This window comes from Uloborus diversus, chromosome 6 (assembly GCF_026930045.1).
Source record: "Uloborus diversus isolate 005 chromosome 6, Udiv.v.3.1, whole genome shotgun sequence".
Taxonomy (NCBI): Eukaryota; Metazoa; Arthropoda; class Arachnida; order Araneae; family Uloboridae; genus Uloborus; species Uloborus diversus.
The window spans coordinates 73,178,027-73,466,384 of NC_072736.1; the positions used below are offsets into that span (position 1 = coordinate 73,178,027).

The 288,358-nt window shown below is 33.4% G+C and overlaps 3 protein-coding genes across 3 annotated transcripts; 1 reads left to right on the top strand and 2 right to left on the bottom strand.

Annotated features, from left to right (window-relative positions):
- The first annotated feature begins 45,649 nt into the window (after positions 1-45,649).
- LOC129224024 (uncharacterized) lies at positions 45,650-59,610 on the top strand. Its single transcript, XM_054858418.1, has 5 exons — positions 45,650-45,837; positions 49,926-50,146; positions 51,944-52,193; positions 53,390-53,754; positions 58,111-59,610. The coding sequence occupies exons 1-4, from the start codon at positions 45,666-45,668 to the stop codon at positions 53,644-53,646; spliced, it is 900 nt and encodes a 299-aa protein (XP_054714393.1). The 5' UTR covers positions 45,650-45,665; the 3' UTR covers positions 53,647-53,754; positions 58,111-59,610.
- A 6,253-nt stretch (positions 59,611-65,863) lies between these two features.
- Positions 65,864-105,397, bottom strand: LOC129224815 (venom peptide isomerase heavy chain-like). Its single transcript, XM_054859364.1, has 7 exons — positions 105,352-105,397; positions 99,569-99,696; positions 98,722-98,819; positions 95,741-95,825; positions 84,148-84,337; positions 66,480-66,628; positions 65,864-66,102 (listed from the first exon to the last, which is right to left on the bottom strand). Exons 1-7 carry the CDS (start codon positions 105,395-105,397, stop codon positions 65,944-65,946), a joined length of 855 nt encoding a protein of 284 aa, XP_054715339.1. The 3' UTR covers positions 65,864-65,943.
- A 2,972-nt stretch (positions 105,398-108,369) lies between these two features.
- LOC129224816 (transmembrane protease serine 9-like) lies at positions 108,370-177,316 on the bottom strand. Its single transcript, XM_054859365.1, has 16 exons — positions 177,274-177,316; positions 174,244-174,299; positions 172,054-172,181; positions 170,377-170,474; positions 159,429-159,513; positions 157,365-157,554; positions 156,379-156,527; positions 153,925-154,081; positions 142,293-142,371; positions 132,751-132,806; positions 130,072-130,199; positions 127,425-127,522; positions 125,282-125,366; positions 119,479-119,668; positions 117,349-117,497; positions 108,370-108,591 (listed from the first exon to the last, which is right to left on the bottom strand). Exons 1-16 carry the CDS (start codon positions 177,279-177,281, stop codon positions 108,433-108,435), a joined length of 1,815 nt encoding a protein of 604 aa, XP_054715340.1. The 5' UTR covers positions 177,282-177,316; the 3' UTR covers positions 108,370-108,432.
- Positions 177,317-288,358: the final 111,042 nt, after the last annotated feature.

Genomic DNA, 288,358 nt, shown 5'->3' on the forward strand with positions numbered 1-288,358 from the left:
GTTCAATATGGTGATACTGTCACAGTAATTTAGGGCCACAGTACCCTTTTTCCTTGTTCTTTTTTTTTTTTTTTTTGAATTTTCATATTATTTTGTTTGCCTTCAATACTGAAGATGGAACAGGAGCATATTTGATTCATTTAATTTTATGTATAAAGTCGTGCTTATTTCATCCCAGGTATCTCTTTGAAACCATAAGCGGAGATATTTTTTCAAAGAATTAACAAAGCAATGATGCCTGCAGCATTTCAAATCAAAATAATTCTCGATAGTTCAAGAAGTATCATTAGTTGAACTTTCATCTTGGCCATTTGAGCACGCTCACAATCAAAGAACTCTACTTTCGCAATTTACAGTGCATTTTTCGAACTCTTTTCATGTTACATAAAGTTTATTTTTGCAGTGACAATTTATCAATTGTCACAACTGCATCGAAAAGAAATTAGGCTCCGAACAAGAAAGTTCAGTATGGTGATATTCTCATTAGCAAGTAATTTAGTACCTCACTACGTTTTTTCCCCGATCATGCATTTTGACTTTTCATATTATTTTGTTTTCCTCCAATGCTCAAAATGGAACGATATCAATTCATTTGATCTCATGTATAATTTTTTCTCATCTTTTGCACTTTGTTTCCCCACCTCGTTTGCCTACAGCGAATGGGAACAAGAAAGTTCCTCATAGTGATAATTACTTCGACACATAATTGAGTTCCTCACTGTCTCCACTTTCGAATAATGCTTATTTAATTTTGTGTCTTTTGCAATCTATTTTTTCCTATAATTCTCGAGATTGAACATGATCATACATTTGATTCATTGAACAGATGCATTTTTTTTTTTTTTTTTTTGTCATATGACAGTTTTGAACTCTAAACGGAAATCTTTTTCGAAAATACTAACAAAACCATGTTCCTTCCTTTTTTTAGGAAGAATTTTTTTCTCGTTTCATGATTGATGGCAATCTTTTTACAATAGCGTTGTTGTTGGTACACGTAAATATTTTTCCAGACGCTTTCATGATAGATAACGTTTTTCATTAGTATACTGTGCTACTCATATTGTTTAACGCCACTCTATTTTCATAAGGAGTTTTATTTATTTCTTACTATGTGAACAAAATGTTTAAATAACAGAGAGTGTCAAACTGAAAGAAAAAAAAATTCTTTGCCTCAAGATTAAGAAATCAATTTTTTATGATACGGAAATTCCTAAATACCACGTGCTGACTATTTTAAACCACTGTACGCTTTCTTACACTTTATTCATTCTTTCGAAGTATATTTAAACCATTAGAGTTCAATTATTTACGTTTTATTATATGCATTGGTAAAATTTGTGAACATATAATTTTTATTCTTTTAACAATACGCTCAATGAATTGAAATTATCTTAAAATGTTGATGAATAGGCGCATCGACGACGATGAAGTAGGCTTTTATCCAAGAAAAACAACAGTAAAATTCCCAATTTGCATTCAGAGCGTGATAAAGGGCTTTTGTACGTAGTAACATGGCTTTTCTCAGATTTAAATCAAGTGTTGATTCTGCATGCAACTGTCAAAAATACTAAGCTCTGCAACAATTTGCTTTTAGCATTACTGAGAGGTGTCATTTCATTCTAATTATTTAGTACACGTGTATAAATAATGAAAGCCTTAGTGGGTATTTATCAGTGGCGCACACAAGGGTCCAGGAGGTCAGGACCCCTCCCATAGGTCTTGCTTTTTTCCCCGACTGATTACGATTCTACGTATTTTGTGCGTGAAATAATTTCAAACAAAGGTAACAATAACTTCTGTTTTACTAAGTGAAAAAATAAAACCCTCATGTTAAGAGATTTTTTAAAATATTGTGCACTTAGCCTATGAGAAGAAGAACGGGGATTATAAATGAATACACAGTAATAACTATGTTTTTAGTTTTGTGATTACAGATTAAAATGAGATCCTTTGAACTTGAATTCATTTTTTAATTGTGAGAAAAATAAAAGCGTAAATTATTTAATTTCTGGTTATTTATTTACTTAACGCTAATCATTTATTCATTAGCTTATTTTTTACTGTTTCTGTTCTCGGGAATCGATAAAATCAAATCAATATGTTTGACGGCCTATTAATGGAATGAGACTTTCGACCTTGGACCCTCCCCTTAAAAAATTCCTGTGCGCCACTGGTAATATGGTATCCTTCTGATCACTAACAAGACAACAGCATTTTTTTTCTCTTCCTGTTTTCTATCGTGCCAACATGCAGATTCGTCAGTTTCTTTCTTTCCTCTTTTGATGCGCAGAAAATTCATAGACAAAACAACAGTGTAATTTTCTAATTAAAAACTGCACAAAAAATCCTTGTACAGGGCGTGAGTGTTTTCGAAAGATTTACTCTTTTTGCTTTTTTATTAATTGTAACATTCATCAAACTAGCAATCAGCAAACCTAACTACACAACTACCAAATGTTTTTATTTCATGCTCACACCGACATCCGCAGAAGTTCTTCGACATTTTTCTATGATTGTTTTGCTTTTCTTTTCAAAAATAGTTTCAGAAATTTCTGTAAAAAGCAAAGTAATCTTTTATTGATAAAGTTATAAAAATCATCAGTGTTCCGCTCGCCCCCTCTCCCTCAATTATATATTGAAAAATACATAAATGAATGAACTGAACGAATAAATATAAAACAAATTTTAAAAAAATGAAGATTATGCCGCCCATGAATTGCAAAACAAATACAGAATTCGATTCGAAGAGTAAATGTGGAGAATTGTCCCGCGGTTCCAAAATTTTCAAGTAAAAGTGAGAAGGGTGGTAGAATGGAATAGGAGAATTGGATTCTTTTTTCTTCACCCTCATACTCGTGAGTTCTTTCCGCTACGCCGATCTGTTGTCGTGGTGAGAAACAGGCCGGAGGGGGGAGGGGGACATGTTTTGGAACAGAATCCTTCTTTTAGCTCTCTGCCCTCGTCCGACCGCAAAGGAGTACTGATGGGGACAGCTTAGATTTACGACTGTCCTTTCAACAACTCAATGATTGACGCTGTCGATCATGAAATCAGACCAATTAGAAGTGCAAAAAAAATCGAGTTAGACCCTCCCAGATACACCCCTTGTGTTGCCACAGATTCTGCGATTTCTCCGAGTAAGATTTTACGGAGAGGTTTAGAAGAGCCAGCGACTCTAATTTAGATTGCTTAACACAAGTTTGATCGGATGGATATTTTTCACAAGCTAAGGTATTACTCCACTCCTTTGAATAAATGTTATTTGTATTTTCTGGTATGCATATAAGGCAGCGAGAAGCAAAGGGATGTAAGTGGACATTTTTAAGTTTTGAGTAAAATGCGTTTAAAGATAACATCCTAGGTAGGTTTCCATTGAAATTTGTTTCTAAATCATGCTGTATAACCAGGGCTGTGGAGTCGGAATCAGACTGATTTTGCGGTAAAGGAGTCGGAGTCGTTAGAAAACATGCCGACTCCGACTCCGAGCTTCTTTTTTCCTTTCCTTTTCATTGACTCTCCTTGCATTTTTTAAAAACTGATTACCAATTGCTTCGATTACATGTATAAAAAGATACTAATGAGAAAATAACTGCCATTATGGCAGTCAGCTACCTTGAGTGCTTACTGAACTTTCTGTAGCCGTCCCCTAGTTTGCTTGCTTTTTAACTTAACTAATAGCAACTGTCAGCAAACGGTTTTGTTACCTAACATTTTCAAGTAATCACTTCAAATAAAAATAGAAATATAGTGTTTTGTTCGATCTCAGGTATAAAATAGTAAAAGAAACGTAACAAATTAGTAAGTCGAGGCCCGTAGCTAAGGTTGAAACGTTTAAGAGTGATCGGCAAATTCAAAAATGTTCTGGCGCGAAAGCATGAATCCAAAAGATTCGATGAAATAATCTAATGTTTTTTTCTTTATTAAGACTATTTCTATAAGCTTGGTTCTCACTGAAAAGTATGGAACGAAATAAGTGTAAATGATTTCTTGATTAGAACACTCAATAATTGCAGTTAATCTTAGAATCTTCATATTAAGGTTAATTCTAAAGCAGGCAATAAAACTTAAATTAAAAATTTAGGTATAGTAAAAGCTATTCGTACAAATTTGTATACCGCCGCATTATGTGTAAAATTAGCTCCTGACGTATATGTGTCCTATTTTCGTTGAAATTTTATTGATGAAATATAATTTAAAATATATTCGCGAAAATTTTCAGAATTAAAATACTTATAATTTTTATAAACTCTGAAATTAACTTTGGGTATCATCTATCAGATGGGTGTCACCCGGGGAAAACCAACCCCTCTCAAGAACTTGGATTTAGAAAAAAAACTTTTTTTCTCTCAAGTTACATCTTTCAAAAATTGGAAGCACACGATTTGATCAATATCTATTTGTTAAACATTAAAGGGGGACAAATTACAGATAATCCTTTTCAAATTTTTTAAAAGGGATTTTTTAGTCATCTCACTTTCTAACTCGTAATTATTGGGAAATTTAATTGCTAACGTTGTATGCGTCTTGGGTTTACAATAAAAACAAAATGCGAAATTTTCATAAAAAGGAATTAATATTTCAATCTCTGTTTAGAGGTTTTCCCATTTCCCCTGAAGGGAGAGAGGGAGTTAAAAAATTACAATTAAAAACAATTTTAAAATATCCGGAGTCGGAGTCGGACGTTTTAAAATCCAGGAGTCGGAGTCGGCCATTTTCCTTCCGACTCCGCAGCCCTGTGTATAACAACAACTAAAAGGTCTACTAGTATTATCTCTTGCCCCAAGACAGAGGAGAAGTTCACCTACCATGTGTACGGGTTATCTCCAAATTTTTAATTTTGCCACTTAGATCCCTTTGCTTCTCACTGCCTTATATGTTTAAAACATAATTGAAATTCAAGAAGTAGAAATTCAAAAATATATTTTTTCCCCTTTTATTTATTTTTCTCTATGTCAGTAGCAGTTAATTGGAAGGGGAGAGTGTTGTACCTTGGGACATTTTTCATATTTTAATTTTAAACGTCAATTATTTGAATCAAATTTAAAATCTAAAATACTCATTGAACAACCTCAACATACTTCTATGCAATATACTTTTTAAAATTTAAACAGTTTGAAAGCAAAATATTGCCAGCTATTTAAAGTAAAATTTCCAAGCTGTCCCAAGGTACAACATCCTATTGTACCTTGGGGCACATCCTGTTGTACTATGGGAGTCTTTATGATTCAGAAAACAGCCATATACTTGAATCAATTTTGCAGTAGAAAACAAAAAAAATTTTTTTTTTCATGGAAGTGAGTTAAATCATGAATAATTAATTATGAATAATGAATTATGAGTTATTATCTAACATTAAATGTGCTTGAAAGACTACATAAGATTAGAACATTGTTCCATGCTCCTAAACATATCTTTATTATTAAGAACCATGCGTATGTTGTACATTGGAATGTGTCCTAAGGTAAAAAAATGTTTGGCTGTCCCAAGGTACAATCACTACGTGGTTTAAGAAAAACCAAAATGATGGTCAATCAGGATGCACTATCATTATTTTCTCATAAGCAAAATATTTAAAGTACTTCTCTTTTATAACAAAATGAAATTCACTTGATTAAATTTACAAATACAAAGGTAGAAAATGAAATAAAAATGAAGAAAATATTTACTTTGGAGTCGTGAAATTTTCTTTCTCCCACCAAATCCTCAATTTTTCTCATTTGATGCTGATTTTTACTATGGCACCATTTAGGGGTGACGGTTGCTGTTGGAGATTACAAAAACGTGGCTGCTACAAATAGATTCTTGGAAATTAGCAGTATCCCAAGGTACAACACTCTCCCCTACATTTCTTTATAAATTTTTAGCGCATATTTTAGAGATTTTTAGTCTATATTTGAATGAATATTTAAGTGATTTTATGGTGCTTATAATCCGGGCCCTAATGAGTAATAATAATAACATTTGGCTACGTCAAATTTCTGAATGTGACCATGCCAGTTTTTTTTGCATGGAAAAATTCTGCTGGAACTCCTTAAGGTTCAGACCCCATTTTCTTTATCCTTCACTAATAATAAACTTGAAAGTCTGTGTGTCTGGATATCTGTCTGTTACGCGCATAGCACCTAGACCATTCGGCCAATTTTCATGAAATTTGGCACAAAATTAATTTGTAGCATAGGGGTGTGCGCCGCGAAGCGGTTTTTTGAAAATTCGATTTTGTTCTTTTCTATTCTGATTCTTAGAACATTTTACCGAGCAAATTATTATAACATGGACGAGCAAATTAACATATCAAATCGGCGAGAAATTCATCATCCATTATTTGTAAATATACAGGCGAAGCGAATGACCTTTTAATCTTCTACTACGGGCAAAGCCGTGCGGGTACAGCTAGTTAGCAATAAAACTTGCAAGCAATTTTTTAAATGAAAAGTGAAATTAACATTTTTATTTTTATGCTTTGTGAAAACGAGACATACGTTTCTCATATTTTTGACAAGTGCAGTCACATACTGAGAAAAAGGCCCTTGGGAACACTATCAGCTGCTGCAAGTTCTTTTGGGCGTATCTTCATTAATCCAATTTTTGTTCTTTTGTCTGGGTACTTTGTGGTGGAAATGGTTTTGGGGAGATTTGTTAAACTTCTGTTTAATAAAAGAACATGATTACTGGTTGCAGATAAACTAGGTGGTGAATTTTTATCTTTTGTAGAAAACGAAGAAAAGCAGAAGAAGAGATAAATCTTTATGTTTAATATGATTCAAATGCTATTTCGTGTCTTTGAAAATTCAAGAAAACATAGCTGGCTGCTCATAAAGTGTTGAGAAAAGCATCCCAACAAGTTTTAGTAGCAATTTTTCACGCAACACAAGAAGATGATTGTTGGAAAAGGGTTTTTTATTACTTTTGGTAAGTTACACTAAATACTACTCTGCATTTGTAAGTTTTTTCCGAAAACATTATCTCAAATATTATGTTTGAGTTATTTAATTAAATTGAAGTTTAAAAAAAACTTCACATTTTCAGTGTGTTAGGTTGGAAATGACCAGAGTTGGGGTTCAAATTATTCGAGGAACGGGATATTTAAACAAATTTTCTGAATTTTTTGAAACGAAAAAATAATAATAATGAAAAAAAAAGAGACCAAAAAAAAAAAAAAAAAGTTAAGTTGTGACTTAGTTTTAGACACATATATGTATATTATCATGGAATCAAAATTTATCATTTCTTTCAATATCTATATCTATTAACTTGTTTGTACTACGAAACAATAAATGTACAGGAGTCCCTCGTATGACACGGTACTTCTACAACACGGTTTCGATAGTACACGGTACGAGACTTGAATTTAATACTAGACGGTTTTGATAAAACACGAATGTTATATTTATAAAACACGGAATTTATTTATTTTTTTAAAAATATATTCTGTTAATTTTTGCTTATAATCTAAAACTTTACTTTGTTTTTATGAAACTTGGTTTCGATACAACATAGTACACATAACTGGAATTACATTATTTTTAAGTCTCCTATAACACGGTTTCGGTGTAACACGGAACACGGTTTCGATATAACACGATACATCTTAGCCTGATTTTTCTCATGCACATACATAATTAACATTAAAAATGGGTAAAAATATTATTTAAAAAAAAAAAAAAGTTTCGTATAACACGGTTTCGATACTACACAAAACGAATTAACCGTGTTATACGAGGGACACCTGTACTTAAAAATAATTTTTTAACTAACAAACAATTTATTGACTAATATAATATTCGAAAATATAAGCATTCTGCATTAAGGATTTTTTTTTTTAATTGAGAATAGAATAACCTTAGTAAATCTTACTACTACAAGCAATAATAATGAAGACACCCATTTCAAAGGACTGTATGAGAAAGTTATGTAAATTGAAAAACTAATAAAATCCTTTTTCCGACGTAAAACAGCATAAACCAAAAAAAAAAAAAAAAAAAAACACGCTTCAGCAGATTTTAGTTATTACGTTTAAAGTTTTTGTTTTTGTTGAAGCTATGTGTCTTACATGGGGCATTGTGCACGGACGGAGGGAACAGAAATTAAACGACATAAATGTTGTAGCGTTCGACGCGTATATGCAGAGCTTTGTTCATATAAAATCGATTAACAATTCATCTGTAGCGAAGTCTCCATAGCGAAATCGGCAGGAAGGTTCAGCTGTTAATTGAAAGATTGGTGGTTCAAACCCACCCGGACGAGTAATATGTTTTTGATTTAAAAAAAAAAAAAAAAAATTAGGAACTAATTTGACATCTGGAATTCAAATTATGTTTCTCGCAATCACGAATGTGTGTGTGTGTGTGTATGTAGACGTGTGTGTTTGTGTCTCTGTGCAGGCATGAGTGTGAGTGTGTGTGTAGGTGTGTATGTGTGTTTGTATGTGCGTACGTATGTGTGTAGTGTACGTGTGTGTGTGTAGGTGTGTTTGTATGCGTGTGTGTGTAGGATATATACCTGGAGACGGTTTTCGCAAGAGGAGCAGCATCGTGAGGCCGGTCGACGGTGGTGCTGCAGAGGGAGGCAAGGGGGGGGGGGAAATAAAAGCATAGGAACATCATTCAAAGGTCAAATGAAAACAACAAGCAATGTGATTGCTAAAAAAAATTGATTGAAAAAAAAAACAGTCGTGGGACTGGCCTACTGAAGCTATGTTTTATTGAATAACATAAGCTTCTAACGTTGAATATAATAATGTTATGTTGATAAATTTAACTGAAGCAATTAGATTTGTTGTTTCAATTTACCTTCAACATTATAAGCTTATGTCTTTATATTAAAAAAAAGTATGGTCGAAGAAATTCCGAAGAGAAATTTGTGGCGGGCCTGCGTCCAGCAGACCCCATAGCACCAAAAACATTGAAATTTTGTACAAAATTACTTCGAGCCCTGGTGGTTTGCACCTGAGGTTTTGTTTTTTTAATTTTGAGTTAGTGCTTGGTAAATAATTTTTTAAGATCAAATTTCGCTTAAATTGCCTATTAAAGGAGTGAAAATTACTTGTACATATTAATATTATACATCGTTGGGAAAAGTGGAATTTTCCGCGTTCTACGCATTTCTTTCTTTTTTTTTTTTTTAATGCTCTAACTTAATTACGGCGGGAGTTATTTGCGTTTTAGCTCGATTTTTTTTAGGCTAAGCTGAAATTTAGGCATTACTTTCTTCATTAAATCTATCAGTAAAAAGTGAAGGAATTGTCCTACAGTTATCTTTTTGACACCACAAGAAAGAGCGTTTTTTTACTCTAGACCTAACTCGATCTGTGGTCGAAAAAAGCTTATATCTCCAAAGGAAAAAAAAGTTAAAGTCCGTTTTAATCTAGTTCGAAAACTCTCATCTTCATTCAAATTATTTGGTGTTATGTTCGGCCTTTCCATAGTCACGTCCTTTCGACTGGTTTGTTTCTTCTTTCTTATTCAGAAATTTTAAGGGTTTCGATTTTAACGGAAAATCTTAGGCTCAGCTCAAGTCAAGCCCTAAGCTAAAGAGCAAAATATATTACTAGAGACCACGAATATGAAAGCGACTTAAACGTACAAAACTGCAGTTTTGCAATGCTCAGGAGCCCGTTAGCACTTACGGCTCTGCAAGTTGGTACAAGTTATTTTGAAACCCGGGGAAGGGGGTGTTTTTGTTCCAAAGGGAACTCATAATGCGTTTTTAATCTGCTTCTTTTTAATTGACGACTCAAATCTTTTCGAATCAAATAAGATTGCGAAACAATCTTCGGGGGTTGGTGAGCGTCAGCGGTCCGCGGGTGAAGCCCCCTAGTGTCTAGTGTTATTCAATAAAAGTTGAGCTTCTGTCGGCCAGTCCTGCAATTCAGTTTCTTTTTATCAAATGTGTTGCATATGTAAAACTTATTTTATGCTAATTTCACACTGACTGCGGAAAAGATTATTTGTCGTAAGTATTCTGCGCACTTTATTTGTTCTACATACTTTGATGAAGACAAATTTGGTTTCCAATCGCATACTTATTGGTTGTCCTTTGATTCATCATTAAAAAGTTATTTTATCCTAACGTCCATGATTTGTTGATTGCGTTATGGAATCATGTATGGCGCAGATAAAACCTTGCAGTAGAGTGATATCTACATGTCTATAATAAAACATATTTGTTGCCGTCGTGTTCGATCTGAAATCAGCATTACAAATGGTTACTTCACATTAGGGGTGCGACATCGATGTCGATGTTTTGGAAACATCGATGCTTTTGTTAAAACATCGATGTTTTTTTTTCTTTCGATGTTTTTGGACCATCGATGTTTTGGTTTCGATGTTTTTTCGATGTTGATGTTTTTGCATTTTAATTGAAAATTATCATAAAATTTGCTCCAATTTTCTAGTTAGGTAATTAAGTTTACTTATGGAGTTGCCAAAAAAAAAAAAAAAAATTGTACCCATTTTATAAGATCAGTTTTTCTGTGTAGTAGATGATTTTTGGGAAGATCGCTACAAGATAGTAAAAGATTAACTAGAGAGCGAGGAAAAGGTCAAAGCTATTGGAAGAGTCTTATACTGGTAGTCTGATGTCAGAACTTGTAGTCTATTTCAAGGCCCCAGTTTTTAAACTAAAGGGATATCCTATACGTTACTAGGGTGAAAATTATAACTGGTATTAGAGAGAGCTGGTAAAAGTTGCTTTAAAGTATTTGATAGTAATGGCAATTTCTGTTCCATCGGAAAGAGATGTTTCTCTAACTGGTGGGATTGTCTGTGAAAAGAGAAATGCGCTTCTGGGGAACAAAGTAAACAAACTTCTTTTTCTCCAACTGTCAACACCAATATTCGGGATTACTTATCGACTTCCCCCAACAAGTCGTCCCTCTATTACATACAATTTGTGTTTAATTATTAACTAACAGTACAACACATATTTCTTGCTCTTAAAAATAATTGTTAGAATTAAGTTTGTATTTTTAAAATAATTAGCACAACTTTTTCTCATCATTAAACACACGATAAGTGCTATGATACATTTTTCTTAGATTCTTTTTTGATGTAAATTTACTTTTAGTTTCATTCAGTTTGAAAATATTTCCTTATTACTATGACTAGTTGTATTAATCGGTGCTTGTCTTATTATCAGTTTTTGCCCTACAATAATACCAAGATGTTGCGAAATTGTTCTTAATAAATTGTATTCATGATTTGAGGTTCAGTATTTTCAATATATTCGTCGGATATGTATTCTTTTGTATTGCTTAAATTAGTGTAGTATATTCAAAAATGTATGTTATACATTGAAAAAAGATTGATGTTTCAAAACATCGATGTTTTTTGGTCGATGTATCAATACCATCGATGTTTTAATTTCTAACATCGATGTTTTGAAATATCGATCTTTTGCCATCGATGTCGCACCTCTACTTTACATGTTTAATAAACTGATGAAAATAGACTTTGAAAAAAAAGTAACACTTCTTATCCCTACTTTTTAGCTTTTCTTGGTTACGCATCTTCCAGCTCAAATACGACCTTGTCTTGCGAGTTTTTGTCAGATTTATTTAACGATTTGCTGAAATGGCGATGGATCTTACTACTGCAAGTTGAGACACAAGGTAAGAATTCAGTTGAAATTTCTGGTAATCAAAAACGTTCATAAAATAACTTTCCAAAACACAAACTGGCAAATATAATAAAGAACTAAGTTCAATAGTAAGAAATATAGTTATATGAAAATCACTGCAGAGTTTCATTGAATCTCCACTTTGATTCTTCTGTCTGTTTAAGAAAATAACATCTTTTGCTGATTATCTTATCTACACTCCTGTCCAAAATTAAGGTCACAAACATAAAATCTGTGAGAACTGAAAAACTACTCACTGTGTTATTAGAGTGGGAGGAAGAACATAGAAACATAACGACATGGAAAGGGTATTAATTGGGAATTAAGAAACAGGGTATATCAAAGAGTCTTAAATTATAAATCAGAGATAAAATATTTATCTCGGGAAAAGCCTGTCTAAATCTTAGAGCATTAAATAAAATGCAACTCCAATCATTGACTAAGCAAAAGCTGACCATAAGACTCCAAGTCACGTGACTCAACAACGACGAATGGTTGCTACGTTTCGTACAAAACTAGCGCAAGAAACCTGATTTCTTCCACAATGCTTTGCTTTAAAATCTATCACGTGACTTGGGGTCTTGGTTTCATGAATGAAAGTCTCCACGCCCTCCATTTTATATCTTCTCAATGGTCTAAATGCAGTGTGACCCGTGCACTGCAACACAAGCTTCACAACAAACTTTCGTTCTGTTTACGAAGGTTTCAATAAATACTTGGGGCAACAAAGTCCATTCTTCTAAAATTGCAGCTTTTAACTCTTGGAGGGTAGGGAGTTAGGCTGTGAAATGGTTCTTCTTATACCATCCCAAACATGTTCAATCGGATTGAGAACCGCAGACCTTGAGGGCCAGTCCATACGTCAAATATTCTCTTCCTCAACATGTTTGTGAACTTAATTTTGAACATGAGTGTGTGAAGGTTGTCCGCTCTGATCCCCATTTCAAGCAGGTACAGTTTAATATGTCTGCTGTAACTTGTGAGTTTGCAGCCCCACACAAAGATACGTTGAAGTAACTCTTCTAACAAAGATGGAAAATGTTCTTTGAGCTCATTTGCTCGCGTGATTGCAATTTGGAAGAAGAATGGCAACAAAATGAGTTAATAGTTCAAATATATGTACGTCTGTATCTCATAGCCAGACTGACTAAGTCCAAAAATTGCGAAGCCTATTCCGAATCGACCCGTGTGAACGTAATGAGGTTGTTTCCATCAGTCAAAAGTAATACTTTTAGTCACTGAAGTTGATAAAATGAGGGAAAAAATAATAACATGGAGCGATTAAAAATCTTTTATTTTCAAAACATTTAATTTTTAATTAATATTTTAAAATGTCCGATTTTTTAACAAGGCGTGACCTTTATGACGTCACAAGTGATACACTTTGGCACTACTCCACTGGCACGCTGAATGTATACTCTTGCTGTCCACCGCGGTTCCAGGTCATAACAATTCAGAAGCGAATTAAATATTGCTCTACGCTAATGGCATCAGTGAATTGTATATCATCACTTGTGTTGTCATGTGCAGAAGCGTAAACAATGAAAGCGCACCAATTAATATAATTTTTTTAAAACATTAAACTTTGTCAGTTTATTTAAAAAATGCTCAGCTCCTATGTTTTAAAGCATGCTTTTTCAAAAAAAAAAAAAAAAAACTTAAACATTTTTGGAAACGACCCCATTCTTAAAAGAAATCTTTTTGATTTTTTTTACCAGGTTTAAAAGAGCACGCTTCTCATCCTTTGCATGCATCAGAAAAAAGTTTTTCCTCTCTACTGTAAAATTACCACACTGTTACGTCCTTCTGGCTCTAAAGTGCAGAGATTATTAGGGCATACTATGTAGAATTGGGTTGTTTCCATCAGTGAAAAGTAGTACTTTAGGTCACTGAAATTGATAGAATAAGCAAAAAAAAAAAAAAAGATAACATTGACCCAGAAAATACTTTCATTTTCCCAACAGTTATTTTTTAATTATTTTTTTTAAATGTCCGATTTTTCAAAAAGGCGTGGTCTAGATGACGTCACAAATGATGCTTTTTGGCGGATCTTTGTACCGCGTTTCCACATTATGATAATCAAGAAGCGAATTAAAATTGCACTCTATGCTTGCTATCAACCATATCGTTGCCAATACATGTGAGTAAAGATGCGAATTAAATATTTTGTACTGTGAATGGCAACACAGCATGGCATTTCATCATTTGTAATGTCATCGGCAAGAAATGTCAACAATGAAAGATCACCGATTTAAGGTTTTTTTTGTTTGTTTTTTTAAGTATTAAACTTAAGCAAATTATTTAAAAAATTGTTAGATCCTATGTTTTTAAGCATGTTCTTTCAGAAAAAATACTCTTAAAATATTGGAAACGACCCCATTCTAATAAACATTGAGTTATGTGAACGTAATTCTAAAAAATAAAAAAATAAAAAATCTTTGTAATTAATTACCAGCGTTGAAACAGCTCGCGTCCAATCTTTTGCATACGCCAGACAATCGTTTTTCCTCTCTCCTGCAAAGTCACGATTGTGTGACTTACGTTGTTCCGGCTCTCAGGTACAGACATTTTAAAACATGCTAGCTGTTTTACTCAAATGAAAAATTTAAAAGATTTAAATAAAAAGCTTAAAATGTTTGAAAGCTTTTTTTGTTATTGCTGTAATTGTTCAAAATTGCTTTTAAATTCGAGCATACAAACTTGCAATATTTGGAGCAAATAATGTTAAATATATGAAATAAAATAAGTAAATATTTCTTAAATGAAACACTAAAAAATAGCAGTTTATCTTAATATCTTCATATTTAGGGTAATGCTAAAGCAGCCAATAAAATTTAAATTAAAAATTGAGAGAGAAAGAAATAGGCGGCAAACACGAATAACTTTTACTGTACCGCCTCTATTTCTTCTCTCAATTTTTGTAGAAATAGTCTGGGAAGGGGGGGGGGGGGGCAACACTGCCCTGATCGTCTCTCTTTTTTTTTCGAGATGGGACAAGGACTTCATACTGTCACCCAGTGGCGCAACCAAGAACTAGTTTTAGGAGGGATTCTTAAAAAAATTCTCGCTTGTAATGGGGGTGGGGGGTCCGGATTTTTTTTTTCGAAAATTGTAGTTCTAAGAACGCAGTTTTAGACGGTCTCTGGTGATGCTACAGGGACGAAAAATTCATGGGGCCTCCTGCGGAAATTTTTAGAAAGTCTAATCCTTAAAACGCCCTTGCAAGTTATTTTTGTTGACGTTAGGGTAATGAAAATAATGGGACTTTTTGAAGTTGCTCCCGACCGAATTTTTTTAAAAAACAGAGTGAAATCGATCACTCCTCCGCCCAATTTATCGAAATTGTAGTTTTTTCATTTTCAGATTTGATATGGGGACAGTCGGGCCCTCATCCGAAATTTTTTCGTAATTGAAGTCTTAAAAACGCGATTGTGGACCATATTTAGCAGCGTTAGGGTTTCGGCCAATTTTTCAAAACTGAAACTCCATAAAAGAAATCTTAAATGATTTTCGATGCTGTTAGAAGGCAAGGCGTTTGGTAAATGTCCCCTGGAAATTTTTCGACATTGAAGCCCTGAGAGCGAAATTTGAAATGCACTTTAATGGTATTGGTGAGGGGAGGGGGCTTGCGAAATGTAGAATTTTGAAGACTTACTTATTTTTAGACCGACTAGGAAGAAGGGGAAAAAATGGGGGCGGTGGGAATGAAATAGATAGGAGATGTTAAACGTAATTACTTGATGAATAGTCAGCAACTTTTGAAAACTTTTATTTTAAGGTTCTTTTCAAAAGCAATCCAGATTTTTTATTTTTTCCCAACATTAGGTAATCTTTGGAAAGGAATAGTTCGAGAATCCTCCCCTCAAAGGTAAAATGCAATTTCAGGTTATCTTTGGAGATGTTTAGAGGTAAGAAGCGGTTAGGGATCTCCCTCCGAAATTTTTCAAAATTGAAATCTTAAAGACACAATTATCAGACTAATTTTATTAGTAACCTTAGTGACAGAATGGTGGTTTGGAGACCCTCCTCCAGAAATGTTTTGAAATTGATGTCCGAAAAACGCCTGAATAAATGCATTTTTAGGACATCAATTTTTCATTGTTATTCCAACCGAACAACTAAAACTTTTTTTTTAAATTTCTTGCATGGGACGAGAGTTAAGGAGAGAAGCACTTTGAAGACCCTTCTTTTCAGACTGAGTAGAAAAACGGGGGAGGGGTGAAGGAAAGAGAGGGGAACTTAATTTGCTAAGCGATAATCTTCATCTGTTAAAAAAATTTTGATTTACACATTTCTTTTGGAAAAAATTGAGATTTTCTCCACAATATTATTTACTTTTCTTTTTGTTAAAATAACTTCACTTTCCCAAGACACGTTCTCTTCTTGAGTAAGGGGTGTGGATCCCCTGACACTTTCTGAGCACCATTGCCTGGTGCTCTCTAACGCAGGGTTCCCAAACTTTAACGATTCGCGGCACCCTTTGACGAATTAGAATTTCCTCATGGTTGTATAGTATTGCTACCATGGACACTTCGAGGCACACCTCACCTCTTCCTGCGGCAACCAGTTCGGAAATCACTGATCTAACGTATTGTAGTTATTATTATCACTATCATTATTTATTTATTCTTCTTTTTTTGTAGCTAAAAGTTTGGAAATTATTTATGAGCAAACTGAAACTAAATAATAACCTTTATTTAAAATTTTCCCTCCCTTCTATACGTCCTTGCCACGTACATCAATATGTCTAGTGGAATAGATAAAGACAAGGGTGTCGTGAGAAAATTCTAATTCTTCAAATGGTGCTGACAATCAGAAAAGTTTGGGAACCCCTGCATACCAGTATTAATGCGTTTAGTCAGAAGAAATATTGAAAGAAGCAAAAATATGCAATTTTGTGTACATACATTGCATTTAAACTGGACTGTGTTAACTCTCAATGGGGTCGTTTCCAAAATTTTAAAAGTATTTTTTTCTGAAAGAACATGCTTAAAAACATAGGATCTGACCATTTTTAAATAATTTGACTAAGTTTAATGTTTTTAAAAAATTACTTCAATCGGTGCGCTTTCATTGTTTAACGCTTCTGCCGATGACATCACAAATGATGAAATGCCATTCAGAAGAGCGCAATATTTAATTCGCATCTTTACTCACGTGTACTGGCAACGATATGGTTAATAGCAAGCGTAAAGGCAATTTTTAATTCGCTGCTTGATTATCATAACGTGGAAAAGCAATGAAAAATGCGCCAAAGGACATCATTTGTGACGTCATAAAGGCCACGCCTTGTTTGAAAAATCGAGCATTTAAAACAATTAATTAAAAAATAACTGTTGGGAAAATGAAAGTAATTTCTGGGTCCATGTTATTTATTTATTTATTTATTATTATTATTATTATTATTATTTTGCTTGTTCTATCAATTTCTGTGACTAAAAGTAGTACTTTTGACTGAAGTAAACAACTCCATTGCAAATGATTTCTGTAAAACCGTTTTTTCTGCCAGCACAGTGCTTACGTACGGAAAACAACTTGCACTTTCTTACACTATGAATACATCTAGTCAACTGATATTCTGAAAAACAAATGTTTTTTGCTTTCGTAAAACAAATACTAGGAGACAAATATGAGATTACGAGAATTTTATCTTTGATAATTAAAACGCAGGGAGTATTAGAAAGAAGTACTGGACGTTCCATATTAAGGGGGCAAAAAGAAAGCACAACTTTAGACATTCTAATTCCTATATTTTAACAAATCAAACGTACAATAACTTTTTAGCTATCCAAGTTTTTATAGGTATTAAATGTTCATCCCATCGATGACACGATAAGTAGGGGAATGTGGGGCAAAGTGAAATGGTGAAATATTTACTCTGGCTTTTAGCGCACCTTACGTAGCAATACTTTAACTATGTAGTAACACATGTAGGCTATTCCAGTCAAGAAAAAATTACCTCTGAAAATCAAAGCATATGACAATCCTAGCAATTTTCAAAAAAGGATACTCAATTTGTAATATTTTGTTGTAAGTCAAAAATTATTTCGATATTATCAAATGATAAAGTTCTTCTTTTAAATAATTTGAACATTAATTGGGACCTTCTAATTTTCGGTGCAGTATTTATTTAGCTAATATTTAGCTCATTTGTATTTCAAATGTTTTTCAAAATTAGTTAAGTGCATGTGGGAAAAGTGGATGGGGCAAAGTGAAATATTTCAGTTCGTTTACTTATTCAATAATTTACTAAATCACTTACGTATTCATTTATTAAATTATTTATTTACATTCTTTTATGCAATAATTTACTTATTACTTCATTCATTCCCTTATTTTCTTACTCATTCACTATTTTGTTCACTCATAAATTTTCCCTCGTGTATTAATTAATTAACTTATTTATTTATCAGGTTTATTGTTTCATTATCTTTTCATTTATTCAATTATCTTTTTATTTGCACTTTAATTTGTTCAAAATATTTTTCACAATCGAATAGAAAATATTACATTCGAAAAGTATTTCATTTTTCACTTAGCCCCATAAAAAAAAAAAAAGTGAAAAATTTCCACTTTTTTTCTTTCTTTCTTTTTTTTTTTTTTTTGAAGGCGCTATTTTATTGCCAAAAATTAAAAATAATGTTTCAATGCAAGTTTTAACATAAAATACAATGTTCTTTCTTTATGCGCTGTAACTTTCAAAACAAATTTTTAATTTGTTCACTTTGGAAAAGCTCAGTCATCTTGACCATTTCAAGTTGCCCCACGTTCCCCTACTATGTGGTATTCAATGGTTGAGACAAATCTAATCTGACAGCATTGTGAAGGCTACGTAGATCCTAATCACATCATTACGGCACTTCTGGGTTAGGTTTGCTCCAACTATTCTTTCTATAGATTCAATGTGAAACGTCCTGTACACGAATGAATGCGTTATTCCAGTTAAAGTAAAACATGCTCATTTTTTGCGAGATCTTAAAATAATTTTTACTAGTATAAGTTTTTGTTTTCAGATCCTTATGTTGCCGATTGTCTCCAAAAAACGGGAATATTACTAACAGTTCTAACACCAGATTTCAACTACTCTTTCAAGAAGTTCAAACATGTCAATAGGTTCATCAACATTTTTTTCTTGCATCCACCTGGGGTAGTATGATCACTTCTTTAACCATGATGGCATTTAGGTTTTAAACTTAAATTCTTCTTTAAAAGCTGTTTATTACTATTGCTTATGTATTTATACTGTAATATTTATACAGTAGGCTCTCTGTTTAATGACGCTCTATTTATCCACTCTCTCTGTTTTAAGACGGTTTTTCACGGTCCCAGATGGTCCACTATAGTGTTAAAAGCATTCTATTTAAGAACGATTTCTACTTAAGGACGATTTTTTGTGGTCCCTTGAAAGTCGTTAAACAGAGAGCCAACTGTAATTGTTTTATTACTATAATTACTTGTTTGGATGAGTTCTATGATCCCTCAAAGTTCCAACCAAAAGTCGAGTATCATCATCATCTTGGTCAAAAAATGTTTTTTTATTCATCATTTAAAATATTTTACTTTTTTTGAACCAAATATATATATATAGAGAGAGAGATTTTAAACAAACGAAAAATTAATATAGACGAGGCGCAAAACTGCAGCACTTAAAACTATATCAAATATTTAGGATTTAAAAATTGTGATAACTTGTAGGTATGCAAACGACAAATGAACAACATTATTAAAAATGAACAAAAACAAGAACGACAATATAAGCAATTGATCTGCTTCTTCGTCAGTGGGTGGGAGCAGCATACCCTAACCGAGCCTCACAAGTTTCGGAACGCGTCGCGAGTCAGCAAGTAAACCATATAATATACATAATCAAACAACGTTTGCAAAAGATACAAAATTTCATTAATTCATTAGCGTATATTGCAAATTGCAGCTAATAAATGTTCTAAAGAACAGCCAGATATATATTTTTCTTAAAACCACAATTTATAAAATGGACAAAATGGAATTAACGTAAATATGGCATCAATGTTTAAAGGCAACTTGCTGAATCGGAACGTCCCCACCCATACCTGCAAGGCAAAAGGAGGGTAACATTACTTCATATAAAAAGACTTAAAAAACTCACTGCCCCCACGAAAAATCTTACTTCAAATTCATCCAATGAAACTTATTCGGATAAACTTAAGTCGTTCCGTAATCCAAAATCAGTACTCTTCAGTCCAGTCTGCACGGCACACAAATTCCAACATCCAACTGGAAGCGTTCCACGTGGGACTTGAGCAAGCAGCTATCATCACGGTTATTTGCATAACCGTGCATCCAAGTGTTTAGGAACAATACTGCCGCTACTTCTGAAAAAATTGACTGTAATACCGAATGAACTTTAGAAGGAAATTGTTATTGTAAAAAAGATTAGCAAAGAAACGGAACATTTGCTTACTGTAATTTTCATTATTATTACAAATTTTACTGAACCTGTTTAATTGTCCGATGATGATGTTGATAAAAACGCGCTTATGTAAATTGCTATGCCAGTAAGGTATAGAAAGAGAATTGAAGTTGAAATTATTCCGTTTATCGTATAAATCGAAATTTAGAACATTGTTTTCATTTTTTATATTAATATCCAAAAAGTTAATGTTGTTATCGTCTTCATTTGCACAATTAAGGTATAAACAATCAGGATAAACGTTTTTGTGTTCGTTAGTAAAATCAGAATTTAAAACCAAAATGTCATCCATATAACAAAAATTTTCAGGCTCTTGTTGGATTTGATAACATAATTATATTCGTAAAAAAATAGAAAAGGTTTGCAGCTGTACTAGAATAGTACAGCTGCAAACCACCAAAACTTTCTCCATTTCTAATAATAAAAAAATGCCGTTCCTGTTTTTAACACCTAAATTTCACAAAACTCCTATAAAATTTAGAGTTATTTGCTGCACTGTGGGCAGCATAAACAAATGTTTCAACATTAAATTACAAGGATATTTGAAATCCATTTCTGTTTTTCTCAAAGAAAAATTCAAGAATACTAGCTATTTTTGGTCTGTTGATAATAGTTATGAAATTATCGACAGACTTAAATCTGGTTGCACACCTGTATCTATTCAAACGTTTGATTTTGAGAATCTTTTCAACAACATTCCCATCGAATTACTTTATAATAACATCAAAGATATTTTCGATTTATTTTCTTTTGATGAGGAACTCGGAATCAACAGAGATCTTTTTTTTAAATCTCTGTAACTTTTGTTTCAACAATAATTTTATTCATTTTCATAGCACAATCTACAGGCAAACCCACGGCATTGGCATGGGTACTATTCTAGTACAGCTGCAAACCTTTTTCTATTTTTATCTATGCCTTACTGGCATAGCAATTTACATAAGCGCGTTTTTATCAACATCATCATCAAACAATTAAACAGGTTCAGTAAAACTTGTAATAATAATGAAAATTACAGTAAACAAATGTTCCGTTTCTTTGCTAATCTTTTTTACAATAACAATTTCCCTCTAAAGTTCATTCGGTATTACAGTCAATTTTTTCAGAAGTAGCGGCAGTATTGCTCCTAAACACTTGGATGCACGGTTATGCAAATAACCGTGATGATAACTGCTTGCTCAAGTCCCACGTGGAACGCTTCCAGTTGGATGTAGGAATTTGTGTGCCGTGCAAACTGGACTGAAGAGTACTGATTTTGGATTACGGAACGACTTGAGTTTATCCGAATAAGTTTCATTGGATGAATTTGAAGCAAGATTTTTCGTGGGGGCAGTGAGTTTTTTAAGTCTTTTTTAAGTCTTTTTATATGAAGTAATGTTACCCTCCTTTTGCCTTGCAGGTATGGGTGGGGACGTTCCGATTCAGCAAGTTGCCTTTAAACATTGATGCCATATTTACGTTAATTCCATTTTGTCCTTTTTATAAATTGTGGTTTTAAGAAAAATGTATATCTGGCTGTTCTTTAGAACATTTATTAGCTGCAATTTGCAATATACGCTAATGAATTAATGAAATTTTGTATCTTTTTCAAACGTTGTTTGATTATGTATATTATATGGTTTACTTGCTGACTCGCGACGCGTTCCGAAACCTGTGAGGCTCGGTTAGGGTATGCTGCTCCCACCCACTGACGAAGAAGCAGATCAATTGCTTATATTGTTGTTCTTGTTTTTGTTCATTTTTAATAATGTTGTTCATTTGTCGTTTGCATACCTACAAGTTATCACAATTTTTAAATCCTGTATATATATATATATATATATATATATATATATATATATATATATATATATATATATATATATATATATATATATATATATATATATAATTTTTTTTTTTTTTTGAATTAGGAAAGACTTCAAAAGATGTTACAATCGCTGAGTGTTCTGAACGTGATTTTTCTTAAAGAAGACGTACATTTTTCGAGTAAAAATACCATAAAAATTACAAAAAGCAAAGAAGGGTCTTTTTTGTTGCAGGTGAGTCCCTTAGTTAGATTAGTTCTGCTTAAGTTAAAATCAATGATATAATTTATCGCTAATTTAATTTAGGTTAAATTAGTTAAATTTAAGATAGTTACGTTTAGAAGTTATTGTTTGAATTAGAATTTAATTCTGTTAAATTTTAAACGCACTTGTTACATTCTAATTTTCATTCGTTATGTACAGGGTGTGCGAAAAGTCCTTGACACATTTTAAAAGGAGCTGATGTGTGCATCACATGACTTCCTTTTACTCCAATTTTAATGTCATTTTCCCATTATTGGCAGTTTTAATGTGATTCAATAGTTTACTCTCTAAATATCACCACCAGTGGCCAAATTAAAACCAGATTTAAAAAAAAAAACCACCAAATTTGTCGCCAACTTGGCGACCAAAAGACTGGCGAAATATCGCCAAGTGTCCACCAAATTATAACACCACTTGAGTTTACATCGAAATTAACAATGATTTCCCCCCAAAAGGGGCAAAAGACCCCTTTAAAAACACCCTAATGCAACCAAAAGGGGAGGTGCACAACTAGACCCCACTATGAGTCTACGTACCAAATTTCAACTTTCTAGGACATACCGTTCTTGAGTTATGCGACATGCATCCGCATATCCTCACATACATACATACATACGTGCGTACATACGGAAGTCATGAGAAAATTCGTTGTAATTAACTCGAGGAATGCCAAAATGGATACTTCGTGTTTTTATACGTTCTTAGGCACTTATTCGCGTGTGTTCGGGTTGAAAAAAAAACTTAACATTAATTCGGGGGTGAGCAAAATGGAAATTAAGGCCGAATTTTGAGTGAAATTTTTTTCGCGAATACAATACTTCCTTTTTTGTAAAAGGAAGTAAAAAAGACAGAAAAGAACAGATTGTCGTACGAATATGTGGTTTGGACAAGAATAACCACTAACTCATCAAGATTCGGAATTGTGTCTACCAGATAGTAATACGCATGCAGTATTTTTTAAATGATGGCAAAGCAAGAAAAGTGCCTGCTATCTTTATAAACCCTCACTACAAAAAACGTTAGAAGAACTCAAAAATAGCATCTAACGACCGGAATATCCGCAGGGAATGACGACTCAAGACATTACCAGGACCACGCTGGATCGCTGGACGCCATGGCGTAAGGCGCCATTCATTAATTAAGGATGATTTTTGCAATTTTTGAATCCTCCTCCCTTTCCTGGAAGGGTATGTAAGATTCCCCCCCCCCCCCCCCCCCCCGCCATTCTTACGTAAGATTTCTTTCGATTTTCAAAAATAACGAATCTTCATGACTGGAATCATTGTTAAATTCACTATTATTAAATTAAACTTTTTTGTGCAAAGAAATATTTCTTAGAATTCAGACTGTCAATGCTTTTTCGACATTTCTTCGTATTTGATGCGATACTAATTAAAAATAAAACATGCCATACATAGTACGATTCTTTTATTATATTTTACACTAATCCATTCTTCGTAAAACAAATAAAAAAAACAGCTCATCTTAACATGTTTTTACCTTCCAGACGCATATGAAATATGATCACTGCCAAACCCCTTGACCGCGCGATTTCTAATGTAAAATACCGACTTGGAAAATATTGCGTAAGAATGGGTTTGACTCCCCCCCCCCCTCCAAAGTAAGAGTATGTCGAAATTTTTTCAACCCCCTTCCCCTCGGAACCCTTACGTAATTAATGAATAGCCCCTTACACATACACACACAAATAAATAAATACAAGATTTTCTTGTTTTGCAGCTATTTTAAATATACTGAACTCGTATTGCCATGCATCTAGTTAATACAATTCCGACTCGTGATGAGTTTGTGGCTATTCTTGTGAAAACCGCATATTTTATACAATAGTTTGTCGCTGTTTTGTGAATTTTTAAAATGTGTCCAGGGTTTTTCAGTCACCCTATCATTAAAATTAAATAAAAACTAGAATGTTGAAAATTACAATAAAATATGAGATTTCTTTGCTTTTAAAGGTTCTCAGTCGAACTGGGCTCAGAGAAATCAACAAGTGGACTCCTAGAAGAGGGTTTGATTCAAATGCGTCATTTTTTAATGAAAAATTTGCGGCATCTCAGCATTATCGTGTTGGCAATGCAAAAACATTTTCCTTTCTTCCTACCTGCAAATGGTTCTAAGCCTTCCCGAGGATCAGACTTAGAAGTGGTTAGAAGTCTCTCAATTGCAATGAACTTTACGTAAGAACAAATTTCTCAAAGAAATTGGTGAACAGTTACAATTACCTCCGTTATATAAATATTTTACTTTTTATTACCTTATGTATCCTTATTTTTTATCATTCTAAATACATGAATTAATGTACATAAATGCATTTTTAATAAATTAGTTCATAAAGGATATAATTTGATTTTGTTGGAAAAAATTTCGCTAGTCTGACCACCGCGTCGATTAGATGGAAGTTTACAGGCGGAAATGGAAGCATCTATTAGTTTTCTGGGATGTCAGCTTTTGCATATGCATCTAAGCCTCAAAACTAAGCAGATTCGCATTCAAATGAGCAGAAACACGCGCATCAAATTTTTACTTTTCCCTATCATTCAGATAGACTCGTATTAACTGGACGTTTGCCAATTCCATACAATCCGTGGTTAGACTGTAATTTCTTCATTTGTGCACTTTCGTTTCTTTAATTTATCTTTTGAGGAGACGATTGGAAGATAATTTTTAATCGCCTTTTTTTCTCATTTAGTCACCCTTAACGTTACTTCTCATAGATATAAAAATAGAAATAAATAGAGGATAAATATAGGTATATTTAGATAAACAATTGGAAACATATAGACTGAAAAAATAAAGATTAGTTAAGTATATAGATTGATATACATAAATTGATAGTTATAGAGAGTTACAAAAATTGGACTGATTTAATTGATAGATAGCAGAAATGCAGATATTTAACGAAATAGCTTAAAACAGCCGGCAAATTTGTTTCAGCAGCCGCCGAAAGAGGTTTCATTGACGAAAGGGTGGATGGAATATAAAGCGAATTGCGCAAAAAGACTAAGTACGTAGCCACTGAAAGCGGAGTTTCCCACATGTCCGTAAAACATCACGTCCTTAAAACGTTGAAAATTTCAACAGAATGAAAATTAAAGCATGTGGATTAAACAAGGCACCAAGCAAAACAGTATTTTCCTATTTTGGCCAAGGTAGAAAATGAACTTGTCTAAACGTCAATGTACTCTTTTCTTCACAATGATTGATTTATTTGCTTTTAAGATTTAGGTAGTAAACACAAGTCACCACAAAACTTCGAAATTATTTTAAGAATGACTTTTTTTTTCAACCAAACTGGTTAATGTCTTCAAACTTTGAAGCGTAAAGTAATTCATTGTTTACTAAAGTTGATTTCTCGTAATTCTTCTTTAATTGTTAGATTCGAACTTGTGCGTTCTTCTGACGGTGCTTGGGGAACAGAAAATGGCTCTGGTTGGAATGGGATGATTGGAATGTTGTTTCGCAATGTAAGTAATTGCTAAAAAAAATCAATTTAGAGATAATATATCATTTCGAATGATTTAAGTTCTGTTTTAACGCACATTGCACTTATAGAAATAGAACAGCTTTTGTCGCTTTCAATAATAGTGTGTTTCAACCTTTTATATGCAGAAAGAACAGTTAAAATATTCCATTGATTTATTGATATTTCAAACTTAAGAAAACCGTTATTATCAGTAGCGCTCAAGAGGAAGATGTAGTCACGACTCATACTGCACCATTAAAGTGTTTAAGAAAAGTTTTAAGGAGTTCAGTCTCTCTGTTTTCTTTTGAAGTGAAAACTTCTTTAGGCGCGTTGAGCATTTTTGAGATGGGGGAAAAAATCATCCATTTCGCGACACCGTCATTTCACCTCACCGAAAGTTGAAATACTGAGCATGCGCGATTTCTGTCAGTTCCTTTACTGCGTTGCTTTCAGCAGGAACTGCGGACCTCAGCAGCGCTGTCAGCGCTGAGTAAGCGTGAGTTCGATCTTCACCCGGGTCAGTGCATTTCTTCTCTAGAAGAAACCGTTTTTAAACTCATACTATAATATTTTGAAGTAAAAACTTCTTTGGACGCATTGGATATTTTTTGAGATGGGAAAAACAATAATGTTTCTGATATCGGTGACACATGTGTTTGTCTCTGCGACTGTGCAAATGGACAGCTAATTGTAATGGTTGCTATTTATATTTCACCGGATAAGTCTAAACGCAATACAAGATTTTTTTAATAATTTTTTTTTCTTTTCTAATGACACTTCTGCATTACTTCATAATAAATTACAAAGAGCTTTGATGATTTGGCAATGATTTTGAGTGTGGATTTCAACATCAACTTTGCAGATGATAAAAATCTACCGTTACTTGATTTTTTAAATAGATAATTTAATTTAACGATACCCAACGATAATGATCGGCTGAAGAGGGGTAGTTCATTAAATTGCTTACGTGGAAAGTTCAGTATGTGTATTGTTTATTATTTTTATGCATGGAAAACTGAATAACACAAACTAAGAATTTATTTTCAAATATTTCCTATGTTTGCATCAATATTTGCTTTATAAACGAACTGAAATAGACCAACCAAAATGTATATAATTGATGCTCGGATTGCTGATAAGCGTAACACTAGACTATAGCTGATAATTTGAATTTACAAATTATAAAATTTTGATTTTTGAAACTACAATTAATTTTAAATGAAAATAAAATACACAACACACACCAATCCGTAAACACGTGCGCGCGCACACACAAACACACTAAATTTATTTTGTAGTTTTAAGTTTTCACTTCTGTCGGCAGTCCTATGACTGCCTAATTGTTTTTTTTTATTGTTCTGCAGTATATAAATCATTATACGGTAAATAAATCATATTTTTAATAAAAATAATTTTGTACTTCTTTTCCATAAGCTTTGTACTGCATACTTGTGAGAAGGAAAAAAGAAATATCGTTTAACGAAATAAGATTTTAAAAGATTGCTGCACAATTACAGCAAAATTCCTATTTACGCGTAACACTTGGCAGCGAAATAACGTTAAAAAAAAAAAAAAAAAAAAAAAAAAAAATCTGAAAAGTATGGAGTCGTTTTCGAAATTTTAAAAGTATTTTTCTGAAACAACATGCTTAAAAAACATAGGATCTGGTCATTTTTTAAATATTTCGAATAAGTTTAATATTGAAAATATATATATATATATATATATATATATATATTGATCGGTGCGCTTTCACTGTTTACGCTTCTGCCGATGACGTCACAAATGATGAAATGCCATTCACTGATGCCATTCGCAGATCACAATATCCAGTTTGCTTCTTTACTCACGTGTGTTGGCAACGATATGGTTGATAGCAAGCAAATTTAATACGCTTCTTGATTATCATAACGTGAAAACGCGGTAGACAGATGCGCCAAAGTACATCATTTGTGACGTCATAAAGACCACGCCTTATTTGAAAAATCGGACATTTTAACAAATTAATTAAATTAAACATTGGGAAAATGAAAGTTTTTTTTCCTTGCTCCATGTCTTTTTTTTTTTTTTTTTGCTTATTCTATCGACGTTTTTTTGCTTATTGACCGAAGGAAAAACCACCATTGCCGAACGTTAGCAGTTTAAAACTTTTAAAACTGAAAAGAAAAAAAAATGGAAAAAAAAATTCTTTTTCCGATTTAAAAAAATAAATATTCAAAAGAAAAAACTTCCTGTTTTCGGGTCTTCCGGATTTCGAGATTCCAAATTTGGGATCGCATACCGCACTTTTAAACTAGCAGATATATGCAATCCTTCACAAATTCTAGTTTGTTCCAATACTAAACAGTCGGAATTTTGCAGGAGGCGGATGCTGCTTTATCGGGCATGACTTTAACATACAGACGTCACAAACTAGTGCCGTTTAGTTATCCTTACGTCTTTGATCGTATCACCTTTGTCACTGCGCACCCAGGAGATCGATCAAAAAGGTGGGCTATATTATGGCCATATAAACTGGAGGTGAGGCATTTATCTTTATTGAATATCATTGTTTTTAACTTTCTTGTGTGATTTTCATATTTTGGCTGAATTTCGCCATTAACTTATTATAACTGAATAATATAGTGTGATATCTTGTTTCGAAAAAGCTTGATTGGCTAATAAGAGTAGAGAAAATAACAAAATAATATTATTATCTTCACTAACATTTTAAATCTTGATTCTCTTTGAAAAATATCAATGATTGCGTAGAGATTCATTATTTTATTGAAAATCTTAATTATTAATTAACAATCAAGGCGTACAGATCTGGCGAAACGAAAAGTAATTTCTATGTTTAAGTTACTGGAGATTAAAATGCTTAAATAAGGGCCACAACCATCAATTGTACTGATGTTTTTATATTTGGCTTTACAAATTATTTTGTGACAGACATATCCAGTGTTAATGATAATGTGGCATATTGCATTTCAATTTGACCTCATAACGCAACGTGGTCCAATTCCTGGTCCATTTATTCATTTCTGTTGCCTTTCTACTGGCAACATTTTAGTTCAAAATTTCGATTGTAAAGATACCCAACCTCTAATGCCAAATATGACAAGCTTGAAGGGTATTATTGAAACATTTTTTATATTTAATTTGAAAACTCATTACTTACTTTTTTTTTGGTTCAAAATGATGTAAGAGGATGGAACATTGATGCAAAATTGTAGCAACAACACATTTGTAATAATTTTAATACAGTAGAGTCTCGAAAATCCGAGTCTCAGTCTCAAAAGTCCAAGGTTCCGCTTAATTCGAGATGTCAAAAAGTTAAATTTTTTCCCCTCGCTAATAGGAATGATTTTTTTTCCTCCGTTTTTTTCATGAAGCAAAATTACATTTTGGAACCACACATATATTTTCGTGTAGTAGTTCCCTTTAGTCTTAAAAGAGAAAGGCAGCAAAAAAATTTAGTATTTATGAGATTTTCTATGCAATAGGTATTAGAGAAATGATCTGGTGGACAAATTACATCAGGTCCTTCGTTATACGCCTTTTAAAATAACTAATAACTAAAAATGATTTCTGTTATCTACAAATTAAAGGCTTTTACTAATTATTAAACTTCTTTAACTGCTTACAGTACAGTAATGAAGAACGAATGCAACGGCTGTGTCGCCAGCCAACATTCTTCAAAAGATGGGAAATTTTAACTTGACTAGAGCCAAAATAATTTAACGAAAGTAATCGAAATGAACTCGGGGGGTGACAAATTGGATTTTGTAGTCGCTCACATGTTTAGTAGACATCTCAGACCACGTTTGAAAAATGATTCATCAGTGATTAAAATGGAAATTTTTTCGTCCCTATAATATTTCCTACATTTTGCACAAAGAACTGAAATATATGTAAGCCTTTTTGGCTTCCAAATATAGTGTAAAATTGTAAGTGCTAAAAATTTTCCGGATAGTCCGAGTTTTCAGTAATCCGAGGTGGCGTCAGCCCCAATTACTCGGATTTTCGAGTCTCTACTGTAATAATAATAATAATAATTGACGTGAGAGGTTAAGTACCTTAACCATCGATTTGGAAAAACAACCCGTTTACTATTCTTACTGCTTTAAATTTCTAAATAGCACTTAGGATTTTATTTAAGTTTACGTCAGTAGCAAATTACAATCTTAATTCGTCTATAACCCCCATTCATTAACTTACGATAGGCATTAGGGTAGTTCAAAAAACTTTTTTTTCAGCTAGAGTCTAGGACACACCCCTTTTTTTTTTAGACTAACTAATAGTATTATGCTGCAAAAGTTTTAACTTCTTACTCAAATTTTAAGAGGGTGCTTCAATGACCCCTTAATTTAACATTAGTTGTAGCATAGAAAATGTCACAAATTTAGAAACATTTATTTTCCCAACTTTTTTTTTTTTTGGAAATAATTATTTTATTGCAATGTATATGCATATTACTCGTGTATATTATAATATGTAGCATTGTTTTTCCAGTTCAATGTATTTTTGACCCCCTCTCCATACTTATGAAGTTTTGGGGAGGGGGGTTGAGCATCCTCTTTCAGTTGAAATAGGAAGCTAAAATTCTTCCAGTATATTACTATCCTCAAGTTCAAAAATATTGAGGGGTGTCCCGTTATCTAAGAGAAACTATTTTTACATGTATTTTTGAACCACCCTAATGGGCATTGCTCATGGGTACAGGAAAAGCAGTGCTAATGATAATTGACCACTCGACTGTAAAATACAGTGGCATTAAAAAATTATATTAAACTTCTTTTAGTATAGATTTCAATAATTTTTTTAAAGAAAACCTGCAATTTATTTTCTATTTGAAATATCTCTGGTCCTCACATTTCTATACTTAAGTTTGATTGTCCTTCCAGTAACTAAAGGTTGGAGCACACAGTTACAACGCAGCAAATGTAGTTAACATTTTCTGATAATCATCATGAATAATTTTAGTTTCTCGCTCCCCATAAGGTAAAAAACTACTCAATATTCCCCAATGGGCCTGAAGTCGTTTCTGTTTAAAAATTATCATTCCTTATACAGCCTAAGTAAAAATTACACGGTGTATGATTCGAGTAGTATCATACAACTTTGTGGATTGTACCCTTAAATCAGAACGTCTGAAAATCCGTCACTTCACTAAAGAGAACTTAAATCTTCAGAAAACTGTGGTCAGCCTTCTCAAAATTAAATATTTATTTCATCATACTTATTAGCAAGTAAAGAGTAAGCGACAATTACTCCAATTTTACAAAGGAGTGTGTTATTTTTCTGCTAGTGTGATTTCATATAACTCATTAGAAAATGGTAATAATCTTAAATGGCGCGACTTTTTTTGATATTCCTCGAACATAAGTATCTTCTATCACATATTCCTTACCCTTTCTTGCTTTAAATGCCGAGATCAAATCCATAATCGTAAGAATTATCATGTCACCTGTTTTTTACTCTTAGCAGTAAAAAAAAAAGAAACATTAAAACTGTTTGACAAACTAAGCACTTTCAAATCAAGAACTACGGTCAAGAGAAAATACAAAGTAAAGTAAGAAAAAATACATTACAGCACATCATCACATTACATCACTTCAGAGAAAATACATTAATTTCATTCGTTTGGTATAACTATTTTGCTTGTATTCTAAATTTTATTTCATTCTGTAAAATGATTTCATTCAGTTTTGTAAATTAATTTCGTTCAAGAGCTGTAGGAAATGTCTAAGAAGTTTATTTCAAGAAAATTTTTGAAACTACATTCATGCTTCCTTCGTGTTTTTGGAGGAAAAATCACGATGGATCTATTTGGAAACTACTTGCTGCAACTTGTTTGGAACTACATTCAAATTTCTTTCGTATTCAGAACATGCATTAGTAATTTCGTTCAAGAGAAAAAAAAATGTACACCCCTTAATTATTATAATTGCTACGAAAATGGTTTTTGCTGTCACTCAGGGCTGGTTATTTTGTTTAAAACAGAGTTCATTAATATGAGTGTAATTCATGTCATTGTTCCAAGGTGTCGAAGTTTGTTTAATATAACTTGAAGTTGCATATTCAGCTTATGAAAGCATCAAAGCATATCGGTAAACTAATTATAATAAAAAAAGAAGGAAGAAATCAGCATTGTAATACCGTTTTCTTTATTTTCTTTTTTTTTTCTTTGCCTATAGGTATGGATTTCTATTGGAGTAGCTATAGTCTTTGTTTCTATCATTCTGATGTTTCTTCAAAATGCACGTCCAAGGACTCATTTTCAAAAAATTTGTCTACAGAAAGCTATCTTATCCATCTACAAATCTGTTCTGGCTCAAAGTAAGAATTTTGTATAGTTGCAACTTCCAAAATTAACTTATGTTTCTAAATCATTTCATGCTTCAAATTGATATTTAAGACTTAGTTTATTAGCAAAATTAAAATTAATTGAACAACACTTAATTTTAATTTTTCCAATGAATTATTAAGTTTTAATTGATGAAATAGAGAGTCACTGAATAACGATTTGGTTTATTTCTCACTCAAACAATTCTTTCTGGTCCTTCTTCCCTTTACAGTTCCCAGTTTTGATAAATTTAAATTTCACGTTTATTGCAATAAAATTGATTTTATATATCATTTTTTAAATAGTTTACAGCGATTAAATTTCCTTCTATTCATGTAATGGCGTATCTTTAAGAATATTTCTCATATTTTGAACAGTCTTTTTTTTTTTCTTTTACTATGACCACAATTTTTTCTATATCGCTTGTTTGAAAGAAGAATGCCATAACACGAAATTTTTAATTTTTTTTCGAAATGACGTTATCTTCTTTGGAAAGTAATAATAGATTTTTTTTTGTTCTAATATTAACCACTGGAGGGCGCTGCAGATTTACTTTTCTCACAGCAAATTTCCTGAAGAGTTTAACTTCAAACGCTTCTCCTGTAAAATTTCATTTCTTGCTATTGTGGCACTCTTCTTCCAAATGAGCGATAAAATGAAGTCACTATGTTAAAAAAATAACAAACTCTGGTTGAGTTTTCAGAAATCGAGACCTGTACTTATCTCCGAGCGATATGTTTGCAATATAAATCAGTAGAAAAGGGTGACAGTTTGATTTTCAAAACTTTTATGCTTATTATAACACTCTAAATACCTAACTTGGAAAACACACTGGGAAAATGTTTGAAAAAGGTGTTTTCTCTCTTTTTTTCCCATTTTTTTTTCTTAAATCCTATTTTACAGAAGTCGTTAAAAAACAAGATTAACACTTTCATGAAATTTATCAAAAGACATTAAAAGCATTATTTAATACGTTTTTTTTTTTTTTTTTTTTTTTAAATTTTTGTTTCAGAAAGCAAGAATATTTCAGGTGACAGAGCTTGATGAATCTTTCAAACATTTAGATGGAGATCAGCAGAAAAACCACAAGATAAATGATAAAATGTTTCACCGCTTCATCACCAATGACTAAGACTGCTGAAGTTGTTAAAGATCTAATAATTTGATTAAGAAATCGTGATTAATATATCCTTAATTTTTCAGGTGCGTGGTCGTCTGAAGAACCACGATGTAGGATTCTTCAAGGGTTTTGGTTAGCCTGCTGTGTGACCTTCGTTGCAGCCTACAACGGGGGTCTGATGTCGTTTCTGGCCCACCCGGGTCTTCTACCAGCTCCCAACACTATTCCACTTCTCGTGGAAGCAGTACAGAAAGATGGCTATGTTGTTGGAACCATACAAGACTCTGCAGAATATGCGTTCTTCAGGGTATGGAAACAAATCTGCTTAGACATGTCTCGGGGAAGTGTTTCCAAATTGTTGGTTCCAACGGTTGCAACCGAGGTCGCCAGTCAATTTTCGACTATTGGCGACTCTAATTTTTTTGTTTAGTGTTGCCTTCAGAGGATTGTTTGTCAATTATTATTATTTCTAAAAAGTAGTTTTTTTTTTTTTTTTTTTTTTTTTTGAGTTTTTGAAGAATAATGCGATGTTCCAAACTATGTGTTCTTCAAGGTAAAGAAACATAACTGCTTGGATGTCTCAGAGCTGTGTTTCCCAAACAGGGGGTCACTATCCATATCATTATTTAATATTTGGGGAGTTTTGTCACGTTAACGGTTGATTTAGTGTTGCCATGAGAGATTGTTTAGCAATCTACTATAATTTCTAAAACTTTTTGAAGAAAAAATATTATGAAATGAGGTGTCGGAATATATGTTATTTGTGGTAGGAAAACGAAATGCCTAAATACCTCACTGCTGTTTCCCAAACAGGGTCACTACCCACATCATTATTTAATATTTGGGGAGTTCTGGCACTCTACTGGTCTGTTTAAGGTTACCACGAGAGGACTTATTCGCAATCTACTATAATTTCTAAAACTAGTTTTAAAGAAAAAAATATTATGAACCACAAGATGAGGTGTCGGGATATGAGTTAGTTGTGGTAGGAAAACGAAATGCTGAAATATCTCAGAGCAGTGTTTTCTAAACCATGGATCGCAACTCGCAAACCACGTGACTTGTTAATTTTTTTGGGAAGTGGTGGCCATCTAATGATCTTATTGCATTACCATTAGATGATTGCTAACTTACTATGATTTCTAGAGTAATTTTTACAACGAATGTATTATGAAACATAATCTGAGGTCCTAGAATTTGCGTTCTTTGGGGTAAGAAAATGTAAAAGATATCTTGGAGTAGAGTGTTTCACGAACTGTGGATCGCAACCCAAGGTGCTAGTTAATTTTTGGGGAATGGTGGCTCGCTTTTGATTTGTTAACGGGGCCTGATTACTGAATAGGCCAACTAGGTCATGGCTTAAGGCCCCCACTCTTTAGGGGGCACCAAATGGCTAAAATTGTTAGGGCCCCAAAAAAGCGTTTGGCCTAGGGCCCCCTGACATACTAATCAGGTTCTGTTTGTTAAGTAAGAGTTTTTTTTCTGAAACTCGCTTGTTTAGATGTTAGAAACACTATTCCTAAAATCATGTAAAAATAAACTTCATGAAGCACAATCTGAATTCTCAGAATATGTCTTTTCAATTTATTTATTGAGCTGAACCTACATATAATGCCTAGGATTACGTGACGCTCTCCAGAAGCAAATTGAGACATAGGAATTTTTTTCAAATAGTTTACCGCACCATTCATATTTATATTTCCTATGTGTATTTTCAGGATTCTAATGATCCTTCGCTATTTAAACTGTTCACCACAATGCAAAACAATCTCGTTTTCCACGACGAGGAAGGTCTTCAGGAATGCCTCCGAAGAAATTATGCATATGTGGGTGGAGAATTGACTGTAAAAGCTGACGTTAAGAATCCTCATCGTTTCCAGTTTGCTGTTGATTCATTCCTGCAGTTTGGGTATGCTATCGCTATTTCACCTGCACTGCACTGGAGAGTTCCAGAGTTTAACAAGAAGTAAGTACATAGATTTTGGTTGGAGGAGGAGGCGTCCCCGAAGCATAGCGAATTGAAGATTTTCTTATTATTTTTGAACCGTTTTAGAAAGAGAATAAAGAGGGGGAGGGGGAATAAAAGAAATAGGAGGTGTGGAACGTGATTAACTGATCAATAATCTGCAACTGTCGATACATTTTATTTTATTGTTCTTCTTAAAAGAAATTAAGATTTTCCCCCAACACTCCTGCTTGTTCCTATTAAAATACTTTGTTTTCCCAAGGCGCGTTCGTTTATTCTTTTTAATAACATGGAATGTTTTTGAAAGAAAAAGGAAATTATACTGTGGGGCCGGAGTCTTCTGGGGCGGAAGGATCGAGCCTTGTTCCCCTCCCCCCTCTCCTCATCTGGTTGCGCCACTGACGCAGTACCATCGGATTTTTACGGTAGTTTTTATTTCACGACAATTCGGATCTTGGAAGAAAAAAAATCTCTTCAACATATCTGTGTTGAATATGTAGTATATGCACGTATTGCTTTGATTTATATTAAAATGTGTTTTTTTTTTTTTTTTTTGATGATAGACTACTACAACTGAGAGAATCGGGCCTTATTTTCAAATGGATTGAAGACATGATAACAATGGTCCAACTGCAAGGTCTTTTGGAAGGGACGACTTACACAGAAGAAGAAACACTTCACGTTCTGAACATAGAAGACGTTCAAGGGGCTTTTTTAGTATTAATCATAGGACTTTCACTTGCAACGACCGCTAATGTGATCGAAATAGCTGAACATAAGATTCAACAATTGATTTTACCTTCACGACCATCAAAAAAGGTAAGGAAGAAGAAATCAAAAACCCATGTTCGTTTCCGTAAAAATTTAGAAGTTGGCTATAAGTGGTGATTTGCCATTGTTTCTTAATTCAGACATCGCGGAAAACTGCTGATAAGCATTGCAACAGAGAATGAACTACGAGTCTGGTAAATACTAGTATGTGTCTGTCCCACTCTTTGAGATGTCTAGTAGCGTATTAGTGTCCGTTCGCAAAAGTGCCATCTGCATCGCAATCGGCCTATGACGACTGGGTAAAATCGTGCTGTTCTCCGATGAAAATAAATTCATTCGATAGTGTGACTGACTCATATGGCATAAGGTTCGCCATGCTTATTGCTGGGGATGCCTTCTATATCATGATCTTTGTAAGCATCAAGTTCAATTGCTTGACCAAGGATATATGATCGACGGACGGTACATGATGACATTTCCTTCAACATATTCGACTCTTCCACAGTGCTGTTGGTGGGCCCATCACCTAAGGGGTTGAGGGGAGTCAATTGCACCAACCCCCCGCTCCCATGAATTTGAAAAAATAATGTTTTTACACATAAGAGGAAGTGGGTTTTTTTTATGTTGTTTTCCGAAAAAATATAGCATTGAATTAACATCCTCTGCCTCCCCCACCCCCTGAAAAAATATGACAGGCCTGGTTGTCGGTGGAAGAATTCGTTGTTTGACAATTCTGGTGACATGTCATCGCACACAGGCCAGAAAAAATGTTTTGAAGACAGAAATATCCGTCACATAGCCTAGCTGTCTCGTTTCTTGGACCTGAAATCGATTGAAGATGTATGAAATACCTTGGGGACTACTCGACAATTTCCTCCCAAAAGCAAATAAACCCTTATCCGTGCAATGAGAAAAGCGTGGGACAGCTTATATAAAGAGCTTATAATTTTGAGTACGTCATGCAGTGTAGAAATATGCCTTAGATTACATAGTGATGTACCAATGCATTTCAAATAAAAAATATTGAAAAATTTTAAATGTCACTCATACTACACTAGTAACATTTTTTAACTGCTTTTGTTATTGTTGATCGAAAGTAATGAGCCTGTAAGCAATTGTATTTCTGAAAATGAAATTAAATATAAATTTTTTCCTTAATAGTTTTTTTTTCTTTTTATGTGCATGAAAACTTTTTTCAAAACTTTACAGAGTCAAAGAAAACAGGAGAAACTAACCTGGTGGGAATCTGAAAGAGAAATGCAACAATTTCAGAGTTTTCAATGAAAAATGACGGTCGAATTACGGTAACCGGGTCGCGTTGGCGTATTTTTTCAATAACAGCCAAATTTGGCACCTGGGACTCAATGTCATATTAGAGGTTTCACTTCGGAATGACTGATAAGAAGCTGTATCCCTGAAAAACCTTTATTTTGCCTACTAAATGTTGTTTCAAAAGTCTCATAAAATCTCCTGCCCGCGTCTTACGATATTCAAGGTCAAAGGTCACAAAAATCGTTCTTTTTGCAAATATGTCGTTTCCTAAAAGTTTAATGTTATAAACATATTCATTTACTAGTGGTACCAGCACGGCTTTGCCCGTAATGGAAGAATTTAAAAGTCTTTTGGCTCGCCTGTATATTTACAAATATTCTCGCCAATTGTCTTGTACCCATGTTATGGTTCCACGTTATGATAATTTCGTATGTCGCCAATTGGCTTGTGCCCATGTCACGGTTCCACGTTATGATAATTTCGTAATTTACTCGTCTGTCTTATGATAATTTGTTCTTAAAATTGTAATAGAAAAAGAACCACATCGAATTTTCGAAAAATCGCTTCGAGGAGCTATGCGCGTCACAGAGATCCTGACAGACAGAGATCCGGACAGAGAGAGATCCTGACAGACAGAAATCCCGATAGAGAGACTTTCTGCTTTATTATTAGTAAAGATGATGCGAGCTCGTCCACTCGCGTGGATTGTATTTATGAAAAAAGAAAAACAGGGGAATTAGTTCTGCCGTGAGCAGATAAACGGCAGTAATGAGCATATTGGAAGAAACTCGTTTGGATTCAATGCTAGCAATTGGGAAATGCTGGAATTAGACTTTTTTTTTTCTTTTTGGCCCTTTTTTTCCGGCAAAAACCAAATAAACAAGCTGGTACAATAAAACTAACGTACAATAGATGACAAAAAGGCAAAGAAATGAAGAATGAAAAATTTGCAGTTACTGCCCTTTACCTGCCCACGGCAGAATTAGTCTTAAGTAAGGATGCTGCTCTTATTATGAACTAGTGGTACCCGCACGGCTTTGCCCGTAATAGAAAATTAAAAGGTCTTTTGGTTCGCCTGTATATTTACAAATAATGTATGGTGAATTTTCTCACCAATTGGCTTGTGCCCATGTTACGGTTAAACGTAATGATAATTTCGTAATTTACTCGTCCATCTTATGATAATTTTGTTCTTAAAATTAGAATAGAAAAAGAACCACATCGAATTTTCAAAAAATCGCTTCGAGGTGCACACCCCCATGCTACAAACTTTGTGCCAAATTTCATGAAAATCGGCTGAACGGTTTAGGCACTATGCGCGTCACAGAGATCCTGACAGACAGAGATCCGGACAGAGATCCTGACAGACAGAGGGACTTTCAGCTTTATTATTAGTAAAGACTATTGCAGAGCGTATTTTTTTTTTCTTTTTTTTCTTTCATTTAACCGTTTTTGAGACAGAGAGCAGTGAGCGCGTAGCCTTTACGCATTTTCAGTAGAGTTTCCAATCCCGCACCGAATTCAGTCCCGCGGGATTTCGGGATTATAAGAAGCCAATCCCGGGATCTCGCGGAATTGAGATTTTTCTTCTAAAAATTTAATTTTTTTCTAAAATAGAAAAAGTTGTGCTTTTTAGGAAGGGCTGCTTTTATTCCTAGAATTAATAGTCTTCTTGAACTCCGTACAGCATTTGTAAAGCACTGCAAAGTCAGATCCTAATTAGCATTCAGTATTTGGTAAGCAGAAGTGTGCCACTCGTATGGGATATGGTAAAGGATTTTTGCTCTAAAAAAATGCGCTTGATGAGAACACGTGTTGTGGCTCCACTGAAATTGGTTTTACTAAAATTAAATAATTGTAGACATTTAGAAAAAGATCCGCATTAATTTCATGACCGTTTGAAATGACTTTTCTTTTCTTATGCTGGGTTTTTGCTCAAGAACTGCCAATTTCGGACAAAAACGGTGTCTGTTGGATATGTTTTGCTGTATCCAATATAACTTGCATTGATAATTTCCCTTGTAGCTCCATTGACGTATCTGTAAATTTGATTCATTATAGCAAGTTGTGAATGCTGCTTGAATTCACCATTTCACCAAATCGCAGTCTCGCAGTAAAAGTGTCTGGATAACTTCGCTAATTTTGCCTCTCACTTTAAAGAGGAATTCAAAAACATGAGCAGCTTAACTTATTGCACTGTCGTCATGCGATTTGACCTGTGTTTCATACAAGTTCCTGTCACCCCTTTTCAAGTCGTGCCGAATACTCGTATATAAAAAATGTCAGAATTTTCATTACTTTCTTCTTTGGAGTGCATCACTTAAGCTTACAAAAGTGCTCCAACATTGCATTCAGGCTACTCCAGCGGGTTTTGGAATATGTAATACATTTTCCCTAGTTTTTCTAAAGCGTAATTTACTGGATTTTAAATTTTAATGATAGCTTTCGAAAATGCTTGCAAGTTTTAAGCATTTTCTCAACTGCTGAACGTATAAAAACTGAAACCTCGAATGAGAATACCAATTCAATCTCAGAAAAATATACTCCATTCTTATTATGTTTCTTAAATGGTAAAACCATCGTTAATCACATGAGAAACAGTTTTTCTTGTTCTTCTTGCAGATATACGAGAAAGAAGATAAAATCTTCAGATGATGCTTGTGAAAATAGTTGTTTTATGAGCGGCAAAAACTGGTAAACCCTGGAATTGGGGGGGGGGGGGGGAAATGCGGGATTGGGAATCCCGCGGGATTGAGAGCGAAATCCCGCGACATTAACCCCGCTAAATATCCTGCGGGATTCGGGATTGGAAACCCTTATTTTCAGCAAAATGGAAGTTTAACCGTTACTCCCGATGAATAATGCGCCGTTTAAAATCTGTGTATCTTCAAAAAGTATATAGTAGTTATGAATAATTCACATTATTTATTACATCTCCTTAACTCTCGTCCAGTGCAAGAAATTTAAAATTAGTTTTAGTTGTTCAGTTGGAGTAATAATGGAAATTGGTGTCCGAAAAACACATTTATTAAGGCGTTTTTCGGACATCAATTTCAAAACATTTCTAGAATGAGGGTCCCGAATCAATAGGTTAACAACCAAAAATAGTCGGAAATTGTTCTTTTAAGATTTCAATTTTAAAAAGTTTCGGAGAAAGATTCCTAAACACTGCTCTTTACCTCAAAACGTCTCCAAAGTCCAAAGATGGCATGAAATTGCGTTTTAAATTTTTAGGGGAAGATTCTTGTACTCTTATTCCTTTCCAAAAATTGCCTAACGTTGGAGGGAAATCTGAATTCCTTTTGAAAAGAACCTAAAAATCAAGAAAATTCAAACGTTACTGACCATTCATGTAATTCCGCCCAACACCTCGTATTTCTTTTAACCTCTGCCCCATTTTCCCTCTTTTCCCTAGTTGATCTAAAAATAAGAAAGTCTTCAAAATGCTACACTTTGCAAGCCCCCTCTTCAAAAAGTCCCATTCCGTCTATTACACTAGCGTCGACAAATATAGCATTGAACGGCGTTTTTAAGATTTCAACTTCTAAAATTTCCGCAGAAGGCTACCCGAATTTTTATTTCCCGTAGCATTATCTGAGACGGTCTAAAACTGTGTTCTTAGGATACAATGGCAAAAAATTTCCACCCACCAGAAGCGAGAATTTTTCAAGAATGTCCTCCTTAAACTATTTTTTGGTTGCACGAAGAAAATGAGAAGACCGAGGCACTGTTGCTCCACCTCTTAAAAAAAAGTCGGGGAGGGGGGGGGGAGCTAATCATGGGGTTCCTCCGAAATAAAATAATATATACTCCACTGATTGAAAAACAATGGAAAAAGTAAGAGACAATAAGAGACAAAATTCCCATGAACATGATAATGGATACCAAAAATCGTCGTTAGAATAAAAATGTCTTTAAAAGTATTCATCATAAAAATGAAGATACGTTTTAAAAGTTCCATTGTCGTAAGGAGGACAATCCCTTAAAATCCTTTTCATTTCATGATAAGGAAAACACGGTCTAGAAAGATTAGGCGCCGGGAACATTGGGCGCCAAGCATTTTGGGAGCCGGGAACTTTGGGTGCAATGTTCTCGGCACCCAATATGCGCGACACCCATTGTTCCCGGCGCTCAAAATGCTCGGTGCCCAATGTTCCCAGCGCCCAATTGACAGCTCCGAATCTGCGGCGCTCAATCTTCCCATTTCGAGGCAAACAAGCCCTGAAAATTTCTATTATAATAAAGACATCAGCCCCTAAAATTTCCCTTAAAATGAGGAGAATACTGCCAAGAAAATTCAGTCAAAAAGCAAAGCATTTTTTAAATATCCCTTTTCGAAGAGGACATCAGTGCCTAAAAGAACTCTGACAAAATTATATTAGCAACTAGCAATTTTCAAATAATTCGCAACTCCAACGAACTATAGGGGGCGCTGCAGCCACTGTCTAATGGCCGATGAAAAAACTAAAACAAACGCACGCTGTAACATATAAATTGCTTCTAAACTTAGGAAATGATAGATATTTTTGTTCGCATGTATGATTTTTTGTTCTTTATTCATTTGAAAAGATTTTTCAAAGTCTTTTGGTTATTCTGACCCATGTACGGAAGATCGAGAGAGAGAGAAGAAATAGAAAGAGATTAGAAATCAAAAAGTATTACGAAAGTAAGAAATTATGCAGAACACACAGTAAATTGTTCTGAAGCAGCCATTTTCATGATGTTGAATTCCAAATTCATAAAGTTTTGGTTTAACTTCAGTTTCGTGACATTTCCGGCATTTGTTCACATTTTTGTCACATAGTGCACATACGTGGCAGACTGTCAAGAGTAACGTTTAACACTAGATAATTTATTTCTATGACTATATGATTGAATATCAAAAGAAATTATGCATTTAATTCATTCGTCATGGAAATGATTTACCTGATATGCGAAATCTTGTCAAGATACATTATTCTTTCACACAATTTTAAAACCATAACCCTATAAACAGATTTTTGGCGAACTTTTATTTTTTCTTGTTCAAATTCTTAACGTTCTTTCTGGATTTTTCAATCTGTTCTGCGATAAATATTTTCAAGAAAATTTATTTGCATACTTCCTATTTCAGTAGGATACTGTAGTAACAAAGGTTATTTAAATCATTTATTTGGAATTAGGTTAAGGAAAAGTGTCCCAGTCAATGTTGTTAAGTTCGTTTTTTTTTCCATCGAATTGAAAAACTGATATTTATTCAAATTCACTCAGAACAAGATAAATAAAATGTGTACTCACAGTTTATATCAGATATTTTTGATGTTACGCTGTTGCGGATGACGATTCCAAATGGTGAATTACGCAAATAAAAAATACACATAACAAACTATTTGTTTTGCCCAAAATGAACACATGGAACGCAATGTTTTAGTTTTGTCGGCAGTTTTGTAAATCTCCGCAAGGTAGCGTATTCGAGCGCTGGAGTTGCGAATATTAGACGACCCTTTAAAATTTCTCATCCGGGAGCAGACAACAGACCTCAAAAAATATCCAAATTCCCGTTTAAATAAGGACTCTTAAAATCCTCACCCTACCGTAATCCCATATTATTTGCACTCTTTCTAAAAATTCGAATTATCAACCACAGCAAACATCTCCATTCAAAAAGAATAGAGAGGGACTCTAAAAAAGAACAATGCCAGCTGACTGAATTTTAGTTCTAAACACGGGTGAATACTTCCTTCCGTTCTATATTACTCTTGAACAGAAGAACGATATGGTATTGAAATCGTATCGAAATAATTCCAATGTTTATTTACATTTTAATCTTGCTGGCAGAGAGTAAGTTACGTGTAAATGTAGTAAAGTTATTTGTAATTTTTGGAATAAAATTATGTCTTGATTTTCAGCAATATTATTTTCCTAAAAAATAATATTACCATTTACTTTTTTAGTGTTTTTTCTTGCTTTTCCTTTTTAAATATTTGCTACCACCGAGTACTTTGATTTTTAATATTTAAAGCATTCAAATTATTAAGTTTATAGTTAACTCCAGGTCCGACATTTAATATTTTGCCAGAGAGAAAGAGACAGGACCCCGAATTAGTCTCTCGCCGGTGACAATAGGAGCAGAGTTCAAAAATGAAAAATTGTAATAATAATAATTATGGATTTAAAATCTGAATTTGTCACTCTTAAGCTCTTATATTATAATTCTTATTTGTCTTGCTTAATTTTCATTACTGGTACGTTTCAGCTCATTAATAATATGTTAACACTAGCGCGTTATTGTAATCTCTTAATTTAGAGAATAAACTTAGAAACTTCAATTATATACTATTCATTTAGCAATACATTGATGCAAATTATTTTAAAAATTTGTTAATCTACTTCTTACTCTTCAAGCAAAATAGTGCGCATTGGCATTGTTGACAGTCCTTGGAAGGAGTAAAAAACATCAGATTTGTTGGGAATAAGAAGGGTGGATGGCCATTAGGTTTTAGGTATGATATTGAGACTTCCACAGTAAATCACATTTCTCGATAGGGTCCACAATGTGCACGCTATCGGGGAGTTTAGTATGAGTCTTCATCTGAAGTTTGCTTCTTATTACAGACAACCAATGACTTTTTATGAATGAACTTGTTTTGCCAACACTTGATACTTCACTTCACCCTCCAGGGGGGCCATATAGGGGAGCAAGTAGGACTGAAGCCCCCCCCCCCCCCACCCTAGGAACAAGAATTTCCTTGCTTTTAGTATGTTTTTCTCTGCAAAAATGTAAAAACATGTATTTTCCAGTCACTAATGAATAAGTTACAAAATTTGTCCAATTTTAATAGCTCTGATCTGTACTGAAATCAGTTTCGATGGGGACAATAGCCTGCTAAACCACAGGTAAAATACAGTGCCCGCCGCTTATTAAAATCACATTTGTTCTGTGGACATTTGATTTTATAAAACGGCTGATTTTGTTAACCGGCATTCAAAAAAAAAAAAGGTTTTGAAGTTTAAATACTCTAAAAATGAATTGAATTACTTCATTTACTTCTGTTTAAGTATTTCAGAATACAGTTATCATTTTAACTAAACATGAGGTACATTATTTTTAATTATTTGCATAAGGATCTTAAAATATAGGCATATTGTTAACATAATTGGGAGAACAAAGATTCAATATCGTTTGAGAGTTAACAAAGTGTTTTGTGATGTCCAACATTATATTTTCCTCTTTGTTCTAAAGTGCATCGTACATTACCAAGCGCTTTTCTGACATTTATTGAAGAGGCAAATTTGACTCTGAGATTTTCTCATCATCTGAGACCGATTCCTTCACTTCTTAGTGCTTCTTAAACACTTTTTTGAGCATGATGTCCAAAAATTTGATTTTATAAAGCGGCGATAGTGATTTTATTAAAGGATGGTTTTAACATGTTTTGGTATTGCAATGATTCTGTTCTTCCAGATTTGATTTTAAAAAGTGGCTGATTTTATAATCCAGTGATTTTATTAGTGGCGGGTACTGTATATGAGCCCCCCTCCTTAAAATTTTTCATATGGGTGCCTATGCAGGGGGGTGAGAACTAAAAACCCTGAAGTCCTATATCATATTTCTAAACCTTAACAATTTTAGTACAATAACCCTAAAATTGTATCTGTTTGTCAACAAAACAGTGCAATGCAGCTGAGGTCATAAAAATCATCTTCATCAAATGTTCAAATTAATTCTGTGTGTGGGTACCTTTAGAAAAATTTGTTATCTTATTACAAAGACATTTTGATAGAAAGTACAGAAGAAAGGACATGGCATTGATGTCCTTTAAAATATGAAATATGAAAATGATTTTAAAATATTTCTATAGTCTTTTGATGATATAAGAATGTGAAGTGGTATCTTAAGTTGCTGCAACTTCAGATGAAAGGTTGAAGGATCATCAGTTTTATTCATTTACTTTAAAAAAAAAACTAAAAAAACTTTTCATGAGAAATGTAATATTTTTACTTCAGTGGCTCAAATTTAAACCTAGGTTTTATTTACTTTTATTTTTTGGGAGACAAAGAAGAAACACAATATATCCAGAGGTGAGACATAACGAGGCACTGTAATTGGAAAATCATCCTTATTTTCATAAGCCGCGTTCACAACACACTTTTCAACCCCATAAATCCCTGCTCTAGCTCCACAGAAAACCAGTTGAAAAATTCCCCGTTTCCACGTAAAAAGAGGTTTCCCATTGTGCCACAGAAAGCGGTTTTTACCCAGCATTCTTAGTGGCTAGTAGACGAACTTGTTTCGCATAGTGCATTCTGGGTAAAATTCCGCTTTCCTCCCAGAAGCGAGCAGGAGTAGAAAAAATCCACAAATACCCCGCAAATAACCGGAATGCGGTGGAAAGCGGGTTTCTTCCGGGGTCGCAAGTGTCCATGGAAATGGCCCTACAAATGACTGTATTTATCCTGGGTGCTCTTTCATGGTGCTTTAGCAAATTCCTTTTTTAATCCTTTTAAAAATCATTTCCAGAACTTTTTATGACCGAAATATTGTATCTCACTTTATGTACTCTTTTGCAGACTTAAGCTCTTGATGGGCGACAATCCGTCCTGCCTTGAAATGTCTTTCATGCTGAAGTCCGTTTGGGAGGCTTTCTCATATCAAGTCTCAAATGTGTTCCGCCATGCAGAAGATTCATACCACAAGAACAGGACTATGGCAAGCCTCATCAATCAAGTCTTATTCTTCATGCTGTGTGATTGCTGCTTTTGTCCTGAAGACAGACTAACAGGTTATCATTTTATTCTAAGAATTAGTTTTAAAATTCATGCAAGATGTTGAAATTGCTTGTCTGATCACACAGGGCTGGCTCTAGTAGATTTGCCACCCCAGGCGATGTTGGTATGTGCTTCCCCCTCATCTTAATGATAAATTTATATATATTTTAAATAATCGAGCATGCTTTCACATATTGCTGCAACTTGAGCTGCAAAAAAAGAAAAAAAACAACAAGGAACAAATTTGAGTTTTTTATTTTTTAAAAATATTTTTTTTTGCCTTCTTACTTTTTGCCATCATGAAATTTACCTCCCTTAAAAACTGCAACCCTAGGTGGTGGCACGGATCACCTACCTCAGGCCTGATCACACACCTTACAATCTTGAATCTTTGAAAATAATGTTTGAAAAGGATCATCATCAAATATAATTTAGAAAAATATTAAATTATTGATTAGAGGTGTATACAAGAGTGGTTCTGAAGCTGATAATTGGTAGTAATGCAGAATAAGTTCTGAAAGTTTTATGAGAAAATTTAATTTATATAGCTCTTAATTCGGGAGTCCAAATTTTCAAAAAAGTTAAAATTTAAAAATTATATAATTACAATTGATATTTATTAACAAATTCTACAAATCCTTTTTGGTACATTTCCTATAGCAGTGACCAGTTGGGTTTTAAAAAGTGGCCGGTTGGGTTATTATTTACTTGTGGAGACTTTCTGCTTAAGTTTGTTCGAAGCAAATCCACCTGTTTGACTGGGATGCAGATAGGATACCAATTAACCCTTTATTTCTGTGATGTTAATATTCTTATAACTTTCAAATTTGAACAAAAAGTTAATTTTTTTCTATTTTCTCTAAAACTTGTTTTATATTTTTGTAGTGTTTTCAATTCTGTACCCAGGGTTCGTACGGGTCATGGAAATCCTGGAAAGTCATGGAAAACAAATATTTTCATGAAAAGTCATGGAAATTTATTTAAAGTCATGGAAAAATGTCTTGGGAAGTAAGAAAGTAACAATAACTAAAAGAGCGCTGGAAATATTGAGTTATTTAGTAGTATTGGGGCATATAAATTGAACAATCTCAAAAAAAAAAAAAAAAAATCAGAGTTTTGGAATCCAATTTCATCCGCTTCTATAACAGCCGCTCGCCTTTTTTTTTTTTTGCAATGTGATTTTACTACTGGGGCATCACTAATTTTAAGTTCACCATTATTTTCAGCACTTCTTATGTTTTATATTCTTTTGTAGTGGACATGCCCCCTCAAAAAGTGTAATTCAATTGCATCGGAGTTCGTTTCAACTCCTTGCAAAAACTTCATTACTAATTTATCAGAGTTTATTTCAATATTTTGAAGGCTTTAGAAAATGAAGACTTTATTTAGGCAATAGGACATAGAAATAAGGGAATTCTAATGCTCTGAAACAGAGGTGCCCAACATACAGCTCTCAAAACTGATCTTTGTGGCCAGCTGAAATGTAGCTGGTTTCGAAAAATGAATTTACTGAAAAACGTGGCTTTTTACTTCAATGAACAAATATACTGTCAAGTTACATGGGTGATTAGATGCACTATTGACACCAAAAGGCAGTGATTTTATGAAGTGAATTTATTATCGGAAACTTAGTAATGACTCATTCAATTTTTGTCCCATTCATATCTATTCTGCCCTATTTATTTAATAATCATTAGACATTTAAACATCAGTGTATTGCATTTATTATATATTTTTTCTCTACTTGAATTTATATGATAAAGACAAATAAGAATAATTTGTTAGTTTCTGCAGTGTCCACTGATATTTTTTCAGTCATAAGTAAGTGCTCCAATGAGGTAGTGGCATTCACGTAAAAGTTTTTCTAAAGCCCATTTCCGAAAATTGGCAAGTTTGACATTAAATAGTACTACATTTTTTGTGTAACAAGGTCATGAAAATTTTTATGAAGTCATGAAAAAGTCTTGGAAAAGTCATGGAATTTTTTTATTCAAATTGAGTATGAACCCTGTGTATCTCAGAGCCAGACTAACCTAAGTCCAAAAATTGCAATTTTCTGTGTTTTACTGCATTGTATGTAGAATCCTATTCCGCATCAAGCCATTTGAACGTAACCTAAAAACAAGATCCAGTGGTAAAAGACAGGAGTCCAATAGTTTGTATGCACCAAACAACTGTTTTACAGCTCTGCTGTAAAGAAGTGTATGTGGCTAACGTTATTCTGTCGTAGAGGTACAGAATTAATGGTTACTATCAGCCCCTGCTTAATTGGGTAACGGTTAAATGAATACCCCGCTTATACAAATAAAACCTCCGGGAACCGAATATTTCCCCATAGACACAATGTGAAAGATCCTCGCTTAATCATAATCGAATAATATTAATCAGCTTTGGCAAATATTTTTGTTCCTAAAAACTTTGAATAAATTATAAAAAAATTAAGAACAATTATTGACATTAAAATATAAAGTAATATTTATCGCCGACAACAGATGAGAAAAACAACATTCATATTCCATCAAAATGTTTCCTCTATTTCTATAAAAAAATTTTTGTGTTTGTCATTAAAAAAAAAAAAGAAGTGCAGTCGATAATTGCATTAAATAACTCGAATAAATACCGTATATACTCGCGTATAAGTCTAGAAATTTAGCACAAAAAATGAGGTTAAAAGTTCGGAGGTCGTCTTATACACGGGGCAGAATTTCCAAAAATTTCCCTAGAACAATTTTTGGAAAAAAAAAACACTCATTTTTCCATTTTTAGTCCAACCCTTTTAAACAGATGTTAAAAAAGCAAATATTTACACATTCTGCTATTATTTTATTTTTTACATAGCCCGACTGTGACATAAAGACTAAATAATTACAGTAAGCAGCTAACTACGTGAAAATTGCAGGATGGATTTGCCGTATTTGCGAATTTTCCCGACGGTCGCGAATTAATGCTCATTTTTTTTAAAGTAATGTAATATAGCTACAGTGCAGAATTTTATTGATAATAATTCAAAATAAATGAAACAAACAAAAAAATCGTGATAGCGAAGTTGAACCCTTTACAAAAATCGTGCTCGCAGAAGTTAACACTTTTTGTGCAAAATTATGAAAATCGGACTTTTTCAACATAAGAATGTTCATTATATTTAATTTCCCCAGTTTTTTTAACATTTATAGGTATTCAAAAATAGCTGCAAAATGTTCCCGTTTTTTTCAGAAAGTAGCTGGCTGACTTATGTGCAGGTTTTCGCTTTTTTCCCAATTTTTCTTCCTAAAAGAAGGGGGTTGACTTATAGGCGAGTATATACGGTATACACATTTTAGACGATGATAAATTGATAACTATAAACTGTAAAATACAATTGACGAGGAAGGGAAAAAGTGAGTCTGCAAAGTGTTCCCAAAAGATCTTGAGCAAGCAATCCCCTACAGTGGAATTTTTAAAAAAATAATGTACTGAAAAAAGGTGCTAAAACAAAGATTTCATAACTCAAGTTGTGAGTTACTTTTTATAATTTTCATAAGTACCTGCAATTTACATACTAATTATTGAACTATTTTGCTGTTTATTTAGCTTCAAAAACTTTTTAGCAACGACATTATTTCCTTTATATAGCGAATGATTTATTATTATTACGTTTTAAGACAAATGTTGTCAATTTAGAAAGGTAAATAAAATTTCCCCGCTTAATCGAATAATATTTCTTGGAACCGATGATGTTGAATTAAAGCAAGGCGGGCAGTAGTTTTCTAGTAAAGTTTAGATACTACTGCTGCTGCAAACCAGTTTGGCCTCAAGTTAATCCAAGTTAAATGAAAATGCTGTAAAATTAAAAATGAGCATAAATAAACAAATGCAATACTTGTAATATTTTTGTCTGTGGACGTCGGCTTATGTAGGTGATTTGAATACAAAATTGTACTTCAAAATGTGCTCATATTTCCACACAACATGACCAAAAACGAAAGCATTTAAATGATTAGCTTATGTCTAATCTATATGCACATACATCAATACATTTGATTGATATTTATAGCAAAATGCAATGCATGATAATAAAAAATTAGTAATTTTACTTCTTATTTATTATTTTATTTGTTTTCAGGCTTGTACTGCCTTTTGTTCTTTAATGTTACTGGGTACCTAGTTGGTTATGCCAGTAAACTTTTGAGTTTACATGACTATACCCCCATTGTAAGAGTTTCAGAACAGTCAGGTGTACGGCATTTGGCTTTGACTGCTACAAAAGTTGTTCTAGATCTTGCCAAAGTTGTCACTTTTGCCATTACTGCTGTCTTTATGCTACTTGTTTTCGGGTTGGAACAGGTAATATTTCTAAATGTATTTTGTTATGTTTCTGAATTTGCAGCTTTTAAATTTTTTAACATCTTTGAAAGCTACTTAGAACTAGTTTCTGATGTTTCTTCAATCTTTTTATTGTTAAGTAAAGTTATAAATTCTAATTTGATAGTATAAGGGCTAGTCTTAACTACTATAATGTTCTTTAATTTTTTTTGAAAAAGTGATTAAATTAAATAGTTTTGTTAACTGACCCTTGTTATGTTAAGGCAAAAATGTATCAGATTTTATTTACGCAAGAATATGTATCACAAACTTCTACCATAATCAATCCTTTTCTGGATTAAAATGTTCTATAACTTTGCCCAAATACTGTGATTTGTTGCTTTTGAATTTTAATTACTTCTGAAACAGTTTCTCATTTTTAAAGACTATTTTTCAGTTTACATTCTCTGTCATAATCCCTGCATTTTGCTTCTAGTTTTGAATTATTGCCAAAAACGATGAAAAATAATAAGTCATTACTTCCACTTTTAAAAAAAGTTAATTTTGTAAATAAACCAAATTTCCCGGATAAACTTAAGCAATGTTTATTTTTCGGCATTTGACTTCGTTGCGATACGAGATAGCACGATTTTACGTTGCTGCCAAAAACAATAAAAAGAAATAATAGTAATTATACAGTTAATTTTGTAAATAAACTAATTTTATGGCCGAGCCTAAGCAATGTAGAATTTGCGTATCTTGCTTGTTCCCGAAAGTGCACAAGCGTATTTGTGTTGCGTCTCAATAGTAGATGGCTCTTTTACTATTTAATAAACTGAGATATGCCTTCTACTAATGTGTAAATATAATTAGGTAAAATATTATTAAAACAAAATGTCAACCTTTCAATTGGGGTTTTTACTTACCGTATTACTCCATCGTTTTACAACAAAACAAAAGTAAATTTCCCCATTCAGTTCCAATCAGAAAGCAGACCACTGTAAGGAAAAAAATTAATAAATCCCGAAATTAACCTTCTTTCAAAAAAAGAAGGAAATAAAACTTTGTGGCATGCTCTTTGACACAGCATTTTGGAACCAAACTGTGCTGCGTTGGCTTTGTGGCACATTGTTTGTAAATATTTTTAGAAAATTAAACTATTTATTAATACTAATAAGATATATGTAGAAATTATATTATTTTTTAAGCTGAACATATATTTTTTACAGTATTATTTTTTTTTCCTAACCTCGATTTTTTTGGCATGCTGGAAAGGACCAGACAAGTGTTATTGAAAGTCTGGTAACCTCGGAGTTTTGCTGCATCTTGGCTAATATGATACATTTTATAGATGTTTTTGTAACTGAAATGTTTTATGAGCTCGTTTGCTCGTGTGACTGCTAAAAGCTGTAAATGAAAAAGCTTAGAATGTTTAAAAGAGTTTTGTTACTATGCTTGTTCAAAATTACTTTGAAATTCAAGCAGGTAACAGATAAATATGTTTTAAATTTCAAAAAGTTTGGCCTAAAATAAACTTTAAAGCAAAAAAAACTTTGAACTAAAAAACTGAAATAAATGTCATTCAGGCTTTTAAAAATTGCTTTATTGTATCGTTGTCTTACATTTGCTGAATAGTAAGACAAAATTTGCGTTATAAGGAGATATTTTGAGGTCACAATGACCTTTTGTGACTTCCCATCAGGGTGCCATTGCACAGGTGGTGAACATGGTTGGCGAACAGTGTGAGTAGGTGTGAAGCACCCTAATTATCAGTATTTTTTGCTATAATTACATATTTGCTGTGCGTTTTTAAAAATTTCTTTTATTTATAATTGCTAGGGTCTAGAACATTTTAATCCAACCTGGTCTTATCTTCTGCTTACTTCTACATATTACATCATGACGGAACCAGCCTGCCAAAGCAAGATACCTGGAATCCTTTCCAAATTGCAACTAGACGCATTTGAGAATATGGAACTTTTATGGTGTCCTGTGCTGTCAAGAATGTTATCATCCCTTTTTACTGTGCTTTTAATCGTAATTGTGTGGTTTGGAACAGATGGTGGCTGGTTGCTTATATTTTCTTCAGGTACATATTCATTTTTGTTCCTATAAAAAGTGAATTCAAAAATTCTGAATGACATTTTCCAAGAGCTTTAATGTTTTTAGAAAACATTGAGCATAAACATAAAGAAAGAAAAATTTATTTTCTGACATTTTTTAATTGTAATTTTACTCATTTCTTAGAAAACTTAAATTAGAAAATTACTTAAAATTAGAAAATACTGTATGATAAATGTTATAACTTTAGTTTCAACTATAACTTTTGAATAAATACACATATCAAATGAATGCTTTTTTTTAACTTTGCTTATTTGCTTTATTTAAACTTTTAAATTATTGTTCTTGATTATGTATTGGTAAGACTGTGCAGATATATTATTGAGCATTTAGGAGGGAAGGACTGGTAGTGAAATTTAGTTGAACCCCTTTTAGTTGAACATGTTATGCATTTATGTATATCTTTTTTTTTTGCAATATTTATTGAGTATCTATCTTTTACCCCTTCTCCCTAAAGAAAAATAAATTGATGGGCTTTTATTTCATAGATCAGAGCAGAAGTTGAACACTTGTTGAATGTCATGTTAGGGGTTTAGAAAAAGAATTAACTACTATACTTTCAGAAATTATAAATGAAGACATGTATATTATATGAGCTTTAAAAGATAAATCTGTGAAAAATTTCATTTATTTGTTTATGAATGTTTCCTGTTCATATACTGTGGTGAATCTTGATCTAACATTACAAAGTTAAACAAATAATTAAAATAAGTATACTTAGCTCTTAAATACAGATAATTTTTAATAGATTAAAAAACAGATATTTCAAGTAAATGCCTTTTGTTGCTAAATATTTAAAATCATGTGAAAGTAGTTGTGACTTTAGACCTAAGCAATTGAAAATTCAAGTTAATTGAAAAGGTTCATTCTCCAATATCGCTGTTATATGATACAGATATTATACATTACGTAATGCAAATTTTTATTTTACATGTGCCTATCTCTGTGTTTGTATTATTATTATTTTTTTTTTTTTTGCAACGATTTTGGTTGCATACTCTATTCATATTAGTGTTCTTCTTACAGGATTCCATTCAGCTGATGTAAATTAAATGCAGTTTAAGTTTTGTCTTGTGAATTTGAACTATAACTTTCTGCCCTTTTTTTTTCTTATTTTTTTTAACATAAATATTTCATAAACTTATATTTATTTTTTCCTTGTAGCTTACATTAATGTTCATCTCTGCTTGAAAGAGCTTGGTGATCACTGGAATGTGCTGATGTCCGAAAAATGTATTTTGGACAAATATAGATATGCAACAAAAGATGAACTAGGTGAACGTGATGATGTTTGTGCTGTATGCCTTCAATCAATGCGCAAAGCTCGTATCACTCCTTGCCATCACATGTTTCATGGAGACTGCTTACGAAAGTGCCTCAAACAGCAAACTACCTGCCCGCTTTGCAAGCAAAATTTGTGATTTTCTACTGAAGTTTAGGCGCTATGAGAAAGATAATGCTTTTATGTCATCAAAAATCATGATTCTGAGATACTATTTTCATAGCTTTCCTCAGAATTTCATACTAGGGTATTATTTTTATTTTCATTTTTCTTTTTGCACCTCATTGCTCATAATGCTTTTTTCAATATTTTTAGCATGGTGAAACTTTTTATAAACAATACTCACAAGGCTGAAAATAAAATTAATTTTTTTAAATGTCTGATTTTTCAAATAAGGCGTGGTCTTGATGATGTCACAAATTATGCACTTTGCTGCATCTTTCTACCATGTTTCCACGCTATGATAATCAAGAAGCGAATTAAATATTGCGCTCTACGTTTACTATCAACCACATCGTTGCCAATACACTTGAGTAAAGACGCTTTGTGAGGGTATCCACTTAATGGTTTTATAGTATTTTGAGAAATCATTGTTGATTTGCTTTTTCATTTCTTGTCTCACACAACGTGTGACATCTTAAGTAAAACTTTATCAGTGCTCACTTTTTAATTTCACTTCATTACTAAAAGTTTGTTTGTTTATTTGCTCTTTTTTTTTAAAAACTATTCGTTATAGTTTCAGAGCATTTTTATTTAAATTGGATATTCAAAGTCCATTTATTTCTTAAAACTGTCTTGTGGAAAGTCTAGAAAAAGAAAAAGCAAACCATTAAATTAAATAGCAATCAACATCTAAGGTAGTATAAGTTTGATTCAATTCTAAGTAAATTATATCATTCCTAAAGAAGCAATGATTATTTCATTGAGCTTGGTCCCCAAGAATTATTTACGGCAATGTTTACTGCAAAAATGTTTCTGCGGAAATGTGCATATAATGAGTTGTACTACAGCCAAAGAAATTTTTCTGTAGTATCTTTTACTGTATTACTGTTCAAGAATTTAAAGAAAAAGTATTTAACCTTCTTTGCAGTAACTTTTTTTTTCTTTTTTTTTATGATAATGCTTGTTAATGTAATGTTTTATATGAGTATTAAATATACTTTTATCTCTCTCCATTTTCAAATAAATATTTATACCATAATCATGTATCATAGTTTCAGAGACAAAATCTATTTTGCAATTTTGATGAAAAAAGTGCCTCACATTGTTAATAATATTTTAATTTTTTTAAACTTTCAGTTTAATAAAATGGAAATCCAACAGTTCCAATCGATTTAAGCTTCTAAGATTAGTAAATAATGCATAAATAGTTCTTTGATTGAAACATTCTTAAGGTTCGAATTGAAATTTAGTGGGTGTATATTGATTTTGATTGCACGATAAAACTTATTTATGTGAACAGCTTCCACACATTTCAGCATCCTACCTGCAATTTATAATGTAGATATAACATATTTTAACAAAAATAAGTAGAATTCATGTAATTTGAACACTAGTCATTTTTAGGTATTTTTTTCATTTTAAACTAGTCATTTTAGCATGCTGATGTGCTTGCTGTTCCAAAATATCCGATGTTCAACTGAAATGTACCAACCAATAATTTTTCAATTAGATTTTAATTAATAATGAAAAATCTTGAAACTTTATTTTTGTATATACAGCAATTCCATTATTCATCTCTCCCCAAAGATGTAGCTCTTGTCTTTTTTTATTTGCACAGAGTATTGCCTGCTTGTTTAATTTGCTGTGGCACAAACTTACATTCTCTATATCTAAGTATAGAAGTATGGTTGCTGTTCTTTGATCAGCAACAATAAAACCCTTTTAAAACTATGTTGTCAATGAATATATGAGATAATTCAACAGTGCTGAATTGTCCTCCATGCCACCGAGTACTGACCTGAAATCTGCCGGCAACTCTCCCTTTTAATAAAAGACCCAAGCCTGTGGCCTCCTGATTTTTGATATAATCTAAACTTCCGCGAAACTATGCGGACATGAAAACAACAACAAGACGTATGATTTTGATAACTCAATTAGAGCCCGCTTCTTTTGTACTACCTGTTTAACTAATTTACTACTACTTATAGTTTGGAAATATTTTGATGAAATAGATTAAAATATATATACATATGAGTGAATAATGTTATCAGGGAAAAATAATAACTACAGTATTGAGATTTTGTTTTCGAAAATACTAAAAGAATTGTATCCAAAATTTGCCACTCCTGGGAAGGTTCAGCACTAGACTGAGTTGGAAAAGTATCAGAAGTTATGCAATTTGTTAATTTAATATAAATACTAGTCATTTTTCATTTCTTTTTTTTAACTAGTCATTTTAGATACTATGTTTTCCTTCGGGGCTGCCCATAAATGATATCACTCTTTTTTTTCATTAAATTGAATACAACTTCCCCCTTTGTCACATGTCTGATTTTCATATGCATATTATTATTAAAACAATGTGATGTCACACTTCTTGTTGCCCCCTCTCTCCCTTTGTCAGAGACTTACAATTTCGTGAACATAGTAGCAGATTGACAGGTTCGGGGGCCCATGCATTTTTAAAGTCCCTTTGTCATAGAACTGTGGTAAACATTTATCATTTGCATTTTTGAACTTCCTGGGAAATGCTATGGTCATGGGGGTCCCTCACAATAGAGACATTTGTGATATCATGGTAAATCCGCCACTGCATAAAGGTCTCAGTTTAAAAAATGCGTTTGTATACACATAATTATTTACAATATATAATAATGTTTGTTTCTTGACCTGAGTGAATTTGATTCCAGCTGTCTTCTTTGGTTCCACCTACTGCATAATTTTGAGACATTACTGTACTGTGTGCTTATTGTTTTGTTTTGGCTAACTTTTAAAAGTAATCTATTGTTTCCTTATAAGGACATTTTGATGATAAAATTTTTTAAGTCCTAAATGCATAAGTTGTAAAGCTTTTCATTTTGCTTGTATAAGTTTAAAAAATGTTTCTCTCAAGTAAATATTTATCATCGGTACAATACAAAATCTACAAAGTTAAATATTTGTTGAATGTATCAGTTTTTGATTTTCTTGAAGTTTCATTGATTGCTCTTGGTGCACCAGCAAACTTGCTTCTGTGTTTCAATTGGCCATTTTTTTTCTTTTAAATTCAATTCTCTAACTTCCTTATTCCTTTTAAAGCACTGCTTTTTTCATTGGCCAAGATTGCTGGTTACATTGTTTTGTTACATGGAAAAATATAATATAATGTGTAGTGACTTACAATTGCAGTCCTAACTTGTATTTGTTATCTACATTAAAATATTTTACCTGTAATTTTTTTCATTGTAAATCAGTTTTATTTTTGCAAATTATTAGGAGAAAAACCTTTCCTTGGCATATTTAAGTGCATTGTTTTCAACACAGTTCTGTCTGTATTTAAAAATAGCAAAATTGATACTGCTTTTGATAATCATGAAGCTTGGACCAAAAATTCACTTTCAGGGCATACAATATGTTAATTCCTAGCATATATACAAGTTGTAACTGAAAATTATTTTTATTAGGATACCGTGAGCATAAAATGTTATGCTCTTTTTGAACATATCATTTCTTTTGATTTTATAATTTCTAAAGCCATTTGAGAGGGGGGTTTCGATTTTTGTTTGTACAGAAGCCTTTGATTGATGTCATTGCATTGAGGTTGATATCAGACGTGCTGATAACATTGAGATATGACTTCAAAATTGTCGATTATTAAATTTTTAAATAAGCTTTAAAACTCAGTATTTAGTTAATTAAATTATGTGTTAAAAATAATTTTCAGTTGTATTGAATAGTTTCTGATTTTTTTTTTTTTTTAATTTATTTCAATAGTTTTTTCATAGAATATCGTACCCTACTTGTAATGGTTCTAAAATATTAAAGCTGTAAAGTGTACTTCATAACCTTAAATGTATTCCTTCTTTTTGCATTTATGAAGAACCCTTTTAAGACTTCCATTTCAGCATAATCGACTATTTGCAAGAAATCAGGTTTTTCTTTTTTTTTCAATTGGAAACATATTTCTTTATTTTTTAAATTTCATAGCTGGCATTTGAATTCAGGATTCTATTAATTGAGCAGCCACAATTTTATTATGTATTGGTTATTATTCATTACTCAGTAGTTGTATGTGTGGAATCATATCTTTTAAACCTATATTGAACTGATTTAAGACTTTTCTTTGTCCTTGCTTTTACAGAATGCATTTTAAAAAATCATTTTGAGAAAAGCATAAAACAAAATGCTGATTAGAAGGTTTCATTTTAACATAAAATGTAATTCCAGGTCAGTAAATTTATGTGTGAAAAATTAAAATAACATTTATTAGTTCCATGTAAATAAGAGTAATGAACTGGAAAGAGCAAGCTAAAAATAATCTCTTTTGAAGAAAGTGAATAAATGAGCCAAATCCTTTTTTTAATGCTTGAATGTTACTATGATATTATTTGATAACAGTTTTTATTTGGAAGTGCTTCTTTTGATGTTATCTTATAAAGCAGATTTTTAAATTTTTTTTCAGAGCCCATTTAAAATTAATAAATGTTATTGTATCTGACTCTCTTTCTATCTATGTCATTGCTACTCCTGGTGAACAACAGAAAACTGAGCATCAAACCAAGTATTGGCAGATTCCTAATTTTCCTGACTACATGTTTAGCTATGTGGCATAGCTGTGTGACTTTAATAGCAAAGATATTAATTAAAAGCAATTAAAAACTTTCTTCTGAAACCTTTTTCGACTGAAACCGATTTTCTAGTATAATATTGACGTGCCCACTATAATTTATATTTTCATATAAATGTAACCATCGGCAAGAATTTTTTAAATAAATAGCAGTTTATGCTGGTTTTTGTTATTGATTTAAGGACATCTTCCACAAGCAGTTGTGATATTCCTATGTAATTCATTGCTGTTTATGGAAGTAATGGTATTTTTCCATATAGAAGTATGGAAATTAAAAGTGTTAATTTCTAATCAGAATAACTTAAACTCTAATATGTTTAGTTGGGGACAGGTTTTTGTTCATATTTAATTAAAATTTATTTAAATAAACTCAATATTTTGTTATTATATTCATAAATATCATGAAAAAGCTCTTTTGGAATTTTATTTGTTATTTTAAACTAATTATGACTCCTTAGCTGTACGTTAAAGCAAAGTTTAGAAAAGATATTAATAATTTCTTTTTTGAGAAAATCTACATTAACAAAGCTCTATCTAATAGCTTCCAATATTTTGAAAATAATTAATTAATCATGTCCTTTAAGCTTTTAACTTAGTTTCACCTAAAACTATAATTTTATCGTTAAAAAGTTTACAAGAAGAAAAGTTCTAATTTTGGCTTTTGTATATAAACTTTGCAAATAATATATTTCATGTAATTTTTTGCTTTATAGCAGTTTATATGAAGCTATAAACATGCCATACATTTTTTTGTGCACATGGTATGAAGTGTAGCCTTATGTAAGTATAGATGGCTGATTGATAAATTTAACTCTTAATTTTTGTATCAGAGTTAGAAGTTTGCAAATCAGTGCGTAACAATTTGTCTTTTTTTTGTGTTAAAATTCTTGTTAATTGGTTTTAAAATATCCATATGCATGTTCGTTTTAATGTAATGTATGTTAATGGTGTTATAGCACCATAACTTGCATATTTTAACAGCAAATGCATTGGGATTTAGTTCAATAGTTATTATTTCAGAATTTAAATATTTTATTTATATCACACACACATTATGCAAATAACTTTAATGTATTCTTAAGTTGATTTTTCTTTCTTTAAAAATAAATAATGATGGCATTGCATATTTTTGAAACACATTGCAAAAACTTCTAGATATTAAGATTTGTTATTCTATATTGTTGAATAACACGCCATTAACCATGCTAGAGCTTTCTCTAGTGTAATTATCATGCATCGCTCATTTGAAGAAGTTTTAAATATTTATCATGCGGAAGTCACTCAAGGGATTGTTTCATTGTGATATGTATGCTGTTTTGTTTCAATAAATTTATCTGTTACAGTGTATCCCATGTATCATTTAAAATCAGTTTTTATTTATTGTTTCGTTTTGAAATGTTTCAGTGCATGTAATATAATGTGAATTGAGTTCTCTTAGCTGCATAGACGGCTGTTGCATTAAAAAAAGTGTATGTGTGGGGAGGGGGGGGGGGGGTTTGTTTTATAAAATTGGGCAGTATTATTCGATTTTAACGTTACTGATTAAAAAACCTTTAAAAATGTGGAATACAGCCCCAAAAATCGGAAGGAAAGGACCATTGTAGACTTCCCCCTTCCTATTTAGGATTCCATTTTAATGAAATAACACGAGACTAGTCCATTTATTTGGAATTTTTAGTTTTATTTTCTTGAAACTGGTTAATACACCCTGCAAAGAATCATTTTCCAATCGATCATTAATGTTTAACTCTGAAAAGTGTGGGAGCAAAACCCCTTTACTTTTGAAAGTGAAGCGGTACTTTCTCCCCCCATACAAGCCCCCTATGCTTTGTTTAACACAGCATCAAGAGCCTAAGATTGGATTCCCATGGGGAACTCCATTTTACAAAGACGAAATGGGTGATCAAAACTTTGGTATTGAACTTATAGGTGCTTCATATCAATGTTTTTTTTTCCCTTATTTCATTTTTTCCTTCATTTCTCTTGGTAAAACCTGTCACACTCAAAAAAAATTATCTGGCGCTTATTGCCTCCAATTACAAAAAAGGAAACACAAATTTAACTCAAAGTTCAAACCCAAACGGCCCTCAAATGGCTTAACGGGCGTCCTTCAACCGCCCAACAGCTCAGTCCGACCCTGCTCATGCCGCTACAGACAAATGAGACTCATCCACAGTACATGTAAGATGAAGTGTCTTCTGGTTGTTGTGATTTGCAAGCTCGGCATTTCCTGTAAATCACAGGAATACAACAATCCAGAGTCCTCTATACCTACTACTACACCTGGTTTAATTATTCAGATGGGACCCTGAAGACAGCTCTGTTTTTTGATCCAGACTGGGAGTTGACAGCCCCCTGAGCCAGCAACCTCAGAGGTATTTATTTAGAATGGGAACTTGGAGGACTTCCTGACCATAACAGATTCAACATGAGCAGTCACCATTAGCAAACATGATTAATCTTCGACAGGCTGGTGTCAAACTCGCAATTCTTCAGTTTCAAATCCAATGTCTTTTTGATCAGGCCACCCCGCCAAATGATCTGATGGTTATAGAGGATCTCTGGGGTGTTGGTATGTGATTTTGCAAAATTAACAGTGTGGGATGATCGATTGATGTATTGATTTGCTTTGTGAATTTTACATTAACGATTTAAAAATTTCCTTATCATTTTCCAATGTTCTGATAACACTAGCAGCATGCATCTCTTTAGAGTGCTTCTCTTTTCAAACTAATGTGAAATAATATCGCTTGAGGAAACAAATATTGCTGTGATATAACAGGGAAAAGTATAAAAACAGCAACATTTTGTGTTGTACATTCACTAACCTTTCCTGCTCTGGATCCAGACTGATTCACCATTTTTATACCAACTACACGACGAAAGTCTGGCCAAGCAGAGCTCTAGTTTGAAAAAAAGTTTGAGAGAACTCACCGTTGGATTTTAGGGGATTCGCCAAACGAAAATATCTTTTGAAACCAATGTACAGTACATTTAAATTATTTTTACAATAAAATAACCAAATATTTCTAGACTCGAGCTCCCCCTCCCCCTCTCTCTCTGCTTTCACTCCCACCCCTTTGAGCTTCAAAAGAGATGATATGCGATATTAATCGAAAAACATGTTAAATTTCACATCCAAAATGTTTTTTCTCTGAAATTAAAATTGAGCCGTTTAAGTATTTTGACTCAAAAGTTTAAATAAAACCAAATTTTTACAATATTACTCAGAATGCGTTAAATTGCAAGCCAGTCGAACCTAACATTGTGTTGGATTTTTATACATTCGGACAGGTATTACAATTTTTGTTCAAGAAAGCAAGAACTTATTTTTTTCATTTCTGCATGAACAATTAAAAAATTCAATTTTTTTTATAATTAATCGTTTTCTCTCCTGACTGTTTTTAATATATCCTAGTAGACTTCGTATGTAATGCATTTTTTAAATTTTAGTAGAATTTTTATCAAATCACCAGCGTTTCGGACCAAAAAGATATAAATCAAAGCTGGACAAATCACAATCAAGATTCTAACTAAAGCAACTTTAATTACGTTGCTAACCAGTCACTTTCCTCTTAATAAAAAAAAGTTTGCATTCAAAACTGAGTTACTTGAAAAGATTTCAATGGCATTTAACATATTTTTTGAAGTTGATTATTATCTACACCTCGGTAATGTTTGCTCTAGACTATTTTTAGGTTTTTTTCTTCAATAAAAATTAATATTATGTATTAAGAGTTACAACTTTCACTCGAAACATTTTAATATCCTCATCTAACGAAAAAAAAAAATTGACCTGTAAAGATACAAATAAAAAAAATAGCAAATGAATTCGAAATCTGTCTTTATTGAATCACTTAATATATGCAAGGAATGAACTAAATTTCTTTTATTATCCTACTTCATCATGAACGCCCTAGTCAATGATGATTTTTTTCATCCAATCACGGAACTCAGCAATTTTAGTGTATACTCCAGGATGATTCTCTCCGCATCCTCTTCCAAAAGAAGTAATTCCGATCAATGTGGACACACCGTGGTCATCTGTCTGGAAAAGAGGTCCTGCCGAATCTGCCTAGAAAGCAACAAGTGAAACAGTTTATAACATTTGACTTTTTGACAGATAAAGTGGCTGATTTACTGGTTTCGAAACCCTATGGGTAGACTTGCCAGATTTCTGAAATGCTAAAACGGAACACTGGAATGCCTCCCCACCATCACAGTGTCGCAGATATTCAAAGATTACATACCGTTGGCTGGATTTTAGAGTAGAGTTTTTTCTCAATGCTATTAAAAAATGAACTGAAGAGGTAATCATGAATGATTCAAGCATATAAATTCAAACATTAAATTTTTTACAAGACAATATTTTCAAATAACTTAAATAAGAAGAAGCAATTAAAATAAGGAAAACAAAATTACAATATTTACAAGTATTTTTCATTGGATATGACTTTTTTTTAGAAAGTCTTTTTAGATTTAATCTTATTGTAAAAATCGATACAATCCAATCCAATATTACATCCAAGTCATTAAGCCTTTAACCTTCGATTCCTTCATCAGACCATGTTTTGTTCATCAAAGAAAATACTCTCTCAACTGGTGGAGACTTATCTCTATCATAAACGGCTGGGCGCCGTAACGAGTGACTCCAATATTATTTCATGCGAAGGTATGTAATTTTCAGCGAAATTTCTTCTGGTGCTAAAGCTGCACTCTTTAACGCCAAATATTAGACTCGATCGTATGATAACGATTGGCGAGACAAGACAATATCATCCATCTGGGATAGTAAAATTAATTTTAAGGTTTAAAAACATTTTTAACGTAAATTTAAGTGAATTATTAACACTTTTGTAGGTAAAGCAAGCACTTCAGTATTTCTTTTCCTAATTAATAAGAAACTTTAATCATATAACTCATGCATAAATTCGGAGATTATACATCACTTTTAAAAATTCTGAGCATTTCTCAGAATCACAAATAGGAGTGTACTGGTATTTTACTATAAGAAATCATAATTTTAGCAATCATCAATAATTAAAATGATCTATAGTCATGTGAATTCAATTAGCAATTTAATGACAAATAGTTAATGGGATAGTCTTTTTGAGGTAAGAACCTGGACATTCTCTGAAACAGAATACTGGCTACGCCACTGCAAACTATTGAAACACCAGGGGTTCCACGAAAAAGTGAGCATTAAAAAGGATTCCACTAATCAAAGAAATAAAGAAACGCTGGTCTGGATAATCTGAATTGATCTCGTTTTAACTGCTTTAATTTATTTTCTTCGACATTAATTAAAAACTAATCCATAATTCTTTTAAAAGTGTTATTGGTTTGTCGATTGTTTAACTGATTTATGTTTAAGATTATTTATAAAAACTTACTTTTAACTACTGATAAATGGTCTACCAAAGATTAATATTTTATCTAATAATATAATGGTAATAGCGTAACTGATCCTTTTCTAACAGCATTAAATTATTTTGAAAAATGAAATGAAATCTTACGTAAGAAGGGGGGGGGGGAGAGAAGTTTGAAAATCTTACTTACCCTTACATGGAAAGAGGGTTTGCCCTAAGTGATTTTTTTTTTTTCATTTCTGTCCAGTTCTTGTGGGAAACGCGGGTCTATTTGTTACATCTTTTCAGGTCTCATTTTTTAAGTTGTTATGAAAAATGAATAAATAAATAAAAATAAAAATCAAATGACTAAAATCATACCTGGCACGTGTCCCGTCCTCGTTGTCCTGCGCTGATCATATGTGGTAATATAGGTTTATGTGATTCATATTTTGCGTACTTCTGGTTACAGGTATCTCGATCAGGACGATTTGTTTTAATCCCTATTTCGATAAAATCAGAGCAGACCTGACGCATGCGCGAATTTCCGAGAGGTTTCGGCAAAAGAAAACAGACAGTATGTCCATGTAACTACTTTTTTTTTTACATTTATATTCATAAATCAGTAAACACTTTCCCCACTACTAAAGGGGAACATTATAATATTTTCTTCTTGTTATAACCTAAACTACAAATTCTAATAGGTCCCCTCGACGATTGTGATTGAGTATCTCCATTTAGCATCATGAGCTCCCCTACTATTTATTAGCAAACATGGAGAATCTTCGACATGTTGGTATCAAGCGCGCACCTTTGCAGTTACGAGTCCAATGTCTTTCTGATCAGGCCACCACGCCTAACGATCTGATATGTATGGGGGATGTCTGAGGTGGTCAGTATGTGATTTTGTGAAATTAACCGTGTGGAATGGTCAATTGATGTGTCGGTTTGCTTTGTGAAGTGTCATAATAACGAATCAAAAAGTTTCTAACCGTTTTACAATGAGCTTGTGCTAGTAGCAGCTCAAATCTCTTTACAGTGCTTTTCTTTTTCAACTAATGTGAGATTATATCACTTGAGGAAACCAATAATGCTGGGATATAACGGAGAAAAGTAAGAAAAGAGCTACATTTTGAGATGTACATTCACTAACCCTTCCAGCGATGGCTCCTGCCTAATTTATCTTTTTTGTGCCAAAAACACGATGGAGGTCTCGTCAAGCAGTGCTGTAGTTGGAAAAAGAGTTTAAGGGAACTAACTCCTCTTGTAGTTGCAAGGGAATAACCAAAGGGAAATATGTTTTTTAAAAAATGGATAGTACATTTGCGTTACTTTTACAATATGAAACTAAATATTTTGCGAGACGGCTTTCTCCCTGCGTTCACCCCGATCGATAGCACTATGGTCAGGTAGACATTGTTGTTTCATTCTGATTGTTAATTTTTAATGCAAAATAAGAGACGGGAGTCAATATTAATTGAAAAACATGTTTAAATTCACATTCAAAATTTTATTTTATGAAGTTAAAATTGAGCGTCTTAAGTATTGTGAATTAATTGTTTAATTGAAAACCAGTTTTTACAATACTATCCAGTGTCCATTAAATTGCACGCAATCCAACAATATATTGTTGCTCAACAACAATGCTCAATCCAACATTATATTGGATTTCAATACACTACAATTTTGTTCAAGGAAAACAAGGACTTATCTGTTTCATTTCCGGATGAAAAATTAAAACATTACACTCTTTTATAATTATTCTTTTTCACTCCATTCTAATTTTCATACACCCTCGTAGACTTTGTATGTAATGCATTTTTAAAATTTTAGTAGAATTTTTATCATATCGCCTGCGTTGGAGGAAGAAATATAAATCATAGCTGACAAATCAAAATAAATGTTCTATGTAAAGCGACTTTAATTTACGTTTTTATACATTCATAAAAAAACTTTTTTCCTTTTCATTAAAAAAAAATTAAAACCAGAACTAAGTAACTATGAAAAATATCAATTGCTTTTAACATATTTTTCGAAGTTGATTATTTTCCTCACTTCTGTAATATTTGCTCTAAACTATTTACACTATTTACAGATTCTTTCCCTGAATAAAAATTAATCTTACGTATTAAGAGTTAAAACATTCATTCGAGAAATTTAAACATCCTCTTCTAACCAAAAAATATATGGGGTAGCTATATACATAGGATATAAATAAAAAATACCAAATGGATTCGAAATCTGTCTTTATTGAATCCCTTAATACATGCAATTAATGAACTGGTAATTTCTTTTCTTTTCCTATTTCATCATGAACGACCTAAGTAATGATGATTTTCGTCATCCAATCACGGAATTCGGCGATTTTGGTGTACACTCCCGGATGGCTATCTCCGCATCCTGTTCCAAAAGAAGTGATTCCGATCAATGTGGACACACCGTGGTCATCGGTCTGGAAAAGAGGTCCTCCCGAATCCGCCTAGAAAGAAGCAAGAAGGAATAACATTTGGCTTTCTGTCAGATTCAATGGCAGATTTACTGGTTTGGGGGATATTTGTTTGTCAAAAAACTATGAAAAGCGTTTATCATGTGCATTTTTTAAATTCCCTTCGGACTTTATGCTCGGTGGGCCCCCAATATCCGACTATAATTTTTGAAGGCATTTGGCACGTTTTGAGTCCCCTCCTCCCTTTTTCCCACTTATGGCAGGGGTACCTAACCTCCCAAAAAATATTTTTTTCATTTCTATCTAGCTCTTTCGGGAAAAGCGAATCTATTTGCTACATTTTTTTTTCAGATTTCCTTTTTTAAGTTGTTATAAGAAAAAAGGTTAAAAAAAAAAGAATAAAATCATACCTGGCATGTGTCCCGTCCTCGTTGCCCTGCGCAGATCATTTGTGATAATATAGGATATCGTTCGATATAGTTTCCATATATCTGGTTACAAGTATCACGATCAACAATAGGAAGCAGCACTTGTTTTAAGATGTCAGATCCTTCTCCACCTGCAAATATGGAATTTTTCTGTTTCAGAAATAACTTTTTTTTTAAACATAATTTTTTTTTTTTAAATTTCATTTTGACGTTTTCTATTCAAATTGATTCTTAAAGTTGAGGATTAATTTGATCTTGAATTAAATTTTGAACCATCAAAAGTAAAATCGCTTGTATTTCATCATTTGAGTAGGTAACATAATTTTATTTGCAAGTATAAAATGATAGCTAAATTTTGCAAAGAATTGCTTAGTGTAAAATATTTCCCCCGTTTGATGAACGAACGTCATAAATAACTAGTTTGTAGTGGCCATCACGAAACTTTCTTCTATATCTTTCTTATAATTCTGATCCCTCCCCATGCTTGACGGGGAAGCAATATTCCCAACAAAAACAAAATTACACACGCCAAAACTTGACGACCATTCCAATTCGCAACTCCAATAAACTATAGGGTGCGCTGCAGCCACTGTCTAATGGCGGATGAAATAGGTAAAACAAACAAATGCCGTAACTTATACCTTGCTTTGAAGCTTAATGAACGACAGTAATTTTTCATCGTGTTTGTGGGAAGCTTTCTTTTCTATCCCTCTGAAATTACATTACACTACAAACTGTCATTTACCCCAAAGAAAACACGTGGAACGGAATGTTTTACCCTTTTCGTTAGTATTGTTAATCACTGCAAGGTAGCATATTCGGGCTCTGGAGTTGCGAATTCCCTATTTATCTCAAAAGCAAAGCAAAGAATGAAAATTGAAAATTGTTTTAAAAGCCTTGCTTAAAATAACTACGAACATTTATTTGTTAACAAACACAAGATGGCAACAGTTAAAAAAAATTTAAATCATCGCGATTTTCTGGTCATTTTCCAATAATTAAAATCACGCGAAATGCACAGACGACAGTCGATTGCGATTTATTTTTCTTTTTGTTGGAATTATAAAACAATTTTTATTCCTACAAAAAAAAAGCCCCCCCCCCCCACTGAGTGGTTTGCGCCAAAGTTGAACCAACGCTTGTTTGCATATGGATTCACATTTATTCTAAAATTCATCCAGAACGTAGCATTACTTCTTGAGATATGGCACTTACAGTGAAACAAAAAGAACGTTCGATTGCGCCGTCCCCTTTTCAGCTGTTGACGCCACAATAGAATCAGCTCTAATACCCTCTAAGGGCTAGTTGTCGATTAGTTTTTGTTTGATTCCGTTCATTATTTCTTGAGATACATCAGTCACAATTGACGACATAACACGTTCTATAGTTCAACCCCCGTTTGAGCTATTGACACCAAAATTGAATCAGCACCTGTACCTGTTAGGGGCAATATATTTACCAAATTTTGTTTGATTCCGCCAGTTACTTCCAGGGGAATAGAAGGCACGCATAACTCAAGAAACGTGCCATTGTTAAACCACCCATGGAGGAATTCGTGCCAAAAACCAATGAGCACAAGTTCACAATGGGACACATATGAAAACCAAATGTCGTTCGATTTCATGCGGTAGGTTTTGCTGTAAAGCGGCCATAAAAAAACTGGTAACACACGTACGTGACACACACACACAGACATTTTCCAAAAATGTTCGAAATGGACTCAGCACACCTCAAAACGTTCGAATCCGTCAAAGTTCAAAAATTTGCACGAAACCAATACTTTCTTCTATAGAAGAAATACTTTCTTCTATAAAAGAAAGTAAAAATATATGAATATTATGCCAATCCTCCATGATAATTGTATTCAACATAACATATCTTTTAATAGTATTACCTACTAAGGGGTTACCGCCCAATGCTCGCTCGCTGTCGCTCTCCAACCTCAGGGAACAGCAAGCTGATACATTCGGATTGCACCGCGTTTCGAGCTGTGTTCGCTCGTACACCTCATACCTTATCATTATAATAGTATATCGGATCTGGGTTCAATAGAATATAAATTAACGTGTTGAATTTATTTACAATATTTACAATAACGATATATTCTTGGCAACATTCTTCTTCTTCTTCTTTTTTTTTTTTTGGAGATGATGATGTTACCAGTATGATGCCCTAACTTCGGCTATTGTGCCGAAATTTCAAGTTTCAAAATATCTCCCATCATTTTACGTCTACCGCAAATTTAAAACCATTTGTTAAATAGAGTCAAAAATAATTTTAGACAAACAGTGAGCTAAAAACAGCGTTGCTAAAGTATTATTTTAATTTATTGCGAACTGTAACATTTGATCGATTTCAATCTTTGCTTGAAATTCAAACGTCTATTACAAAATTCAACGCGAGTTTTTTACGTTATTCTGTTTCAACGATTTCATTGGCTGCTTGCCACACCATTCTAGAGATTTTTGCAACAGGTTAGAAGTCGGAAATCATAGTTTTTCGAGTTTGTCAGCTGTTGCCGCTAACGAGCCATACACACATGCAGCCACAGAGTTGAAACCTCTGCCTTACAATGTGCCAAGAAGAATCCGTCCATCTAGGGCTGGGCGATATACCGATATACCGTCATTTATCGGTATATACACTACCTTGCCATTCGTCACTGGGCACTTCATACAAGTCACGTAAATTGGGCTCACACAACATCAACAGCGTGTAGGGCCACCATTTGCTGCAATGACAGCTGCAACTCTTTGAGGAAGACTTTCCACCAAGTGACGATATGTTGCAACAGGAGTCTGGCTCCATTCCTCCTTAAACATGGCGTAGAGCTCAGTCTTCTTTCGGGGCCAGGTTGACCTGGCTCTCAGCCGCCGCTCCAACACATCCCAGACATGCTCGATGGGGTTAAGGTCTGGACTCTGGGCAGGCCAATCAAGTTTTTCCACATCCATGTCTGCGAACGAGGTAGTAATAACACGTGCGGAATGGCATGGTGCATTGTCCTGTTTAAAGAGAAAAGGGCCCTTTTCAAAGTATTGCCACAAGGTAGGTAACGCGTGGTAGTGCAGAACTGCTTGGTACCGCTCGCCATACATTGATTCCATCCACTGCAACAAGTAGACCAAGCCCATACCACGAAAAACACGACCACACCATTATCCTACCTCCACCAAATTTCACCGTGACACGACACAGTCCTGTAAATATTGTTCACCAGGCATTCACCACACCCACACACATCCGTTAGACTGCAACAACTGGTAGCGTGATTCATCTCTCCAGAGGATGGTTTTCCACTTATCTAGCGTCCAGTGACGGCGTTCTTTGTGCCACTCCAATCGACGGTTCGCATTATCACGTGACTTGTGAGCCGTTGCTCGTCCATGGAAACGAAGTTTTACAATTTCCCGATGAACTGTACGATCACTTGCTTCATTCGACGTGCTAGATCAAAACTGATCTGCCACCTTTTCTAGCGAATCCATGCGATTTGCCACCACCACACGCATCAGGCTTCGACGATCTCGATCCGTCAATTTAGTCGGTTTACTTGGTCTGGGTTGGCATATTATCACTCCATCTCTCTTCCATTTGATATCACATCACCCACGATAGCGCGAGGTATCTGAATTTCCCCGCTAATCTCTCTGACTGAATGCTCAAAACCTATAGGCTCTAATAATCATTCCTCCTTTCCTCCGCTTGAAGCTCACGCCGTTTGTTCATTTTAACTACAATAACGGTTCTGAGTCTCGGCACACCGTTCTCAACCTTTTATAGGTGATTTGACGTATGCATGACGTGTACGGACGCTCCTACACTTTTGGAGGGGTGTCCGGTGATGAATGGCCAGGTAGTGTATCTACTACCACGATAACGATATTTAGATTTCTATCTGTTGGAAACCGATCAAAAAACTCTTACTCGGGATCGATATTCCTGAAACTCAATCAAGAACTCATGTGCAATTTAAACGCAGTACTTTAATACACATTAATAAAACATTTGCAGGTAAAAAACCATCTATATTTACGACATACATAATGAACTTGCTAAAACTGAACTAAAATCTTTGTTCCATCAATTTTATAAGGAAAAATTGTCTGTTTCCAAATGCAGAGATAAAAGGTTAAACACGGCCAAGGCCTTACACGATTACTAATATAATATCACTAGTACATAAATTATTTGCAGTCCATTTTCTACATCCTCCCACCTTGAGTTAGGAGACTTCTCAACTCAACACACATGTTACAAATCAAGTCTTTCTGGTTTTTTGATGTCTCTTCCGTACCGAGTTTTCACAGTGCGTGGAATGGACTCGGCAGGGCTCACCGTTCGTCCTTGGGATACTTCAGGACAAAATACTGGCCTTTTTTGCACTTTAGCTTGAATATCCTCAGCTATTCCATTCGTGATCTCAAGTGGATACAACCGTTGAATCGGCCTCAATATTTCTCCACGGGCTGTTTTAAGTTTCACGAGTCTCGTAATTCCTTCTTTTCCAGGAATAATTCCTATCACCCTTCCCAGGGGCCAATTGATGCGTTTTTGATTGTCACTGCCAATGAGAACGACATCTCCAACAGATATTGCTGACCGTTTCTGTTGTTTAGGTCTTTGAATTAAAGATCCTAAATATTCAGATCTGAATCTTTTCCTAAGACCTTTCTGAAGTGCAAGTCGATATTTTATTCTTTTATTAAGGCGTTTGTGATCTGCAGCATCACAATCTGGCATTCCAGTTTCCTTTATATCTTGAAGGAATAGTGATGGAGACAGAGGAACAAACTCTGACTCCTGTTCCGAAACGTATGTCAGTGGTCTTGAATTGATAGTGGACTCACAGTCGCAAAGAACCGTGCTCATTTCCTCATACGTCAAGCAAGCACGACCTATCACTCTCTTCAATACATTTTTCATAACTCGAACTAAACGCTCCCACCAACCTCCCCACCAGGAGGCGGTTGGAGGATTGAATTTCCACTGAATTCGATTAACAGATCCGTCCTCGATGATTCTATTCCAGTCCAGGGTTTTGAACAAATTATATGCACCGACAAAATTGGTGCCGTTGTCACAATAGATTACTGTGCATCTCCCTCTTCTAGCCACAAATCGACGCAGAGCCAACAAAAAGGTATCAGTCGAAATATCGGACACAAGTTCAAAATGCACGGCTCTATATACCGCACAGGTAAAAAGACAAACCCAAACCTTTTTTTCATCTTTCAAATATAATGGACCGGCCAGGTCTATCCCAACTACTTCAAACACGGCAGCATCTCGTATACGGTCTTTGGTTATGGGGGCTACGTCTGCATCTAAACTTTTCTCAGAATGCCTCTTGCACGTAGCACATTTTGAAACGATTGATCTCACAGTCTTTCTTCCATTTAATATCCAGAAATGTTCTCTCAGAAGATTAAGTAACATTTGCGTTCCCACATGTCCATACCTTTTATGAAAAGAAAATATTAAAAGTTTCACCACCTGATGCTGCGAAGGGAGAATCACAGGTCTTGTAAAGGTATGACTGTCTTCTCGATAGATGATTTTTGTGTTTAATCTAATGATATCATCTTCATCTTTATACACCTTTAGTGTTTTCAGCTTTTCATCCTTCTCGTCTAAGAATGTTTCTCTTTGAATAATCTTTATTAGGGTCTGGTGGGGGAAAGTGGTCAATGGGGTAAAGTGGTCATACGTCAAATAAATGGCTATAGCTTGGAAATAAACGTTCGAATGAATGTGAAACTTTTATTTTAGAGTAAAGCAGTTAGAAACTACATTTTGAGTACAAAATTTTACAACTGGCAAAATTTTATTTGGTAAAAAAAAATATTTTGCGTGAACATGAAAAATTTTAAAATCTAAACACCTATTTTAACATTCTTGGGAAATTTTGTTTGTTAGAATTAGGAACAGATTGACTGTACAGGAAGCTACCTACATTTCTCAAGAACTCTTACTCATAAGCAGTTAGCGGAATCTATTTTAGATAATTTTTTAGAACAATTTAAGTAAGATGGGGTAAAGTGGTCATAATATTAGGCTTAACGAATATTGCTCTTCTAGTGTCACTTAAGCTTTAGGTATAAGGCAGATACAAATTAAATATTAATTTTACTCAATATGTATTGTTTTTACAGTAAACGGGGTTAAATATACGAGTATATGCGTATATATACGCATATATACTCGTGTAGACATGTACATAGACGTATTCACATAAATGCGCCAATAAATACATATATGGGTATCTGCAAGTATTTTTTATCCATACAGCTATACATTCTACTATACACGTATATGCTCGCTTATACTCGTATATATAAGAACACTTATATACTCAGCTAGACACGTATATACGCATACGTACTCGAGTAGACACTTACATACAAGCATATGATGTAAAAGTATACAGTGTGAGTTTACATTCTTGAGTAAATTAATAAAAGGTGTTAGAGAAGAGGAGAAGAAGTAAGAGTTAATAAGGAACATATGGTCACAAACACAATGCTGACGCGCTACATGCACGCAAAGTGAGAAATTGATGGATGCAAGAAAAGTCAAATTTATATATATATATATATATATATATATATATATATATATATATATATATATATATATATATATATATATATATATATATATATATATATATATATATATATATATATATATTACACAAATACAATTTTACACAACATTTTAGGACTTAAGAAAGTTTTAAAGCGATTGATGAAATTTACGGCCTTTAGCTGTAATACATGCGTCGCATTCACAGATCCCTCTCTGTTGCAATAACGAGACTTTTAAAAAACTTTCATCATCCGCTGCGCCTTTGATGCGACGCGTGTATTAGAGCTACTACAGACCGTAGCTTTCAACAACTGCTCTAAATATTTCTTAGAAACTAAAATTTTAGGTAAAATCATCTTTGTGCAACAAATTTGTGCCCTGCTTTGCCTCCTGGCTTTGTGTGCATGTAGCCCGTCAGTGATTATAACTTCCTTATGATTCTTTGCTTCTTATCCTCCCCTCTCACACCCCTTTGATTTTTGCCCAAGAGCTTAGATTCACTCTGTAGGCCGACATGTATATAAGCGTATATTCTCGTGTATACATACATGTACTGGTGTATACACGTTAATGTACGTATATACGTCTATACGGGTATATAATCGTGTGTACACGTATACATGTGTATATACTCGTGCTTCCATATTATACATACGTGAGTAGACACGTACAAAGACGCACTGGATGTATCCACGAATTAACTCGTGTATACCAGTATATGTATGCATGTACACTTATATATGCGTATATACGTCTACTATACACATATATACTCAAGTATGCACGTATTTTCTCGAGATACAAGTACATGCGTGCATATGATGTTCGTTTATACTCGTAATTACTCGTATATACACGTGACACGTACATATACGTGACACGTATATACATGTGACACGTATGTAGACACGTATACACTCCTGTAGGTAATCAAGTATACATGCTTATATACTCGTATATACTTGAGTAGGCACGTGCATGCATGTATCTGATGTATACATGTATCTACTCATATAGGAACGTGTTTACTCGTGTATAACACGACACGTATATATTCGTGTATACAGGCATGTACTCGTGAATATACTTGTAATTATAAAAACAACTGAAATATACAAGTATTAGGGTTCTTTATAATGGTTTTGCTACTATTTTTAACTATGACCACTTTACCCCATGCTATGACCACTTTCCCCCACCCCATGGGGTAAAGTGGTCATAAAAACATAGGGAAACGAAAGTTCTATAAAACTACGAAAATCAATATTTTTCTTCTTAAAATTCAATGTACCGTGTTCTTTAATAATGCAATGTAAAATAACAACAAAAAAAGTTGAACTGTTTAAAGAATTTGTTGCATTTATTATCCACCTAAGTTGAAAACCTACGATTTTATGACCACTTTACCCCACCAGACCCTACTCTCTTCTCAGCTTCAGAAAATTCCTCTGCATCAAGACTTCCTTGTTTTCTTAGTTCTTTTGTTTTTCTGCAATTTCCCACAAATCTCAATATCCAGCCTATCATACGTATAATTTTTTCGTACTTTGAAAAGTACTGATAGTACCAGCCAGCATTTACATTGCTGTTCTGAGCTGTCAAACAGGTAATTGTGGATGACACAACAGTTTTCTTCTTTTCCTTGAGGATTTCATCCTCATTCGCAACAAACTCTGCGGAAGGCCATTTCTCAGCACATAAATACAGCCAATCAGGTCCCTCCCACCATCTTGATTGTATCATTTTCTTAGCAGAGCAGCCTCTGCTCGGAAGATCAGCCGGGTTTAAAGCTCCGGGTACATGTCGCCAATTCTCTTTGGAAGTCAGAGTTCTAATTTCGGAGACACGATTCTGAACAAAGGTTCCCCACGCCTCTTCTCTTTTGATCCAAGAAAGTACAGTAGTAGAGTCCGTCCAAAAGTAAACTTCTTCATGGGGAATCTCACACATAATTGTAGAAGCAAGGCGAGAAGCAATTGTGGCTGCTAACAATTCTAGTCTAGCGATAGTGGTTTTTTTCTTTCCAGATGGGGATACTCTTGATTTAGCGCTTAACAACTGTACCTTGACACATTCACTCGTTTCGACGCGAAAAAACGCTACTGCTGCATAGGCACACATGCTCGCATCGCAAAAAAAATGTAGAGAGTAATTTTCGCTGTCATCACCAATTTTCAAATATCGGGGAATTTGAACTTTTTCCAAATAGAAAATATTTCTAATCCACTTCAAAAATTCTTCTTTAGTTCCGGGGTCAACTTCCTCTTCCCAATTCAACTTCATTTCCCAAGTTTTCTGCAATAACAGTTTTGGGAACAATGCTACAGGGCAGGTAGCACCAATGGGATCGAAAATCCGATGAGCAGCAGAAAGTATAACTTTCTTCGTAACTTTTTCTACACAAAGTTCTTTCAAACTATTCATGTTGATACCTAACGTATCTGCATCTTTATCCCACTGCATTCCCAATACATTTGTACTGGGAGTGATTTCTTTAGTAGAATTTGTGTATTCCCAGTCTCTTAGGTCGAATTTTCTTTCAGCCATCGCCTTAGTTGCAACTTCAATGAAAAGCTTTAATTCTTGTTCACTTGACACACTTGTCACGCAGTTATCCACATAAAAACTTTTCATCAGTAATTCAATCATATTCTCTGGATATTTCTCATCTCCACGGTTCAAAACACTTTGCAAATGATGCATAATCACAATTCCAAGTAAAAAAGGACTGCTCGATACACCGAATACTAAGCGACAATGACGAAAGCGAATTAGTTGGCCGTTTTCTCCAATCCACAAAAACCGCAAAAAATCTTTATCAGAATCGGAAAGACAAATTTGTAAAAAAGCCTTGCGAATGTCCGATATAACTCCGATTTTCTCCGAGCGAAAGCGAAACAAAATGTTTGGAATCAATTCAATTAGATTAATTCCACTCTCTAAACAGTCATTGAGGCTTGGAGCACCTTTTTGTTTTGCCGAAGCATCAAAAACGGGACGTATTTTGGTTGTGCTATTCTCCTTTAAAACCGGTCGATGAGGCAAATAATGTGCTGAGCGTTGAATTTCATCTTCTGGTACTTCTTCTATAACATTTTCTGCTAACCATTCTTTCAGCACGTTTTCGTATGACTCAAACAGTCCCTCGGATTTAAGACTCTTCACAATTTTCTGCAGTCTTTTCTCAGAGAGCTCAAAATTATCAGGAAGTGGTAGATGACCCTCAATCCAAGGTAAACTAACTAAAAATCTATCATTCTCAATCTTAACTGTGTCTAAGAAATGTTGCTTAGCTGCCTCCTGTAATTCAATCGCTGTCTTCTTTTCTGCGGGATCGGTGATGCCCAGTGAGTCAAGAGTCCACAAATCGGAAATGCAAGAACTAGTTGTCAGCATTGAAGAAATTAAAAAACTTGCACTCTCATTATTTGAACGACCAATGACTGTCCAACCCAATTTTGTTTCGATTGCAGTAAGTCCACTCTTTAGTTGAAGGTGGTTCCCCGTGATCAACTTTCCCGCAATATCTGCACCAATGAGAATTTCAATCGGACCTTCCCTATCTTCTGCCAGCTGAATGCCATGGTCTCTAAGTTCTTTTAAATGTGGCCCTCGCTTGCTAGCTAATGTTGTATTGCAAATCACTGCTTGTCCAAGCCCTTCAAAATGACAACTATACTCTTCCGTCCAGCTGGACAAGTATATCGTGAACACATCATGTCCGCAGGTTGATGTATTAGATCCACCGAACAATGCATGTTGTAGATATTCCCTACGTTTGGAACTGTATTTCATTTCTTCAGCGGTTGTATAGAGGATATATGATCTTTGAGATCCAGAGTCGATAACTGCACGAGCTGTACGCCTAATATTTTCTCCTCTTACCAACACGGTCAAGGTCTGCAAAAAAACATTGGAAGATTTGGACAAGTTGGCCAGAGCCTCATCGTGCTGTATCACTGGTTCTTTCATTTCATTATTTTTAAGAGTCGAAGAATTATGCTCCTGTGAAAAAGTTCGGCATAAAAATAAATGGTGTTTTTTTCCACACTGTTGGCATTTCATTTTTGAATGGCACGTTTTCACTCCATGTCCATCTCTCAAACATAGAAAACAACAACGTTTATTTTCAACAGCACCTTGTCTTTCTTGCAAAGTCAAATTAGCAGCCTTCTTGCAGTTCCAAGATTTATGTTCCTCAGAACAAAATATGCATAATTTCTTATTTATATTCGATGTCAAAAGTTCTGTTGCTGATGACATTCTGGGTTGAAATTTCTTTTCATTACTTTCTTTGCGGTTATTAAAATGATTTGTCTTTTTACACGGCTCAAAACCTCTGGTGGCAATCAAAATTCTTTCTTCTCCTTCCACTTCATCTTGCAGAAACTCAAGAAGGCGATCTAGGTCATTTGTGGAAGTTATTTTAGTCATATTTTCTTCCGATGAATCCCCTTTCACTCGTCGATGTGCAGTTCTAAAGCGCTCCCATGCTTTTAAAGTCTCATCCGGAAGAGCTGATTCCACTAGAGGGTAAAGCATTGCAGCATATTTATCTTTCGTAACTCCTAAAGTCTCTAGAGCTCTCAGTTTGGTTTCTAACTGATCGTACAGTTGTCGGAGTGAAATATTTTGCGACTTATTTTTTAATAACACAATAGATAGCAGATCCCGCACATAAACTTCGATGAGAAGCTCCTCTTTTCCGTAACGTAATTGTAGCTGTTTTACCGCCTTTTCATAGTTTTCGCCGCTAGGGGGGAAACTTTTAATCAGTTCATCAGCGGCTGAACCTTTCACCATGGCTTGAGCTAAATATGCATATTTGTCATGATTATCAAGATTAGCGTCCTTGTCAATTTTTTGGAATTGTCCCCAGAAGCACAACCAGTTCTTGATATTTCCATCAAAAGTGGGTAAATTAATTTTCGGGTAGTGCAAAAAATTATTATGTACAGTACTTGCAGCTCCGATATCAGTAGACAACTCAGAATGTGCATTTTTTTCATTAATGAGATCACCTAACTCATTTTCCAAAATCCTCCACTTATCAATATAGCCCTCTGATGCATCGATTTCTTCTTCAATAATTTTCTCTGTCTCTTGGGAAGCAAATAAAAGTTCCCTAAATTCATATTCACTCGCCAACATTAGCTTCGCTTTATCTTCTATAACTTTTAATTTCGAAATTTTATCTTCGGAAGATGACTCCGCTTTAGTTTTATAAAAGTCATTGCTGGCAATCATAAACAGTCTCCTATATTGTTTTCGAGAAGCTTTTACTTTCTCCATTACAAAATATTAACAAGCTCAATAATTATATAACTCACTCGTATCGCAATATAGATGGTCCTTTCGTACGGACGCCAGATGTTGGAAACCGATCAAAAAACTCTTACTCGGGATCGATATTCCTGAAACTCAATCAAGAACTCATGTGCAATTTAAACGCAGTACTTTAATACACATTAATAAAACATTTGCAGGTAAAAAACCATCTATATTTACGACATACATAATGAACTTGCTAAAACTGAACTAAAATCTTTGTTCCATCAATTTTATAAGGAAAAATTGTCTGTTTCCAAATGCAGAGATAAAAGGTTAAACACGGCCAAGGCCTTACACGATTACTAACATAATATCACTAGTACATAAATTATTTGCAGTCCATTTTCTACACTATCCCTCCGATATATCGTTTGAAAAGAAAATACAGAACTTAATTACGGAGAAATTAAAATACTGACTTAAAAATACATAATCTTTCATAGCTCTGTGTGATGGGTGAGTGTTTGAAATTTTAAGATATTTTCTTCATTCTTTAAACAGTTATTTAATTTTTAATTATAGTAAAAGGGAAAAATTCACAATGTGAGCCCCTTTGTCAGATTGGGCTACGGATTCCCTTCCCCTGTAAAGTTTCCAAAACTACCATTCAGAGCGGGGTCCTTCCAAGGTCCCCCCCCCCCCCCCCCCGCTCTCTTTCTGACAAAGCTGATATGGCCTGTCGTGAAGTGTATTGGTTAAGACAGCATTTCTAATGCAACAATTAACTAGTATGTTGTGGCCATCACGAAACTTTCTTCTATATTTTTCTTTTTTTTTTTTTTTTTTTTTTCTGATCCCTCCCCATGCTTGACGAGGAAGCAATATTCCCAACAAAAACAAAATGACACATGCAAAAACTTGACGACTATCCCAATGTCTGAATTATTGCAAAAGCAAAGCAAAGAGCGAAAATTGAAAGTTATTTTAAAAGCCTTGCTTGAATGAATTACAAATATTTTATTTGTTAACAAACATAAGATGGCAACAGTTCAAAATTTTAAATCATTGAGATAATATTTCCTATCATTTCCATACAATTAAAATCACGGGAAATACGCAGACGACAATCTATTACGATTTATCTTTCTTATTGTTGCATTAATAAAAATATTTTTATTCGCAAAAAAAAAAAAAAAAAAAAAATCAACACCTCTTGGAGCGATCGGCGTCAAAATAGAACCAAAGCCTGTTTACATATGGATTCACATATATTCCAAATTTCAACCAGAACGTAGTATTACTTCTTGAGATAGGGCACTCAAAATGGAAAAAAAGAACGGGTGATTGGGCTACCCCCCTTTTAGCTGTTGACACAAAAATAAAATCAGTTCTTATACCCACTAAGGGCTACTTGCCGATAAATTTTTCTTTCATTCGGTTCATTATTTCTTGAGATACAGCAGTCACAATTGACGACAAAAAACGTTCTACAGCTCAACCCCCGTTTGAGTTATTGACACCAAAATTGAATCAGCATCTGTTCCTGTTAATACCAACATATTGACCAAATTTTGTTTGATTCCGCCAGTTACTTCCTGAGGAATAGCAAGCACGCGTAACTCGAAAAACGTCCCATTGCTCCACCCCCCTTGGAGGAATTCGCGCCAAAAACTAATGGGCACAAGTTCACATAGGGGCACATATGTGTACTAAATTTCGTTCGATTTCATGCGGTAGTTTTTGTTGTAGAGCGGCCACAAAAAACTGGTCACACACAGACGTGACACACATACATACACACACACACACACACACACATACATACATACACACACACACACAGACAGACAGACATTTTCCAAAAATGGTCGAAATGGACTCAGCACACCTCAAAACGTTCGAATCCGTCAAAATTCGAAATTCGAAAATTTGCACGAATCCAATACTTTCTTCTATATATTAGATATAGAAGAAAGTAAAAATTAATCAGTTGAGGTATCAACATGATTCTTAGTTCAAATTAAACATAAACCATTGATATTGTGTTGAATAAAATATTAAGGAAAAATACTGACCAGAATTATTTTTCTTTTAAAAAATGAAAACGAAAAAATTCTAATAAGAATATTTATGTCGCACATTTAACTCACTAGAGGGAGCGAAACTCATCTTTTTCGGTTCTGAATAAATATAACTTTATTTCCAAAATTAAGAGGAAAAATACTAACGCCCTTCATAACATACGGCACCATTGAAACGATCTGACGAAATCTCGCTTCGCTGGCAACCCCGAATAGAACGGAACTGAAACTTCCTAATTTCTCCAGAGGAGCGGCGCATACGAGTTGACGGAACTTCTGGGATGCACGCGCGAAAATAGGGTTTTTATGTAAGTTCTTCGCATTAATGAATTTGAAGCCGTAATTATTACAGTAAAGCGAATCCGAGCATACTCACGATTTTACGTTACTTCGTTAGTTCATTGGACCTCTTTTGTTTGGTATTTTTTGACTTCAGTTTGAGTCGTCATCAAATACCGGAATTGAAAAAGTGAATAAATTTTCGTATTCGTTTTCCGGTTAAACTACTTGTGACATAATGACATTGATGAGATAATTGATTTACCTAATAATATGGATTTTGGATTGGATCTGCTGAAGAAAAAATAATTGCATTTTAAAAATCAATATTAAAATATGTGTGCATCGTTAAAAAACAATAGTTTTAAATGTATTATACATTTTATTTAACCAAATAACGATTTTGTTAATGCAAAATCACAGTTTACGTCAGACTTTTGCCAAATATGGCAGAGAGGTCCTTTGATGCTCAAGAATTCACATTGGGCAGTATTCGTTCGCAATCGGAACCCCCTTCCCACCAGGGATTTCCTTTTACGAATCCACAGTTTTCTTCGGATCTTTGCCAAATTTGACACAGTGGTCCTTTGATGCTTGGGAATTCACATAAGTTTTTTGCATCAAAATGGGGTGTATGAGGACCACCTTGGGGGTTTTCGCCAGAAAATCCAGAATGATTACGAAAAAATCCAATAATGTCTAAATTTAAATTTTGAGTCATAAAATTGTGCTTCCTACACACTAACGGGAAATGTTAGTGCTACTTTTTTCCTTCTTTTTAGAACCTGATTGTTAAACAAGTGTCATTAGACGAAACTTTTATTTTCGAGATAAACCGTGCGACGTCGGGTAATGTAGCTAGTGACACATAAATTAAACATATATTTAATTGTTCTGTGTGCTTAATGGGTGTATGGCGTGACAGTTTCTAAAATTTATAGCTGCATTCTTTAGAGATTTATTATTAGTATTTTATTTAATGTTACTCGACTAAGAAGTAAAGTCTTAAAGCAAGACCTATTAAATGACTAAAAATAAACTATTTAAGACGTCAATTCGAAGTACGATTGGTTCAACGTACATTCAAATTATTGAGACTGCTCAAATTGAAAGATTTAAACAAAATATTGAATGCATTATTTAAAACTTTTTCGTTGCGAAGCACTTTTGTCATGCATTGAGCTATATCATTTGCACTCCCTCCTCTCCCCTCTCCAGGAAAGTTTTGAATTAGAGAAATAATTGTATTTATTATATTTGGAAATGTTTTTTGTTGTTTTTCGATACAATATACTCTGAACTATAACCTTTGCACAACACCTTTCGAAGAATATATCGATGCCTCGAAAATATAGATATTTGGAGAGCAATATATCGCGGTATTAAAATTCTGATACTGCCCAGTCCTAGTCCATGTTTATTGCTTAATCCTGCTGAACTTGTATCAAAATGAGTGACCGGAGAACTCGCGCATGTGACAGTTTTACTAATTTCCACTCCCCCAATAGCGTTTAACATATTTTTTAGTTGAAAATATTTCGTTCACTATTCATCATAAACATCACATGTTATACAATCTTCAAATATATAATAGCCAAAATCACTGATCGAATAACGCTCTGACGTCACCATCAACAATGAAACTCGCACCATAGCGTGCGTGACGGCATTATTTCATTGTCGAAGAACCAAATATTCAGTAAGTTATTTATAATTTGATAATATTTTTTGGCAGTGTTTGACATGCAGGGAAATGCTTTATTTTGACAAGGGTGAACTGGATCTGGTAACTTAACTGTTTTACTGCTAACATTGTCATTTTAGGAGAGTGAGGAAGCGAAAAAGTTGTCAACAATTAACACTATTTACTAGAGTTTAGAGTTCATCCACTGGAGTTAGGGTTAAAATTTCAACTACCAAAATATCATCAAGCTAGTCAATTGTCTCGTTCAAATGTAGAAGCAATTTTCACCCGTCGTACTTTGACGTGCGATTTCCTAGTATAACAATACTTGCCGAACAATAAATATTTAGTTAAACAAAGTAAACCAAAATATTATTTTCTTTTTTGGTGTGAGTATTTTGCTCACGGGGGAAGGGGGACGACGACTTCTGAAGGGTTAAAGGAGAAACTGGTATAGTTAACTCGATATATAGTACGGCAGTGGTAAGTTGAGCTATGACCTTGACAATGTTTACTTCTTTTTATTAAAGGGATTATTCATTTAAAGGTATATGTTATAGGTACGAATTTGAACTGGAATACTTTTGCAAAACAACTACAAAAGTAACCCAACTCAATTCAGGGCCAACTAACCTCCGCTATAAACATTGTCAAGGTCATAGCTCTATTCATGACAACCGCACTACGAATCTAAGTGTTTTTGCTCGAAGTTTTCGTTGGATCCCAAAATAATTTAGCGTTTCCAAATACAAAGTTGCATTTAATTACTCGAATTCAACTTTTCAATTGAAGTTTTGACGTAAGTAAACACAAAATTATCCTTTTATACATTGTTGTGCTCCTAAACATCATTTCTCTCGCCATCATTTCTCGTCAACCCTACTGCTGATTCTGAGACGATTTCGTCTGCCACTATACGACATGCATGAAAAAAATGAAACGGTTTGGGGAGGGGGGGGGGGGATGTTTAAAAAAAAAGTGACTGGGTTTCTCTTTCCATGGACAATGACTTGAAATTTCACTGAGTAGAAGCTCACTGCTTTTTGGGCAACTTTAAATTTTGTCAAAAATTGAAGGAGTTGCCTTTTTTCCTGGCATCAGACCCGGCAAACATCCCACTGCAGTGCCTGGAAAATTCCAAAATGTGGATAAGTAGCTGCTTAATTGTGATTATAAACGTAATGATTTTTTAAAATACAATAAATAAAACAAATACAAGCACCAAAATTAACTTATTTCTCAGTGAGTACCTTACTAAGTTACCGTATTCCCTGAGTACCATATTCTCAGTAAAGATATTCTTTGATATAGTATTAATAATTAATTTTATCTTAAACTATGATCATGTTAGTCTGTCTATCATACCCTATTTGAAAAAAAAGGGGGGGGGGGGGACATATGTATCAGAGCTGCTATGACACGGAGTAACGACGTGCCTCCAGAACTCAGAAATTTTCCCGTTTTTGACCATAGAAAAGGTCTAAAGGTTACCATATCCCAACTCCGGAACTAAACTATATCCCCCTCCTGCTGTTTAAAATTTATATTGCCTTTCACATAAATTATATTTAATGCAATTTTTTTGGCTGACGTTGCATAAGCAAAAGTCTTTATAAAGAGTTCTTTATCAACGTATTATCCGCAATTATTACTTATCCGTATTTTTGCATGTATAGTATTGAAAAGAAGAGGGAAAAAAACCCACCAAATAGTTTAACTATGATGTCCATACTGTTATACTTACCATGAGTTGTATCACCCCAGCCTGTTGCTCTGGCAAATCCCATTGGGTCGTCTCTGTTCTTTGGCAAGCAAATGCCATTAATGTAGCCACCAGCGTCTTTTATATTTAGTGGCTTTTTCAGCTTCAGTAAAGCAATGTCGTTTCCGATTGAATGTCTGCCGAATTTCTCATGAACATAAACTTCAGAAACCTACAAGAAGCATTTAAGGGGAGTCAATACCCTACATACTTTCAAAAATTAATTATTTTTATTTTTATATATTTTGAAACTCCATTTCAATACCTTTATAATGATACAAACTTCTTGATCGTGCTCATATTAGAAGTAAATTAGAATAAGCTTTAAAAAAATGTAAACCTATTTTGATGAGGTATGATTTTCCACTTTAAATTTGAATACCTCGAAATAGTATTTTTGAAACTGAATGTTCCTTTTTCTCAGAAACTTTTTTTACAGAGCTGATTTCGTGTTGCAAAATGGCATTTTTTGAAAGCAATACAGCAACTTACACATTAGAATTAAAAAAAAAAAAAAAACTAAGCTTTCTTTCTGTAAAATGTTACTTCAGTAGTTGGGCATTTATGACTGAAAAATCCATTGTTGATCTTTAATTATTTTTTACTGGAAAACTATTTACAGCAAAGTCTTAAAATAAAAACTGTCAGGTGATGTACTATATATTTATGTACATAATATGCTATTTGTGGATGCACTTTTGAATTATGGTTAAAAATGTGTTACTTTTTTAAAAAGGATCTAAAAAGTCACATTTGCCCCGGGACTGGGGCATTAATGATTTTTTGAGGGGCATTTGTGATGACTGCCTATGATAGGTACTTATTTTAGTGTTTTATCATACAGGGTAATTGTGATGAAAAATTTACATTCTGAACTGCAAGTAGCTACATTCTTAGTTTTAATATGACAATATGTTCTTGAGAAATTAAATTTTACTATGACCCACAAATTGGAACATTTTTCAAAATTAAAAATGATACATAAAAAAAGATGTTATAACCCTACAATTTATAAAAGAAACAGTGCAAAAATGTCACTTTTGAGTTAGTTAAGTTTTTTGTACATCAAAGAAATCATAGCATATGTTTTTGAGTCCAACGTGAATGGTCCAATTCCTATAATATTTAGTGGACCAGCATATATAAATGGCTTATTAATTTCTGAGATATCATTTCTTCTTGGCCATTAGGCTGTGGGACGAAGGCATAAAAGATGCTTAAAAACATGGTTTCGTTTGCCAACTTCAGGGACTACAAAAAGTGATATTTTTCTGAATCCTTAGTGTCGACAGATGAAAAAAAAAAAGCAATGTTCACAAAAAAAAAAAAAAAAAAAAAATAGTGTCTCATAATTTTTTTAGACAGTTACAGATACATGAAAAGGAGTGAAACTGCCAAGCAAGGGGCAGACAAATTTTAAATACATAAAAAATATTAGACATGTACATTTAAAATATTACGCATGTGCGTTAAAACTATTGTGCATGTACATCAAAAAAGTTTTTTTCAAGAAGCAAACTATTTATTTTGAAGTATCATCGTCAGAATCACTGAATTCATCTATCCTGTTTTTGCGTATAGAGTTATTTTCCTCCTGAGAGTTTATACAGCTACAGTCACTAGAGGAAAATTATGTGCATGAGCAACTTTACTTTACGTCTTGCATGTACTACATCTCTTCGAAGAACACCGAGTTTTCGAGCATGCACAGGAGACTAGTTTTTGAACATTATCTGATGCAATGGAAATAGTGCTCCATTGTCTTTCAATACTGCCCGCATTTATAGTCCATCCAATGTTCTGATGAACTGGGAACATTGATTAAATCAGTGGTGCTCAGCATTCAGCCCGCGGATCAAATCTGCCCTTTGAAGCTGACCCATGTGCCCCGTCGTTGTATTCAGTGTTAAAAAACGAAAAATATATTCTAAAACCTTCCAAACATGCTGATAATCTTCTTTCGGTGTTATTAATTTTGAAGTCAAGTAGTCATAAATTGATTTCTGAAACACAGATGCAATAAAATAAGCATGTAATAATAAAGACAGCAATTTTAGTTTGTAATTGTCTTTTGTTTCCCTTGTTTTCCCATGCTATCTAGAAAAACTTAAATCATATAAATAAATTTGATATTTGTTCTGGTCCACGAGATTCTGATTAATGTGAGTTGTAGACCGCAGGTAAAAAAAGGTTATTCACCACTGGATTAAATTATTCAAGCATCAGCAATGAGTATTTGCTTGATAGTTAATGCACAAACGAGGGGATAGGGTAAGAGTCATAGTCCGGAATTGGTTCCTTTTCCCTCCAGCTCTGCAACCCTGGTAAAAACATTTGCGCTTTAAATTCATTTCATTTTGATTCAGGCATATTAATCTCTGACTTTCGTCAATGATAAGTCTATGAGATATGGTATTTCTATATTTATTAATAACTTTCATTTTTATTTCTTGTCACCAAAAAATGAGAATGTATTCGGAATCTACTGCATTTTATCAATTTTTGGTGACATGAAATAATTTTTCGTGTTGTCGTTAATGTTAAAAAAAAAAAAAAATAATAATAATAATGATTGTCGAAAAAATGCCCTTAAAATGGCTAATTTAAAAAAAAAAATCTTTTGTAAAAAATACTCCCATCAAGAGCTTTTTCCAACAAAGTTTTTCTTAAAAAAAATCCGCCTTTAACTTCGCATTTTATATTTGCCTTAAATTTTTCCCGCAGGCGCTAATATAAAGTGCTTTGAACTGTTCAAAGTTGAACGAAAGATTATTCAAATAAAAAAATGAAATACCGGAATGAGGTGTCATCGGGGAGATCTTTAAAAAAAAAAAAAAAACAACGAGCTGATGTGTACATCACACGACTTCCTTTTACTCGAATTTAATGTAATTTTCCCATTATTGGCAATAATATGATTCAATAGTTTACTCTCTAAATATCACCAACAGTGGCGAAAGAAACGAGATTAAAAAAAAAAAAAAATCGTCAAATTTGCCGCCAAGTTGGCGACCAAAAGACTGGCGACATATCGCCAAGTGTCCGCCAAATTATAACATCATTTGAGTTTACATCGAAATTAACAATGATTTCCTCCCCAAAAGGGCAAAAGACCCCTTTAGAAACACCCGAATGCAACCAAAAGGAGGGGGGGGGGAGGTGCACAACTAGTCTCCACTAGGAGTCTACGTACCAAAGTTCAACTTTCTAGGACATACAGTTCTTGAGTTATGCGACATACATACGTACATACGGACGTCACGAGAAAACTCGTTGTAATTAACTCGGGAATCGTCAAAATGGATATTTCGCTTGTCTATACGTTCTTAGCCACTTATCTACGTGTGGTCGAGTCGAAAAAAAAACTCAAAATTCATTCGGGGGTGAGCAAAATGGAAATTGAGGTCGATTTTTGAGTGAAATTTTTTTCTGAATACAATACTTCCTTTTTTTGTAAAAGGAAATAAAATAGTTTTTTTGAATCGAACGATTTGTTATTCCTTTTTTTTTGGGCTGGGGGGGGGGGGGGGGGCGCACATGGGTCGGACCGACAGACAGAAATTTTCCCCATCTCAAACCCCTACTTTCGAATGATATTTATTTAATTCTTTTATCTTTTTTTTTTTTTTTTTTTGACTTATTTTTTGTACTAAGCAATATTTTTACGATACATTAACCTTAGCACAGGTAAACCACCTTTTAGGTCCTTTTTTCAAATTTTATATTACTTTGACAAGAAAGTAGGCTAAAAATGAGCTCAAAATATCGTCTCTAATCAAAAAGCAATATTATTGAAAAAGGGAAAGATAAAACATCGTGATTCGCAACTCCAACGAACTATAGGGGGCACTGCAGTCACTGACTAATGGCGGACGAAAAAACTAAAACAAACGCATGTGGTAACGAAGAAAATGGTAATAAGTCTAGTAAATTTTGTTCGTATGCATGATTTTTTCGCTTTATTCTTTCTAAATTAATTTTCAAAGTCTTGTGGATATTCTGGCCCACGTAGAAAGAAATGAGAATTCAAGAAGCATTACTAAACGTCAAAGATTAATGCAAACTACGTAGTTCGTAGTTCTAAGCAGCTATTTCCACGATGTTGAATTCGATATTTATCAATTCTTGATAAAACTAAATAATAATTGTGGCCTGACAAGAATAACATTTAATGCTGGAAAATTCGATATTTATACGTTTAACGTTCAATATGATACGTTTTAAATTACTAAGCGAAAGTAAGTAATTTAAAAAGTATTAATATATTTTGCAACGAAAAATTGAGCAAAACAGTAAAAATTCGGTTGAAAAACTGTTTATTAAATTTTTAGATTATAAATATTGTGTTTAATAGCGCCATCTAGAGACAATTTTTTTTGTGTAAGTCCACGGAACATAGTTTGTATTTCAATTACTAATTAAAACTTAATGAGACAATTACAGCATGTGAACATTGTATTTTTCTGTTGAGTTCATCATTTATAATAGATTTCAAGCAAGTTCACGTAGTCCCTAAGATTGGTAAACGAACTTGAACGATATTTGCACTCGGCCCATAGATTACATTGGAAAGTTTGGTCTTGTGAAGAAACTTAAACATATACCCAGTTCCAGTTTTATTCTCTGACAAAACTCTCCCAATATAATAACACTTTTCAAAATATACAGCATAATATTTCTCTAAGTCGACATGATACTGAACTTGATTCAATTGTAGTTTGAGTCCATCTAAAGTCCATTCTTTTAAATCATCTAGTAAATTTAGTTGAGTTCCATGAATTTTGCCATCATCTTATCAACAGCATGGGCGGATTTATGGGGGGGCAGAGGGGGGCAATGCCCCCCCAGTTTTGGGAGGACTTTATGTAGTAACTACACATCTTTCAAAAATTAAAAAAAAAAATTCGTTTTTGAGTAGTTCAGAAGAGCATGGGTGGATTTATATGGTGGGGGGGGGGGAGGGGGCAATGCCTCCCAGTTGTGGGAGGAGTTTATATAGTAAAAACTAATGTTCCAAAATCTTATTAAAAAAAACAAAAACATGACTTTTTCTTTTTTGAATGATTCAATTAAAATGAAGAGAATTGCGAATGTTCTTTTCTAAAGGGAGAAAAGAAAAAGAAAAAACCGAACATTAAATACAAATAGTACAGCTGTCACTGGGGTACTGAAAATTAGTCTAAATTCACTATTTTGGACTTAAAACCATTTGGGCAAGTGTATGAATGAAAATATAGGCTAAACGAGCTATGCTTTGAGCTGCAACACTTATTTATAATAATTGACGTTTGGGACCCTGCCTCCCCCTCCCCAATTTGCGCTAACAGAATGAACGATCTACTCGTTACAATTTGTTTTCCCTCTCTTCAGAATGTTTATTTTCAATTTGCGTGATTTCAAAAAAAAAAAAAAAAAAAGATATTTTGAGTTGTTACAGACGAAGGATTTTGAAGAACCTTCTGGATTCACATGTTCAAATGAAATTGGTTGACTTGAATGTGGTTGAAATGTATGCTATTGCAAATGAATGTTGTGAAATTGGTTGACTATGTATGCTATTGCAAAAGAAGTACATAGCTAAAAGGTTTTTGTACAGCAAAATACTATCAAATGTAACAGTTAACACCATACTCAACGAATGTATGTAACAATGAAACAAAAAACTGGAAAAATTGTCCAACCATTGAACAAACAGAACGTAAAACCACTGTAAACAATGCGTTAATTTTTTAGGTGAAAAAAATAGGAATCTCAATCCCTAGCAGTTCAAAACTAAATTTCTGATTTTCCAGAATCATTCATTGTAAGGAAAACGTCTGAATAAAAGAAAAAGTGAGGGAGATATATTTCCGGCACAAAAGTTTTGCACAACTCTTGTAAGATCGCATTATTACCTGATGAAATGTTTTTATAACTGTGTTTTCTTTATTTTTTAAAGGAAAAAATTTGTATATATGAAACTAATAGAACTGTACTTCATGCGCTTGGAAAATTTTCGGCTTGTCTTTTTTTTTTTTTTTTTTTTTTTTGAGAAAGAAAAGTAAATACTATCACAAATTGACTAAACTTCAGTTATCTGAAAGTTCTGATTTATTGAATCTTTTTACTTAGAGGGAAAATACCATTTTCCTTACTTTCTAAATAAATACTGTTTACAAATTAAGGTAAGTCATAATCATCTAAGTCTAAATGAGACAGTTATTGTCATTATTGAAATCTGAGTAATTCAGTCATCAAAAGTTTTGGAAAAATTTGCTGAAATTTGATAAAAACCGATAAAAAGTTTACACAGATTGGTAAAATCAAAAAATCCTTTAACTGTAAAAATTGACGAATTTTTGTTAAAATTATAAAAAATCAAACAAAAATCTGCAGGTAAGAGTAAATTATATGCAGGGCCGGATTTGCCTATAAGATAAACAAGCTATAACTTACGGCCCCTGCTTTGAAGTGGGCCCCCTAACTCCCAAAGAATTGTGATATGTTCCTTAAAAAAATGGAATGTGCTTGAAAAACTAATTTCAAGTACTTGAAAACCTTGAATATTTGGAAACCTGTGGCTACAAACCTTAAATTTTAAAACTTCTAACAAATTGTAGGGGGAGGAATGCCAAAATAAGTCAAATTCAGCTCCTTGCTACATCCTTCATCAAAAATGTAAACATCATGGTTCTCGTGTTTGTAACATATTACTTAAAATAAATTTTTGTGACTCACATGCTTCATATCTCGCTATTTATTTAATCCCGAATGCAGAATTTTGGAAATTCTTTTGTATTGATTGCTTTTATCTTACTTTTACTGCATATTGTTAATCTGTTTAGCCCGGGAAAAAATGATACACTACCCCCATTCCTTTTCGTTTTCTGCGCTACTTATAATTAAAAAAATAGTTGTAATGAGAAATTAAGGTTCATTTTTTCTTTTAAACATAAAATAGCCGTTTCTTACAAAGTTTGAACAATACTGTACAACTGTATAATCTACTACTCGAATTCAGAGACTGGAAAGTGCAAATTATTGATAGGTTCTAAAATCCCTGAAAAGAATTGGTGCAGTATAGCCTACCAGGGCTCTTGAGCCAAAAACCCAATCTAACCAACCAAACCTTGAAAATAATTAGACAAGTCTTTGAAACTCCTAAGCAAAGTGTGCTTCAATTTCTTATCAAGTGTATAAATTAAGAATTGTTCAAATGGGTAGTATGTTACTCTCTTGATACCTATTCTCTAAATCTGTGCACAATTTCTTTTAAAGTATTAACTTGCATCACAAAGCACTTTTAAAGCATAAAACTTAAAAAAATATTTCCCTATTATTTCCAATTAACCCTTATATTTTCCAATTTATATTAACCCTTATATTATTTAACCCCCTATTATTTTCCAATTAATAACTTCAAAATGCAGAATTTTATATCCATTTTATATAATTTCATCCGGGGGAGTAACCCCTGGGCCCCCTAAAATTAGAGATATTCTATATATCACTTAAAAGGGAGCCCTGCGTCACTCTCTTAATACCAGCCCCCTCTCTTTTAAGGTCAATTCAAAAAGGACAGCATGATTACACACAGTAATGAAAACGACACATAAATAAAGTAAAGAATGGCCTTATGCATCACAGAAAACAGACAAAAACGTGGGAGGGGGGGGCACTAAAAAATGTTGTTCCAAAAAAAAAAAAAATCCTGCCCCCCCAGGAACTCAGTCCTAAATCCGCCTATGATCAACAGAACTATTTTCATTTTGACTCTTTATCTCAGGGTGAGTTTCAAGTTTCCCTATTTCTTCATATTCTTCTAGTTCATCAATAATAAAGTCACTCACAGATATATCACCATCACTGTCCTTGTTCAACTCTCTGTTAAGTTCTTCTTCCAAATCTCCGTCTACTTCGTCACTATCAGAATCTACATGATACACTTTAAGCTTTTTTTTCTGTTTACATAGATTTAGAGCTTTAAGTTCACATTCTTCCTTTTTAATTTGTCTTACAGCCTCTCTCTCTCTCTTTTCTTTTGTAATCTTTCAATTTCTTTCGCTTTATTATTCTCTAGCCTCTCCGATTCTTTTGCTTTATTTTTCTCCAGTTTTTCTTTCTGTAATGCTTTCTTTTTTTCCTCTTCCGCTATTTGTTGTTCTAAATAAGATTTACTTGTTAATGTTGTTGACAAATCTGTTCGATGACGTTTAGTAGCTGTTAATAAAGCCTGTTGGGTAACGGTTTGAAGTAATATATCTTCAAATGAGCATCTTGTTTCATTTTGGCTAAGTCTTATGAATTTAATAAATAAAAGATTTGAAACTTACAAGCCAAAGATCTAAGTGATGTTTAAAAACATGCTTCAAAAGAACACCAACTGGTAGCTATATTGGAATCACTTTTGCCCCACACTTGTCATCACTATTGCCCCCATCCCATTTTTAAAGGGGCATAAGTGATTTCACTTAAAATAATTGTTGTAAGTGTAAGCAAGAACTTGGGTTATTGAGAATGGCAACGATGGGGATTGGAATTACGATTTTTGTAAGATGTTGGATGCTTTTCGGATTTATCGGGTTTGAGAAAGAGATTTACGTTTGATGATTAAGTGATGTAACGTTTTTGATGTTTACGTTGTTATTGAATAAAAGCTCTTAAGTTTTACACTTCAGAAGTGGGATAATAAAGTTTTCTTTTGAAGCAATGTCCTATTTATCAAGAGTCAGGAAGAGAGATTTGCAATATATTGCCACTGAGTTAGGAGAAGATGATGTTAAAAACCTAACACTTATACGTTTGATCAAAGTTATCTTAAGTAATGACAATTATGAAGAAGAAATAGTTAAGGGCATCATTTCGAGCTTAGACGTCGAACGACTCAGTGAAGAAGTACGTGAAAAGCGCCAACATGAAAATGAACAGCGCCAACAAGAAATTGAAAGGGAAAAGCGCCAACATGAAAATGAACTGCGCCAACAAGAAATTGAAAGGGAAAAGCGACAACAGGAAATTGAACAGGAAAAGCGCCAACATGAAAATGAACAGCGCCAACAAGAAATTGAAAGGGAAAAGCGCCAACATGAAAATGAACTGCGCCAACAAGAAATTGAAAGGGAAAAGCGACAACAGGAAATCGAACGGGAAAAGCGCCAACAGGAAATTGAAAAGTTGCAACGCCAGCAGGAATTTGAAAGAGAACAGCTCCAGTACCAAAAGGAAATTGAGCGAGAAAAGCGCCAACATGAAATTGAGCGCGAAAAGCGCCAACACGAACTTCAGTTAAAGAAATTAGAGTCAGAAGCAAAGACTATTACCAGCAGCGCAGTATCAGAATTACCAAAGGTGGATTGGCAAGCTCAGTTAAGAAAATTCGATTCAATTAACGACGACATAGGGTTGTATCTTGTCCATTTCGAAAGAGTGATGACGCGAGTTAAAATGGAATCGACATTGTGGATGGCGTGTCTTACTGGAGTATTGCCAAGTGATATTGTTGAATTAATTCTGAAAGAACTAGAAAAAAATGCCGAAGATTATGCTTACGTGAAAGATTTGCTTTTAAAACGATATAAATTAAGTCCCGAAAAGTTTAGACAACTATTTTACTCACATAAGATTAAGGATGGAAAGAGCTGGCGTGAATATTATTATGAGTTAGAAACATATTTTACCGGATGGACTACAGGACTGAAAATTGAGAGTGTGAACGACTTAAAAGGAATGATAATCTCTGATCGTATCAAAGAGGTGGCTCCTTCTGCAGTAAGAGATTACTATTTGAGCACATGGTCATCATTAAATACACCAATTGAATTGACTAATAAGATAGATGAATACATAGAACTGGACAATTCTTTTAAGGGTAAACTTCAAGTGAATGACCGTCCAGAGTTTATTTTGAGAAAGAATCATACTTCAAACGAAAGTTGGAATAAAGACATTTCGCGTGTTAGAGCTACAGAATCCATAGTATGTTATAACTGCAATGAAAAGGGACATTTTTCTCGTGACTGTCTAAAATTGAGACGACCCAAGTTGTGTACCAGGTGTAGAATGGAAGGTCATCCTTATCCCATTTTTAAAGGGGCATAAGTGATTTCACTTAAAATAGTTGTTGCAAGTGTTATAAAATTTATATTATTATAAATTTATAATGTAAAACTTCACTTAAAATAGCGCAGTACAAAAATTATATTTTTAGAACAAAAATTTAAAATTTAGTGAAAACCTTTGTAAATTATCAACAAACCTGAAATCCATGTTCAAAAGTAATGTAATAGGAAAACTCCATCCATTAAAAAGTATAATGTAAATGCATCTCAAATACTTTTGAGTGTTATATAAGACATTTTAAGGTATAAGACTGAGGTAATTTCATACAGTAAATAATAATATCACAGGAGCAATAAACCCTGGTCACATTTGCCCCAAATCATAATTGCCCCACCTTACCCTATAGAGAAAAAGAATCTACCAAAGGAATAGAAAAAATTTCATAATTGTATCTTTAACAGATTTTCAAAAAAAGGTACATGAACATGTGCAAATTAACATTGACGGTATATTGGATACTGACTCCCCCCTTAAGAATAAGTACATAATAATAACTTGAAACAGTTTCTGATTGATTCAAATCACATTTCTATTATCCAGTGGTTGTTCCCATAGGGCCATATACGCCGTATACTCTCAAACATTTTTTAGACACATAGAATATACCCTCAAGCTTAATAAATTTTCATATTATGACATACTATGTATTATGATCACATACACATGTTGTGCAAAATGGATTACTGAGAGTGTACGTATACCCTCAGAAAAATTGATGGGAACGTCGCTACATCAAGATTGAGTTAGGATACTTTCAAAGAAACAACAAGAACCTTTCACGAAATAATAAAAATCAGCGGCGTACGCAGACAAATCAGTTCGGGGGGGGGGGGGGGCTGAGCTCGAAAGTCTTTGAGCTGGGGGGGGGGATACTTATGAACTGTAGCTAAGAAAAGTTCATCTATCGCTTTTCTGATATCAATACGAATGTAAGATTGCAAAAATACATCATAAAAAAAAACCTGTTCTTTATTATAATTTTTATAATTAATTTTGAAAATTTCTGGGGGGGCTGTAGCCCTATCAGCCCACCCCCTGGGTACGCCACTGATAAAAATGTGCACAAATGATTTTAATTCTATTTTAAATGAATACTATTTCAAAATATATAGCAAAAAGAGCGAAAGTAGCTTTTCCAAAACAAAGTAAAATGATATTACAAAAGCATCGCCCCACCAAAAAAAAAAAAAAAATTATAACTTAAGGATTTTCGTAACTGTCCATCTTAGCTTCTCCCATGGGTGCGCCACGGCATGATAATGACGAGCAATAAAGTTAGGCCAACGCTCAAACAAAATGGTTAAATGAGTGAACTGGGTGAAGTCTGTGTTAACAGCTAAAAATTGTAATATTTCAAACTATATAAATTTAGGTTTTTAAGTATCCGTTACTAAAGTTCCATTTGAATACAGTAATGTGAACTAAATATTTCAAACGCGAGAGTGATAAAGAAAGTTAATCAAATTACGACACTTACTTCATGGTTTCTAACTGTAGGACCGTCATCTTGAGATAATTTATGCATACCGGCAAATATTTTATACCTCCATGGTTCATTAGGGCTGTGAAAAACAAACTCATTTCTTAGTTTTATCTTTATAGTTATTTTATGACAAAATAGTAAAAGCATTCTTTTTCCCAATTTTTACTTCCTTTTACAAACGAGCTGATGTGTGCATCACATGATTTCCTCTTACTCCAATTTAATGTCATTTTCCCATTATTGGCAATTTTAATGTGATTCAATAGTTTACTCTATAAATATCATCAACAATAGCCAAATCTATACCTGATTTTTAAAAAAAAAAAAAAAACGTCAAATTTGTCGCCAAAAGACTGGCGATATATCGCCAAGTGTTCGCCAAATTATAACACTACTTGAGTTTACATCGAAATTAACAATGATTTCCCTCCAAAAAGGGGCAAAAGACCCCCTTAGAAACACCCGAATGCAACCAAAAGAGAAAGTGCACAACTAGACCCCACTAGGAGTCCACGTACCAAATTTAAACTTTCTAGGACATACCGTTTTTGAGTTATGCGAGATACATACACACATACACACATACGCGCATACATACATACATACGTACATACAGACGTCACGAGAAAATTCATTGAAATTAACTCGGGGATGGTCAAAATGGATAATAGACATTTCCGGTATCCTTTGGCCAATTAAGAGCTAGGAATTTCATTGAAAGTAATGATTTTAACGTAGTGATGTGATACATTTTTCTAATTAATGAAATTCTACTGGGCTGAAATATTACAAGTAGTCCTTTTTTTTATTTCCTTTTACAAAAAAGGAAGCATTGTATTCGCAAAAAAAAATTCACTCAAAAATCGACCTTAATTTCCATTTTATTCACCCCCGAATGAATATTGAGTTTTTTTTTTCGCCCCGACCACACGCGGATATATGCCTAGGAACCTACAGACACCCAAAATATCCATTTTGACTACCCCCGTGATAATTACAACGAATTTTCTCGTAACGTACGTATGTATGTGTGCATGTATCTCGCATAACTCAAAAACGGTATGTTCTAGAAAGTTGAAATTTGTTACGTAGACTCTTAGTGGGGCCTAGTTGTGCACCTTTCTTTTTGGTTGCATTCGGATGTTCTTAAAGGGGTCTTTTGCCCCTTTTTGGGGGAAATCATTGTTAATTTTGATGTAAACTCAAGTGGTGTTATAATTTTTCGGACATTTGGTGACATATCGTCAAGCTTTTGGTCGCCAACTTTTGTCACTAACTTGGCGACAAATTTGGCGATTTTTTTTAAAAATTTGGTTTTAATTCGGCCATTGTTGGTGACATTTAGAGAGTAAACAATTGAATCACATTAAAATTGAAAAAAATGGGGAAATGATATTAATATTAGTTCTTGCGCTAGGAGCCTGTTGGAAATAATCTTTGATGATGAAGATATAGATAACCACCAGAGCTGACTTGGAGTTAATTAAGGAGCCTAATCATGAACAACGAAATTGTAATGAATTCCCCAACTGTAGTATCTTCTTATATATAATAGCCAATGATCTAGTAACGTGAGAATTTCAACAATGAAACTCGCACCACGGCATGATAATTTGATAATATGTTTTGGTAACGTTTAACATGCAGGGAAATACTTTATCGTGATAAGGCTAAACTCGAACCGGCAACTTAACACTTTTACTGATAAGACTGTCATTCGCAACTCCAACGAACTATAGGGGGCACTGCAGTCACTGTCTAATGGCGGACGAAAAAACTAAAACGTGGTAACGAAGAAAATGCTGAAAGTGTTGTGACTTTTGTTCGTATGTATGATTTTTTTGTTTTATCCTTTTTAAATCAATATTTTAAGTCCTGAGGATATTTTGGCCCACGTAGAAAGAAATGAGAATTCAATAAGCATTGCTAAACGTCAAACATTAATGCAAACTACGTAGTTCGTAGTTCTAAGCAGCCATTTCCACGATGTTGAATTCGATATTTATCAATTCTTGATAAAACTAAATAATAATTGTGGCCTGACAAGAATAACAATTAATGCTAGATAATTTAATTATATGACATTACGAATTATTATCAACAGAAGATGATACTTATTTGCCTTGCTTGGCTAGCGCTTCACGAAACTTTCTTCTATATCTTTCTTATAATTCTGATCCCTCCCCATGCTTGACGGGGAAGCAATATTCCCAACAAAAACAAAATTACACACGCAAAACTTGATGACAAACCCAATTCTCGATTTATCTCAAAAGCAAAGCAAAGAATGACAATTGAATATTATTTTTAAACCCTTGCTTTAAATAATTACAAACATTTATTTGTTAACAAACAGAAGATGGCAACAGTTAAAAAGTTTAAATCATCGCGATTTTCTGGTCATTTTTCCAACAATTAAAATCACGCGAAATATGCAGATGACAGTCTATTACGATTTATCTTCCTTATTGTTGCAATAAAACGCTATTTTTATTCACAAAAAAAAAAAAAAAAAAATCAGCCCTCATAGAGCGATTGGCGCCAAAATTGAATCAACACGCACAAAAAAAAAAAAAAAACAAAAAAAAAAAAAAAAAAAAAAAAAAAAAAAAAAAAAAAAAAAAAAAAGGATTCACATTTATTCCAAATTTCATCCAGAACGTAGCATTACTTCTTGAGATATGGCACTCACAATGGAAACAAAGAACGTTCGATTGTGCCACCCCCTTTTCAGCTGTTGACGCCAAAATAGAATAAGCTCTTATACGCTCTTAGGCAGGGGTTCCCAACTTGTGGGTCGCGACCCCCGAGGGCTTTGTGAAACACATTTTAAGGAAACAGGAAGTAAGTAGCAAAAGGAGAAGATGCATTAAATAAGAATAAAATCTTAATGAACAGTTTCAAACACAATCTTACATATTTAAGTCAAAAAATATTTTCAATCGGGCTGTAAATCCACAAAAAGCAGGACTTACAATTGTATGCAATGTGCAGCAGTAACCACCCAATGCTCGTTTAAAATGGTTGCTCCACACCAGTGTTCGAAACCATTGTTGTGTCTGTACAAGGAGACCTACTCAAAGAAAATAAGACAATTATTTTTCGCACATTGAAGAACATTTGTTGCAAAATACCAAGTAAAAACACTAAGTATAACGTGAATAGCATAAATTATTTTGTCTGGTGGTATTAAGTAAATCTACTTAAAAATATTTAAGCTTATAATATCTCATTTTCGCGAGGAAGGAATACATCTCTGCACAGTATAAAATGAAGTTTCCAAAAAAATAAATAAATAAACAAATAAATAAATAAAAAATAAATAAAAAATAAATAATAAATAAATAAATAAATAAATAAATAAATAAATAAATAAATAAATAAATGAAATAAAAGTGTCTACATGTGTGAATGAGCAAAACTTGAGAACTACCTATCCGATTTCGTCAAAAACTTCAGAGCTTGTTTCTTTTAGCACCGGAAAGGTTTGAGATTGGTTCACAAAAAGTTTAATAAGTAATTCTTTTTGTATTCCCAATTTAGGACACAATTTTCATAAAAATTCCGGAATTCCGGAGTTGAAATATTTCTATCACATATTAACATTATGTATCATTCGAAGAAACAGATTTTTCTGCCTACAATGCAATTAGTTTCAATTCTGTAACTTAATTACGGCAGGAGTGGTTTGCATTTTTAACTCGATATTTTAAAGGTTTTGCTTGCTTCCAGTCACTAATTTCTTTTTCAAGTGTTTTTCTGAAGAATCCTCAGCGCTAAGTAAAGCTTTAAATTCAAAAAATATAGAAAATGATTTCATACCATCCAAGGATACTGCCCATGGCGAGCAGTTTCTCCTCCAACGATTCTGTCACCTCCAGAAGCAGGATGTAGGCCATAGCCACAACCTTCCAGTGTCAACGGATCATTCTTATTCCGCCGTGGGATGCCTAGAAAAAGGATAAAACTTAAAAATTATTAACGCACAATTCTTTTAGAAACTTTTATTGTTTTACATAGAAACTCAAACAATTCTGGAGATTAAGCTCAATTGATTCTAAAAACAAACATCAAGATGACTATTAGTTATGTTGAAAACGCGTTAATTTGGAAACATCTTGTATGACCCTCTGCCATTTTGCCAACCTATTGGTATGTTGAGTAAGTACAAGCAAAAGAAACGAAATGGCAGTGGAAGTGGCCTTACTATTCACAAGCAAAGCGTAGGTCCTACATCAATGTAATTGTATTCTAATAATTAAACGATAGCCTCATATTTTACGCACATGCGGTTATCTCATTTTGAACACTCGTATTATAAAAATATATTATTGGAATATTTGTTCTCACTTTAAAAATTGTAACACAATTATATCAAAAAGAAAAAGAAATCGTTTGAAATTGCAAAGATTACAACCTCTTTTTTTTCTCCATACTTTCCTGTAAAAGTCAAAGAAAGAATGAACAAAGCATAAGACAAAGCTTAATGAATTTCAAAAAAAAAAAAAAAAAGTCAAAAATTATTCGAATAATAATAATAAAAAAAAGTAATAAAATAAAAATAAATTTAAAAAATGGAAAGTAGGGGTTTTGAGATGGAAAAAATGTGTGCCTTTCTGTTTGCCTCTGTTCCCTCTCCCACCCCCCATTAATAACTTTTGAGTGAGAAGTTTGATGATGTCGGAGAGGACATTTCATTCCCATACTTGACTTTTTGATTTGAACATTTTTCGTTCAGTTTTGAGCGGCTCAAAACTGAACAAAAAAAATGTGTACCTATTTATTTGATCAAAAATATCTTTAACAATCGAATAGAAAAAGTTTGATTAGAAAAACAAAAAAAAAAAAAAAAATATTTTTCACTTTGCCGCTTTGAAAAAAAGAAGTGGAAAGTTTTCACCTTTTTTTGCTAGTAAGTATTTACAGCAAAATAAAATAATAGTTTAAAAAACTAAAAAAACGCGCTTTTTTACCAATATGAACTAAAAAGTAAAAAATAATCTTTGCATGTTTACTATGCTAAAATAATTGATCAAACAATTAACTTTATGATAAAAAATACTTTGGGGCGCTGTCCCTTTACATTTTTGCAAAGGCGACAAATTGTAGAAATTTAAGACAACTGATATGAAGCACCCCACGCTTTTTTTACATTTAAGTGAATTGTTTGATCAGTCTTTTTATCATACTGAACATCCAAAGATTTTTTTGAAACTTTTTAGATCCTATTGTTACAAAAGCGTGTTTTTTTTTTTTAGTTTTTTAAACTATTATTTTCTTTTTGTTATTTTTTAGTTCCACTTGTTTTGCGAAAAAATATTCACTTTAATAATATAATTTAAAATTTTCTATATTCATGAAATTTTCCCGAAAAAAGAAAACTAAAAGACTCGGGGGGAAAATTCGTAATATCTCCTCACAGTATTTAAACATACTTTTTTTTTCATAAACATAAAATACCGAAAAGCAATACTTAGCTATGTGTACGTCTGCCACCAGCTGAATACAGCTATCAGCTTAGAGTAAGATTCCGACTAGAGTAAATATTAAACGAATCAGTCAGTATAAAGTGCATTCAAGGCCGACAAAAGGCTATCTCAGTCCACTCGGAATCTAGGGGCCTAGCCTTTAAGGGATGAAGGAAGCAGTCAGCAGGTTCTTATCAAGAGGGAGCTCGCCTTTAAGTAATCAAAGATAACCCTCTTCCAGAAATGACCTTTTATAAAACCCAGAAGCTGGATCCGCTTTTAGCTCTTAATCGAAGTAGTATAAGACTTTATAAGTATTATGAGGGGAGGGGGAGGAGGGATATTCTGCTACCAAACTGACTAGGGACCCACCTTGGTTCTCGGTAGCCCTGAATGTATTGTTTTTCGTCATTAGAATTCATTTTGGGATTATCATTTTCTACCGTCAAACATATTTTAAGTAGTATAAAACTGACTCGATACGTACCCTCGTACCCTGGAACTTTGAAGATACTACATGTCTGAGTTGACAAAAGACTTTTTCACCTTGAATAATAAGTACAAGTCTTTCTCCTTTATCAAAGAATTTTCTTGTCAACGTTTCAAACAGCCCCAGTGGTGATGTTTATAGTAACCCCTGATACGTTTAAATTCTCATCGATCTGAAGGCAGCTTGTGGTTTGATTTTCTAGAAGGAACCTCACTCTGACTTCTGGCATTCGCTAAGTCAATTTACAACGAAAATCAATGAAAGATTTGCCCCTGTCATTGTCAGGTTGCTTAAGGCTTTCATTGAAATTATGGTTCTTAGGGTTTAAGGGTGTATTAAAACTAGGAATGCTACTTGAGTCTAATGCAATGCGAGTAATTTCAGTCAAGATTCGATTCAAAAAGAAAAACACATTTTCCGAAGCATGGTTTGCATTTTACTGTAAATTTTTTGCAGACATCCAGACTTTACACATTGCAGGAAAATCAATACTTCTGATTAGGTGAGTTGTTTAAGTTGAAAGATTCATAAAATATGCTAAATATTTGCAAGTTTCGTCTTCAAAGCCTTTTTCGAAAAAAAAAAGAAGAAAAAAAGAAGAAAAAAAAGAAAAAAAAACACGAATAAAACTAAATTTGAGATAATTCTGCTTCTACACGTGTTATTTTTTAAAAACAAGTATAGCTTAACAAGCGGTTCGAGCAATACTTGACTGTTAACCTCTTTTTCAAGTAGAAGCAAAAGGTAGTTGGCGCTTAATTGACTTGGGCGACTTTGGTAGCAGTGTTCCTAAAGTGTTCCATCTCAGTTCTGCTCCAATAACGTGCCCCCCCTTTTTTTACTGAACTTTCGAAAAAGACGCAAGCATTGTCAAGGTCATAGCTCATCTTACCAGAGCCGCACTATAGTCTCTTGACTGGAGTATAATTACATAAAACATCACTTACTGGAGCCAAAGGTTGAGCAGACTGCGCATATCAATGTTATTAGTTGCAGTACGGACCTGGAAAAATGTAAAGACGGATTTCAAGAGTTGTTTACTTTGTAAGCAAATAACGTCATAAGTTAAATATAAAATAATTAATTAATGAGACTAAATTATATCACAGTAGCATCTGTAAAAGGTAACGTCATGTACATTTCAAAGACCATTTCTTTTTAACTGTGTTTTGGCAATGTTTGCTGTCCAAGCGAAACTGCAGCTCATAATTTATTTACAGCCATCAGCAAATTAAAGAAATTCTCAAAAAAAAAAAAAAAAAAAAAAGTTTCATTTATTCTGAAAAATGTAGAATGTGTTTAATAATAAAAACTTAAATGAAAACAAAAATAAAATAAATAAAAAATATAAAAATAAACGCGTCAGACGTAACAGATTGCCATCGGGCTTATCACATACATTTTTTTTTGTCTATATACTGCGGTTAGTTTTATACAACCAGTTTAAACAAAAGTGCATTACCTTGTTTTAACAAATATTAAGTTTGTCCAAAGAAATAATTATTAATTATACAATCGATAGATTTTTAATTCTTTATCTTCCTTTTAAAATATTTAATTGTGTCATTATTATTTAATTCTAGTAGGTACATACAAGTTAGTTTCTTTTCATTTTTTAATACATGTCAAAAGGGGGGAAAAAACAATGCTTTGTAGTACAACTCTTCATGGTATTTAAATAGTTTCTTAAATTTTAAGCAACGCATTACCTTGTTTTAACAAATATTAAGTTTGTCCAAAGAAAGAATTATTAATTATACATTCGATTGATTTTTAATTCTTTATCTTCCTTCTAAAATATTTAAACGTGTCATTGTTATTTAATTCTAGTAGGTACATACAAGTTAGTTTCTTTTCATTTTTTAATAGATGTCAAAAGGGGGAAAAAAACAATGCTTTGTAGTACAATTCTTCATGGTATTTAAATAGCTTCTTAAGTTTTAAGCAACTGAAGATCTTAAACAGATTTCAAAAAATCGAAGACTGGCTATCATTAGAATAAATTGAAGAATAGATGTGTGATGATATTCTAAAGTTGTTTTTATAAGATTGGACATTTAAATATATTTTATAATATACAAGATACATATTTAACGAAAGATAATTAATATTTTGATTAAAAATTTTCATTAAGTAGGTAAACCGAAGGTAGTCATTAAAGCTTTCAGAATGTTTATTAGTTTTCTGATTGGTGTATTTCGTTGAAATTTTTTGATGCAGAATTTGAAATTTAATCTGCATTCATAATATTTTTCGTTTTATCTAAAACAGATTCTCTTGGAGTAACATTCAAACTGTAGATGTTTTAAAATGCATGTGCAAAAAAAAAAAAAAAAAAAAAAAAAAAAAAAAAAAAAAAAAGTCTCATTGTGTAAAAAATCTCATTCTAAAATGACCGAGACATTAGTGATTAGTTAGTTTTGACATCATAATGAACGAAGTCAAATATTTCCTTGAGTATGTTCGTTTTCAATCCTGTTTTAGAGATGTATCTATTGCGTCAAACGAAGAATTATATTAAACGAAAACATAAATAAATACAACAATAACTGATAAGGACTTGAATTCTGATAACATAAAGCGAAATTTCAAATATTCTCACATTTTCAATACGTTTCATGGAAAAAACGTATCGCATCGTACAAAAAATAGTGTCTTTGTTCAAAAAATCTAGCAAAAGATATTCTACTGTGAAAAAAATATCAAATGAGTTTCATTAGTTTTTAGAAAAAAAAACCTTACCTCTTCATCTTGAAGTTTAAAAATCACTGCCGCGGTATTTTTTACAAACCTTCAGTTAAATATATCAATTTTTTTCTTATCATTATAGATAACCTAAGTCAAAATTTATTTGTACCAGAAGCAATGAATCTCAAGATAATTGGAAACATCTGTCGTTTTTCTGATTCTATTTTGAAGAAAATTAAAGAAAACATATTACAATTTGTCGGCGTAAAAGCTGTTTGTGCGTCCTCCAGACTTACAATTGTAGAGGAAAGATTTTTATGCAACATATACTTTTATAAACTGAAGAGCACTAAAACTACTTGCACAGTATCCTTAAAACTTGATTTCACTTTGGCAAAAATTATTAGTTATATGATACTGATATATGACTAAATGAGGTATATTTTCAAACTTCTGTTTCTAACGGATATAGGGAGCAAACATCAGATAAAGATAGCTCAGGGTTGCTTTTCAATCGTCACATATAAGTTGTTAGTACTGTCACTGTCGCGTAACATTTCGTGCCTCGGTCGAAATTCATTGGAGTTCTGTTTTCTGATATATTGCTTTTCTTTTTCCTGGAGAAAATTGTTTTAAGTAAATCGAGTTGATATAACAAAACTAATAATAGACAATGAGTAATCACGCCGAAAATAATGCGGAAGTCTGTCACGGGTCAAGGAAAAGATTGGTCTTTTCGGAGATAGTATCGCGATTCCAAGAGAGAAAGTTTGTCGACTGGAATACTTTCTCCGAGCGAGGAACAAAGTACGGAAATAAAACCAAGTACTTTCCACTGAAAATATTAAAATAAGTGCAATGTCAATAAATATTAAAAGTGTAAACAGCCCTCTTGCAATGTTTTCCATTTCTCAGCTAGACACTCACAAAGGAGGCGATTGCCTTCGAAACTGACATACCTGCTCTAGCCAGGACGGAAAACTGCGCGTTATAAGCTAAAGACATGCGAAAAAGAAAATGATATTTTTTCAAAGAAATGCTTATATTTTCCTGAAAATAAATGAAACTTTAACGAAAATGCATAGAATTATTCTGCCGTGTGCAGGTAAACGGCAGTATCTGCTGAAATGAGTTTTCGAGATATTTGAAGAAATGTGTTTTGAATTCAATACTAACAGTAGGGAAACGTTTGAATTAGACGTTTTTTTCGCGCCTTTGTTTCAGTGGAAACCAAAAAGGCAAGCTTGTACTATAAAGCTAACGTACAATAGATGACAAAACTGCAAAAAATGAAAAATGAAAAATTTGCAGTTACTGCTCTTTACCTTCTCACAGCAGTATTGTAGATAGTATGTAATGTAATTGCTGAGTTTTACTGCTTATTCTTAGCTATTTACGAAGAAGGAAGATCAAAAAACGTTTTTTGTTTCGTTAATTTATTGTTCATTCCTTAAAAGAATGGGTGATTCAATTTTTATTGAAGTCAGCTGAAGCAAAGCTTTCATGTGACAAAATTTACAGAACAATTGTTGTCTTATTGCTCGACAGAATTCAAAAATGCGATTTTTTTTCAAGTGATGCAGTTTTTTCGTCCACCACTGTATACGTAAATGATAGTTGTTCAGTTTTTGTATAATTCATGGCTACCTTTATTTAGAAAAGCATATGGAATTTTTCACAATGGACAATCATTCTCATATTCCGAATATTTATGTAAAAGCACATTTTTTTTCTTGTTGACTGAATTCTTGAAAATTGTATATTCAATTTTTTTTATCCATTCAATATATTTGTCTGAACTTAAGAATTACATATTGACTCACATTTTCTTAAGCTGTTGAACATTGTTGAATTTTATACGAGTTATTGTGCATAACTTTGCTGTTGGTACCTCTTTATTACCAAATCATTAGGCTTTTCAACCAGATATTTGAACTGAAATTGCAAAATAGTATATTATCCACAATTTTTTCTCTGAAGTAATTTAACTTATTTACTTTATTTTTTCTTTTATATAATTTTTAAAGTGCTTCTTTTGCTGTTTTGCTTTGAAGCAAATACTTAAATATTTATTTTTGAGCTCATTATTGTGTGTGTAAGCATGATTCTTTGCTGACATTTTTTCTTTTTCCTGTATTTCGGTATATTTTTGATGTACACGTAACAAGTGACAAGAATTTTTGAATTTTTTTAACGGGTCATATTTTACATTGTTTTTTAATGTAACGACGTCTTCTCTAAACAGTTGTAATTATTCCCATGCAATCACAGCTGCTTATGGATGTAATCATACATTCCATATGGAAGTACGGAAATAATGTTTGTTGTTTTCAAATAAGAATAGTTTGATTTAAGCTCTAATATGCTGATTTGGGGATTGCTATTTGATTATATTTAACTAAAAATTTATTTTAAAAATATTGAATATTTTGCTACCATATTTATAAATATAGTGAAGAAGTCCTTTTTGAATTTTTAAAAAAAAATTAAATATAACTCTTTAACCGTACATTAAAACAATGATCAGTAAACATATTGATAATATCTTTCGTGATTCAAAAAACGGCATTTCAAAGATCTATCGAAGAGCTTTCAACAGAACTATGATTTTAACATTAAAAAGTCTGATAGAAAAAAATTCTAATATTAGCTATTGTATTTAAGATTTCTAAAAAAATACATGTTTCATGTAATTTCTTGCTTTATAGTAGTTTAGACAGAGTTATAAACATGCCATGTTTTTTTTTTTTTTTTGTGTATATGATATCAAGTGTAGCATTTTAAGCGTAGGTGCTGTATTTGTTCTCTTGTGCCAGCTAGGCGTGCAATTTGGGGTGAGCGGCTAAACCTTTCTAACTGTATCGTAATTTCATGTTGGACTTCCACAGTACACACATGCCATAAAGATTGTTTTATAGGGTTGAAACATTCACAGTACAACAAAACAGTCATACAAAGAAAAGATGAGTTCAGAAGAGAGAAAGTAAATCCATGCATGGGTCATCACTTTTAACCGGTCGCGCAAGTGTGCACTGTACAGTCGCGTGGATGTGTGCATTACATGACTTCCTTTTACGCCAAAATAAAAATGATTAAAGTACTTGGAGTAAGCAAGCAAACACTTTAAACATGTTCACCCCTATTTTATTGTAAACTGAAGCAAAAAAACGTTTCTCTCAGATTAATGTTCCCAATATTGGGAATTTTAATGTCATTCAAAGGTCAACTCTCTAAATATCGGCAACAGTGACCAAATTAGAACAAGATTTTTTACAATAAAAAACGCCAAAAGTGTCCGCCAAATTATAACACCACTCGAGTTTGCATTGAAATTAACAATGAAGGTGAAACACCTTTTAAAACATCTGAATGCAACCATAAAGGGAGGTGCACACTAAACCCCACTAAAATTCTACTTACCAAATTAAGCTTTATACGGCATTCCGTGCTTGAGTTATGCGTGATACATACGGACGTCACGAGAAAACTCGTTGCAATTAACTCGGAAATCGTGAAAAAGGATATTTCGGGCATCCATACGTTCTTAGGTACATATCCAAGGAAGGTCGAGTAAGAAAAAAAAAATCAACATTCATTCCGGGGTGAACAAAATGGAAGTTAAGGTAGATTTTTGAATGATTTTTTTTTCGCGAATACAATACTTCCTTTATTATGTAAAAGAAAGTAAAAATGAGGCTCATTACTTTTGGGACAAACCCTATATTATACTCCATCCATGTGGTATGGTTTCCTCAAGCTTATTTTCCGGTAAATGAATATTTTTCTCAGCTCAGTATAATATTTGCATTCGACTATTCAGATCTTTTCTTCACGTAAAATTAATCTTATGCCTTAAGAACTGCAGCAATGTATTCAAGCACTTCCATACCTTCATATAACAAAGGAAGTTTGAGCTTTAATGATAAAATGCAAGAGTACAACATAGATTTGAAACATATTTTTATTCAATCCCTTAATGTGGTAATACATGCAAGGAATGAACTGGATTTCTTTTCTTTCTTTACTTTATCCCGCATTACCTATCCGACGATGATTTTTGTCATCCAGTCACGGAAGTCAGCAATTTTGGTGTATACTCCGGGATGGTCCTCGGCACACCCTCTTCCAAAAGAAGTGATTCCGACCAATGTTGACACACCGTGATCATCTGTCTGGAAGAGGGGTCCTCCCGAATCCGCCTAGAAAGAAGTAAGAAAGTGTTAATAAGGTTCACGCTTTTGTCAGGTATTCTATGTACTCGTAGTAAGAGTTCTCAAACTTTCAAACATAGCGATCCACTTTTTAGGAACTTCTTCTGTAGAAATCGAAAACTCGAATCATTTAAGCACATTTATTTTGGATAAACGCGATTAGCTACTTTGGAAAAAAGTAGTAAAAATAAGCTTTTAACTTGCTCCAATTATTTACTTTTATTTTGTTTTGACGTTGCTTGTAATAAGCTATTCCAAAAAAAATAACACATGCTCTTACGAATCAAATTTTGAACACACTGAAAGAACATGCAATGTATCCCGGTTATTCCGGGATGTATGCAGCCCGGTTATCTCGGTTTTTCGGTATATTGCTTGTTGTTCTGCCTTAGCCCTGGCGTAAGAGTACACTGTAAAAAAAAATCCGGAAACGTTTCTGAGTATATCGTGCAGCTGCGGTTCATGAAATTTTCAAAAACGTTTCTGAGTATTTCGGAATTCTCTTTCTGTAATGTCCAGAAACGTGTCTGAGTACTTCGGAATCCTCTTTCAATGTTTCTGAGTATTTTGGAATACTCTTTCTGTAATTTTCAGAAACGTTTCTGAGTATTTCGGAATCCTCTTTCCGTAATTTCCAGAAATGTTTCTGAGTATTCTGTGCAGCTGTGGTTCATGAAAGTTTCGAAAACGTTTCCGAGTATTTCGGAACTCTCCAAACAATTTTCAAAAACGTTTCCGAGAATTTCAGAATCCTTTTTCCAAGATTTTTTCTAAAATATAATTCTTTACTATAGTATTGCATACCATATCAGTTTCAGTTCTTTCATATCTAACAGCAATGAAACAAGCAATTTTAGAATCATTCGTGGATTTTTTTTTTTTTTTTTTTTGAATTTCTAATGACAAATAGCATGGTTAACAGCATAACATATGCACAGTTATAAATTTTTGAAAATTTATGAAATAATATAGTAGTTTCATTCCTAATCACAAAATCGTCAGGGGAGGGGAGGGGGGTACTTTCTCAAAAGTGGGATTGTTTGTTAAACAATCTTAAACTTCAGTTTTTCTCTCAATATTTTCAAGACAAAATTATCAACATATTGTATTTTTAATGCAGAACTTAAAAACATATCTTGTATCAAACTTGATAGCTTTTATTTTCGGATAAAATTTGACAGAACTTACCTTCCCTTCGCGTCAAGTCTATTTCTCTGACGAACAAAGTGTACCGAAAAGTGCCAACAGAGAAATTGGTGAATTTAAATATGACACCAAGTCCTCCTGTTGGAACCATTCGGGTTGATTCTTCTGTTCTTGCCCTTTTCCAGTTCATCACAAATATAAATACTTAATCAAAATAGGTTACTGATTTTATTTTTACAATGTGCGCAAATGCATTATATATTTTATTTATTAAAACATTGAATTCTATTGCATGATTACTCCATTTCATATATACGCGAGTCCCCCCCCCCACACCATATGATTGATGCTGAACCCATAAAATGCTATAAAGCGCCCCCCCCCCTTAAAAAAAAAAGCAATCTCTGAAAATGTCAATGGCAGTCTGCGTGGTGAACGCCCCTCGTCTTCTCCCCATATGTACATTGTTTATTAATAACATAGCATTTAAAAAATGATCACTTTTAAAGCAATGACATGAAATAATATTTCTTTTTATTTCGGTTTGTAAATGCAGCTGTTCCATTTTTGCCACTGACTCATTCCTCTTGATTTTTCTATATTAAACTAGTATATCCACGAAGGAAATGTTATTTACCGAACAATTAATGTCAAGGAATTTTTTATTGTCAACCACATTTAACAAAATGAATAAGCACATGAATTAATTGCATAACTATGTTGCTTACTAATAGATGACTGGGTCATTTTCTAATGGTATAAATATTTTTAAATAAATGAATAAATTATAATAAAAAAAGATAAATAATACTGGCACATTTTTTTGTGAAGCATATTACAATACTAGAAAACATTTGCATTACCATATTTTTAATGAATTAAACAATTGATTTTTTTTTGAACCAATGTATGTATATCCAAGTATTTCGAAATAACTTTTCTGTGATTGCTTTTCAAATATAAATCTTATTTCTTTTGCGTAATTAATCAGTTTCAATTGGTTACAACAAATAGTACACTGCGCACATAGGTATGTAGGATAACTTTAAATTAATTCGATAAACCCAAAAACAGTTACAATTGGAGCCTCATCAAATGCAAATCAACAAAAATATAAATATATATAACAACATGTTTTAAAATATTTATTAATACTTACAAGTGAAAATGAGCGGAAGAAAATCTAAGTACCTCCATTACAACTGGATAAGTAATCCATAGGGTTTCGTTTCATTAAGTATAAAAACGGGTGTTGAAACTATTTACGCTTGAACACACAATATATATGTAATCATGGTCGCACCGGAAATTGCAAAGAAGCAAATCGTTATTGACTAACTTAATAGCTGCGTACATCGTCTAAAAAATCATGGGCAGCTCAAAATGCAAAGGAGTAAAATTAGTTTCGACACAATTTACTACTCTCTAGACATGAAATAACAAGCAATCCAATGAGACGAATATCTAGTTTACGTTCCTCGGGAGTACCTGAGGCGGGGCCTCGTACCTCCCATGTCGATGATTGGATGGGATTAGCATGGGCTGTTATTTAAACCAATGACGAGCGGTTTTCGTTGTGATGATACTGGGTGCGTTTTAAATTTGAAAAAATTTAAAAACATCTTAAGAAGGTTACATATATAAGAGTAAAAAGAGATAAATTACGAAAAAACAAAGTTTCTTTTTTTTCCACGCAAGGCAAGCAATCCAATGCTAAACAGTTGCTGACTGCAGCAACCATAGATAAGGGAAAAAAAATAAGCTCTCGTTATTTCCGACTCACTGGCGCCAGTGTTGGAAGGATAAAATACGTTTCGAAGCATTGCGCCTCACTTCCGCTTCTAGATTTTTTGAAATAACAAAAATCTTTCTGAATAATGAGGAGTTCGCTATTGGATGACGGATTCTTGTTATTTCGGAAACGTTTCCGAAATTTGTTACAGTGTATTAACTTACCGTTTAACACTGAAAGAAGTTTTACAGAAAAAAAAAATATTTCATTTGATTACTAAAACATATAGGAGGAAAGGGAGCACATGTGAGCACGGGGCACATGTGATCATGGTATGTTTTACTAGGATAACGTCAAGCAAAAAATCTCGAAACATTCTCAAGTAATAGCAGTACCAGCGCTATTACTTAACCAAACTTTCAGAGCAAACAGCCAGTTTATGTTCCTGTGGTGACAGCTTCTTTGTTTTAGCAGATGCTGATGCACTTTTAATCTTTGTCTTCTTTGTATAAAAACATATTTTAAACTAATTAATAAACTAAATTTAATTATTGCACACCATTATAAAAACATTCACGTAATTTATGCCAGTGTTTATAAATTTTGTAATTAAATCAAAAATTCTTTATTTTTGAAAATTAGTTCTAAGGTAGATGCCGGGGCACTTGTGAACGCAACATGTAGGGTCACATGTGAACAGCTCCCATATACTCTCCGCAAATATAAATATTAGTGTACGCTTATTATAAGTGTTAAAAGAGATGTAGAGATTTATAATTATTGTTTTGTCGTAATCAGTTTGTAAATTTATTGTAAATTATTATTACATAATTATTAATTATTTATTTTTTATTTTTGTAATTCGTTAATTATTAAATAGTTGGCTAAAAATTTAGTGGTATATAATATTTGCACGGGAAATAAAGACAAAATTTTTTTAAAAACTAAAATTGAAGTTCAGAAATTTTTTAAAATTCATCGTCATATTCTGTATGAAGCTTAAACGTACTATATAACAAGAATATACTTTACATAATAAAATATTCTATATGTTGTTTAGTAAATTTAAACGATTTTTTCTTGTCGATTGATTAGAACATGCTATGAAACTTTAAAATTTGACAGTGAGCAGAGTTCTGTTATTGAGAAAAAAATATTTTCTTAATAACAGCTACTGTGCAATTGAAACTGACAGTATCGGTTACAAGCCCTTGAATGTAATTAGTATATCCGTATATGCTTCATTATAACGAGTTTTTCGTCGAAATATGATGCTCGTCCTGCATTTTTCAATTGTGTTCACATTTGCCCCAAGCTTGTTCACATCTGCCTCCCTATAGGGGCACATGTGAACAATTGAAGACATTTTTAAAAAATTCCATGAAGTATAGAAATATTCTTTCAAAAAATCTGAAAAAATTCCATGGCACAAAGAAAAGACTATCATGGGGACTCTGATAGTCTTTTCTTTGTGAGAAATTAAGAAATGAAAAAAAAAAAAAATGTTCACACGTGGCCCCTTTTCCCCTATACGTGTGATTGTGATGAGTTGTTTCAATTTTATCCTCAAACCAAAGTTTTTTGAAATTAAGAGAAAAAAAAGTTTGAATTTTTGTTATGTCGAGACCCATCAGGAATCAATTCACGAACCAGATTTTCTAATAATCGTATCAGTTTGCTCGGTGAGAATTCATCAACTGCAATGCAGCTTAGACCGATGGCAACGCGAAACGTTTTTCGCATAACTGTTTTGTAGAGCTATTACATAAGAATGACTTGATATTTAAAGTAGTGATTTCGTTGTTTTGGAACAATAATTTTTCGTAACGAACTTAGGGGCTCTATCCCCTATTCGCTAACACTCACCAACATCCGAAGATTGCCGTGCAATCCAAGGGCGTATATAAGGGAGGGGCTGAGGGGGCCCGGGCCCCCTCCAAAATCTGGATTTTTTTTTGCTTAAAGGTAGTTATTGTTGGTTTTCGTTGCTCACAAATAATTTCCAAACTTTTAGCTACAAAAAAAATAAATAAATAAATAAATAAATAAATAAATAAAAATAAAATAAATAAATAAATTAATTAATTAATAAAAAATAAAGAAAAGAAAGAAATAAAATTATAAAAAGTTAGATCAGAGATTTCTGAACTGGGTGCCGCAGGAAGAGGTGAGGGGTGCCCCCCCGCGAAGGGACCGTGGTAACAATAACATATCTGACTAGGATGCTGTGAGAAAATTCTAATTCTTCAAAGGGTGCCGCGAATCATTAAAGTTTGAGAACCCTGCGTTAGCTGGGCTAGTACTAGGCAATGGTGTTCAGAAGGGGTCAGAGGATCCGTACCCCTTACTCAAGAAAAGAACATGTCTTGGGAAAGCGAGGTTATTTCAGCACAAAGAAAAGCAAATTATGTTGGGTAAAAAATCTCAATTCTTCCAAAACGAAATTTTTAAATTATTTTTTTAACAGATGCAGCTTATTGCTTAGCAAATTAAGTTCCCCCTCTCTTTCTCTCTCCCCCTCTTTTTTCCCCTCTAGTCTGTCTGAAAAGAAGGGTCTTCAAAATGTTTCTCTCCTTAACTTGCGTCCCCTGCAAGAAATTTAAAATAAGTTTTAGTTGTTCGGTTAGAGTTATGACGGAAATTGATGCCCTAAAGATGCATTTATTTAGGGATTTTTCAGACATTAATTTCAAAACATTTCCGGAGGAGGGTCCCTGAACCAACACCCCTTCACTAAGGTTACTACCAAAAATATTCTGAATTTGTGCCTTTAAGATTTCAATTTTGAAAAGTTTCGGAGGAAGAGAGATCCTTTAAACCTCTCCTTTCCTCTATACGTCTCCAAAGATAACCTGAAATTGCGTTTTATTTTTCAGACGATTCTCGAATTCTTCCTTTCCAAAGATGCCTAATGTTGGGGGAAAAGTTTGAATTGCTTTTGAAAAGAACCTTAAAATAAAAACAATTAAAAGTTACTGGATATTTTATCAGGTTATTTCGTCCAAATAATTTATATTTCTTCCCCCCCCCCCCCCGGCCCATTTTTATTTATTTTTTTCTTTTTCCTAGTCGGTCTAAAAATAGGAAAGTCTTCAAAATGCTAACACTTTGCAAACCCCCTCCACCCACTAAAACCATTAAAGAGCTTCTTAAACCTCGTTTTCAGTTCTTCAGTGTCAAATTTTTTTAGAGAACAATACCAAAGACCTTTCCTTCTGAAAGCATCGAAAATCGTTTAAGATTGCTTTTATTTAGCTTCAATTTTGAACAATGGCCGAGCCCGTATAACGTTACCAAATATGGTCCACAGTCGCAGTGTTAAAACTTTAATTACGAAAAAAAAAAAAAAAAAAATTCGGACGGAGGATTCCGACTGCTTCCGTACAAAATCTGAAAGCGAAAAAACTTAGTTTTGAAAAATTTAAGGTGGACAGCGTTTAAATCCATCCACCTACTGTATACTGAATGTCTCTTTAAAACTTCGTTTTTTAGGACTTTAATTTCAAAATAGTTTCTGAGGAGAGCCCCAGAACCGCCCTGCCCGTAACAACAATGAAATTATTCCGAAACTGCGTTTTTAGAACTTCAATTTCGAAAAGGTGGGCGGAGGGGTGATGGATTTCGCTCTATTTTTTAAAAAAATCGAGGGCAACTTCTAAAAGCTCCATTCCTTTCATTACACTAACGTCAACAAATATAGCCTTTAATGGCGTTTTAAAGATTTTAATTTCTAAAAATTTCCGCAGAAGGCCCCCCGAACTTTTCTTCCCCGTAGCATTTACCAAAACCGTCTAAAACAGCATTATTAGGACTATAATTCCAAAATAATTTCCGACGGAGAACCCCCGGACCTCTCTCCACCCCCTACCCACCGAAAGCGAGAATTTTTTAAGAGTGCCCTCCTAATACTATTGTTTGGTTGCGCTAAGGGTGACACTATGAAGTTCTTGCCTCATCTCGAAAAACAGAAGATCAGAGCAATGTTGCTCCCCCTCCCCTCAAATAAATTTGAAATTACAAAAAAAGTGGTGGGGAGGGCGAGTTAATACTGGTTATATGGGCCCCCTCCAAAATAAAAATATATATACGCCACTGGTGCAATCTTATTTGGTTTCTTAAGTTTAAAATCATCTTTTAGGGTGAACATGTTACGATTAGAACAAAAAGAAAATCCCGCTGCCCCCCTCTCGCAAAAAATAGAATTCAGGAAACGAGCCCATCATAAATAGAACAGCATAAAAGTTCCACTCCCAGGCGAAGAAATAAGAACTTGATGAAAATACGTACAACAGAATTATTAATAAGCTATTTAAAAGCAGCTTAAAATCCAAATTCTAATATATTGTATCACATGAACCTTGTTGCTCTTATGTTTTTGTAATTTTTATTGAAACGAGCTGATTACACAGTGACATCACATAACTTCCTTTTACTCCAACTTAATGTCATTTTCTCATTATTGGCAGTTTTAATGTGATTCAATAGGTTACTCTCTAAATATCACCAACAGCGGCCAAATTGAAACCAGATAAAAAAAAAAAAAAAAAAAAAAAAAAAAAAAAATTTAAAAAAAATCGCCAAATTTTTCGCCAAGTTGGCGACAAAACTTGGCGACTGACGATATATCGCCAAGTGTCCGCCAAATTACACCGCTTGAGTTTACATCAAATTTAACAATGATTTCCCCCCAAAAAAGGGGCTAAAGACCCCCTTTGGAGCATCCGAATGCAACCAAAAAGAGAGGTGCACAACTAGACCTCACTTGGAGTCTTAGTACCAAATTTCAACTTTCTAGGGCATTCCATTCTTGAGTTATACGACACACATACACACATACACACGTACGTACGTACATACAGATGTCACGAGAAAACTCGTTGTAATTAACTCGGGGATAGCCAAAATGAATATTTCGGGTGTCTGTACGTTCCTAGGCATATATCCACATGTGGTCGGGTTGAAAAATAAACTCAACATTCATTCGGGGGTGAGCAAAATGGAAATTAAGGCCGATTTTTGAGTGTAAATTTTTTCGCGAATAGAATACTTCCTTTTTTGTAAAAGGAAATAAAAAGGGATGGATAAATTTCAGCGGAAGTGAATTTGTACTCTTAACCTGAAAAGCCTACATAAACCCAGATTAGGGTGAAGATTCTGATAAACGATATATATGGGCGCAAACACTTAATCTAGATATAAAACTCGGCTATCTTTGTTTAAATTTATTATTTCTTTCTAATCATATTGTCTTTTTTTCTAATGGAATTGTCCTTTGAGTCCGTTGTACGACAACTGGGCTAACGGCAATCCGGTTCATCTGTACGTTAGCAGCAATTTATAGTTGCAGCAGCAGTCATAGAGTAGTATCAAGGAAGTAGTGCAGTGTCTACATCAGATTTCAAAAACAATTTTCTAAAATATTTCACTTACTTGCGAAACGATGATCTGCTCATTAAAATGTTTGTACTTAAACTACATCGATTTTATTTATAGGTTTAATTTGGTTTTCTAGAGTTGAGATTCTTATCTCGGTAGTTTTATCATGCTTACTTTTAATATCTACGATTATTTTTTTTTAATTTAAGCCTTTGAAGCAATTCCCGATTGAAACTGTGTTGTAGCATCTGTATCAAAATATTATTTTGCCCATAACAGCGATTATTAAGGTTGTGGAGTATTAAAAAGAAGGAAAGTTTTTTTTTTCAAAAATATACGTAAAAATGTATTATTCAGTGGCTAAATGAACTTTTTCTTTTCATTTCAATCAAGTTCTTGCCGGAAAAGAAATTTATTTGTAGTATCACTCGAGCTCATTTTTATTGTAATAATGTTCGATAAGAATGCATAAGATCAGTTCACCGTCGTACCTGGCAAGTGTCCCGTCCTCTCTGTCCTGCGCACATCATATGTGTAAATATTGGTTTATCTGAGGAATATTTTCGGTACTTCTGGTTACACGTATCTCGATCGACAAGAGGAAGGACAACTTGTTTTAAGATGTCGGATACGTAACCACCTGTAAATAAACATTCAAAATTTTAATTGCTTATACTCTTTCTTCGTTTCTCAACATTAACTATGTACCATAAACCTTAAAATTAAGGATGCACTAATCATGATTTAAGTTTTAGTTTTGGTATTTGATTTTTTTTAAAAAGTCAGTTGAGTATGAAAAAAAGAAAAGGAATATCGAAGATCTATACTGTGTTCACGGGAACGATAGACTCGATGAAAACAAAGAAATTCGCCGTTTTGGCTACGTTAATAATGTGTATAATATTACTTAAATATGGTTTGTGGAAACCTTCAAAATTTAACTTCATTTTATGGAAATAGAGTGTATTCTTCTTAAAGTTCATGCAATGAAATAAGAATCTAGTTTTTTTCGGATTCTTCGTAGGGTGTTTTGTGATGATATACACTATATAACTAAAACTTTGGAACCCTTTTAAAATTTCATATTTTTACGAATTTCTCGAGAAATAAGAGAGCAATTGCTCTGTAATTTTTTTCACAACAAACGTATACTCCTGCTGCCATTTTCCAAGAAAAACTGAATCTACCATTCTTTTAGGGGACCAGAAACAAACTGAGAGAACAAAAAAAGCTTTTTGGTCATCTTTCATTGCAAATAGCTGGGAGTAAGTTATAAATTTCAGAAGTAAGTTAAAGAATTATGCAGAATTTATATTTTTATGTTTTCGTGCAGGTATCTCTTATACCCACGGAGATATAAGTATTTATTCACGAATTGCAAATTTTATTTAAAGGTTTTCGACTCATAACACGTGGAGTTTTCCGTCAAACGTTACAGAATATTTGACATCATACATAGCCCAAAGTGGTTGGGTAGTTGAATACGGAAGTAATTGGTGGAAAGCTAGAAATTGCTTTAATCTATGCCATATGGGTGTGGGATGACCATACTACGTTTTCCCCCTTCTACTAAGTGAGCTTTAGCCGTTATGGGCAAATTAGTGACAAAAAACGTCTGTTTTTTCATTAATTTAACAATACACTTTAACATTACGCTTTCCGTCGTAAAATCAATGATAAATAAGCTCAAAACGTTTTGAAACGTCTTACTTATAGATGAAAATAAATTAAACATTTTGGGTTGAATTGTTATATAGTTGTAATTAGAAGAAAAAATTAAGAACTTAATCTTAAGAACTTAGTTGGATCAGTTAATCAGCACGGTGAAGGTGTTTTTGTGTGAGGGTGCATCTCAGCATCAGGACTTGGAAATTTGGAATTTTTTGGTGAAATAATGAATTATGCTGTTCATTTAAATATTTTAAAAAACAATTTTAAACTATTAGCCCAAAATTTGGTAATCGGAAACAACTTTGTTTTTTATCAAGATAACGATAAGAAGCACACGTTCGCGTTTGGTGCCTCAAAACTTGTCCTTAAGCTTAGAAATATCTCCTCAATCGCAAGATTTAAACTTAATGGAACATATTTGGAGGTATCTGGTGGCTAGATTACGAAAATACACTATTGAAAAGAAAAGCGAACTAGAAACAGTAAGACTCGTAGTGCGGTTGAACACTTACTCAGAAATTGCACAAAGAAAGAAGGAAAAAACCATGAAATCTATTCCCAGACGTTTAAAAGTTGTTGTTGTTACTGCATGATATTCTAAAATAATAACTTAGTAAAAAGTTAGATTATTTACTAATTTTTTGACATTTTTTCAAAGTGTACGAAGACTTTTGTGAGATAAAATTTCCGGCACTTTTTGGTTTTTGATTTTTAAAAAATTAAGTTTTAATGTTTTATTGAAATATTTCATGTAGTTTTGTTAAAAATAGGTCATAGATCTTACAATAAAATACCTATTCAGAAATATAAATTCTAACCAATGGATAAAGGCCTATTTCATTGAAAGTCGTAGGTGTGCGAACACTTTTGGGAGCCACTGTACGTAATATTGAAAAGCACTAAAAAAAACTACTAAACAGATTAACTATAACTTCAATACTTATACTTACCACGACGCGTGTGACCCCAGCCTGTTGCTCTGACGAATCCCGTTGGGTCGTCTCTATTCTCTGGTAAGCAAATGCCATTGATGTACCCACCAGAGTGTTTTATATTAAGGGGCTCTTTCAACTTCAGCAAAGCAATATCATTTTCAAAAGAACGCCCATTGAAGTTCTCATGAACATAGACCTTAGAAACCTGCCAGAAGTAACACAATATATATATATATATATATATATATATATATATATATATATATATATATATATATATATATATATATATATATATATATATATATATAAATATATATATATATATATATATGTATATATATATATATATATATAATATAAATGACAGGGGTTTCGTGATTAAGAAATTCAGGGTTTAAAATAAATGCATTCGTTCTCCTTAACGGTTGAAATTCTAGAGATTACAAAAAAAAAAAAAAAAAAAATATACAGCTGGGAAGAGAACGCCATGAAAAAATGTGCCGAGAACTGATCAAAATATGAATAAACAAGAAAGAAAATACAAACCTAAAGATTCAGTTTTTGAAGCTAGTAGAACATTGATTAATTTAATTAATTAGAACACTCTTCACTAGCCTTGGGTTACTGGATTACCAAACTTGTTCTATGTATGCATCATAGAAAACTTTTGGGACGATCATAGAACACCATCATAAAACACCTATTTGGTACCATCTTAAAGCACCCCTTTGGTACCATCATTTAATAAACTAGAGGTTCCCAAACTGTGGTCCGCGGACCCCCCGGGGGTCTGCGATTCCATGCAAGGAAGTCTACGTTGCTATCCAGGTAAAACGTTGAATGTAATTGAGATTGAGGGACGAGTAACGATATTTTAATTCAAAAAGAAAGAACATTTATGAGGAATAAAAAAGTTCTTGCTTAAGTACATGCAGGACGCAGCCCCCCCCCCCTTCCGAAACTCTCGGAAGTAAACTTACAACACATTATTTAATTTTGTGTGCATGACGAAGTTCATAATGTTACAAAACTATATTAAGTAAAATGCAAACATTGCGGCACATTTTTACGTTTCGGATATGTACTTCGACTAAACTTTTGCTGCAAAATTTTCAAGACTCATGTTGTAGAAATTGATTAATATTTTTATTCCTAATTAAATTTCAAATAGAATTTTACTTCCATAACTCAAACTAATAATGTAAGAAATGAAAACCTGACAAGAGCTCTGAAAAATATACAGAACAATGAGTTCATCAAATTGAAGGAAAAAAAGCGTTACATTAGAAAAAAAAGGTTTAACTGCGAAATCATTTATTCATTTATTTATTTATTTTGCCGGGGGGGGGGCGTCCTCGAAGTTTGTAATTCTACCGGAGGGAGTCCGAGGAAACTTCTGCAATAAACCAGCTGCACTTTCCGATTGTTCACCTTGTCACATGATTTAATAGATGGAATGCCGCAGTGCGCTACCTATAGAGGAAATGTATTGAACAACAGTCGGAAAATTGTGAACGGAGAATCAGTTGCTCGTTAAAAAAGAAAACATCCAAAATCTTCAAATCAAGCCAAAAATTCAAAGAGAAAATCCCAACAACAGTAGACGGACTCGAAGGAGACCACATTGATCTTCCAATTGATGGCAATGACAAGGATGACGAGTTGGTGGTTCTTGTTTTTGATAAATCTGATGATAGCAATGTAGTATGCATATTTTACGACAGATTCTTTTCAGATGACATTGCAAGCGAAGTGTGGATTCGCTGCTGCAAGGCTAGACATCCGAGTGTCTGGGATAAAAAAAAAGGTTTACTACATTTGTAACTTGTGCAACTAAAAAATGAAAAAAAAAATCCATAAAAATATGAAATGATATTTAATAAAATTTTTGAATTAAAATTTCATGCTTTTTATTATTTTTTTAAGAGATAAAATAGTTTTTCCTCAAGTGGTCCGTTTTTGGACCACCTCTTGAAAAACGTGATTTTGCCTTTTGTCGTAATCATGAAGTTTTAAAACACTTAAAACTGGTGTAATGGTTTTTGAACCCTAAGATGATCTTCATGAATTTTTTTAAGAGTTATTGGCACTAAAGATATCATTTTAGCGGGAACAAGTAAACCAATTGGTAGAAAATGAAAGTGGTGGCCCGCTTTTGGACCATTTCCTCTATTAAAGTTTTGTAGAAAAGATGCAGAAAAGAACATTCATAATATAAATGCGGCTTTCTGCAGGATATTTTTACTCCAATGCCTGACTTGAATCGATTATTTCAGAAAAAGCATAAGTCCAACAAATGAAACTTTTCAGGAATCAATAAAAAGTGATTATTTCATTTAGAAGTGAACTAAATTTTACGAAAATTTTGACTAATCTAGCCACAAGTAGGATCTACGTTTCATTTCGTTACTGAAATTAATTTTTTTTTTTTTAGTTTGGACTTATGCCTTTTCTGCAATAAATATCCTGAAAGACTAGTTTACAGTGACGAAAATGTAAATCAAGTGAAACAGATTTGTTTCAAACTGATTTATGATAATAAAACATAATATTACAAAGTGACAAAATAATTAGAGAAGTCCGTATTCATAAATTCATTATCTTAAGAAAATACATCGTGTATTTTCCTTTTTCTCTCGTCTTGTTTTAGTGAAATCATAATGTCTGGGGTTAAAAAATAAAATTTAAAAAATGCAAAAACTAACAAACAGATAAAAAGCAAAAGTTTTACATGTGTATAAAACTATATTCATAAATACAATATGAAAATTTTCCCTTTACATTCAATACTGGCAAAGGTAGTTCAGCCGACAAGCGTTACTTTGCAATACATATTCTCTTGAAAACCGTCTGCAAAATAGCTAGCCTGAAACCGTTCCTTTGATTTTCTATCGAATATTTAAGCATCATGAATGTTGATAATTGAAAACATTTGTCGCCCAGTAAAATCTTTTTCCAAAATCTCAATGTGGGAGATAAATCTTCATGAAAAATGAAAAGCACCTGTTTAAGCAGTTACAGATTTCATTATTTTCAACAGATTTGACGATGAATCTTGATGTAATTTCAGGATTTTTCTTATAAGAGATTATAAATTTCCCATGGTTATAATCTGTCATATCTGTTGAACATTCGCTTTACTGTCCCAAGATTCCGGTCGCAAAGAACAAACGAACGTCTCTCAGAGGAAAGTCATCAGCAATATTGTTAAATTTCTTTTGTGTTATTTCTAGAAAAAGTCTCCTGCAGTGTTGTTTTTATTTTGACCAGCGTACATCTCACTGAAAGCATACAGTTTTTTCGCACTTCCTGGAGTGATGTTAATAAAACCCCTAAGAAATTGGCGAATTTCATTCGGATTCCGTGATTTCGAATCCCCCCCCCCCCCCCTGAACTGACGAACCTACCATTACCGAAATTATGTTAGATCAAATGAGTTATTTGTTTTTACTTCGTTACGTCAAAAAATCTAGTTTTTCTATGATCTTGCCATTGCTTCTTACTACTATTTCTTCTTTCGCGTTTAGTGCAGAAAGGGCATAAGTTCGGGACTTACGCCCTTTCTGCACTAAACGAAAAATGTGACCCCCAAATGAAGCGCTTTGTTGTACAAGAATCAATTTCCCTGCTGCACTAGTCGATGTCTCTACATACAAGCACGGGAAAACCACAACTAACTCAATTTTGAAAAAATGTGACTTATGCCCTTTCTGCAACAATCGATTCACTTATGAGGTACCAGAGATTGTCTAACTCAGGAAATCTGTCCACACAATATACTTGTCGCAAAACATTTACCGTGTCATATCATATCAAAACGTTCATATGCAGTCGATTCCCGCTACACGATTCGACTTACTCGAAATGGCTTATAGTTACGAATTTTAGAGCTAACTTGAATTCCTCGCCCGCAACTCGAAAATTTTCGTAAGTGTATCGTGGTTCTTTTCTATTGGTAACTAAATGTTGGTTTCGTGGATTCCCTTTAGCATCACTGAAAGCGGAAGTTCCCCACACCGTACTAGCCTAAACATTGCTTTGTTCACGTAAACAAATAACCACTTCGCAACTTTCATTAAATTTTTTCATTCTCAATTCGAAGTTGATGAAATATAATTACATCTAAGCATATTGTTTATCTAAAGTTTGTGAAAATGGGAAGGAAAAGAGAAAGTTTCTGACAATTAAAGAAAAGGTAAAGATTAACAATATGCTTAAACAACTACTAAAAAGTGCGTCGAACACAATTACTGTATCTACAGTACAATAATATTATAGTAATGCATTTTTTTTATTACTACATAATATTCGTACCGTACTATTTCATTTTATACTTCTCTATCCTATTGATTTTGTTCATCGTATCAGTACTTTATGTTGAATAGCACAACCTTTTTTTGAAATATAGTAAAAGTTCAGTTCATTATGTGTAAGAGCGATAATATCCAGTTAAGAATTGGATTAAAGCAGTTTGAAGGGTGCTAACAAATGTCTAAAATGATTTGGTATGTTTATAAAAAAATCGCATACATATTATTTGAAAAAAGGCGAAATTTCGACGCGATGGGTTTTGGAACGCATTCCTCTCGTAAGTTGCGACTCGACTGCATTAACTTGAAACATTAGCTGCACTGTTTTGTACAAGCTGCTTTTGAGTAAAATAATCATTAGTTTATTTTTCGAAGTAAGGCTTGCTTAGATCTTCAAAATATTTTCAAAAAAAGCAGGAAAAATAATAATAATTTTGGTATAAATAAATAAGTTACTTAAAATAATCATAATTATAAAACATAATACCAATACAATGCTAAATCTCGTTTTTTAATGCAAAAAAATACAAAATGGAAACGATGATACATATTATGTTTAGATTTACGGTAGTATTAAAATGCGGATTTGCTCAAACTTTTTACTGAGAAGTTTTGTTTAATCACCATGCATTTGCACAATTTAGGATATATATGTTACCGTTAAAGTAGGAAATCCGTTATTTTATAGAATACCTAGTTACTTCACGGAATAACCGATCGTGTCCGTTAAAGTGTAAAACTCTCTTGTATTTCATGGTTTAACTAGTTATTTCATAGAATAACGATCTTCAGCCCATTAAAGTGTGAAGACCCAGATGTAGAGCCCAAAGTTAAGGTACTGGTAAGGGATTTAAAAAATGTTCGTGTAAAACCCAATGTGTCAACAAAAAATGTTTTTGTTTTAGAAATGATGTTCTTTGTAATTCCAAGTGTCATTCATTTTAGTAATCCTTGTTGTAACAAATGATTTCCATAAATATCATTTATACGCTGCATAAATTAGATAAATTGCTTCTTTTTCATTTTAATTGCCAATCAGTTTATTTATAGAATACCAAGTTATTCCATTTTAGATAAGTTCTTAATTTTATACTTTAACTGTCTCCCATTAATTAATTTATAGAATACCTAGTTATTTCATAGAATAACTAGTTAAAGTGTTGAATTAATAACATATTACCCACTTTAACGGACACGATCAGTTATTTCATGGAATAACTAGGTATTCTATAAAATAACTGCATTATATACTTTAACGGTAACATATAATTTTTCAAACTGTAGCTCTATTTTTATTGGCTGATTAGTAGCAGAATCATTTCACCAAAAAGTAGAAGATTGCAATTCATATAAAAGTAGTTTTAACCTTCAAAACTTACCATTTGCTGTCTAAAGGTACAGATTTCTTTTTAAACAATTAAGTCACTATTTTAATAAAGGTAGGTATTACGCATAAACGGGAATAAATCAAGTTAAAGAATGATCAGTCAAACTATCACACTTACTTTATGACGTCTAACTGTACGACCATATTTGTCAGATAATTTTTGCATTCCAGCAAATATTTCATACCTCCATGGCTCATTTCGGCTGTTAAACACAACAAAATGGCTCATTAGGACTGTTGCATACAAATCTGAATACAGACTGGTAATACAGACATTTTTATTAGTCAGTTACTCTGTTCAGAATACGGTATACGTTACTCTGTTCTGAAAAGAAAAACCCGCTTTGCTTAATTTCCGCCAATAACAGATCTCACAAAAAAAAAAAAAAAAAACCGCTACAAGTCAGTATTTTTCCTGAAGTTAACCTGGAATGTTTCTGAAAAAAATCAGGAACCTTCCCGAAAAAAAAGCAGTTGCGTTTCTTGATTAAATCAGGAATCTTTTGAGAAAACTTAGATATGTTTATAGTAGGGGAATATGGGGCAAGAAAATTGCAAACTTGCGAACGACCCCTAACGAGTTGTCGCCTATCCTAAATCTATTCAAATTCGGCTCATTATATTGCAGATAATTTTTTAAGTTTTCAAGATATTGAACTGAAATTTTATTATGAGTTGGAGAATCAAGTTGTGGTTCGCATTATGAAAGTTATAAATTGCTATCTTTCGCGCTTGCGCAGAGAAAAATTAATTTCTTAAAATGTCCATATTTTATCCAATTTTCAACATATTACTTTCAAATTATAATATAATACTTCTCTTGTGTGCTGTCAAATTTTTTGAAAGTTTTGTAAGCTTTGATGGAAAAGTTTACTTGTTATGAGTCAAAACCCTTCAAATAAAATTTCTAGTTCTGAGAGAAATGCTGATATCTCCATGAATATCAAGGATATTTTCTCGAAAGTATGTAAAATAATTGTACATTGTAAGGTAACTAATTTCTAAAAATTTACAGCTTTTTCTCAGCTATTTACGATGAACGATGATCAAAAAAACATTTTTGTTTCCCACAATTTGTTACTGGTCCCAAGAGCGCCCATATGGGGGGCAGCAAGTGGTTGCTAAAGACCCCCTTAGAAATTAAAGCTTCCTTGCTTTTAGTACTTTTTTCTTTGCAAAAATGTAAAAACATTTCTTCTCCAGCCGTTAATGAATAAGTTTTTAAAAACATCAAATTTTAATATCTCTAATCTGCACTAAAATCAGTTTCCACGGGGAAAATATCCAGCTAAACCATGGAGAAAATATGAGTCCCTCCTTATTTTTTTGCATATGGGCAGCCTTGACTGGTCCCCTAAATGCATGGGTGATATAACTTTGAATGGAAAATGACAACTAAAACATACATTTTATGCGACAGAAGTTACAAAGCGACTGGTCTTTTATTTCTCGAGAAATCCTTAAAAATGTGAATTTTTGAAAGTGTCCCAATACTTTTGGTCATATAGTGTATTTCAAAGTTACAGCAACGCAAACGACAAATCTGACCACACTTTTAGCAATATTTGAATCGTTTCCTTTATCAAAAAACTATGTATGTACTGCTTAACTTCTTCAAAAATGATAGCAAACAATATTTTTACATATACATAAACCGGAATAAAAAAATCTCTCCGCTGGAAATAGGTGAAGTCACATAACCTCAAAATCGCAAAACGGGCCGTGTGAAGCTTCGGAATGAAAGCATAGCATAGCGGCAGCTCAGTGATATTGTCAGTATTAAAATTGTGCAATGTGCATTTTAAAGCAGGGGTGGGTGTCGAGATATGACAGGGTTTAGAAGTATCCTGGGGGATAAACTATTCCCACTATCCTCAAACAAATTTGCAGTTTTAAAAATTAACTTCTTCCCTCAGCTTTGTATTGTGTCCTTTTCTTTACACACTTTCTTTTTCTTTCTTTCTTCCACGGCTTTTCCCTTAAAATTCAGCATTCGTTGTATGAGCAGAATAGAAAGCATTGTAATTTAAAAATCCATTACACATTTCTAACCCTCAAAAAATGACAAAAAACAATAAGAGTAAATGAATTTAGTCCTAATATTTTGCACAACTTGGTAAAAAAGTTGAATAAATTAATAACACGGTGAAAAAACAGACAGAAGTACGGAATCTTAAGAGAAAACTTTTAACTAAGTCTAAAATATTCAATTCAAAAAATCTCTCCAATAGAGCCTTAAATCTAATGAATGCTGAACTTACAATTTTATGCAATGTGCTGCAGTAACCACCCACATCTCATTCAAAATGCTTCCGCCACACCAGTGTCGAAAATCATTGTCTTGTCTGTGCATAGAGACCTACAAAAAAAAGAAGTAAATTTTTTTCCAGAAAAAAGCTTTTATGGAGTGTAATCTAAAATACATAAAGTATTTTATTAGTGGCATTAAGTGCAACTCAATTTAAAAAATATTCATGTTTATACCATTTGATATTTATGAGGATTAAATGCACGTGAAACTCACTAGAAACAAACTTGAATGAACCGCGAAATTTGCTGGTTATAAGCGATTGCTCATTTAACCCTTAACAGGGGAGGTGTGGTCTCACAAACCGCTCAAAAGTTTATCCTATCACCCCTATTTCATTCTCTGTCCGACTGGATGCTTTTTACTTCCTTTTACAAAAAAGAAAGTATTGTATTCGCGAAAAAAATTTCACTCAAAAATCGGCCTTAATTTCCATTTTTCTCACCCCCGAATGAATGTTGAGTTTTTTTTTCGACCCGACCACACGTAAATATATGCCTAGAAACCTACAGACACCCGAAATATCCATTTTGACGACCCCCGAGTTAATTACACCGAATTTTCTCGTGACGTCCGTATGTACGTATGAATGTGCGTATGTGTGTATGTATCTCGCATAACTCAAAAACGGTATGTCCTAGAAAGTTGAAATATGGTACGTGGGCTCCTTAGGGTCTAGTTGTGCACCTTTAATTTTGGTTGCATTCGAATGTTCCTTAGGTGTCTTTTGCCCTTTTTTAGGGAGAAATCATTGTTAATTTCGATGTAAACTCAAGTTGTGTTATAATTTGTCGGACACTTGGCGACTCATCGCCAGTCTTTCGGCCGCCAAGTTTTGTCGCCAACTTGGCGACAAATTTGGCGATTTGGTGATATTTTTGGCGATTTGGTGAGCATTGTTGGTGATATTTAGAGAGTAAACTATTGAATCACATTAAAATTGCCAGTAATGGGGAAATGACATTAAATTGGAGTAAAAGGAAGTTATGTGATGCACACATCAGCTCGTTTTCAATAGATTTTTTGTTTTGTGATCTTGAACACCCCCCCCCCCCCTTGCTTATCAGTACCTTTAAGCAAGTGCATCTGGTTTAAATTTCATTACATTTTTAGAAGCGGTCTGTGAGACCGCACCTGCCCTTCAGTGTTACAATTTTGGCAGTATTAAACATGGCTCTTAACGTTAGAAACCGTGGATATAGGTTCATTTAATCTTATCTGCGTTATGTGGAAGAAATGCAAAATATTCTAGATGAGGTTGAGAACTGTTTGAAATGTTCACAAACATTACGCAATGATGTTCTAGGGACAATGAAGGCTGAATTATTCCTCGAAATACAACACGAAATACTAACAGTTAAAGAGCTGTCAAAAATTTCCCGTAGCATGATATAACCAATTTCATGGTACTAAAATATTCTGTATATATTAAAGAACTAAAATGAAATCATTAAAAAGTAAAAGATTCGTTTTTTTTTTTAACGAGTAGATAGTTATTTACTCTAGCATATGATTTTCTCGAAAAATCTTAAGACTCTAGCCGAATTTCCTCGGAAAAGGTATATTTCGATTAAGAATTCAAAAAAATTTTTTCTCCTTGCTAATAAAAGTTCAAAGAACATCTGTACAAAATTAAAGGAATATATCATAATTACACGACTTTAAAAATTTGCAAATAGAGCGGTCTCTGAGACCTCACGTCCTCTGTTACATCCCACTTTTTCACCTCCCCTGTTGCGGGTTAAACCGGTTCGTGATTAAAATTCATGCATACTTGATTTTTTAAAACAATTCTGTAGAGTACTAAAGAAGTTTGGTTTGAACTATCTTTTGGTCTCTTTCTTGTTCTCATTATCTTTTCAGGAACTTACTCATGGCCCGAAACGCACCCTTCGAAAGACTTTCTGCACATCAAACAAAACTGAGTCAATATTCAGTAAATTACCGCCCATTAGCCAGGGTTAAAGCAGAAATACGTGAAATACACCGCCAGCTCAGTCATTTCCAGCCGAGGATTGCAGTTTCGTGCTTATTAGCACTCATCAGCCCGGCGTAGGAAAGTGACTGAGCTGGAGATGGAAAACCTCTTAAGGAAGCCAAGAGTGCGAAACAAACTGGTAGCTAATATAGGTCTACTAATATACTAGCATCACTAAAAAGGTTAAAAATAGCTACGATGCTGTAACACTGTCCACAAATTTTCTAAATCGGCAGTCGAAATTTGCCGAATTTTTTTTGGGAGGTCATTGTGACCTCTCATGACCTCCCACGAAGTGTTACTGATGGATGGTAACATAAAACTCACCTTTCTTACTTTTGATCGCACATTTCTTTGTACATTTCCATTACGAGAACGTCACTTGACTTTTCGACGTTTTAACTTTCTTTCCCTCAGCGAAAATAGAACAAAAACGTTTGCGTCGTCGCCATATTTGTTCCTATTTTTCGTATTTTACATTTTAATGGGACTTTTAATTGTAATCGATGTTTTCTTGCATAAGCTTAGCTACAAAAAGCTGTGTTGTGTAAGGTTTAAATGAAGAATATTCAGAGCAATAAATAAAGTTTGTCACTCAGAAACAACAGAAAAGATTTTTTACCGTCCAAGGATATTGCCCATGGCGAGCCGCTTCTCCTCCAACTATTCTGTCACCTCCAGAAGCGGGATAGAGACCGTAACCGCAACCTTCCAGTGTTAATGGATCATTTTTGTTCCGGCGTGGAATACCTAGAAAAAAGGTTCGCAAATTACTATAACATCTTTAACGAATGATTCTTTTAGAATCCATCCAGTGTTTTTTTTTTTAATAATTTTTTTGAAGAACTTATGGAATTCTGAGATTCAGATTCATGTAAGTCTAAAATTAAAATCGAAGTGAAATTTTTTTCTTGTGAAGACACGTCAACTTGAAGACATCTTTTAATACGCCCTTCTGACTTTCTTATTACATTTTTAAGTTGAACTTAGAATGGAAATTTAGTCAAGTGATGTTTAGGTCCTTTTATTTCAGACAATATTTCGTGGAATCATGTTCCACTGAAATGCCGAAATCATAACCCCGGTAACGTAATTACATTTTTTTCCTATAAAAAATGCCAGAAAAATTAAGTCGAATCGCGTTGTAGCGCGTCTTATTTATGTAATTAACGCGTGACTATATATTGTGTCTGAAACTTGAACATTAAATACCTGATATGGTCCATCATGACCGTGATCTAGGGTCGTTCAAAAAATTCAAAATTTTCACAGTGAGTAGAAGTACATTTTCCATTAAGGTTGTCCCCGCTGCGATTTCCTCAAATTGTTTAAGAACAAAACATTTTTTTTCGTGAGATACGGGAGACGTAAATTATTGTACGTATGGAATTAAGGGCTGTTAAATATTATCTAAAACAATTTTCAAAGTATGTATACAGAAAATGAATACAACTATCTTAACCAAGACTTAGAGTAAGGCTCAGGTTTGTGGTAAAAAATCAGTCTTGGGCAAAATCGGTTTTTCTTTCACAGTTAAACTTCATTTTGGCCTACTGATTTTGTAATATTTAAAATATTTTAAGTATTGCGAAACTGACTCGATATGTAGCCTGGAAGATTTGAAGGTCCTATATCTCTAAGTAGTAAACACTTCTACACCTTTTAGAAAAGGTGCACGCACTGTTTCTTCTTATCAAAGGCTTCTCATACAGATGTTGCAAACAGATGGTGGCAATATATCGTTCACCAGAACACATAAATTCACTTTGATATGAAGATCGCATTTAGTTTCATTTTAGAAAGAACCTCTACCAGATCTGAAATATTTGATTATCAATTCTGTGTCTCAGAACCAGTCTGACGTAAGTCACATATTCGCTACTTTAAAGGAGAGACGGAAAACGTTTTTAAAGCGCATGCAAAGGATGAGACGCGCGCTCTTTTTACTCTTGAAAATGATTACAAAGGATTTTTTTTTCTAGGATTACGTTCATATTTCTCAATGTGCGGAACAGGATTCTACATACAATGCACTAATAAACGGAAAATCGCAGTTTTGGATTTATGTTTGTCTGGTTGTGAGGTACAGAATTTACAAAGGCAACTAACGACAACATTGAGGGGCTGTCTGGTATGTTAACTTGCAGTTTTGCCTTTGCCTTGGCTTAGGCGCGGTAACTTGCTGCTAGTGTGTTATTTTTTCTTGCGCACGTTCTGCTTAGAAGGAGAAGAGTAATTTTTGGTTCAATTTTTCTATTTAAACAGTTAATGGTGAATTTTTGCAGACGTCTAGGCATTACGCGTTACAAAGAGAGAAATCGGTACTTTGCGTAACAAAGGTAATGTGAGTGGGTTAGTTTACAATTGTGGTTAGGTTAGTTTTGTATTGTTTGAACCATCGACAAAGAAGAAGCACAAACAAATCTAAACAGTAGGGGAGCTCGGAGCATGTTGGCAAGCTTTTTCAACATTATTTTTTGATGTTGTAAATGAAGTAGTTAAACTTTCTTTTATTGCTTGGATGATCTGAATAGTACGTATCAGTTGTTTTGACTCCACTATGCTTTGTGTATTTACTACATGTTTTTTTGAGAACGTTTGCAGAGTTCACACACTTGCCCCTTTACGCAGTAAGTAGGTGAACAGTATGGGGTTAGCGAATTGAAAAAAAACTCAGAATAGACATAGAAGAAACAGAAATAAAACCTCAAGGGTGTTTCAAATCTTTACTAATAGTCAAGCTGAAAGTCTCTCTGGATGTCTGGATCTCTGTGACGCGCATAGCGCTTTGACTGTTCTGCCGATTTTCACGAAATTTTGCACAGAATTAGTTTGGAGTTTGGGAGTGTGCACCCCGAAGCGATTTTTCGAAAATTCGATTTTGTTCTTTTTCTATTCTAATTTTAAGAACATTTTCCCGCGCAAAATTATCATAACATGGACGAATAAATTACCAAATTATCATAACGTGCAACCGTAACATGGGCAAGCCAATTGGCAAGAATTCAAGATACATTAATTGTAAATAAATGTACGAACCAAAAGGCCTTTTAGTTTTTCTACTACGGGCAAAGCCGTTCGGTGCCACTAGTAACTAAATAAAACTTACCAATGAGTTAAAAAAAGAAATTAGTATTATAATTGCTTTAAAATTAGGTATTACACCATAGGAAAATTTAACTTCGATTTTAGGGGGAACGTGTGAAATAAAACAAAGGAAAATTTAGTATCCTTGAGTTATTTTGGCGAAACAACTAGTATTTTAAGGAACATGTAAATACAAGCGTGACACATCACTTACTTGAACCAAAGATTGAGCCGACTGCGCAGATTAATGTTACCAGTTGTAGTACGGATCTGGAAATGAAGAGACACATTCAAGAACAGCAAGTAGTTTTGCAAGCAAGTGGTGTCGGGATTTTATAAATTAGAAAATTTATAGAATGAAAAAAATAACACAGTAACATTTTTAAAAGATAACTTAAGGGAGGAAACCTGTTTAGACGGGTAGAAAAATCTATTTTTTAATTATTTTAAATGTCATATAAATTTACTGTAGAACTATTGAAGAATATGTTTCCAAAATTTCAATTCAAAATTCCGATTAGTTCCGATGCTATGAACACTTAAAAAACTAAAGATTCGAAAATGTTCAGAACAGTTTTTTTTTTCAATCGCGTTTTTCTCAAAACGATTTTTTTTCAACCGGTGAGCGTTCTAGCAAAACGTTATAGGTCAATCGTTCTGAAAATTTCTGTGAATATTCTTTATTCAATTACACTCATGTGAACCTAATTCTGGGATGATAACATTATTAAAAATATTTTTTAATGCGAAAAAGTAAACGAAAATGGTAGAAAACGTGAATTTTGTGATCAAACACCTCAAAAGCATGAAATATATTTTTTTAAACAAGATTATATATATATATATATATATATATATATATATATATATATATATATATATATATATATATATATATATATATATATATATATATATATATATATATATATATATATATATATATATATATATATAGGTTTATGCTCTGAGGAAATATGTTAACGATAAAAAAAATGTAATGATTACATATAAAAATTGTGACTTCAAGAATGCACACCAGCAACAAGCTCTGATGGCAACCATACATGGACATAAGCTTCCAACTACTCTATTTCTGGCAAAATCTTGAAAAAATTACAACAAAGTGTACTTCAAAATAAGGATAAAATGCCCTTCATGTTTGAACAAAGTCTGATTATTCCTTCCCTGTTAAAATAATTCACGAAAAACACTAAAATTTCTGCCTCCTTAACTGGTTTCCCCACTTAATATACTTTTTAGAGAATATTCAACTTGAATTAAAATCTTTAAATGCAGAGTGAGTTATTTTGAAAACCAAAGTTAAAATGAAGGTAATTAGCTATTTTCCGCTAAGTATAGCGATTCCCAGAAAAAAAAATCCTCCGGACTGACTTTAAGAATCAATTTTTCTATTTTAAACCACCCCACTCATGCTTTAGTAGTGTTTTTATATTTGTTGCTTGCTGGTATAACATGGAATACTTCTAAAATACCGTCCATAGTTGGAGAAAACCTAACTGACAGCGTGTCCTGATGCTGTGATTAAGATCTGCGTAACCTTCACAATGTTGCCATGGTTACATTTGTCTCAACTATAGTTGTTCAAATTAAGAACTAATGTATATTAAATCAATTTAAAATTAATTACTATCCTAGTCCGAAATTATTCTAAATGACAATGCTTCATTTTCTCTAAATCTAAGAATATATTTATTAATTTGAAAAATAGCTTTTAAAGCACAACATATTGTATCTGGGCTAAAAACATATTTTTTGCACGCAGTGTGTTTATCATCCCACAAAATACAATTTAACAAAATGGTTTAAGCTTGTTTTTATAGGCATTAAATTTGACTAAAATAAGCCGAAAAACTGTGCGTTTTCAAGTCAAACCATTTGCCGCTTTTTAGCTTACTTTCCCAAAACGTAAAGGAAAGAAGGAAAAAACATCAAAGAAGGCTTAGTACATCTTAAAAATACCGCTGAAAACAAAAGTCAAAATTGAACAAAAAATATGAATATCGAAAAACTAAAAAATTGTTAAGTAGGGTTCTGAGATATGGAAAATGTGTGTTTGTAGGTCTAACTCTCTGTTTGTATACATACCTCCCCCCATCCCTAATAACTTTTGAGGGAATGGTACGATTCCTTCTTGATCTTGGGGAGGACACCTCATTCCGATATTTCATCTTTTGATTTGAGCATTTTTTTTTTTCAATTTTGAACTTTTGATTTATAGTCAATTTTTTTGTTCAATTTTGAACAGCTCAAAACAACTTTCATTACCGTTTACGGGGAAATTTTAGCCAAATATAGACCCCAAATTTCCTTCAAACAAACTTTGTTGAAAAAGAAAGGAATATGTATCGAATAGTTTTCATTTTCTTACTTCGGTATTGTCACTGTATTTTTTGATCAATTCAAAATTTTTTAACACTAACGACAACCGAAAAATTACTTCTTGGCAGCAAATGTAGTGCAGATTCTAAATATATGTTAAATTTTTGGTTTCAAGAAATAGAAAAAAAAAAGTTATACCAATAAAAATCAAAATACAATATACTGTAGACTGAACATGGACGTGAGTCAGAGATAAATATTTAAAGAATATTGATTAGGTACTAGCAAGTCTATATTGGTATACGGGGAAGTAGGCTCGTTTAGTTTAGGCAGGAATTAAATTTTTGAGATGCGAAATAAATATTTATTGCAAAAACAAACAAGTTTGTTCTCACCTTTTCTTATGTTGTAGCTAAAAATGAAATGATTGTTCTGCACTGCAATTTTAACATGCAACTTAAACAGTTTTTTAACCGACTTCAAAAAAGGAGGTTATGATTTCGTATTGCGGCTTTTTATGTATGTTTTCGAATTATTCCAATACTACTTGACCGATTTGAAAAAATTTTTTGTTTGTTTGGAAGGGTATACTTCCCAGATGGTCCCATTGTAATTTGATCTGGATCTGATAAGGAGTCTCGGAGAAATCCAAGAAACTTTAAATTTCATACGTCACGGTCACGTGTTTTTGCTGTGATCGGTGTATTTTCACACCTAAGGTTTTGGCTTTCTCTTGAACGATATTTAATTCTCGCGGCACATGGATGATTAATTTTCGCAACGCTGCGCCGCCTGTTAATTTTTTATTGTAAGTGTTGCTAATGTACTGAACTGCGTAGCAAAGCAGTAAATTAAATATATTTTGCTACTTTAATAGTTGAATCAATTACCTTAATATTTTATTTACTAATAAATAACTTTATTTACTCACTGAAATATAAAGTTCTTTATTTAATGTTCCAGTTTTTAAATATATTTAGTGTTCAGTTGAGGAGGAATTGAATACAGAACACCCCTCCCCCACGATTTAATTTATATTCTTTAATAATATACATTATAGCCGTGTATGATTTCTTAAGTTTGACCAATATTCTAGATTTACTATTTCACGATGCCGCCAGTTCAATTTGAAATTATGGTTATATTAAGAGCCATTTTTTGAAATTCAGACAAAAAACGGAAATTTTGGCAGTGACCATTTTTGATTTTCCTAATTTTTTTATATCCCAAAGTAGGCCATAAGAAGTAAACGTTCTGAAATTTTTAGCTTTCCAAAAATTTTTTTTCGCTCGTTAAAAATTCCCAAAGTTTGACGTTTTGCAGCGCTTTTTAGAAAAATTCTAAAAGTCGCATTTCAGTGCGCTTTAGCTCTTTACAGAAACACCACCCCACGATTATGTTTATACTTATTGGTTGTACTGTATCTAGTGATGACGACTTCATAGTTATTTTGGTTGGGGGTTGTTGCTTTCTTCAGATAAGGGGTCGCAAAGTATGGAGTTTATCCGTTTTCGCGCAAGTTGAACCTGCGTTATTTCCCCCAAAAAGCCACCCCCCCCCCCGAAAAAAATGTAACATATACTGAAAGTTTATACTATGAAGAGAGTAAATGACACAAAATTTGTTTGTGGTTTAATTTTTTTAGGAGAAAAATGGCCTGATATTTTTCAAATTATCAAAAATTGTGCTTTTTTGATCACAATTAACTCAAAACAGCATCACTAGGAAAAAAAACCTTTTATATATTATGGTACCTGGCTATGTGTAAAACATCATGAAAAAGAAAGCAGCATGGGATCTCTTCTTGTTTTCCAGAAAATAATTTTTTTTTGTAGCTCATTTTATGCGTTTTCTCGTACGTAAAACGTGTGTCCAGTATGCAGATTAGATCTTCTAAAACTTTAAGGATGTAGTAAGAATGTATATATGTGTGTATAGAGAAAGAAAAAGACTAGTAATACTTTATTTTTCTGATTTTTACAAATTGATGTTATTTTAATTGCAGGTAATTCAGAAGCTAATTCTTCATTTGGAAGGCTAAAAATTTCAGAATGTTCACTTCTCATGACGTACTTTGACATATAAAAAAATTATAAAAATCAAAAATGGTCACTGCCACACCTTGTCTGAACTTCAAAATAATGGCTCTTGATTAGCAGGCTTCAAAATAAGGAGGAGGTTCTGAACTCGTCGGATTTGTTTTTCTTTGAACAATGTTCCATAAATACTCGAAGACACCTGTACCCAGGGGCGTGCACAGGGAGGGGAGAGGGACACCTATTGGCCCGGGCCCGAGTATGAAGGGGGTCCAATATTTTTACAACTAAGGGTGAATTATAGGGGTAAACAATATGAAGAGGGGTCCGGAAAAGTCATTTGTGATGGGCTCGAAAATTTCGGTGCACGCCCCTGCCTGTACCGATAAGGAAAATTCTTTTTTTGTTTGAAACGGTATGCATCCTCGGCGGTCTAATGGTAATTAAGTTCAGGTTTGATGAAATTGAAGGAACTCTTCAAATATCATACTCACATTTAAATCGATTTGTACTTTATTAACTTTGTATATCGTCTCACTTAGTGAACCGGTTTTATGCTTTTTTTTTGTTTAGTGGTGGTCTAACTTAGGTTCCAAATCTTTGATTTATATTATTTGTTCTTTAGGGAAAAGTTAAGGGTAAAACAGTAAATTTCATGCAATTTCCCTCACAAACGATTAAATATAAAACCCATTGATAAACAAAGGCCATAAAACAAAGGTATATACTTTCTTTACCTAAAGTTAAAGAAAGTACTAAAAAATTATATTATTAAGAGTAATAATAATGACAATTATTCTAAAATTTACAATTTTGCAAATTTAAACTTAAAGCGATTTGTTTTTTTAGTGACTCGTGCATTTGCTTTCGGAAAGCAAACTTTGAATAAAGTTGAACTAATGATGAAGACAATTTTTTTGTACATAGTTACGCATTTGAAAAAGCCTTTCTTCATCACAGTCGTCGGAAGTTTCCGAGACGCTCGCCGTGTTATTTACGCCACTAAAAAGCAAAAAATAAATTACTTTTAAATAAAAAAAAACCGTCTTCAAAAAATATCCAGGAACTAAAAAGCAAAAAATAACTAGATACACTTACATTCTATTTCCTACCCAAACATAGAAATGAAATTTATTTTACAATTCCAGTACAAAAATCAACTAAACACCGAGTTATAAAATAAACACTGATTTAAATTACTATACGATGACTGAGTAGGTTTAGTTTTAAAGGCTAATTTTGTGTATAGTTAAATTAGTGTTTAATTTAGGATTCGGTGGGTTGTCAGTTACGTTATGTAGTTGTTTACAGGAGGCCCCGACTTCAAAATGTTATTAAAAATTAAGAGAGCGTATATAATTAGTTAGGTATTTAAAATAATTCATCGTGTAGTAATTTAAATCAGTGTTTATTTTATAATTCGGTGTTTGGTTTAGTTGATTTTTGTACTGGAATGGTAAAATAAATTTCATTTATATGTTTGGGTAGAAAATAGAATGTAACTGTAAGTGTAATCAGTTATTTTTTGCTTTTTAGTTCCTGCGTATTTTTTGAAGGCGGTTTTTTTTTTATTTAAAAGTAATTTATTTTATTACTCTACATTTAAACAAATATATATCGGAACGGAGCTTATTTTTGTGAATGAAGGATTAACTGTAACATTTAAAGAAGACAAAATTATCGACTCAAATTTAAAATAAAAAATCAATTCGCAACCTAACACAATTTGGCTTTGCTTCATTACAATTAAGATGAATCGTTAAAAATTGCTCCTAAATTCAGCATGGTTCATAAATTAAATTTAACAATTAATTTAACTTTACAAATGGGCATCTTGAATTATGTGTCTTTACGAGAAACCTGGACAAAATTATAAACTTAAAGAAAAAAATCCTGAAGTACAGTAAAAAAACTTTTCGATTACGTTTAAAGCAATAACATGAATCAATGTTGTTTTTAGTGCTAGTTGGTTTCTTCATTTTTTACAAAAAAAAAAAAAAAAAAAAAAAAAAAAACAGGTCAAAATCAAGAATAAAAATCCAAAATGAAGATTCCTCTGAATGAAGTTCTCAATTTCGGGTTTTTCTCCCAATAAATGCGTCTTTTAGCTGAAAATACAAAATAACCTTTGTCTTTAGACAGTTTTTTTTTCTTTTCAAAAAATATTTCAAACGATAAAATACTACTTTATGCCTAAAATTTAGTTAAATTGATGTTTCTATACAAACGTCAGTTTAATAAACCCTGAAATAAAAGAACAAAAGTATTTATCCAAAATTGCGGCAGTGGTACTAGGATCGGTAAATTTGTACAACTGTCCCTAGTGGCCCAAAAAGGTTTCGTGAATTGTTATAAAAGGCAATCCTTACCTCTTCATGTTGGAATTTTAAATCACGGCTGCATTCTTTTCAATCATGCTTCGATTAAATACATTTAGTTCTTTCTTATCTTCGTAGATAGGACAAAGTCAAAATTTAGGCATTACAGCCGCAATGAATCTCAGGATAATCGGAAACATCTGTTAAATTTCTAATGCTATAATGACAACATTTATTACTTCAAAGTGTGAAATTGTTTACGCATCCATAAATTTTACAATTTTAGTAGAAATACATTTTGTTTACATATGCTTTTGCGAGCCTAATCATATTAAAACTATTTGTAAAATATCGGCAAAACTTGGCTAGGACGTTGAGACGAGTAAATGAATAATTAATCTCGCAGTTAAAACTAATACTTGATACATAGCACAAACACATTTTTATTAATATGTATGTAAATATACAAAACATAAATAAACTGAGAAAACTTTTGCGGTCCTGCTTCAGGTTTTTTCAAAGTTTAAACGAAAATTGGTGCAGCAGCCCAGTTAATAAATATTTCTAAAAGGCGGACGGATACAATATTTTTCAGTCTTTCTTTCTTTCTTTCTTTCACACACACACAGATTGAGGTTTCTGCTATTCCACTAGGGAAGCTTATACCTCTATTAGTCCACAATGTTTCCAGGAATTTTGTTTTTTCCAGGACAGCACAAAGACAACACAATAGATGGTGGTGCCACCTATGGACAGTTCGAGAGACAATTTAGAACCAGGAGCCGAATAACTTCCTAGTCTGGCACCCCCAGAGGTATCGTTTCACTTGGAGGACATATTTTTCAGTCATTTACTTTTAGGAATTGTATACAGAAGGAAGTATCTGTTGCCAATTCGTCAAACAGAAACTTTTGAAAACTTTTAAAAAAAATTTTTTCAAATTCGAACTTTTTTTTTACTGGAATACTTTCATTCCTTGGTAGAATAATCCAAACGCAGCAATAATTTATTTTATATTACTGGTAAGAATTATTTACGTTCTTCTGGGTCAAAAGGCTGCATAACCTTTGGGCAGAAAATTAAAATTGGAGCATCATCCCAGTACATAAGCACGTCAAACCACCGGACACACAGCATTTTCTAGTCCTTCCATTTGATAATGGTATATAAAAGAAAGTCTCTGTCATCAATTCATCGAAGAAAAAGGAGGCCTTTTTTTTCTTTCATAAAGCAGATTTTTTGTTTCACCGTTACGTGACCTTCCTTTTCACCAAATTTCAATGGGTGAACAATGTCTTTCAAAACGGTGGACACAATTTCAAATTTCTATATTTCCTGCTCTATATTGTGCACTTAAATTGTGTCAGGTACAGTGGCCCCCAAAAGTGTTCGTACACTTTGAAATTTTTCAGTAAAACCAAAATAACGCAAAAGCGAATTCGAATGTGAAATCTAATATTTTTTCATAACTTTCCTACGTCATTCTAAATAAAACCCTGTTTGTCAAAATATTGAAAGATCTTCTTTTCGAAATGGGTCAAAAAACGAAGAGACGGAGAAATAATGCGTCAAAAAAATCATCGCACAGAGGGGCATTTGAGCCAAAAAGCTGGCCAAAAGTCGAAAATGCAAACTTCAATGAGTAGCTTTGACCTTAAATTTCAGAAAAGGTAGATAAATTTGGCATCACGTGGAAGTGTTCCCTCTGCACTGAGACTAACCAGTCGAATTTACCAGCAGTCAGAACTTAGAGCTTTCGAAATACGGCTGTCTTCGTTTGAGTCATTACAGTTTCTCGAAGTTACTTCATTGTACTATTTTCACGTCAGAAGTAACTCTAGTGAAGTAATTTACTATGGACGGGGTTGAGCAAGGTTTGTGCACCATTATTCATCAGTTTTTATTTGTTTTAAACTACTATTTTTACATTAGTACGGTTCGTCAAACTTCACAAAAATTATATGTTTTTTTTTGCAATTCCTAAAAAAGTGAAGGTTTTTAAACATGTTGTACTCATTTGTACTCATTGAAAATTATACCCCGTGATACTTCAGAATCTCTATTTTGATAATCTGAAATAAAAGTTTGCCCGAATTTGCCCGAAAAAATAATAACGCGATCAATAGAGCAGTTGTGATTTTTAGTTATTTCTCTTTTTTCAGTTGTTTTTAGGTTCACAGGCTTCTGTTACATCTATGAGTCGAATACAGCTGCATAAGATGTTAATTGGCAGTACAGAAAGGTCCTTTGATGGAAAGTTTAAAGAACTAATTAAAAATCTAGCTAAAATTACTAACTGCCCTTGCGAAAAATTGTGGGAAGTTAAAAACACCATTAACAGTTTTAAAATTGTTTACATGCGAAAATGGATGGCATGTAATAGAATGGAAAGCCGATTTCTAGAAAACAACCAAAATTTGTTAAAAGAAGGGGTTATATTACCTACCTACTCAGTTCCGGATCTTTTACCATTAGGAAGATCCAGTAAGGATTTCGGAGAATCGAGTGAAAGAACGAAGCGCCGAAAAACATCGGAACTAAGAAAAAATGTTGCTGTTGATGAATTAACGTATAATGCTCAAATGAGTCATCGTGCCATAGGTAACACAGACGTGGCAAAAGTTATCCAAGACATAAATAAGTCTCCAACCTGAGCAACAAAGTTTCGAAAAGCAGTCACTGCTGGTTGCATTACTATCAAAAAACACTCGCCGGAAGAGGCTTTAGCAATATTTGTTGAAGCTAATTTGTCTAGGAGTCAGTATGAAGTCATACAGCAGGCTAACAAAGATGTTTATCCATGTTATAAATATGTACAAAAAGCAAAGCGAGAATGTTATCCGAAAACGTTTGTCGATGAAACTTGTGCTCAAATACATTTGCAAGAATTAGTAGATCACACAATCATAAGATTGTGCATGTATTTAGAGCCAGTGTTCCAAGCATACAGTCATGAAGAAGCTGCAGATTTTGTGTTGATTTTTAAGTGGGGTTGTGACGGATCAAAGCAAAGCCAGTACAAACAAAAATTTGAAAATGAGGATGGCACTGATGCTCACATTTTCCTCAGTTCTCTTGTGCCTCTTAGATTAATGTCTGGCAATAATGTTATCTGGCAGAATCCTTGTCCATCGTCATCTAGATTTTGCAGACCTATTAGAATAAGGTTTACTAGTCGACCCGTGCGGAACTCCGCACTGTGCTTCGAATCGTTTCATAAGGTATTTCGCCCTTTAAGAATTTCAAAGGAGAACCGAAGAAAAAGTAAGCGCAGAAGAGAAGGCATGCAATTTAAAGACATCAGTAACAAAACCTCGTTAAATACAACGTTGTGATAATTTGATCATCGCTCACCTTTTGGTCGTACATATTTTCAATTCAAACATAAATATCATTAAAAGTGTGGCTGAGTAGGGACTCGTGAAAAAGCAATAATTGTGCATGTAAAAAAACAGGTTGTGGCAAACTGAGTCCTGCCCATGTGAGCATCTGACGGGAAAAAAAAAGAAACATTAAAGAGATATTTATTAGCACGGATTCGAATTGGCGCCATTCTGATTAACAGCCCGACACCCCAACAAACCTAGCAATTGCGCCTTCCCTTTTGAAAGCTATTCATTGAAGGAATGCGTAGTAAAAAACAGCAAAAAAGCTTTTTGCAAATAATAATAATAATAATAATAATAATATCATGCTTCTATGTTTTGTCATTAACCAGAATGATACGATTTAAAATTATTCGCAAAGCAAGGAATTTGATTAAAGAATGACAAAAATCTCACGTAGCAATTGAAACGAATATTCTAGAAAAGTAATAAATTAGATTGAAAATAAGTGTTTTTATCTTTGAATATTGAACTATTTCACATAGAAGGTTGCTTTAACCGTTACGGCTTAAATGCCCGCACATGTTTCTCTTTTAATTGAACACTTAAAATTCAAAACCAAAACCAGTTGAATTGAGTCCGTTTTTTAAGTGTAACACTGTAAAAACGATTCAGAAACGTTCCTGGAAAATAATGGGCAGCTGATGTGCCCAGTCTCTGCCAGTAACATATCTTGGAAAAATCAGGAACGCTTTCCGCTAAAAGTCAGTATTCTTTCTGAAATTAACCTTCAAAACTTTATGAAGACGTGCGAAATCTGCCCTGTTAAAGCCAGTTATGTCTCTAGAACCTTCCAGAAAAATTAAGTAGTTTTAGGGCAATTGATTAGAACCTTCCTAATCAATTATAGAAGGCTCCATAAATATCAGAGCGACCACAGTTATGCAAGAAGGAACCAAGCATATTTCTTGTCTGCAATTCCTGCCTTGCAAAGCTGTAGCTATCCATTGACATTTTTGCTCTCATTAGGAGCTTAGTCAATCTGGACACGCCATAAAAAACCTTAGGCCGGTACACTTAATAAACACGCTCATTCAATCTTTAAACTGGTTGCTAAAAATATTTTCCACAACAGTGAAAACTCTACACGTGTGCAACTTGTAGCGATCCAGGAAACTTTTTTGTGATGATACTTGTTTTTACGGGGAAATAGGTGAAAACGTGTGAAATCCCGAGACGTTACACGGAAATAACCAGTAACGTTTCGGAATTTTTTTACAGTGAATTTTTCGAACGTAGACAAAATGTTTTTTTTTTTCAGCAGAAAGCAGATGAGTAGAAGATGATTTCTTGCTGATGAAGTTGATAATAATTTTAATGCTTTATATCGTATTCGCGCGAATAAAAAATCAAAGGTTTACTGGGTGAAACTCGTAGTTTTAATTTGGCGTAGTATTTTGTCATTTGTACAAAAGGTCGAACACTGCTATTAGAATCATCTATATTTCAGCACACAATGAAAATGTTTTTCTGCACAAAAAGGATTTCCTTTAGGTAAATCTAATATTTTTTTATGCTTGCATTATGCTGAGTGATCTGGATGTAGTCAAAGCTTAAAAAAAAGGAAAAACACCCTTCGATTAACAGTCAACTTATCCGAATGATAACTGTAGCCTGCATAAAGGAGACGAAACACCAAGTAGCATTCCTACTGCATTTATTTTATTACGTTTGTATGTTATGAGTACATGTAATGCGTAATACTAATATAAATTTGATATTATATCGGACAGCCCAAACTTGCCCGAAGTTCAGATAGTTTATAGCCGAACGCTCTACCGAAAAAAACTTATCAATTTAACCGAATAACTAAGTCCAGTGCTTTTAAGCTTTATTAAAATATAAACACACACACAGGCTATTTTTTTCTTTTTTGCCGAAAGTGACGTAAAAAATGGAAAACTGCATTAGAACTTTGCTTTTAAAAAATGCATAAGAACTACAGGCTGCATCGAGGTTTTGAAACAGCAAGGGGCGTTTTCAAAAACTTGATTTTGCGACCGTAAGTCTATTTTTCTTCATTAGCCAGCCTGATAAGTTTTAAAATGAGAAGGGAATAATATATAAGATAAGATATTGAAGAAACATTTTTTTATTCTTGAAAATTTTTACAATTTGTTACCGCAGGCTGCTTGAACCGTTATGACTTAGATGGCAGCACGTGTTCATCAGTTAACAGCACGGTTAAAATACAAAATAAATTGAACTATGCTCCTTTTTAAGCGTAGCTTTTCAAATGTAATAAAAATGTGATACAGGAATTTGTTGTTTTTTTTTTTGCAAAAAGAAGAAAAAATTATATATATTACCCTTCAAATTGAGGTAGTAATTTTTTTATTTGTACAAAGAGTCAAAACTCATTAGAAGAATATATATTTCAATATACGATTTATTATTTTTTTTTCTGAACAAAAAACAATTCTATTGTAGTCTAAAATCTTAAACCTGTTACTTATATTTTCGCTTACATTATGCTTTAATTTTCTTACCAGAGCCAAAGCTTAAAAAGAAAAAAAAAACGTATCATTCAGAAGTAATTTAAGCACAAAGTCACTTCAAGTTTTCATATCAGCAAGGAGCGTTTCCTTCTCATTTACTCTATTCCTTCATAGTTGTTATTCACTTAATTAAGTGTTCATGTAATGCACGATATTTCTCTAATTTTTTGTTGCAGATTGTCCGGACGTGGGCCCGAACACGCATTCTCCTGGTTACGAAGAGAACGCTCTGCCGATCAAGCTATTCAGCTCTGTCGGTCGTAGCGCAAATTCAAGTTATAAGTTTAACCGAAAACCTCATTCTGGTTCTTTAAAACAGGTTTCTCGGCTGAACAACAATTTTTAGACCGTGGATCTATTTTTCGTCAGTAGCCAGCACCATAAGCTTTAAAATAAGGCGTAAATCAAAGAAATCGATCAAGAATTGAGGAAAATCTGGCGTAGAAACCAAAAACAGGCTACAGAAATAATATATAAGGATTAAAGAGAACAAAGACATCACAAACGAGGAGATTTGGTATATAGAAAATCAAGCAAAAAACTTAGTTCCAACAAATGTTAGTGAAACAATTAAAATAAAACATTTGTTACTGCCTACAATGGTGGACGGCAAAGTGTGTAATGCGGTCACTGACACTGCATCTACTATGCGCTGCTATATATGCGGTAGCACGTCAAAAACCTTTAATGACTTATCAGCAAAAAGCACAGAAGATCCAGATACTTTTAAATTCGGGCTTCTATTCTGCACGCTAGGATTCGGTTTTTCGAAATTTTATTACATTTATCATATAAGATAAAAGCAGGAGTAGTCAAAGGTCGTATTACAAAGAAAAATGAAAAAGATCAAATTAAGGCAGCCAAAGTGATAATTCAAAAAGAATTCAAGAATAAAATGGGATTGCTGGTTGACGTACCTAAAGTTGGCTATGGAAACACGAATGATGGAAACACGTCTCGTAGATTTTTTGGTGACGTGAATGAAGCAGCTGCCATTAAAGGGATAGCTTTAGAACTAATTCTCCGATTTAAAATAATATTGGAGGTGATATCTTCGGGTTTCGACATAAATGTGGAGCAATTTGGCATGTATACCATGGATACTGCGAAGTATTATGTAAATTTGTATGCCTGGCAACCTATGTCACCAATAGTCCACAAGATACTAGTTCATGCTCCGAGTATTACATTGCATGCCTTGTTACCAATCGGTCAGTTGTCCGAAGAGGCCGCAGAAGCCATAAACAAGCATTTTCGGCAGTACAGAGAAAAAATTCACCAGAAAAATTTCCAGAAAGGATTGTAACGAAGACGTTTTAAATAGACTCTTGTTAACTTCTGATCCATATTTGAGTAGCGTTAGATCATCTAACATGAAGAGAAAAAGGCAAACGATATCGAAGGAAGCCATAAAATTTTTAAAATCTTTTTGTTTTGAAGATAGTGATACTGATGACAAATTTGTAGACTTTCATCACCATCATCCCATCTACGTGTAAAACAGCAAAACTATAATTAATTTGCTCTGCTTTAATTTTTTGTATATTTCACTGTGTCGAATGTCTGTTTAACAGTTAGTAAATATATACTTCAACATTGTTAAATTGTTTGGTTTCCTTTTACATATCTAAACCAGTTAATAATCGGTATAACTGGGTTGCGTTTGAGCAAGCAAAATTAAGAGTATACATATAACTTGCCCGAGTTTATTATCAGCAACCATTTTTTAGTGAAAAACTAGTAGAATAATCATTATATTTGGAAAATTTGATTTATGGCCAGCTTTTTGGCTCAAATGCCCCACTGTGATCGTACAGTCAAATATTTTCGAATAAATTCATGATTAAAATCAGCATATGGTGTTTTTTTTTAATATTATTTTTGCATTGTGTTGACCCTTAACAGTCATTTGATTTTAATTTTTTGTTTATTTGTTCCTTAATAGTGTGCTTATTACCATAAAATGTCTGGTATTCGTAAAAAACCACAAACACCATTCGAAATTTGAATTATTTCCCTCGCAGTAATAGAAAATTGGTTTGGAGTGTCTCTTTATTAGTTAATTTATTCCATTCGGTAGTAAAGTGCTTCATAAAATGCTTAAAAGAAAAGAATAGTACCGAAAACAAGGTAAGAAACGGTCAACCAGCAAAGTTGACAAAGTGTGATCGGGGATTTACAGTTAAAAAAATTTATCAAAAATACACATTTGAGTGCTGTAAAAGTTTCTGCAGAGTTAAATAAAAATTTTACATTTAATTTTCACCTAAAATTGTTCACCAAGTTCTCTGATTAGCTGGATTAAATGGGACTGCTTCCCGCAGAAATTTTCTTGGCCGTGCGAAAAACAGAAAGCTTACGTACGCTTTTCGTCGCAAAATCAATGTCAAATAAGCTCAAAACGTTTTGGAATTACGTCTTACTTACAGATAAAAATGAATTTAATATTTTTGGTTAAATTGGTGTATAATCTTTATACGTAAATGTTTACTTCTGTGGGTATGTATGTATGTCCGGGGATCCGGGGTAATCTTCAAAACTACAGTACCGATTTCAACCATTTTTTCACCATAGATAGCTACATTATCAGATAGCAACTTAGGCTATAATTTATTCCTAAAAAACTTAGTTTAAAAACGTTATGATGGAAAACAGTTAAAGTCATGTAATTTCCCCATTAAATGATTAAATATAAAACCCATTGTTACGAAAATTCGTTGCCTTATAACAGTAATATTAAAAGTGATCATAATGAAAATTTTGAATCAAGGCTTCTTTGGAGCAAACATAACATTTATTGCTTTCTTAGGAATTGTATCCTCATCTTTATACATAAATGGCTACTTCTGTATGTATGTATGTACGTCCGGGGTAATCTGCTAAACTACTGGACCAATTTCAACCATTTTTTTTTTTACCATAGATAGCTACATTATCAGGGAGCGAGCAACTTAGGGTAGAATTTATTCCTAAAAAACTTAGTTTAAAAATGTTCTGATGGAAAACAGTAAATGTCATGTAATTTCCCCATTAAACGATTAAATATAAAACCCATTGTTACGAACATTCGTTGCCTTGCAACAGCAATATTAAATGTAATCATAATGAAAATTTTGAATCAATGCTTATCTGGAGCAAGCATGACATTTATTACTTTCTTAGGATTTTTATCCTCATCTATATACATAAATGGCGACTTCTGTATTTGTATGTCCGGGGTAAGCTTTAAAACTGCTGGTCGGATTTTAACCATTTTTTCACTATAGATAGCTACATCATCAGGAAGCAACTTAGGCTATAATTTATTACTAAAAATTTAGTTTAAAAAAGGTATGATGGAAAACAGTAAATTTCATGAAATTACTTCATTAAATGATTAAATATAAAACCGATTGTTACAAAAAATCGTTGCCTAACAACAGCAATATTAAATGTAATCATAATGAAAATTTTGAATCAAGGCTTCTCCGGAGCAAACATGAGTTTAAAGTCATTTAAACATTTGGAAACTCTACTTTTTGCACACTTAGGGAAACATAGTAGAGAGTTTTTTTTTGTGTGTGTGTGTGTGTACTATTTAATTAAATAAAGCGCGCGGTTTTTTTACTGATCTTTGTTTTTTGTTAGCTCATATTTTGGAAATTCTTCAAATTTTTATATACTTCAATTCGTACTTTCGTTTCTAAATGAATACTCGTTCGTTCTTTATACTTATTGCTATTTTACTTTTATGGGTGAGGAAGAAGCTCGATTTTTAATCACGTCAAAGCGGTGTGTTTTGAGTTCTTTCAGTTAAAACAGAAAACGAAAGAAAGTAGCGATTGTTTCTCACAATTGTTACTGACCCAGGCAACGCCTGGGTATTTTTGCTAGTTGTAAGTAGAAGAAAAAATTAGGAACTTAATCTTAAGAACTTAGTTGGACGAGTTAATCAGGACGGTGAAGGTATTATTGTGTGAGGGTACATATCAGCATCAGGATTAGTAGTTTAGATTTTTTTTTTTTTTTTTTTGATGAAATATTGAATCATGCTGTTCATTTAAATATTTTTAAAACCAATTTTAATCTCTTAGCCAAAAATTTGGTTATCGGAAATAACTTTGTTTTTATCAAGATACGGTAAGAAGTACACAGTTTTCAACGTTTGCGTCTAGTGCCTCAAAAATTGTCCTAAATTTTAGAAAATACCCCTTCAATCTCAATATTTGAATTTAATGTAACATATTTAGGGATATCTGGAGGCTAGATTACAAAATTACGGCTTTGAAACGAAAATAGAGCTAGAAACAGTAAGACTCAAAGTGTGGTTGAACACTTACTCAGAAATTACGCAAAAAAAAAAGAATGAAATCTGTTCTCCCAGACGTTTAAAAGGTTTTGTTGATGCTGCATGATATTCTACTAAATAATAACTTAATAAATAGTTAGATTATTCAATAATATATAGACATTTTTAAAAGTGTACAAAAACTTTTGTGAGATAAAATTTCCGACACTTTTTAGTTTTTGATTTTTTTAAAAAAATTAGTTTTAATATTTTTAAAAAAAATTTCATGTAGTTTTGTTGAAAATTGATCATAGATCTTATAATTAAATACCTATTTCGAAATATTAATTCTAACCAATGGATAGGATAATATTTCACTGAAAGTCGTAGGTGTACGAATACTTTTGGGAGCCACTGTATATTTGAAAAGGGATGCTTTAAAGGTTTGAATACTACCACCAGAGTGCTCCAGAACCGTATTGCGCTTTGGCGTCAATCGTTAGTGAATTACAAACTGCGTCAGCTGTAAACGATGTGGTTACTGCGGAACACACATTTTTTTACATTCCCCTGATCTCACACCTTGCAATTTTTTCTTGCATGAATTCGTAGATGACGCTGTTTGCGCACTACAGATCTCACAGATTTTATAGACTTACAAAACTGCGTCACAGCGGCGGTGAACTCAGTAGTACAAGATATTCCCATCAGGTGTGGGATGAATTGGTCTACCGTCTAGATGTAATTCGTGCAGCAGGAGAAGGTGTTTAGTAAAACCTCTGCGCTTAATGCCATTTATAAAGAGAGGCACTACTGTAGCCAGCACTGGAGTAAGAGTTTATTACTCACTCCTTTTAATTTTACAAATAAAGAGTGAGAACAGTGCACAATGATATTTTGAGGTGGATTTTTTTTTGAGTCCCAGAAAATATAGAATAATGGAACTAGCAACGGGTCTCATGCATGGTCAGCTTCAGCCCGATACAAATCAGTTGAATATCTGAACTTTGTGAATTTATGAGCGTAGCCTATGTGACAGTGATTTCTACCCCTTTAAACTGTGTTCCTTTCACTTCCGTCATGATCCGTATGAGAGCTAACTTGAAGTTAGGAATAACAATTTATTAGGTCAGTGATAAGTTTCTTCAATTAAATCTAAAGTACCCATTAAATAGCTAAAAAAAAAGAGATGAGCTAAAATTGGTAGCTAACAAGTTGGGATTAATTGTTCCTGCAGGCGCAAGGGTAGTTGATTTTTAAAAATGATTATGGAAAGTGAGTATTTTCAAAATGAGATTCAGTTTGCGCAAAATATTTTGAATATTTGGTTTATCTCCAGAGAAAATAGCTATAGCTTGACTTGTCAAAGAGTAAGAACTTGAAAGATTACGAAACGAAAACCCCCATAACAAGTTAGATACTAGAATAGAGCCTAAGCAGCATGAAGTGCGATTTAAAAACGTAATTAAAAATGTTAGAACCTTAACAATTCGTGTACTAGAAAGTAGGGATGTGTCGTTCATGAACGAACGGGTGAAAAAGAATCCTTAAAATGAACGGATCCGTTCATTCACTTAAAAAATGAACGACCGTTCTTTTGAACGGAGAGCAGTTTGGAACATTGTATTGCTGTGCTTGTGTTAAAAACGCATTTTTTTTTTTAAATTTACACTCACTTTAAATTTTTAGCTCTCAATCAATCTCAAATTTAATTTTTCTCTGTGCAGTACAATACATACATTCAAACCTTTTTACTTTCTGCTTTATTCATCTTTTTTTTAAATCGTTGCAGTTCATTTGCAATTTTCCAAAGTAATCATTAGTAATGTTTTGTGTAACTTGTTTGGACTACTAACAAAATATTTGGACATTCCACTTCCAACCAAATATTTCAGTTTCTTTAGAAATTGAATTAAAGTTCATGATGAATGTTAGTGATTATTACGACCAGCAAATTCCAAACTTTCACTTAACACGACTGAGAAAGTTAAGCCTGTGTTGAGAGAAAGTAATGTTTCTTATTCAACTCTGTGATGAAAAGAACTACAGGAAATTTTTTAAATCGAGGATCTAGCCACAATATTTTTCTGTTCTTAAAGTGTCAATGCTAAGAATAATGGTAACGGTAACAGCTCATTGATAACGTAATCAAAAATTTCTAGGTATCTCTTTTTACTAATAGCCAATACACGTCTTAAGGCGCTAAATCTCAGTTTTAATGAGAGGTTGCTCTAGAAATCAACAAATTTTTCTTATGAAGAAAGTTCCTTGCTGATGATCACGAACCCAGTCGTATTGTTCCTTGCCAGTCAACTTGCAGTAGTGCTTTCCTCTAAATCATGGCCAAATGTTCTAACACAATTTTAAGCTTTTTTTTCGAGGTTTATATATAGTTGGGGCATATCTAACCTGGCTGCATCATAATGCTGTAATTTGAGTTTGCGTAGCTTTTATAATGCTGCCAGGAGCCAGGATAGGTTTGCTCCAACTAGAGTTGGTCCGTTTAAACATTTCCAGTGGGCCACGATCAAATTCTTCTCTTTACTGATTCTTTTCTCCACTACTGAATTTTTGATTTGAATTCGTAAGTTTGTGAATACATATGAACACGATACTCACCGCGTTCATGAATTCTTCAATTCAGTTCGTTAAGATTCTAAAAAAATATCAGTCGCTTACGCTTGTTTTTCCCAGAAAATATTTGACTTTTAATAAACTGGTATGTTCGTTTCGTCGTGAAACATCAGAATTTTGTACCACTTCCCCCAACTCAAAAATTCTTAGCTGGTACTTGCTTTTCAAAAAACAGCAAACCACTGTGTGAAGAAGCAGGGAGTGATGGTCTGCTCAATCACGTCTTTCGAAAGGGCAAGGAAAATATGAGAGTTAAGTGGTCTTAATTGTATGAAGTTGACGGTTTTTACTGTCTCAACTATGGCTAATTTTAGCTCATGTGTCATTTTGTTTGCTAGGAGAGTTTCACGATGGAGACAACCGACTTGGACAACTGGATTTTGATGTTTTGAATTCAACATGAATCCTTCGGTATTTACCATTTGCTATTTATAAAATTCCGAATACAGTATTTTGGAAATTCTTTTGTTATTTATTGCTTTAAACTTTTTTCTTCAGCATATTGTCAATCTGTTTAACACGGTGAAAAAATACACTACCTCTATTCCTTTTTGTTTTCTGCCCCGTTTGCAACTGAGGCAAAGTTGTTGTCATGAGAAATCTATAGCTTCTTTCTCTTTTAACTTTAAAATAGCTGTTTCTTAAAAAAATAGAACAGGACTCTAAAATAAAATATCAGAGATTGGGAAGTACAAATGAAGTGCGTTAAATAACAGTTCTTGAAAATAATTAGATAAGTCTTTGAAAATCCCAAGCAAAGTGGGCTTCAATTTTATTTCTTGTCAAGTGGGTAAATTATGAATTGTTCAAATGGGCAGTGTATTATAATCACGTTATCTATTTTCTAAAACTGAGCACCCTTTCTTTTAAAGCATTTTTTACTATACATAATTTTTTATTTAATTCATTGTTGTATTTGTCGGTATGTTGGAGGGGTGATTAAAAACTAATTGTACCGAAAGCCAATGTGAGCAAGTAACAATTTTTTTTCTTCCCGCGCTCTTCCTCTCTGTCAACAACTGTCATTGATTTGTCGAAAAAAAAAACAATATTTGTTGTGTATTATCTTAATTTTTGGAAGAGTATATAACTTTGAAAACGTTTTGTTTGTCTATTTCTGTCCTGATATTTTTGTAGTTCCAACTGCATCTAATAATGCTTCAAAATGCAGAATTTTATATCCATTTTTCAAAAATTCCACCGGGAAAGAAACCCCCGGACCCCTACAACTGGGAATATTTTCTACTCCACTGAAAGGGGGGATACCATAGGTCATCAGGGGAAAACACATTAAAACACGATAAACAAAGTAAAAGTATCTCTGTGTGTATCAGAGTAAAGAGACAAAGAAAGGGGAGGTGGTGCCTCTTACACCAACGAGAGAAACGTTGTTCAAACAACAAAAGGGGCCCCATAGCTAAAATAGCTTAGGGCCCCGTTAAGTCTAAATCCGGCCTTGCACATGAAAGAGAACTGACACATGTGAAAATATGTAAATCAAAGTCGGCTACACGCAATATAGGTTTTTATCAAAATCAATTTTAATTATATTACACCACAGTCACTTATCACTTAATAAAAATAAATTTTATGGCATTCAAATCTTGGTTGATAAAAAAAAAACGATTTTAATTACTTCGAGCACATTTTCCGATAACTGATTATTTTCCCGAGCTCGGTAATATTTGCACCAGACTATTTAGATTTTGTCTTCACGTACAATTAATCAAATGCATTGAGGCTTGCAACAGGGTCCTCTTCTAACGAAGGAAATTTGAGCTGTAATGATAAAATACAAGAATACCACATGAATCTGAAATCTATCTTTATTCAATCACTTATGTGGTAATATATGCAAGGAATAAACTAGATTTCTTTTCTTCCTTTATTTCATCCGGTACTACCTAGCCGAGGATGATTTTTGCCATCCAGTCACGGAAGTCAGCAATTTTGGTGTATACTCCAGGATGGTCATCCGCACACCCTATTCCAAAAGAAGTGACTCCGACCAATGTCGACACACCATGGTCATCTGTCTGGAAGAGGGGTCCTCCCGAATCCGCCTAGAAAAAAGCAAGAAAGTGTCAATAAGATTCACGTTTTGTCACGTGTCCTATATTAGGAGAGGCCAAACTTTCAAATGTAGCGACCTAGTTTTTAGGTACTTATTCTATAGAAATCTAAAATCCGAATCATTTCCAACACAACTTTTTGGAGATGCATGATCAATTATTAGGAAGATTCGTAAATACAGGCTTCTTTTTTTCTGGTATTTACTTTCAATTTGTTTAGACATTGCTTGTAATAAACCATTCAAAAGAATAGTACATGCTCTTACAGATGTAAATTTTGGACACACTGAAAGAAGTTTTATTGAATAAAAATAACGTTTATTCAATAAAAAAAAAAAAAAAAAAAAAAAAAAACTATTTAAGCCTATAACCAATTTTCTTTTGTAGTTTTTTAAATTTTCTACTCAAAATAAAGTTTTCTGTAATTAAGAGAGAAAAAATTTTGCTTTATATCCAGACTCACCAAATATCAGTTCGCAATCCAGTTTCAAAAACACTGTATTAGATCGTATCAATTTGCAAAGTGAGAATTCATTAATTTACTCACATCTTATAGAGATGGTAATGGGAAAAGCCCTCCGAATATCTGTCTTGTACATTTGTGACTGGAAATAGTTGTGTAAAACTTAAAGTAATGAATCCCATGGTAAAAAGCAATTATTTTTAAATCTGTAATCAAAGGGAGACAAAATAATTATCTGGTCAAATAAAGCAAACATTTGTTCTCACCACCACATTATCTGAAGAAATTCTTCCAAAAAGGAAGCAGCTAAAAAATTTAACAGTCACATATGAGTACACCATAAGAATGGTTTGAAAACAGTCAATTCGATACAAAATTGTAAACAATGACCAGAAACGGAAAAAGTTCTAATATTTTAGGAGACAAAAAACACTTTAGGCCCCAGGTAAATTATTTCTCAAAGAAGATAAGCAAATACTTTTGTGCTGAATAGTAAAATTTAAAATAACAACGTCAAAACGCACAAATGGTAGATTACTGCAGACACGTGTTTCGGCGTTATAAGGAACGTCTTTTTCAATGCACAAAGTTATGAGCTTATGGATGAAAAGACATTTGTTATTTCTTACTTTACTATTTCTCAAAGCTTACATTCAGTGTAGCGCGCTTTCTGAATGATTCGTATTCTCAAAACACTATAGCCGGCAGGCCATTTTTTTAGCCGGTTGGTCGCTGATCATCACACACTGTTTACGGTTGTTATAAGTTGTTCCCTTGGTTTGAAAAGTTTTATCTAGGTATACAAAACCTTAAAATTCGAGTGGTGCATGGAAAATTGCAGAAACTCCTCCATTTCAGGTACTAATGATTTGGGTTAGCGGCAATCCGGTCAGTTAGTACGTTAACAGCAATTTACCGTTTTAGCAGCAGTACCAAGCAAGTTGTGCTGCTAAGCGGAAGCTGCTAAGAACTTGGCTATATCAAGTTTTTAAAGCAATTTTCTGAAAGGTTTTGCATACTTCTGAAACGATGATCCGTTCATCAAAATGTCTGTAAATAAATTACATCCATTTTTTGCGTTGATTGGTCTTTGTTTTCTAGTGTTGAAGTTCATATTTCAGGAGTTTTACTTAGGAATATTCATACTCCCTTTTTAAAATCTCAGATTAAATTATTATTCTGTTAAGCTTTGAAGCAATTCCGGATGAAAATGCGTTATAACATATACACCAAATTATGTTTTTGCTCATAATAGCAATTTTTATGGATATGCAGTGTTGGAGAAACAAAGAGGAAGGTAAAGAATTTGCTGGTTCAATCTAAAACTGCAGTCTGAGTGAATAATTCAGTTTCTTTTTCAAAATTTATTTGTGTTTGTTGTCACTCATTAAAACGCATATTGAAATGTTTGTACTTAAACTACTGATTTTATCTGTAGGTTTAATTTGGTTTTCTAGAGTTGAGATTCTTATTTCGAGAGTTTAATAATATTCGTTTTTACTCACTAAAATCTCCGATAAAGTTTTTGAATTTAAGCCTTTGAAGCGATTCCGGATTGAAACTGTGTTGCAGCATCTGTACAAAAATAATATTTTGCCCGTAACAGCGATTTTTAAGGAGGTAGAGTAAAAAAAAAGGGGGGGGGGCTATGATTTTTTTTCCTCAAAATATACGTAAAAATGTATGACTCAGTGGCTAAATGAACTTTTTCATTTCATTTTAATCAAGTTTTTGCAGGAAAAATAACTTATTTGTAGTATCACTCTTGAGCTCATTTTTACTGTAATGATTTTCCATATGAATGAATATCAGTCCACTGTCATACCTGGCAGGTGTCCCGTCCTTTCTGTCCTGCGCAGATCATTTGTGAAAATATTGGTTTATATGTGGAAGATGCGTCGTACTTCTGGTTACATGTGTCTCGATCGACAATAGGAAGGACGACTTGCTTCAAGATGTCGGATGTAACACCACCTGTAAGTAAACGTTTTATCATTCAAAAATTATTAATATTTCTACGTTTCTTAATGAAGTTGTTTCCTTCAGTACAAAGCATTACTTTTAGTCACTAAAATTGATAGAATAAGCAAAAAATAAATAAATAAATAAATAAATAAAATAACATTTAGCGAGGAAAAACTTTCCTTTTCCCAACGCTTAATTCTTAATTCGTTTTTTAAAATGCCTGATTTTGAAAATAGGGCGTGGTCTTTATGACGTCACAACTGATGTACTTTGGTGAATCTATCTACCGCGTTTACACGTTACGATAATCAAGAAGCGAATCAAATATTGCGCTCTACGCTTGCTATCAACCATATCGTTGCCAGTACACGTGAGTAAAGATGCGAATTAAATATGAAGCTCTACGAATGGCAACAGTGAATGACATTTCATCATTTGTGATGCCATCAGCGTAACCAATGAAGCGTAAACAATGAACGCGCACCGATTAAAAAAAAATTATATTAAACTTAGAATCTGACCGTTTTGTTTAATAATTTGACTATGTTTTGAAGTATGCTTTTTCAGAAAAAACTGTTTTTGAAATTTCGGAAATAACTACATTGTTTTTACAATGTACATAAAACTTATGTTTGTGAAAAATGTGGAGGGGATGTTCTTGAAAGGTGCTATATTTTCCTGGAATATCGATTGAAAATTTGATATTAACTAATACAAGACAAGCCAGCTCATTTCTATTCGGGTTGCCATAACTAATCATTCCCCCTAATTGATACTATAAATACTATAAAGCATTAAGATAAAACTATAAAACAGTTTAACTATAGTTTCAACACTTATACTTACCACGATATTCGTGACCCCAGCCTGTTGCTCTGGCAAATCCCATTGGGTCGTCTCTATTCTTTGGCAAGCAAATACCATTAACGTAGCCACCAGCGTCCTTTATATTAAGCGGCTCTTGTAGCTTCAACAAAGCTATATCGTTTTCAAAGGAATTCTCATTGAAGTGCTCATGAACATGGACCTCAGAAACCTGCCAGAAGTAACAAAAAATAGAGTTAATGCTCCAGTAGTCGACCAAAAGGACATAAAACTGCTGATAAATAGCTTATGTAATGCTATGCTGTATGGAAGCTGACCGAAATACAAACATCATGAAAATGGAAGCTACTCTTTCACTGTGGCTTAAAGAGGCCAGAAAGAAGGGTGGTCACGCACTGCTTAAACCATTATCTTCATCACTTTAAACAATATAATTAAGTTTACGATCTCTACTGTTTAGTGTTATTATAATGTAGTAAAAAAGTTAATGTAAGTACCGTACTGTTTAAATTCATATCTCTGACTGATCATTGATGTTGTGCTTCATAACAGCGATTTATGATAAATAGTAGCGCTTTTTTAAAATACAGTAATAAGTCAGTTCTTTATGAAAAATACGATAATATATAGTTAAGAAAGGGTTTGAAACAATTTGAGGGGTGTTAACACAGGTCAGAAATAATTACGTATGCTTATAAAGAATTTCTAAACATACATTGTTCCACAAGGCGAAATTTCGACTTGCGCAAGGGGTCTTGGAACGCATCCCTCGCGTAAGTCGGGATCCGACTGTAGTTTCTTGTTGAAGGTATACTTAAAAAAAACATATTTTGAAAAATAGTTTTACCGGCAAAATTTTCCGATTATAAATAATCGGCCAAGTGGCCGATTATGGCCAATTAATTGGTACTGTCGATTAATTGGCGTATCCCTAGTATACAGCCCCCAAAATTTTTCTGCGAAAGCACATCACAACAGGGAAGAAAGATTCTGTATTATTTAAACTAAATCGCGCAGGATTTAACAGGAAATAGGTAGCAGAAGGTGCGTCTAAAACTAAACGACATTGAGTCATTCCAAGTCAAATGACTTCGTGGTCTCCATCCGATCATCTCTGATTTGAACGAAATTTTATAGAGGTGCAGATATGCTTTTGAAACTAACCTATGCAAAACTTTCAGCTTCCAAGAGCCAAATCCCGGGGATCTAAGTTCAATATAAAAAAGGGGGGGGGCTCCAAAATGGCGGATCTGCTCTATAAAACGAATTGACTTGTTTAGACGCCGCCTGCCTTGTCCAGTGGTCAGAGAAGTCTGACTGCGACAGGAAGGTCCGATTTCGAATCCCGGCTCGGACATGGACGTACTTTCTCTCTCCTGTCCTTTCGTTGTGTGAATGTCTTGTTATGCTGTGAATGGTTGCTTACCCTATAAACTGGTCTAATTGCATGTGTGTACTGTAGAAGTCGGACTGTACAACTGTACACCAAATTAGAGTACAATTGGAAAAATGAAGCAGCCCATCCCAAATTGCCAACCTAGCTGGTATACGACGACAACAACAACTTGTTTTGACTGATCCCACATGGGAGGCAATTTTGGAGCCCACTTTTTTTCTTCTTTCTTTTGAGATATCCTGGATCCTCCCCCTGTGATTTGTGTCTTGGAAGTTGAAAATTTGCATAGGTTAGTTTCAATGGCACGTCTGCACCTCTCTAAAACGTCCTCCTAATCGGAGATGGTTGGATGGGGACCACCAGGTCACGTGATATGGAATGAATCTATAATGTTTAGTGTTTGTAGCAATTTTACGCACCTCGGCTACCTGTTTCTTGCCAAAGCCTGCGTTACTCAGCTTAAATAATAGCGAACCTTTCTTACCTGCTATGATGTCCCCTACGTAGAAATATTTCAGGACATCATACTATGACGTAGGTCTATCACTCGTGATATCTTGAACTAGAACAAGTTTATGTTTAAACAATTGAATTAAGTCACTAAAACTATATACGTAGATATTGCATATTAGCAAGAAGAGACGAAGTTGAAGAATGAGAAGCCAAATTCGTGAAATTGTAGCACTTACTTTATAATGTTGGACTGTAGGAGCATCTTCTTGAGATAATTTATGCATTCCAGCAAATATTTCATATCTCCATGGTTCATCAGGGCTGTTAAACATAATAAAATGGCCCGTTACGACTGTTAAACACAAATTTAAATTCACAAGTTTTAAAACAGATATTTTACTGACATTTTTACTAGTAAATACTTTACTCTGTTTGAGAAAAAACCCTCTTCCTTCAACAGAATAATCAACTAAACGCAATCCATATTACACTGTGAAAAAAAAAAGAAATTCCAAAATGCTGATAGGAAATAATGGGCATGTAATGTAACTAATTTCCGCAACTAATATATCTTGCAAAAAATAGGAAAGTTTCCCTCTAAAAGTCAGTAACCTTCCTGAAGTTGGCCTGGAATGTTTCAGAAAAAATCAGAAACCTTCCCAGCAAAAATCAGTCATGTTTCCAGAAAAAAATCAGGAATTTTCTGAGGAAACTTAGATTTGTTTATAGTCATAGCTTGGCACCTTTCTGATTTACCACTAATGCTCATAAAGCATATTTGGCCATAGCTAAGGAACAATTATTGTTAAGCAAATACCGAACAGCTTATTTTCCCGCAGTTTTTGGAAATTTGCGATATCCTGAGACTACATTACCCCCTCGTTTGAGGCATAGTCAACCAACAGGTGGCGTGCCTGAGCGATAGGAGAAATACCTAATAAAGAAGCTGAACATATTTTCTCACTGGTGGTTAAAAATGCTTTTAACAGCAATAAAAAGTTTGAATCGATGACACTTGTAACGATTAGGAAAATCTCTCGCAAATGTGCTTGTTTTTCACAGGAAACTTGTTTAGTTCGTTGCTCAGAAGTAATCGGTGACATTTCGAAATTTTCTTATAGTGTATTGAATTAATAAATACTCATTTATTATGAGTCAAAGTTGTGAAAATGTTTCCTTAATTCACATCTCTTAAAAGTCATATTTTAATGGGAAAATTTATAAGTTGTCATGAAGCAATATTATACATTCAACTAACGTGACTATGATTATGATGAACCAATGAATAAAACTAATGGAAGCTTTTTATTGTAATTTTACCATTATTGAACTCAAAAACTTCAATGAACTCATGAATCTTCATTAGAAGATTTTGCAATCTAATGACTTCATGAATCATTAGATTACAAGAAAAGGGCAGTAACTGCAAATTTTTCAATTTTAACTTTTTTTGCATTTTTGTCATCTATTGTACGTTAGCTTTAATGTACGAGCTTGCTTATAAAGTTTCCGCTAAAAACAATGTGCGAAATAAAACACTCGAATTCCAAGATTTCCCAATAGTTAATATCGAATCCGAGACACATTTCTTCAAATATCTCGAAATCTCATTTCTGCAGATACTGCCGTTTACCTGCACACGGCAGAAGACTTCTTTGATGGTAAAGACATAGGCCCTTCATCAGAGATGGCTTGGAGCAAAGGTGTAAGAAAGGCCAAGTTTAACTAGCAAGCCTCATCACCAAAAATGGCTAGTGTACGAAGAAAGTGGGGAATCAAAGGAAGGGCGGGGGGGGGGGGGGGGGGGCGTTAAGTGGGCGACACTCCTAAATCTATCTCTTTTTTTTACAACTGGAAACTAGAATTTAAACGTTATAAGTAATTAAGTTACCTTCTCTAAAAAAAATTCAGGGCACGGCCTCAAAAATCGAGACAGATGACCAGAGTACACTTCTTTCCAATTCAAAGTTGCAATTTAATCAGATAAACATGGGGAAAACATCAAGCGTATACTTGCTAAGTCAATTCTTTCTTTAAACACATGAACCGTTCAACACTATATCATTTTTTGCTCGACCATTAGTTTTGAACTTAGAAAAATCTCTTCATTTTTTAAAAGTGAGGGGGTGGTAGCCTTCGTTGCCCCCCTGCATGAACCGAATATGCTAATCACAATTACAAAATTATAATGAACTTATCAAACGCATTATGAATAATAACATTTTAATCAATTCCCCGACCCCTTTATTAGCAATGAAGTTCTAGGAATCGGCTTCGTTATTAACAATGAAATTCATGTAAATATCCGAGCCCTCTTAGAGAATAAAAAAAAATCTAGTGAATTTACGGGCTTCATTACTGATCTCAGAAATCTGATGAATTCATAAATCTCAGAGTGAGCAATGAAATTTTAATCCATAGATGAACATTAAAAGAAATTATTGATTTAACAACCATTTTTTTCTTTTAGTTCCTTTTTAACTTTCTAGTTTAATTACCTTTTTTCTATGGGGTACATCGTTACAAAAAACATAATGAAATTAAGCTTTTTTACGGTAACTGGTGTAAAAATTGATATCACAGGAGAAAGCTTTGAATCGTTATGATTATTATTCTCATTCAATTTTTGAATTATTAAAATCATTATGAATTATTCTTTTATTAGAGAAAAATAAAAATAATGAATTTGGGAGACTGGTGACAGTCAATATCTCTTTTTGTTGAAGTTTCTAATTTCGGCTTGAATTAATGGGGAACGTTAAATGCTTAGAACCGCTTCTTCCTCATCAAAACGTTGCCGTTTTTAACTTTATTTATTGTAAAGAAACATTTTATGGAAAAACCAAAATCAGGAAAAAGGATCAAGACTCTTTTATATAAAGATACTTGACCTCGGTCTACAAAAGACTTGATATTGGGGCCAAAAATGTTCTTATGTGTTACAAATAAAAGTCAAACATTTATTATTGCGACCTGCTTATTTTTATTCATTTAAAAAACAAAGTTTTTCATGTAAAATTAAAAAACAAAACAAAATAAAAACAGTAGCGAACAAGGTTAGTTCGAAAGATAATAAACTAACTCTGTATTATAAAATAACTAACATTGCTAAATATTTCATTGGTCATGACCAATTGTTCAGTTAAAACTAAGAAATGGATGCTAAAAAGACATTTATAATTTAATGTACAGTGGAACCTCCATTAAGGGACACCTCTGAATAAGGGACACCTCTATTTAAGGGACATTTTTTCTGGTCCCAGTCCCTTTGAATACGGACTTTCATCTATTTACCTCTAATTAAGGGACACTCTGTTTAAGGGATAGTCACAAAAAAAAAAGCAAGAAATAATGTATAAGCACATAAGAAATAGTGAATTTACTGGAATTCAAGTTTCACTTTTCCTCTAAAAACTAATTGAGATAAGTTTGGCATAAACAGGTGTGAAGGAAACAAGTAACTTATTGTAAAAAAAAACTTGCTGAAATTAACATGCATAGCTCAACAATTTATTCAAGTAGGTTCAGGGCCGACGAAGACAGCACAGCAACTAAGTAGCTTTGTATATAAAACTTTAAAAATTTGAACATTAATTGTAATTCACATAGTATTACATTGTGAGATGCATGACATAGAGCAAATACATGTAATGAATTACTTCAAAATTATTTCTGTATGCTACAAAACTTTGCCATTGCAAAATTTTTGATTAAATTTTAATTAATAAAATAATATAAACTTAGAACTTGAATAATTATGAATTTTGTTTAACGTAATGAGACATTTTCAGTATTTAATCTTAGGTGTTAATTGTTAATGCTTATTGTGATATTATATTACCTAGTACACAACATGCATCAATTCATCCACCTCCGAATAAGGGACACCTCTATTTAAGGGACGAAATATCTGGTCCCCTTAGTGCCCCTTATTGAGAGGGTCTACTGTACATTCTATAAGTGACGATCAAAATAGCGTTTGAATGTCATAAATTGTAAAACTGTTTCAAAATTGACACCTTACAATTAGCTGAAAGTTTGCAAGAGAACTATTAGTTTGCAAGAGAAGAAAAAAAAACATTTGTTTTCCAGTTCCATTAAAGATTTTAAAATAGTATAACATCTAAGAAGCTTAGTAGCAGATTTAAAGGTTGACTTTTGTAATTTTTATAATAGGGAAACGTAATATTTATTCCCAGTCAGTTTTTTTTTTCAATCTTTCGTTATTAAAAGGGGATTTACTATATTCTCTATTTTGAAACTCAACGGCATTTCTGTTAAACAAGAAATAGAACGAATTACATATACATGTACTTGTGTGTACAATCACGTTAAAGGACACTTGATACCGGATAAAATCTCCCTGGCTCGAAAGAATCAAGTATCCCCACAAGTTTGCTTTTCAAACACTATTTCAGAACTACAGCGAAACAATTACAAATTTACACTTTTCAAATTTTTAGTATATTTTTGAATATTCTACAAAAAAAAAAAAAATGTATTACTGCCATCCTTCTTCAAAAAAGCTGATGTGTGCATCACATGACTTACTTTTACGCCAACTTAATGATAATAGTACCGTGGAGTAAGCAAAGAAACCCTTTAAAAATTTTTACCCCAAGTTTGTTTCGAACTGAAGCAATATATATATATATATATATATATATATATATATATATATATATATATATACAGATTAATTTTAGCAATATTGGACATTTTAATGCGATTCAATGGTTTCCTCTCTAAATTTCGCCAACTATGGCCAAAATGAAACCAAATTAAGAAATGAAAAAATAGCAAATTTGTCGCCAAGTTGGTGAAAAAAATGGGCGACCAAAAGCTTGGCGATATCGCCAAGTATTTCCCAAATTATAACACCACTTGAGTTTGCATTGAAATTATAAATGATTATCCCCCAAAAAGGTTAAAATAAAACATCTTCTTTGGAACATCCGAATGCAACCAAAAGGGGAGGTGCACAACTAGACCCAACTATGAGTTTACGTACTAAATTTCAACTTTCTAGGACATAAGTTTTTGAGTTATGCGAGATACATACTCACATACATACGTACATACTGACGTCACGAGAAAACTCGTTGTAATTAATTCGGAAATGGTGAAAATGGATATTTTGGGTGTCTACACGTTCTTAGGCATATATCCACGTGTGATCAGGTTGAAAAAAAACAACTCAATATTAATTCGGGGGCGAGAAAAGTGGAAATTAAGGTTGATATTTGGGTGAAATTTTTTTCGCGGATACAATACTTCCTTTGCTTCGTAAAAGGAAGTAAAAAACAGAATCCAAAAAATAATATATCCGTTGAAAACTGACAAAGGGTCACAAAACCTCAAAAGCAAGCTAAAATCGTATCGTGTGACTCTTACAGATATAAACGTACCATAGCAGCTGAGTAATGTTGCCCAGAAGTAAAACTGTATTACAGCAGTGTCGAAATTTGAGATGGTAAACAAGTATCCTATGGGATCAAGCAGGAGTGCCCATCCCCCCCAAGTTAAATGGCGCAATCCCCTTCCCCTATTTTTCTCAACTCTCTTTCTCTTTTTTATTTTTATTTTTAGCTTTCTTTTTTTATTTGATTTATTAAAACAAATATTGATTTATTTTTAAATGTTTTAAATTTATTTATTTATTTTTAAATTTATTTATAATTATTATTTTATTACAAAGTTCTGTACTACATCTGTACTCTGTATGTTATTGATGTACAATAACATACACACACGCACAGCAACTAATAAATAAATGAAGTAAAAATATGAACAGAATAAAATAAAGTAAAATAAATAATTCGATTTAAAAATAAATCAATAAATGAATTTAAATAAATAAATTTAAAAAAATTTAACCCCTCCCCCCAAAAAAAAATTGATGGCGCAACTTGCGTCATAATCCCTTCCTGTGGACACCCGTGGGATCAAGTATTCCCACTCTCTCGAAGAAAATTGCTGCTTAAAAAATAAACTTCTCTCCCCCCACTTTGTTTTGTGTTCTTTTCTTTTTACTCTTTCTTTTTTAGCGTTAAGTGGGCGACACTCCTAAATCTATCTCTTTTTTTTTTTATAACTGGAAACTAGAATTTAAACGTTATAAGTAATTAAGTTACCTTCTCTAAAAAAAAATCAGGACACGGCCTCAAAAATCGAGACAGATGACCAGAGTACACTTCTTTCCAATTCAAAGTTGCAATTTAATCAGATAAACATGGGGAAAACATCAAACGTATACTTGCTAAGTCAATTCTTTCTTTAAACACATGAACCGTTCAACACTATATCATTTTTTGCTCGACCGTTAGTTTTGAACTTAGAAAAATCTCTTCATTTTTTAAAAGTGAGGGGGCGGTAGCCTTCCTTGCCGCCCTGCATGAGCCGAATATGCTAATCACAATTACAAAATTATAATGAACTTATCAAACGCATTATGAATAATAACATTTTAATCAATTCCTCGACCCCTTTATTAGCAATGAAGTTCTAGGAATCGGCTTCGTTATTAACAATGAAATTCATGTAAATATCCGAGCCCTCTTAGAGAATAAAAAAAAATCTAGTGAATTTACAGGCTTCATTACTGATCTCAGAAATCTGATGAATTCATAAATCTCAGAGTGAGCAATGAAATTTTAATCCATAGATGAACATTAAAAGAAATTATTGATTTAACAACCATTTTTTTCTTTTAGTTCCTTTTTAACTTTCTAGTTTAATTACCTTTTTTTCTATGGGGTACATCGTTACAAAAAACGTAATGAAATTAAGCTTTTTTACGGTAACTGGTGTAAAAATTGATATCACAGGAGAAAGCTTTGAATCGTTATGATTATTATTCTCATTCAATTTTTGAATTATTAAAATCATTATGAATTATTCTTTTATTAGAGAAAAATAAAAATAATGAATTTGGGAGACTGGTGACAGTCAATATCTCTTTTTGTTGAAGTTTCTAATTTCGGCTTGAATTAATGGGGAACGTTAAATGCTTAGAACAGCTTCTTCCTCATCAAAACGTTGCCGTTTTTAACTTTATTTATTATAAAGAAACATTTTATGGAAAAACCAAAATCAGGAAAAAGGATCAAGACTCTTTTATATAAAGATACTTGACCTCGGTCTACAAAAGACTTGATATTGGGGCCAAAAATGTTCTTATGTGTTACAAATAAAAGTCAAACATTTATTATTGCGACCTGCTTATTTTTATTCATTTAAAAAAACAAAGTTTTTCATGTAAAATTAAAAAACAAAACAAAATAAAAACAGTAGCGAACAAGGTTAGTTCGAAAGATAATAAACTAACTCTGTATTATAAAATAACTAACATTGCTAAATATTTCATTGGTCATGACCAATTGTTCAGTTAAAACTAAGAAATGGATGCTAAAAAGACATTTATAATTTAATGTACAGTGGAACCTCCATTAAGGGACACCTCTGAATAAGGGACACCTCTATTTAAGGGACATTTTTTCTGGTCCCAGTCTCTTTGAATACGGACTTTCATCTATTTACCTCTAATTAAGGGACACTCTGTTTAAGGGACAGTCACAAAAAAAAGCAGGAAATAATGTATAAGCACATAAAAAATAGTGAATTTAGTGGAATTCAAGTTTCACTTTTCCTCTAAAAACTAATTGAGATAAGTTTGGCATAAACAGGTGTGAAGGAAACAAGTTACTTATTGTAAAAAAAAAAACTTGCTGAAATTAACATGCATAGCTCAACAATTTATTCAAGTAGGTTCAGGGCCGACGAAGAGAGCACAGCAACTAAGTAGCTTTGTATATAAAACTTTAAAAATTTGAACATTAATTGTAATTCACATAGTATTACATTGTGAGATGCATGACATAGAGCAAATACATGTAATGAATTACTTCAAAATTATTTCTGTATGCTACAAAACTTTGCCATTGCAAAATTTTTGATTAAATTTTAATTAATAAAATAATATAAACTTAGAACTTGAATAATTATGAATTTTGTTTAACGTAATGAGACATTTTCAGTATTTAATCTTAGGTGTTAATTGTTAATGCTTATTGTGATATTATATTACTTAGTACACAACATGCATCAATTCATCCACCTCCGAATAAGGGACACCTCTATTTAAGGGACGAAATATCTGGTCCCCTTAGTGCCCCTTATTGAGAGGGTCTACTGTACATTCTATAAGTGACGATCAAAATAGCGCTTGAATGTCATAAATTGTAAAACTGTTTCAAAATTGACACCTTACAATTAGCTGAAAGTTTGCAAGAGAACTATTAGTTTGCAAGAGAAGAAAAAAAAAACATTTGTTTTCCAGTTCCATTAAAGATTTTAAAATAGTATAACATCTAAGAAGCTTAGTAGCAGATTTAAAGGTTGACTTTTGTAATTTTTATAATAGGGAAACGTAATATTTATTCCCAGTCAGTTTTTTTTTTTTCAATCTTTCGTTATTAAAAGGGGATTTACTATATTCTCTATTTTGAAACTCAACGGCATTTCTGTTAAACAAGAAATAGAACGAATTACATATACATGTACTTGTGTGTACAATCACGTTAAAGGACACTTGATACCGGATAAAATCTCCCTCGCTCGAAAGAATCAAGTATCCCCACAAGTTTGCTTTTCAAACACTATTTCAGAACTACAGCGAAACAATTACAAATTTACACTTTTCAAATTTTTAGTATATTTTTGAATCTTCTACAAAAAAAAAACATGTATTACTGCCATCCTTCTTCAAAAAAGCTGATGTGTGCATCACATGACTTACTTTTACGCCAACTTAATGATAATAGTACCGTGGAGTAAGCAAAGAAACCCTTTAAAAATTTTTACCCCAAGTTTGTTTCGAACTGAAGCAATATATATATATATATATATATATATATATATATATATATATATATATATATATATATATATATACACATATATATACAGATTAATTTTAGCAATATTGGACATTTTAATGCGATTCAATGGTTTCCTCTCTTAATTTCGCCAACTATGGCCAAAATGAAACCAAATTAAGAAATGAAAAAATAGCAAATTTGTCGCCAAGTTGGTGAAAAAAATGGGCGACCAAAAGCTTGGCGATATCGCCAAGTATTTCCCAAATTATAACACCACTTGAGTTTGCATTGAAATTATAAATGATTATCCCCCAAAAAGGTTAAAATAAAACATCTTCTTTGAAACATCCGAATGCAACCAAAAGGGGAGGTGCACAACTAGACCCAACTATGAGTCTACGTACTAAATTTCAACTTTCTAGGACATAAGTTTTTGAGTTATGCGAGATACATACTCACATACATACGTACATACTGACGTCACGAGAAAACTCGTTGTAATTAATTCGGAAATGGTGAAAATGGATATTTTGGGTGTCTACACGTTCTTAGGCATATATCCACGTGTGATCAGGTTGAAAAAAAACAACTCAATATTAATTCGGGGGCGAGAAAAGTGGAAATTAAGGTTGATATTTGGGTGAAATTTTTTTCGCGGATACAATACTTCCTTTGCTTCGTAAAAGGAAGTAAAAAACAGAATCCAAAAAATAATATATCCGTTGAAAACTGACAAAGGGTCACAAAACCTCAAAAGCAAGCTAAAATCGTATCGTGTGACTCTTACAGATATAAACGTACCATAGCAGCTGAGTAATGTTGCCCAGAAGTAAAACTGTATTACAGCAGTGTCGAAATTTGAGATGGTAAACAAGTATCCTATGGGATCAAGCAGGAGTGCCCATCCCCCCCCCCAAGTTAAATGGAGCAATCCCCTTCCCCTATTTTTCTCAACTCTCTTTCTCTTTTTTATTTTTATTTTTCTTTTTTTATTTGATTTATTAAAACAAATATTGATTTATTTTTAAATGTTTTAAATTTATTTATTTATTTTTAAATTTATTTATAATTATTATTTTATTACAAAGTTCTGTACTACATCTGTACTCTGTATGTTATTGATGTACAATAACATACACACACGCACAGCAACTAATAAATAAATGAAGTAAAAATATGAACAGAATAAAATAAAGTAAAATAAATAATTCGATTTAAAAATAAATCAATAAATGAATTTAAATAAATAAATTTAAAAAAATTTAACCCCTCCCCCCCCAAAAAAATTGATGGCGCAACTTGCGTCATAATCCCTTCCTGTGGACACCCGTGGGATCAAGTATTCCCACTCTCTCGAAGAAAATTGCTGCTTAAAAAATAAACTTCTCTCCCCCCACTTTGTTTTGTGTTCTTTTCTTTTTACTCTTTCTTTTTCTTGATTTCTCATTCTTTTTTCCTAAAAATTCAGCACTTGTATTGGCAAAATAGAAAGTGTTATCATTTAAAAAATCCATTACACATTTCTAGCCCTCAGAAAACACTGAAGTCAATAAGAGTAGATGACTTCAGTTCTAACATAAGTACAACTTTGTCAAAAAGAAATAAAGACGATCACATTAATACAGAGTGACTAGAAACGCAAAAGTATGGAATCTTAATGGAGAACTTTACACATAGTCTCGATCATTCAATGGGGTTGTTTCCTTTAGTTGCATCCCAAGTGAAAAGTAGTACTTCTTATCACTAAAATTGATAGAATAAGCAAAAATAAATAAATAAATAAATAAATAAATAAATAGATAAGTAAATACCATGGACCCAGAAAATACTTTCATTTTCCCAACAGTTATTTTTTAATTAATATTTTAAAATGTCCAATTTTAGAAACAAGGAGTGGTCTTGATGACGTCACAAATGATGCATTTTTTCGCATCTTTCTACCACGGTTCCACGTTATGATAATCAAGAAGCGAATTAAAATTGCGCTCTGTGCTTGCTATCAATCATATCGTTGCCAATACAAGTGAGTAAAGATGCAAATTAAATATTTTGCTCTGTGAATGGCAACACAAAATGGTATTTCATCATTTGTGATGTCATCGGACAGAAGCATAAACATTGAAAGCGCGCCGATTTAAGTATTTTTTTTTAAATATTAAACTTTGTCAAATTATTTAAAAAAATGGTCAGATCCTATGTTTTTAAGCATGCTCCTTCAGAAAAAAATACTTTTAAAATTTTGGAAACGACCCCATTCAAGAAATCTCTTCAACAGCGACTCAAATCTAAAGAATGCTGAACTTACAAACTTATGCAATGTGCGGCAGTAACCACCCACTGCTCATTCAAAATGCTTCCACCACACCAGTGTCGAAAATCATAGGATTGTCTGTACATAGAGACCTTTGAAAAAAAAAGGCAATTATGAATGACGGTGAATGAAATACGGTTACATGTTATGGGAATGAAATATGTGTACAGTGAAACTCCCTTATAACGAACTTGAATAGCCCACGTTATTTGCTTAGTTACGAGCGAGTGCTCATCAAAAACGGGTTCGTGATTAAAATTCCTGCATACTTGTTTTTTTTTTAACTCTCTGTATAGTACTAAAGAAAATGTACCAAAGAAAATAGTTTGTTTTGAACTGTTTTTTTTTTTATTTTTTTGCTTCACTGTTTTTTTTTTTTTTTTTTTGTCTTTTTCTTGTTTTTATTGTTTTTTTTTTTTTTTTTTTGTCTTTTTCTTGTTTTCATTGTTTTTTTTCCCCTCGGAAATATTCTTTACCCGAAACATACTCTTCGAAAACGTGCACATCAAACACAAGTGAGTCTGTTCAGTTTAACATTTGTCGTTTTGTCGACGCTTTTATTATGGTTTTCATCTGATTAGGTTGCATTGCAACAACAATAACTTCGGAAATAACTATCTCGGAAACGAATACAATGACGTAATCGAATATTTAATTTTCAAATCCTTCTCTACTCCACATTTCCATTCTTAAAAAAAAAAAAACCGTCATGACTTGTTTTAGCGATCACTAATTTAGGATTGACTTCAAAATGTTAAAGGAATTTTTCCAAAAAAGGATAAACTGAGCTGGAAGTCAATAAAAATTTTGAATTACTAAAATATTGCTCGTTCTAAGTCGAGTTTGGGTGTTAAAAGCAAATTACGCTCCCACTAACTAAATATTGTACAACCATCAATGATGGATATCCTCGTAGAATCCAGGTTTTCATTAAATCAGTAAACATTATAAGCGAGTTTAACTGTATTTGAGTTTGTAAATACAGCTAGGTAAACTTGAACTCCTTCAACTGCGAGATTAAAAAAAATATTGAGCATAATATTAAGCATCATGATCCCATAATTTTGATTGATCCTATCCATTCTGATCTGATTGAGTTGATTCAGGGAATTGTTTTCCCTGAGCTATAAAGCAGGATATTTTAGCTGTTTTCTTGGTAGTGAAAACTATTGTACTTTTTGACTGTACACTGGATTTCTTTAATGGAATAACCATGATTTAACCTTCATTGACTCTATAATATAGGGTGATGCGAAAAAAAACGAAGTTTTCATTTAAAAAAAGAAAAAAAGAAATAAAAACTGAAGTCGTACAGTCTGATCGCGCCACGAGACTAAAAATTTCAAAACATGGTGAGTTTTACCGTTTCTTCGTAATTGTTTTACTTTATTGCTTGAATGACTTGCTTTCGGACGAAAAAGTTGCGATTGGTAAAGAATTTAAGAGCAAAAAAAAAAAGAAAAAGATTTGCTAAGATCAGATACTTTTTTTCCTAACTCGCAACAAAACTGAAAATTAGGGGCGAAAAAAAGGAGAACTTCACAGTGGTTTCGTATTTTTTTCAAAATTTGCGACACAAAAGTGTGTGTTTTGAAGTGTTTTAATGAAGGGGGGGGGGGAATTCAAAATATTAAAGTTTTCCATTCAGAAATCACAGAAAAGAGTTTATACCATCCAAGGATATTGACCATGGCGAACAGCTTCTCCTCCAACTATTCTGTCACCTCCAGCAGCAGGATGGACACCGTAACCGCAACCTTCCAGTGTTAATGAATCATTCTTGTTCCGGCGTGGAAAACCTAGAAAAAAAGTTTAAAAACTGCAATCTGTCTTTATCGAATGATTCTTTTGTAATCCACACAGTGTTTTTAAAGATAATGAAGTACTGAGAGTTAGGCTTCTGTGATATTAAAATTAAAATCAACATGACATTTTTTTTTCCGAAGACCCCTTAACTTATACACATCTTGTAATACTACCGTCTGACTTTCTTATTAGTTTTTGAACTTGAAATTGAACTTTGAAGGTAAGTGTATCTAAATGATGTTTAGATCCTCTCTTTTCAGCAAACCTTTTGTTGAATCACGTTAAACTGAAATGACAAAATCATAACCTAAGACGAAGCTACATTTTTTTCCCATATGAATATTGAGTGCCTTTGCTAGAAAAGAATTCCACAATGATATGGTTTATTTTTATTTATTTATCTATTGTTTTCGGGGGGAGGGTATTGTTAGTTTGAATCCTTTATTAATGATCAAAATAGGAAAATATATACGTATCGGGGGATAAGTCCAAATCCTGCGTTGGATACGCCTGTATAAGAAAGGCGCTTGTCAGACTGTCGTTCTACAAGTCTGTTGGAAGGTATGAGGGAAAGGAAATAAAACAAAAATTACAATGCTTTTCACAGGAAAAGATGTGTGTTTTATCAGTTTTTTTTCTTACGTGTAATTTAAGTACGTATATGATTTTTTACACACTTTAAAGTTTCGTAGTGAACATCTGTTATATTTTTACACTGGGAAAAGATAATTTTGTATTTAAAAATAGTTTGTAATTGCAAATATGCATTTTTTTAATGTAATTAACGCGCGACAATAACTTTATCTGAAATCTGTCACATTGAATCATGCGTAGCTGATACGGTCCTTCATGGCAGTGACCATGGTCTTCCAAACAATTTAAAAATTTCAAAGTGAGTAAGTAGAACCACATTTTCAAGTAAATGTTGCAATTTCCTCAAATTATTTAAGCACAAAGCATTTCTGTTCGTGAGATAAGGGAGGTGTAAATTATTGTATGTTTGAATTTGAGTAGTTATAAATTATTTAAAACAATTTTCAGTGTATCAATAAATCAGCTTAGTAAAGCTATCGTAACCAAGACTTAGAATAAGGCTCAGGTTTGTGTTAAATAACTAGTCTCTGCTGCCAAATGTTTTTCTTTTTTTTTTTTTTTTTCAAAACTAGATTTCCTTTAGGCTTCCTGGTTTTCTCCGATTTAAAGTATTTTAAGTAAAGTGAAACTGACTCGTTACGTAGCCTAGATGATTTGAAGATCCTACACCTCTGAGAGTAAACTCTTTTAACCTGGTAAAAAAACTACACGAGCTGTTTTTTCTTATCAAAGGCTTTTTATACAGAAGTCTCCAACAGATGTTGTCAGTTTATTGTACACCAGCACGCATAAATTCGCTTTGGTATGAAGATAGTACATAGTTTCATTTTAGAAATAATCTCAACCAGATCTTAAATATTTGATTCCATTCATCACTTGCAAAGGCAACTAATGACAGCGTTGATAGCTATGGCTGTGTTATTGTTAAGTTGCATTGAGTTTTCAATTTTTTTTTTATTAGGAACGCAGCAACTTGATCCTAGTGTGTTAGGAGTATTTCTTTAGTGCACGTTTTGCTTAAAAAGAGAAGGATATTTATTGGTACATAGTTTGCATTTGAACATGTCCATGTGAATTTTTGCAAACATCTAGGCATCACGCGTTGCAGAAATCGGCAATGTCAGAAATCGGAACTTTCCTTAAATAATCTGACCTTAAACGTGTGTGGTGAACTATCTCCGAGTAATTTCAGCAATCACGATTGCTCATTGTTTTCATTTGACCGTATTTGATGTTCCTTTGATTTTATTTTTCTATGCTTATAATGCTAACTCCTCTGGTCCATGCACCTCCACGATACCTCTCGACTTTACAGAATTCTGCCTGATAATTGAAGAATTTTGCTGCAACAAGAAGATGTGTTATAGGGGCATATCTTATGGGCTGTGGGCCCACGCAGACTGCACCGGGTAGGATTCACTTTTAAGTAGCGTATAAGTACAACTGTAACACATCACTTACTTGAACCAAAGGTGGAGCCAACTGCGCAGATTAACGTTACCAGTTGTAGTACGAACCTGGAAATGTAGAGACACATTCAAGAATTCATACTTTAAGAACAAGTAGTATCGTAAATTTGATATAAATTAGAAATTAATAGAAGATTATTAATACACTTTTTAGAGGATATTGCTCGTTAATTTTGGTCTTTAGAAGTACAGTAACTTAAAAGGTTTTGAAAATCAATGTTAATTAGAAAAATCCAACAAAGTATAGCGGTTCCCAGAGAACGTAATCATTCAGAGCAGTGGCGCACGCAGAAGTTGCGGAGTAACTTTTGAAAAAAAAAGTTCAAGAAATGAGATATAGGGTAACGGCTCCAGTAACAGACAAGGGTCCAGTAACAGGCGGTCATAAGATTAGATTTAAATAATAAGCCTTTCTGTAGGGTAAAACTGATGTTTCTGTGGCCTATGAATACGGTGAAGCTATCTAGTGCAATCAGAGTGAATTTAATGAATCAGTTGGTATTTTCAAGTCAATAGTAGAAGGTTATGAACAGTTACCACGAAGTCAGCTGGTTTTTCATGTTCATTTGAATTTGATAATGCTTTAGTTATTAAAAAATAAAAACTTTTGAAAATTTTGCAGTGAAAAAGGGAATTTTGTTTATTACTCATTCTTCCATGATCCTGTTTGTTTCTATGTATTATCAAATCGGTGTCTGATCTTCATTTGATTTTTCGGTGTTTAATACTGGAGGGTAGGACTTTTTTTTGAAATTGAGCTGATAAAAATAGAATTAACTAATTCAGAGGATCAAAAAGCAGCCAAACGTTATATGAGATGTAGTTGCATGAGAGAAAAATAGTTTAAGCAGTCTAAGGACATTAAAAGGCTCAGAAAGTTGAGTTAACCCGAGAGAGATGTCTTAAGCATGTCTTACTGGTGCCGTTACCCTATCGGTGGTTTAAGTGTTTCAAGCACAAAAATTAAAAAAAAAAAGTGTTGTTTCAGTGTTTTCGAACTACTTTGGTCCTTTTGATTTGTGTGAGGACTCAAGATCTACTTTTATCAGTCATTTAAATCTCCAATGATGCTTTTTATCCTTTTAAAAGAAAGGTTTCAATATCAAGAGGTCATCTCTTTTTAGCAGTCTTCGTACTGGACATAATGGAATAAGCAGGGAAAATAATTTTTAAAAATTGAAATTGTAAATAAAATTTAATGAGAAATAGCTACATATTCGTTACATATTAACTGTTTAATATTAGCGCATTAATAGGGTTGTTCACAGGTTTTCCAAAAACTTTCTTCCAATAATATAACTTTTGATGACATTTGGTGATATTAGGAGGAAGGAGGTTTGAAGAATCTTCTCCAGAATGTTTTCTAACTGAAGTCTTAAAAACGTGTTGGCCTTCTTTGGAAGCGTCAAAAGAAGGGATAAGGTTCAAGAACTCTCCCCCAATCACTTTTCAATATTGAAGCTCCAAAAGCGCAAATTGAGAGGATCTCAATTGATGAAATAAAACGGTTACGGTTAACCTTTGATTTAGAGTATTTCTAAAGAAAAAAAAAACTTGGTGTGGAAATTACACCACACTTTACGTCGCTCAAATAATCGGTGTTTGTTTTAATAACTGAAGAGAATTTGGCTTGTACCCACGTACGAACAATATACTATATGAATGTTTTTTAGGCATTTTTCTACGCACATAAAGAGTATGGTAAACGTGGAGAATTGTATTTTCAAATGAAAAGAACAGTGATGCTTTTATTAGTGTCTGTAATCCAAAACTGCATAAAAATTATTGCGCATGTTATAAGGAACAAAAATACAGTATCAGTGTTCCTTTGAGAGAGCAAGAAAACACTTTAAATAATTACATCCATAGTTTGTAACGAATAAATGCTATAAAGTGTTTAACAGCAATTCATTTTCCAAATATCAACTGAATGAGCATCTCGTCAAATAACATCACTGAGGCAAATTGAAACCAAATTAGAAAAGTCGTCTTTTTCACCAAATTTGTTACCAACTTGGCGATATCATATTGCCAAGTTGGCGACCAAAACTTGCCTACCAAAGGCTTTGAGATACATCGTCAAATGGTCTCTAAATAATAACCTCACTAAAATCGGCATTGAAATCAACACCGATTTGCCCACAAAAAGGTGTAAAAGAGCCCTTTTGGAATATCCCAATGCAACCAAAAGGGAAGGTGCACAACTAGACCCCACTCAGAGTTTACGTACAAAATTCCAACTTTCTACGACATACCGTTTCTAAGTAATGCGATGTACATACCTACATAAGTACACTTGTACATACATGCGTACATACATACGCACATACAGAAGTTACGAGAGAATTCGTGATAGTTAATTCGGGAATCGTCAAAATGTTCATTTTAACTGTCCATACGTTCGAAAAAACGTCTCAACATTCATTCGGGGTTGAATAAAATGAAAATTAAGGCCGAAAATTGAAGGACATTTTTTTCTCGACTACAAACAGAAGTAAGCAAAAAAAGATGTTGTCAAGCTTCAGAAATGATACATATTAACAATTAAAAATTGAGCAAATTCCACCGTATATGGTAAAGTCACCCGGTTTGGCGGCAGTCCAAACTATTTTTACCATCTCTGATTAACAAGCATTTGAATTCTGATGTCATAATACAAAATTTCAAATATTTCCACATTTTCATTATTTTTCTCAGAAACAAATTCTCTGCCTCGTACGATAAGTAATGTCTTACTTGAAAAATAAATTCTAGCAAATGATGTTTTATGGAGAAAAAATAATAAAAGGATCCTTCCGCAGTATTCCGTATTACGTATGAGACATTTTAGAGTCAAATTTGACAATATTTGTATTTTTTCCAAAGTGAAAATACAAAAGTTAAGAGTAATTGAAAATTTTAATGCTTGTATTTTCACAGCGAAAAAAATAAATACTTCAAATTTCTGTGTAAAGTGTCGGTACGTGACACTATGGAATGACCCAAAAAGGTTTCTTGAATTGTTAAAAAATGCAATCCTTACCTCTTCATCTAGGAATTTTAAATCACGGCTGTAATATTTTCAAACATGCTTGGATTAAATATACTATTCCATTTTTTCTTATCATCGTAGATAAGACCAAGTCAAAATTTTGGCATTGTAGACGCAATGAATCTCAAGGTAATCGGAAACATCTGTTAAATTTCTAATTCTATAATCACGTTTATTGCCTCAAGACGTAAAAATTGTTTACGTATTCCTACATTTTACAAATTTGGAAGAAATATATTTTGTCTACTTGTACTTATGAGAATTTAATCATTCTAAAATAACTTGTATAATATCTGCAAAACTTGACTAGGGTAGTGTGACCGGTAAACAAATAATTAATCACGTAGTTAAAAACTGTGGTATATGGTACATGACACTAAACAATTTTTTATTGATATGTGTAAACATTATTTTAAAAAAGAAGAAACTTAGAGAACATTTACTATCCTACTTCAAGTTTTTTCGAAGTTTAAATGAAAATTGGTGCAGCTGCCCAGTTAATAAACATGTTTAACCGGTGGACAGATGCAACATTTTAAAGTCGTTATCTTTTAGGAATGTTAGGGGATGGTTGTTTTCAATGGAACGCATAACTGTTTTGATTTTTTTTTAGAAAGTAGTAGTAAACTCAAATTTTATATTGACTAGAGGAGTAAAATTACTCGGTATATTTCTCTTTGTGTAAGATTATTCACTTTTATGCTAAATATATATTCAATATAGAATAAAAATTGAAAAGAACTATTTTCCCAAGTGGTGCGTTCATGGTGACTGGTTGCTCTGAATGAACCATCGAGTTATCGATGGACCACATTCTCAAAAAATAAAATAAATTCATAAATTACAAATATTTATTACAGGCGATCAGAAAAAGCTTGAAATAATATCAAATTGTTCAAAAGAGAGAAATTTAGTATTATTAATATTATTATTGTTATTAGAAAGTCGCCCGTCAAGGTATGACTGGGGGAACTTGCTTCTACTTTGAACAAAGCCATCGCCAGGTTTGATGATATTTTGATACTTGAAATTTTAACCCTAACTCCAGTGGATTAACCCTAAACTCCAGTAGGTAGCGTTCAATGTTGACCACTTTCTCGTTTCTTCATTCCCCTCAAATGACAGTCTTACCAGTAAAACTGTTAAGTTGCCGGATCGTGTTCAGATTTGTCACAATAAAGCCTTTCCCTGCATGTTAAACATTACCAAAACATATTATAAAAATTATGCCGTGGCGCGAGTTTCATTGTTGAAACACGCGGGTTACTCGATCATCGGATATTTATACGAGGATTTAGCATAGGAGGAAATTAAAAACCGCCAGAACTCACGGGAAACACAGCATTTGTCATCACACCTCGTTCACCACTTAAAATTTACCCTGACTTACCCTTCTTAACGAAAATCTTTTGCGATCTCTTTTGAACTTTTGGGAGTCTTGTTTCACCCATGTTGATCATTCATTTCATCCACTGAAATCTTTGTCACACGGATGAAGTTACAGACACGTGATCGAGTACATGAAATGACACCAGTCAGTAGACCAATTCTGTGACACAGGAGGGCCAAAGCGAAACGACATCCCTTCCGTATCCTACACTGTAAAAAAAAATCGGAAACGTTTCTGAGTATATCGTGCAGCTGCGGTTCATGAAATTTTCAAAAACGTTTCTGATTATTTCGGAATTCTCTTTCTGTAATGTCCGGAAACGTGTCTGAGTATTTCGAAATCCTCTTTCTGTAATGTCCAGAAACGTGTCTGAGTATTTCGGAATCCTCTTTCTATAATTTCCAGAAATGTTTCTGAGTATTTTGGAATCCTCTTTCTGTAATTTTCAGAAACGTTTCTGAGTATTTCGGAATCCTCTTTCCGTAATTTCCAGAAATGTTTCTGAGTATTCTGTGCAGCTGTGGTTCATGAAAGTTTCGAAAACGTTTCCGAGTATTTCGGAATTCTCCAAACAATTTTCAAAAACGTTCCTGAGAATTTCGGAATCCTTTTTCCGTGATTTTTTCTAAAAAATAATTCTTTACTATAGTATTGCATGCCATATCAGTTTCAATTCTTTCATATCTAAGAGCAATGAAACAAGCAATTTTAGAATCATTCGTGGATTTTTTTTTTCTGAATTTCTAATGACAAATAGCATGGTTAACAGCATAACATATGCACAGTTATAAATTTTTTAAAATTTATGAAATAATATAGTAGTTTCATTCATAATCACAAAATCGTCGGGGGAGGGAAGGGGAGTACTTTCTCAAAAGTGGGATTGTTTGTTAAACAATATTAAACTTCAGTTTTTCTCTCAATATTTTCAAGACAAAATTATCAACATATTGTATTTTTAATGCAGAACTTAAAAACATATCTTGTATCAAACTTGATAGCTTTTATTTTCGGATAAAATTTGACAGAACTAACCTACACTTTGCGTTCCGAAATTCGTTCACGTCAAGTCAATTTCTTTGACGAACAAAGTTTACCGAAAAGTACCAACAGAGAAATTGATGAATTTAAATATGACACCAAAATCCCCCTGCTGGAACCATTCGGGTTTATTCTTCTGTTCTTGTCCTTTTCCAGTTTATCACAAATATAGATACTTAATCAAAATAGGTTACTGATTTTATTTTTACGAGAGTCCCCCCCCCCACACCATAAGAGTGATGGTGCACCCATAAAATGATATAAAGCGCCCCCCCACCTTAAAAAAGCAACCCCTTGAAAATGTCAATGGCACAGTCTCTCACCATATGTGCATTGCATATTAATAACATAGTATTTAAAAACTGATCACTTTTAAAACGATGACATGAAATAATATTACTTTTTATTTCAGCATGTAAATGCAGCTGTTCCATTTTTGCCACTGACTCATTCCTCCTGACTGTCCTACATTAAACTAGTATATCCACGAAGGAAATGTTATTTTCGGAACTAATGTCAAGGAATTTTTTTATTGTTAACCACATTTAACAAAATGAATAAGCAGATGAATTAATTTCATAACTATGTTCTTACTAATAGATAACATGGTCATTTTCTAATGGTATAAATATTTTTAAATGAATGAATAAATTATAATAAAAAAAGATAAATTATACCGGCACATTTTTTGTGAAGCATATTACAATACTAGAAAATATTCGCATTACCATATTTGTAATGAATTAAACAATTGATTTTTTTTTCTTTTTGAACCAAAATGTATGTACATCCAAGTATTTCGAAATAACTTTTCTGTGATTGCTTCTCAAATATAAATCTTACTTCTTTTGCGTAATTAATCAGTTTCAGTTGGTTACAACAAATAGTACACCGCGCACATAGGTATATGTAGGATAACTTTAAATTAATTCGATAAACCCAAAAACAGTTACAATTGGAGCCTCATCAAATGCAAATCAACAAAAATATAAATGTATATAACAACATGTTTTAAAATATTCATTAATACTTACAAGTGAACATGAGCGGAAGAAAATCTAAGTACCTCCATTACAACTGAATAAGTAATCCAAAGGGTTTCGTTTCATTAAGTATAAACACGGGTGTTGAAACTATTCACGCTTGAACACACAATATATATCTAATTATGGTCGCATTGGAAATTGTAAAGAAGCAAATGGTTATTAACTAACTTAATAGCTGCGTACATCGTCTAAAAAATCAAGGGCAGTCCAAAATGCAAAGGCGTAAAATTAGTTTCGACACATTTTACTACTCTCTAGACATGAAATAACAAGCAATCCAATTCTAAACAGTTGCTGACTGCAGCAACCATAGATAAGAAAAAAAGAAGTTCTCGTTATTTCCGACTCATTGGCGCCTGGTTGGAAGGATGAAATAGGTTTCGAAGCGTTGCGTCATCACTTCCGCTTCTAGATATCTTGAAATAACAAAAAGCTTTCTGAATATTGAGGAGTTCGCTATTGGATGAAGGATTCCTACTATTTCGGAAACGTTTCCGATGTATCCAGAAACGTTTCCCGAATTTGTTAGTGTATATAATAACGATAGAGTTAAATAAAAAATTGTTTCTGACATCTCCTGTGTTGGTCCCGTTTAAGTAGCGCGTGTTCCATTTAAGGACTCTTGGAACCTTGACTTTTGCAACTTTGGGGAAGCGAAAAATATTTTGATAAAGCAATTTGTCTATTTAAGCTTGTTCTTTGCAAAATTTGGCTTGTGATGCCCTATTTTTACTTCCTTTTACAAAAAAGGAAGTATTGTATTCGCAAAAAAATTTTCACTCAAAAATCGACCTTAATTTCCATTTTTCTCACCCCCGAATCCCGAATGAATGTTGAGTTTTTTTTTTCAATCACACAATCTATCGCTTTATTTCATCGTTGAGAAATAAAAAGCGTTTTTGAAACCGTGTTTTTTTTTCGTGCTCTGAGTTATTACTCCCAAGGTCGCAGGTGGTCACAGCTAATTATTGTTGGGAATGTTTCTATACATGGTACCAAGCCACCTAAGCATATAATCTGTTTGACACATTTTGACGCAAAATGTGTAGGAAGAATTAAATTTTTATTTTCTGATAAAAACGTTAAAAAATAAAAATCAAAAAAAATAAAAGAAAAAAATGTACTCATTACATCCCAAATAGCTGAGAAAAGATCCTCAATCTTCCTGTTCAAAAAATTATAATCGAAAAAAGAAACTGTACTTCATTTTTTGCAAGCTAAGGTTCGCCATACTTAATATTCTACAATACTTTAACGAATGCTCGCAGGCAACTCAAGCCCTGAAACTGAAGAAATGACATTCTCAAGAAGTAACAAATACACATTTGCGGCCAAAAAGGCTGAATTAAATAAGTGAAAAATCTGAGTTTTGAGCGCTTTTTAACGATTTTGGACCATTGTGCGCCGTGCCGTAGTGAATGTTCAGTCGCAGTTTAGTCATGTATTTGTGTGATGTCCGTGTTCTGTTGAATAAATATGTTCTATTCTCCAAGCCCACTGCATCTGCATCCTTATTTTAGGATTTCAAACAGGTCATAGCCCAGCGCCTTGGTCACGGAATAAAGTAAAAGGTATTTACTTTGGACATTCTAAATTTGGATACTGAAAGAAATTTATTCGTTCTTGAAAGGATATTCGTCAAATGAAAATGACTATGTAAGGAGCTTCACTTTTTAAAATGGAATTGCTGAATAAGTACAACTTTCAAATTTGTACAATTCAGATGACAGCAATGTTAATTAAGAGTAATTGGAAATATATTGTTGAAAATCCTCCCGTGGCAACAGACACGGATGGAAATTGAGAATGGAATGCCAGTGATGAAAAAGCAATGGCGGACATTATCCTATGTATCCAACTATAGCTTTAGTGTTGTTGTTGATTCAGTAAACACTATCATCTGACTCCATATTATTTATTAATCTTACAATGATACACACCAAATCAAACGCGTCTGTTCGATCGCCAAATTGTTTTCGTTCCACTCCTGCTCTACGCTCGAGTTGAGTTGCTCGCTCGCAGGAATCAGTGACTTAACTTCACTACACACTCCCTCCCTAGAGCAAACGATTAGGAATCATAATCCTTTAAATGAGGGGGGAACCTGACAATCCTTCCGCTGCGTGTGGTATGAGGGCGATTGCTCGGCGGTGAAATTTCCTCTCGAAATGCACCTTAGGTGGGTTGATCCGTGAAATCCCTGTGTCTTTGGTTTTCGAGGGGTTTCTCGTCGTTGTCCTTTACGATAAAGCATGGTTTCAGTCGGTCAATTGAAATTCTTTTGACAGTTCCATTGATTTCAATGTCAAAATACTTTGGTGACCGATGTTTCACAACATAAGGCCTAAGATAAACTGGTTGCAAAGATGAAGTGACGGCATTATTGTAGACGAAAACGTGTGAGCAATTCAAAAGCTGTTTTGAAACGAACACGTTCGTATTACCATGGGTAGTCGTTGCAGAAGGTTTTAGGTTGCGGATAATACTTTGTAGCCTTTGTACAAACTCTGAATGCGTGACATTAGGAATGGTGTCAACAAACTCTCCGGGTAAACGTAGAGGACTTCCGTAAAGGAGCTCGGCCGAAGAGTATCCTATGTCTTCTTTCAGTGCAGAACGCAATCCGAGGAGAACCAAAGGTAAAGCGTCAACCCAAGATTTGCTTTGTTGTAAATGACATCTCAAGCTTGCCTTAATAGTCCTGTGTTGTCGCTCAAGCAGTCCGTTCGATTGTGGGTGGTAAGCTGTGGTTCTGGATTTTTGAAACTCGAAGTATTTGCTCAAAGATGAGAAGATTTGACTTTCGAACTGACGTCCTTGGTCAGACGTAATACGTTGCGGTATTCCAAAGCGTGAAATCCAGGTTGAGATCATGCCTGTTGCAACTGTTTCTGCTGATTGATCTACCATAGGAACAGCTTCAACCCATCTCGAAAAACGATCAATCATCGTTAGTAAGTATCTAAAACCTTGACATGGTGGCAGGGGTCCAACGATATCAATGTGAACGTGCTGGAAACGTTCGGTAGGAACCTTGAAGTCCATAAGAGCTGATTTGGTATGTCTTTGTACCTTGGATTTTTGGCATTCCACGCATTCCCTGCACCATAACTGGCAATCTTTATTGATATTTGGCCATATGAATCTTTTTGTAATTAATTTTCTTGTGCTTCTAATCCCTGTATGAGATAGGTTATGAATAGAAGAAAATAACTGTCGTCGGAAGTTTGGAGGGATGTAGGGTCGATTACTCTTGGTGGAGACATCACAATAAATGGATTCGTCAGTTTCTGGAATGGATATTTTAACCATTCTCAGCCTTGGGTTATTCTTCAAAATTGTTAAATCGTGATCATCTTGAAGTTTTGCAATAGCTGCGTAATCAATTGGAGATGGTGCGGATATTGTATCAATTCTGGAAAGGGTATCAGCAATAATGTTTTCTTCTCCTTTGATGTAGCGAATATCCGTTGAAAATTGAGCAATATAACTCAATTGTCTTGCTTGTCTGGGAGAGGCTTTGTCCAAGTCTTGTCGAAAAGCGTATGTGAGGGGTTCGTGGTCCGTATAGATTTCGAAAGGCCTTCCCTCTAGTAAGTATCTAAAATGCTTAACTGCACTGTAAATGGCCAGAAGTTCACGATCGTACGTGCTGTATTTCTTCTGTGCCGGGGATAGAGTTCTTGAAAAGAAACTAAGAGGTTTTTTTAATCCAGCGATTTCTTGTTGAAGGACGGCTCCGATGCTTATGTCTGAAGCGTCCGTTACCAAACTCAGTTGAGCCTCTGGATCTGGATGTGATAAGAGAGTCACCGAACATAAGGCATCCTTGAGCCTGGAAAACGATTCACGACTTTCGTCAGTCCACTGAAGAGGTTTGGTGCTATTCTTTTTATGGCCAGCAAGTAACTTGGTGAGTGGTTGCTGTATGCCAGCGCATTTAGGAATGAATCTGTGGTAAAAATTTACCATTCCCAGGAACCGTCTCAGGCTAGTGGCAGAGCTAGGTTCGGGATAATTTTTAATGACATCGACTTTGGATGTACAAGGCTTCATTCCCTCGGAGCTGATTTCATATCCGAGAAATTGGATGTGTGTTACACCAAATATAGATTTAGAAAGGTTAATGCGTAGACCATACTCGTTCAGTCGCTCGAAGAGAAGGAACAGATGTTTTTGATGTGTCTCTTCATCCTTCGAAGCAATCAATATGTCATCTAAATAACAGAAAAGAAAGTCTAATCCCTGCAACACAGTGTTTATCAGACGTTGGAAAGTCTGTGCTGCATTGCAAAGGCCATACGGCATGAAGGGGAACTCGAATAGCCCAAAAGGCGTGGTTATGGCGGTCTTTTGGATGTCCGCTTCATGCACCGGTATTTGCTGGTACGCTCGCAGTAAGTCAATGGATGAAAAAATCTTAGCTCCATGCAGTATATAGCTACAATCCGTTAGAAATGGTATCGGATAACGATCTGGAACCGTAACGTTGTTAAGGGCCCTGTAGTCCCCGCAAGATCTCCAATCACCTGATTTTTTCTGGGTTAGGTGTAGTGGGCTGGCCCAACTGCTCTTGGAAGGGCGGCACAAACCTTGCTGTATAGCATGTAGTCAAACTCTTTTCGAGCGGCCTTTAATTTTTCTGCGGAAAGTCTGCGCGCTTTACTATATACCGGTGGTCCCTGTGTGGTGATGAAATGTTCAATATTATGATTTACAATTTTAGTATTTACAATATTAGGTCTTAGCAGATCAGGGAATTTTGAGACTATGTACATATATGGCTGTTGCGTTTCTATTTCGGTGATGACTGGTCTTCTCGTTGAAAAAAACGTTCTCTTTGTTGACAGTTTTGTATTTCCATCTATTAGCATTTGATTTTTGCTGTCGATTAAAAGGTTGAAGTTTGCCAGAAAATCTACCCCGATGATTGGCTTGTCGACATCGGCTATTATGAACGGCCATACAAAGTCTCGTCTGAGGCCAAGATCGAGTCGTAACAGTTTCTGCCCAAAAGTTTTAATTTTCGAATGGTTTGCTGCAAATAGTTCAAACTTATGTACATTTTTTCTTTCCGTGAGCGTTGGAGGAATTACAGAAATCTCCGCCCCTGAATCTACCAGGAAAAGGCTGCTGATGCTTTGTCACTAATGAAGAGGCGACTCAGCTCCGCCCCTAGGCTCCCTGTCGCCGTGGAAAGCCGGGGTATCAGTTTTCCTGTACGTCGGGGCCCTCACGCCGTAGTTGAAGAGACATACTGCATGGTTGTAAGCATTTATACGCTTTATCACCAAACTTTGAATGGAAGTAGCATATTCCGTGCTGATCGGAGGGTTTGCGGCTGCCAGATTTGCTGTGGCTCTTCCCACTATGCTGACGACGAGCTGAGGAACGTCCCCTTTTGTTTAAATTTTCCACCAGTATTCGGAGATCTGTTATCTGTTTTTGGAGTGATTCCAAAGTAACCATCGACACATTAGTATGTGACACCGAAGCCAAATTGTAATTATTGGGTGATCGAAGGTCCCAAATTTTATCAGCCATGGTGGCCAGTTTATTTAAATCATCGTTGCTGACTGATAGAATGCTGCGCATGTCCATTGGGAGGCGTTGCAAAAACAAGGTTTTTAGAAAATTTTCTCTAACCTTTTGGTCGGCAAGATTTCTCATTTCACAGAGTAAAATTGAAGGTTTACGATCCCCAATTTAATTTGGGTCAACAATTTTTGTGTCCTTTGGGATTCACTGTCTGCGAAAGTCGAAATCAGACGATCTTTTATTGCGTCATATTTGTTGTTGGGTGGTGGGGTAACTAAAATGTCCGTAACTTGCGCTAGGATTTCCGCCTCTATGGAACTGACGACTAGGTCGAATTTTGTTTCGTCACTTGTGATTTTTGCACGGCGGAACTGTGCTTCTAACTGCAGAAACCAAATCCTGGGATCAGGCTTCCAAAACGGTGGAACTTTCACTCCAACATGACCCACAAAGCAGGCTTGCTCAGTGCTTTCGGTTTCAGAAAGAACGTCCGTTGAAACGCTTTGTTTCGGAATTTCTTTATCAGTACTCATTTTCAATGCACAAAATAGTCCGGAGGTCACCACTATAGCTTTAGTGTTGTTGTTGATTCAGTAAACACTATCATCTGACTCCATATTATTTATTAATCTTACAATGATACACACCAAATCAAACGCGTCTGTTCGATCGCCGAATTGTTTTCGTTCCACTCCTGCTCTCCGCTCGAGTTGAGTTGCTCACTCGCAGGAATCAGTGACTTCACTTCACTACACAACCTTCAGAACTGAAACAGATTAAAAGATGTACTGCTGCTAAGGAAGTTTGGAATAAGCTGTCAGAAATTTATAAATCAACCGGTCCCGCGAGGAAAGCAACACTTCTAAAATCACTGCTGCACTTGAAAATGAAAGAAAGTGAAAATGACGTCCGAAATCATTTACGCGAATTCTTCAATTTAGTTGATCAGCTGCAAGACCTGGAAATCAATATAGATGATGAACTTTTGACTGTTATGCTGCTTTATAGTATGCCAAGCAGTTTCAACACCTTTCGTGTCGCTATAGAATCTAGAGACGAGCTACCAAAATCAGAGGCTTTGAAAATTAAAATTGTTGAAGAAATCAACGCGAGAAAGAATGATAAAAAACTGGTGATGTTTCCAGTGCATATTTTGCTAATGTGACAAAGAAAGATAACTTCTATCAAAAATCGAATTTCAAGAATAATCGTTGGAATAAGTCTCAAAAATACCCTCCACAAAGCCTCCTGAATGAACACCGAACTAATAACCGAGATATCATGCGCTGGAATTGTAAAGAACATGGATATATTAGTAAAAAAGACCTAAAATTACGCGGCAATATTATAAAAATTGTGTCAATGTAGAATGTGATTCCGTTGACGATGTGGACAGCAAGACATGTAATTTGTTCAATCTGGATAGCGGTTCTTCGAACCACTTTCAGCCAAATAAATCCCTGTTTACATCTTTAAAAAATTCCCCCGTGCAAAATCTTAACCTTGCCGATAAAAGTTCTATTAAAATTCAAGGAACCGGTGAAGCAGTCGTCGCAACAAGAATGAACAACCGACTGGAAGCGCTAACGATTAGCGAAGCTATGTTTGTTCCTGATCTAAGCAACAATTTACTTTCAATTGCAAAAATACGTGACAAAGGATATACAGTTAACTTTCAACGAAACGCGTGTAATACTTCAAAACGAAAGAAATAAAATTATCGGAAAAAAAAATAAAATTATCGGGAAAAGAAAATTTATTTTGCTTAGAATTTTTTTCTGAGAAACCGGAAGTTCAGGAAAGGCCTGATGAATTTTCGCGCGTTGAGTTGAGGGCTTTGGATCTGGAATCTTGTGATAAAAATCGGTGCGATATTTTGAAATAGAATTCGCCTGTGGAAAATTCGTCATCTCTAGCAAGTTGCTCCTTAGATACGAAAGACAAATGTGATTTTGTGAATCTTCATTTTAGATTTGGACATGCGTCTGCTGATAAGTTAAAGAAAGGAACTCAGAATTCCGCTTTTCGTGATTTAAAAGAACTGCCCCCAGTGCCTGAAGACTTCAATAAATTGCGATGTGTGTATAAGAGGTAAAATGTGTAGGTCAAGCTTCCCGAATACTCACACGAAAACTGAAACGAAATGTCAATTCCTTCATTCTGATGTGTGTGGGCCAATGTCTGCGAAATCTACTGGAGGTGCATCATATTTTTGACTTTTACTGATGAGAGTTCTGACTGGACTGAAGTAATATTTTTAAAACATAAAAGTGACGCGTTTGATGCTTTTCGAGAAGTTAAAAATTTGTAAGAAAGGCAGTCAGGAAGCAAAGTAAAATTTATTCAAACTGATAGAGGTTGGGAATATTAAGGTGAAAATTTTAATGAAGTACGAGCAATACCTATACTTTTTTGAAGGAGTTAGGTATTGCTCGTATAATAACTGTAAAGCATACTCCCCAGCAAGGGGGAGGAGTGAGAGAAAGAACCTTAGTCTTTTGGATATAGCGAGATGTTTGCTAATTCAGTCAGGTTTGCCTGTTCGTTTTTGGGCTGAAGCCATAGCGACAGCAAATCACGTTAGGAATGGAACACCTTCCAAGTTTTAAAATGGGAAAACGCCTGTAGTCTTTGGTTTGGAAGGGAACCAAATGTTGGATGTTTTAAAGTTTTTGGCTGTGAGGCGTATATGTGGAATAACTCTAAAGATAAAAGAAAATTTGATGAACGAGAGCTAAAAGATATATTTTTGGGATATGATGAGCAAAGTAAGGGGGCATGGAACTTATCTTTCTGATAAGAATTCTGTTGAAATAACTCGTAGTGTTAAATTCTTGGAAGGTAAATATCTTGCTCTTAGTCCTGATTACGCAAATCTTAACCCATATGAGGAAGATGTGTTAAGATCTGATAAAAATCCTCAAACATTCTTTTTTTCATCACCTGAAAATTTTGAGGAAAATTCGGATGATAATTCTAGTTCTGATAATTCAACTGATGATAATCCCACGTTAAAACGCGCCCCAGGGCGACCAAAAATCGTCAGCAGTGGAAATCATGGTAGACCCAAAAAAATTTATCAAACTGTGTGCCTGTTCAAAATGATTCTAGTGATACTGAAAATAATGACACTGATGCTGAAATAACTTCATTGTATTGTATGCTTGCGACTGAAGAAATACCACTGGAGAAAGCTCTAAATCCAATTGAATCAAATCTTTGGATTGAAGTTATTGCTTCAGAAGTTGAAAGTATAATTCAAACTTTTGATCTTGCAGAAAAACCAGTGTGTGTTTGTTCGATCGATGGCATAGTTGGTAGTAGATTTATTTTGTAAAACAAATGTTAATATCAGTGCAAATATTGTGCAGAAAAGGCCAGGTTAATTGCTCAGGCATTTTGCCAGATTCCCGACATAAATTATTTTCAAAATCAAACGTACGCCCCAGTCGCTAGAATAAGTTCTGTAAGAATTGTTGGCCTCATTATCTTTAAAATAAAAAATAAACATTCACGAGTTTGACAATACACCTGCATATTTAAATGGTATTTTGGATGAAACTGTGTGCATGAAAATTCCTAAACATTTCGAAATTGGTTTGCAATTTTTGAATAAAAATGAATCTGATACTTTGTTGTGTAATTAAGCTAAACAAATGCTAAATGATATTGCTAAGGGTAAGAAAATTTGTTTGCTAAAAAAAGCCTTTGCACGGATTAAAACAAAGTGGTCGTTGTTGGTATTTAAAATTAAAACAAATTTTAGCAGATTTTGGACTTGTAAATACGGTGAGTGATTCATGTCGTTTTCAAATGCGAAAGAATGGCATGCTAACAATTTTAACTGTTTATATTGATGATTTATTATTCATTACTGAAGACCCAGATGTTATTCGCAAATTGCATAATCATCTTCGTGTATCTCGAAATATAAAATATAGTGGTGAAGCTGCTTAGGTATAGAATTCAAAAATGCTGAAGGTATAATTACATTGTCTCAGAAAAATTATATAAAACAATTATTGGATAGATTAAATATGACTGATTGTAATACTGCTTGTACGCCCATGGAAGTGAGAGCTGAAATTTCTGATGAGTCGTTGCTTTATAGAGAATTAATTGGAAGTTTAAATTATTTGGCAGTATGCACTAGACCCGATATTTCATATTGTGTAAGCAAATTAAGTCAATTTTTTAACTTGTTATGATAAAATTCATTGGAATGCCGCAAAACGAGTTTTGAGATATTTAAGGAAAACTATTAATTACGGATAAGTTTTTGATGGGAATAATTCGCATAACTTTGGATTTACTGATTCAGATTGGGGTAATAATATTAGTGACAGACGGTAATATTCTAGATTTTGTTTTATGATATGTAATGGGGGGGGGGGGGACTATTTCGTGGGAATCTAAAAAGCAAAAAACTGTTGCTTTGTGCAGTACTGAAGCTGAGTACATGGGTTTATCTAACGGATGTAAGGAAGCATTGTACTTGCAAAAATTACTAAAAGAATTAAAATTGATAGATCTTTCTAAAGTAAAAATTTTTGTTCATAATTATGGAGCTGTAAAATTGGCAGAAACGTCTTTATATTATAGTCAAACAAAACATATTGATATTCGACATCATTTTTTAAGGGATACGTAAATGAATAATGAAACTATCTCTCTCGAGCATATTTCTACGTCTGATATGATCGCAGACATACTAACTAAACCACTTTCTGCTTCAAAGCACTACAAGTGTTTGAAATTACTGAATGTATTGTGTTTTAAATGATTTTTGCTTGTATTGATGCGATTGAGTTAAAAATTTTACTGGTTTAGCATTGAGAGGGGGTGTTGAGCTTCAATATTAAACCTATTCTGATATGGTCTGTTCCTAAAACCATGATTGACTCACATGTGACGTCATCTCCAAGTTACATACGCCGTGGCGTAGTGAATGTTCAGTTGCATTCTAGTCATGTATTTGTTTGTTTGATGTCAAGTGTTCTGTTGAATAAATATGTTCTGTGTTCCAAGCCCACTGCGTCTGCATCCTTATTTTGGGATTTCCAAAATTACAAGTATTAGTATTACAAACGATGTTTTCGCTTCAAGGTCATCCGCCATCTCTCCGTGATCAAGCTTTACTCAGGGGTGCAGACCTAGGGGTGGGAGAGGGTGAAGGGTCATGGCGCAATTTGCGCTATTTAATTTTTTTTTTTTTTAGGGGAGTGTTTTTTTGGGGAGGTCTCTTGCTTTTAGGAGGGGGATCATCTCTTTATTTAGGGGGGTGCACCCTTGCTCTTAGAGGGGTGGGCACTCCTACTTTACCTAGTCTTCACTCACCAACAGTTTAGTTTCGAAACTTGCAACAAATGTGGTAATCGAGTTTGCACAACTGACCCTACTCACATTTTTGTTCAATTATCTATTACCTTTTTTTTTTTTTTTTGAGGAATCACGATTGCTTATTACTTTCACTTGACTGTTTTTGGCGTGCTATCATTTTATTTTCCCACCGCCACCCTCCACACCATCACCGTCGACCGGTTCCTCACGATGCTGCTCCTATAGCGAAAGACATCTCCAGGTTGCATCCATGTTCTACACACACGCGCATATATACACAACTACACACACACGCTCACACACACACACACGCATACATACAGACACCTACACATACGCACAAAAACATACACACACATACACACAACTACCCACACACTTATGCCAGCACACAGACACAAACACATATGCCTAACATACATACACATACCCCCTACAAACACACACGCCTACATGCACACACGCGTGATTGCGAAATACATAATTTGTTTTTAAGACGTCAAAATTCAAATTAATTTTTTTTAATTTTATTTTTACTAATTTATATATATATATATATATATATATATATATATATATATATATATATATATATATATATATATATATATATATATATATATATATATATATATATATATATATATATATATATATATTTGTATTTTTTTTATTCTGGTACGCTCTAAAAACTTCCGTAATTTCACTTCAAGCTTTTGCGAACGGCTTTTCAGCAATGGCCTAGCATGAGTTTCAACCACTCGGGGCAGCCGACCAATCCTCCCCCCCCCCCAGCCTTGAAGTGTGTTAAAAGAAAAATTCATTGGTATTTACAGTCGGCGTTATGTAGATGGATTTTTTCTTTTGTGTATGGTATGTTACGGTGCATTATTTTTTAAACTATAAAAAAAATGCGATGAAAATAAAGTCCCTATCATATTTTTCCTGTTTTCTTTTCGCAACTTTTTACATTAAATCATTCTTTTTAATGGCCTATAAGAGCAACGTAAACTCGTAAACTATTTGTTGTCATTCGGAATATCAAAATGTGTCTGTCTTATGCTGATAGATGGCAGCACCAAACTCTTGAAGTGATGATCCTAGTTGAATTTTGATTTGTTTTGCTATAGTTTTGCAATGATGTCGCTCCCTCACATTTAGCTACATACAGTTGAGTCGAAAATCCCAAGTAATTATAACTCACGTCACCTCGCCTCGGTATACTGAAAACTCGGTTTATCCGAAAAATTCTCAGCAATTAAAATTTTTACATCTGGACGAAAAAAGACGTGCACATATTACTTCCAAGCAGAATGAAGAGAATGTATATTAATGTTTTCACGATAAATTTATCAGTCACATTTCGGCTTCAATTTCCATTTTAATTACCCCTAAACGCTTTTTGGTTACATTTTTTATGATATCTGAAAGTATTTTGGTGTGTTAACTTAAAGGCAACCATAAAATTGGCATTTTAACAGTCTGCAAATCTATTTAGATCAGTTTTGTCGCGACATTTGTATGTATGTGTGTGCATATGTAAGTACCTCGTACAGCACAAAAATTGTAACACTTTGAAGTCGATGCCCGAGCGTCACTCGGGTTGCCGTTTCTGGTGACGTTAACTAAGCCCGAGATTCTCCTGGGGTCAAATTTTTACTCTCTTCGCTATAAAAGTACGAGTTATATACCTTTCTAGCCTTTATGATATTATCTATGAATCTTTTACTTTCAATGAAAAAGTATAGATGACACCACCAGGCGGAAGTAACTACTTGAAAAGTGATAGAATTGAGGTTTAAATTCCAGTTCGAGCTTTGAAATGCACAGTAGAAAAACAAATTTTATTAAATAATGTATATTTATCAATTAAACCTATTTTCAGATACTTGTTCAAGATTTAGGTAAGTTTTTAATTAAGTTTATGTAAATTTTTATGGTTAAAAATGATGTTTCTCATGCGGAACCTTTTTTTTAGTTTCAAACATGCTTTTTTCGATAATTTCTTACTAAAAATTGATTTTTTTTAAAATTCAAATAGTTTCCTTCTTTACGAAAGAAAACATTTTGAAGTATATATTACAATCAAAATTACCAAAATACACATATTCTATAGGTATTTATAAAAAAATAACACAAAACGCCAGTCTGGAGGGAGATATGCGGTCGACAGACAGTGGCGGCTATTAAAAAAATGTCCTCTGTGTGTGTGATATTTATATATGACCTATGACTTTCGCTCCTTGATGCTACTAAAGATATAGCCGGAAGAATTTCAAATTCAATATTTTCCGGGGAATGTCTAAGGGTGTAAGGATGACTTGCATGGTATTACACTCCAGAATCCTTCGCACCTACCGCTATACGTGGTTTAACGGGTTAAATGAAGCCATGCACTTCCGTTTCTTGATCCAGACCAGAAGCCCAGCAATAGCGCCCACAGAGGAACTTGGAGGACTTTGTGACCACGACATATTTAACACACCCCAGTCACCATTAATGAACATGGAGGATCCTCGACCGGCTGGCATCGAAACTGTGATCCTCCAATTACGATTCCGACGCCTTACCGATTGACTTGCATGGCAGGGTACTCCTAAAAAAATTTTATGGGGAACAATTTCACGCATCTTATTCATGGTCTAGAACCATCATAAGGTTACAGAATGGTGTTTGACTTTTATGACCCGTTTTTGTTTTCAAACGGAAATATACACAAAAAGACACAGCAAATCAAGCTTTTGATTCAGTATAATCTCATTATTAGAATATCTGCACAAAACTCTGGAGATTTGCATCATATAGGGTAACGACACCAGTAGCAGACATGTTTAAGACATCGCCCTCAGACTCAGGTTAACTCAATTTTCTGAGTCTTTTAATGTACTTTTTAAACTATTTTTCGCTCATGCAACTACATCTCATCTAACTATTGGCAGCTTCTGGATCTCCTGAATTAGTTAATTCTATTTTTATTTGCTCAATTTCGAAAAAAGATCCGACCATAGTAACAGACACAGAAAAATCTCTTGATACCCAGTAACAGATAGGAAGAGGAAAGGATAAACATTGGACAAAATTCCCTTTTCTCTTCAAAATGTGCAAAAGTTTTTTCATTTTTAGAACTGAAGCCTTATCAAATTCAAATGAACATGAAACGCCAGCTGACCTCGTGGTGGCTGTTCATTACTTTCTACCACTGCCTTGTAAATGCCAACTGGCACATAAAATTCATTCTGATAGCACTAGATGGTTGCACCGTATTCATAGGCCACAGCAACATCAGTTTAACCGCCTAAAATTCTTAAAATTATTTAAATCAACTCTTATGATTGTCTGTTATCTGTGCCACCCTATAGGCAAAGAAAGAATTAACAATATGAACTTAGACGTCAAGTAAATATCTGCACAGAAACAGGAATACGAGGGTTCTCCCTAAGAAAATTATTGAAACTAAGAAAACACAACTTTAGACGATTTTTAGCGATGTTAAGGGAAGGGGTAAAGGATTCAAAGGCGCTTTTTGGTATAATTTTAGTAATTGAAGTCTTCAAGAACGCGGTTGCAGACTATCTTTGATATGTTTGTGGAAAAGTTATGTTGTGTTAAGGAAAGGGGGTTCGGAGGCTCCCTTAGGAATTTTTTTTATATTTTTCTTCGAAGTAAAAAAAAAATGTATTCCTTCTTTGATGAGGTTAGGGAAGGGATGAGTTTCGGAGCTCCTACTGAGAATTTTTCGAAATAGGGTGAGATGGGAAACGTTATCATTGGCACGGTCTCATCTATTTTAATGCTGTTAACCTATTTATTTTATTTTATGACCAACAAATGACACCTGTGGTGCCACAAATCCTATAATGGTACAGTTATATTAGACAATTTTTACTCCAGAAAGTGTTATTTCAATATAGTGCTGAGTGATTTTGAGAAAATTGAACTTTATTTTATTTTTGCGCATAATTAACACATAAAAAAAAAAAAATCTCCAGAGTTCCTGAATATTCAAGCCTAATTCGCCTGGTAAAAAAACTTTTCGAGAGGCCACACTGTTTTCCTGTGACTTCCCATCGGTGTACCCCTGATTGAATGTGACATTTCATCATGCGTGAAATAAGCATAACTTTTTCTTATATTTACCTCTCTGTTAAAAAATCTAATGGTTTTCTGGACGGAAATAAACAAAATATTTGTAAACAAAATTCCTATTAACCTATTTCCACAATAGTAAGCAACAATGATAGCCTGCACCAAAACCAGCCACGATGAAATGCTCATACAAGTAACACATCAAACGTACTATATTTACCATTTCAACACTCAACTACGTAGCTAATTTAAAAACCATCAAGTTTTTACACCTGCAAGTTCCATTTCATGTTGTTGGGGAGGACTCCTTTATTCCATTTAACCTACAGCAAACAGCTGGAGGTTTAACTCATCTTGCAGTTAAGTTCAGGGTCAATAATCTCTATCTGTGTCCAGATGATTCGAAAGAGGGTTGAGGGAGTGAGAACTGCCAGAATAAGTGATGGATGGAATGGTTTGGTCGACTTATAACATCTCAATAACCTAAATTCTTTCTTAGAGGTGGAGGTAGGGTTGGTAGGATAATTTGATTGTGAGTGTCAGTCATTGTGGTAGAAGTATGATGAGAGCTATGTTAGCTTTAGATAATTGAATTTATTTTCTTTTTCAGGGCCCGATTATGGTTTTTGAAGACACTGGGCACGAATTTTTTTGGTCCCCCCCCCCCTTGTTTATTTTATATAGAGAAGCAATAAAATCTTTTGATTCTTGCTCATTAACACAGCCATGCTAAAATTGGAGTTACCTTATTATAACAAGAAGTTCTGTCTAGAACTAGACGAGCCTACTTTCCCGTGTACCCATACTACTTTCTAGTACCTGATCAATATTCTCAAAAATAGCTAAAATCGCAAATTTTTTCAAACATATTTTTAAAATACTTTAAGCTGATTTCTAGGAATAAAATATATTCCTCACTCATCTAAAAAAATTAAATGCTTAAAAAAAATAGAAGCAACTTTTAAACAAAGCAGCTAATACACTTTTTTACATTAAAAAAAATCTTTAACAGCTTTCAAAACGAAAAAATAATATTTAAAATTAATAAGCTCATTAAAATAAATACATCATATCAAAAAAAAAAAAAAAAAAAAATCGTTTCTTTTTCCCCTGTTGCCAAAAACGATTTTTTAAATGAATTAATGCACTTACCAAAATAAATAAAAACAATAAAATTTCAACTTAAAGAAATAATTTTCATTGTCAAAAAAAAAAAAAAAAAAAAAAAAAAAAAAAAAAAAAAAAAAAAAAAAAAAAAAATCGTCTGCGCATATCTTTATGTAGAAACATAAATGACTTCGAGTTTATTCGCCGAAAACTGAATACCTAAATTAAAATTGTAGCGTAAAAATAAAAACAAGTCAGATCAACAATAATTATTTCACAGTCAAAACCATAGCTGTGGAATCGGAGTCGGAGTCAATCTTATTTTGGGGTAAAGGAGTCGGAGTCGAATATCTAAGAATCGGAGTCAGTCATTTGTCCTCCGTGTGTAAATTTTTGCCAAAGCCACGAAGTCAGAGTCAAGTCGGGGAGTCGGAGTCCGATTAATTGTCGGGCATAGGAGTCGGAGTCGAAGTCAAGTGCCCCTAAATTCTCGGAGTCGAAGTCTGGAGTTTGGCGTCAAGAGCTATTTCCAACAAAATTTGTTTGAAAAAAATCCGCCTTCAAGTACGGAATCTACATTGACTTTCAGTTTCCCCGTAGGTGCTAATGTTAAGGGATTTGAACTGTTCAAAATTGAACGGAAAATTGTTCAAATCAAAAAGATATTTTATATACAAGTTTTTCATCAAAACCTTTTTCCTACAAAGTTTGTTTGAAGCAAATTCGCCTCACAGTTCGGAATTGCCTTGAATTTCCCCGTAGGCGCTAATGTTAAGTTTTTTTGAACTGTTAAAAATTGAACAAAAAATAGTTCAAATCAAAAAGTGAAATATGGGAATGAGGTGTTCTCGCCGAGATCTTTCGAACAAAAAAAAGTTTGTTCGAATCGGACTATTCATTCAAAAGCAGACAGACCGACAGACATTTTTCCTCATCTCAGTACCCTACTTTCCAATTTTTAATTTTTCAATATTTATTTAATTATTATTTTTTATTTTTGACCTTTTTTTTTTTTTTTTTGCGATATTTTTAAGATGCATTAAGCCTTCTTTCATGCTTTTTTCTTCTTTTTCTGACTTTTACTGGGAAAGTATGCTAAAAAGCAGAAGTAGACGATAATGAGGTCGTTTCCAATAGTTTAAAAGTATTTTTTTCTGAAAGAGCATGCTTAAAAACATAGGATCTGACCATTTTTTAAATATTTTATTTGAGTTTAATATGTTAAAAAAATTATTTAAATCGGTCCGCTTTTATTGTTTACACTTCTGTCGTGTGACATCACAAATGATGAAATGCCATTCAATGTTGCCATTCACAGAACAAAATATTTAATTCGCATCTTCACTCACGTGTATTGGCAACGATATGGTTGGTAGCCAGCGTAGAGCGCAATTTTAATTCGTTGCTTGATTATCATAACGTGGAAACGTAGTAGAAAGATGCGCCAAATTGCATCATTTGTGACGTCTTTAAGACCACGCCTTGTTTGAAAAATCGGACATTTAAAAAGATTAATTTAAAAAAAATTAATTTGAATGTTTGGCATCTTGAATTCAAATTATGTTTTTCGCAATCACGAGCGTGTGTGTTTGTGTAGGCGCATGTGTGTGGGTGCGTAAGTGTATGTATGCATGTGTGTGAGTGAGTGTTGTGTACGTGCGTGTGCGTGTAGGTGTTCGTGTGTGTGTGTGTGTGTGTGTCTGTGTAGGCGTTCGTGTGTGTGTGTGTGTAGGCGTTCGTGTGTGTGTGTAGGCGTTCGTGTGTGTGTGTAGGCGTTCGTGTGTGTGTGTGTGTAGGCGTTCGTGTGTGTGTGTGTGTGTAGGCGTTCGTGTGTGTGTGTAGGCGTTCGTGTGTGTGTGTGTAGGCGTTCGTGTGTGTGTGTGTAGGCGTTCGTGTGTGTGTGTGTGTAGGCGTTCGTGTGTGTGTGTGTAGGCGTTCGTGTGTGTGTGTGTGTAGGCGTTCGTGTGTGTGTGTAGGCGTTCGTGTGTGTGTGTGTGTGTAGGCGTTCGTGTGTGTGGGACATGGACGCCACCGCCCAGCAAAAGTGGATTTCGGGGGACAGTGCTCAGGACCAGCCACGCCGCCGCCGGTGGACGGTGGTGCTGCAGGCCTGGTCCAAGCTGAAAAAGGCACGGACGCCAAAAACGGTCAAGTGAGAACAATAAGCAATCGTGATTGCTCAAAAAAAAAAAAAAAAAAAAAAAACTGTTGGGAAAATGAAAGTATTTTCTGGGTCCATGTAATTTTTTTTTTTTTTGCTCATTCTATCCATTTCAATGACTAAAAGTAGTACCTTTTACTAAAGGAAAGCACCTCATTATGTATTATATCGTAGGCTGTCGTCAAATTTTATCTGTTGCAGTAAGTTGTAAACATCAAAATTGTCTATACTAGGTATAACTCTTAATAGTGTAAATATAGACTAAACTTTGACTGGATTTGGGATTTGCGAAAGTGATTAAATTTTAAGGGGGATTTTTTTTCCTTAATTTATCATTTACATCTTGCTATAGTGTGATATGAAATTACTCTAATTAAAATCTTACCTACAGACTCGGTATCCCCAAAATGATGCCCAGGGCCCGTGCCCCATGTGTCCATGCCTTAATCTGGCCCCGAGTAAGAATGTTTTATGACTTTGGTATCTATGCGAAATTAATCATCAAATTCGTTTCTTTGCTCCTAAAGAAATATTTTTCGTCCGTGCTTGACAATATGCTTGAATTGGAACGGTACATAGATTTTATTAAATAATTTTGTAAAAATATTCTATTTGTTTATAAATCGTTTGAAAGTAGTGAACTATTTAGAAATCGTTTTCTTTGCTTATCGTCATGCGAATGGAAGCATGACGATTACATTCTAGGGCCGAAGAATATTCTCAAACAAAAATAGCAGGGGATAATTAATTAATGGGGAAACCCTTATGACGTAAAACGTATTTTCCCCTTTTCTACTTTGAATGTTTAACATTAAAGTGTTTTATTTTGTTGAGGAAGTCCAAAACTTGAAAGTAAGCTAAAAAAAAAAGTTCCTGTACAGATTTTATTTCAAAATTTTACGGGGTATTTTTGATGTTATTAAAAAAATTAAGAAAGCGGAAAAAAACAGAACATTTTCTCAGGGAATATTGTTTTTTGATATTAGAATCACAAAGCGACGACATATGGGTGATTCTTCTGAAACCTTACCTTTTCTAATCACAAATTCTTGAAAAATAAAAATTCTTTTAAAATGTTTTCCGAATTTTTACCGCATCATTAAGCTTTACAACTGAAAAATGATGGGAATTGACTTGAACCATATTAGATTTTTGCTATGCTTTCCTGGTATAAAAGGGTCAGGATAGTGACCTTTTACTTACACAGAGCCAGTTACTAAGAACATAAATCAAATTTAAAATGCTCTTTTTTATTATTAGCTCCTAATTAAATTACACCAAACAGAAATAATTTCAAAAACTTTTCCATAAAACTGGAATTTCGTCCAGGAGAGCGACAGCAAAAATGTTACATACCCCAGGTTTAAACTTCAAATTCATAATAAGACCACCCTAAAATTTCTCACTTTAAAGTGAGCATTACGTTTAAGCTCCATCTTGAGGAGGTTGGTTGTCACCATTTCGTTTTGATCAAAATTGTGAAAATATATTTGAAGGAAGCAATAAATAAATACCTTTGTGCCGAGAAATAACAGGAAATATCCAACGTTGTTTAGCACAAATAAACAGATTTCAGAATACACGTGTTTCGAGGTTTCAAGGAACCCCTTTTTCAATTCAAAGGTGTGAGTTTCTAAATGTAAAGACACCCAGTCACACCTTTGAATTGAAAAAGGGGTTCCTTGAAACCTCGAAACACGTGTAGTCTGAAATCTGTTTATTTGTGCTAAACAACGTTGGATATTTCCTGTTATATTTGAATGTGATACGATACATGATGTGAATTTTCAGTTGGTCAATTTCCAACGTATAAAAAATATCTGTAGAATTTTTCAAAGGTATTATTCGTTCTACATTATAAAATACTAAATCCAGATATGTTTTTCTCCAAATGACATAATCCATTGTTATGTTTATTTCAATTTCAGTTATGAGAATCATAACAATATAGTGAGCTCTTCATTTATATTTTAAGGATCAGAACTAAAATATTTTATGTTTTCTGTAGTATATTTATAACATGTATTATGTCAAGTATTTCGCTACAGGAAAAGGTAATTCAAATTTTATTAAATAAAATATTAGTTGTAATTCATTCAGAGAAATTAAAAAAAATTAAATCACATAGAGAAGGGACGCTGACCATAAATGAGCCCTTAATAAAAATTTAATTTAAAAAAGATCACAACGTCGTTACGAACTGTAATACAAGGCACTGTAAAAAAAGTTAATTGCTGTAATATTCGGAGATCTTTTACGCTTCTGCGTCAGTTTTCTTCGTGATGTTGGAATGAGCTCACGCAAAGAGGGGAAAAACAAAACTTTTTAGTAGTTTCCTTTTTGGAATTGTGTAGAAAGGTAACTATTGTGTATCTAATATGGAGCGTAGCTTTCTTAAAAAAAAAAAAAAAAAAAAACAGCTTGAAAAAAATAATAACTTGTAGATGTTATAGATGTGACTTTTTATGTCAAGCTAGCACAAATTAATGCTTTAATTCAAATCGGTTCAGATAGCTGATAGCTGATGCTGCATATTAAAATCCTACGCGCATGGATATTTATATTCAAATTTATTTAAAAATTTAAAGTGAAAGTTTTAATTTCCTGGGTAAAAGTGCAAGTACATAACGTAATAGTGTACAAGTATACACAGGGCCGCCGGTACCAGCAATGGGGCCTGGTACCGATTTTAATTCCGGGCCCCCCATGACCCCCCATCCAAACATTGCATATATTTATATCGTCGCTTCATTTCTTGTCACTCACACGTTTCAAAATGAATAGTTTAAAATTGCATTCACATGTGATGTTGCATTGTCTAGTTGCTTCTGGATTTTTAAATTTTAATGTAGATTTAAAAACTTTAATTTGAAGTTTGTATAAAAATATATTTTCAAATACAATAGTAAAAATTGGATAATTTTTCATGTTTGAGATAACATGATGTACTATGAATTTTCATTAAGGCGAAGTCGGAAGGACCACGGAAAAAAAGTTCGAAAAAGCAGAACAGGGTTGCCAGCAAGCGTAAAAAAGCCAAATATTATGTAATTAAGTGTTGAAATTATTACAACACATGCATATTACACTTGACTTCGAAAATCAACTGTCGGGAGGAATTATTGAGTTTCTAGGTTAAATATAAATTAATAATCAAGAATAACATGTGCATTATATAATCTCCCCGAAAATCAGTTTTTCAATAATATATTTAAATTAATTTCCGCACGTTTCCATTGCTTTAACATCCAATGGATACAGGTATACCTATCTGGATTACAAAAGAGGCATTTAGGTTTTTTTTTTCCTCGACATTTACTAGCATAATTTCATTCTACGTACTTTCTTTGCCGCAAACTTGTGCATGACTGAGTTAAAATCCAGTCGTGCTGCGAGTTGATGCTCATTGCTAAGAATAGCTAGAGAATTTAGTCCGTTTTGTCCAGTTCCTAATTTACTGATACTTAATTTGATTTCCTAATTTACTAAATGCCCTTCAGACTTGGACGACAATCAAGACAGGAGAGTGCAAAATTTGCGAAGGGACACATTAGGAAAAGATTAGGATTACACACGTTAGGAAATATCGTTTGAAGTTTCCTGTTGTATATACAGGGTGATTATAAAATAACGTGAGGTGTTCAGAGCGCTCTAGCAAGGGAAGTATTGGACGAAATGTTGCCAAATTTCATGGGCGTACACAGTAGATCATGGGATTTCGATTTCTGAAATAAAAAACATTAGTACGAAAAATTGCCACCAGGGGAAATTTTGGCATTGAAAATGTGCATTACTGTGAATATTGAAGGATTAATGCTAACTGATAGAACATGCATCAATTTTTTCTCCAAAATATGATTTTTACTAACAAATGAGGTTCAATACGACCTACATCGGGATATTCCAGGTATTGCATACGATGCACAATATTTTCCACACATCCGTGGAGGGAGTGATTAATTTCTCGTACCTGTAACGTTATTCGAGTTTTCGAAGTTGAGACGCCCTTAAGAAATCCATAAGGTCAAACGGCACAAGGGGAAAGATTGGCCTACCACGGTGGCTATACCGTACACCGTAGGAAATGCATGACTAATAAAACTGCTATTAAAGAAGTGTTGTCGCCATACACTCAGTACCTAAAACCCTACGTGGGGTGGTGGACCATCTTACATGAATATTATTCAGGAAGGAAATAGTCACTGCCGCTTCGAAATTTCTTCCTGTCGACCTTTGGTATTATTCTTCTCTTGTCACAAACTGAAATTTCTTGTAGGTTTTATTGAACCTCATTTGCAAGCAACAAACATTTGTAGTCAAAAACTTAATATGTGCTTGATTTTTTTCGGGCATTTAATTCTTCTGTATTCGCAAGTATTGCACCTTTTCAACGCCGAAATTTTCCCTGGTAGCGATTTTTGGTACTATTCTTTTTTATTTCAGAAATCAAAATCCCTTGGTCTGCTATGTACGCCCGTGAAATTTGGCAATGTTTCAGCCAATACTTCACTCATCCAAAAGTGCTAGGGGAGAAAGTTGAGTTACTTAACTAAACATTGAAGATTGACGAATGGATCTTTCTAAAGTGAATAATCTCATATCCAAGTAGATTATTGTTGCATACTTTGATGACAGACAATCAGACATATTTTGCACTTCTTCACCATCAAAAGACATATATTTGAGTATTGACTTGAACAGGGAACAAATTCCCTTCATTTCTTCAAAACGTGCGTCTGTATCACTAATAAGATCCAAAACTGTTTATAAATTATTTCTGTTCGAAATATGTTCACCGGGTATTAGTTCATTACTTTGATGTATTGCTTCTTCTTCGACTTCTGCTCCTTCATCAAAAAAAATGTTTTTTTTTTTCTTTTTCTTTCTTTCTTTCTTTCTTTTTTTTTTTTTTTGAATTTGAAAGTTCAATCTTTTAGTCCATTTACTCACCTGTAAAGACCTTGTTCTCCTGCCAAACAACTTGACTCATAGCTATTGGGAGGCTCAACGTCGAATGGCCAAAAAGCCACTAACAGGCCTTGAGCTAATCTAAACTCTGAAGTCCATTTTCAGAAACTAATTTTATTTCCTGAAAATTGCAGGCCAACCATCCTTAGCTTTTAAAAGTCTTCTTGGATATCATTTGGAAGATTAAGCTCACATCCAGTGAAATTCCACACTTTTGATTAATTACTGTAGGTTCGTCGATACATAACCAAAATGACATAAATATGCTCACAAAAGAATTGAAATATTTTTTAATACTTATGGTTCACTGAATGCCTTCTCGGTTAATTTTAAAGCAAGTTCTTCACACAAACGATCGAGTGCTTTCAATAGTCCTCACGGTGTAAGGAAATGGGTCAAACTATTGGATAAACAGTTTCATGACCTTACGGGGCCCCCAAAGCTCCGGGGCCCGGAACTGTAGGTCCGGTATCCCCACCCAAACGGCGGCCCTGAGTATACACAATATCACGATCGCAAAAAAGAATTGAGCCCTCAATAATAATTGCTACAAGGTAGTAAAGCGATGCCGGACTATTGGGATTCTTTTTGTTTGAACCAATCTTGTTGCACAATCCAAGAACTCGTCTAATTGGTTCACAAACCACTGAGTAATTAATTTGTAAGCTGGATAAGTTATTAAATATTTTTTAAATTTTGACTTTTTGAATTTAAATTATGTTTTTTGCAATCACGAATTGCGATAGTACCCTACGGGAGTCTTGATTATACAAATGGAAATTAATGGAAGTTGCTTAGAAATTTGCACCCATCATAACATGACTGGTTGTTTTCTAGAAAAGGTAATACGAGGCATATCCATTAAAAAAGAAATGGTGATTAGGATGCGGTAATAAAGATAAAGCTCTTATGAACGATATCCACCAGTAGACTTATCCTAAAGATTATTTAAAGCATATATCGTTACATATTCTTAATTCTTATTAATCTTAAGTGATGAGAGTTAGTAAATTTTACATTTAAATAAAGTTTTGCTGCTACGTTCACCGATATAGGTGGTTTTTCCGGAAATAACGTAATTTTACACAAAAAAAAAAAAAAAAAAAAAAAACTTTTATAATGCAAAGTCTGTTTGAGTTAAATCCGGAAAAAATATGAATAAAACCAAACCACGGACGGTTTGTAACTACGAGGACTAAAATTTTGCTGTCTAAACAAATATTTAAAAACAGCCGTTGTCATGGTAATTTGAAAAATCAGAGCAACCTCAACTTTTGTCAAGTGAGGGTAATAAGATATTTGTGATTACTCAACAAAAAGAAGGAAAAACAGTCCCTTTTGAAAAAAAAAAAAAAAAAAAAAAAGTCATATTGTACTTAGACTCATATCCTGACTTAAATTTTAGAAAACGAAATAAATTGAAATTATATTTTATACGAATTGTCATTCTCAAAAGAGGTTTTTAAATTTCCCTTTATCTGGATTTTCAACTGATACACTAAAACACGGATGTAAAATTCAAAAAACCTTTCTATTCCTTGTTCTTAAGTAACGCAAGTTCATGTGACATCATTTAAAAGTTATGGTGAATCACCGAAACTTGTCCCCGTTGCACTTTCTAACACGCACTCCGTTCTGGAGAGCAAAATTCGAGCCGGCCTCGATCCACAAGAAATGGAATGTGGCGCGTTTTGCTGCGAGCAATGCAGCAACGAATCTCTCATCCATCACCCAATGGCCAAGGGACGTCCAGTGGCGGTCTCTAGAAACTCAGTTCGCTATCTGAAAATATGTGCACACACACACGCACACACAATGACATTGTTGGCTTTTATATCTTCAACGTTTGCATAAGTCAACAATCTGTCAGATGATGGACACCTGCTACACTGAAACAAAAAAACAAAAAAACAAAAAAAAAAAAAAAAAAAAAACTGCTCTTTTACTAGAAAAACCCTTGGAAACTGGGCTTCCATGAAGGTTTCTTTTTAATAACGATACACCATATTCTTAAATAATGTTGTAACATTAGTTTCGGCTTAAGTAACGCTACTTGCATTATCGAACGAAATTTGTTACTAAAACATCGCATAGTCAAAGTATCAAAAGGTGTGTGAAGCAGTTTCAGATCGGTAGACTACCCTACTCCAGTAGTTCTCAACCTTTTCCCTACCGAGCAGTACCTGATTACTGAATAAGCCGACTAGGCCGTGGCCTAGGGGGCTTGGGTTCCCACTATTTGGGGTCCTCAAATGGCAAAAAATGTCAAAGTAAGTGGCTGAAATTGTTTTATTCAATGGCTAAAAATGTAAATTTTGAATACAAGGGATCCCCGAAAAGATTATGCCATTGGGCTCCTGATATCTTTATCGGGTCCTGACACCGAGGATCACTTATTACCCTTCCGAATCCTAAGCAGGCCACATACGACAGAAATTATATATTTACGACAATTATATTAGGTGAAATGAGATGAATCTAAAAGTTCTCTTTAATAAATTTAATTCTCGCTATAAAAATGATAAGTTTTTTTTTTTTTTTCATTAGACTGTTCGCGGACTTTGCTGGTCTACCCTATGGCTGGTTCAAACAATCTGTCATAATGCAGGGGTTCTCAAACTGGGTGCCGCAAGAATTGGCGAGGAGTGCCACGAAGTGTCGGGTTTTGTGGCAATTCTTTCCAAGACTTGGAAGGCCTATTTAAGAAACGCTTTACCAATACAGCAAAAACGTTGATTTTACTGAAGAAAGAAACGCAAAAAGTTATTATGTTTCGCAAATGTTTGATACGCGAACCTTTCTTAATGCGTAAGGAAGTCTTAAGACATTCTTCTGTCACTCGATGTAACACGTCACAATCAATGGTCGTTCATTTTCCAGCAAGCTGCACTGTTAAAAATTCAGGAAGATTTTCTGGTAATTGTTACTGTAAAATGGTGGACTTACAGCATCGCTGATTTTTACGGTGATTTATACCGGAAAAATAAGCGATCCCAGCTCCAATTGGTAGCTGTGGCCTACCGAGGAAACCGTAAAATTTTACTGTAACAATTGATTTTTACGGTAATAGTTACTGGCAACATGGATGCCAGTAACAATTACCGTAAATTTTCCGGAAAAATTTTAACAGTGTGGGGCACCCACCATTTTCAAACAGACGTTACATATTTCCTTAATAACGAGTTTCCTATTCGTTAGATTTGACGAGGTTCTGATGACTACAATCACCTTCTCACCTTCTTCCGTGGTCACCATGCTCCCTGGACCTAGCACCTCGCGATTTTTTTTATGGTGTTAGTTGTTATATTAAATATCACGAATAGCCACGTGACTTGCAAGATTTACGCGAAAATGTCACAATCGAATTTTCTAAAACTGATCGTGACATGTTACAACGTGTGTAACAAGAAAACAAAAATTGCACCGTTTCATTTTCCAGTAAAGTCAGAGTTATTTCTGTACTTATTGGAAATATATTTGTTTCAACAAGGCTTCCAAACTCTGGAGGCTTTTTTGATACGTATATGTATATAATAGAAATACACTTAGAGTGCCGGGGGAAAATTCTAGTTCTTTAAAAGGTGCCGCGAGTCGGAAACGTTTGAGAACCCATGTCGTAATTGATCCATACACACGGTAAATAGCAGTTGGGAAATGGTTTCTAAATAGGGGTGTACAAGTAATTATATTTCCATTTTATTCTTCTTTCATTCTTCTAGTTTAAAACAAGATGGAAAATGTTTGGAGCTAAATTGTTAGATCAATATCATATGCCATAAATAAGCCATAATTTCAGAATTAAAAGCTTTCATCATCTCGTACTGGAAAAAAAAAATACCAAAAGACATTAAACGATCTATATTAGATTCCCTGCCTGTCTGTTAATACATTTATGAGATAGTCTGGTGCGTACGCTTTTTACTAATACAAATGTTTTTGTCTATATTCATATCATTATGCAACTCCTACAAAAGGAAAAGTGCAATTTTCTTGATATAAAATGTTTGTTTGGCTTATGCTTATTTTTTCATGCAATAAAAATATTTGTTTTATTTTTTACATTGAGAACTCTTAAGTTTATATTGCAGCATTGTTCTCTTTTTCAATTATGAAAAAATTTGTACCCATAATATTTTGAAACTAAAAATTTGAAAATAAGACAAGCAGTACATTAAAATATAGAATATGCAACGATGAAACGATTCCACAGAAAAAAGTATGCAGCGTTATTGCTTTTCATCAACAATGATTGGGAGATTGTTTACCTTTAAAACCACCCCCTTGGTTGCGCTCCTGTTCGATAATCGATATAAGTGTGTGCTATATTCTTAATCTGCCCATCTGAAACTTTCGCATTAAGAGACGAATCATTGCTATGAAAATTCCACATGAAACAAGTCTTAGTTATGTAATCTCATTAATATTCTTGAGTGTTTGGGCAATCTGATTAAAAGCAGATAACGTAAAGGCTTAGAATTTTCATTTTCTTTTTATTGGCCCTTTTATATACTTTCTACTTCGAGTAGCTGATATATCAGAGGCTTGTATTCAAAGAGTATTGTTTTCGTTTTTGTGATAAATGGACGACGTTTTTCCCAAGTTGGTGATATTGCATCGACTTTTCTGGAAGTTCAAATGGCATTCTTTTATCTTACTGAATGTTCAATGCGTTCAATTTGCATGTTTTATTTTATTATTATTATTATTATTACATGAGCTTTTATTTCGTAAAGCCAAAACGCCGCAATCGACGTTCAGTTTCTCAGTAATTAAATTGCATTAAATCAAAGCAATTATATAGATTGGTTCGATTTCCCTTCCTTAATTGCGAAAGTTAGGGAAAAATTTATTATTATACAGATTTATTTCATAATTCCCTTGGTTTCGAAACGCTACATTTACACAAAAAAAAAAAAAAAAAAAAATCTCGAAAAAAGAAAGGAAACATTCACTTAAAGAACGCAGAAACAAATTCAAATTTATTTTACATACTTTTCAAATGTTTTATGTGCAAACCCTTAGTCAAATGGCATTCATAAATTCCATAATGCAGATTCAGCATGACACTTTATCAACGTTATTGGCTGCACTCATTATTGTTGTGCATTTTCAGCAAATTCTCTTGCAGCACCCATAGTTCAACTCATAGGTTTTGCAAATGTGGACTTAAGAATCAAGAACAAATCCAACAATAACATTAACTTTTTTTTTTTTTTTTGAGCAATCACGAATTGCCTATTAAGCTCACTTGGCCCAACGGGAATCAGCTCTGATTTTTAAGATGACCATTACGACGAGAATAAATTTAGCACCACGTAGATAATGTTAGAATGACGCACTTTCAACTGTACTACCGAGGCCCCAAGTTAGGTTTTGAAAGTTTTTCAAATTATTTCTTGTTTTGTTTATGTTTAAGACCAAGTTTTTGAACCCCTATTGCTACTTAGTCTGCAAAACAGCTTAAATGAATAACAAGTTAAATACAAAATTAGTTTCTTGAGTTGAAGCCCTTATTGTTTAAATTTGTCAAAAGGTGCAAAAGTTCCTTAACCTCAGCAATTGAAATTAATTCTTCAAAACCAATTGTCAGAGAGCATTCGTAGATGAGCAAACTCCAAATGCTTCCATGGCGGATGAAAGGAATTCCTAATACGGGCCCATTCACATATATCTTACATTTTTTTCAGCGCCCTTAGGTGACAGTTTTATCGTAACTGCAACTGAAAGAAACTTTCGATACACACCTGTGTGTATCACGCATCGCTTGACCCAAATCATAAACAGGAATAATCGAGGGATCAAACAAATATTGTATTCTTTCAACTGCGTCATCTTCAAACGCAGGCAATGGTTTTTTCTAACAATTTAGTTTTTAGTTTTGTATATTAGGGGTTTAAAAGAATCCAATATTGTTCTTTATAGTTAGCCAAAAGAATAAGCGGTCCAAGTGGTGATTTGAAGGGGTTAAGGAATGAAATTGTTACATATTTCAATCCTTAACTTAAAGTAGATAGTAATAATTAATAATGAACTGCCTGAAGAATGTTGGGGTGCCGCTATGAAGATGCATGTTACTAGTGTTTGGTATTGAAATGTGTATCTGCATATCTGCAACAAACTGTTTTTTTTTTTTTTTTTTTGTTTAGTTCATCAAACATTTTAAAACCTGGGGGACGGTTTTTTTTTTATAAAAGTATTTTTTCCTAAAAAAACATGCTCAAAAATGTAGAATTAAAGAGTTTTTTAAACAATTTGACAAAATAATAAGTTTATGGTAGATGCAAATGACATTACCAAACACAATTGCATCTTCATATTGGCAATCATTTATTTATGAAATTAAAAATTCATAATAACTTCTTTATAAATTGAAAGATGAACGCGGTTGGTGCTTCACATTGACAAACCATTCAGCAGATCTTCCAGCATTTCTGTATGAAACCCATACACGTAACATGTTATCAAAGAATTTAAGCACAATTTTTAATATTTATCGCAGTATACTACATAGTAGACAAATTGTAAGATTTGATTCGAAACTAGTTATAAAGTAAATGAATATTGTCCTTGTAACAATTAATCAGAAATTAATTAGCAGACACGCTAGAATGTTTTCCTGACATTGCCGATAAAGGGTGAACAACATTTAAACTCCTCCCATTATGAAATACTGGGCAGGGGCTTGATCGGCACGTTTTATTTTTTATTCCTCATCTGATAATCAGAACGAATAATGAACTAAACGGCCTATTACGGATATGCCTATTTCCCATTATTGGTTCATTTTGGATATTACTGTTTCACCACAGGTTATATGGAATTGGCAAACGTCCAGTTAAGACGAGTCTACCTGAATAAGGGAGAAAAGTAAAAAATTTTGATGCACGTGCTCCGCTCATTTGAATCTGACTCTGCTTAATTCAGATGCACCTGCAAAAACTAGAATCCCTGAAAACTAATAGATATGTAAATTTCCGCCTGTAAAACAGATGTTTGCTTCTCCATGCAATCCGTGCTCAGACAGTATCTTTATCTTTTCTTATAATATAGCTGAAAGTCTGGATCTCTGTCTGGATGTCTGTGACGCGCCTAGACCGTTCGGTCGATTTTTATGAAATTTGGAACAGAAAGAATTTGTATCATGGGGATGTGCACACCATGAAGCGATTTTTCGAAAATTTGATTTTGTTCTTTTTCTATTCCAATTTTTTAAGAACATTTTACCGAGCAAATTATCATAACGTGGATGAGCAAATTACCATAACGTGGAGGAGCAAATTACCATAACATGGGCTAGCAAATGAACACAGCAAATTGGAGAGAAATTCATCATCCGTTATTTGTAAATACAGGCTAACCAAATGACCTTTTAAGTTTCTACTACGGGCAAAGCCGTGTGAATACCGCTAGTTACTAATAAAACCAAGTGGTTCGCTTAAACAAGGGCTTAATTACTTTTCCGATGAGTGTACTTCTTATATTTGTCACACTTTTTGTTACTCCTCCCTCTCTTGTCATTAACTGTCACAATTCGACAATCCCCTACTCCCTTCAAAACGTGCTATTCTTTTTAGACGAACCCGAGTTAAGTGCTGGAGCACTTTGTATACTACATTTTTCTAAAAAATAAGCTTTTTAATTACAGATGAATTCTCAAAATGTATGTGAGATTAAAATTAAAAACGAAAATTCTTTTGCCATCTGTGATTCCTTTCGTTTATTGTATTAAAACTTTACATCTTTATACCAAAGCTCAAAAAAAAAGCAATTAGCTATAAATAACAGAATGTTTTAAAAAATACTAAGCACTTTTCATGATGCACTAAAAAAAAAAAAAACACTTTTCTGGGGCAGATTCGACAATTTAAGTATTTCTGTAGTTTTTAATTATTCCAAAAAAATGAAACCACAAACGAAGAAAAGTGCGGCTAAAGTCAAGTGAAGAATTTCTTATCATTATTAGCTTTCAATCACATACTTGAGCGTTGAACTATGCATATTTTTCTGGGAAAGTTTGGTTTGAAGAGACTTGACTGCACTTTTCTACGTTTGTGGGGTCATTTTATTGGAATAATTGAAAACTACTGGAATACACTTAAACTTTCCTTTCTGACTCAGAAAAATTATTTTATTTTTTTCAGTGCATTATGAAAAGTGTATTTTTTTAAAAAATTCTGTTATTTTATTATTTTAGTGAAAATGTATTTCAGAAATAGAATAACGTTTTCATCATGAAACTTCACTTTATTTTCAAGCACTTTTATTCTACTTGGCCTGATTGTCACTGAAACATCTGAGGCCTGCTTTTGCTTATATCTCAGCAACTATATCACTTAGAGACTTCGGAATTTCACTAAATGATTTGTTTAATCTTTAGGTACAACTTAGCGCTTAAAAATTCAATTCTAAAATAAAATCATTCTTTCGGTTAGGATGGAAAACAGCAAATTTCATGTAATTTCCCCATAAATATAAAACCCATTGTTACAATTTTTTGCCTTTGAATAGCAATAGTAATAGTAATTATAATAAAAATTTTGAATCGAGGCTTCCTTCAAGCAAGCATGAAATTTATCAACTATCATTGCTTTCTTAGGAATTTTATCCTCATCTATGCCTATAATCGAAAACGGGGCTAAGTAATGACACATATTAGGATCTTTATCCCGAGTAACTTGTATGTTGAGAAACATAAATTAGTTTCGCAAACCTTTAATATTTAAATGGTTCTAACTAAACTAGCACACAAACAAATTCTAGAGGGGAACGAGGATTAGTTTTTAATGCCAACTGCATAAATTTTAGACACGTATATAGTTTTTTCCCTTTTAATATGAAGTATTTATATGAAAAAAAAAAGAGTTTAAATTTCGTGATGGTAACATTATTCTATTTCTGAAATGAATTTACACTAAAAAGAATAAAATAACATTTTTTAAAAAAAAATTACTTAGCACTTTTCATAATGCACTCAAAAGGACGAAATAACTTTTCAGGGTCAGAAACGACAATATTTAAGTGTATTCCTGTATGAAATATGCCGTCAGCTCAGTCAATTCCAGCCGAGGACTGCAGTTTCGTGCTTATTAGCACTCATCAGCCCGGCATAGGACTAACCGAGCTGGAGGTGGAAAACTTCTTAAAGAAGCCAAGAGTGCCAAACAAACTGGTAGCTAACATAGAGTTTTCAATTATTCCACGAAAATGACACCACAAACAAAGAAAAGTGCGGCTCAAGTCATTTCAAATCAAACTTTCCCAGAAAAATATGCAAGTTCCAACACTCAAATTTACGACAGAAAGCTAGATAATGATAAGAAATTCGCTACCTAACTTGAGCCGTACTTTTCCTCATTTGTGGAGTCATTTTCTTGGATTAATTGAAAACTACAGGAATACTTTAAATATTGTCTTTTCTGACCCCGAAAAGTTATTTCGTTCTTTTGAGCACATTATGAAAGATGCTTAATATATATTTTTTTTAATTTTAATTCTGTTATTTATATAAATGCTTCATACTAAAAGATAAAGAAAACCTACAGCCTGAGTAAGAACTTTAAGGCCAGTAAATATTTTTGTGAAAATTAAAAAATAAAACTATATTGATTTTAATACTATTATATTATTAATTATTAATGTTTGTTAGAAAGAAATAACTCAACAGACAGGATTTGTAAAGTATGAAATTACCAGAAAAGCAGTGGTATATTCATAGTTATTATTTTAGCCTGAGTAAAAACCAAGGACACTAGTTTTTTTTTTAAACTACAGGTACATATACTAGAACAAATATGATCACAGTTACTAAGATTGTGGAAACCCTTCAATTTGTAGTGTTGTTATTAATTTTTTCAAAGTTTTGTTTACCTTTGTAAAGATATCGAAAGGTAAAAAGTTAAATGTTCATGAAAGAGAGCAGATTGAATTTTTTTCTTCAGCAAGGATGGTTAGGCAAACTGTAGCGAAAAAAAAATGCAAGATTGAAGATTGAAGTCAACAACTTTTTTTAATTGAAACAAAGTTATGGTAACAAGAACACTGGGGAAAGTCCTAAAGCTTTGTCTTCACGTGATGGGAGGAAGTGTTTGTAAACTTACATCGTCTAAAATGTACTCAATCGGGAAACTTATTCAAAAAATATGTTTAAATGTTTGTCAAAAACGATGTATAACGCAATTAGAAGGTGTGAAGGTTTTATTTATGCCGTAAAATTGCCTAAACCTCAGTTACTGATTAGGCACAACATAGGGCATCTGAACTTTATCCAGGAAATCATAACCTGAGGTAACCAATGGGTACAAAAGATGTTTCTGACGAAAATAAGTGGAATTTAGACGAATCAGACAGACGGAAGCACTATTGGCCTGATTTACGAAAAGAAATGGAAATATTCTTCTAGCTCCAATTAAATGGAGACTCTAGCATGACTTAAGAGTGCATTGCTTATAATGGTGTGGGCTCCGTTATGTTTGTTTCAGGTAAAATGAATTCACAAGCATATCAAAATGCCCTCGCAAGCCATCTTTTACCAAATGCAGAATTTATTGCTGGAAGAAATTTGAAATATCAGCAAAACAGTGCACTTATCCATTCGAGTAAGAGTGCAAAAAATTGGTTCCAATTCAACAATATTAAAACTTTGAAATGACCAACTAAGTCTCTTGAACCTAGCCCATTATAGAACTTATGGGGTGACTTAGTAAGATCATTTGATGCCAATGGGAGACGTTTTGCTTCATAAAACAGATCTGAAATTTAATATCGAAGATGAATGGCATAAAATAGATCTGAACGTTGTTAAAAACTAGTTTTATCCACGAAAACAAGAATATTTGAAGCAATTTGAAGAAATGACTCCTACGCAAGCTCATAAATGTTTTAATTTTTTTCTTAATATGCTTTTTTCTATGTTGGCCTTAAAGTTTTTACTCAAGTTCAAATATTGATCTGTAATATTTTCTGATAAAGAAACACTTACAAACGAAATGTTTGGCCTTTTTTACTTGTAATTAAGGTTAATAATTATCACTCAAATGATTCTTTGATCCAAAGCTAAAGATGTGTCCAATTTCTTACCAATGTTAACTGGTCTTAAAGTTTTTACTCAGACTGTATATACGTGTCTAAAACTTTAAGTAATTGGAACTAAAAACTAACCTTTGTTCCTCTCTAGGATTTATTTGTGTACTAATTTAATTGGAACCATTTAACTATTAAAGGTTTTCCAAACTAATTTATGTTTCAAAACTTTCTAGTTACTCGTGATCCTGATAACCTGATGTGTCTCTTTACTTGGCCCTGTTACCGATTATTGGCATGGATGAGGATAAAAATCCTACGAGAGAGCAATTACAGTGAACCCATTTTATGCTTGTTTCAGAGAAGCTTTGATTCAAAATTTTCATTATGGTTACTATTAACGTTACTGTTGTAAGGCAACGAATATTTAAAACAATGGTTTTTATATTTAATCATTCAATTCGACCATCACATGAAATTTGCTGTTTTCAATCCTAACCGAAATAATAGTTTTATTTTAGAATTTTAACTTTCCAGCGTTAAGTTGTACCTTAAGATTGAGCGAACCATTTAGTAAAATCCCGAAGGCTCTAAGTGGTCTAGTTGCGGAGATATAAGCAAAAGCAGGCCCCAGATTTTTCCGTGACAATCAGGCCAAGTAGAATAAAGGTGCTTAAAAAGAAGAAAACTTCCAGAACTCATGGTTATGTGATTGAACTCTATATAAATTTCTAAAAAAAACTCCCTCCAACTCTTTTACAGAAAACTCCGTAAGCAAGAAGGAATTTAACCTGTTTTGAACTTATTTATTTCACGATCAAAGAACTAATAGAACAAAAAAGATGAAAACCACTTCCATTTCCAAATAGCACAATGTTTAAAATTCCATTGAGAGACAAATATTTTTCGCATCATTTCACTTTTCAATACACTTTCTTTTTCCGTTTATTAAATAATAGATGTTTTGAATAGCTCAAAAAAATGACTGCGTGTACTTATGCACGCGCGTTAGTTGCAATATTTCTTAAACGAATAACTTTTTATGCTTTTTTTTTTTTTTTGTACAAATGGAAGTATGATGAACAAAGAGAATTAGGTGCTTCTCCGTATGCTTCAGTTGACTCATTTTAAATCTTGGCGATCATTTTTCGTTATGTTTATGGTCACCATGTTTCGTCAAAGTTGCATGGAAATTACTTGTTTGGCGATGTCATACGTTATTTCACGTTTTAATGGACTCTCTGTTTTATCTTTAAGTTTAGTTTTTATTGGGAATGAAGTTAAAATTTATAAAACTTGGAGACTCCGCTTATTACACGCTGACGTTCACCAACCTACGAAGCAACCTTATTTGATTTGCAAGGATTTAAATAATCTATTAGAAAGAATAAAATTAAAAAACGCATTGCGACTTCCGTTTCGAACAAAATGAAAATCTCCCTTTCCCCCTCATAGAAAATAGAATTTCAGTAAAGAGCAAATAATTAGATCGCAAGTCTGCTCCCACCCGAAAACAAAAAGAACTTGGTAGAAATGTACATGATCGAGACATAAAAGACGTTTTGAAGAGTACCCCTTTCCAGGGTTCCAAACTAACCTATACAAAGTTGCATAGCTATAGGTACTAAGGGGATCTTGATCATTGCAAAACGGCAGTTTTGTAAGCTTGAAAAATAGCATACAAATTCGTAAGTCTCTAGTTATATTTTGCTCTTTAGCTCCGGGCTTGAATTGAGTTGATCCTAGGACTTTTCGCCAAAAAAAACTTATATCTGCTGTTCTAGGTAATTGAGAAAATTGAAACAAGCTTTACTTGTAGCAAAAACGAAATCTCTTCCGAACGACATATAATGTTAAAAGGTGTAGGTAATCTTCCATCCCTTTAATAGATTTACGTGATTTTTTAGCTTAAAAAAAAATTGCAAAAAAACTAATTTGAAGTTTAAAATGCAAAACCCCAGGTGCAAACCCCCGGGGCACGAAGTAATTTTGTACCAAATTTCTAGGTTGTCTCTTGGACACAGGTCCACTACAGACAGAGTTTCCCAATTTCTTTGATGTGAATTTGATAGAGAACACGATAAAACGCATACTGAAAACAACCGTTGAATTATGGTGCATACATTCAAACAAATGTCTGTTTGAATGCCTAGCCTTCACCATTTTATTCTTCACGATTTTGTAAATACCATTCATCTCCCCGCAGACACATTTTCAGGTTTAGATGTTGGTAAGGTCAAAAGAGAATAATATGCTAATTCCGTGTTTTACTTTTAAGATTCAAGAAAGAAAAATGTGCGAATTCCGTTTCTAGAATTAGGGTAATTAAAGATATCTCATTTCATATTTTAACGTTTTGCAAATGGCTGAAGATAGAGGGATTCTGGTACAACGACCTATGATGAATGTTATGCATTTTCTTTTGAAACTGCAAACAATGCGTTCTTAAAATTACCTTTCCTCAAGTCATATGTTTTGAAACCAAAACTTGAACTCTGTTTGAAAAGCTACAAGAAAAGTAACAAAAAACTCTTACAGATTCGCGCAAATAATGTGCTAGAAGAATGTGACGCGTAATCAGCGGTGTCCCCGTTGCAGGTCACGGCAGGACCTTCCAAAAATTTCCCATTCGGTAAATTTTGTCGGACGATTTGGCAAAATTATCTTCATCCTGCAAAATTTGGAGTTCCATTCGGCGAAATTTGGAGTTTCATTTTTAAAAATTAACAGAAATCTGCAAAATTTGGAGTTCCATTCTGCAAAATGAACTTAATTCTGCAAAATTTGAAGTTCCCTTCTGCAAACTTAACATAATTTCGCAAAATTTCGAGTTCCATTCGGCAAATTGAGAATTTCCATCCTTTTGAGAAGTTAAGTTAGGGGCGCCCCTGCACGTGATTGATTTAAAATATTGCGACGAATCGAGGGTAATTCATTGTTCCTTTCTGGCAAAATCAGCAAGGTCAAAGCACATTAACTCTTTTTGGTGTCAAAAAAGTTGGCAGGAATTGAGAAAAAAAAAAGAAAAAAAAAAAACCAAGAATCTCAGCTATTGAAATCTTTCTATAAAGATATATACAAAATTCAATACACATTCTCAATTGCAAAGTAATTCATTCATGTTTATAAACAAAATCATGGATAGTGACGTCAGAGCGCTACTCGATCAGTGATTTTGTCCATTACACATATGAGGATACACTAATAAGCAGGAATGTGCATTTTGTTTGATGTCAGGAATTATATTCGTATTTAGTGCTTGATTGGATACTCAATTTTATATTTGTTTTAAAATTTCAATTGTTTTGTACAAAATCCATCTGTAATTTCAAAGATTTTCCAACTCTCAGTTCGTGTTTGAAGTTAAATATGATGTTTAAGATCTGTAATCATATTTGATGCCGAGATTGATGTCGTTATTTAATTTGAAATTTCATTTCAAATTAGTTTTATTGCACACATAATATTTATTAAATTTATTAAAGTAGTAAGCATATTCGATGTTTGATTTTTGATATCTGTTTAGTTATAATAGTTATGAATATTCTCCCACAATATATATATATATATATTTTCTCAAGAATTTCTGCTTAATCATGCATTTGTACTATGACTTTGATGTTTCATTTGAAAAATGTATTTCTTATTTGATCCAATATTTCTTATTTAACAGTACGAAATGCGACTCTCGTGGAGCATAAATTAGCAATTGAGGGCAGACACGCGTTTCAGGGTTTTAACAAACCTCTTTTTCAGTGCAAAAAGTGTGAAATTTAGTATGTAAAGTCATCGAAATTTTTTTTTCTCTGATTTTGCATTGAAGAATTTGAAAAGTGGTTCCTTGAAGTGAGAAACACGTGACTGTAATCAACTGCTAATTTGTGCTTTAAGAACGTTGTATTTCATAATGTTGCTGTTGCACTGAGATTCATTTCGTATTTCGTACTTAATTCAATTTAAGTAATATCCTCTTTAAAGTCGTTGAATCAATTCCATTGTGCTTGAAAAATGAAATAAGAAATTAGAAAGAAGTCTTAATTACTCAAAATTGCAAAATAATACATGCACATGTTTCGCTGTTACAAGGAATCCCTTTTCCAATGCAAAATATGTGAGCTTATGGAAGAAAATATATCTGATAAAAGTGCATTTTAAAGAAAAAACGAACATGAAAGATTAAAATTACAAAAAGAATAAACATAATTACAAATCATTTATCAAAGTTAGGAATAAATGTTTGAAAAGATTGCTGCACAAACATGCAGTCTTTAAGAACTAAAAAAAATTATATGTAGTTACGTTAAACGAATGTAAGGTAACTACTCTGTTATATCGTTTCGCGTAAACGAGCCGAAACGTCAACAGTAGCATTATCATCTTCACGCTTTCCGCATTCGAAGAGAAGGATGCGAATGCGTACTTTACCGAGCTTAACTGATGGATGAGGTTTCCAGCCCTGCCCTCTCTCTACATAAAAGTGAGAATAAAAGGAAAAAATTATAATTTAAAGTTTGACATCTTGAATTTGAACTAAGGTTTCCGCAATCACAAGTTGAGATAGAATCCGTAGGGAGGTTCAAAAATGCAAGTAAAAAAAAAAAGTTTCTCCCAGATAACAGGACACCCCTCAATATTTTTTGACTTGTGGATAGTAGTATGCTGGAAGATAATAAGCTTAATATTTCAACTGAAAGAGGATGCACAGCCCCTTCCCCCAAACATCATAAGTATGGAGAGGGGGGTTAAAAATACATTGAACCGAAAAAACAATGCTACATATTGTAATATAACACGAGTAATATGCATATACGTTGCAAAAAAAATTATTTACAAAAAAAGAAAAAAAAAAAAAAAACAGCTGGGGGAATTAAATGTTTATAATTAGTGACATTTTCTATGCGACGGCTAATGTTAAATGAAGGGGTCATTGAGCGCTTTCTTAAAATTTAAGTAAGTAGTAAGTTGAGTAAGTAGTAGTTCCAGTATTGCTAGAGGGCTCTGAACACCTCACGTTATTTTATAACCACCCTGTACATTAGAAACAACTAGGGAAATGAGTTTATATCAATCCTAGAATATTATATTTAGCAGGTCCTAAGAGCAATACATTCTACTTCATTGGTGAAACCCAAGATGACAGATGTTATTTCAAACTGTGCTTTTAAATGTTAGTAAACAAACAGATAACGAAACAAATATTGTTTAAACTTTTTGTATAGTTAAATTTTTGTCAACCAAAGCCAGAAGATTGCCGTAAACTTGCAGCTCATTAACATTGAAAATTTCTCAGTTCCTAAGTTACCCCGTGAAGAGATGAAAATTTGGAATGTAGAGGTTATAAAACATAGACAACTGAAGACAACTCCTCCACTCGGACCCCGAATGGAACCCGACCCGACAACAGACCCCGAATGGAAACAAGACCTTCTCGGTTTTGGTGGGAGATGTGGAGAGACTTTCCATCGCCATCCAACAAAGAAACCCTGAACAACAGCTAACTTGATTGAAATTTTGACAACACAAAATATAGTAACATCATCAAAATCAAAATTTTGTGTACATAATTAAGGTTGATTGCAATTTGAAGAAAAACACATAAATGATTTTTTTAAAAGTACAATTTTGAAGAGAAAATGGTGTTACTTCAAAAACATAAATAATAAGGATAATTAATTACAAAATTAATATATTTTTATATTTTTATCACTTCAGGAGGTATTTTTCAACGTGCATATAGGTCTGAATGTAATTTGGTGTGCGAAGTTCTTGAGATGTAAGTGAAAGTTTCACCAAGTGCAGTGGACTAGGGTTTTGACAACTTCCGTTAGGTAGCTGCACAATACAAGTCTACTCAACAGAAATGATTTCAAGCTTGACCAAAGCAGTGTGTCCTCCAGCGTCCGCCATTTTGTGTCGTTCCGCAACTTTCTCCCTATCACAATAACAGAAAAATACAGAGTTTCGTTCATTGAAAAGTATCTTTTTCTCAACAAATGTTTACACATTTTTAATCGTAACTTATGTAACTGATAATACACATACAAAAATGTTGAATTTTACCTCAGTAAAATATTTTTTTTATTATTAAACCGAATATTAGTAAAAAGGTGTTTTGAAGAAATTTTCGACCATTTTTAAGAGTAATTTCTCCCCCCCCCCCATATAGATCTACTGAGTTACAAATTACTTGAAGTGTTTTAAATATGTGTTTTATTATTAGAAAGTTGTTGTAGTAGAACCAGGGGCGGATACAAAAAAAATCTCTCGGAGGGGACCCGGGAAATTGAATAGCACCTCCTCCTTCCCCCTGCCACATACGATGTTTCATAACAAAGTTTTCATTACTTTATTTTAAAATGTCTTTTTTTTAATTTTTTTTAGGATCCATTAAACTAACGATCCACTTCTAAGTACATACATATTATGTACCAATATACTTTGAATGTGAACGTAAAACATCTTTAACGTTTCAAGCCAATTAAATGCTAAACCATAATAATGTTACCGAAATGCTATACAATTAGCGGTTTTAATTTTAGGAACAATGTCGTAATGATTATAACACGAAGGCAAGTTTATTCAATAAAAAATGTACTCATACCTCATTTGAGTTTTTAATATCATTTTATGGTATTTTAACTATAAAATATTATTTAATGAAGAAAATCATAGCTATTAAACATATAACTTTTACTGAAAAATTCAGGACAATTTCTGTGTGGATTTCGAAGCAGTTGCTAATTGCTCTTGAAGACATGATACAGTTGAGATAACATATTCATATTATATGCCGCCTCCATTAATATCATGGTTTTCCCAAGAAACTACGATATGATTTCTTTCATTTTGCATTTTTATAAGCAGAAAAAGAAAAAGCTATTATTTCGCAAATAGCTTCATGAATCAAACTAATTTTTTTTTTTGGCACGCCTGCACATTTTTTGAAGAATGTTAGTTATTGATCCCATCAAAAAAAAAAAAAAAAAAAAAAAATAATAATAATAATTGACGAATCGCGATATTACGTTCCCTTCGAATTCAAAACCAGCGAGTTAAATGTATAAATGTATTCTGCCACTCTAGGACTCCAGTATGACTTCTTTAGCAAATAAAAATGTTATTATTCAAAATATGCTCTATGTATGTTTTGTGTTCTGTTTAATTAACTATATAAAAAACGCTATGGAGAAGTCAATTAAAAAATAGTGAATAAAATAGTTAAATAAATTCATCCTTTTGGGGGGGGAAGTAGTGAATTTAAGGAGGGGCACGGGTCTCCTGCCCCTCCTTAAATTCACTACTGAGTAAAGTAGTGAGCTAAATTAATTAGTAGTAGCTTCAGTAGTAAGCTAAATTAATTATGTCATAAGTTATTAGTGGGCAATAGTTTGAACTTATTCATGCAAAGCAGTTTATTTATATTATTAATGTGTTTAGTTTTCTTATGGAAAATTATTCACTTCTTAAAAATTGCAAAATTTCTTTTTGTTTTAACCAATGAGGTTTTATTTTCAGAAAGACTCTTCCATGGTTTTTTTTTTTTTTTTTACATTTTACCTACACTTTCTTGTTCTCATGATGATTTTACATTAAAAAATGCCTTTCATTTAAACCTGATTGTTAAGGATACTACTAGTCCTTAAAAATTCAACAAACTGATAATAAAATGTAACCAGTTTTAAATCAATATTAAAAAAATAATAATAATTGAATTATTTGATACCAATAGGAGTTCAAATAAAAAGTGCAGATTGCATCTGTGACGAACTGTTATAAATAGTAATAATGAATTTATAAATTAACAGATACTGGGATAAATCATATACATATTTTTAAATAGTAATAATGAATTTATAAATTAACAGATACTGGGATAAATCATATACATATTTTTTTTAATTAAAAGGTTTTCACATCAAAATAAAAATTAAACGAAAACAGATTTTTTCCGGGCCAAAAAAAAAAAAAAAAAATCTTCACGTAATTTTATAACTTGGCTTGAGTTACATGTTACTATAATCTCAAAGAAGCTTAATTTTTTTAATGAATAATTTCATGCTTTTAAAATCTTAATTTTTATGCGCAAAATAGATAAATAATTAACTTAGCAACACACTGAAACTCGTGGCTATGACACAATTAAAAGCAAAACGACGTATTCTTAAAATAATTTTGCTACAGTTATTGAGACACTTTGAAACTAACTAAACAATAGAAAATTTACATTAAAAATAAATAAAATAATTACTATATTTAAATTTTGACTGCTTTGTTATCTTAAACTCAGAAAAATCAGTTTTAAAAACAGGGCAAATATTTTAATACTGCTAGCAATTTATTAGGTGCCGTTACATAGTTGTGCTTTACAATATTTGAAGGATCTATTTATGATGATTTTAGTGAAGGTCCTTATTATCCCATGAAAATTAACAAACCATCAGACAGTTTCATGAAAAGTAAAAAATATTACAATTTCAACAAGAGTTTCAAAAAGTATTATCTGAAATTGCACAGCAGTATTGATAAAAATATTTAAAATACATAAATAATCTTTCAATGCATTTCGATATAGTAATTTTGAGCTGTTAGAACATCTTAATGCACTACACCAAGGCATCTTCACGTTAAAGATAGCGTTTAATGAAAAATACGAATAGCAAAGAGAACATATCTAGTATTCCGCACAGTGAAATCACATAGGCAACGACACAAAATGGCGGACTGAACCCACGTGACTGCCCGCCTCCAATCGCAGTCGAAAGCGGCGCGCAGCTCATGGATCAAAGCGTGTCGCCACTTAAGAGAACGACCCAGGGCTTTAAGTGTGTCCCACAGAGAATCCAGTAAGCTAAAAATTACCCACTGTCCCAACCCGTTTTATAGTACTTTATTATACACAAGTTAACGAAAAATTATTTTTCTAAAAGGAAACTGATTAGTTGGTAAAAAGTATTAACATTGATTTAAAAAATCAAAAGAACCAAACATGATTTGTTCGATTTTCATGAGAATGACCCTTTGTATTAGCAAAAAAAAAAAAAAAAAAAAGTCAATAAAAATGCAATATAATTAGAAATAGAAAAACCTCTTATGCTGACCTCAAGCGTGGCCTTCTTGGATATATCACAAGGCCTAATGGGACGACGGAAAGATATTACAAAGTTATGATCATTATCCAACTCCTTTATTAAAGGAAAAACAATATAAGTTTTTTGTATCGGAGCAAGGTAGTGACAAGGGTGCGAGATGATACGATATTACACTTGCGATGAATATACAGTAGGGCAGTTCGAAAATATCGATTTCTTTATTTCGGAATCGCGTTGTAGTTTGGTACTCACAATAGGGGAAAAGCAATAAAAAAATTCTAAGTTGACATCTTCAGTTCGCACATGAGGCTGAAAGTTTGAAGAAATGTGTTACAAATTGAATTTTTCAAAAAAAAAAAAAAATTAGTTTTTGTATTTTTTTTTCATAATGCTACAGCCATAAATTGTCGTCAGTATATAGCGTAATCTGTACTTTAAAATATTTTATAGCTTTTACATAAGATCTATAGTTTGCGTATACGCCTTAGATTGGGCAGGCGATTTTTTCCCAATTTAAGGCGTATGCGCAAACGAAAGATCTTATGTAAAAGCTATAAAATATTTTTTTAGGTTCAAACTACGTTATATACTGACAATTTATAACTGTTGCGTTATAAAAATATAAAAAAACTAATTTTATTATTTTTTTTGAAAAATTCAATTTTTAGCATTTTTTTTTTTTTTAAATTTTCAGCCTCATGTGCGAATTTTATTTGTTCCCAATTCAGGATACCAAACTACAACTTTTGAGAAGTAACGCGATTCCGAAATAAAGAAATCGATTTTTTCGAGCCACCCTAATATATACAATCGTGGCCAAAATTATGTACGCATCCGAATATTTTTATTGGAAAAATTGTTCGCTTCTGGAAAAATTTACGTGTTTTTTTCCCCCCCCAAGAAACAAAATCGAGCCTATCATTTTAGAGAGAACATTTATCACTAAACTCAATTCAGAATTCAAATATACGTACTGTAGAATTCTAAGTATTATTTATTTATTTGCTTTTATTGCGGCATTATTGGTTGATACTTACATTTCCCCCAGGATAACCAGACACAGTCAAATCCCGTTTTAGCGGAAACTATTACAAGGAAAATTCTGTTATAACGGAGGCGGAGACTCCTAAGATTCCTAACTCATATTAACACAGAGCCATAGTAATTTCAGTATAAGGAAATTTCGGTGTAACGAAATGGTTTTCCTGATGGTCCTTGATCCGTTCAACTTTGGTGTTCAACTGCCTTAAACGGTATTCAACTGCATTTTTGTTTTAAAATCTCTATTTGTTTGATATTTTGCAAAAGAGCAGGTAATCAAACTTCCAGTTCAGATAGATACATTCACTTTGAAAAAAAATGAGAACTTTTTTTTTTATCCCCTTGCAAATAATATACAATCACATTGTAATTAGTGGCGTACTTATCATGGGTGACATCCGGGGCGGTAATTTATGGGCTCAACCCCCCTCTCCCTTTTAATGTTCTATGTAAACATGAAATTCATAAAATTTTTAGAAACAATTGCATTTCTGTTGTAACGAAATTTTAAATGGGCTAATGTACAAAAGACAAATAAAAACTATGAACGCTTTTTATGTAACTTGACCTAGATGCAAATATGCTGGCCGTCGAGAAGTCAAGAAAGTAAGGGTGTGAATGAAGTTGATGGCCCCTGATTATTTTAAATGTATCTCAAACACTGGGAAATATAATGGGGTCCAGTTTTTTTCTGGTTTTAGAGGAAGTCGATACCAGGTCTAAGTATTGACAACATGAAACTAATCATGAGTATAGTGATCACTCAATGATGTGGGGAGGGGGGGGTGAATAATCGGGTTCGGAGGTTTACTCCCAGGAAAATTTTCAAATTTGTAGTCTTAAAAATTAATTTTAGCTTCATATTTTTCAAAAACTTGCGATTCCACTTTGGGTGTCACCCTGACAAACGCGTGACACCCAGGGCGTACGGCCCCCTCCCCCGTAGTGACGTCACTGATTATAATGTATTTAGTTTTGTTAACTACCAGATACTTCTAACTTTTTTTTCCGTTGATGAATCCATATTTGATAGATAAAAAAATCGTTTGCTTTTCACAAAATCAAAAAATAAGCGGTCGTGTAACAAATATTTGCTTACAAATAAAAGTAAGAAGAAACTAGCAGTAAACGACTTGTAGGAGTCAATAAAGACCTCATCAATGGAGATGAAAAAACAAATCGTAAATTCAAACGGCCCATCACATCACAATCGAGAGTTTAGCTTCCACCTCTGCTTACTCCGCATTTTACTTTCACATTAGGGCAACAACATCGCATGCCGATTCCCGGTTTTAAAGCCTAGCCTAGTTTCTATCGCGACACAACAGAGGCATGACCCCCGCATCCAAGCGATGTGTAGGCTGGCCGCTCGGTAATTGAGCTCAGAGCCCCGTAAGCGCTCTTTGTGCGGCGGCTCCGTGGGAAAATGCGGCCGTAGTTCAATGGCTACCCATTCTTTCCGGCGATTTGTAAGGAAGCGGTTTTCAATCATAAATCCGCTTGACATGTGCGGGAATGGGACCGAATCGTGGTCTGTTTGGCGATCGGATGACGAATTCAGTGACCAATTTCTGGAAAACTTTCTGATCGACGAAGTGATGCTTTTTTCTTGGGGAGACAGACTGATTTAGCAGCGACGGTAGGGTGGATCAAAAAAACCTTTTTTTTTCGGCTAGAGTCCAGGAACCCCCAATTTTTTTAAAAGACTTACTAATAGTATTATGCTGTAAAAGTTCTAGTTTCTTACTCAAATTTTAAGAGGGTGCTCAATGACCCCTTAATTTAACGTTAGCCGCAGCACAAAAAATGCCACAAATTTAGAAACATTTAATTTCCTCAGCTATTTTTTCGTAAATAATTATTTTATTGCAATGCAGATGCATATTACTAGTGCATATTATAATATGTAGCATTGATTTTTTCAGTTCAATGTATTTTTAAAACCTTCCTCCCCATACTTATGAAGTTTGGGGGAGGGGGTTGAGCTCCCTCTTTCAGTTGAAATAGGAAGCTAAAATTCTCCCAGTTGATTATTATCCAAAAGTCTAAAAATATTGAGGGGTGTCCCGTTATCTAGAAGAAAATTTTTTTACATGTATTTTTGAACCACCGTAATCGACAGTTGTGATAAAGGGGTGGAAAAGATGAAAGGAATAACTTTCAGTATAGAAGGAATGCCGTTGAATGTGATAGGTCGAAGGAAAAGGGAACTAATTGTTCGAGAAATAATTACAAACATTTCAAATTCTTCCTGAGATGTAAATTAACCATATTTGTGTAACTGGATATGAGTTTTTCCTTTATTACTTTTAGGTTAAATGACTAGTTATTGGCATCGAAGCAGTAAGGGACAGGTACAGCGAGGCCTGTGTATGTTGACCACCTTGACACTTGACTCCCCCACTAGCCGTGACCAATTGCTCGGTTTATCGGTATTAAGTGCTCAGATGAACCTGAGAAAGTGGATCTCTGAGCAACTTGATTTAAATATATAAAAAATTACATTATCATCAGTTACAATTTTGATTTGCTGTTGACAAAAATTCTGGTAATTTAACATCAATATATGTAATAAAGTAGACAAAAACAATGCAAATAAGCTTTACATTAATACAATAAAACATATAATACGACGCAAAAGAGTTGTTACTTTACAAAAGATAACGTGTTGAAGTGTAGAAAAAAAAAAAAACTAAATTTAAACGATATTGACTATTGAAAATAGGTAAAATATATGTATTAGTCGAGGCTGCGGTGCAGTACTTTAGTACTCAACTTAGACAGGTGGTCAACATATAGAGGTTGATATATATATGATATGGGTCGAATTCTGTCCCTGCAAAAGCGGTCAACTTAGCAGGTTGTCAAGTTACAAGGGTGATCAGCTTTACAGTTTTTAATGTATCTTGTATTAATAATATGAATATCAAGTTTCGTATCGATATTCCAAGAACATTATCAGTAGATTCTCAAAAAAGTATCTTTCAAGATTCCCCGCCCCCCTCCCAACCACTTTTTTTCCAAACATGTTTTATCTATGTTTGGAAATAATGTTAAAGTAGGAAATGCAATTTTCTTTGCATAGAATGTTTAAAGGGTTTCTTTCTTATGAACCTGATACTGCAAATCGCACTTTTATTGGTACGCACTCATTCCTTAGCATTTTTTCTATCATATACGTATATTTTGCCATCTATTAAGATTCTTATCCATTTAAGCCTATGTGCCTATAAGTAGTCAAGTAAAATTAAGCGTCCAATAAACTCCAATAAAGTATAGGGGGCACTGCTACCACTGCCTAATGGCGGATGAAAAAGGTAAAACAAACAAATGCCGTAACTTGAAACTTGCTTTGAAGCTTAATGAATGACAGAATTTTTTGTTTTTTGTTTTTGTGTGTGTTTGTGGGAAGCTTTCTTTTCTATTCCTCTGCATTTACGTTACGCCACAAATTGTCTGAAGCCTGTAATTTACTCCAAAGAAAACACGTGGAACGGAATATTTTACCTTTTTTATTAGTATCGTAATCACCTCAAGGTAGCGTATCCGAGCTCTGGAGTTGCGAATTGATGTTCAAGTATAAGCTAAATTTGGCAGACGATCAATAAAAAATGCAACAGTAAAATATCTCTACTTATTTAATTTATTTATTAATTTTATTGTTGCTGTTCAGACGAACATTTCAATAGGGATTTGTCAATCATCATTTTTTTAAAAATGTTACTCGAATTGGTAAGTCGAAATTTGATTATATTGTAAGAAAAATAAGTGTTATATTATGACTGAATACTTTTTTTTTTTTTGTGTATTTTTTGAAAATATTCGAATTTAGCTAGAATATGGCCGTTATTTGTTTCCAGTATGACCATAACTAAGCGAGTATGACCTTGACTGGTGAAACATGTATGTTCTAATTTATGTTAAAGAAAAGATATAAATCATAATTGAAAATTAATAAAAATTTCACAGCTATAAAAGTGCAATTTCTAAGTTACAATACCGTCGGAATTAGATTTCTCCTTGAACTAAAACTGCAGCATCACTGCTCAACAACAGTCCAAATTCAAAAAAAAAAGAACCTTAACAATGCTCATAACCTCAGAACTATTGATTTTCCTAACTTTAGAGAGTACTCCCCAACCAAGATTTGTCGAGTAAAAGAAAGTGCTTTTACTTGGGAAATCTTGGGAGAGATTTTTTTCGTCTTGTGTTCCCCATGGTCTTCCTGGAGCTATTCTATCTTGGGCAGGTAAACGGCACCATCTGTAGGATGAGTTTTCGAGACATTTGAAGAAACTCGTTTTGAATTCAATACTAAAGTGATTAAGAAAAAAAAAACTTATATAAGAAGTTCTATAATGGGAAATTCTGAAGGCGAAAACTACGAAATGAGCCATTTGTTTCATTCCGAGCTCTCTAAGCTTATTAGGTAACGGAGATTACGTCTTGTTTTCTTCTTGTGTAAAATATTTTTTTTTAATGCATCTGTGCACTAAGTACAAAAACACCACGAGCTTCCTATCAAGAAGCTAAAAAAGATCATAAAATCACGCCATTCACCTTTTCTCAAATCAGAAAGTCTCATAACGACGAGTAGGCTGTTCTTCCTAAAAGCTGCCAAGTTCTAACGTTTACGGAGTTTATTTATTGCAATGCAATATAAATGACTTACAACTTGCCTAAAGGGACATCACTATCTCCTTTCTGGAAGTTCTTTAACGTATTATAAAATAATTTAAAACCTGGAAATATGTGTTTAATAATTCATTACAGTAAAGGAGAGAGAAACATTTATCCTGCAAAACTTTAAAACGTAATTTGATAATTGAGGCAGTTAAGAGCAAAGGGTTGTAAGTTTACTTCTAAAGTTTTGAGCTGAACGCGTGCAAGTTGAATTGAAACTGTAGGTATACTCACTTTGTAAGGTTTTCTAAACTGAGCTATATAGCAGCTAAATTATGCAGGGTACAAAATTTACTGTGTATTGCTATCTCTTGTCCCAAAACAAAGGAGAGTTTCCCTGCTCTGCTAGTTTATCTCCATACTTTTAATTTTGGAACTTACACTTTTTTGTTCTTAGGTGCTTGAATTGATTATTTTCCTTTGCGTTTTAGGATTCGAACTTTGAAAAACTAAATCATGAGTTAAACGTGTATTGATTCCATTAGTTCAAAATTATCCGTTAGTGCACAAGCAGGGGTATCCGGAACTTAAACTTTTTGGGAGGGCAGAAAGTCTAAATTTACCGAATGGAACTCCAAATTTTGCCGAACGATGATAATTTTGCCGAAAGGAACTCCGTCGAATGATGATAATTTTGCCGAATGGAACTCCAAATTTCGCAGAATGATGGCAATGTTGCCGAATACAGCTCCGAAATTTTTCGGAATGACGATAATTTTCTAAATTGTCAGAAGAAATTTACCGAAAAAGGAAATTGTTGGGAGGTCATAGTGACCTCTAGTGACCTCCCATCAGGGCACCCCTGTGCTCCTGTGCACATGTAATATTTACTTCATCTGCTCTTCATCCATTAATTACGACGCCATAAGAACTTCGACAATATCTTTCTTTATGTGCTACACGGTCATTCCTTCTGATTGCTTTCTCGCAAGTTGCAACGAAAATATATTTTATACTTTCCGATTACTTCATTTGTAAATGAGCAAAAAAGCTCGCACGCTTGCTTGAATAAAATTCAAAAAAATTAATCAGAAAAAGAACTGGGTAATAAAATTTTCCACTTCTACCTGGATAAAGATAGCTTAATCTGCAAACGAATCAGCATTCTACTTCAATGAAGACATTTCAAAATTAATAAAGTTTCCTTGTTCAGTACTGGAACTATCAAGATTCCATTGCCAAGGCTATCTTTCTTTGTTTCGCCGTCCTCTGTCAGATCACACTCATGCCCTAAACTTCACACATCGCGTGATTGCTTTCAAAGCTCACTGCGAAACTTTCTATTTTTTGATCAAACGAAACGTTGTTGTGATCACATTGTTGTAACGTCACAATGGATTTACTTTTAGGGACGTATCAATGTTATTTTGTTACCGGTTCGTAAACCACCGCATATGGGTCAGTGAACCGATCTGACATATGCTAATATTATTCCCAACCCAGTGAAAAGTGAAGTTTTATGTCAGAGGTTTGTCAAAGAGAACTCAGGCTGCAGTGCCATTCCACGGAAAACGGTATTTTTGTCCCGCACCTGACGCCTCATATCGTCACCTCACTGCGACAATAAGACATCTAATCCCAGAAATAACACTTAAGATATTCTACTGTTGTTCTGAGGCGAATGTAATAATTTGAAAGGATAATGATAAAAGTTTTATTGCTTAAGGGGTCTAAGGACCCTTAACCTTCAAAATGTTCAACTTTCAAGAAAAAATATATGTTATGCCTAATTTAATTATGAACAATTTGATGCCATATTTGTTACCATACGCGAAAAACTTTACAATTTATTGAAAAATTGAGTATACTTTCCTGATTGAGATTTATGTTAACAGCAGCTGTTTAAGCCTCTTTTCTCAGGTTTTGCTTTCTCAGGTTTCTCGTTTTGCATGCGTGATGTGTCTCAGAAAGTCTCTTATATATTTTCGTAAAACTTTTTGTGCGTGTTTGTCTGGATTATTTTTATAGTCTAAACCTAAATTTATTTATTTTTTTTTAATTATTTATTTATTTATTTTTTTGAAATTTTATAAGTTAATATCAAAATTTTCGAAAATTTTCGGTGAAAAAAAAATATATATTTTTATATTAACTTTCATTTTTAGTTAAAATTTAGGTTCAAATCATAAAAATAAATGAGACAAACATGCATAAAAAGTTTTACGGAAATACATAATAAACTTTCTAAGATATGCGCGCAAAACGAGAAAACGGCACCTGAGAAAAGAGGCTTAAACAGCTGCTGTAAACATAAATCTCTATGGGGAAAGTTTACGCATTTTTACGATAACTTGAAAAGTTTTTTGCGTACGGTAATTAATAACGTATCAAATTGTTTAGAATTAAATTAGGCATAACATATATTTTTCCCCAGAAAGTCGAACATTTTGAATGTTAAAGGTCCTTACACCCCTTAACGAATTACAAACGAATGTGAGATTCTTTAAGCAAAATATTTTGTCATTATTTTTTTAAATAATTAATTTTTAACAAAATATATGTAATTTGACAAAATTACTATGTTTTCGTGGAATGGCTCAATAGATTGTTTTCTTTAATGTTTTAAACTATTGTTTCTCAACGAATGATATGTGTTTCCTTTAAATTGGAACCTTTTCTCTTAAAATCTAAAATTTAATTTAAAATTAATATATTAATAGAGCAAAAATCTTAACTAATTCATAAGCAAGACACAAGAGGTTGACTTTGGATGTCCCGCACGTGAAGCATGCAACAAATTAAATTTTAAGTAACAAAACTGTTTATTAAAAATATAACTGTGTCAGGAGAGTTTCTTTGCATCAAATGTAAAGATTTAAAAGATTGCTTACCCTTGTTTAATTAAAATATTAAGATGTGTGACAAAATGTTAATGAAATTTAAGCGTCTTTTTGTCCCGCACGTGACAGTTGAATGGCCCTTCAGCAGTTTTATATCCATAACTGATAAAAGACAAGTATATCTTAAACCACAGTCAACTCTACCTAGCGCCTGAGATGGAAATTCCTAACCTCCTAGGCACCTATACTGCAAAACTCATATCCAAAATTGGTTGTTCGCGACTTTCACAAAGAATATTTTTTCATAGGTTTTCTGTAAGAATGTTTATTATAAGTGTCTAAAATAAACATATTAATGATGCAATTGAAACAATCAAAAAATATTTAATCGATTCTGATCATATTTCGTAAAATATATTTTGCAATTAAATTAGTCCGAGCCGTCTGAAGCCCCAAGTTTCCTATGCTATTGTTTTATTTGTCCCTCCCTGAATCTATCTAAAAGGATATGATGAAAGAAACAAAACTAAAATATAATTTGAATTCTGAAATTTTGAATTCAAATTATGTTTTTCGCAATCACCAGCTGCGACAGGCAACTCATTGGAGTTATTGTTTCTAGAAACGACTCCTGTCCCCCCCAAACCTGTCCCTCCTCTTGGGTGGTTACGTGAGTATAGATTTGTATGTGTGTGTGTAGGCTTGTGTGTGTGTGCAGACCTGTGTGAATGCATGTTGGCGTGTATGTGTGTAAAGGCGCGCGCGCGTGTGTGTGTGTGTGACTGTGTATGGGGTGTTTGAGTGTGTATATTTATGAGCGTGCGTGTGTGTAGGACATGGACGCCACCGACCAGGAGAAGCGGATTCCGGGGGACATTGCTCAGGACCGGAGGAGCCGTGCTTGCAGAGGACGGTGGGGTTGAAAAAGGAATCGGAACGTCAAGGACCGTCAAGTGAAAACGTTAGCAATTGTGATTGCTCCAAAAAAAAAAAAAAAAAAAAAAAAAAAAAAAAAAAAAAAAAAAAAAAAAAAAAAAAATATATATATATATATATATATATATATATATATATATATAATCTGTATTTTCTAACTAGCGCGCGAGAATTTTAGAAAATCCAATGAAAATGAGTGGCCATGGAATTTAAACTGTTATTCAGTTTTTGTTTTATTTGTCTTATGAAATATGAAAAAAATGCGCTTAAAAAACAAGATATTCATTACATGGCTTGCAAAGAAAGGCACTTCAGTTTTGGTCCTAACCAGACTGTCGGTTTTTTGCATGTAGTTTTGCCTCAGGCCTGGCCTAAGAGAAGTAAGTCGCTACTTACTCATTAAATTGGCCAAAGTTACGTTTCATGTAGAGATATAGTTTCGTGAAACAAATTTGATAAAAATAGAAATTCTGAAACAATGTTGATACAATATTTAAGGAGTTGCTGCAAGTATTAAACAGTAATGATCCAACAAATTGTTTTTACATGTTGTTAAAAAAAATAGAATGTGTATTTTTGTAACAAAAGCATATAGTATTCAACAAAATCTTTTGATCAAACAGATTGTAACCACATTATTTGTACATATCAAAAATACAAATTTATGAATTCAGGAAATTGAAACGTGCAGTGCGAATTTCTTATCACGTACTTTGAGAAATAAATCAACACCTTTTAGTATATAAAATGAATTTTAAAAATAGTATTCTTTCAAGATTTGAAAAATGTAGGATAATTAGTAAAATGTGTTCTAAATATGAATGGAGTTAAAAGAGCTTTCACCGTGTGTTAAATATTAATGTAATTAAAACAGCTTCAGCCAACTTTACTGCGCAGCTTCCTCTTTCACAACAACTTCAGAGGTCGCAAATATGTTTTATAAGATAGGTGAGGCAAAGGTGATCATAGTTAGGCTTTGATTATTCTTCATAATTTTCTGGCTCGGTGTATTTGACTAAAATTTTTTTTGTTGAATTTTACTCTTATTTCTAACACATAGAAATATATTTTTTTTGGAAGACTAGGGGACTCTGTCCTCTGCTCGCTAACGCTCACCAACCCCCGAAGATTGCTTCGCAATCTTATTTGATACGCAAAGATTTAAATCGTCAGTTAGAAAGAAACAGATTGGAAACGCATTATGAGCTCCCTTTGGAAAAATGAGCACCCCTTCCCCGGGTTTCAAAATAACTTGTACCAACCTGCAGAGCCGTAAGGGCCTAAGGGCTCCTGAGCATTACAAAAAAGCGGTTTTTTACGTTTGAAAATTCGCTTTCATATTCGTGGTCTCTAGTAATATATTTTGCTCTTTAGCTCAGGGTTTGAATTGAGTTGAGCCTAAGATTTTCCGTTAAAATGGAAAGTTTGTGATTAAGAAATTCGCAACTCCAGCGCTCGAGTACGCTACCTTGCGGTGATTTACAAAACTGCCGAAGAAACTAAAACATTGCCACGTTGCGTTCCACGTGTGTCTGTTCACGTAAACACAGGCAATTTGTTCTGAGTATTTATTAACGCAATCGATGTGTCTTAGTTTGCTTTCAGCTACAGAAATTAATTCGTCCCTTAGTAGCAATCTCGAGCTTCTCAAAATAATGTTAGTTTTCCTTATTTCCTTCTAAAATATGAGTTGATTGAGAAATGGTGAAGGCGAAAACTCTGGATTGACAAACTTGGATAACGTTATTCAAAGTAAAATTTTTTATTGTTTTGTATGAATTTGTAAGAATATAAGTTTTTTAATCTTAAATTAATTTAACTAATCATGTTTTACAGCAGCATTTAGTTGGAATGGACAGTATGCAAAATATTTTCTTGAATACATTATCGTAGAACAAAATGAAAAATGTTTAACCGAGAAAGAATTTACTTTATTCCTTTTATTCTCAGCTGAAAGGTTTCGCCAAATTTGTTTAGGGTTATAGTTTTGGTATTGTGCGAGCAAAGTAGCGTTGGCGAGATTTCGCGTTTTTAGTTAAACCATTTTTAATTTTTATCATGAGTGGAATAAAATGGTAGTAAGATTACAGAATTTGATAAGTAAAAAGAAATAATGGTCAATCAACTGAAAAGAAAACTACTTCCATATATCCGTAAGAATTTTGTAGATGATTTGCATAACATGATATAATTAAATCGTAACTCAGAAATTAGAAACATCGAAACAGAAAATTTTTAAATTAACCGATTCGGGAGAAATAACTCAGCTACAAATGCAAAACAATAAGCGCCAGCCAAGCAAAGCAAAGAAGTATCATCTTATTTTGGTAATAATTTGTAATGTCACATTAAATTTTCTAGCATTAATTGTTATTCTTGTCAGGCCACAATTATTATTTAGTTTTATCAAGAATTGATAAATATCGAACTCAACATTGTGAAAATGGCTGCTTAGAACTACGAATTACGTAGTTTGCATTAATGTTTGACGTTTAGTAATGCTTTTTGAATTCTAATCTCTTTCTACGTCGGCCAAAATATCCTCAGGACTTAAAATATTGATTTAAAAAGAATAAAGCAAAAAAAAAAATCATACATACGAGCAAAAATCACAACACTTTTAGCATTTTCTTCGTTACCACGTGCGTTTGTTTTAGTTTTTTCGTCCGCCATTAGACAGTGACTGCAGTGCCCCCTATAGTTCGTTGGAGTTGCGAATCAGAAAAAAGTGAATCGAAAAGACGTAACTATGGCAACGCCAAATAAAACATTAATAATTTTAATGGAGATGAAATTATTCGAACTTGATTTTTAACGGCTTGTAACTTTTTTTTCATTTGAATATAGAAATTTATTTTTTCGACCATAGGTCGAGTTAGATCTGGAGTAAAAAAAGGTATTCTTTCCAGTGGTGTCCAAAAGAAAATTGTGGGACAATTCCTTCGCTTTTGACTGATAGATTTAATGAAGAAAGTAGTGCCTAAATTTTAGCTAAGCATAAAAAAGTTCGTGTTAAAACGCAAATAACTCCCGCCGTATTTAAGTTAGAGCATTGAAACAAATTGCGTAGAACGCAGAAAATTCTACCCTTTCCAACGATATATAATATTAATATATGCAAGTAATTTTTCACCGCTTTACTAAGCAATTATAGGCAATTTACGCGAAATTTAAGCTTAAAAAATTAATTACAAAAAAAACTAATTCGAATTTATGAAAATAAAACCCCCGGTGCACACCTCCGGTTCCCGAAGTAACTTTGTACAAACTCTCAAGGCTGTAGGTGCTATGGGTTATCCTGGATGCAGGTCCGCAGACTTCCTTCCAGAATTTGTTTGAAACCTTACTTTTATCTTTACTAATAATAAAGCTGAATGTCTCTCTGCCTGTCAGGATCTCTGTGACGCGCATAACGCCTAGACCGTTCGGCCGATTTTTATGAAATCTTTACTAATAATAAAGCTGAGTGTCTCTCTGTCTGTCAGGATCTCTGTCCGGATAACTGTCTGTCAGTATCTCTGTGACGCGCATAGCGCCTAGACCGTTCGCCCGATTTTCAAGAAATTTGGCACAAAGTTAGTTTGTAACACGGGGGTGTGCACCTCGAAGCGATTTTTCGAAAATTCGATGTTGTTCTTTTTCCATTCCAATTTTAAGAACAAAATTATCATAAGATGGACGCGTGAGTTACGAAATTATCATAACGTGGCACAAGCCAATTGGCGAGAAAACTCACCATACATTATTTGTAAATATACAGGCGAACCAGACCTTTTAATTTTCTATTACGGCCAAAGCCGTGAGGGTACCACTGGTTTACTATAAAGAGAAAACATTCAATATTTTATTACACAATTTCGAAATTATAGCTAGTTGGCCACCTGTGGAGCATAAAGTATTTCAAAAGTGGCCCATGTGCTGAAACCAATTTTTTAATGTGAAAAATGTTATCGTCAAGTTATTTTTACGTCTAGAAGAGAAATACAAAGATCAACTAAAGGAAAAAAATAATTGGAATTTTTTGATTTTACACAATCATGAATACATTTGCTTAAGAGAAAGTTTTTTAAATGATAGCAGAACGATTTGTAGTATTAAAAACCAATATAGGTGGAGTCTAGAAAATTACCTTACTACAATAGTTTACATTTTTTTTTTACATATTTGTGGCTATCTTGGGAACATGTATATTAGGGTGTCACATAAAAAAATGAAAAAACCGGTTTTTTAAGTTGCACATCCTCTTATATTTTTCCTTTTAGATCAAAACAATTGTAAAAAAAGTTTCATATAATTTGAACTACGGCAATCCGTGCCGACTTGTTGCTAAAAGTGCGAACCAACACTGAATGAACATGAGTTCGAAACGTCATGTTGAACAAAAACGTTGCCCCTATAGCTCCACACGTACCACGAAATATTTATCTTAATCAAAAAAAAAAAAAAAAAAGTTGTCCTGCAGGAGGCCTAAAATTTGTACTTTTCTTCAAAAAATTGATTTTTTTAATAATTTTTTTTTAATGTAAGGTAAATTTAAGTTTTTAAGATGAAATATATAAACAGTAGAGTAGATAACTTACGTTAAACAGAAAATTTTGCTCTTTTGCACTACTTAAGTCTAACACTAGGTACTCAAAATATGGATTTTTTTCAATTTTAAGTAAAATTTTTTATTTTAAATACATAATTATTTTATTATTTATTGGAAAATAATGATTTTAAATCATGTTCACTAGTTAATTTTGAACTTGATGTTTTTATCAAATGTGTACATAGTTTTTTAAAAGACTAGCTGCGTTGCCCGGCTTTGCTCGGTCTATTTTGAAAACAAAAATTGTGTCAAGTGACGTATATTCAACAATTAGGCATAAATAAAAGAAAAAAAAATCATCATGCAAACATTCCCCTCCAAACAATGACGACAGATATTAAAACACTTTTAAGAAATTAAAATAAAATGAGAAAAATGGATTTAAAAAGCGTAACCATGGAAACACAAAATAAAATAAGTTTCAGAATTGAAAATGAGAAAGATGGAAGTAATGGATTCAAAAAGCGTTACCGTGGAAACGCAAAATAAAATGGTTAAAAACTTGAATAGAGAACAGATTTTTGAACTTCATTTAATTCGCTTGTAACTTTTTTTTCTAATGGAGATAGAGGGTTAAACTTCCGACCAAAGGCCGAGTTAGATCTGGAGTAAAAAAGGTAGCTCTTTTCAAAGGTGTCAAAAAGAAAACTGTAGGACAATTCCTTCACTTTTTATTGATAAATTTAATGAAGAAAGTAGTGCCTTAATTTCAGCTAAGCCTAAACAAATTCGAACTAAAAACGTAAATAACTCCAGCCGCAATTCAGTTAGAGCGTTGGAACAAATTGCGTAGAACGCGAAAAATTCTTCCCTTTCCAATGATATATAATATTACTATTTGCGAGTAATTTTTCACCCACATATTCGGGAATTTATGTGAAAATTGGGCCTAAATTGGAATAAAAAAAGAACTATTCATCGAATTGTTTTCGAACTGGTCTGCAAACCTTCTCAGGACTTAAAGGAACAAATTGTGAAAATTTCAGCAAAATCGGCAGGGTAGTTCTCGAGTTTGGCGAGTTCAAACACACAGACGCTTTTTGGACACTTCATTTTATACTATGTAGAGATAAGTCGAAAAAAAAAATCAATTTTTTGAAGAAACTTTTTTCACAATTGTTTTGACCTAAAAGGAAAAATATAAGAGGATGTGCGACTTGAAAAACCGACTTTCGTTTTTTCTTTGGGGAGAGGGAGGGGGAGGACACCCTAAAGTATATGGTCACCATTTTTATCGGAACTCAAAGCTTTAGGAATTCGATTGCATGTAAATTAAAATATATTCTTTCCCATAAAAAAAAAGAAACAAAATTTTTTAAAAAATACCAAGAGCTTTTCATAATGCACTCAAAAGGACAAAATAACTTTTCTGGGTCAGAAAGAACAATTTAAGAATTCCTTTAGTTTTCGAAAATGACTCCACAAATGAAGAGAAGTGCGACTCAAGTCATGAAGAGAATTTCTCTCTCTCTCTTATCATTATTAAGAGAATATTTTAGAGAGAGGAGGGAATAAGAGAAGAGAAGAGAATATTAAGAGATTATTTTATTATTAGATCAAGAATATTTTAGATTGTCCTTTCTGACCCAGAAAAGTTATTTTGTCCTTTAGAGTTTTTTATGAAAAGTGCTTGGTATTTTAAAAATAAATCTGTTATTTTATTCGTTTTAGTGTAAATGTATTTCAGAAATAGAATGATTTTACCCTCACGAAACTTCACCTTATTTTTTCAGATAAATGCTCGGTGCAAAAAGGGGAAAAACCTATATACGTGTCTAAAACTTAAAGCAGTTGGCACTAAAATTTAATCCTTGTTCCTCTCTAGGATTTATGCTAGCTAATTTCAAGCTTGCTTCAGAGGAAGCCTTGATTCAAAATGTTCATTATGATTGCTTTTAACATTGCTGTTTCAAGGCAACAAAAAATGTAATAATGGTTTTATATTTAAACATTTAATAGGGAAATCACATTAAATTTGCTGTTTTCCATCCTAACTTAAATAATAATTTTATTTTAGAATTTTAATTTTTCAGCGCTAAGTTGTACCTTAAGATTAAGCAAATCATTTAGTGAAATCCCGAAGTCTCTAAATGGTCTAGTTGCAGAGAAATAAGCAAAACTAGGCTTCAAATTTCTCCGTCACAATCAGACCAAGTATAATGAAACTGCTTTAATAATAATAATAATAATAATGCTCCCCCTTAAAATTGAAATCACTGCTTAGTATGCAGCAGGAAATATTATCCCTTTAAATTCAGCCAGTTTCCCTGCAGGTACATGTTTTATATTGTAGTGCCGCGTTTTTTGTAATAATAACTAACATTAATTGGATTTCTGTGTTGTGGTCAACCTAACACTGACCACCTTTGGATCACTTTCATACCTACCTTGCATTAATAGGAGTGTTACTACTTAGCATTTTAAAGAGCGTGGGGCAGATGCGCCCCTATGTTCAAAATTAATTTTATAAACTATCAAGTACAAAAATTTATAAATTGTATTTTTTCTTTGCTATTATTAGAATCTAATATTAGCTTTAAATAAATTAACTAATCAAATAAAACCAATCCAAATATTTTTAAAAGACTTCCTTAAATTCGATAGATCAAAATTTTGAAATCCATCAAAGAAAAAAAGATAGAAAAAGAGACTATTATTTCTCCCAAAATAAAACGTTTTTAATGATGTCGTAAAAGTAAGAATATCATGGTCTGATTCTTTTGTGTTTCGATATTGATATCCGTGAAGATCCTTTCAACATAGTTCATTTTGAGGACAATTAAAAGAGCTGGGACACCGTCATTTCAGAAACTTTTTGCTAGTCAGTATTTCATTAAACGGACGGAACTGTAAGTAGGAAAACAGATTGTCCTTTTTGGAAAAATTGTCGTTGTGTTTATATGAGGTACACTGCTTGCACCGGCAACATAGTTTCTTTCAGCAGTCTGCGACACAAGTTGAGTAGATAGATATAGGGGAGCTATTAGCTCCCCTATATCGCTATATCTCCCCTATAGTGTTAGTGATAAAGCTAGTGTTAGTAATAAAGCTAGTGTTAGTAATAAAGCTAGTGTTAGTGATTTTAGTGTCCGATGAGCGAGAGAAACCGGCTCGAGTGTAGTGTTCATGACGCAGATTGCGCCATTGAAATTTTTCAAATAGAGCAGGGAGGGGGGGGGGGTAATTTTCTAGGATTTTTTAACTCATTTTTTCGGGGTCTCGTTTTTACTTCCTTTTACAAAAAAGGAAGTATTGTATTCGCGAAAAAATTTTCACTCAAAAATCGCCCTTAATTTCCATTTTGCTCACCCCCAAATGAATGTTGAGTTTTTTTTTCGATTCGACCACATGCGGAAAAGTGCCTAAGAATGTATAGACACGCGAAATATCCATTTTGACCATCACCGAGGTAATTACAACGACTTTTCTCGTGACGTCTGTATGTATGTGCGTATGTGTGTATGTGCGTATGTGCGTATGTGCGTATGTATCTCGCATAACTCAAAAATGGTATGTCCTAGAAAGTTGAAATTTGGTACATAGACTCGTAGTGGGGTCTAGTTGTGCACCTCCCCTTTTGGTTGCTTTCGGATGTTCCTAAGGGGGTCTTTTGCACCTTTTTGGGGGGAAATCATTGTTAATATCAATGCAAACTTAAGTGGTGTTACAATTTGGCGGACACTTGGCGATATATCGCCAGTCTTTTGGTCGCCAAGTTTTGTCGCCAACTTGGCGTAAAATTTGGCGATATTTTTTTATCTGGTTTTAATTTGGCCATCGTTTTTAATATTTAGAGATTAAACTATTGAATCACATTAAAATTGCCAATAATGGGAAAATGACATTAAAATGGAGTAAAAGGAAGTCATGTGAGGCACACATCAGCTCGTTTTTTTTTTTTTTTTTTGGGCGTAGAGGTAGGTGCTTCATAGAATTTGAGGAGGTGCGCTATAGCTTTTGCAGGGTGTAGGATCATCTGCCTTAATTGGATCGATTATAAAAGCTTGCGTCTCTTATAAAGAAGGTAATAAATGAATCAATTTTTTTTTCATCATTTATTTTTACTTCCTTCTACAAAAAAGGAAGCAAAAAATTATATTCACGAAAAATTTTTCACTCAAAACATCTTCATTTCCATTTTACCCACCCCCGAATGAATGTTGAGTTTTTTTTTCGACTCGACTTCACGTGGATAAGTGCCTAAGAACATATAGACACGTGAAATATCCACTTTGACGAATGCCGAGAAAATTGCAATGAGTTTTCTCGTGACGTCTGTATGTACGTATGTATGTATGTGCGGATATGCGTATGTGCGGATGTGCGGATGTATGTCGCAAAACTCAAGAACGGTATGTCCTAGAAAGTTGAAATTTGATTCGTAGACTCCTTGTGGAGTCTAGTTGTGTGCACCTCTCCTTTTGGTTGCATTCGTGTGTTTCTAAAGGGGTCTTTTGCCCCTTTTTGGGGGAAATCATTGTTAATTTCGATGCAAACTCAAGTGGTGTTATAATTTGGCGGACACTTGGCGATAAATCGCCAGTATTTTGGTAGCTAAGTTTTGTCACCAACTTGGCGATAAATTTGGCGATTTTTTTAAAAAATCTGATTTCAATTTGGTTACTGTTGGTGATATTTGGAGAGTAAACTATTGAATTACATTAAAAATGCCAATAATGGGGAAATGACAATAAATTGGAGTAAAAGGAAGTCAGTGTGATGCACACATCAGCTCGTTTTAAATGCAGGTTGGTAAGTTATTTAAAAAAGAAAAAGCAATTTTCTCAAAATTTAGTTAAGTCTCATATTCAATACCTCCTTCTTCTCATTGGGGTTCTTTTTGCCACAGTGGGTGCAAAGTTACTGTTTAAAAATCAAATATAAGTAATTTCTTTAAAAATATTTTCCTGTTCTAGAAACATTCCATGGAGATCAATTTCTGTTGTAACTGCATTTAACATTCTTTTATTTCTTCTCCTGCTCTTGAACATCTTAGTTAGTCATCAATACACCCGGTCTTGAAAAAGAAACCAAATATTTTAATTGCACCAAAGTCAACCGCAAACCCTTTCTTTTTCAAACAAATAGTTACATTTTCTTCTTCCCTTCTTATTCGACCGCCCGAAAACCTCAAGAAGCTTTCCACCAGTTCGCATTCTTTTACAAAGAAACATTTCATACACCCAGTATTTAAGCAACAACAATGTGATGCGTAAAGAAAAGAAACTATTTTTATGCTCAACGCTTGGTAACGCGTCACGCCTAAGTTTCTGGCCGTGTGTAGCGAATCTATTGTCATTCTTCGAAGACAGGCAGAGAAGTTAAAAGAGTTAACGCCTACCTTATAATCTGATGAATAGACCACAACATTGATCTTACTCTGAAAAATATAAATAAGTTTGATCTAGGTGGTATAAAAAATATAAGCCACGTCGAGCTTGGAGTTGCTTTTTCGAGTTGCTCACGTTTTTTCTTCTTAGCAGCATAACTTAGTTATTTCTAGCTACGTTGCTCGGCGTTGCACGTTCTACCGAGAAAATAAAAGTTGTTTTAAGTGACGCATGTTCATTAATCAGGCCTAGAAAAAATTAAAAAGAAAAGAAAAGAAAAAAAAATTTCGTTGACGAGAAATTTCAACACGTTGAAATTTCTCGTCAACGTGTTGAAAATATTTAATTTTATGACTCAAAATTAAAATTTGACCTCTTTGGAATTTTTTTAATGCCGAAAATTCAGTCATTGCTCTTAATAGACGTAAATATTCCGTTTCACGGTTTTTTGGCGAAGACATTCTAAAATGAGGGCTATAGAGGACGAAAAAATCAACTATGTGAATTTCCCAGCATCAAAGGACCTCTGTGTCAAATTTGGCTAAGAACCGACACAAACTGAGGATTTGTATAAGGAACAAACACACACAAACATGCAACATTTTCATATACAGTGAAACCCCGATTTTACGTCCCCCGAATCTACGTGTTTCAGCATTAAGCGTTTTTGCATTGGCTCCCATCATCAGTTTTGCTGCTATGCGTTCCCCTTTTTTTACTTTTTTCCCGTATTTTACGTTTATTTAACCCAGCCTCTTGAGAAATGTAAAATCGGGGTTTCACTGTACTTCACAGATCAGAGTTTTTTAATAAAAAAAAATTAAGGTATGGGCGGACGGTAGTGAACGTATTAGTTATTGCACAAAACACCTCCGCAAAGGCTTCAAAAATATAAATTCTGCTTTTATTGTATGGACTTTTTGCAGAACACCGACAATTTTTCTTTCTATATAGGATCAACAACCTGTGGCACGCGTGCCACCAGTGATCCGCCGAAGATATTTTAATAACCCGCGAAGTGCTTACAACAAAATAAAATTGAAACTTCAAAAAAAAAAAAAAAAAGAGAGAGAGAGGGAGAGAAAGAAAGTAAAACCAAAGAACGAAAGAAAGAAAAGAAAACGGGCAAAATCGGTTCAAAAAAATTGCGAGGGGGGGGAGGGCGAAGAATTTGTTCTCTTCTCTTTAAAAAAAGTAGAGAGGGAGGAAAGAAATGAACCGAAAAGCTGGAATATATTCAATTAGGGATGTGGCGTTCATGAACGAACGGGTCAAAAAGAACGATTCCTTAAAATGAACGGATCCGTTCGTTCATCTAAAAGATGAACGACCGTTCTTTTGAACGGTGTGCAGTTTTGAACATTGTATTGATGAACCATTCCACGAAGAAGTCAACCCTTTGCCCCGCACGTGACGGTTTATCCATTTCATTAAAAAGTAATAATTTTAAAGGGTAATGGCAAAATTTTTTGCTTGAGAAATTACATATAAGTTTGTAATTTGCTAAGCAGAAAAAATCCGTTTATTAGTATTTTAATGTAATATTTTTAATGAAATATATGAGGCGTCATGTGCGGAACAAAATGACTGTTTTCCATGGAATGGCCCTGATGCACTTGTGATAAAATCACTTTTGTTTTAAAACTACATTCATCTTCAAATTTTTAACTCTTAAATCAATCTCAAATTTCTTTTTTCTCAGTGCAATTTCAAACCTTTTTACTTTCTGCTTTATTCATCAGTTTTCATTCACCATTGCAATTCATTTGCATTTTTCCAATGTATCCACGAGTACAGTTTTTGTAACTTGTTTGAGTAACTAACGAAATGTTTGAACTCTCCACTTCCTGTCCACCTACTTGCTAAAATCCTTTTCACGCTTTCTGTCGCCAAAAGTATTTCTAAAAATTCCTTTTATCACTTTTCTTGCAACCCTTTTGCCTTCTGTAACGTATCAACTACCATCTACCGTATTACCCCGCATTATCCGGCATCCGAGGTTGACCAGCTTGCCGGGAAATTCGAAGTTTCCGGCATGCCGGATAATTCGTGGTTTATTTTGCAACAGATGAATACTAAATTTCCCCATTCAGTTCCAATCAGAAAGCAAACCAGAAATAAATAAATCCCGAAAGTAACCTTCTTCCAAAAAAAATTTGTATTGCATATAATATGTGCTTGTTATTTATGGTAATATATTATCAATGGATTTAATTATATGCCGATAGAGTCATCAATTCAGAAGCAATCATCGTTACAGCGATTTGTTCAAAAAATTTTTAAATAAATTATTTTGGGCTCCTTTTAGAGAGGTAAGTTTAATTTTTATTTAATGAATAGCTATAGTAAATTCTTTAGCAATGGTTTACGGGCGGTCACTTACTGCTTAGCCTTAGATGTTTGCTTACTTAGTTTTAGTTTCATTTTTTAAAAATTATTCGCACACACATTTATAACACATGCCGGAAAGGACCAGGCAAGTGTTATTGAAAATCTGGTGACCCCTGAATTTTGCGGCACACCGGATAATGCGGGGTAATACGATATAATGATTTGGCTTTATTTTTTTATATTTTACCTCCAAAAGTCGCTTATTTTACATTCAATATCCAGATATATTTAATAAGGAATATGACCATGAAAAAAAAAGAAAGGACACGTTGAAAAATGAGTGATATGTATGAAAGTAATCATCAACTGCAACAAAATTCAAATGTAATTTACTACTTGTAAATAGGAGGCATTAGAAACCTGCACTGTAAAAAAAATCTGTAAAATTTTACGGAAAAAAACGGTCAGCCAGGATCCCAGTTTTCTTCCGTTTATTTTACAGAAATCTTCCGTATTTTTATTATTTATTCAAGCTGATTTATTATTTTATGAAGATTAAAAAATGAAACTATACTTTTATAAATACATTTCAATATTTACTATACTACTACGAAATACATGTATACAAAGGTAAATTTCCGAATATGCCTCTGTAACAGATGACAAAAAAACATAATAATAAAATATTGATTAGGATGCAATGAAATGGAAGTTGCAAACGATTTAAGACTTACTCGCTTTAAATAAATATAAGATCAAAAAACTCGAGCACGAGAACCAAAATCCAAACAGGCGGGTGAAATTTCGAAGAAAAACAAAGTACGCGGTGAGGCGATGGTAACAGTTAACGCTTATAACCGGTTACAGATTCAAAAAAACAGAGAAATCCTGTATTTTATTACGAACAGTTTTTTTCTGTAAAAAATACGGATAACTTCTTCAAAATTTAGTTTTTTTTTTACAGTGTGTTAGTAGGAAATTAAATTACATTATAATTGTTAAATCACAAATTAACGCAAATGTATTAGGTGAAACATGGGAAAAAATTTAAGGACATTAAACAAATATGTCCCGAAAAAAAATTGATATTACACAAAATCAGTTTTTTAAATTACCCGCATCAATAGTCCAGTCGTTGACACAGAAAGTTCAGTTAAAGTTGATTCAGAAAGGTTTTCACGTGCTAATTCAATGGATGACGTTTGTTTCTCTTAATTTGCATATTGTGTCCCATCCTTAGATACTTTACTAGTTAAAATGCACCACAGATTCTCTATGGGATTTAAATAAAGGCTTCTTGTGGGCCTGTCCAGAATTATCGCTGAATTGACCTCAAACCATGAATGTGATCCACAAGACACATGGCAACTTGCATTGTCTTGTTGAAACAAATAATCCCCACCTGCGATAAGGGGTGCTTCAGGTAATAAATTTTCAGCTAGTATATCAACATATGATCCTGAATTCAGAGGAGATGGAATGGATACAATTGGTGATGCTCCATTAGCTGCAAAACCTGCCCACACCCATCACAAAACCGTCTCCGAATTTTCGTTTGGAAAAAAAAAAAGTTTTCGTTTTGCAAATCATGCCAGTGATTTTGAAAATCTTCTGGTCCGTGCAAATAAAAGTTTTTTTATAGGAAAATAATACGACAGATTTCCATCGAGACCCAAAAGAAACGTGTTTCTTAACGAATTGCAGTCAAAGCTACTTTTGAAACTTTGTAAATGGTAAATGTAACCGTAATTTAGCATATGTAACGTTGGAATTATTTTGCAAAACATTACGCACTGTTCTACAAGTGCAAGGTACATTCATGTACCTTTCAATTTGAGTAGAACTCTGTTTTTTTTTTAAACAAGCTCCATGAGCAATTGCTCGTTTCTGACGCTTAGTAAGAGTGGGAAGCTTGCCTGTACGCTTTTTTTTGCCATAGTTTTTTTTTTTTTTTTTTTTTTGGATTTTTCAAAAAAATTATAAATTACTGTTTTAGGTCTTTTACCTTCCTAGAAATTTCACATCATCATTCTATATTCTTTATAAGCAACAATTTGTTGTTTTCACATTCAGAGAGTTGTGTGCTGTTCGGCCTGATAAAGAATGAGATAAAGTGAACAATCTTACTGCGTAACAGTTTTTGGTTATTGTAAATAATCATATGATACGACTAAATATGCAAATTTGTGTTCCTGGTCTCAAAATAAATGAGTGTCCTTATAATTTTTTCCAAGTGGCAAACTAGTAAAACCTTAAAAATTCATGCAGTTTAATAATTTAAAAAAAATTTTTTAAGCAAAGTTGTTTGAAAATGTTTCATTTCATGTATTTTTATACTTTTTTAAAACTAAATGACGCCTAGAATTGGCGACTTTTTTGCTTGTTCTGATAATTTTTTCCCCTGACTGTATTACTGTTTATTTTTTCCCCATTTAAAAAAGTGTTGCGTTTTTTTTTCTGTTCTCATTAGTACTGGGGAATAATTTAAAGCTCCCTAATATTTAGATGTCTTTTTTTTTAAATTTTTTTAAATTTTATTACTTTTCATTTATTTTTTCCGATACCTCGGCTGAGTTTACTTGCTGTTTTTTCTTTTCGTTATGCATGGTCTAATCTATTGGTAATACTATATGTATGTATATAGTGCTGTAGTAGGTCAGTTTCGACATAGGTATATTTTCTTAATTTTATGATTTTAGTCATTGTTCCTCCAAAGAATATTCTGATCTAATGAAACATTTCGAATGTACGTGAGTATTATGTCGTACAGAGAGATCACGTGCGAATTTTTGAAATGAACGAAGTCGTTCAAATGAATAAGTTGAATGAACGAATCAAAAGAATGAAGGATCCACTGATGAACGGATCAATAAAAAGAACGACATTGCCCACCTCTATATACAATCACTCTTGCATGTGAGGCAGTAATGAGAAAACAGATGTCTATGTGGACTTCCTTAAGTTTTGAATAAACACGTGCAAAGCTCAAACCGTACGCTGGCTATTATTGAAAAGTGTCTCTATCTAAACCATGCTCTTCAGCAGTATAGCTTCAAGAACGCTTTTTCTACCATACTTACAGCTCTTTGCTTCTGATTGCATCTTATGATGTGCATAGTTTCAAAGTAGTTAAAAACAAAATATACATCCTAAAAAGTGAAAAATAATTTAATACATCTCATACGAGGCTCGTAAAAAGAGTAGAAAAGATAACTTTTGTTTTAAAAAAGCACATAACTTACAGCTACATTTTCTATCCATTAAAGGCTAAATCTTTCTTTAATTTTCCATAATTCTTTCACAAGAGGGCAAAAAATGAAAATAACTCAGATGAAATAATTTTCTTGCAATAGCAATTCATTTCAGAGCGATTCGTTAAATCGTTATCCATTGCTTTCCTCTCTAATAGCCAATATACTCCTGTAAAAATTCTTCTTACTCACTCTTGATTGGTCATGTCTCACAAAAGAAACAAATGATAGTTATTCTCGGGAGATTGTCTTCGCCCGAGGCTCGACTGTGTCGGAAACAGTGCGTTTCAAATTGTCAACACCGCGGAGAAGTTAAAACACGGGTAGAAAATAACTGTTTGGCCAATGAACCGCTCTGGACATCGAAGTGTGGCTTGATGGATAGCGGTCGAAACACACTTTAAGCATTCGTAATCAGTTTAGAACAGTAATTCACAAATGGCAAACTTTTGACTCAGCTAAATTAAGTTCGTGAAGCAAGAATCACGATGTGTTTTTCGAAAACTCAAACGAAGTTGGGGTTAGTACTTGGAATTTTTTAAAAAGTAGTAGTTATGGGAGTTGTTTGTCGATGTTTTAAATTTTATTTTTGTAGCGAACATGACATTTATAAATTATTTAGTCAAATTTAACTCTATTAGTTTAAAACGTCAAATTTATTTATATATCTATCGTCTGCTATGTTTAAAATAATTGCTAAATGTAGTTTTCTTAAGAAAACGAGGGAAGAAGAATGTTTTTTAACATGTTAAAACGAATCAAATCGCGGGACTAAAGAAGTCTTGCCGTGGAGTGTGCTAACTTTGGGTCAGCGATCCAACTGTGAACCACTTTAGACTTCTGGATTTGTGTGTGTGTGTGTGTTTGTGTGTGTGTGTGTGTGACGGTCGAAGTCTAAACAGAATTTCGAAGAAGTTTTATAATGAAAGCAGTAGTCAATATCAAGAGATTGCTTTTAAACCTTTTATCTTCTTTCTGTGATGACAAAAAAAGTGAATACCGTATACACGTCGTTTCTGCATTGTCGTGAGAATTTCCACACATTTTAAATTCTTTGGAAGTTTAAGGTTGTACTTCAATGTTATTGATGTAAAACTACTTGTACATGAATGTAGTTTATAAAAAACATATGACTACACTTTTTGTTTTGTTAGAAAATTATCCCTGCTTTGTAGTTACATCTGAAAAGGTTAAAAACCGTGTTACTCAGTCTCATAGCAGTATCAAAGGATTTTTGAACAGAATTTTATGCAGGATAACGTAGACTAGTAAATGTTACTAAATGAAATTGAAAGAAAAGATACCATTTGTACATAATATTTTTGAATATTTATTCTTTAATATACACACAAAGGGGGAAAACAACACCAATAGAATTTTTCCAAGTATAAATTGTTGCTACTTGGAAAAATTGTAAAGAAAACACGTTATCACCATGAAACATGTTTGGCAAATCTAAAAAAGGATTTTTAAAAAATACACCGCACAAATAAATGAAAATTTAAGAAAAAAATGCTTCTGATGTTTTCTAATGCGTTGTTACGTCCTCCTAGCAATGACAAAAATGCTTCTGATATTTTCCAGTGCGTTGCTGCTTCCTCTTGTCGATGACAAAAATGATTCCGATATTTTCTAATGCGATGTTGCGTCCTCCTCGCGATGACAAAAATGATTCCGATCTTTGAAAATATTCACTATTTTAAAAACGTAGAAACTGTTTACAAAAATACTTAAATTTGTGCAACAAACACTATTAAGACATTAAGACAAAACTATTCACCAAGTTTAGACAAACGTACTACCTTGCTTTTAACAATTAGTGAGTTTTCGCTCTCAGCATACTATAAATTAGCAATGCGTCACGGATCCACTTTTTTTCATTTTCTTAACTTAACTCAAGTGAATTGCTCGGAAGAACGGGGTTCCCTTTTTATACTTGAATAACAAGCAGTATAGAAATTTTACAAAAAACACGACGCTGGTTGGAAAATGGAGATTCTAGAGCTTTCCTGTCTGGTCTGGAGACTTAAAGGTTTTTGTCGCCAAAGTCACCAAAGCGCAAAGCTCGAGGAACAATTTGGTCACCAAATTTCTCGTACTATTATAATTTTTAGCTTAAGCAAGTGAAGTCTGTAAAATCTGTTTCTCTGCTAGCGTACTGTCAACAGAGGAAAGAGAGACTGCTACACTTCCTCTTCGCTACAAATGTGTCCTAGTAAGAATGTCTTCCGATTATTGATAAACACTAAGTAAACTTCAGCCAGCAATAGATTTGCGGTAAATAATAAAGCGTAACGAATCTGATGTTAAGCATTATGAATAAATAATGCGATTTTCAGGACTAAATTTTAATGCTATATGCTTTTGATTTCTCGGACTTCAATATAAACATTATATTCAAATAAATTGTTAGCAATTTAACTAAAAAGCAAACATAGCTTCTTACAATATGGATTCTCTGTATTACCACCAAGAGAGTTCTTTCTGCTCCACATTTGACATGATTTTTTCATGTCAGAACCACCTCCTAATATCTCTTTTGCGCAGTAATAGCAGTTTACACCTTAATTGCCCAAGTTCTGTCAGATCGACTACGCAGAATAACTTGCATTCATCGCGCTCTGGATATTTCTGAAGACATTAAATCAAAGGAAACTTTATAATCTTTCCTGCCTGGGGCATTCCTGAAGACCGGAATAAAATCGGAGGAGGAAGCATGGGGAAGTGGAGATCCCCTCAAGAGCATTTCTTTCAGCGCCCTGCTGACTTTTGAACTTTTTTCCAGGAAAGAGTTGGGGAATGAAAGCGAGTGGCTCATTACCTGCGACCTATTGGAAAGTCATTTGCAAGCTAAGAATATGAAAGGGAAAGAAAATATTTCTTCCGGTGTTGGTTTTATTTTTCGTTGCATAAATATGATGAAATTCTTCAGTGTTATTTTGCCGAGCGATGCAAAGTCTTATCTGCAGCTGAGCTCAGATACGTATGGATATTATACTAGTTGACCAAGCAAACGTTGTTCTGCCGTTTAAATGTTTTCCAGTGAATATTTTGATTGTTTATTAAAAAATAACGAATGTATTGTAAGTTTGTAGGGATGAGATCTTTGACAGAAAGAGGAATGGAGTGCAGTAGACGATGATCACCGATAAAAAAAAAGAAAAACACCAACCATTTATTTTCTCGATACAGAAATACACACACACATACACACAAATTTTTTTGTCGTTCAAAATTTGGCCCGCACTGCTTTGTGACACAAAACAAATGCAGAATAAAATGTCAAAATGACTCTACGCTTCGGCAAAACGTCGCGCGTCGGAAAACTCTCAATGATTAAAAAAAAAAAATTCTGCCATCTTCTGTTTGTCTACAAATAAAATGTTTGTAATTAATTCAAGCTAAGCTTTTACAATGATTTTCAGCAATGGTTTTGACGATGATTTTCAACAATGGTTTTTACAATGAATTTCAACAATGGTTTTGACAATGATTTTCAAAAAAAAAAAGGTTCTGGATAGGGTCACCCTGATTACCTATCTGTATGAAATTTACTTTACGGCCTATTCTCATACCTACCAAATACACATTAAAAATTTCATAAAAATCGGTCGAACCGTTTCGGAGGAGTTCAAACACTAACACCATGAGATTTTTATATAATTAAATATAGCTTTTTAAAGTTATACGTTTCCATGTACTTGATTAAGATACTACTTTTTCAGAATTTTTAAATAAATATTTCCATTTGACGAATGACCATCAAACATTGCATTTTGTATTTTATTATTTTGTAAATTATGTTACAAAGAACCACCAACCACCTGGTGACAATAACTCAGTTTTGTTTAAAAGTGCATGTACGACTTATGTGCTTAACACTGTGGATTTTACTAGCAGAGAGGAAGGCGAGACATTTTTACCTTCTTTAGAAGAATTATTTAAATATTCAGAAAAAGTATTATTGCAAATACTACGGGATATAATGAAATTCGTTCCAGGGATTGGAAAGACTACAAGTATAAATAAGTAAATAAATAAAAACTGTATCGAATATAGCAACAATGTTTACACAGTTGTTGCAGCACATTATGTAGCAAAAATGTTACGATACTGATACAGAACCATTAAAAGTTATCTAACTTATATAACTTCACAAGCTTTTTATATATGCACCTTCGAGGTGTGTAATATGGTAGCCATCATTTCTAAAATTGTATTTTTTCCATACTTGCAACAACATGTCCCGAATACTGGTACCAAAGCGGAAAGCGACTGTGTTTCTTCATCGAAATTCTGTTAAAGCACGTAATTGCGGAAAGAGCTGATTTTTTGTGTAACCTTACAAAATAAATCCCATGATGTTAGTTCAGGAGAGAGTATCTGTCCTCGAAGAAAATGATTGACACTGTCCAAAGCTGGTTCAAAGAAAGGAAGAGGAAGCTTTTTTTCTTATAACACCGAAATTGTTATAACATAGTGGTAATAATATTGCATAGACACAACTTCTAATAACTCTCACATGACAATGAGGGCTGTCCACAAAGATGTCACACTTTTTTTTCAACATTTTTAATGCCCCCCTCCCCCCGTTGTCACAAAGTTGCACTTCAACATAACCCTTTGTCACATGTCATGATATTTTTCATAAACATATTCTTTTTAAAAAATGCGTGACGTCACACTTTTTGTTATAACCTCCTCCCCCTTGTCACAAACTGTCACAATATTTTTCAAACATATTCTTTTTTAAAAATGCTTGACGTCACACTTCTTAAAATCTGCTCCCTTTCCCGTGTGATAAACTGTGACAATTTCACAACCCCCCCCCTCCCCCTCAAAACGTGACAGTATTTAAACAGCTCTATACGGGGAGTTTTAAAACTCTTGGTATGTAGTTTAAGAGGTGATATAAAAGCTCATGTGAAGCAAAAATCAGCTGTGATAATCGAGTTTCTTTTGAATTATTCTAAATTTTCTTGCAAATACCGAACACAGCTCCGTTACAAGTAACCAGATAATGTAGGGTAGACCGAGGCACGTTTAGCGGATTTTTTTCAATGAATTTTGTAATTTTTATGTTTTGACTTAGGAAATTTTAGGCATTTCGGTTTTATGAAGCAGTTAATCGAGTCAAAATTGGTATATTCGATTGTTGCTCAACTTGTGTTTTTAACCATTAAAAAAATATTTTTGAGTCCAAGTCGGTTGCTTAAACTTGCGACGGACACGGGGCCCGTTTACGCATACTCATTTTGACACCTTATAAGGTTCTGTTGGTGTTTTGAAAATAATGTCTTATCATTGCTAAAATAAAGCAAATTTATTACAGACTGAATAGTGTATGAAGATGAAGCTGAAGGGTCATGAGCACTATATGATTGTAAGCTATAAGATACGAATGTGTAACTTAATTGAAAATTAAATCGTAATTTTCAAAACTAAATAGCTGAAAAATACTAAAAATGTTTCAGACAGTTTGGAGCGTAAAAAGTGTCAGGAGCACGTTTAAGTAAGACACAGTACGAACGATCGTAAAGGTGCTCCGACGTTCAATGTGTAAACTTACCTCGTTGCCAAGTTCGTATTTATTTTTACTGTGCAAAAAAATTTAATAACATTTCAGTTTATACAAATACAATTCTCAAAAAAAGATAAAATTCTACTAATTTTTATATATTTGTTTTTTTTTTTTTTAACTAAATATTATTTATTGACAATAAGCTTCAAAACGTTCAACACAAAATTTACTCAACTTGGTAGAAAACAGATTATTCTTTCTGCATGCTGGACCGAAGTTTGACTTATGCGCAAAAACCTGTGAGAATATTTGCTAGGGAGTAGAATCAATTTATTATGACTGTTGGCTCTCCAGTTATAATTAGTTTTTAGAAACGGGCACTGCGTAAACGTGGTCCGGTCTACCCTATGCCCTTATTTTTTTCTTATCAAACTGGAATAGCTATAACGAGCTATAGGCAAATAACCTCATAGAGAAGCTAAGTATATCTTTGCATTGGTTGCTGAAATATTTTAGCACGCTAGCGAGAGGTTTGCAAACATGGTTCGGTTCCACTTCGGCAAAGAAAAAGCAAGGGTATAAAACTTCAAATTTGTCACTCCATAGCCGGAGCAAGAGTTTAGTCATATATGTGGGCAAACACCAAAGAGTTTAGTTGTAGCATCCAATGACTGTAGCTTTGGACTTATTTTGGGCTCATCATGCTGGAAGATTCTGCTGTTTTAAAAGCGTCTGCAAATTTTTTTTCCTTCAATCTCATTTTGATTTTAGGCTGTGAATGGATAATATGAAGCCGAAATGACATTTATTTATTTATTTACTTATTTTAGTGTCACTTTAATGACAGATTTTATATCTTACTTTCTGTTTAAAGTGAATTATCATTGTGGTCTGTTTTACTTCATTATTAATATTTTATTTTATTAGTACGTTTTATTAAAAAAAAAAATAAAATAAAATAAACAAAAAAAAAATCTTCGGTTTTGTTTTCATGCATTTAGGTTTGAATTATTGAAAAGATAAGAATGCGCTCACTTCATACGAACTGTCAAGAGTCCATGGAGTGGACTTTAAACGCCTAGTGACATTAGAAAATGATGTAAGTAAAATTACTTTTGATATTTTAAACAAGCATAAAATTTTAGAAACGTGCGTAGAATGGGGGCGTAAGTCAATTAGGAAACATGCAAACATGAAATATTTTACCAATATAGTTTGAAGTATAAAATCTTGAAAAATTCCCAATTAGTGGTAGTACTAGTCCAACCTTTTTCTAAAACTTTTAGAGCAATTAGCCATTTTGAGTTCTTTGTTTTCAAGTTTTCCATATAATTTATCACTGACTTCTTCAAACGATACCATAGTTTAAACTAACTAATGAGCTTAACTTAATGATTCAAAACCTTAGTATGTCTAAGATAAATAAATACCTTTGTGCTGAACAGTAAAGTAAGACAAAACAACGTTAGAAGAAGCACAAATTACAAATTTGTGCTTCTTCTAACGTTGTTTTGTCTTACTTTACTTAGTATGTCTATTCAGGTAAGTTGATGACAATGTTTTTTTTTTTTTTTTTTTTTTGGTTTATTAAAAAAAATTTATGTTTACAAGTTATTTCTAAGGTAAGATGGGCACTTGTGCCCTTCCATAATATTAAGATCATGGTAAGATCTTCTATGTTTAAACAATGTGTACAAATTTGTTTTTCTACAGTCAGTTTTTTATTTTTTAACTACTTTTTAAAAATATTTTAAAATAAATAGATGGCAGATAATTTAACGTTAAAGCAGGGAAATAAAAAGATATAAACTTTTACAATTTTATTAATTACTTGAGGTTAAAATTATTTAAAAAAATACGTCATTACTCTCTACATGAAACTTTTAAGCAGAAAGTGGGAAGGATAATTTTTATTTGATGAAATATTTTTTTCAATGTGTAGCCTTTTAACTTCTAATTTTGTATATCAAATGAAGTGGTATACAATGTACGTTGACTTTTTTGCTAAATCATTTTTCAATAAGCATTTTTGTTCATTTACCAAAAGAAAAAAGAAGAAAAAGAAAAAAAAACGGGTATTCCCGAGAATTAATTAAATTTTCGGGGAAAAGAATTTTTTTTTTTTTTTTTTTTTGAATTTTGTAGCTCCATAGGTTTTTAATTTAAAGTAAGATTTAACGGATATTTAATTTTTTGGAATATACCAAGAAAGCGCAATACATCCGAATGAGTGATATATCTAGGTGTGATGTAATAGGGGTTAAAAATAGTTATTAAGAAATGAAAGACTATTAAAAAGAAATGTTTACAAGTGCTTCTCTTAGCCCTGTATTGTTGTTTCCATTAGCAACAAATACAGTGGGTGGCTAAATCGTTAGAGACACTGTTCAGAGTCTGGTATTTTCAAGTTTAGGCTCACTTTTTGAAGAATTAAACCAAGAAACAAAACTTTCTTTTTATTCTACATTGCTAATGGTATCATTATTATTATATTTTAAAAGAGACAACATTATCAGTTTGCGTCATTTTTCAAAAACTGAGGTTATTCCTGTTTTAGTTACCATCTCAATATATAAAAATCTTCTGTGCGGACGTTTGTCACCATAAGGCTTTTTAACGGCTGGACCGATTTTGATAAAATTTTTTGTATGTAATTAAGTTGTGGCAAGCATGGTTTCGAAGCGTGATGGAATGAATTGGAAACGTTTTTGTTAATTAATTAATTCATTTAAACATTGAATAGTAAAATATCCCAAATTATTAATATTTATTTTAACCTATTGTTGAGCGAGAACTGAAATAAATATTTAACCCGTTGCCAAAGGACAATAAGAAAGCCAGCTCTACTTTTTGTAATGAAATTTCCTACTGTGATATATCAATTCAGAATAGATAAAACGTAGAGAGAGAGAGAGAGAGAAAAGCCTTCATTTCGTGAAAGCAACGATTTTAGGTCCCGAGATATATTTTAAAGTAAAGTACTGGAAGGTTTACGCAAAACGTGTGTTATGTCGTCGTAGTTGAACCATGTGACCGGATCGGAACTTTAGGTTTTCCTAACCAAATTGATCAGAAAGTACCGTACATAGCAACATTTGTTTCTCGGCTCAAATCCATCTGAGTTTTGGCACCAATGTCAAAAATACTTTAATGATTATCTAACTAATCAGTACATTATTAAAGGAAAAAATGATGGAATTTAAAGACGAGACAAATTTTATTTTCGTCCAGATAAATTACAACAGGGTAGTATTGTTCGCAAAAGATCAGTGCAGTGGAAGATCTTTATCTTTGGTGGAAAGAACAAATTAGGCAATATATGAAGTTTAAAAAGTCTTCATTCAAAAGATCGGACCGCTAATCGGTCGGAGTTGGTTTCGCTCAGTGATGGGCTGGATTACAGTAACGTGGTAAGATTGGCATGAGTAATAGAGTTGCGTGATCATTTGTTTACATTTTAAAGCTACTGTTAATGTAATTTATTCTATTTTTTGTTTATTTGGCGAAATATTTCAAATTGCAAAGAATTATTTTTCGTTTTTAAAGAGTTTTTAGTCATTTTAGTTGAAGAATGTTTATTTTACATCGGGAGGGGGGGGGGATGAGTGATTTTCGCTTATTCAAAGAACAGTTTTTACCTTTATCATTTTTTTAAATGATATCCTTTCGATTGTTTTATTTTTTTTTCATATGGGGGATGTTGCAGCGGGATTTCCCGTTTGTTCTAGATGGGTAGTTAAGCTTTTTACACTTAATATCTGAGGACGCTTTTTATCTTTTGAGTATGGCTGAAGGAACAAACCATCAAGTACGGGAGAAAAATAGTTAATAAAGCAACTGCTCAAGTGGGCATTAAATAAATCAAGTTGTAGTAAATAGACGCATTCTGACACCATATCAGCTTAAAACATTTTTTTTTTTTTTGCTTATTTTTTTCAACAGAACGGTTAAACACTTGATAGTTTATTGAAATTTTTTAACTTTTCAATTTACAAAGTTTCAACAGAACAACGTCTGTCGGGTCCTCTAGTTGAAAAATAAGAGCTGTTTCTGTGAGGTCATATTCAATATTCTAGAAATATTTCAATGAAAGTTTTGGGTCTATTATTCGCAACTCCAGAGCTCGAATACGCTACCTTGCGCTGATTAACAATACTACTGAAAAAAGTAAAACATTCCGTTCCACGTGTTTTCTTTGGGGTAAATTAGAGGCTTAAGACAGTTTTTGATGTAATGTAATTTCAGAGGAATAGAAAAGAAAGTTTCCCTCAAACACGATGAAAAATTACTGTCAGTCACTAAGCATCAAAGCAAGTTATAAGTTACGGCATTTGTTTGTTTTACCTTTTTCGCCTGCCATAGGCAGTGGCTGCAGCGCCTCCTATAGTTGATTGGAGTTGCGAATTGTCAATGCGCAATTAACAGTTTACTGCAAAGTATTTTACTGCAGTTTATGGTTGGAGTTTAACATTAGATTCCTATTATAACGTGATATTGTCAAAACAGATATTTTAAGAAGGGGGCAAAGCTTCAAACATGTTTCCTAGAAAATTAAAGGGGAAAAAAAGAATTGCTACTCCCCTCCACACATACCTAGAGAAATATTGATATATATAACAGTTGTTTTTAGTTCAAGTTGGACATAGTGTCTCTAATAATACACCCACAGTATATGACTGTACAATACAACTGCATCATCTTTCGATTCTCTGACGAACTCGCATTCGGTACAGCTTATTTATTGACCCTTTCAACGGTACTGAGGCGGAACAGTTTAAAATCTTACAACCTAACAATGAAACGCTGAATGATTTACGCAGAGCAAATTAGACTACTGTAATAAAAATTCTCTATTTCACGCACACATCTCCTAACAGATTCCCCATCATCGTGAGAAGAAAAACTTGTAATCTCATCCACACATTTCAGTTTTGGCTTTAAATTTTGTGACTTGACAGCTCGCTTTTTCCTCATTCTTCTCTGTCTTATCTGAGCTAAAATTACGCCAAAATCTTTCATTCAAGTCTAACAGGAAGACAGAGGCATTTTAAAACAGTAAGTAAGCGGTAGGAAAAAGAAATGTGGCGTTCTCTTTACCTCTTATCTTGTATGCAAAGGTCAAAAGTGTCATCTTCATTTAAGAATTATTTCATGAGTCTAGACTTAAAATGATTAAACCTGTACTTCGCGAACCTTTTCGAAACGAGTAAGTTTCCTCCAAGCAATTTTTTCCTTCACAATGGTTTTTAATTAAAACAAGAAACGTTTTTCATACGTTAGTGAACAAAAACGACTAAAACGGATGAACCTAAATAACGAATAAAGAAAATTCAAATTAGATTTGAAATTAGTTTTTAAAGGAAGGTAACAATACATAATTTTGAGGTGTGTGAGAAGGCCTTTTATCGTGGGAGTATAATAAATTATAAACTGTTTCATATTCGTGGTACACATTATTTAAAACGCCTAAATACTTGTAATGTATAGTAGAGTATTAATATCTATTTATATATAAAAGAAAGTCGTGTTAGTTAAACTAATTATAACCCAAGAATGGCTGAACCGATTTGACTGAAAATTGATGGGGAGGTAGCTTAGAACCAGGAGACTCACATAGGATACGTTTTATCCCATTCGACCGCGTTCCCGAAATATTTGTAATTGCAAATTAAATGTTTAATTGTTTAGTTCTATGAATTCCTAATAGATGGCGGGGTAAGTTAACTCGGAGGGCGCTGGCCGACAGTGCTCTTGTGGGACTGTTGTGGTCAGTGAACTGATTTTCGAATGCGTTTTTTTTTCCGGATATTTTAGTACATAATATGATTTTGTAGGATTTTTCTTTTGGGTTTTGTTTTCCTTTTTTCTACAACGTTTGTTTTTGTTCTTATAGTTAAAGATAGTTTCTTATCGAAGTAAATAATTTCATTTGTCGTATTATTCAATTGTGATTGTTCTTTATAACGTTTTTATTATAGTACTAGCTGCGTCGACCGGCTTTGCACGGTCTACCTCGAAAATAAAAGTTCTGTTAAGTGACGCATGTTCAACAATCAGGCTTCAATTAAAGAGAAAAAAATATTGTGAATTTTCCGTCAAAATAATCATTATATGAGAAAGAAAACGGCAAATCAAAAATTCCCGAGTAATTAAACGCAAAACTTAAAATCCAAACGAAAAAAAAAATAAATAAATAAATCGCCAAATACAGTCTAGTCCCGACTTACGCGAGGGATGCGCTCCAGTAGGGTTTCCAATCTCGAAATCCCGATCCCGAATCCCACGGGATCCCACACTTTACAATCCCGAATTCTCGCAGGACTGAACTCGGCGCGGAATTGGAAACACTAGTTCCAAGACTCCTTGCGTAGGTCGAAATTTCGTGTTTCTTAATATATATGCTTAAAATATATGCATAAAAATTTTTTAAAGCGTACCAAATTCTGTTTGCCATTTATAAACACCCCTCAAACTGCTCTAAAGCATTCCTCAAATTATATTCTAGTTTCTTGTATAAAAAAACTGAATTTTTACTGTATTTAAAAAAAATAAAAAACTTTTTTTCTGCATGAAATACTTTAAGATGTAAAAAATGAATGAATGACCAATGGGAGGGAAAGACATAAAATAAAACAACACGGTACGCACAGCATGTAGCAATAATAAAATGATGCACTATATTGTATAGTATATATATATATATATATATATATATATATATATATATATATATATATATCTTTATACATAAAGTGCTAATCTCTGTCCGGATGTCCGGGGTAAACTTCAAAACTACTGGACGGATTTTAACCATTTTTTCACTATATATAGATACATTATGAGGGAGCAACTTAGGCTGTAATTTATTCCTTAAAAACTTAGTTGTAAAAAGTTATGTTGGAAAACAGTAAATTTCATATCATTTCCCCATTAAATAATTAAATTCGCAACTCCAATAAATTATAGGGGGTGCAGCAGCCACTGTCTAATGCCGGATGAAAAAAGGTGAAACAAACAAATGCCATAACTTATAATTTGCTTTGACATTTAGTGAATGACAGTACTTTTTCATCATATTTATGCTGAGCTTTCTTTTTTATTCTTCTGAAATTACATTACACCACAAACTGCTTGAAACCGGAAATTTACCCCAAAGAAAACTCGTGGAATGAGATGTTTTACCTTTTTCTTTAGTATCGGTAATCACCGCAAGGTAGCGTATTCGAGCTTTGAAGATGCGAATATAAAACCCATTGTTACAAAAATTCGTTGCCTAACAACAGAAATAATAAAAGTAATCATAATGAAATTTTTGAATCAAACGAAAGGAAGTAGCGATTGTTTCTTACATTTATTTCTGGCCCAGGCAACGCCGGGTGTTTTTGCTAGTATATATATATATATAGTATTGTACAGTAGATACAGTAACAATATTTAAGAGTTAAAAAATGAAGATAGTGATGATTTATGCTCCATGATCAGATCGTTATTTTTAAATACGGACTCTTCGCCTTTTCTTTTATAACGTTTCAATTTGTGTGTGGCAACATCTCCTCTTTCTGATCTCTTTATTAATCCACAATACAAGAGCCTTATTGTCGTAATACCGTCGACGTTTCGTAGTTGATCAAGCATATCGAGAATCTTGGTCTTTTTTTTTGTTTTGTTTCTTTGTTAGAAACTTACTTTTTCTTTCCATCTTCACTAACTTTAGATGCAGGTGCCACTAAAATGCCATAATATTTCATCAACTTTAATATTTAGAATAAAATAAATAAATAAATGAAAGATGCTGACTGGTCATTTGATGCACTAACAACGCAATGTGTAGACTAGTTTAGTGTGGGAACTTAGGCTATCAGTGATTCTTAAAGGGATGTAATAACATTCACGAAATCAATAATTAGCAGCCAATAGTGAAGCTGATACATCCTTTCAAAAAATTTGTTCTGTGGTGGGCGAAAAATTCGCGTTAGCTCTAAAATTCGTTATTTGTGAAAAATTCGTGTTATAGCCATTTCACGTAAGTCGAATCGCGTTGTAGCAGGAGTCGACTGTAATAATCAAAAGGGAAAATTTTTATCTTAAAACAAAAACAAAATTTTATATAGTCACAGTCGTGAGAGAAAAAGTGGCAACGTTTTGAAGTGTTTTCACACTAATTTAAAATGCAATCGCGCAAACGATAAATTTCCGACATAAAATTTTCTATTCCATTAGGCTTAATGATGTTTTCTAATTATTTCCCGATGATTTTACAGGCTTTTAAAAATATTTTTGCTGGTTTGGTTGGTTGGTTTATTTAATTTTAATGGCAGAAGAGCCCTTGTGGGCTATACTGCGCCAAATGTTTTCTTTATTTAATATTAAATTTTATATTTAGTTTATTTTTGCAATTTGAAGGAAATGAATGAACCTTATGGGTATTTTTCGCGGGCTTTCGAATGGCGTCAAAATCGAACTGGTCGGATAATAATTTCAGGTTGAAAGAGCCTGATGCCATTTTCGGGTCCTAAAATTAAAATTCGATCGGTTCAGTACTTTTTTGGCGTTTGAAAATCCCATTACGTTTCTCCTTGGGGGCTCAAGTACCTCCCTCCCAAATTTGGTCCAGATCCGAAGTAAACTGTGGATTTGTATATACACATACACATATACCTATATATTTGTTTTATTCAAAAAGATTGTTAATTCGGCGAAACATTTTAAATTGCAGAAAAAAAAACTCTTTCCTCGCTGAAGGGCAGGGTTACGGTAGAGTAGTTACTTGCCTCGTTAAGCGATGAACTATACAGTTGAAGGATTGTTTTGAGTTTTAAAGCTAATGTTAATCTTTTAAAGGGTTTTGGAGAATAGTTTAAATTCCAAAGAGAATCTAAAATAGTACTAAAATGTGTGTACGCATTTTAGTTGAAGAAAAATGATCATTTTACATCAGAAGGGATGGAAATGATCTTGGATTTTTTTTATTCAACGAACTTCCTTTAAATTCTTAGCACGGGCATTGCCGTGCGGGTACTGCTAGTGAGGAATAAAACGACAATCGTTTTTGTTTAGTGGCGAGAAAAATAACGACCCGTAAGGGGACCCGTGTGCGTAGGAAAAGAAGTGACGCACGTGCAAGACAGTAGCTTTATTTTACAAATATCTAAAGGTGAATTACCTTAACAAAAAACAGCGCTCAAAGCTGAGTTATTAAAAAAAACAACAAAAAGAAAAAAAACATTCAAACTTTTACTGACTTTCTTAAAGAATACGTTGCTTTCTTTCTGGAGAGAGAATAACTCACTCTAAACTGTTTGCGTTGGAAAAGAAGTGACGCACGTGCAATAGAGCAATTTTATTTCACAAATATATGAAGGTAAATTGCCTTGGAAAAGAAAAAAAAAAAAGCGCCCAAAACTAGCTTTTTTAAATTAAAAAAAATGTAAAACATTACTAACTTTTTTAAACAATGTAGAATACTTTGTTTTTTTTTTTTCCTTAAGAAAGAAAAACTCATTTCTAAATTGTTTTTAAATTTGATAAAGCTTCAAATATTTCTTTTGTTTATATAAGTTAGCTTTAGTTTAACGAATTCTTGCTTTGATTGATTTTGTTGATACAGTCCTAATTGTTGAGTCACTGCTTTGAAATCAATTTCTCTAGTTATTTTCAGTTGAAAATAGAGCTGAAGGGCCATTCTTTGGTAACTACTATGTTATTGGAATGGAATTGTTAGTAAAAACTGAGTAAGTAGTTCAAAAAATTAGATCTCCTCAAACGGAAATTGGATTTAGACAATGCTGGAAAAAATAGAGAAGGCGCGAAAAACAAGTCTTTTTCGTCTAAATTTATTATGAATAAATGGTGTGAATCATCCATCCTTTCGTTTCATTTTTTATCTAGCTACGTCATCCGATGTTTTCTCTTAATCGAACGTTCTTAAAAATGGAATTGACACCAGTTGACACAAGAGGCAGTAAGAAACAAAGGGATGTAGCTGATAAAATAAAATATTTGTAAATAACTAGTACAAACTACAAATGGTAGGTGAACCTATCCTGTGTCTTGGGGAAAGAGATAGTACTAGTAGATCTGGTAGGTTCTGCTGTACAGCATGATTCAGAAAAAATGTTTCAATGAAAGCTTACCTAGGGCCTTGTCTTTAAACATGTTTTACTCAAAATGACAAAATATCCACTTGCATCCCTTTGCTTCTCGCTGACTCACATGTCCAATGTTCAGGTTTAAACAAAACAAGAGACAGCAATTATTGTAAAAACTTTCAAAGTATAATTAGAATAAGGAAAGCAGTTACCAAAATAAAGACAGCAGTACCCCATAACTCCCATTACAATCACACGAGTCACAAAAATACTCATTAGAGAGAAAAGAACAATCATTAAAAATCTTCATCAGCAAGACGACAACGGTTCCAAAACAATACCAATGGTCTAGTTTAAAATTCCTATTAAAGTAATTATAACAGTTCTTTAAAATTCCCTTTAATATGGGCAGATCAGATCCAATTGCAAAGGATGTGATCTGTCCAATGAGACATCTGCTTCGTCTGAGCAACAATGGACTGTTTTACCTCTTTGCCTACTTTCTCAATTCACCGCAAGGTGGCGTAATCAAACTGTAGAGCAAAAAATATGATCCTCCTAAAATTTCATATTTTCATATCAAAGTATGAAAGATATTTTGGTTTACATTTTGATCTTCGAAAATTTCCTATTTTTCTACCTGTCTATTGGAGAAAGATCAAATATTTCCGGTGAATCATCGGTGAGAGTCGACATCCTCCAATTTTGGAAGTTCACGGTAACAAGTATACACACACAACATTTATTTATGTGTGTTTTTGTTTGCTGCACAACTGATACAAATGAATAGGGGCAAGAAATTCTTTGGGGCTAGCTGCTCTTTTTTTTGGCGCAAGTTGTTCCTCGGAACAACTTACCCCACAACGAAGGAACACCTAGCCCCGCACGCACATTTCCTTGAAAAATGAAATTATACGTAAGATAATGAAACGTAAATCGTTTCAGCGAGTACACTAGGACGCACAATCTATACTTTCATGAAAAAAAAAAAAAGATAATTAATTTGAATTCTGAAATTTTGAATTCAAATTATGTTTTTCGCAATCACGAACTGCGACAGGACCCTACTCATTGGAGTTATTGTTTCTAGAAACGGCTCCTGTCCGTTATTGTTTCTAGAAACGGCTCCTGTCTCCCCAAGCCGGCCCCTCCTCCTGGGCAGTTACGTGTGCATAGTTGTGTGTGTACGTAGACCTATGTGTACGCACGTAGGCGTGTGTGAGTGTATGTGTGTGAAGTCGTGTGTGTATGTGTGTGAGTGTGCGTGTGTGTAGGACATGGACGCCTCCGACCAGGAGAAGCGGATAGCTCAGAACCGGAGCATCCGCGCCGCCTACAGAGGACGGTGGACGGTGGTGCTGCAGAGGCTTCTGGTCCAAGCTGAAAAACGCACGGACCTCAAAAACGGTCAAATGAGAACAATAAGCAATCATGATTGCTCAAAAAAACAAAAACAAAGAACTAAACACTATCAGTAAAAATTCGTGAAAAAGACCAAAAAGTTCAAAAACGAAAATATTTTCGAAATTGGATCAGTGATGTACGTACTCCGCTTTTAATATATAGCGTATTCAGCTTTTAATCTAATATAGCTGCCATCGGTGCGCTGCAACATTCCATTTTACCAGTAGTATTTACAAAATACATTTATCTTTTTTCTCCATTGAGCTATTTCCAAGGGAACAACTCAGCCGCGGAACTTTTATCCTCGCTCTCCCCTACTTTAAATATTTTGGTTATGAGAAAATAAGGATAGTTCATCTAGATTTACCACCATTTTGGTTTTTCTAAAAACCACGTGGTGATTGTACATTGGGTCAGCCAAACATTTTTTTAGGACACGTTCCAAGGTACAACATATGCACGGTTCTTAATAATTTAGATATGTTAGGAACATGGAAAAATGTTCTAATCTGATTAGTCTTTTAAACACATTTAATGTTAGACAATAGTTCATTAATTCATTATTCATTATTTTTGTTTTAATACATCAAAATGAAAACTATACACACACACACACAAACACACACACACACACACACCACTGTGTGCAAATGGTGCAAAGCGAGGACCCTACTTTTTCACCGACACACCGAGGACCTACTGAAGGCGTTGTGTCAGAAGAACACTTATTAGATTTTTGTGCTTAAAATCATTTGATTAGTGCGTAACAACCTCGATTTTTTAATTTTTCAAAAAATTTCAAACATGTTTTTTTTCAATGTAACCGAGGACCTCATACACAAATGTGTGCGGATGGTGCAAAGCGAGGACCCTACGTTTTCGCACGTCATACCGACTGAAGGCGTTGTGTTAGAAGAACAATTTTTACATTTTTGTACTTAAAATCATTTAATTAGTGCGTAAGAACCTAAATTTTTTAATTTAAAAAAAAATTTCAAACATGTTTTTTTTAAATGTAAACGAGGACCTCATACACAAATGTGCGTTTGTACCTGAGAGCGAGGACTTTGCTCTCCTTTCATTATTCTCTTGGGATTTCTTGTGTTACTCAACTAATAAACTCTAACAAATAGTAGAATTCCAGTTATCCGAACTCCGATTATCCGAATCGCTTTCGGAAATTTAGGAAAAAATTAAAAAACAAGACGGAAACGTACAGCGATTCGCAAAATAATGAATCTGTCTGCGCACTTTATTGCTGTATTTTAAGCGCACCACGAATATTTTTGAGATGATAAGCCACTGCCTCAGAGTGCAGTTCTTTATTGACTTCTAAAGTACAGCACTTATTAAGAACGTTTAATATATAAAAGTGACGGCTTTTTATTTAATTGAACGCTCATGTTTTTTTAATTAGGAGGACCTACTGAAGGCGTTGTGTCAGAAGAACATCGTTTTGATTTTTATGCTTAAAATCATTTGATTAGTGCGTAAGAACCTCGATTTTTTAATTTTTTTAGAAATTCCAAGCATGATTTTTTTTTCAATGTAAACGAGGACCTCATACACAAATGTGCGTTTGTACCTGAGAACGAGGACCTCATACACAAATGTGCGTTTGTACCTGAGAACGAGGACCTCATACACAAATGTGCGTTTGTACCTGAGAACGAGGACCTCATACACAAATGTGCGTTTGTACCTGAGAACGAGGACCTCATACACAAATGTGCGTTTGTACCTGAGAACGAGGACCTCATACACAAATGTGCGTTTGTACCTGAGAACGAGGACTTGCTCTCCTTTCATTATTCTCTCGGGTTTTCTTGTGTTACTCAGCTAATAAACTCTAACAAGTAGTAGAAGTCCAATTATCCAAACTCCGATTATCCGAATCACTTTCGGAAATCCGAAAACAAATTTAAAGAATAAAACGGAACCGTGCAGCGATTCGCAAAATAATGAATCTGTCTGCGCGCTTTATTGCTGTATTTTAAGCGCACCACGAATATTTTTGAGATAAGCCACTGCCTCAGAGTGCAGTTCTTTATTGACTTTTAATATACAGCACTTATTAAGAACGTTTAATATATAAAAGTGATGGCTTTTTATTTAATTGAACGCTCATGTTTTTTTAATTAGGAGGACCTACTAAAGGCGTTGTGTCAGAAGAACATCGTTTTGATTTTTATGCTTAAAATCATTTGATTAGTGCGTAAGAACCTCGATTTTTTAATTTTTTTAGAAATTCCAAGCATGATTTTTTTTTCAATGTAAACGAGGACCTCATACACAAATGTGCGTTTGTACCTGAGAACGAGGACCTCATACACAAATGTGCGTTTGTACCTGAGAACGAGGACCTCATACACAGGTGTGCGTTTCTACCTGAGAACGAGGACCTCATACACAAATGTGCGTTTGTACCTGAGAACGAGGACCTCATACACAAATGTGCGTTTGTTCCTAAGAACGAGGACCTCATACACAAATGTGCGTTTGTACCTGAGAACGAGGACTTGCTCTCCTTTCATTATTCTCTCGGGTTTTCTTGTGTTACTCAGCTATTGGTAGAAGTCCAATTATCCAAACTCCGATTATCCGAATCACTTTCGGAAATCCGAAAAAAAATTTAAAGAATAAAACGGAACCGTGCAGCGATTCGCAAAATAATGAATCTGTCTGCGCGCTTTATTGCTGTATTTTAAGCGCACCACGAATATTTTTGAGATAAGCCACTGCCTCAGAGTGCAGTTCTTTATTGACTTTTAATATACAGCACTTATAAAGAACTTTTAATATATAAAAGTAATGGTTTTTTATTTATTTAATTAAACGCTCATGTTTTTTTAATTACGAGGATCTACTGAAGACGTTATGTCAGAAGAACATCGTTTTGATTTTTATGCTTAAAATCATTTGATTAGTGCGTAAGAATTTCAATTTTTCAAAAAATTTCAAACTTTTTTTTTTCAATGTAAACGAGGACCTCATACACAAATGTGTGTTTTTACCGCAGAACGAGGACTTAACTTAATCCATCCGCTATTCTCTCCAAATTTCTTGTAAAACTCAGCAAATGAACTCTAACAAATAAATGTTTAGCCATTTTAATTCTTGTCCCATAAAAGTTGACCAAAAAAAAAAAGAAAAGAAAAGAAAATTGAATACAAGTATCGTTCTTATTGGTATGTAAAAGTTTCATTTTTAAAGCAATAAAAAAATATAAGTACAATTTTATTGAATTTTTCTTAGTGCGTTAGTAGAAGTTTAAGTTTAGTAGAAGAATCGACATATGTTGTAACTTTAGTATTCTTAGCATTGAGTACTAAACATTGAGTGTCCTGCGGCTTCCAAATCAAGGCGTATTTTTGGTTATATGGAACGTATTTCCAAAACGACATAGCTGGGAACCAGGGGTGCCCACAGAGGGGGATTATGGCGCAAGTTGCGCCATCAAAATTTTTGGGGGGGGATTTTTTTTCCATCAGGTTTTTTTTAATTTAGAACATGAAAACTTTGAATTTTGGAAAGAAAAAATATTTAAACCCATTCAACAAGAAATAGAAGCATTAATAACACTTTTCTCGCGTACTTTTCAGGGCCGTCGCCGTAGCAACTCCCCCTTCCCATTTTTCAAAAGTGTGGCAGCCAATTTCATTTTAGCGATGCAATTAACGAAGAAAAAGGAAAACTCTTCGTTGTTTTAAAAAATTAAAATAGTAATTATAAATGAACAAGTGAAATAATAGTGACAAAGAGTATTTTTTCTGTCAAATTTGAATAGAAAATGTAATCTTAAAATACAATTTAGGAACATCCATGATTCTCTTTTAACAAGAGTATCTAAGTAAGGGCCGCGGAAATGTACACTGCAAACATTTTTATTAACACACAAAAAAAGTATTCAGTACAGTACACTCTTTACTAGGCCGCAGAGTGCGTATGTCTGCCAAGTCGGAAACTATGGGCTCGGCTCGAATGAAAAATATTGTGTATAGAGTTAAGTTTAAATAATGGGAGGGAGGACAGGCGACGAAACTAACATGTTGCACGCCTTGCCTCTCGGCGGCCCTGGTTATACAAAACCATGCTTCATGGTTCTGCAGTTTAAAAAAAAAAAAATAAAATACATAAATAAATAGGACAGCCCATAGGATAGGGATCACCGAAACATTCCCATATGTATATCCTTTTTTTTTTTTTTTTTTTTTGATGAAAAATATTGTACTGAAAATCATTTCTAAGTGGAGAAAAATGTATCGGTTGCAGAAACAAATTTGAAATAGAGAGATAGAGAAAAAAATAAGTTAAATGCAAAGAGAGATTCAAAGTAATACAGTATAATGAATACTCACACCAAAAGTTCTAAATGTTTGAATGTAAAAATCGTAAGTAAATCAAAGTTTGATCAAGAGATGCAGGTGGCAAATTTAAAACAAAATGAAGTTGTGTAGAGACCTAAAGTATCGCAGAAAATTACCACATCCGTTCAAAATGTTAAAAGTCCTTTTTCTAAGGCCGCAAATGCTTGTATTGCAAGAAAACAAAAATATTGTGCGGGAAATTGAAAACTTTATTATGGAAAATCCAACCAAATAATTGGGTTTGGCAAAGGAAAATTGGGAAAAAATATTACCACAATATGTTTATCAATTATTGAAATTTACAATGAAAATAGGAGAGATGTAGCCAAACTGAAAGGAAGAGTGGGGGAACTCCAAACCCTTCTTTTTACGTCCCCAAAGATGGCCCGGAAGTGAGTTTTTAAAACTTAGTTTTTGAAAAAATCCCGCGAAAACGTTCTCAAACCCCATCCCTTACCCTAAAGTCATTAAAGATGGCCTACACCTAAGTATTTAGGACTGCAATTTCAAAAAGCTGTAAGAGTGCTCCCAACGTAACCTCCGAGAAACGCCCTCTCAATCAATCATTCATCATCATTCAAAGTCGAATAAATTTTGTCTTTTGGACAATTTTAAAAAAACTCCCTGAAGTGTCCGAAACTGTCGTTCTCCAAATATTTCCGAAGACCCTCAAAAATTTCATTATTAAGGCTTCAATTCAGAAAATTTTTCAGGGGAGATCTCCAAAACCTTCTACTCCTCTAACAGTATTTAAAATCGTCTATGATTGCGTTAATTGAATCTAATTTTGAAAATTTTCCAGGGGAGGATTCCTAATCTCTCCACCCATTAACATTACCGAAACTCTTCTAAAACTGGTTTCAACAGATCGAAATTTTTTCGAGAGAATGCCCCCCCCCCCCCTTTCTATATCTCTCTCGCCAACATCATCGAAAAATGTCTTAAATTTCGCTTTGAGTGCTTTAATTACGAAACATTTCTGGTCTCGAGCCCTTTCAAATCTTTCCCTTCCCCCTTTCATCGAAGGTTGGCTTAAATTACGTTTTCGGAGTTTTAATTTCAAGAAACTGGCGGTGCGCTAAATTTTAACAAAAAAAAAAGTCTACAATCGTGTTTTTCAGGCTTCAAAATTTCAAAAAAACTTCGGAGGGGGGGGGGGGGCGCATCTCTCTTTCCCTTAATATCACCATAGATCATCTAAAACCGCATTTTTCAAACTACAATTTTCAGATTTTTCCCGGGGGAAAGCCCCCAGACCCCCCTTTGCGTGTTACAATCACAAAATAATTCACAATTGGAAATGCGTGCTTGAAGTTTGCATTTTGAAAAATTAAAGAACGATGACCCCGAGTCTCCTCCTCCCTTAACATCAACATAGGTCGTCTAAAACTGTTTTTCAAAAAACAATCTTGAAAATTCCCGGGGGTGAGCCCCAGACCCCCTCTTCTGAACATAATTAAATATAACGTACGATTGTGTTGAGAACTTAAATTAGGAAACATTATCGGGAGAGGCTATCCTGGACCTCCTCCCCCCCTTCCTCCCAAACTTAAAATATAGTCTAAAACTGCGTTTTAAATTTCTTCAATTTTGAAATAATGCAAGAAGGTAGCCCTCCGACACCTCCTAATTCTGACTGAATATTATCCTTACGATTAAATTTATATTACTAGTACTAAGGTCTAGTAATATAACTATCCCTGCTAAACCCCAGAAGCCAAATCTTCTCTCTCTGCATGTTGGAGCATGCGTTTGAAACAATTACCGGGCCGCCAAAAGCGTACCCCCCTCCGTTCCAAGTTTTTTTGATCTAACGACGGCCCTGGTACTCTTTCCAAAATTTAATGACCGTGTCTCTTCTTTTTCAATGAAGGGAACATCATAGACGGCATGGAGTTAGTGTCCGTTTCAAAGCTGGATCAGACAATTTGATTTCTTTTCAGTTTTTTAATAAATTTTTCAGAAGTAGCACAATTTTGCATGATGAATGCGTGTGTAAAAATGATGAGAGGGAGAGAGGTCAAAAATGTTTTATTGTTTGTAATAATTCTGACCAGTATGCTCTAGTCTTCCATTAATTCATTTGAGCCTCGACAATCGTTAAGAACTAGTTTTGAAGTTTGCGAATAACATATTTTTTATCCCTCCAATTTACAATTAATATATTTTCTTCATTAACGAGCTTAAGCTTTAAGAATTTTTCTCATTTCACTTTAATCCCATCTTCTCTACCATTTTTAAACTGATTGTTTCAATTTATCATTAGATGATTTTTATTAATACTTTCAGTGATGTTGGTTTTCGCTGATGGAGGTAGAACAGTCTGTTCTTAAGGTGTTTAAATTATGTTTCTTAAATCATATTTACTTTCTTCTATATCTGATATGTATAGAAGAATATTTGATTCATTAAAATTCTCAAGAGTTCTGATTTTCGATGTGTGCTGAACAGCTGAATCCATTTTTAAGGATTTCCGAAACATATCTGTCACGGTGTGTCTGATCCATCTTTTTTGGATATGCAACTTTAATTTTGGAAAACTTCCAGGAGAGCGCCCCCCCCCCCCACTGTAGCGCCAGAATAACACCCTCTTTATCATCAAGAGTCATCTAAAACTACGTTCGTCGAACTGCAATTTTGAAAAATTTATATTAGAGAACTCCTGATTGCCCCCTTTTTCCTTAACGTGATTAAAGAGAAGCCGAGAATTGCGTTTTTGGAGTATCAATTTCAAATAATTGCCGGGGGAATGGCGCCGAAATTCGCCTTCCACTAACATGATCCAGATCTATCAAAACTGCGTTTTTAAAGCTACAAGTTCGAAAATTTAAGAGGAGCGCCACCCTCCCTCCCTCCCCCCCATACTCTCGTCAACATTATTAAAAAATCGTGTTAAATTTGGTTTTCAGGGCTTCAATTTCGAGAAAATTCCGAGAGAGCTTCCGAAAACTCGTTTTCTTAACGTCACAAAGGTCGGCTACAATTGCGATTTTAGAGCTTCAATTTCGGGAAAATGCTTTTTCCCCAACCATGAGTAACGTTTTTAAGACTTTAATTTTGAAAATTTTCCTGGGGCAAGCCCTAGGATCTCTTCTTTCCCTAGCATTACCACAGATAGTCTAAAACTGCGTTTTTAGAACTACAATTTTGAAAACAAAGGAAAAGCCCTCTTTCACATAAGCTTAAACTATCTACAATTGCGCTTTTAAAGTTTCAATACTGAAAAATTACCGGGAAGGGAACACCAAACCTTTTATCCCCCAAACACCACGAGAGATCGTCTAAAACTGTGGTTTTAAAACTACTATTTTGAAAATTTTCCGGAGGAGAAACCCCCGAACCCCTTATCTAAGTGACGATAAAATAAGATTCATATTTTATAGATTCATATTGTATACATCTAGTAATGACTCCATTCCAAGCCAGAAACTTGAATCCACTCTTCCTGTAATTGTTCATATGTTTGAATTTAAAAAAAAAAGTGTAGCAAAATTCAGGGGTACCCAAAACTTGTTTACTCAAGGTGCACGTTGTAAAATTTGTGAAGGTTAAGGCAGGTCAACAATCCAACAATATTTCAGTTCAAATGCTATTTGTTAGCGCTACACCCCCCCCCCCCCCATGAATTTGAATAGAAATTAAACACTGTAAAAACTGTTATATTTAACCCGATTCGAAAGTAAGACAATTTTTGGGGGGAATTTGCGCCATTGAGCTTGGGGGGGATGGGCACCCCTGCTGGGAACAGTCGTTTTATTAGAGCAAATGAAGTGGGGATTCAATAACAAATTTTGGGAAAAAATGCATAAATTATTAGATAATAAGGGATTAAAATTTTGCAAATTAAAATTTTAACTCGCTTATTATTCCTGGCAGCAATATATGATGGTTATTTTTAGAGATGCACCGAATGCCATATTTTCCCGAATTCCGGATACCAAATATTCGGTTGAAATGCAAACCGAATATTCAGCAGAATACTTGCTTAAAATTTTTTGCTGCAAGATTTTAATTTTACACTAATTTAAAATAGATTTTTTTTTCGGAAAAGTAAATACATTTGCATTTAACAACATAAACTTATCTATATTAAGTATAATTCTTAATTTAAAATAAATCACATTCCAAAAGAAAAAACAAATATAGCGAAAGGCTAATGTGGTATATGTTTATCTGAAACTCTACAAAAATGTATAGTTAATTTCTTTCCTATATATGATTCGATAACTGATAAGTACGATAACATTTTGTGTAATAAATAAAGAATCTGGTGTTTCTTCCATAGAAAAAGAAACCCGAGTTGCTTAACATATCATTACAAATTACGACTTATTCATGTGAGTTTCTAAAATGTTAATCTCTTCGGAAACTGATTGATGAATGAAATTTAAAACTGCCACGCATTTTACATTTTTTCTCTTTATTGCAAAGGATTATCAAACTTTTATTACAACGATTAATTTTAATTAGGTTGTTTTTAAACAATATTTACTCTATCATTTGATGTAAAACTTCAGAAATTAAATTACTGCTAAATTTAATATCAGGTGATTTTCCATTTTTTAACTACGTATTTTACATGAAAAATTAGCAATTAATCTTAGGTAACAATAAATGGACTTTATATATTTAATATTACTTAAGATAATGATTTTTTTTCTGGTTACTGTGTCATATTTAAATGAGTTTGTAATATGACGGCTAACGTGCTCTCATAAGATTTAAGAAAAATTGAAAAGCAAAACTATTTAGATCAACAACCGAGTATTTTCTCTTACATTAAAATTACTTCGAATCTGATAAAATTAGAAAGTAGCAATTTGAACAAATTTTATACTCTGGTTCAATGTTTTAAGTTTTATTCAATGCATAAAAAATGTGTTTATTCTCCAATTATGGATCATTTAAACTTGTTTACTATTCCACTGCAGAATATTGAAATATTTGGCCACGTCGAACATTCGATTTTTTTCAGTGGCTGATCTAGAACTCAAGCAAGGGGGGTGGGGGGCTGACCTCGGTCCAAGTAAGGAGTCACCGTTTTAAAGGGTCGTTTTCGTCGTTTTTGCGGATACTCTCAATATTGGTGAGGGGGGGGAGAGAGAGAGACACACACCCTTATTTAAACAATATGAAATTTTTTTCTACAATGGATAACTCTCCCGAAAATGTTAGGACTTTAAATACGGTTTTTTACTTGAAATAAACTTATATAGTATACTGAAGAATATGAATAATTTCGCGAACATATTAAAGGTCTGAAAACTCTGTATGCACCTCAGATGGATATAAAGCTACAAATTACCGCCCCATGACTAGAATTAAGACGAAATTGCAAGCAAACACCGAAAATGTCAGTTACAGCATACAGAGATAGCAACTACGTTCTAGCTTTATGCTCATGAGTCTGGATACTAGCCAAAACCATGCTCAGGCAAAAACTTCTTATAAAGCTGAGTAAATTATCACATTGGTAGATAAAAATGCATTCGCCGAACAGAAAGAGGCGTGCAAACATGGTATGGCCAGGCTCCCTATCGAAAAAACGTAGATAAAAGCTAGAGTATAAACATTATACCCCACTTATTGCTAGAGAAAGGTAGTAAAAAGAAGCGGATGCGTGAAGGGGGTCAGGACTCTCCCGTAGAAATTTGAAAAACTGATGTCAAAAATGTAATTTTTGAAAAGTTTTGGAGATTTGGTGGTACAGGTAGGTGAGATTGGGTTGAGGTTCCTTCCCGAGTATTTTCCCTTATTATAGTCAATTTCAAGCTTTCTTTAACGATTTTAGGAAATCGAATGCTCTTTCCAGAAATTTGAAGAAAAAGAAGGTTAAAAACGCAATTTCATGCTATCTGTGATGGTCCAGGGCAGGCCCGGATCTGCGTACCAGCGGACCCTGCGATGTGGGGGGGATGGGGGCGCACGTCCCAAAGGAGCCCAACGGTCTAAGAAATTAAATGAAGAAAATTGAAAAAAACTAGCATTAAGACTTATTAACATTGCAAATATACACTGCTGGCCTCTGGGAAGGGGCCCTATAGAGATTTTAATGCAAGGGAGCCCAAGATTTGTAGATCCGGGCGTGGTCCAGGGGCTCTCTCTGAAAGTTTTTTCCTGCAGAACTCGGGAAATCATGATTATAGACTATCTTTGGGGGTGTTAGGAGAGGAAATTTTTGGTGATTTACTTTGAAAATTTTTCAAAATCGGAATTTTTAAGAATGAGTTTTACTTAACTTCTGGTGAATTTAAGTTACTAGGCGGCTCTTCTCCGGAAATCTTTCGAGATTAAACACTCCAATTTAGGCTATAACTTGTGAAGTTTAGGAAATGAAGAGGGTTCGGAGACCCTCTCTGGAAAAGCTTCGTCAGTGAAGTCTGAAAGACGCAATTTTAGTCAATGATTGGTTATGTTTAGAAAATGGGAATTTTTGGAGTCTCTCTATGAAAACTCTCCGGAAATTCATAAAAGTTGCAGTCTTAGAAGAACAAATTTTGGCTCTGTTTAAAGACGTTAAGCGGGAATCAAACACACAACACTCCAAACATATTACACATCTGTTTCGTTTCAAATGTGCATATTTTATGCGTCTGTTCTTGGTTATGCAGAAGTAAAGTTTCAAATTTTACTTCATATCTAGTTCTCATCCGCCAGGCGTTGGAAACATTAACACGGGAAGAAAAGCATTAGAATTAACGTTTGTTATTAAATGGGTTAAAACTTTAAATGTTCAAAATTACTTAAAAACTTATTTCAAATTGGTTTATTTCAGTACAAACCAAATTCATGGCATTAAGAATTTTATTGACTTAGAAATATTTTCCGATATCTTTTTCCTGTAGGGGAGTCAGGAGAAATGGGACAACTCTGCGTTCATGCAGCAATACAGTGAAAAATAATTTCCTGCTGGTCCAGTATAGGTGCAGCACTTTAGACTCTCGCTGCTATATTTATTGGGCAAGCTAGAAAAGCTTTTTCATATTCTGTTTCGGAATTAGTGTAGCACTGTTGAATTTTCCCGACTCTCCTCTACCCATCTAACTTTTTTTATTCTAGTCTTATTACCCTTATTCTGCTCGATTAAGGATATCTGTTTTGGGATCGTCCCGAGGCGCAAGGTCCCGGAACTTGGAGCCTACTGCTACCCTTAATTTCTAACGAAACAAAGTACAAAATTGTACGGATTTTTTAAAATGTTACATAAAGGAGCATATTCAACCCTAACAGAATTCGATCGTATCGAATACGATCAATCATACCTACCAATAGTTGAAATTTTAACAAAGTACAAAATTACTGTACCTGCCAATAACGCAAACAGAATTTTTTTTTTACCATACTTGGAAGTAAATTTCGCGCTACCCTATTAGTAGTTAGGATTCAATCAAATCAAACACAATCGAGTTGAATATGCCTCTAAGATAGAATACAGGAACTGAATTACACGATGATAAGTGTTTTAAGGGCTGATATTGCAATTGCCCTAATATTTGTGAAAATCAGAAACTTACAAAATGTAAATAGATAAGAAATTGTCACTGTGTAACTAAATATACCTAATTATTATTACTTTGTTGGTTTATTGAGTTTAAAGTTGACCAGTTGCCGCTGGTCAAAATTCGTATGCTCCAGAGCTACTTTTGGCCCCCGGGCCATGGTTTGGAGACTCCTGCTCTAAAGGCCAGTGACGGATTTAATAGAGGGCGGTGTGGCCATACAAACAAAATGTGAAATTGCTCTTTGCTACAAGCTAGCTATTGAAAGTCAAAGTATCCTGCTAACAGAGACAAAATTCTTAGTTTTTGCATTGATGATACATTTTTAACTTCAAATAAAAAGTAAAGTCGATGTTTTCGATAGTCGATAGATAAAGTCAATAGTATAATAATGTTTAAAAACTTTGAAATTTATACGATAATTGTAAATGCATTTTGTTAAGTGTCGTGAAATCGTAATTTTTGGTTCATTTTCAAAGTTTGAGGCCATTAATTTACCTCTAAATAATTTAGTAATTACTCAAACTGACCTGCAAAAAACAGAAGAAAAAGAAATTCATGTCTTTTAAGAACCACCCTAATGTACTGCTGAAAAATCGCTTCCGACATTGTAATTTGATTTTAAAAAATTATAATTTTTAGTACATTTGAAAAGCGTGAACGGAATGTTTGTTATAATAAATGTTAATAATTTTGTGAAACAAAAAATGTGAATAGATGCAACTTTACAAAACCTGTACATAACTTTTTATTTCGATGCATTCGCTGCTTTAATCTTTTCATATTGTGACTGTATTTTCAATTATTGAATGAATTTTAATAATTTTAAAATGAAGATTTCCCAAATTTTGGATAGTGCAAATTTTGTTCTTGTGGTAGCTTTATTATTTCTAAATAATTCATCTTTGTATTTTTTATAAAATAATTTTTAAAAATCCTTAGGCAGTTTTAAACAGAATAAATTAAAATACGGCATTAACAAAATTATATTCAGCGAGTGGTAGTTCTAAAAGTGTCTTAATTTGTTACAAGAACAATATGCACCCCACAAAATTAATTTTTTAGTATGCCACTGCAGGGCAGAGTTAAATGTTTCAAGTACTTCTCAATAACAACTTAGAAATAATATTAACTGATAAAGAACATGTGATTATATTTACAACAAACCAAAAAACAGGATTAATAAAATTTAAGAATTTTTGGATAGATTCAAGTATAATAGCTCATTGCGACCATCGAAAGATGAATATTTGTGGAGAACAACTGAGCGTGTCAGTCGAGAATGTGAAAAAGTTTTGGAAATAAAACACAAAAATATAATGGTACTCATGACCACAAGAGTTATGGAAAAAATTTCGAATTACTATGTTTTTCTAAATCTAAATGAGCATATGTTGGAAACAGAAGCAGCTGATAATCACGTTAACAAGTTTATAAAATTAATCGGTTTTAAATATTTAAGCATTAGAATGTATAACGCACTTAATTCATACAGTGAAATTAATTCACAAAGAACAATACGTGGGAGACTAACGAAACTAATACTGTATAAGGGACAATAATCACTAGTTTTCTGCAAACTTGATTTTAAATTGTCAGAACTATCATTTTGTGGAACAAAAAATAAATAAATAAATAAATAAATAAATGAATAATTGGGGGAAGAGGGGGAGGGAGGAGCCAAACGACCATTCATGTAGTTTATAATTGGACTGAAAAGTAACAAATGAATTTATTTTCTGAGCACTTAAAAAAAAAAAAAAAAGAAGTTGACTAAAACTCACGAATAAACCAAAGTTAGTGTTTGATTAATATATTACTGGAGTGTAACGCATGCAAATACTGTTTAATTAAAATTAACTGATATTCGATTCTATTTACATTTGTATTTCTAATTGATTTAGGATTTTACATATGGTTTTATGAAAAATAGTTACACTGGCTTCAAAAGTTGTTGAAAAAAAAAAACGCATTGAATCTATTTATCTGTATTTGAAAATTTTGATTTGAATAAAATAAAATTTAGAAGGTTAATTTTTGTTGAAGATTTTTTTTTTTTATATTTAACATTGAAGTCGTCTATTTGAACTCAGTATTTAAGGCAGGGCCTGATTACTGAATAGGCCAACTAGGCCTTCGCCTAGGGCCCCCCCCCGCTCTTTAGGGGCCCCCAAATTGCTAAAATTGCTTTACCTAACGAAAAAAACGGTAATGTTTGATTACAGGGGCCCCTGAAAAAGGGTTTGGCCTAGGGCCCCTCGACGTCTTAATCGGGCCCTGATTTAAGGCACTTGAAAAAAAAGTTTAAATAGCTTCTGCGTCTGTACAAAAGTTATGATGGGAAAATATCTAATAGATCATTCCATGAAAAAGCTGGCATTTGGTCCAGCATTTCATTAAAAAGTGATAATTTAAAAAGGTAATGAACAATATTTTTTGCTAAAGTACGCGCATACATTTGTGATTTCTTAAGCAAAAAAATTTTGTCCATTCCACCTTTTAATTATTACTTTTAATGAAACATATGAGATGTGTCACGTGCGGACAAAGTGTCCACATTTTCCGGAATTGCGTTTTATTTCCCTTAATTGTGCAAATGATGGCGGCGAAAAGCGATTCTCTTCGATAAGGGAAATACAGTGCAGAACCTTTTATCCAGGAATCAAAAAACCGGGAAACCAGAAAACCGACAACCTTTTGCCGGTTTTCCCGCCATTTTTTTTAAAAATACGCATTTTCAGCAATTTTTGAAATACTAAGCTTTTTTTTTTCTTTGAAATACCTAAAAGAAAATGAGCGGTTTCTTAATAAATACCATATTACTCATCTATAACTCGGGAAAATGTTTACAAAAATGAACTTCAAAGGTTGTCTTTGACGAAGGGAAAAATTTCCGGAATGTATTCTTGAACTAAAAGAAATTTTTGTGTTTTAGTCCAACTGAAAGCTAAAGAAATGAATATTGTCACATTATAATGCAATATTTTATTGAATGAAACCGTTTAGAGCGGAAGTGACGTCGCAAAAGCGCGTGAATCGCCGCGATTCTCGAGTTTTCCGAATAGTTGATGGTGGAATCTGGAAATCGTTAAACGCAAGACTGTAATAAGGCTGCAGGAACTCGTAAATTTAATTTCAATTGGTATTAACTTAATGCAAAAGCAATAGTTATCAATAATCGCTAACGCCAAACCTTTTCAAAAAGTGAAAAAAAAAAAAAAAAAAAACGCGTTCATGAAAACAAATTCTGATACACTGTAATAGAAGAATCGCACATTTACGTTCAAAAACCCCTTTCGTGCCCTTCCCTTCATTCTCTTTCATTTTAAAACATCGAAAATTGGTAATTTTTCTTTCTTTTTTCAAAATGAATATGAAGGTCTCAGGTCTTGGTAAATAACTTAAGGTTTTTGGTGTTTAAATTATTCTCTCACAAGTAGTTTTTAATGTTTCGATATTGATAAGAATTTCTGAACTGTTTTTCTTCTTATTTTAATACGTATTACTATTTATTATAGTAATTTAAGTTTTATAAACAATCGGCCAAAAGCTCTTTTTAGCGATCCAGAAAACCGGGAAATTCAGATATCCGGGATTGCTATGGTCCCAAACTTCCCGGATAATTGGTTCTCTACTGTAGTTTCTTGTGAGGGTTGTCCCATGATCACGTGATGTCCAACCGGGGGATGTTGACGAGCCGAGGACACAGGCAGGGAGAAAGCACATCCCTGAGGCACATCTACTCTATTTTAAGATCAATGCTGAGACCGGTTTATGGTGATTTGTTTAGGAGAAAAAAGGGTGGCAAGGGGGGATGGTGCTTTTTGGCGGTCGCCGCAAGCCTGTCAAAACAGCTATTACCATTTGTGGCAAGTACTTCCATATGGCTATCGCAATGTTCTTTCCCCTCAACTTCTTTTTCAGGATACAGACAAACCTTTCAAATAAAACTAATACTGAACATAAAGAAAGATAGTTGAAAATTTATTGAAACAGTTTGCTTAATTCATAGATTTTCACTTGATGTAATCGGAAATTTTACATTTTTTTCGCTTTCCAATAACCAAATTTTTGGTTAAGAGTTTAAAATTGGTTTTTAAAATATTTAAATAAAATATTTAAATAATAAATTTATTATTTCATCAAAAAATTCCAAACTAACAAGACCTGATGTTGATATGCATCCTCACACAAGAGCACCTTCACCGTCCTGATTAACTAGTCCAACTAAGTTCTTCAGATTAAGTTCCTAATTTTTTCTTCTATTTACAATTATACTAATTTAACCAAAAATGTTGAATTCATTTTTATCTGTAAGACATAATTCTAAAACGTTTTGAGCTTATTTATCATTGATTTTGCGACGAATAGCGTAAGCTTTCTGTTTTTCGAAACGCCAAGAACATCTCTGCGGAAAGTGGTCCCATTTAATCCAGCTAATCAGAGAACTTGGCGAACAATTTTAAGTGAAAATAAAATGTAAATTTTTTTATTTAACTCTGCAGAAACTTTTACAGCACTCAAATGTGTATTTTTCACAAATTTTTTAACTGTAAATCTCCCATCACGCTTTGTCAACTTAGCCGGTTGACTTTTTCTTACCTTGTTTTCGGTCCACTTATTTTCTTTAAAGCATTTTATCAAGCACTTTACTATAGAATAGAATAAATTTATTAACTTAGAGACATTTCAAACCAATTTACCGCTACTGTGAGGAAAAAATTCAAATTTTGAATGGTGTTTGTGCTTTTTTTGCGAATACCAGCCATTTTAAACTAATAAGCACAATGTTAGGGAATAAATAATAAAAAAAATTAAAGCTAAATGACTTTAAAGGCTCAACACAATGCAAAAATAATAAAAAAAAAAAAGACATATGATAATTTTAATTATGAATTTATTCGAAAATATTTGAGTGAACGATAATTTTTGTGGCGTGTTATTTCTCTGTCTCTTCGTTTTTTGACCCATTTTAAAAAGAAGATCCGTCAATATTTTGAAAAAAAAAAAAAAAACAAAAAAACCCTAGGGTTTTGTTTAGAATGGCATAGAAATGATGTGAAAAAATATTGGACTTCATGTTCGAATTCAGTTTCGCGTTATTTTGGTTTTACTAAAAAATTTCGAAGTGTACGAACACTTTTGGGAGCCACTGTATTCGTTACTGGGCTTCAATCGTGTTTCTTACCAAACTAGTGGGCCGCACAATCAAAAAGGTTGGGAACCGCTGGTCTAGAGGGACATCATGGGCAGAGTAGCAAGAAAAATTTACCCTGGCACATAAGCCCCCCCCCCCCCCCCCCCCCCGCTCTTTCCCTACCTAGTCATAGGCACATGGGGTACCAAATCTGCAGCTAGTGTTTTAAAACATTAAGTAATTTCATATCGCAATACAGAAAGGCGTAAATATCAAGATGAGTAAAAGCATCTTAAAATTTTGAACTCTAACAAATTCTAAAGTTACTCCAAGCTGAACAGTATGCTTCCATGATTATTACATTTGAAATGATAGATACTTTTGATATTCACGTTTTATATTAATCATGTAAAATTTGACGACATCTTATTTTATGATACATATTTATCACAAGTATATGAGGTAGCGAGAAGCAAAGGGATGAAAATGTCTCTTATAAAGTTTTGAGTAAACCGCCTGCAAAGTTTAAACAGTGAGTAGCATAATATGGTAACTTCAAAAAAATTCCGGCTGATCATCCAGGTCCAAACGGCAGCTAAGATGGCTTGAAATTGCAATTGAAGGGCTTGATGCGAAAGGGAGGAAGCTCCAAATTTCAATTTTCATAAAGTCCGCATTAAAACTTAAAGCGCCATATCAGTTTTATTTTTTCAAAAATTTTGGATGACTCCTCATGTATAAATCCTGAGAATCATATAAGGGGAGTTATTGAGATATGAAAATGAAAAAAGTGGATTGATGTTTAAGCTCACTTTTATGGTAGTGAATCCGGGAGGAAAAATATTTTCCGTGATTTAATGAGACTAAGATTTAGTTTTGATCATTAGAATTATAATAAACACTAGCTTTTGCCCGCGGCTTCGCTTACGTTGATGTAGTTTTTTTTTTTTTTCAATTGATTCAAGTTAATGGTCATTACAGGCAGAGGTCAAATAGTTACCAAAACATTGTTTGTCTCTAGTTTCGCCGACATTTCAAATTGCCTGCCCCCTTAAATGTATCAAAAGGTATGATTAACACTGAAAATTAGGGGTAAAGGGAATAAATGAAATGTTGGCAAAAGTGAGAAGAAAGCCAAAAATCACAAAAAATAAATCACGAAAACGTTCAGGAGTTGTAAAGAAGTCAGTTTGGGTAATTCCCAAAAAATCCAATTCGAGTGAGGTCAACTATTCTTAAATAAAGTGAAACAGTTCCCTTATAATCCCGATCTCCATCAAATAGATAATATCCAGCGCTACACCGGCAATCTAAATTATTGTATAATGTGTAACTTCTTACCGTAGAAATCGTCCCAAAATAGGGTCAACAATGATGCTACCCGAAATGTTTCCAATAAACAGCAAAAATTTGGCAATTGTTTGAAATTGTGTGCAAAGACAAAGTAATGGAAGTTTTTGCGCTGTTTATGAATTTGCGAATTAGTTGGCGAATTATTTTACGTGTTAACAAATTTAAAGAAAGAAATATTAAAGAAATGGCGATATTTGGTTACATGGTAAAAACCGAGAAACAGTATTGCGTAGTCTTTAGCTTCAAAAACAGCGACAGTTGAAAAAAATGCCAAATGCCTTAGCTATTGAAATGATTCCACAAAAAAAGTTTGGCTAGATTCCAGCTGACCGATTAAATACCCAGTCAATACAAATAAATAAAAAAAACCATTAATTGCCTCAAAGTTGCATTAAAATGGAAAACAATCAGCCAAATCTATGTATTATTTGCCAATCTTGTGCAAAAATCTTACTTCAAGATTTGACTTGAGAAAAGCCTTGAACAGTCACGAAAAGCAAAGATAGTCAACAATACAACAATAGTCGTTATCGACAGGGAGTTGAGATGATACACCAAATATTGTATTGAGTTAAGGAAAGCCTTCGAACATGGAACTAAAAAGCTCATAACTCGTTTTTTATTCTACTTAGAAATTTCAAACAGGTTCCATCTTCAGCAGAAAAATCAGAGCTTTCGATGGACATATAATGTTAATATGTGCAAGTATTTTTTCATCCCCATATTAGAGGATTTATACGAAAATTGTGTTTTATTGCCCCCCTAAGGGGGTTTTGCCCCCCATAATGGGACGAAAACTACCCTATGTGTTATTCTGATGCATAAGCTATATTATTGTGAAGTTTCATCAAAATCCATTCAGTAGTTTTTGCGTGAAAGAGTAACAAACATCCATACATCCATACATCTAAACATCCATACATCCATACAGACAAACTTTCGCATATATAATAGTAGCAAGATTTTCAGTTGTAAAGAAATTGGTGATACCTTTATTGGCGCTATATTTATTCATTTGTTTAAAAATGTAGTGTTGGTTGGGGAAAGTCGGTCAACCCCCTAAAACGGAAATATTTTGTTCACACTTACCATGTCACATTTCATCACAGTGATTGATTTTACGTATATTTAGGCTTCATGGAACTTTTACCTAAGTCATAGAACTTATGTGCGAAAAAATTTTTCCTAAAAATATATTTTTTAGGGAGTTTAAGCAACATTTTTCAAAGAAATGTTTATATGTTACTTTTATATATTTTTTAAATCATTAATCTTTTACGTACCTATTTTTATATACCTATTGTGCAATAATTCTAAATGCACATAACACTGCCTCTAAAAAGAGTAAAAAGGCGTAAAAACATTTGTTTTCGGAGCTCAGCAGTTGCGTAGGTTCTAGAAAACGGCCAGACAGTCGCAAGAAAATATCGTTGCCCTCTCCCCTCCCCTTTCCAAAGCCCTGTTGTAATTACGACAGATAAATCGCTCCTATATAACGTTATCAAATTTTCAATACATGAAAGATATTCTGTACCAACCATTCAGGCTCTGTGCCCCCCTTTGAACACTGATGCTAGGTAGCACCCGCCACCCTCTCCATGCACACACCACTACAGTGTATGGTTAATAAAATCGGAATTCAAAATTAAAGCTATATACTAAATGAAAATATAGAGAAGTTCGTGCATAAAATTTGAATACGCATAACTTGAAAACTTTTAATTGTAATATTATTATTAGAGCAGCTGAAATCACATAACCAAAGAAGAGTAAGTGCTAGTCAATTAGGATCTAGGTGAAGTTGGCTTGTAGTACCAATATTTTTCACAACATCTGCATATGTGAGTAATTATCTTTGGTAATACTGCCAATTCGTCCTTCACAATTTTTTAAACATTAGATTATAACTGTTACAAAGCCCTCTTAAAATTCAATTTCAATGTCCAGTCTCGTCGGGTATTTTAACTTTAAGTATGCAAATATGTTCGGAAAATCCGGATTTACAGAATATGGGGATAAACAATGTAAAACCTAAAAAAAAAAAAAAAAAAAAACAGGTAATATCGAAAATATTCACATGTCACCACAACATCTTATATATTTTATCTCTACATTGTTTTTGTGTCAGTCTGCGCAGTTGCGAGACCAGAAGAATTTTTTGGGAGGGATTTTCCAAATAGAAAAATACTGTTTTTTCCTTATTAGTTTCTAGTGGGAAAATATAATTCAATATATTTGAGCAAACAATTTCTATGCCCCAATGATTATTCATTATATCACTTGCTTTAAAAGATCAGTAATTGATGTATTCGTATTGATATCAAAATGACTTTAAAAAGAAAAGGGTCAGGGCTAGTCGAGCTAATTGTAACTAGAGTTACTTTTTCATTGTATTTTTTAAATCTCTCACGCACCCCTGATTGAGAATCCTTGTTCAGATAAATGTTTCTGAACAATTTTTAAAAAAGATTTTTGTTAAATTCATTCATGTTTGTTCGATTGCGCATCATAGTTTTCTGTTTCTCTTTTTCTCTCTCCACCCCCATTCCATTCTAAACTCTGATTGGGAATTGAAAAAGTGTTGGTGAAAAAATTGGACCACCAAAACTTTGGACGTATAACTTGCACAAGTTAATTATGTCTTCAGATGACAATACCTTTGGGCACTTAAAGTACTTTTTAAAACATTCTAATGTGGTTAACAATACCTTTGAGAACCACTCTCACCATTTTTTTAATATACTATTGCTGGAGCAAACCTAACCTGGCAGCATTGTGAAGGCAACGCATTTCCTAATCACAACATTACGTTGCCAGGTTAAGTTTGCACCAACTGTAAGTTTTCTAAGTTCTAGTTCATCATGTTTTTTAACTTATTAATTCACCGATTTGAGTCATTTACTGGACCATCATCATGTAAGGTTTACATACGTTTGAGAAACGTTTGGATATCTAATATTGCTCAAAACTTTAGGCGCTCACCTTAAACACTCTCTGCATAAACAAAGTGCTTTTGCGTGAATCTCGCTTGCAAATCTCAGAACCATAAATTCTTCCATTGATTTTTGAATACAAATGATTTGTAAATGATTGTATTTAATATTAATTTAGGCCTGAAAATTCAAATAAAAGAATTGTAAGGCATTTGTTTTTCTTGGACCTCAATTAAAATTTTCAAAAGTATCCGAATCTGAATTAAAATTACTTGCCGACCCCTGTTATAAAGGAATTCAAAAATCTTTTGTGAGATAGTTCAATTAAGATATCCCTTTGCGTTTAAATCAAATCACCAGTAATTTTACACTGATCAAAAGATTGTGTTAATTTTGTTTTACTAAAATTTACAGCCAGACCATTATTTGTTAAGTAACCTAACATTACTTTTATTAATTTCTCAGGAGCTCGAATTCAAATAAGTTCAGTTGCATTCGATCCGAAAATAACGTGGCGGCAGTAACCAAGAGAGACGTTTACTGGTACATATAAGATTCTCCGTTAAATGATCGTTAAAGCTTGACCACGGAGAGATGGCGGAAGACCTTGAAGCGAAAACATCATCATTAGTAATAAGTAGAATCGGTTGAAATGAGGAGTGACATGTATGTAGGGACGTATAGGAGTAAACGATATGAAAGGGGCCCGTAAAAATCTACATTGATGGGCCCCAAACTTCCTGTGCAAGCCCCTGGGAATAGGGACTTTGTTTAGTTTAACAAAATGTCGTCAAGATGTGCTGATTTTACAGCCGACACTCTTCATGCAAGACATTGAAAACTAATGTCTTTTGTTCCAGTTCGAAAATCTTTAATTCATTTTAAAGTGTGTACAATAAAGTAGTCCCAAAAAATCAATTTTCGAATTTCTTTCGCTGCACCCCCCCCCCCCTTTAAAATGTGCCACACAATTAGCAATGTTTCAGTTTAATCCGATAATATTAACACGCGCACGTGCCGCAAAGAGGTTAAGTTACGAAAAACAG

What these genes read in the sequence shown, in the direction of transcription:
- LOC129224024 (XM_054858418.1), top strand. Translation starts at nt 45,666, where the DNA reads ATGTCTTTCATGCTGAAGTCCGTTTGGGAGGCTTTCTCATATCAAGTC. An exon ending in TCCTGAAGACAGACTAACAG is followed by an intron (nt 45,838 to 49,925) that starts GTTATCATTTTA and finishes ATTTGTTTTCAG; the next exon opens with GCTTGTACTGCCTTTTGTTC. An exon ending in GTTGCTTATATTTTCTTCAG is followed by an intron (nt 52,194 to 53,389) that starts GTACATATTCAT and finishes TTTTCCTTGTAG; the next exon opens with CTTACATTAATGTTCATCTC.
- LOC129224815 (XM_054859364.1), bottom strand. Translation starts at nt 105,397, where the DNA reads ATGTCTTTAGCTTATAACGCGCAGTTTTCCGTCCTGGCTAGAGCAG. An exon ending in ATGGGCAGTATCCTTGGATG is followed by an intron (nt 98,820 to 99,568) that starts GTATGAAATCAT and finishes TTCTTTGAGTAG; the next exon opens with GTCTCCTTGTACAGACACAA. An exon ending in CTGGGGTGATACAACTCATG is followed by an intron (nt 66,629 to 84,147) that starts GTAAGTATAACA and finishes CCATATTTGCAG; the next exon opens with GTGGAGAAGGATCTGACATC.
- LOC129224816 (XM_054859365.1), bottom strand. An exon ending in GTACAGTTAGACGTCATAAA is followed by an intron (nt 119,669 to 125,281) that starts GTAAGTGTGATA and finishes TACTTCTGGCAG; the next exon opens with GTTTCTAAGGTCTATGTTCA. An exon ending in GAGGACGGGACACTTGCCAG is followed by an intron (nt 108,592 to 117,348) that starts GTACGACGGTGA and finishes ACTTCTTTCTAG; the next exon opens with GCGGATTCGGGAGGACCCCT.